The 246,514-nt window shown below is 40.6% G+C and overlaps 1 protein-coding gene across 4 annotated transcripts; it reads left to right on the forward strand.

Moving 5' to 3' along the window:
* Positions 1 to 57,929: 57,929 nt before the first annotated feature.
* On the forward strand, positions 57,930 to 243,541 carry MEIS2 (Meis homeobox 2). Of its 4 annotated transcripts, none has more exons than XM_040333766.1 (13): positions 57,930 to 58,142; positions 59,051 to 59,280; positions 60,503 to 60,644; positions 63,369 to 63,419; positions 64,788 to 64,838; positions 67,409 to 67,558; positions 87,187 to 87,301; positions 146,244 to 146,389; positions 192,485 to 192,561; positions 229,841 to 229,899; positions 231,784 to 231,894; positions 232,728 to 232,821; positions 242,230 to 243,541. In XM_040333766.1, exons 1-12 carry the CDS (start codon positions 58,131 to 58,133, stop codon positions 232,784 to 232,786), a joined length of 1,203 nt encoding a protein of 400 aa, XP_040189700.1. In that variant the 5' UTR covers positions 57,930 to 58,130; the 3' UTR covers positions 232,787 to 232,821; positions 242,230 to 243,541. The 4 variants fall into 4 exon arrangements, with proteins under 4 accessions (XP_040189700.1, XP_040189701.1, XP_040189698.1 ...); XM_040333767.1 differs by having other exon boundaries at positions 57,931 to 58,142; positions 231,805 to 231,894; XM_040333764.1 differs by lacking the exon at positions 57,930 to 58,142 and adding an exon at positions 58,394 to 58,653.
* The last annotated feature ends 2,973 nt before the right edge of the window (positions 243,542 to 246,514 follow it).

A 246,514-nucleotide genomic window follows, 5' to 3' on the forward strand; every position in this document is an offset into this window, starting at 1 on the left:
ACTTTGCACTCTGTATTAATGCAATCCTGGTATTTAATGCCCCTTTGAGACCCTTCTACTGTTTGTGAAATCTGAACAGGTTCGTGGTTGAGTTCCTGCACCTATTTTCTGAGAAAAAAAGCTCTCTCTCTCTCTCTCTCTCTCTATATATATATATATATATATATATATATATATATACCCTCATAGCAGTGGCTTGCTATGGTGGCAGACACAGAAGAGGAGGAGCCCAGAACACCAGCAAGGGACCCCAGAAGAGGAGATAAAGGGCAATTTTGTTTTTTGTTTGTTTACAAACGTTTTTTTATTATGGAAAAAGGTCAAAGTATATAAAAATTACAATGTAGGTACAAGTATGCATACAAAAATCTTCAATCGTGAACATTGTACAGAAAAAGAAATAGTCATGAAGATGTTAGTTAGTAGTCATTTATTCTAAACCAGAAAAGTGGCAGGTATTTAAGTCCGATTCCCATTGTACCATGGGATGTGACTTCTCAGGCATGTTTGTATCATTCATGCTTTTGTAAATTCTGGAGATTGAACCCCTATCTCGAGGGGAGGAGATACAAATTTGTTCAAATTGTGTGAAAGGGGGGTGGAGTGTAAGTTTTATTTTTGTATAGTTCTCTAGCCAAAACATCACACTCTTGGCGAATGAACGATTCTTTACTCACAGACCCATCAAGCAATCAACAAATTCTCTCTCACCTTGAACAATACTTTACTCATAATGTAACACCAGATCTGTCTCCTACAACTATATGGATGGCACATAAAGCGGTAATGAGAGGTCATCTGATAAATATCGACTCTATTAAAAACAAATCCAAACTTACAGATATTAGATCCCTCACGAAGGATCTGGACCGCTTATATCATAGAAACAGCCAAAACCCATCTAATGACCTCCTTAAACAAATCCAAGAGAAACGCACTACCTTAGACACTTTATTGACATCAGACACCGAGAAGGTTCTCAGGTGGTCAAGGGCCAGATTCTTACTCAACAGCAACTCCTATTCCACCATGTTCGCCAGAAAATTAAAGGGCAATTTTTTTTAATGTGCTTTTAGAAATGCTTTAGGTTGTCTTGAGGAGTCATAGAGCTGAGGTCTCTATAGCAAGGGGCGATGATGAAAGAGGACCAGGGGGCCCAAGGATAGGTAAGTTCCTCCATAAGACATACCTCAGAGACCTTTTGCAGCCATTTATTTCTGTATGGAAGTGAATATGGGTTGGCCCCACATGGAGGGAATAAGGGCATTAGCTGTGGGGAATGAGCGAACATTTATACCTGCCAATGGGCATCAAAGTGGTGTGGAAGAGTACAATCCAAGGGTTTTGGGGAAGGTCGATGTCAGTGATCTGATGGATTAGGTTCAAAACTTTAGACCAGAAAGGGCGTATAAGAGGACAGGACCACCATATGTGAGCGTGGATAGCATCAGTCCCACAGTTCCTCCAACATAGCAGGGAGTTAGAGGGGAACATTCGATGTAGCTTGGCAGGAGTGTAATGCCATCTGGTGAGCAACTTGTAGTTGGATTGCATACTTGAAGCAAGTGAGGAGACATGCGCTTATTGGAGAATTTTATCCTTTTTCTTGCTTGTGAGGGTGGAGCAATGGTCTGATTCCCACTTGGCCAAGTAAGCAGAATATTTAGGACTTCGTAGGTCGATGAGAACCCCATAGAACTGTGAGATGCAGAGTAATGGGGGGTCCTTATGGTTGAAAATTGATTCAATTCCGTTAAGATCTTGAAAACTCTGTAATGGCTGAAGGAGGGTTTTTAGGAAGCGTTGAATTTGGTTGTATCTCCATTTATCCATGAAAGACGGGCTTGGGGCCCAAGATTTCCAAAAGAAGCTTGAGGTTATTCGAACTGAGAATATGGTGCACATCCGTGGGAACCATTTGGAAGATGAAAAGAATCCGGGGCAGAATATTCATCTTAATAATGTTTACTTTGCCTAACCAGGAACATGATAGAGTGGACCATTTCCGGAGATCTGTTCTAATGCTGTTCAAGAGGGGAATATAATTGTGCTTGAAAATGAAGTGGAGACTGGTGAGGTATATACTAAGATACTTCATACTTTTGCGTTCCCAACGGAAGGGAAAAAGGGGCCTCAATTGGTCGGCTACAGGTTTGTCAGTATTTCTGATTTAGCTAAATACATTTTGAAGTTAGATATTGTTTGAAAATCAGAGAAGGCTGACATTAAGTTTGGGAGTGGGATGTGTGATTGTTGGATAAAGAATAAAATATCATCAGCATAAGCTGCAGCTGCATAAGCTGCATATTTATGGGATCTATTTCTAACTTGGATGCCATGTATATCACTGTTGTGTCTAATTGCTGCCAGGAAGGGTTCCAGGGAGATGGCAAAAAGGAGGAGATAAAGGGGGCAGCCTTTTCTGGTTCCATTGTGTAAGGTAAAAGGGTTGCTTAAAGATCCATCTATACAAATTTGTGCAGAGGGGATGGAATAAAGGGAAGAGATGCAGTGATACATTTTGGGGCCCAGGCCAAAGTGAGGGTTATCTTGAGATAGTCCCAGTCCACCCTATCGAATGCTTTTTTGGCATCTGTTGAGAGGAAAAGGGTGGGCTGGAAATATTTGCAGACGTAATGGATCAGAGATAGGGAACTTAGGGAGTTATCTCTGGCTTCCCTGTTAGGTATAAAGCCTGTTTGATCTGCTGTAATCCACCTGGGGAGTAGAGGGAGTAACCTATTTTCCTTACCGGGTTTGGGGAGGACAGTTATATGGGCCGAGACGGATTCCGGACGTAAGCCAGAGGCGCTGGAAAATTAAATTGGCATATGCTATAAGGCAGGGGAGAAAATTTTTACTGAAAGTTTTAAAATGCAATATTGTAAATCCATCGGGTCCAGGGGCTTTACCCGAGGGTGAGAAATTTAGTGGGTTTTGGAATTCCTCAATAGAGAAATCAGATTCCATGTCTTTAAGATCCGACGTGACAGTTTTGGGAGTTTATCAGCTTTTAGGTAGGCGAGGATATGTTTACGTTTCTTAGATTGGGACATAGAGGCTAGACCGCCCTCAACATTGTATAAGTCAGCGTAAAAATCTCTAAATGCTTTGGTGATTTGGAGGGTAGCATGTACCAATTCTTCTGAAGAGAGTTTAATTTTGGGTATGAAAGACAACGTATTTTTGTCCCTAAGGGATCTAGCCAACTGTCTGCCTGGTTTGTTCCCCCACTCATAGACCTTTTGATAGATGCAATGGCATTTCCTCTTAGTGTCTAGGTCAAGAAGAGTCTTGAGTTCTTCTCTTTTTAGTGTGAGAGCTGCAAGGTGTGCAGCCTGTAGCGATAGTTTGTGCTGCTTATCTAATTCATCGATTTGACTGAGAACCTGCTCAATCTGCTGACCATGCTCTCCTTTTTTTCCTCGCACCAAGTTCAACGAGTCTACCCCTCATGGTAGCTTTGTGAACTTCCCACAGGACCGAAGGGGAGATTTCTGAGGAAGCATTCTCCCTGAAATACTGATTCAGGGAAGTGGATAATATGGAGAATTAAGTTGGGTTGGAGAGGAGGGAGTTTCCAATTATTGGTGTGTTGTGGCAAAGTGGGTATAGTCAAGCGTATAGAAACAGGTGTAGATGCAGTGTCTATGCTAGCTAAGCATAGAAGCGGAAGGTGGAAGTGGTCTATAAAGATGTTATCTATTCTGGAGTAGGATTGGTGCGTGTTGGAGAAGTGGTAGTAATATTTTTTTTTAGGGTGGAGTAAGCGCCAAGCATCCATGAGTTGCAAATCCAGGAGCCTTTTTTTAACGTAAACTAGACCCTTGAATGGTATATTGGATGGACCTTGTGAGGTGTCAGCAATGGGATCTAATGGCATATGTATGTCCCCTGCTAAAACAAGTAAGCCTTTAGCAAAGTATGAGAGTTTCATGAGGAGTTGGGTGAAGAAAGAGGGTTGGTTGTGTTTAGGGCAGTAGACATTTGCTAGCGTGCACTGGGTATTACCTATAAAGCCTTTGAGAAAGAGGAAGCTACAATGATCGTCCACTAACATTTCAGTGAGGTGAAAAGACACACTCATACTGAACCCAATGGCAACTCCTTTGGCTTTGTTGGTATCTGACAAACTGTAATACCAATTTGGGAATCAAGGCGAGTACAATCTAACAGAGGTCGAATGAGTCAAGTGTGTTTCCTGTAGGAAAGCAATAGAGCAACATGAGTTTTTTAGTTCACGCAACACTTGATGTCATTTTGCGGGCACATTAAGACCCCTAGCTTTATATAAGAGAACCGTTAGAATAGCCATTACATCAGTGGTGTGTGGGTCTTCAGCTTATACAACCATGAAAGCCAGCAGTAAGGGAAGAGAGGAGGATACGGGGTGAGGGTAGCTAGGATAGACCAGAAGAGAGAGTAATGGGAAAAAAGCACGTCCAGAAAAGTCGTTTACAATCTGTAAAACTAATGGGAGTTGGAGAATAAGCACGCAGAAATCTGCGGTGGTCCCTGTGTGGAGGAGGAGAGAGAGCAGCCGTCAGAGCCTCTAGAAAGAGACCGACATTAAAGATGTGGGGACTGCTAGCACTCGCCAACCCCAAAAGGAGAGACATACGCCGTCAGCACGCGGCCTATAAAAAGGGATTAAACAGTAAAAAACATTAGCATTGTCAAAACAGAGACAAAGTAAAACATACAAAACGGGTTATAGTACAACAGTGCAATCTAGTATTGGGGAATAAAACAAGAGAACCCTGAGATTGCCACAGATATATGGTAGGAGACTGCACTCGGGGGTACCTGAAGAAAAGGGGCCAACACCATAAGATGGATGGGTGATTAATTAAGGTGGAGGCTAGGACCTTCATGAGAAAAAGTAGTAGCAGTAATACCAGGCATAATCAAAAGGCATTTCACCCATTTTTCTGAGAAGGAGTCGCAGTGCACTTCTGTTTGGATGGGGTTTTCCGTCATTGGAAAGCCAGGGGGGCTGTGAAGGTGGGTATGGGGTTTTGTCAACCCGGGAGCTCTATTTACAGCAGGTTCAGTTCTTTGAGGGAGGCAGAGAGCTCCTCAGGGAACCAAAGCGAGAAGGACCGGCCATTTTTAGTAGCGTTTAGACACGCAGGGAAACCCCACCTGTAAGTGATCCCATCTCCTCTCAGTTGGTCTAGGAGAGGTTTCGGAGCCCTGCGCCAGTCAAGAGTATCCTTGGAAATGTCAGGGAAGTCAATAATAGGAGTACTCCGCAACTTGGCCATGATAGCATTCTTATCTTCAAAGTAATGGAGGAGACAAATAACATCCCTAGGTTGGCCAGATGTGACATTGTGTGGTCTCAAAGCGCGGTGTACCCAGTCAAATCTCAGTGTGTCAGTGACGGGGTTACCCAAAACAGTGTTAAGGATGCCCCGGATCGAGGGTTCTAAGTCATTATCTCTGGTTGCCTCTGGCAACGCTCGGATGCGCAGATTGTTCCTGCGATTCTGCATTTCCGATGTTCCTGCAGTTCTCGAGGTCCTCGAGTTTGTATAGTGAGGCCCAATGTGCGTAAGCTAATTGAGTAACAGTCTCTTGCAGTTTTTTAATGGCCGTTTCATGGGAATCTTGTCGCTGCTCAGTCTCCTCAACCCTGCCTAGTATGTGCACCATGTCTCACTGTGCATATCTCCTTCTTAATGGATTTCTTCTTACTGTGAAACATGCCCGCTATTTCTTTTTTTTGTTCACTCACCGGTGAAGACAAATACAGAGCCAGTCGGGGATCCGGGGTCATCCATAAGTTTGGAGCCACAGGAGAAGGCAGGGGTGCTCTTGCGAGCGGAGGCAGCGTGTGAGGAGGGAGAGAAAATCGACATTAAGACTCTGGCCTGTCCGCTCCGCGTGTTAGGGCTGGCTCGTTCAGCAGCAAGATATCGCTTGATGGAGCCGACGGCAGATAGATGTGAAGCCGGAGTCTTCCCAGAACGTTTGCCTAAGGTTGTATGGGAACCCGGTGCTTTAGACGGCATTGCTAGGTGCGTTCAGGCAGGTGGCTGGATGGATCTCCTCTCAAACACATCCCTTCAGTTTAATTTCAATATACCAAAGCACTGAAATGTTACAGCTGCCACAGAATTTGTTAGAACCCTTTCAATTGATGTGAATGGAAATAAATATCCCCTGGCACCCTAATTTTGTCTTCTGGCCTCTAGGATGGACTGATTTTGTGATTTGGCCATGCTTACATATTAGAGACTCGTCATATACAATAAATCAAACAAAAAGTATCCAATATTTTTTAGCTTAACTAAAATAAATAGACAACAATCAGCTAGGGGTCACTACCAAAATTTCAAACGTGTTATCTTTTTTAGTGTTTGAAATTATGTTTGAAAATATTGTTTTCCACTTTTTTGATTTGCTGAGAGTAAATGAGGTAGGCTTATTATTCTTCAACAGGCATTTTAACTTCTATAACTGCCTACAGGAACAAGATCATTTGTAGTGTGTTTGGTCAGTAATCCTTACTGTGGCTGAATCATATCAGATTGGGAGCTTTTAGTATCAACTTTCAATTAAATAGCACCTAGGCCAATTAAAGTGTTGATTTGGATGGTGTCTGAGCATATTCACAACGCATTATAAATGGTGATTTCAAGTTACTTTGGAAATTGTATAATGAGCAAAAACCCTATCTCTTGTCACTACCTATGTGCTTCATGCAGCCCACAGGACCCCTCACAAGAAGTACATGCTCTGGCTGGTGTCTCTACTGCTGATGGTCCCTTGAGCATGCTCAATTCTTTGCTCTATTCGGAATGGAGAATGGGATTTAGGGTGGCTGAGCAGGGGAGATTAGTAAGCTTTCATTCTCCAGTCTCCTTTGCAGTGATTACCCCTATTTGCAAATTAGATTTCTGAAACCAGGATCCAGGTGCAGATGATATTGGGGGACCTTGTGTGCCAAAAAAATCTGCAAAAAAGAAAGAAGGCATAAAGATTCATCCACTTAGATGTGATACTAAGGGTTGCAATACTTTGACCCAATTTTTCTGCCCTTGTTTAACAGGGGCGTGTAATTACAATTTTGATGCAATACTAAGCAGCGGGCTCATTCCTGCGCTCCAACTAGAGTATCTGTGAGGGGTTGCAATACTTTGCAGCAGGCTCATTCCTGCGCTCCAACTAGAGTATCTGTGAGGGGTTGCAGTGTTGTGGCACCAGCACCAGTGCCTAAGACCCAATTTGTCTGCCCCTGTTTAACAGGGGCGTGTAATTACAATTTTTGATGCAATTCTTTGCAGCGGGCTCATTCCTGCGCTCCAACTAGAGTATCTGTGAGGGGCTGCAGTATTGTGGCACCAGCACCAGCACCACCACCAACAAAGGCCCAATTTTTCAGCCCCTGTTCAACAGGGGCATGTAATTACAATTCTTGATCGAATATTTCACAGCAGGGCCCATTCCTGTGCCCACCAAGAGTAACTGTGAGGGCTTACAGAGTTGTGGCACCAGCGCCAGCACCAAAGGCCCAATTTTTCTACCACTGTTCAACAATGGTATGTAATTACAATTCTTGATATAATAGTTCACACAGCAGGGCGTTCCAGCACCCACCAAGACTAACTGTGAGGGCTTACAGTGTTGTGGCAACACCAACACCTAGGGCCCAAATTTCTGCAGAGTATATATGGCAGGCCCCTACTTTCAAACATCCAACTTACAAACGACTCCTACTTGCAAACGGAAAGAGACAACAGGAAGTGAGAGGAAATCTACCTCTAGGAAGGGAAATTATCTTCTGTAAGAGGTGTCTCCTGTCCACTGATGCTTTATTACCAATCCTTGCTTCACTACAAAACCCACATTTTCAAAACATTATTTGTCATTGGGACAGAAAGTGAATTGCAATCTTCTGAACAGATGCACACAGACAGCAAAACAAATGTTTACAGGGGTGATAACCCTTCTCTATGTTTTCAGAAAAGCTTAAAAATAGGTTTTATGGCTGGAGCTACACTTTAAGTACCAGTTCAAAATTACAAACAGATTCTACTTAACAACAAACCTACAGTGCCTGTCATGTTTGCACCACCTGTATAATGCTGTTCAAAGTATATAGGGCCAAAGGGGCTTGTAATGACCTGGGGGGAGTGGGGGGAAACCCATGCTATTTTTCTCAATGATTTTTATCCATATTGCAGGGACCAGACATTACATTAAAGCCGCAAGCAGTTTTAAATGACCTTTTTCTTATAGTAATCTCATTTTGTGCAGAGGCAGTTCTAAACACGTGCCACCTCACAGGCATACTATAGACACCCAGCAGGTACGATATTTAAAGGAATTTTTCATTTTTTTTTCACTTTAAGCATCATTAATATCACTGCTCCAGAAAAAAAGGACCGTTTTTAAAACTTTTTTTCCATTGATACATGTTCCCTGGGGCAAGACCCGGGTTCTCAAACCCGTTTTCCGACAATAACTTGCATATTAGGCTTTAAAATTAGCACTTTTGAATTCGAACGTTCGAGTCCCATTGATGTCAATGGGGTTCTAAATGTTCGGTCCGTTCGGTCCGTTCGAAGGTTCTGGTGCGAACCGAACGGGGGGGGGGTGTTCGGCTCATCCCTAGTCAGCAGTGTTTTCATGGGATAAAGTATTTTAGGAATGTGTGAGATGTACAGCCACACTGGAAAGAGTTGAGTTTTCTAACTGGAAATCAAAGAATTGTTGTAGGAGCGGTAGTAAATAATTGTAAGCTTAACCCCTTTATGACAGTGTAATACATATATGCCGCGTCCAGAAAGTGGGCTTTAAACCTAGGAGCACACATATACAGTATCTCACAAAAGTGAGTACACCCCTCACATTTTTTGTAAATATTTTATTATATCTTTTCACATGACAACACTGAAGAAATTACACTTTGCTACAATGTAGAGTAGTGAGTGTACAGCTTGTATAACAGTGTAAATTTGCTGTCCCCTCAAAATAACTCAACACACAGCCATTAATGTCCAAACCGCTGGCAACAAAAGTGAGTACACACCTAAATGAAAAATGTCCAAATTGGGCCCAATTAGCCATTTCCCTCCTCAGTGTCATGTGACAAGGTGTTATCGCTCTCACTCTCTTATACTGTGCACTGGAAGTTCAACATGGCACCTCATGGCACAGAACTCTCAGAGGATCTGAAAAAAAGAATTGTTGCTCTACATAAATATGGCCTAAGCTATAGGAAGATTGCCAAGACCCTGAAACTGAGCTGCAGCATAGTGGCCAAGACCATACAGCGGTTTAACAGGACAGGTTCCACTCAGAACAGGCCTTGCCATGGTCGACAAAAGAAGTTGAGTGCACGTGCTCGGCGTCATATCCAGAGGTTGTCTTTGGGAAATAGACGTATGAGTGCTGCCAGCATTGCTTCAGAGTTTGAAGGGGTGGGGGGTCAGCCTGTCAGTGCTCAGACAGGCTGTTGTCCCAGAAGGAAGCCTCTTCTAAAAATGGTGCACAAGAAAGCCCGCAAACACTTTGCTGAAGACAAGCAGACTAAGGACATGGATTACTGGAACCATGTCCTGTGGTCTAATGAGACCAAGATAAACTTATTTGGTTCAGATGGTGTCAAGCGTGTGGCGGCAACCAGGTGAGGAATACAAAGACAAGTGTGTCTTTCCTACAGTCAAGCATGGTGGTGGGAGTGTCATGGTCTGGCGCTGCATGAGTGCTACTGGCACTAGAGAGCTACAGTTCATTGAGGGAACCATGAATGCCAACATGTACTGTGACATCCTGCAGATGAGCATGATCCCCTCCCTTCAGACACTGGGCCGCAGGGCAGTATTCCAACATGATAACGACCCCAAACACACCTCCAAGACGACCACTGCCTTTCTAAAGAAGCTTAGGGGAAAGGTGATTGACTGGCCAAGCATGTCTCCAGACCTAAACCTTATTGAGCATCTGTGGGGCATTCTCAAACGGAAGGTGGAGGAGCGCAAGATCTCTAACATCCACCAGCACTGTAATGTTGTCATGGAGGAATGGAAGAGGACTCCAGTGGCAACCTGTGAATTTGGACATTTTCACTTAGGGGTGTACTCACTTTTGTTGCCAGCGGTTAAGACATTAATGGCTGTGTGTTGAGTTATTTTGAGGGGACAGCAATATTACACTGTTATACAAGCTGTACACTCACTACTTTACATTGTAGCAAGGTATCATTTCTTCAGTGTTGTCACAAATATAATAAAATATTTACAAAAATGTGAAGGGAGTACTCACTTTTGTGAGCTCCTGTATGTGTTCTTCTGTTTGTGTTGGGAGCAAGCTCGATTGTGTGCTCACAGCACTGAGACTGGACTGTGAGTGCAAGCCATGGGTCTCTACTAATGAGCGGAACCCAGGGGAACCAGATCCTGATCACATAATCACTGTCATGCCTCTGGTTGTCTATCACGGTGATCATTCAATCTGAAACTGGTGCCTGTGTATTATCTCCTCTGTGAAGAGGAGAGATAGCAGACTTCTCTGAAATCCAGGAGGAAAAGATGCAAAGTGCACTTGAAATTGCACTGAAAGTGCACTTGGAAGTGCAGTCGCTGTAAATCTGAGGGGTAGATCTGAAATGAGTGGAATCTCTGTTTTTATTATAAATCCTCTTTATTAATTATCATTGCATCATCATTACAGATACATTCCATTTTCATACCTATACATAAAACATTTTAACAAACAATCCCCTTCCCCATTCAAAACCAATCTCAACATGGTCTCCTTAACCTTCTTAAACTTTTTTTTTTTTTTGCATAAGAAATACCTCGGATCCCGGATTCCTTTTCTACTCTATGGTGCTGTCATCTTATCTAGACTTTGGGTTTCCCAGTAGTATTTCTTTACTATAAGATCTTCTCCTTCGTATTTTTCTGGAGAGGGCGAGAGAGATGCCCAAAAAAAAAAAAGGATAGGGGGTAGAAAGAGGGGGAGAAGCCCCCATGTTGAGCTGTGTGCATAATCCCTTGCCTAAGGGGGAATCTACTTGGAGAGATTATACCTATTAACTCCCCGGGTATGTGGACCTGACCCCGAGGGTCTTGCCTCTTATATTGATATAAAAATTAAGTTGACCACTCTATGGAGTGACAAAGTGCTAGTGCAATAATCGGTTGGAGTGTATTAAATTAAATTGCATAATCCTTAACCTAAAAAGAAAATCCCTACCGAGAGATTGTGCATTTTAATCCCCGTGTATGTGCGTCTGATTTGAATTAAAGGTTACCCACTTTATAAAGTGACTAAGTGCAAAAGGGGTAGAAAGAGGGGGAGAAGCCCCCTCTATGTGCATAATCCCTTGCCTAAGGGGAAATCGATTTGGAGAGACTATACCTATTAACTCCCCGTGTATGTGGACCTGACCCCAAGGGTCTTGCCTCTTATATTTGTATTTAAGATTAGGTTGACCACTCTATGGAGTAACAAAGTGCTAGTGCAATAATCGGTAGGGGTGTAATTGCCTATTCCTTAACCTAAAAACAAGGTCCCTTCCACAAGATCGTGCATTTTAATCCCTGTGTATGTGGGTCTAATTTAAAATATAAGTTGCCTGCTTTATAAAGTGACTACGTGCCAAAAAATAAGAGAGGAAAAAAAAGGGGGGGAAGGGGTGGGAGGAAATTTCCGTATTCCCTCCCCCCCCACCCCCCTAGTGACCTAGGAAGTTAATAAAGGTTTCTGTTTTCCTGAACTCTCTCCATCCTCTCCAGATCTCTTCATATCTTGCCCTACAGTCATTTTGTATTGACAATAGTTCCTCCATATGTCCCATCTTCCCCACCTCCCTGATCCATTCCGCCACTGTTGGAGCATTTTCTTCCTTCCAATTCTTTGGTATCACTGCCTTTGCTCCATTCAGTGAGTAAGGGACCAGGGTCAGTCTATATTTTTTCCTTGGGGTCGTCGTACAGTCGAACAGACATACCCAAGGATCGCTTTTCACCTCTATCCCACTGATCTTTTTTATCAGACCTAAGACCTCTTTCCAGAATATCTGTATCCGAGGGCACTGCCACCAAAGGTGGGCGTGGGTTCCTTCCTGCCCACATCCTCGCCAACATAAGGGTGACGTCTGTCTATCCATTTTTGTGAAGTCTCGGTGGAACAAAGTACCATCTGGCCAAAAGCTTGTAGTTTATCTCTTTTGTTTTAGTATCTATAGAGGAAGAGTGAACGTAATCCAAAACCCGTCTCTTCCTATCCTCAGACAGATTTTGTTTTAGTTCTACTTCCCAGGCCTTTACAAACTTCAGCAATTCTGATCCTCTCACCGGGGGCAGTATGCTATATATGTTGGATATCCCTTGTCTACCAGGGCCCTTCCGTTCTATGAGCGTCTCCCATGGGTTCGGGTCATCCGATGCACGTAGGGGCTTTGGTAGAGATTGGACAAAATGCTGGACTTGTCTGTACCTCTAGTCGTCACCTTCCATGGCTCCATACCTTTCTTGTAGATCTATCAGGGGACTCAGAGTATCTCCTTTCATTACATCCTTTAATTTCACTTTCAATTGATTTTTATTTTTCCAAATATAGAATACAATTACAGTATGACCAAAGGCCGTGTCTACAACATCAAAACATTTAACAAATAAGGCAAAATGTGAGCAACAAGGCCTCAACCGACTTCATATTGCCCGATTGTAGGCTGATTAAAGGAAATATACGAGCTTGCTAACAGGGGAAGGGGAGGAAAAAAAATGAATATAGTGATCACTCGCTCAGGGGAGTCCTACCTGTCCCAGGCACCCCTAATGGGATCATTCTGTACCCCGGCCAGGCCCCCCCCCAATCCACCCCCTCCAATAAAAGCATACGTAAGAAAATTAGTGGGTTTGAATTTGACTTCAGTGCACTTCTAGATCGTACTTACTACATCCTTTAATTTCAGTGTGTTCATCATTGCCCATCTCAGGAACCGGCCTCCCTCTCTCCCAGGCGGAAAGTAGTCCGTTCCCGTGAGGGGCAAGTGAGGGCTATTGTGGGACCATTTTTTAGTTTTACATATTCTGTCCCATATCCTAAAAGTTTCTTTAGTTATTATTGGGGTATCCCTTAAAAGGCATCTGTATTGTTTTGGTATCCATGTTCTTATTCCCAAATCTTTCCCGCTCAGATTCTTCTCTATACCCACCCATTTTTTCCTCCTGAAACCAGTCGGTTATCCTTTTCAATACCGCAGCCTCATAGTACCTTTTAAAGTCTGGTAATTGTATTCCACCCTCACTTGTGGGTCTAGACAAGATCTCTGCAGAAATACGGGATTTCTTGTTTTTCAATATGTATCCTCTTATTATTTTCCCTAATGTTTTAAAATACGCTTCTGGAATTTTAATTGGGAGTACTTGAAATAAATACAGGACTTTAGGCAATATCATAATTTTGATGATGTTTATTCTCCCAAACCAGGATATTATATCTGTCCGGTAGCTTCTAAGTTCACCTTTGATTTTATTTAATAATGAGATATAGTTGTCAATATATAGATCCCTTTCTGAGTTTGACAGGAATATCCCTATATAAAAAAAAGTCAATCAAGTGAATGAGTGAATGGATGAAAAATTAATAAGTGACTTCTCCAATGTGATAATCCCACCACCGAAAGCAATGCAGGCTTACTAGAACCCGATGACTCAAGGTGACGTACGCCACCGAAAGTCAGGGAAAGCTTAAAATGACTGATGTCATAAAGGATCCTTGGCAGGGCGACACGTTAGCCGGTCATCAAATCCTCTGTGGGATGGGTGAAATGGAGAAAAACTGGGAGCTGCTCTGGAGGTTCCAACCCCTAGGTAGATGTTCTCACAATGTGTCAATGGTATAAAAGATAAGAGAAAGAAGTGGCCACATAGCGTAATCCCGTTTGTAGAAAAATATAAAATGTTTATTTGCAGCTATCAAACTTACATTTGGCTGAAGAGAAAAAACGTTTGTATACAAGTGGGGCAGCACTTCGTCTGGGGTATCTCCCGCCTAGAGACTTTCTGGATATATGAACTCCAAACTCATACCCCATTAGGAATGAATGTTGAATGAGACATAAACTCCTTTATCAATATGTCATAAGTATATACTTTATATTCTGGGTCTTTAGTAGTTTTTTGCATCACTTTACACTGTGTGTATGGAACACACAATGCTTTTGTTTTGTAATACATGTTGTGAGCATTTCTCAAGGTTATGCACTCTTATTTTTTGCTACACAATTCATTTATTATCGTTTTGTGTGTTTTATCTTTATTGGTATTTTGATTGTCATCATTGATAGTCACTTTTAGCGCTACACATTTACCACTTTTTTGATTTCTCTACTTTTCTCATATGAGCCGTGTTAGCAGCTACCATTTGACTAATACCGCCAGCGCAGGGTAATCACTCTTTTTTTATTATCAAATACCCACTTCGTTTCCTGTTCCAGTAGTTCACGTAGTCTTTCTAGTTAGTTGAGTCAGGGTTTGTTCTTCCAAATTGTTTTTATGTTTCTGCTCTAAAGCCTGAATTTCTTCTAACAAAGTATTTTTCTGAGCCTGCCTAACCCTATTCCTCTTAACCCTTTCCAATATCATTTTCCCTCTCATATATACTTTATGTGTTTCCCATAGAACCGATCTATCTATATTGTCCTTATCATTTTCTTTAAAGAATAGGCACATTTCCCTCTCCATCTCATCAGCTATCCTGGTGTCCCTCAAGAGGGATTCGTCCATTCTCCAAACTCTCTGTCCCGGGGTGTGTCCTCCTACTTCTAAGGACATCTCCACTGGGGCATGGTCCGAGAGTGTTATTGACTTAATTTCAATCTTTCTCAGGCCCTCCAGCAGCTGGTGATCCAGAAGAATATGGTCTATTCTAGAATAGGACCCATGTATGGAGGAATTAAGGGCCAGATTCACGTAGATGAGCGGCGGCCTAACGTATCGTAGATACATTACACCGCCGCAATTTTTCATCGCAAGTGCCTGATTCACCAAGCACTTGCGATGAAAACTACGCCGGCGGCCTCCGGCGCAAGGCGGGCCAATTCAAATGGGCGTGTGCCATTTAAATTAGGCGCGCTCCCGCGCCGGACCTACCGCGCATGCTCCGTTTCCGAACTCCCGCCGTGCTTTGCACAAAGTGACGTCATTTTTTCGAACGGCGACGCGCGTAGCGTAATTCCGTATTCCTGGACGGCTTACGCAATTGAAATTATTTTTTAAATTTCAACGCGGGAACGACGGCCATACTTTATACAGTAATACGATTGCTGTGTAAAGTTAAGGCACCAAAAAAAAAACGACTAACTTTGCGACGGGAAACTAGACTAGCGGCGACGTAGCGAATGCAAAAAAACCGTTGTGGATCGCCGTAACTCCTAATTTGCATACCCGACGCTGGTTTACGACGCAAACTCCCCCCAGCGGCGGCTGCGGTATTGCATCTTAAGATCCGACAGTGTAAAACAATTACACCTGTCGGATCTTATGGCTATCTATGCGTAACTGATTCTATGAATCAGTCGCATAGATAGAACAACAGATACGACGGCGTATCAGGAGATACGCCATCGTATCTGCTCTGTGAATCTGGCCCAAAATGAGAAGTCTTTATCTCTAAGATGAAATATTCTCCATGCCTCGCCCACGTGCATTTGATGTAATTTATGTTTAATTGCCGTAGATGTTTGCCCTCTGATCTTAATGATACCAGTTGAGTGTCTAGTACCGGGTCAAAGACAAAATTCAGGTCCCCTGCCAGAACCAGCCTGCTCTCTCTAAACCCCTCTAGTCTGTTCAGGATCTTCCTCAAGTACCTGACTGGACGAGAATTGGGACAATAAACGTTGACAAGGGTATACTTCAGGTTAAATAAGGAACCCTTAATAAATATATATCTTCCGTCTGGGTCTGTCTCCATAGCATCCAGAGTAAACCGAATGTTATTATCAAAACCTATCGCGGTTCCCTTTGATCTGTTGTTAGAGGAATAGCTGTGGTACCACAAAGGGAAGTCCTTTGAGTTCAATCTTGACCTTGTTGTCACCTTAAAGAAATACTATATTAGCTGACATACTTTTCATCTCCTACAGCACCTGGTATCGCTTATTAGGGCTATTGAGTCCCCGTACATTATAAGTTATTATATTTAGTCTAGACATATTTTTTTTTTTTTTTGGTTAACAAGCCTATGCCATATAGTTTCCTTAAATAATTAAAGGAGATAGTCCCCATTTTACTTCTTCCACCCAGTGACCTTCCCTTTCTACTAACTTCAGGGACCCCCTAAGACATTTTTTGTTACCCATTGGAGTAATCAGATTTTACCCACGGGCCGAGTACCTCTACCTCTACTTACAAAACCATTTATACAGAACACGTTGAGAACCCCCCTCCCCCCCACCCCACCCCAAACATATTGAATATCAATATTTGAACTCTCTCGGTCCGCGCTCAACCTGGTGACCTGCCGAGCTGGCCCTCCCATGGGGTGCCCCGCCTGTCCCCCCCTACCCGAGACCCTTTCCCAAATCTAGCAATGGTCTCGGGGGGACAGGCAGGGGCTTTCTCCATATCGCCCCCCCCCAGGAAATTGTTTCTTTGTTATTCCAGTCTCTCTCTCAAAAACAAAAAGGGAGAGTCCTAAAATTGTCCGGTTATTCTTCTTAATTTAAGATTCGTCGGCTACGCTCTTCCCAGGCCTGTTCCTTCCATCTTTTCCATGCTGGCGGTCTTTTTTCCCAGTTTTCTACTAACCATTTGTAAGTTCAGTTTATTACAGAATTCCCTTACATCTTCTGGAAATCGGACATAAGCAGATATTCCCTGATACTTTACTGACAAGCAGGCTGGAAATCCCTTACCTATATGGGATCTCCTTTGTTTGCAGAAGACTTGTCAGGGGTTTCAAAGCCCTTTTACAGGCCAGTGTCTCTGGCGACAAATCAGAAAAAAATTGTATTTTACTACCCTTGTATTCCATAGGGATGGAGATTCTAGTACTTTGGGAAACTTGTTACTTTAGGCCATAGTCCTGGAATCTTGCAACTATGTCCCTTGGGACATCCTTATGGGCAATATAGGACCTCTGAATCCTGTGGACTCTTTCAAACTGCATAGGCAAAGACAAGTCCCGTTTCAAAGCCACATTGAACAATTCACAAAGTACATCCCTCAATTCTGCATCTTTAACTTCCTCGGGGAGCCCTTTGATCCGGAGGTTTCTCCTCCTGCTACGATTTTCTTGGTCCTCGAGTTTATATTGAGCGTTTCTTATCTCTATCCAGTTCATATCAGCTCTCTCTCTTAGTTCTGATATTGCGTTTTTATGTTCTTCTAGTTGTTCTTCTATACCTTTGACTCTTTGTAAAACATTATGTATATCTTTGCTTGTTGCTCCCATCTCACCTTTGATAGTACGCTCCAAGCGGCAGATCATATCAATCATGTCGGCCATATCTTGCTTTGTGGGAGGGAGTTGTAGATCTTCAGGAGGTGTTGTCCTTTGTTGTCTTTCAGGAGTACTCATGATTTTTTCTTTACTTCTTATAAAAGTGAATTTTCTGTGCCGCATAGGCTAATTAACACATAAGTATTAATGTTAATGTAACTATAAACATATTATGACAACACCTGTGCCAAAAAAATGATAATCTAAAGTGATAACAGTATCATGAAAACAGTATAATGAAAAAAATCAGTGACTTGAAATTAAAAAATAAGTCCATAAAAAATTCAAATCCCATGTGAGTCCAAAATAAATTATAGAAATGTGCAGACAAAAGAGATCCCAGGAAGAAAATATCCGATAGCAAGATAGACAAGAGAGCCTCCACCTCCTATTATCTATCTGCTTACCGACTCCATAGATCTCTAATGGGATCACTTGCGCATATGGCTGTGTCAGCCCTGCAGTTTCCCAACGTTGGTTTATACTCCACCTTCAGATAGATAGGTCTCCAGCAAATATCTCAGCAGTGGATGACCAATAAAGAAAAGAAGGATGCCAACATAGAGTAGTAATGTAGAAACAGTAAATTTATTAAAAATACAAGTTGCACTCACAGTTAGGCAGAATAAAAGTAGCATAAAACGTTTTGTAGACGGCCGGCTCTCTCTTTCCGCCCGTCCTTCCGGATGGTAACGAAGAGTATAGTAGTGGCGTCAGCACGCCGTTCCTCCCTACGTCGTTTCGTCCAATAACTTCCTCCTGGGGCACTTTACTTCTTGCTTCTGGGGTTTTATCTTTTGGGGTTATGCTTTTATCTTCCCCCAGCATCGGTTTTCCGGGGGACACTCCAACCTTCGTTTCCCCTCCTTTTTTTTCCTGTCCTTCTCAGGGGAAGGCTTCTCCTTCACCGGGGTCGATGGGACCGAAGTTACCCCTGTTGCACTGGGGGGCCCCAATTGAGCCTCTCCTTCAACTATTAGGTAAGCTTTAAAAGTTTTTTTGCTGAGTACTTCCCCCTAGTTTTTTGGAGCTTTCTTTACCATATTTCCTGTATTATTAATGGCAGTTTGAAACAATTATTTCCTTTTAAAAAAAAAAAGGGGGAGAGATTTCTCTTCGGTTTTTTAGTTTACTTTTACCCTACAGCAATTTCTGAGACAATTTTATGTTAATATTGGTGACTGGATATGGGTTATCAGATGGTCTGATCATTAGTTACTGAGCATGAGCAGAAGAGGTACAGTCTATCCCATACAGTAGATTTATAATTTTCAGCAAATACGGCAATTCAGCAGGTGCTTTGTATTTGACGGGAGTAAGGATATTTATGGTACAAGAAGAGTAAAAATACTAAATTGTACTAAATTGTATTTCCAGTTGGTTTCTACTCTTCCTTTTGCACTCCTTCCATTCCGCGCTGATTTTTTCTCTTTTGTTTAGGCACAGGTTCTCACTCAGCGTGTCTCATTAAAAAAAGAGGAGAAAAAAAAACCCTTAACTTTATTTCTCCTTTATATCCCAAACAGAGGGCAAAACAAAAAGAAATAAAGTCATCAAAACAGACAGCAGTCACAGCGGGTATAGCAGTTTAGCAGCAGTATAACAGGAGTCCTAGATTTGATGGAAGTGGTTGTGTTATGGTATAGTACATGTATTATGTATTTTTTCCAACAACCCTTTTATTCTTCCTTTATACAGTCCTTACTTCATTTGATTAGGCACTGTTTCTTTAGGAGAAACTTCATTAATCCTTCATTTTCTGGAGGAAATTTTACTTTTTAGCACCTCTTTATACCAAACAAAGAAAAACAAATAGAGTCCAACCCACCTGCTGCTGCCGCTGCTGACTTAAGATTTCTCCAGAGCCATCTGATCGTTTTGCTCCTATGGTCCCTGGGTGTCCCGTGCGCTCCAAGCCTGTCCAGCCGTAAATTGGAAGCGGTGGTCTCCTATGCTTCAGCCCTTCCTAGGGCTCTCCTCCGACTGAGTAGAGGGGGCTAGACGGGAGAGGGGGGGTGGGGAGATGCAGCCACTTGGTTCTCCCCTCCCTTATCAGAGGAGCCAACGCTCCCTTCCACAGACCTCTGTCTACCTCTCCATATCCGGGCCGCTGGGCTCTTCTGCGGCCCCCCAACTCCCCTTAGCTGTGGAGACCTTGATGTCCGCTCGGTTCCTCCTCCTTCAGGCAGGCTGTCTGCTCGGCTCTCAGCTGCAAGCCCTTGTGTTCAGCCGCCGTACTGCTAGGGAGCCCAGCGTCACGCCCCCGATGCACAGACACAGGCACCTCACGGAGACCACACGGGAACCTTCGTGTCAGCGCCCCAAGACGGTAAGCTTAACCGCTCACCAGAAGTCACCCTCCTTCACCAGTTAGGCTTTAGGCATCCTTCTGAGACTCTCTGCCTCCTTCTTAGCATTGATTCCGGGGGAGGTTCATGGGGCACGGAGCTCAGACCTGCTAGCATGCCATGTCAGCTAGCTCTGCCCCATCATGATTTTACTGAGTGGAATCTCTGTTGATTTTATCATCCAATCATTTGCAAGCTAAAATGCTGTTTTTTTTTTTTCTTGCATGTCCCCCTCGGCTCTACAGCGACTGCACTTCCAATGCATATGTTCCTCCTTGTTGGAGAAGTCTGTACAAAAAAAGTCTGTTGAAGAAAAAATAAAAAAATAAATATAGATTAACTACTTCAGGTCCAGAAGGTTTACCCCCTTCATGACCAGGCCATTTATTGCCATCTGCCACTGTATTACTTTAACTGACAACTGCACTGTCTTGCAACGCTTTACCCCCTTTTCTTCCCACAAATAGAGCTTTCTTTTGGTGGTATTTGATCATCTCTGTGGTTTTTATTTTTTTGCACTATAAAAAAAAAAAAACTGACAATTTTGAAAAAAAATAAAAATGTTTTTCTTTTCTGCTATAAAACACATCCAATAACAAAATGTAAAAAATAAAATGTCTTCATCTATTTAGGCCAATATGTATTCTGCTACATATTTTTGGTAAAAAAAAATCCCAATAAGCGTATATTCATTGGTTTGCGCAAAAGTTATAGCGTCTACAAACTATAGGATATATTTATAGAATTTATATTTATTTTTATTTTTACTAGTATTGGTGGCGATCAGCAACTTCTAGTGGGACTGAGACATTGCGGCGTACAAATCGGACACTAATTTACATTTTTGACACTTTTTGGGGACCAGTGACACTAATACAGTAATTAGCTCTAAAAATATGCACTGTCACTGTACTAAGAAAGAAACAAGACCCCCTAAAGAATGGGACTTTTGAAGTGACCGAAAAACAAGTAAATAAAATGTCTTAATTGCGTACAATCATATTTAAAAATTATTGTAGATCATGTAAAATATGCAAATCCATATACAATGTTGATGGATGTAGATACATATGAAACAACGCTTTTTACTTGACCCAACGTTTCCGGCTTAGTGCCTTTCTTCAGGGTTTTTTTCAAGCATATAGAGACAAAAGTCTAAAGGGACACATATATCATATTAGTACATAAATAATGAGGTTGTGTTCATTGTAATAAGACATAGAGAAACAGTTAGCTATACGCATAGAAGGTGTCTTACATCAATTAAATCCACTTGATATCCCACATGATAAAAAAAAGGATAGCTAAACAGCTAGTAGTTGTTAAAAAGCTTTTCCAACCCGCACACCCAGGTATTACAAGCGAGGATCCCGCAAGTTCCTCCAGACGGGGGAAACCTTAATAAAGGTAATCTAAGTATTAGAATTACAAAAAATTAGGGAATATATTGCTCCCAGGAGAGAGAAAGTGTTTTTAAAAAAGCACAAAAAGGGAACATACCAGAGTAGGAATGACTAGAGAGGAAATTGTAACCCAGGAGAACGATTATCCAAATCTGTCTTACAAAAGACAGAGGGATATAATTATTCCTTCAGTCCAGGAAGTATGCCTGTGTAAGTGACAGATAAGAAGAAAACAATGAAAAAAACAAGTCTCCAGGAATGAAAGCTAGTCAGAGGAGAGAGGTGCCAATATCTATGGTTAGTACCTGTCTGTAAGTTGAACTGGTGTGCCGTTAATATCTCCTGGGAACAGACCTGTCGCAGCTGTGTGACTTGCCGCTGACGGCTCTGATATAGGGAACGAGGACGCCCACGCATGCGCAGTGGCTACCATGCATCGTGACGTCATTGCGACCATAGTGACGATGGTCGCATACTAAATGCGTCACGACACATGCGTGATGGCATCACGACGTCATGACGCGCATGTTGCAATGCCAAAGGTCACTGCACATGCATATTGGCACTGAGGAAACGAGATCCCCTGTTCACAAAGTGCAGGACACGACCCCGAGAGGATGGGATGGAGTTCTGCGCGAAGTGAGCACCGATGCAGGTTCACCGCAAAAGCAGTGAGATTTAAGGGGCGCACCCACCATATAAATGATGGAACACGCCCCCCTCTGCGCCGGGTGGGAAAACCCGAGGTCAGGGGAAGGAGAATAATAATATTATTAAAAACATTGTGTTTCATGTGGAAAAACAGTGGATCCATATTGAAGTCATAGAGAGGCAAAATGCAAAGCTCAAAACGAGCAACCAAGGAGAGTGGGGCAAAAGACAAATCATATAATGATATAAAGTGGACTTGATGATATACATACAGTTGTAAAATTTCAATTACATTGACAGAACAACAATAGTAGAGAGCATAAGGACACATATCACATATACAGAGCATCACATTGTATAATACATTGTGGATATATATCTAAAGATGTATATTTAGAAAGAGAATAGCGATATACCCAGAAAGCATTTCTATTCTTCCCACCCTCCTGAGAAGTAGCCTTCCAGGAACAGCTGATAGCTTATTATATCGTTAAGACCTGGGGCTGTGGTGGCATTTAGATTTTGTATCCAATGTGATTCACGTTTTAATAAGGTCCTATTCAATTCCCCACCTCGAAGGTTGAGGTGTACTCTATCAAGAATAAGGTATTTGATTTTTGGAATCCTATTCCCATGGACATCCCTTACGTGTTGTCCTAAGGGTAGTTCTGGGCATGATTTTTTCATAGTGGCGATGTGTCTTGACGCTCTCTTATAGAACTGTTGTTTTGTCCTGCCCACATAATATGAGCCACATTGGCACATTAACATGTAGACAACACTTATGGTTTTACAGTTTGCGTAATGAGCTGGTCTGAATGTAAAGTTATATTTTCCCCAATATACATGTATTGGCACAAATTGCATCCGCCACAGCGAAAAGTAGACATGTGCACACTGAAATTTTTTGTTTCGGAATTTAGTTTTCGTCTGAAAAATAAATTTATTTAGTTACTCCCGAAATTAGTTTTTATTTATTTTGTTTCATTAAAAATGTGTTGTCCAAAAATCCAAATTAATTAAGGTTGAATCTGTCATTGAAGGCAGTCGAATGTTCTAAGAAGATTCGATGGAGCAGCTAAACTGTACGTCGAATCGTACATTTCTGGTCGATTGTTCCACCTACAAGCTATAGAAGAATTCTAATGTTGTATGACTAGTAATAATTATATTTATAAATTATTATTACTAGTCAACCAACATTCAAATTCTTCTATAGCCTATGGGCCGAGCATTTGACAGGAAATGTTTGATTGCGGCGTCGTACAGTTTAGCTGCTTGTCGAATCTTCTTAGAACTTTCGACAGACACCATAAGCCTTCAATGACAGATTTGACGTTTCTATGTTTTCTATGTCGAATGGTCTACCCCAACACTGTCTCTATAATGTCAAATCTTTTTTCTCTATGTCGAATCTTTCCTCTCTATGTAGAATAATCTTGGACTAATAGGGTTAAGGTTAGGCACATTCGACTGCAGGTTCGATAGACACAGATTTCTATTGTCAGCATCATATCGAATCTCCTATCTATATCGAACTGTTGTAAAAAACGAAAATAAAGCATTTTTTATGTCAGATCTTTCAGATTTCAGATTCTGCACGTTCGTTTTTGTTTGTTAAACCGATAACGAAAATACCCCAAATTCGGACAAAAATGCATTCGGACGAAAACGAATGTCTAGCGAAAAGTACCTGGTCGTTTGCATGGATCAGAGCGAAATTCCCCAGTGAATTTACTTTGTATTAAAGTATCCTTCAAGGATTTTGTTCTACAGTAAGAGATGGAAGGTTTAGGGGGGACAAAGGGACTCAGGGATGGGTTAATGTTCAAAAGGTGCCAATATTTTGAAATTATTCTGTTACTTTGCTGATTTTGTTTAGTATAACGGGTATTTGTTTTTTCCTCATTCCTATTTGAACACTTAGATTTATTGAATAGCAGGTCTTGCCTTCATTTCAAAGTCACCCTTCTAAAGACCTGTTTAAGGCATGTGGAAGTGTAGCCTCTGAGACGTAACCTATCTCTCAGGCTGTTAGCCTCTTTTGGGAAGACTGAGTCTTGTGTGCAATTTCGACATAATCGCAAATATTGTCTGAAAGGAATATATCTAATCAAAGGTGTTGGATGGGCACTACCAGCATGTAAGATGGTATTACAAGCTGTATCCTTACGGTACAGTGAGCTGGTTAAGGTGCCATCTTCCTCCTTTGATATTGTAATGTTAAGAAAATTTACAGTAGAGGTGCTATATCTCATGGTGAAATTTAGATTGAATGAGTTTTGGTTCATAGCAGCAATACAAGACGCAAGTAACTCATGTGAGCCCCCCCAGACAATTAGAATGTCGTCTATATAATGATGCCAACTATTGGCATGTTCAGTCATAGATAGGAAGGCATCATCAGAGAGAAAGGCCTGTTCCCACTCCCCCAGGTACAGATTGACATAGGATGGGGCACAACAAGTCCCCATCGCTACACCTTGTAGCTGGAGATAGTGGGGACCATCGAACGAAAACACGTTGTGTGTTAGTATATAGTCAAGGGCCGAAAGCAGGAATAGATTGAATGAACGATTGTCCCCATGGGACTGGGAGATGATGTGGCTAATCACCTTGATGCCCTGCTGTTGGGGGATGGAGCTATATAAAGCTTCAACATCAACTGCCACCAGCAGGGCATCAGGTGGTACCACCATTTCCTCCAGTTGTTGTAGGAGGTGTATGGTATCTTTAATAAAAGATGGCAGATTACTCACGTAAGGTCGGATTTGTTCATCGATCATAAGATTATTCAAAGCTTGACATATTTGTCAAACTCTTTGAATGGACATTCATTTTATTTATTTTCCTAGTGGTCATAGTTAAAAAAAGCAACCAGGTTGATATTGGAACCTATTGGGGGAAACGTATCTGATTTCTTTTTTAGCAATGGTTGAATTTTTGGTTTCTTATTTGAAGTGTTTACTGTAAGTAAGCTCTCTAGATCAATTCTATCGATAAGATCCAACCCCTCCTGATCCTCAAATAATTCAATAAGAGTATCCAAGACTAATTCATCTTGTGTTTTCTCTTTTGGAGTCGGTTCATTTTTACTGTACATGCTTTTAAGTGGAAGCTTTCTGGCAAACAGTTGTAAGTCCTTTACAACTTCAAATTTGTCCATATCGGACTCTGGACAGAAACTTAAAGGGGTTGTAAAGGTACAATTTTTTTTTCCTAAATAGCTTCCTTTACCTTAGTGCAGTCCTCTTTCACTTACCTCATCCTTCGATTTTGCTTTTAAATGTCCTTATTTCTTCTGAGAAATCCTCACTTCCTGTTCTTCTGTCTGTAACTCCACACAGTAATGCAAGGCTTTCTCCCTGGTGTAGAGTGTCGTGCTCGCCCCCTCCCTTGGACTACAGCAGAGTCAGAACGCTCTCTACGTTGCAGATAGAGAAAGGAGCTGTGTGTTAGTGGGCGTCCTGACTCTCCTGTAGTCCAAGGGAGGGGGCGAGCACGACACTCCACACCAGGGAGAAAGCCTTGCATTACTGTGTGGAGTTACAGACAGAGGAACAGGAAGTGAGGATTTCTCCGAAGAAATAAGGACATTTAAAAGCAAAATCGAAGGATGAGGTAAGTGAAGGAGGACTGCACTAAGGTAAAGGAAGCTATTTAGGGAAAAAAAGTTGTACCTTTACAACCCCTTTAAGCCTCTCGATAATACAGACATCTGATCAGTAGACAGAATATAATCAGAAAGATTAATGACATTCAACAGATTATCAGAAGCCAACTGGGAATGTAGCTGAGGGGATGTTTACCTGATTGGGGTTAGTGTCCATTGAATCCTCAAAGTGCCCTACTAAGCCAGAAATGTTGGGTCAAGTAAAAAGAGTTGTTTCATATGTATCTACATCTATCAACATTGTATATGGATTTGTATATTTTACATGGTCTACAATCATTTTTAAATATGATTGTTTGTACTCAGTCATTTTATTCACTTGTTTTTTGGTCACTTCAAAGGTCCCATTCCTTAGGGGGTCTTGTTTCTTTCAATATACCCGGGATGTGGTGACTGTAAAACCATTTTTTCTGTGAATGTGGGATTCTTTTTCTCTTTTTTTGTCACTGTACTAATGACATTGGCAGAAAAGGGGTTAACATCATGGGCAATCAAAGGGTAAATATGTTCCTAGGGAGTGATTGCTAACTGCGGGGGGGGGGGTGCTTTTGTTGTGGGAAGGCAGAGATCTGTGTTCCTGCTTAGCAGAAACGCAGGCTCTCAACCTTCCCTACTAACAAAATGGCGATCTGCCTTGTTTACATAGGCAGATTGCCATTCTGCCTCTCTCTGGAACAATCGACAGGTCCCAGCAGACAATAAGTCTCTCAGACAGCAGGTCGCCGGCGGCGCGTGAGCATCAAGACCCGGAAGTGCAAAAAAAAAGCAGGAGAGCCGTCTTGCCGCCTTATTTGTACAGTATATGGTCAGCAAGCAGTTGACTAGTTCAATGCTTTACTTAGCTTAGTGAGTATAGGTGTCAGTGTTAGTGGCAGTGTAAAGGGCTGTACACACGATCAGAAAATTGCACGAAAAATACCGCTTTTGAAAAGATGGTACATCTAATCATTCGTACAGAGCTTTCAAGAGGTGATCATGACAGTTCATCCAATATAATCCAATCGGATAAGCATGAAAAATGTTCTTGTACAATACCAGATAGTATGATTTTTGTTTAATCAGTACAGTTGTCATCTGAAATGATAATACAAATACATTACATTACATCACTTCCAAAAAAAAATTCTGTTGCACGAAAATTTTCGTAACTTAAAGTGGTTGTAAACCCTTCCTCCTGACTTTTACCTATAGGTGAGCCTAGAATAAGGCTTACCTATAGGTAGTGAAAATATCTCCTAAACGTGCACTGATGACGTAACTGGCGCATGCACTGTGAGCCCTGGTTCACACTTTACGATTTGGAACGATTTGGATTTGGAACGATTTGAGATGCGATTTGACATGTGAAATCGCATCTCAAATCGGCGGCAATTGTCGGCAATGGCACTGTCCTAATCAGTGCGACGCCGCATCTGCGATTTCAAAAAGTAGTTCCTGTACTACTTTTTGCGATTTTGGGCCGCAATTTAATGTAAATCGCGGCAAAATCGCGCATTTTACCGCGATTTTGAATTCGCAGCAGTGTGAACCTAGGCTGAAGAAACGGACCTCCGTGACGTTTCTTCCCAAGAGTATGCCATTAATGACTGACGGGAGTGACGTCACGTGGCTCCGGCCAGTCACAGAGCCCGAGTCCGCTACCCCCGGAAGGAAAAGGGGCGAAGATGAACGTGGCGTTGACAGGGGACAGCGTGGGCTTTGTTTGCAGGTAAGTGTCACATAATGGGCTAGTATGCATCGCATACTACACCATTATTCTTTTCATGTGCAGGGTTTGCACAGAGCAAACCCCTTTGGGGTTTACTTTCTGTTTAAGTAAACTCTTCATTTTCGATATAAAATTAGCATTAAAAAAAAATTATGATCATTCTTCCGATTAACCCCCTTGTGTGTACCAGACACAAGTGTAATTGTCAGTTAGTGGCAGCGTAAGTGGCAGTTATTGGCAGTGGGGTGGATTTACTAAAACTTCATAACTCAGAATCTAGTGCAGCTGTGCATGGTAACCAATGAGCTTCTAACTTCAGCTTGTTTACCGTATTTATCTTCGTATATCGCGCCACGGCGTATAGCGCGCACCCCAACCTGGAAGGAAAATTTCCTGAAAAAAAGAAAATACTTACAGTTTGAATGCCCCTTGTCGGTGTCTTGCCCGGCATCCATCGGCGGCCTTGTCCAGTCAGACGTCCGTCTGCGGCCCTGGTGGTGTCCTCACCGCTTCTCCCGTGCTGTTTCCTTAGTCAATCCCCGCTATGTTTGAACGCCGCCGCCGACATATACTGAGCGCAGTACACTTGGGCACGCTCGGCCACACTCGGCTCCTTTCGCATAAAGGCACAGGGCGTGACCACGAGGGGAGCCAAGTCTGGCCGAGTGTACCCGAGTGTACTGCGCTCGGTATATGTCGGCATTCAAACACAGTGCGGGAAGCGGGGATCGGCGTATATCGCGCACCCACGATTTCCCCTTATTCTAAGGGGGAAAAAGTATGCGGTATACGCCGATAAATACGGTTATTAAAATTTGACAATAAAACCTGGAAGCAGATTGGTTTCAGATTTCAGATTTTGCAAACTCCAGTTTTAGTAAATCACCCGAGTGTGTTTATGGTAGGTCAAAAAAAAAGTACTTTATTTCTTGGCCTTGCTATGGCTACAAAGAATAAATCACACACACATACAGTATATGTGGTATCACCGTGATGTAGAATTTCTTTTGCAATTTTTTTTGGTGGTGGTAGATTGTAATGGCATACAGCTAAAGTTTTTAAAAACATTTTTTTTTACTATTTTGGATCAGTTTTCACTTGATAATAGAAGAAATCAAAAGTCATCTATTAACATTTCACACCAAATAAAAGCCCAATCTGTCCTGAAAAAAACAAACAAGGTATAATCCACCTGGATACATTAAGTAGTTGCGATGTTATGTACAGTTTACTAACAAGTATCAAAGTTGCAAAATTGGGCTTGGGTGTTAAGGCCATGAAGGGGTTAAGTTCCTTAAATTTGGCACATTTAGTGTAGAGATTATGCCAAGCTGATGCCAGACTGATGTCATTGACAGAATCCCAAAGCCTCTAGATGCCTCCAAACCAACAATAATAGTGCATACAGGGCCGCCATCAGGGGGGTACAGGCAGTACAACTGTAAGGGGCCCGGAGGTCCCCAGGGGCCCGGATGGCAACCCCCTTTAGGGGTCCGGAAGTCCCCAGGGGCCCGGAGGCCCACAGGACCCCAGATGGCAACCCCCCTTTTTTTAATTTATTTTTTATAAAAAAATATATATTTTTTTTAATATATTTGTATTTAATTTTTTATTAAATGGACAATTTTTTTGGGGGGGGGGTTCAGAGGTCCCCAGGGGCCCGGAGATCCCCAGGGCCCCGGATGACAACCCCCCTTTTTTTTATTTTTATTTCTTTTTTATATATATATATATATATATATATATATATATATATATATATATATTTTTTTTTTTATTATTATTTAAGGGCTCAGAGGTCCCCAGGGCCCCATGTGGCAAACCCCCCTTTTTTTTTTATAAATGTTTATTTTTTTATTTTTGTTCATATATATTTTTTTTTATTAAAGGGCCCAGAGGTCCCCAGGGCCCTGGATGGAAACTCCCCCCCCCCTTTTTTATATATAAATGTTTATTTTTTATTTTTATATATATTCATTTTTATTTATTTTTTATTAAAGGGCCCAGAGGTCTAGGATGGCACCCCCCCCTTTTTTTGTAATTTCTATTTATAAAAAAATAAATAATTTGTATATATATATATATATATATATATATATATATATATATATATATATATTAGTGGTGCACCGAAATGGAAATTTCAGAACCGAAACGAAACCGAAATAAAAAAAAATGTCAGGCCGAAACCGAAACCGAAAATTACATATTTTTTTTAAATAATTGTATGTTAAAACATACTCTCACTGTGCCCCCAATTGCCGACTGTGCCCCCAATTGCCGCCTCACTGTGCCCCCCATTACCGTCTCACTGTGCCCCGAATTGCCGCCTCGTGTTTCTTTTTTTTTTATTACTTTATCACTTTTTTTTTTTTGTAGCTTGTTTTACTTTTTTTATTTTTGTATAATTTTCTTTTTAATATTATTTTTCTTATTTACTTTTTAATTACTTATTTTAACAATTTAGCAATTGTGATAGCAATTGGAGGTGACAGGTTCTCTTTTTTAACCCTGTCACCTCCAAAAACATGTTGTATGAGTGTGGTGAGGAGACAATGAGCACAACCTGCTGCCCGTTCACTAAGTGCAGAGAGCATACATCTCCTGTAACAGCAGTAAGAGGAGCATCCAGCATGTCTGTCCTGGTGCCACCACCATCCTTCTAGCAGTACACAGGGATGGCATTAGGACTGGGCACAGTGCTGCTGTGTATAGGCTGTCTCTCTCAGCCTTGGTACGGATGTGTGTGCGGAGTGCAGAGAGCCCCGTGCAGGAGCTGGAGCAGCCCGCAGCCTGAGCCAACATTACTTAATACAGCGCGGCCCCGACTCGGGGGATGGTCTCCAGATAGGCAGATGGACGGCTCCTGGATGCCGGGCTGTGCTCTATTTCTCTCCCCCTCTACACGCTGGCCTGCAGTCCAGGAATTCCAGCAACAGAGACCCGCCGGTTAGAAAAGAAACTCTCCGCCGCCCGTAGGATGAAACTGTCTTCGCTCTGCTACACAGCCCCCCTCCTCCTAACCCCACGCTGCGATAGACAGAAAACATCTCAGCATTAGAACAGCATTCTGTTTAACACAGCGTGGTTAGGAGCAGGCGGGGCTGTGTGCGAGCAAAGCGAAGACAATTTCAGTGTGTTTTACCGCTCTGCAGCCACTAGTCATATCGGCAATTTTAAAGCTGTTTCGGCATGTGCCCAAAACAGCTGTTTTCGGCCGATATGTTTCGGCACCGATATATCGGTGCACCCCTAATATATATATATATATATATATATATACAGCCCTCAAAATTTACACTCGCCACTCGCATTTTGCGAGTAATTTTTGAGGGCTGGCAAGTGTCTGGCTGGCTGCTTGTTTTTTACAGTATTGTGTAAATGTGACTGGCAGGGAAGTGGTTAGCACTAGGTGGCGATCAAGGGGTTCAATGTGTGTCCTAGGGAGTGATTTTAACTGTAGGGGGATGGGACTCACAAGGGGAGGAGACTAATCAGTGTTCCTCTGTACTGGAAACTCACTTATTGGTCTCCTCTCATCTGACTGGACGTTTACACACACAGATCCATGTTCTTGGCTGGGGACATCGCGGCTGCCAGGCCAGCACCAGTACCCGAGTGACGCGGCCGGTGTGCTCACATGCGCCCCCTAGAGGCCGAGAAGTCGAGGACGTCATATGACGCCCAGCCAGAACAAGATACGCACCACCCAGCCATCATTTGACAGCCGGCGGGCGGCAAGCAGTTAAAGCTCATCCCTGTGCAAATATTGGGACTCATTCAGATAGGCACTGGCACCTGTCCTGCATGCATGAGCTTTTGTTTTGCAAAGCATCGGTTGCACAAACACACATTTCAAAATTTGGCAGACCTGCAGGAGCGGGTGCGCATACCTAAATGCACACTGTCTATGTTGAGGTCCATCCACTCAAATTTTGACATCCATCTGTCTGTGCAACCACTGTAGCTTTATCCACAGCTTTAAGCTGCCTGTATGCAGCCCATAGCAGGTGCAGGTGTGGGGAAAAAAACAGCTCATGCACACAAGAAGGTTGCCAGCTCCCATCTGAATGAGGCCTTAGGCATGAGTGCTCAACCTGTGGCCCTCCAGCTGTTGCAAAACTACAATTCCCATCATGCCTCTGACTGTCAGCAGCTTGCAAAGCCTCATGGGACTTGTAGTTCCACAACAGCTGGAGGGCCACAGGTTGAGCACCCATGCCTTAGAGGGCAGTGTGTGGGGAAGATAGGGGCAGCCCAAAGATTAGCTTGAAATTTTGGGATTTTTTTAGCCAGCAGATGGAGATCATCACACTGATTCAACCTTAACCCCCTTGGCGGTAAACCCGAGCGTGACTCGGGGTTGATTTTTTATGCTAGGATCGGTAACCCCGAGTCACGCTCGGGCTGGACGTGCAGAGTGTGCAGCGGCGCGGCTTACCTTTCGCTGGATCCACAGGCAAGTTACTCACCTTGTCCCTGAATCCAGCGATGCCACCGCGCTGTGTGAGCGAGCGGGACCTCGCTCAATTCACACAGTGTCCTCCTGTGCCGCCGATCTCCGTTCCCTGCGACGTTACGACGCACGGGGGCGGAGAACGGCGCCAAATTAAAAAAAGTAAACAAACACAATACATACAGTATACTGTAATCTTATAGATTACAGTACTGTATGTAAAAAATACACACCCCCCTTGTCCCTAGTGGTCTGCCCAGTACCCTACATGTACTTTTATATAATAAAAACTGTTCTTTCTCCCTGCAAACTGTAGATTGTCCAAAAGTGTCCCTTTATGTCAAAAATGGTTTTAGATCAGCTAGAAAACAGCGATAATAAATTACAATCACTTGCAGAAATGTGCGATAGCGATTTGTGGGGAAATTCGTTATAAAAAAAATAAAATAATGACAGCGACAATTCTGCAACTGAGCAAAATTCAGTGATTTTGAGTTGATTACATTATTGAATAATTTTTATTATAATTATATTATTATTTGTTATAATTATTTATAATTATTTATTATATTATAATTTATAATTTTGTTTTAAAAAAAAAATCATACCCGGGATGCCTACAAGACTCTTGCTTGGTCAGATTTAAGTGAGTTATTTCTAAAAATTACAGGCCTACAGTATAAAACGCCAAATTTCCTTGCAAAATAATTGTACCGCTTTTGGTACGTAATTCCAGACAGAATCATACCGCCAGGGAGGTTAATGGCACAGCTCAGTCAGAAGTTTCAGACAGACAAATGGGTCTCCAAGCAGGCAGTGTCTATATTGTTCTCTTCTATTGTGTAAAAAATATGTTTATTTTTAAATTAAAGATTTCACATATATAATAACAATTTAAAAATAAATCATAAACTAAAGAAACTTTCAACAAAACCCATGCCATTATAGTTTCCCTTTGGGAAAATTGCATAAATTACAAGTAAAGTCGTTAAAGTAATTAGGTGAACTGCTGTATCCAGGAAAAACTGGACATTTTACCTATAATCTGATTTTTATAAAACACAACACCAGATTTGTCTTCCTAAGTAGGATTTAGAAGCCTCTTGTCAAATATTTTTTTTTCTAATTCACTTAATGCAAAAAAGATGATGTCAAAAGAGTTTCTGCTGTGCAATTTTTTCTTTAAAGCGGTTGTATACCCACATTTTACACTTTTACCTACAGGTAAGTCTATAATAAGGTTTACCTGTAGGTAAAATTAATATTTCCTAAATCTGTACGGTTTAGGAGATATTTCCTATGCATGCAGCCGCTGACGTCAGCGGTGCATGCGCTCTAAATTCCCCCAGCTTCAGGTCCAGCAGCGTTGCCGGACCTTGTCGGGAAGAAAACTCCCGCGCGGGAATGATGTCATCGCGGCTCCGGCCACTCAGAGCGCCGAAGCCGCGAACCCGGAGACACGCCAAGGTCAATATGTCGGCTCCCTCGGCGTGGACGGGCTCTGATACGGGTGGCTTCGTTCAGAGGTAAGTATTTCATAATGAGCTAGTATGAGCTGCATACTAGCTCATTATGCCTTTGCCTTGCATTTTTTTTTGTATCTGTTTTGTTTTTTTGTTTTTTTGTGCAGGTTAACTACCGCTTTAATACTTAGGGGTGTGAGCAAGAAAGGGCAGTGCTAGGAGCATGGATCAAATTGTCTTGTATTATTGCAGGTTATTGATTAGGTCTTATCAAAAGATGGGGATAATGCTAACTGTGGCCCACTGCAGAAGATGTGTGCTGGTACAAAAAAGGTTAAACTCTGCACCTGGGCCTTGTCCCCTTATAAAGTTTTAACACAAAGTTTTTATGTTTGAATATTGTTAAGGGGAATTACTAAAACTGGAGCACTCAGAATCTGTGTATCTGTGTATCACGTTGTAACTTCAGCTTGTTCAGTTAGCCGAGGTTCACATTAAATTGGCAGCTATTGCTGACAATGGCACCATCCGAATGGTGCCACACCAATTTCCAAAAGTAGTTTCTGTACTATGTTTGATGCTGCAGGAACCTGCACAGATGTCTCTGAAATTTCCCCCCGAAGTCGGACTGACATGCGGGTATGAAATTGTGCGAATTCAGCTGAACTCGCAAGATTTCAATCCCTATTGGGCTAGGAGTGGCCTAGGGCAGGGCTGGGTGACGCACAGGTAGCATCACTGTCATCTCCCTCTTCCTTCTAGAAAGTGCTGGAAGGGGAGTAGGGGAGGAGAGGTGGTGTTGCCTGGGGTATCTTGCGGAGCCTTGACCAATCCCCAACATGGATTGGCATGGGGCAGGCCTGCTTAGTAAATACCTGGGGCCATCCCAGCTTGTGGAAGAGTTGTTAGAAGGAAGAGCTGGAGTGAGAGCATGTGGAGACTGTGGGGCCCATGGGGAGCACCCCAGTCTGGGGGGTGACCCTGGGCCAGGGCTCGGGTGCGTCAAGAAAAAGTGAAGAGATCCTGGAAGGAGAGGCACATGAGAGAGCAAGGAGAGGGCAGCAGGAGAGAACACTTCTAAGAGTCTCCAGGGAGGACCACTGGTCGCAGCCAAGAGGGCTGGTGAGTGAGCTCAGTCAGGAGGACTGGGGAGACACGCCTGAGAGACCTGGGAGATTGCAGCTTGAGATGGGTTCAGAACCAGAAGCGGGGACTGTGGGAAGGGCAGGTCATTGCAGCCAGGCTGGCTGGCAGGGCCTGAAGAGAGCAATCTGAGATTGGTAGCTGAAAAGAGGACAGTTAGCACCTGAACTACTTTCTACACCACAGGGGTCCAAGAGCTCCACCCTACGCACCATTTTGTCCAATGGAACATCATCAGGGGCGTGGTTAGAACTCATCCTATCCTCTTTATATAGGAGGGAGGGATGGGTAGAAACGCCCATTCCCCCTGCACTACAAGCCTCTCTCTCATCCACAGGAAGTGAAACCACGTCAAAACAGGATGTTTACATCACAGCTTGGACATACATGGCTCAATACACCTACGGCGGCCATGTTTAGGGAGACCAGATAGAAACCAGAAATAGTAAACCTATGCAGTTTCTGAGAGAGGAAAGGAGAAAGAACCGGACCAAATTGGAAACAAAATTCATGAAAATAGAAATTCTTAAAACTCCAAAAATGAAAATAAAAGTAAAACTATTAATAAAGTCACAATTTAATTTAAAAAAATGGACTATGGAATAATTGTGATGCCGCCATCCAGTGTTTGAAAACAGGTAATACAGAAAATCAAAATATTTAAGAACAATATAGAACAAACTAACTAAAAACTGCTAAAAGGGGGAGAATAGTATGGGGATCAACTGTAATTGATAAAGTCATTAATATCCCATTCTATGTTTAAGCCGAATAGTCTATAAGATTTTAAACAAAAAATCCACCAAGTCTACATCTTTGAGATCTCTCCCCTAGTATGGCTGTCTCTCCAATGAGGAACACATTTGTCTATAGCCATAAAAGATGTACCCTTTAATCTTTTATCATGGCACAGAGTATAGTGTTTTGATAACTATAATTTACAAAGCATTTACGAATATTTGCCAAGTGCTCCTTGAGTCTAGTTTCAAGCTTACTAATAGTGCCACCCACATAATGTAGGCCGCAAGGGCATGTAATCATATAAACCACATTTTTGGTCGAACAAGTGATAAATGATCCCACATCATATGATTGACCAGTGACATTAGAGCTAAAAGAAAGATACTTTCTTTCCCTGAGACAATTATTTTGGCAAACTTTGTATTTTCTACATAGTAGCCCTTAAAATCCCCAAAGAAACTTGGTCTTACTGGGGGTCTAATAATGTTTAGGGCTATCTGGAGTCTAAGAGGGGTAGTCCCTCTGTAGGTGACCCTAGGTAGTTCTGGGAGCAAGGGACCTAGTATTCTATCATTTTTTAAAACACTCCAATGTTTTCTAAAGATCTTTTTGATAGAGAAATGTTGATTCGAATAAGTGGTGTTAAACAAAAATCGAGAAGAAAAGTCTCTCCCTTCATCTTTTATTTTAGGCTTCAATAGATCATCCCTTTCTCTCAAGGCGACATCAGTTTTGATCCTGTCAAGATCATTAACTGCATATCCTTTCTGCAAGAAGCAAGGCTTTAAAAACTCTGCCTAAGGAGCAATTTCGCCTCAGTCTGAGAAATTGGCTCATAGGGACGGATCTGAGCCAAGACTCATGATGGCATCTATCCGTCCCTATGTAGCCATTTCTATCTGTGTTTTTGAAGTATGTGGGTGTGATAAGCCTGTCATCCTCCACTCTAATTTCCAGGTCTAAGAAGTGTATAACAGAAGTGCTGGCCTCATGTTCGAGGAGAACAATGCCTTGATCATTGGTGTTTAGCTCTCCAATGAAGAAGTCTAAAGAAGCACGGTCTCCTTTGCATAGGAGAAGGATGTCATCAATGTATCGCCCCCAGAAGATCAACTTAGTCCTCTGTTGACCATAAATGACATTCTCCTCCCATTTTGCCATAAAGAGATTTGCCTTACAAGGCTCAAATTTGGCGCCCATCGCCACTCCCCGACCTTGTAAATTGTAGAAGCCGTTGAACCAGAAAAGGTTATGGCTCATAAAGTTATGGCTCATAGCAAAGTCGAGGAGATGGAGAAGGAACCGTTGCTGCAACCTACGAATCCCAGAATCTCTTTCCAAAAAGCACTTCACAGCCTCTCTGCCATGACGATGGTGTATAAAGAGGCCACATCATCAGTGGCCATAATATACCCTTCTTTCCATGTGATTTGTCTCAAGATATTAATGACCTGTGTACTGTCTTTAGGATGAGAAGGAGTTTTAGAAACAAGAGGCTGCAAAAAATTGCCTATATACCTCCCAATCTGATAAGTAACGGAATCAATTCCGCTAATTATAGGGCGGCCAGGTGGGTTTAGGGGGTTCTTATGAACTTTTGGGACATAATAGATCACCGGAATGTGTGGATCAGATAAAACCTCTCCTTTTTGTTCAAAATACCTTTATTAAAACCCTCATCAATTATTACCCGCAGCTCTCTCTTGTATTTCTGATTTGGATTACTTCCAAGAGGAAAATATGTATCCTTGTCAGACAAAATTATATTCATCTCTTCTACATAAGCAGCACTGTCGAGAATGACAATACAGCCCCCCTTGTCAGCCAGGCGGAAGGTAATGTCACTCCTCTGTTTGAGGGAATCCAAACCTCTTTTAAAAACTGCAGCTATCCTTTTTTTCTTTATAGTAATTTTATCAAGATCTTTGAATACCAGGTGGTCCCTAAAAACTCCAACTGAAGGGGCTGAATGACTCGGAGGGTTAAACAGCGAGGCATTTGACAGGGTAGTATGTTGAAACTCTGATGGAACCACAGTCCTATTGGGAATGGGATAAGAGATAATATACCTCTGTACATTAAGTTTGCAAATATACTTATGGATATCCATATAGGTTTCAAATTTGTTTAGGGGGAGGGGAGGAACAAATTTAAGGCCATGATTTAACACCACCTTATCTTCATGAGAAAAAGTGGCTGTACTTAGACTGAATAGCCCAGTATTCGTTAAACCCGCCTTCTTTTTTAACCTTGTACTCCTGCCCCCTCTGGTCCCTTGTTTGGCTCTATATTTCTTTTTAGGCTGGCTCCCTCCATTGGAAAAAAATTATCATTATTTACTCTTTGATTAGTAGACTGGGTGGGTATATGGTTGTAGTCCCCCCAATAATTACCATCACCATTATCCCTCTCGTATGTGTAAGGGCCCCCTGGGGATTCCCACGGGGGCCCCAAGAGTTATTATTAGGGCCACGTTGGGGTCCTTGTTGAGGATGTTGTACAATGTATCTATCATTTCCTCCATAATGTTCGCCCTCTCTATATAGAGGTGCAAACCTATTATGAGTGTTGACAGGCTCATGGTGTACAGGACGACCACCTCCTCTTTTGCCCCTTTTGGGGCCTCCTCTGCCTCTAAAGTTATTTTTTAGATGGTTGCCCATACGCAGATCTAAGTGAATCTATATTCCTAACCTGGTATGTGGCCTCCTTAAATACCTGGGGTCAGCCTAACTGGGGCGGAGATGTCGTGAAGGAAGAGCTGGAGTGAGAGAGTGTGGAGGTTGTCGGGGCCCATGGGGAGCTTCCCAGTCTGGGGAGGTGACCCTGGGCCGGGCCCAGGTGCATCCAGGAGGAGTGAAGAGATCCTGGAAGGATAGGCACATGAGAGAGCAAGGAGAGGACAGCAGGAGAGAACACTTCTAAGGCCCCTTTCACACTGAGCCGCCCATAGCGTCGGCGGTAAAACTCCGCTATTTTTACCGCCGACGCTATGGATGGATTTGCGGCACATTGCCAGTGGTATAGCCACACTGTCTCATTGATTTCAATGGGCAGGAGCAGTAAACATACCGCTCTTTCACCATTTTAAAGATGCGGCTAGCAGGACTTTTTTTACCATCCTGCTGGCGCAAAGCTCCAGTGTGAAAGCCCTTGGACTTTCACACTGGAATGAATGGTGCAGCTGTTTGATTGCAGGCGCTATTTTTAAAGCTATTTTTAACGCTATAGCGCTTGCAAAACGCCCTCAGTGTGAAAGGAGTCTAAGAGTCTGCAGGGAGGACAGCTGGTCGCAGCCATTAGGGCTGATGAGTGAGCGCAGTCGGGAGGACTGGGGAGGCACACCTGAGAGAACTGGGAGATTGCAGTTTCAGATGGGTGCAGAACCAGAAGTAAGGACCGTGGGAAGGGTAGTGGAGAAAGGTCATTGCAGCCATTCTGGCTGGCAGGGCCTGAATAGAGCTATCTGGGATTGGTAGCTGAACAGAGGACAGTTAGCATCCAAACTATTTCTACACAACAGGGGAAGGGGGTCACTGCCCGCAAAAGGCAGTTTATTAAGGCCTGGCAGCAGGGCTGGTGCAAGGATTTTTCTGCCCCCCTTGGCTCCACCCCTGACTCCACCCCCTTTTCCCTGCCCATGTATACCCCACCTTTTTAATATAGTGCCCATCAAATGCAGCCCACCAGCGTCCATTAAATGCAGCCTCACCAGCACCCATCAATGCAGCATACCAGCGCCCATCAAATGCAGCCTCACCAGCGCCCGTCAAATGCAGCCTCACCAGCGCCTATCAATGCAGCCTACCAGTGCCCATCAATGCAGCCTACCAGTGCCCATCAATGCAGCCTACCAGCGCCCATCAATGAATGTTTGCTGGCTTCCATTGATTTGGGAGTCGGGACACAGACACAGTCCTCTGTTGCACCTCAGACGCTATGTGCAAACAGAGCGGCGGCTGCCTACTTAGCTCCTTGCTGCAGAGAGAAGAGAGTAGGAACACCAGTGGCCAGGCGCCCTAGGCAGCAGTGCGCCCTAGGCGACTTCCTAGTTTGCCTAGTGGTAGCACCAGCCCTGCCTGGCAGAATCAGTGTCAGGCCTAACCATGCGGAGGAGTACCAGTCTGCAGCAAGGGAAGTGCTGGTGGAGTAACAGTCTGCAGCAAGGGAAGTGCAGGAGGAGTAATTGTGTAAAGCAAGTGAAGTGCTGGGAGGAGTGAAGTATAAGAGGTCCTAAGCAAGAGTAAGTGCTGGAGAGAAGACTGGAGTGTATATACTGGAGAGTATATAGAAGTCCCAAAGCAAGTTTGCACTGAAGATTTGCATAATTTCCAATTTCCCATCCAAGTTTAATCCCCTCAATAAAAAAAACAAAGCTATGGACTCTTCTATGTCTCTGAGTGGCTGAGAGATGCATGTCTGGCTGGGCAGGGTGACAGGTGAACCACTACATTCAGCAACCCCTATGGGGGCATGGCTACAATAGTAGAGCACAGGGGTCAGAAATGCTTCCTATTACAAAGTAGGCTAGGTTGAAAAAAGTTTTATCCCTAGTCTACTGATTTACTTTTTCTACCAATTTTAAATTGACCCTTGAAAAGTATAGACTGTAATTTTTCACTACTTTTTTGACAAGTATATTCTGGGTGTATTTTACCTTGTCATAAGGAACTGGTTAACGAGATGTGCTGCCACCGTGGATTTTTTTCAGATCACAGCCAAGATCTCCTTTTATAATTCCCTTTTTAACACACTGTTCTGCTTTATAATTTATGATAAAAATGGTTTGAGCCTATGGGACATTTTATCCAACTAATGTGCCTACGTGAAGGTTCTGTAGGAGAAATATGCATCATTAGGTTCAATCAATACTTAACAGAAGGAGAGAGAGTGGAGTCTTGTTGAAGAAAACGATATTTGCACCACGATTGTGGTGTTTAGTATTTTTATAGTCATCCTTATGCTGCTAGCATTAGTAAATAAATACAATTTCCACCGCTTGCTCACATTTGGCGAGTGGAAATTAGTTGAGGGTGAGTGTGGAGCAGAGACAGACTGGGTCAACAGTTTCCTGGCTGATCACTTTTCTTTCAAAAGCAGTGCAGCCTTTTTTACAGGGCATCTGATGCCCTATAAAAAAGGCTGCACCGCTTCTGTCAGAAACTATCAGCCAGGAAACTGTCGGGAGGATTGATGGCCAGATCACATAGTGGGGAGCCCTGGCTACAGCAGGCTACACTGATAAGGCAGCACTGATGGGGCTGCACTGATGGGCACTGATGAGGTGGCACTGATAAGCTGCACTGATGGGCACTATTAGGCTGCACTGATGGGGCACTAATAGGCTGCACTGGTGGACACTGATGCAGCAGGAGATCCCCACTCTGTGTGATCCGGTTTGCTTTCTTCCTGATTCCTCCCTGTGATCCCTGCTGTATTGATGGGCACTGATGAGGCTGCACTTATGGGCACTGATAGGCTGCATTGGTGGGCACTGATAGCTTGCATTGAAGGGCACTGATTAGGTTGCACTGATGGGCACTAATAGGCTGCACTATTGGGCACTGACAGGCTGCATTGATGGACACTGATGGACACTGATGGGTACTGATATGCTGCATTGATGGGCACTGATGAGGCTGCACTGATGGGCGCTGATAGGCTGCATTTACGGACACTGATAAGGCTGCACTGATGGGCACTGATATTCTGCATTGATGGGCACTGATGAGGCGTCACAGATGGGCACTGATGAGGCGGCACTGATGGCCACTGATAAGGCAGCACTGATATGCTGTACTGATGGGCACTGATGGGGCTGCATTGATGGGCACTGATGAGGCAGCACTGATGGCCACTGATGAGGTGGCATTGATAAGCTGCACTGATGGGCACTATTAGTCTGCACTGATAGGCACTAATAGGCTGCACTGATGGCCACTGATAAGGCTGCACTAATGGCCACTGATGAGGCTGCATTTATGGCCACTGATGAAGTGGCACTGATAAGTTGCAATGATTGGGATTGCACTGATGTACTGCACTAATGGGCACAAATATGCTACGTTGATGGCCACTGATGAGGCTGCACTAATGGCCACTGATGAGGCGGCACTGATGGGCACTGATGAGGCTGCACTGATGGAGCTTCACTGATAGGGCAGCACTGATATTCTGCACTGATGGAGCTGCACTGTTGGGCACTGATGAGGCTGCACTAATGGGGCTGCACTGTTAAGGCTGCACTGATGGGCACTGAGGAGGCTGCACTGATAAGACAGCACTGATATGCTGCACTGATGGGGCTGCGCTGTTGGGCACCGATGAGGCTGCACTGATGGGCATTGATAGGCTGCACTGATGAGACTGCACTGAAAAAAAGTGTAATTATATGAGGTAATTTACGAGGGCATGTTTAGGGGCGGAATTATGGGCGGGGCAGGGTAGGGGTTGGGCGGGGCAACTGGTGGCGAGTAACTCTTAAGGCCTGGCTAGTAGCCTTAGGACTTGAAATGTTGGGCCCTGGGAAGGTATAGTATATTTACTTGTTTTAAACTTTTTTTATCCATTCAGTTACTTCCTGGTTTCTATGCCTAGGCGCACTATGCCGTACATCCCAGGAGTCTTCAGGAGGGCAGGATAGGCTTTACCAGCTAATTACACCCTCCTGCCTGCATGCCCGAGCTAAGGGCAACTGGATTCCAGGAAGTAAATGCTGCATGAATTATCTGCCCTTACTCAAGATGGTCACGGCCAGAAATGCTGGGGTGGATTTCTAAGTGATTCTTCAGCAAAATAAAGCATGGAGACATGGAAGGTGGGGAAGTTTGCTTTGAATACTAAAAATGTATTAAATAGTGTTTTTGTTGTGTGGTGTTCAGATACAATGTAGATCCGCTTTAAAGCAGAGTTCCACCTGGGTAAAAAAAAAAATTCAAGTCAGCAGCTACAAATACTGTAGCTGCTGACTTTTAATATAAGGACACTTAGACTCCATTCACACCTGAGCGACAGCCGCGTTCGGCGGTAGCGGCGTATTTTGCCGCGAGTGTGAAACTTTCAATTTTTTTTTTTTTTTTTTCAAAGTCTTCCCATTGCTGTCAATGGGCAAACGCCAATGTCGCCTGAAAAAAAGGGTCCGGGACTTTTTTCAGGCGACAGGCGTTCGGCGTCTATGAGATGTGAACCATCTCCATAGACAGCAATGGGAATTCTTCCCTCTAGCGGCAGAAGCGTCCGGCGTCGGGCGTTTTATCGCTCAGGTGTGAATGCAGTGTTACCATTCCTGGGAGCCTGCAATGTCGGCACCCGAAGCCGACCCACCTCTCGGCTCCGGGTGCAGGTACCGGCATCATTACTAAGGGAAACAGGAAGTAAGGCCTTGTGGCTTCACAGCCTGTTTCCTACTGTGCATGCGCGAGTCACGCTGCGCTTTCTGAATGGTCTTTGCTGTCTTCTGGGACCTGTGTGTCTCCCAGAAGGCAGCGGGGGGAGGAGGAGGGGCCGGACATTACGCAGTTTGACGCAAAATGTGCTGCAATATTTCTCCGGAAGTGGGAGCAGATATCTGGATTTAACAGGTATCCGCTCCCCCCTTTCCCCTGAAAGGTGCCAAATGTTTCACCGGAGGGGGGGAGGAATCCGATCAGTGGAAGTTCCGTTTATGGATGGAACTCCACTTTAACTACAAGATAGAGGATTAGTGACTTTTACACAGCACATTACAAATCTGCTTTTCCTGGCCTGGTGAAGTGACAATGAGGCCCCGTACACACGGCCGAGGAACTCGACGTGCCAAACACATTGAGTTCCTCGGCCAGTTCAGCCCTGAAGCCGCCGAGGAGCTCGGCGGGCCGAGAGCTCCCATAGAACAACGAGGAAATAGAGAACATGTTCTCTATTTCCTCGTCGAGCTCCTTGTCGGCTTCCTCGGCGAAATTGTACACACGGCCGGGTTTCTCGGCAGAATTCAGCCAGAAACTCGGTCGGAAGCTGAATTCTGCCGAGGAAACTGGTCGTGTGTACGGGGCTTTGAAGGTTACTTACATCTTCCTGTGTAGAATGTACCAGAATATCATATTTAAACCCTGCTAAATATATCTATCCATAACCTGCAGCATTGCAACTTGGATCTGTTTCAATAGCTTTGATTGTGCATATTATAATTAGCTGCTAGGGCTGCTGAGCTCCTTCTGAAAATGCCAGTTGCCTGGCTGTTTTGGGGCATTAGTACTTTGCAACACTGATGTGGAACAAGCATGCAGTTCAGGGAAGTCAGTGTGAAGGCTTGAGGCCAAGAAGTTATTATGTATTGAACATATGGGATCAGTCTGACAGCCTCTATACAATGGCAGTCTCCATGACCCCTGCTAAGTTTTTATTAACACTAATCTGAGTGGCTACCGTGGATTTTTGTATACTTTTGCTCTTTTACTTATTGGCCCAGTACACATTAAATGCATTCATAAATTCTATAAACATAAACAGCAAGAGAAAATTCTGTAAATTGCAAGCTGGTAGTAGTAGAACGGCAATAACTTGACAGCTAAAGCCCCCTTGATTGTTTTTAACCCTAGCCCTGGGGTTGAGGAAGAAGAAGTGAAGTCGCTGTTTACAATAATCAGGTTTCACTTTGAAATAAAGTAAGGAGTCTGGTTGCTATGGTCAACATTCTTGTTTTTGTAGTTTCCCAATTTTGTACAAGTATCATAAATCAGTCCCGTTTTCTTTTTAAACGAATTTCCAAGCCATCCTACCTTTCTGTACACCATTCCAGTTGGGACTGAATTTTTGTGGACCTCCTGATGTGAGTTAAACATTTTCATGAATGTGTCCAGGACAAGATAGATTGCGTTGGCTGTGCACATTTAACAGCACACAAGGTCAGCTATAGATCACAAGGGCTGTAGTAATCCAGCCAGGACTGCAGGAGCTAAGCTCATTCTTTCATTATTGCAGCATGCCTTAAAACAGCAGTGTTTGAAATTTTAGGGAATATGTCTGGTCTTGGCTATGAATTGATTACCATTGATTTAAAGGGAGGAATGCTTACTGCAGCAATAGAAAGGTTAAGGGGGTATGTGACTTTTTATCCTGGTGACATAAAGTCATTAGGTAAATGACAAACCTTACATAGGAAATCCTGTGGGGTCAGCCTCATTGGATGCAGCAAGGATGAGACAAATACCAATCCCTGGAGCCCCGGATCATGTAGATTCATTACACGACAACTTACGTCCCCTGAGCTGCTGCTGGATAAGCAACATACAATGCAATAAAATGTAACTCTGGAGGTGGTTCTTCCATTGGGTAGACACAGTCAAAACCTAAGGGAGTTTAAGCAGGGCCGGCCTTAGGTGTTCAGGCGCCCTGTGCGAGCTAATCCTGTAACAAATAATTTGTTTTAATAACAGTTAATTTAAGGGCATGTGTAAACAATTACAATAATAAATAACTGGATAGACTGGTAACAATGATGTATATTAACCACTTAATGACCGCCGCATGTACATATACGTCCACAGCATGGCACGTACAGGCAGATGGGCGTACATTTACGTCACTGCCTTTCCACGGGTTGGGGGTCCGATCGGGACCGACCCCCGCCCCCCGGTACATGCGGCGGTCGGAAAATGTCTGGGAGCGATCCAGGATGAGGGGGCGGCTATTCGTTTCTAGCCACCCCCTCGCGATCGCTCCCCGGAGCTGAAGAACGGGGAGAGTCGTATGTAAACACGGCTTCCCTGTGGCGGCTGCATCGATCGTGTCATCCCTTTTATTGGGAGACACAATCGATGACGTCAGACCTACAGCCACACCCCCTACAGTTGTAAACACACACTAGGTGAAACATAACTCTTTCAGCGCCCCCTGTGGTTAACTCCCAAACTGCAACTGTCATTTTCACAATAAACAATGCAATTTAAATGCATTTTTTGTTGTGAAAATGACAATGGTCCCAAAAATGTGTCAAAATTGTCCGAAGAGTCCGCCATAATGTCGCAGTCATGAAAAAAATCGCTGATCTCCGCCATTAGTAGTAAAAAAAAAAAAATCATAAAAATGCAATAAAACTATCCCCTATTTTGTAAACGCTATAAATTTTGCGCAAACCAACCGATAAACGCTTATTGCGATTTTTTTTACAAAAAATATGTAGAAGAATACGTATCGGCCTAAACTGAGGAAAAAAATGTTTTTTTATATATTTTTGGGGGATATTTATTATAGAAAAAAGTAAAAAATATTGAATTTTTTTAAAAACTGTCGCTCTATTTTTGTTTATAGCGCAAAAAAGAAAAACTGCAGATGTGATCAAATACCACCAAAAGAAAGCTCTATTTGTGGGAAAAAAAGGACGTAAATTTTGTTTGGGAGCCACGTCGAATGACCGCGCAATTGTCTGTTAAAGCGACACAGTGCCGAATCGCAAAACCTGGCCTGGGCCTTTAGCTGCATTTTGGTCCGGGGCTTAAGTGGTTAAATACATTAAACACAGAAAAAAAACAGCTAACAGTGCAATCTTTGTAACATTGTTTTTTAGAGATAATATATGTGCAAATGCAATAATAATATGTTTATTACATAATTGCATTGGTAGTGGCAATTACATATATGCATACATTACATTACATACATGCATACATTACATACATGCATACATTACATACATGTATGTAATTGCCATTACCAATGCAATTATGTAGTAAACATGTTATTTTTATATATTATTTTATTGTATTTTACTTCTTTTTTTTGTTTTATGTTAAGTCCCTTATATCCTCCTCCCCTTCTGTGTGTAGGCTGGCTATAAAAAGTAAATACTTTTTATTTTTTATTATCTGAAAATGTATGCAGGGCTAGGGGCTCAGTGTGACTTACCTTTCGGTGGACGGTGCGGCTTTGCATTTAAAAATGGTGCCGCCCGGTGCTTATACGTCACTGTGCATGCACCGTCTGCCCAAGAATAGCCGAGCGTTTTCGGGCTTTCCCGGGCAGCGGCGGCGCATGCGCAGTGTGCCTGTCGGGGCCGGCAGCAGCCATTTTTTTTCAGGTGCCGCAGCCGATGCGTTGCTCTTCACCCAGTCCCAGGGCAGCGCCTGCTGCTGTGACTCGTAGGAGTCGGACTCCTGTGATGATCATGTGAGTAACTGACTGCGACTCACATTCTGCGAGCTGTGAATTATGAACCTGCACCCCCCCCCCCTTAAAAGGTGCCAGATGTGGTGGTGAAGGGAGGTGGGGAGGCAGACAAGCAGAGTTTACTTTTTTGGGTGGAGCTCCGCTTTAACGATCTTCTTTTTCTTTCTATGTTTTAGTTACAGAGCAGCTTTTAGCACTTTAACCCATTGACACCAAAAAGTGTGCAAACCCAGAAAAGTCAGAAGGAAGTCAGAACACCTGATATGTGTGCTTATTCTGGGTCAGTGACTTAGAAATTACTAACACCATGAATTCAGCATTATAACCAGGCAAATATCAGAGGGATTGGCAATGGCAGCCTCGGTGTTCTCACAATATAGAGTTCACATTCAGGTACCACAATGGGTAAAAACACCACCTATAAAACAGAATAAAAGAGAAATGTGCTACCAACACAAATTAGACAGGTCACACTTGCCACTTTAGGGGGAACCTGTGCAGATATAAATATGAAAGCTGAAATTGAAGTCTTAATTCTTAAAACATACATCAAACAAAGAGTGAGAATACAGACTGGGATTTACTAAGGCTCCATGCACACTGGCTTAAAAAACCTTGCTTCCACAGGAGTTTTTTATTCTGCATGTAGAAGCAGCTCAATGTTATCCTATGTGTCCATACACATTATCACAATAACAGGCATATTTTGAGCTCAAAGTTTTTAGGCTGTTTTCACACTTCAGCGTTTTAAAGCGCAGCTGCGAACCTGCCTGCGATTTGAAAGTGGCGATATGTGAATAACAAATCATGGGATTTGCATTTGAGATGCACTGCAGTCGCTGCAACACACATCGCGGGAAGAATGTCATCCAAAAGTAGCTCCTGAACTTTTTGGTGGCGACATGCTTCCCATAATGCGTGTTGTCGCGATTGCAGCACAATTTATCGATTTATCTAATGAATGGCATCTCAAATGCGAGTCCGGCGATTTGTCATTCACACATCAGCACTATCAAATTGTGGGCAGATTTGCCACAAATCTGCCCGCGGTTCAAAACGCTGAAGTGTGAATGCAGCCCTAAGAGCCCATTCACACCTAGGCGTTTTGTCGCCTGTAGTGTGACGCCCGCTGCCGCCCCGACACTCCAGAGGGATGATTTAACATTGCCCTCTATGGAGATGGTTCACATCTCCACGCGGAACGCCTGCAAAAAAGTCCCGGACCTTTTTTTCAGGCGGTTTTCGGCGTTCGGCATAGGAGATGGGAACCATCTCCATAGGGGGACAATCTAGGGGCACATCTAGGCGGACAATCGCGGCGTTTTGTCGCCGCAAATTGCGGTACAAAACGCTGCTATTTGACGCCGCAATTCGCGGGACAAAACACAGCGATTTTGTCCGCCTAGATGTGAATGCAGCCTAAGGCTGCATTCACACCTGGGCATTTTGTCGCCTGAAGCGCGACGCTCAGAAACGCTAGAGGGGAAAAAATACATTATTCCCTATGGAGATGGTTCACATCTCCACTCCAAAACGCCTGACGCCAAACGCCTGAAGCTCAAACAAGTTCCGGACCCTTTATTGTCGCGCGAATCGGGCGATTTGAGCGTTTTTAAGCGTTTCCATTTCCCATAGAAAGTAATGGAAACGCTCGATTCAAGCGACTAGCGCGACAACGAGCGTTTGCTACGGGCGTTTTGTCGCTTTAATCAATAGAACATTTCACCCAGGCAGAAGATAAATAAAATCTACCAACATAGCAACAAGTGATGAAAAGATGATAATTTTTCCTATTGGCTAAAATAAAAAACATCGAAGTACAAAAACGTCGGACGACGCTGTATGCAAACGTGCAAATAAGCATGAATACGCACGACCGAACGACCTACGCTCAGGTGTGAATGCAGCCTTAGGTAGGAAAAAAAAAACATGTGGTTTGCGTTTATGATTGGAGCTTATTAGCAGAAAAAAACGAAAACTCTCCTAAACTTGTCTAAACGTTATAAAAAATAAATTTCTATATGAGCGTGTTTTACTCCCAGGAGAACAGGCGTTTTTGGAGCTCAGTGTCATGGAGCAAATGCACAATCTGGTGTAGCTGTGCATTGAAAGCAATCAGTTTCTAAATTCAGCTTGATTCAATTTGGAAGCTGATTGGTTTTTGTGGAAAGTTGCATTTAGATTTTGCATTCTTCAATCTACTCCACAGACGTTTGCTTGTCCCAGGTGAGTCAGGATCAGGATGAGTAGAGCCTCAGGAAACCAAGCCTGCACTGGCAGCTTCCATCCATCTACACTACAGTCGCAGGTTCAATGTAAAGGTGAAGCCATGGAGTCTCGCTTCTATAGGCAGAAGATCCATTTTTATTTTTCTCCATTTGTTACAAATCTGGATGCAAACAGGCTTATTTACTAAAGTAGAGAGAAAGGCAAACAGTGCAAAACTTTTTAGGGACTGATCAGAAGTCCTTTACACTGAACTGTACTGACATCTGTACTTTATACATCCTCAATACTATTTCCATTGTTTCATTGAACGAACCTCAATGTGGATTGGGGGGAGGGGGGTACCACTGTATAGAACAAGGAATCCGCAGACATACTTGAAGGAGTACATGTTCCAGCATATCCTTCCCATCATGGCTGTAGAATGTAGCCCTCCTACCTGTAGCATATCACCCTATGTAGGACATAGTATAGTAGAGTGCCTCATTACCCTGGAAGGGTAGCTGTCAGTTGTAGTCCCTCGCCAGCTGCCTCTGCTTTATTAGGGGAATCCATCTTCTTTCCATCGTCCTTAGAATAGCTTTACATGTTATTTGTAGTCAGGGCTGTGAAACAGTACAGAGAGGCAGGGGAATTGTACTTTTCGTTAATTATGTATACAGAGAATTAAGTGTTTGGCTTGTTAAGTGTAAAATGAATTACAAACGGTAAATGTATGGTACAAATAAATGTCTGTGGGCTGATTTACCTATATAAGGCATGATCAGATCTGGCTGTATAGAACATCCATAGTGCTGTATGAGCCGTGTGTTCCTGTTTATTGATAGATCACACCTTTACCTACAATGCAGAGCTCCGCCTTAACTCTTCCCGTGCCGGTGCGCTGCACAGCTGCTCCCTATCTGCTGTACTTAATAATGTGACTGATTAATGACAGTGTAATCTCGTGCCTGGAGTAATTAATTATATAATTATCGAGATAGGCAGAAATTGGGGCTGAGATATATCAGTTGTATTCACTAAAGATGCTTAACTATGGCAGTGATGAATTTATACTGGGGGGTGATTTACTAAAGAAACCATTTTCCTTCTAGATAAAGCGAGCCTGTATTCCTTTCATACACCCAGAGAAATGAAATAATAAAAAACCATGGAATGTTCCAAACAATTGCAGGTTCGCTTTACCTTGCAGGTTATGTCTGTAAATACAACACGTATGTCCGGCTCTGCCCAGTCACAGTGCAGGTGTAATGACTAGGCTGAGATCTGGCTTTTCTGCCTTATTTAGCACACTTGCTGTATCCTGAATGTGTACAAATAATCTCTCCTTCCATGTGTGTCACTGCGATAAATAAACACATTACAGGGGACCGGGGAGCCAGGTAGACACTATTTACTTAGCCGGGAGGAATGAATGCACGGCAGTCTGTACACACTGATAACAGGAACATGTGTAGACAAACACTGAGTATGGGGACACTCTATCTATGGGGATGTCATCGGTGCTGGGCTCTCCAATACTACAGTATATATAGGTGTGTGTGTGTATATATAAACAGTATATATAGGCAGAGACTGCTGGGGACACTTTATGGAAATGTCTGTGGAGATGTCATCCGTGCCGAGTTCTCCAATAAGACAGTATATATAGGTAGACGATGCTGGGGAGACACTTTATGGAGATGCCATCATGCTAGGCACTCTAATAAGAGACTATGTATATAGATATATATATATATATATATATATATATATATATATATATATATATATATATATATATATATATATATACTGTGCTGGGGGACACTTTATTGAGAAGTCGTCTGATCTGAGCTCTCTAATAAGACAGTATACATAGGTGTATGTATATATATATATATATATATATATATATATATATATATATATATATATATATATATATATATATATATATGGACAATGCTGGTGACACTATTATTATCGTCCTGGCCTCTCCAATAAGACATATATATATATATATATATATATATATATATATATATATATATATATATATATATATATATATATATATATACCGTAGACGGTGCTGGGGACACTCTATTTAGATGTGCTGGATTCTCTAATAAGGGACACACTGATGTGATTTCTCTAATAGGGCCAGATATTGATGATAATAATAATGATGATATTACTAATAATAATAACAACAACAATAATAATAATATTGATGATAATAATAACGATGATATTACTAATAATAATAACAACAACAATAATAATAATATTGATTAAATAATAATAATGATAATAATAACAATAATGACGATATTGATAATAATCCCCTGACTTGTAGAGGGTGACCTGGGTACAGAGGTGTCCTCTCTCCGGATACACTAGAAGACAACGGCTCTTTATTATGGAAATCGATCTTAATATATTGATACAACATGTGTACATATAATTTAAGTACAATAATACACAACAGGCTCGTGTACAGGGCTAACACACCAGGACAAGGATCTTCATTTACAAGGAAAATAAAAGCTGATGTTTATTTTAGGAGGGATGAATAGAATGTAAAGTTACAGTCACATGGCTGGAAATGAAGACCCTTCTCCTGTATGAGCCCCATTGAATACACAGAATGGAATATAGAATGTGTCCACGAAGTTTTCCTGGATTCCTGATAAAACACAATTGTAACAGATGAAATTAGTTTATTTTTTCCCCATTGATTTCAGCAGCAGACTATTGCTGGGTAATAATCGGTGTGTAATATAAAATACTCTGCTGATCAGATTTCTGCTCTAAGCAGTTCGGTGATAAAGGGAAGAGTGGAAACCATTGTACTGCTGGACAGACTTTAAGGACAGGTCGGTGCCCATCCTTTTCTCATCCATCCTTGCACCCAGGCATTCTCCCTATAATACTTTCTGTCCTGTAACAGAGAAGCTGTCCTGAGATCCGGTGTTTAGATCGACCAGGCAGAGTCCTATAATCTTAATTAAACGTGTCCATTGCACTTTTCTTCAGATCCAGAATATTGTAGCCGGGATTAGCTGCGTCCAATAATGAAATCCAGAACACGAATGCTCTTCATTAGTGATCTGTTCGGTGGGGAAATGCAGAGCGATAGAGAAGACAGCCACCAGGGGGCGAAAGAGCGCTACGGATAGGCTGGAAGCAGCGCTGTGTGGCTAGGCTGGAGAAGGAAGGACACCAGGGCACAGAAAATGGGTCTGAATGAAATGTGCAGACCCACACACCCCAAATCTGCCAAGGTCACAGAGAGGTCACACTGACTTTGGAGTGGGAGAGGGAAATAAAACACTCGGGGGGAAAAAAACAAACCAAACTGACACTGTTTGGAGAGGTTCAGAGTGAGGAGGGGGCAGGGAACTGGGTCTGATCCCCATACTGAGCTACGAATATACATCCACACTGACCAGCCCATCTAATGTATACATTCTACATGTCATCTGATGACCAGGCCAAATAAACATTTCTATGGAGCAGGGGGAAAGGGAAAGAAATCTTAGTTATGCTCCCTGATAATATTTAATTCTCCCATAAAAATACAGATACAAGTACACTGAGATAATAAAGGAGAATTGGGGGTCTTGCATGTCTAGTACAGAACACATGGATGGATCTATGCAGAAAAAACACATTTGTATTATTTCTAGAGCTGATCTTATTAGACTTTAAAAATAATTCAAATAAAAACTTCTACAAAGTGACAAACAATAATTATTGGAATTATCAGTCTCTACACACAAAAGGACAATTGTTCCCTAAGAGGATTCATACACAGACAGTTATATAATATATATATATATATATATATATATATATATATATATATATATATATATATATATATATATATATATATATATATATATACATATATATAAAAATATATATATATATATATATAGAAAAATAAAAATAAAAAAAAAATATATATATATATATATATATATATATATATATATATATATATATATATATTCCTTTATCACTGCCAATAATCCAGCATGACAATGGCCATTTGCAATAAGGAGTCTATTTGTTTTACCTGCCCATCGCCAAAGGGAAGCCCGGATCAGATCCGTTTTCTCCTCTTTTTCTCGGTTTAATGGAAAGTGTCCTGTTGAAGGCTGAGTGGCTCTTTCATTTGTCCCTGTGTTAGAGACCTAATGCCCAGCTGCTGTTGTCACAAGGTGGTTTTAAGTGGCCCGCTGCAATTGTCCCCGGCTCTTGTGAAGAAGATCTAAGCTCCGGGGCTGTTTGCATTGTTTTAGTGTTCTGCTAATGAATCCACACACAGCTGGAACCCTCACTCCGGGGCAATGAGAGCTGTCACCCCACCACTGACCCCCATCTAACCCCCAGAGCTGACACTTCACCGGCTGTTAAAGCCATTTGCAGCCAAACCAACTCAGCACCGCTCTTGCTTTTATTTTACTTAATAATACAAAATATATATATTTGTGCTTTATATTTTAACAATTTGCAGACCAGAGCCTTTTTTTAATGGAATTGGATTTATTAGATTTTACAGGACACGTCAGATTAATACAAATTATTTTCTTCTAAGAAAAACAAATTTCTGTCATTTGGTCGTCTAACATTTGTGTTGAAGTTGCAACATCTGATCTGCCAGTAAAAGTGATCATAAAATAGTTCAATTAAAATAAAATAAAACTCTTAATTAACATCTTTAGCGGCTATAGCACACAATCCACATAGGCAATAACAGCACATCCGATTTTTCTGTGAATTCAGGACTACACAAGCAGCCGACATTATTCTCGTTATTTACAAAAATACTTTTTTTATGGCAATGGAAACAGATTTTAATGTCCAGAACAAGTTGCGAAGCTCTTTAGTAGCGCTAATTTGCTATGTGCAATTAAAGTGAGTATGGGACAATGATACAAACCCACATTCCTGCTATTGCAATTGTTATAGATGTGCCGAAATGAGCAGAACAAACAATATATATATATATATATATATATATTAAGCGTGTCCATTGGCATATATTTAGTTAATCAAATTATTGAAAAGCAACACTGTTGCTTATTACGAGATACATGTAGTTGTCAGACATTTATTTGAATTAGTACTAAAATAAAGATCCAGTATGTACGGTAGCATCATAGACAGATATAGTAAATATTTTTTATATATATTAGTTTATTAGTTTATTAATATGTGTTTTTGTATAATTTTATATATATATATATATATATATATATATATATATATATATATATATATATATATATATATATATATATACATATATATAAAAAATGTTTTGTGTGCTGATGTAGGTGTGTGGGTAATTAGTGTGTGTATTTCTATATTTGATGGTGTGAAAGAAGTCAGCACTGTGCACTCAGTATTATTAAAACATCTGAATTGTGAAGATTAATCTATGGATGTGTTAGAAATGTGAACATGTTTATATGGACAGTCGGTGTCGGTATTAGTAATGCACTCACCTTGCATCAGAAACCCTCTCTTCAAGTTATTGTTTCCACTTTTTTTTTAAGCCTGCTGTGGAAAAACTGTCCATTCCCCCAGCCTTGTGTGGAGCCCAGCGAAGCTCAAACAAAGCTGCCTGACCCCCAGCGCCTGCAGTAGCCGTGGCGTCCCCTCCAGCCGGGGCTCCCTGTCCCAGGCGGTGCTCTCCCTGTCCCAGGCGGTGCTCTCCCTGTCCCAGGCGGTGCTCTCCCTCTCCTTCCCTGCCAGTGGCTGCCAGGATTTTTTGCTCAGACAGACATCTATGTTTAGGGTGGTTTCAGCCCAAGCAGCCTAACCCTTTCCCCGCTGGAAGCAGCAAGCCAGGTCACTTTAAATCATGTCTGCGCCTAATGAGAGCCTGGTGTCAGTGGTGTCGGAGGATTCCCACCCTGGATTGTGCAGGAGGAAAGTGACCCCCATCAGCTGGAAGAATGCTGCCATTTTCCTGCCACCCCCATGGCATCCAACATGTTAAACTCACTCATTAACTAAGATTCCTAATTCTTTTCTACTTTGGAAAATAGCAACTGCTGTGATGATTACTGAGATGGGGCATTAGAGGGGCCATCAGTGTACAATGTGAAGGCAGAGCCAGCCCCCCACCCCCTGTAAACTTCAGGCCCCGGCCATGATTGATGGGCTCCAGGACTTGTGGTAATTGACTGTTCTGAGGTCTAAAGCAGGTTTCACTTCCAGCAAAGGGATTGGGCAACAAGACAAAACCGAGAGAGGCACCCCCCCCCCTCCCCCTCCCTCTGAGAACCTCTGGGTGTTTCTGCTTCTCCTGGAAACGATGGCTGGCTGCTTGGGGGTGCAGCATTTTACTTCATTTAGTAAATAGCCCTGCTGTCATTAGCACTGCCATTAGCAAGTATTAATACCTGTGCACACATCACACCACAAAGGAGAGCCCAGGGATCACACTCACCTCTGGGCTGCAGGACAGGCTTCTTGTGGAATGTCAGTAAATAGGGGGAAGTTCAACACCCAATCATGTGCCAGAACAAAATCCTGTTTGTGTTTTATTTCCCCTGCACATGGCCGGCCATTCAAAGCCAATGCAGATTCCTCTTATTTACTAACATACACTTTGCACTGGGAACATGCACTTTATTACACTTTTCTGGGTACATATCCTCTATACCTAATACAGGCATACCCCCAAGTACACAATGGGGTTTATTTACTAAAGCTGGAAAGTGAAAAATCAGGTTGACTTGTGCATAGAAACCAATGAGCTTCCAGTTTTTTTTACCAAAGCTTAATGGAACAAGTTGGGGTTAGAAGCTCATTGGTTTTAAATGCAGAAGTGAGCCTGATTTTGGAACATGCACTTTATTACACTTTTCTGGGTACATATCCTCTATACCTAATACAGGCATACCCAAAAGTACACAATGGGGTTTATTTACTAAAGCTGGAAAGTGAAAAATCAGGTTGACTTGTGCATAGAAACCAATGAGCTTCCAGGTTTTTTTTACCAAAGCTTAATGGAACAAGTTGGGGTTAGAAGCTCATTGGTTTTAAATGCAGAAGTGAGCCTGATTTTGCACTTTCCAGCTTTAGTAAATAAAACCCCATTGTGTACTTTAAAGTGGGCTATGCCTGTATAATATATAATATAATATAATCAGCCTCGCTCCTGTCTTCTGATCTGACTCAGGATCTTGGCTAAACGTTCAATCATCGATAGATACACACAGGGGTGGATTTACTAAAGGCAAATAGGCTGTACACATTGCAAGGGGAAGTTGCATTGTGCATGGAAATGTTCAGCATTTGATTGGATGATGGTCAGCAGAGCCTCACCTCATTCACCTAAGCCCTGAAATAATTCCCTTACAAAGTGCAACTTCCCTTATAAAGCAAAAAATACTTTAGTAAAACAACCCCAGGGGTAGATTTACTAAAGGCAAACAGACTGGGGAAGATTTACTAAAACCGGTGCACACAGAATCTGGTGAGGCTGTGCATAGTAACCAATCAGCTTCTGGGTTTTATTGCCAACAATTGAACAAGCTGATTGGTTGCTATGTACAACTGCATCAGATTCTGCGTGAATCAGTTTTAGTAAATCTCCCCCACTTGTCACTTTGCCAGGAAATTTTCCCTAGAGCATACTGAATGTGATGCGATTTTACTTTGCTAGAATATATCCAATCACAGGCAAGGAAAATGGGGGGAAAAGCAACAACATGTTTGCTTCTATTTGATTGGGTGATGATAGTTAGCAGGGCTTCACTTCATTCACAAAGCTCTGGGGGTAAAATTCTATATTCCAATCAAACGGAAGCACAATGATGTATTTTCATTTGTCTTGCCTATGACTATTTTTATTTTTTAGCAAAGTGAAATTACACCTCATTCACTAAGCTCTGGGGGGGGGGGGGTAAATCCCTTGCAAAGTGCATCTTCCCTTATAAAGTTCTATATTCCGATCAAATTGAAGCACAGTGTTGTCTTTTCATTTTCCTTGCCAGTGGCTGAGTATTTTTTTTTTTTTTAGGGGAAATTCTACCTCGTTCACTAAGATCTGGGAATAATTCCCTTACAAGGTGCATCTTCCCTTATAAAGTTCTATATTCTAATCAAATTGAAGCACAGTGCTGTCTTGCCTGTGACTGGGTAGTCTTTTCTTTTTTAGCAAAGTGAAATGACATCTCCTTCACTGAGATCTGGGGATAATTCCCTTACATCGTGTATCTTTCCTTATATAGTTCTATATTCTAATAAAATGGAAGCACAGTGCTGTCTTTTCATTTTCCTTTGACTAGGTATTTTGTATTTATTTTTAGCAAAGTGAAATTGCACCTCCTTCACTAAGCTCTGGGGATAACTCCCTAACAAAGTGTAACTTCTCTTATAAAGTGAAAAGTCTGGTGTGTCACCCATTTCTCATGGTGTCACCTTCACTTCCTCCACCTTCCTGTGACCTCCAGGCTGTGACAGCCCCAGGCCAGCAGCAGGGCATTGTGGAGGAAGATCGCAGACGGTGTGATCGTTGTACAGAAGGGTGATGAGAGTTTCTTCCTGTGCTGGGATCGGACGAGGACTTTTATCGCACGTGTGTAGTGTCTCTGGCACTGATCGGGTTAATGGGTGAGCAGTGCCATGCAATGCAGGGAAATGAGCCTGTGACTAGGATAATGAGGGCTCAGGCTTGGCTGCTGGAAGGATGGCCTGTGGATGTCGCCTCCCCCCTTTCCCTGCCTCCCTGCACTCCTGATTGCACGGCGCCCATCACATCGCCTCCTAGTCTCTGCCTCCTCCATGTGTCTGTGCGGTAGGACTGGCTCTGGCTCCCTCTACTTCCGGGTTCCGTCATTTTCATTCTCCCGCCGATCAGCTCCACAAACTGAGCCTCTTGTATAAGCCAGCAGCAGCAGCCAACCTGCCAGCAGTCACTCATCTGCCAGAGACAGGCTGCAAAATCCCCTCCACCAACCACCCAGCTCCTCACTCCCTGCACACCCAAGCACTTTGGACTTTTTTATTGCCTTTACTTTGTTACTAAAAGAATATTTTTGTATTTATTTGAGTTTTTTTCTTCTTCTTTTTTTTTTTGTAGTCATTTGGATCCTGATTTTTTTTCACGTGTCATTGGGGGAAATAATAAATAAAAGAGACTGAGATCTGTAGGGAGCTGTCAAGAGGAGTTACAGAAAGATATAAGCATCAGAGAGAGAGAGAAAGAGGGAAGGGGCTGGAAGATTCGCATCTTCATCACGATCACCACCATCATCTTCCTCCTCCTCTCTCCTGCCACCATCCCTCATTCAGCACCTTGACATGCTCTGCCTCTGATTGACATCTGAAGTGGCGGAGCGCCATGAGAGCCCCCAGCCTGGGTACATGTGGCACTGCCCTGCTGGGCCGACACTGAACTCCTAAACTTGGGACATTTCGCCACTCATCGCCGCGGACCACAAACAAGACCTTTCTTCTAGCCGGTCTCATTATAGAAGGAGAGATCCTGTGCAGCATGCTTGTATGATTGTCGGTCTCACGGGTTGTCGGAGCCGGGGAGAGGAAGAAGGAGCTTTACTGGATCGCAGGAAGAAAAACGATCAACAATTTGTCCGTTTCCCCCCCTCACCCCCCCACCCCTGGCCCCCTTTTCCCTTCCCAGCAGCCCGGGACAAGGAGACAGCACTATAGGGCGCACACACAGGCGTTTATTGATGGCGCAAAGGGTAGGTTTAAATGCCCTGGCACTCAGCAAAGCAAGGCTTGCATGGGGGGGGGGGGGGTATGCTGAGCCCGGGTGGGGGTGCCACCAGTTACTATTCAGGATGTATATATGTGTGTGTTAATAAAGGATGGATATGAGTGATCAGTGCTTTGTGTGTCTCCTGCACGCCTCTCTCCTCTCTGTCTCTGACACATACACACACCTCTCTCCTCTCTCGCCTCTCTCTCTCTTCCTCTCTCTCTCTCTCTCTCTCTCTCTCTCTCTCCCTCTCTCTCTCCCTCTCTCTTCTCTCTCTCTCTCTCTCTCAGTAGTCAGTGTTTTCTCTTCCTGCTGCCCTGCTTCCTCATGTCAGTCCTATCCTCCAGCTTGATTTTTGCAGCTTTTCCTTGCAGTCGCCGTGCTTCCATCTGCCCATGTTCTAGTTCCTCAGCGAAGAGCTTGCACTTCTTTTTTGTTCTTTTGTATATTTTTGGATGAGCAGTAAAGAGCACGCACACGCTTCAATGTTCCTGGTAAACTCTTCAGCCTTCTCCATTCGGGACTTTTATTTATTTATATATTTATTACCCTGGACTTTTCCCAATCAACACCTTTTTTTTTGTGCTCACCTTTTTATCTATTCATCTTCTTGTGTTTTTTTTTTTGTTTTGTTTTTTGTTTTTGTTTTTATTATTATGTTTTTTCCCTTCCGTGTCAGGCCTCTCACAATGAATGCTTTTAGTTTGTCTATTTATCTCACATTCTTTTTTGTTTATTTTTTTATGATTATTATTTTTCTTCCTGGTCAGGCCTCACACCCTCGGAGCTTTTAGTTTGCCTCTTTCACAAATTTCTTCCTTTTTTTTGTTTCTGTATTTTGTATTTTTCTGTCTTTTCTTTCTAATTCTTTGTCTTTCTTTTCTCTGGCAGTACGATGAGTTACCGCACTATGCCATGGACGGAGTGGGGGTGCCAACCTCCATGTATGGTGACCCACATGCCCCTCGACCTATCCCACCGGTACACCATTTAAACCATGGACCCCCTTTACATGCCAGCCAGCATTATGGGACTCATGCCCCCCACCCCAATGTTATGCCCACCAGCATGGGGTCTGCTGTCAACGATGCCCTTAAACGAGACAAAGATGCCATTTATGGGTAGGTACTGCTGAAATCGGGCGGCATGTTGACAGAAGCATAGTCAGATCGGTGATCCCACATACACATGTCACATAAGTATAGTCAGATCAGATCGGTGCCCCCTGTACACACACTTATTAGATAAGTATAGTCATCACAGACCGGTGCCCTTTATATAAACAAATGTCAGATAAATATTGTCATCCCGGTACATGTTAGATAAGTATAGTCAGATCGGTGCCCCTATATATATAAATGTCAGATAAGTATAATCAGATTAGATCGGTGCCCTTATATACGCAAATGTCAGATCAGATCGGTGCCCCCATATACACACATGTCAGATAGGTATAATCAGATCGGTGTCCCCTATATCCACACATGTCAGATAGGTATTATCAGATCGGTGTCCCCTATATATACATATGTCAGATAGGTATAATAATTTCGGTGCCCCTACATACACACATGTCAGATAGGTATAATCTGATCGGTGCCCCCTATATATACATATGTCAGATAGGTATTATCTGATCGGTGCCCCCTATATACACACATGTCAGATAGGTATAATCTGATCGGTGCCCCCTATATACACACATGTCAGATAGGTATAATCAGATCGGTGCCCCCTATATATACATATGTCAGATAGGCATTATCTGATCGGTGCCCCCTATATACACACATGTCAGATAGGTATAATCTGATCGGTGCCCCCTATATACACACATGTCAGATAAACATCTCCCCCCATGAAATGATCAGGACTGATAAGGGACAGGGAAGGCAGCAATTCAGCTTCCCAGCCATGAGCCGGGCCTGATAATTCCCTGCAAAACATTGCAACTTCATTAGAGCCACTCAGGATTCCTAATACCGACCAATTAAGGATTAAAGGAGCAAATAAAGAGAGGATTAAAAATCAGCTTGTTGCTATGCACAGCAAAACTGCAAATCCTTTATTCAGCAGACACAAATTGTCATATGATCATTAAGATTTCACATGTGCCGTTCTGCTGGAGCGGGGATTATGTCCAGGACCCCCATTTATTTCTCCATTCTGATAATTCCCGGATTCTCACACTCTCTCCCTAAATTTATGATGACAGTAAAATAGTGAACGGCAATTTGCCTAAATGTATTGTGATTTTTTTCTTTTAATATAATGTAGTTTTATGATAGAATGTCTGTTGTGATGTTAGTTTATTGATGGTGGTTTGTTGTGGGGTCCACACAGACACCCCCTCTTCCCTCTTCTAGCTCTGGTCTTTGAGAAATGTGAACTGGCGACGTGTACCCCGCGGGAGCCGGGAGTAGCAGGAGGGGACGTGTGCTCGTCCGATTCCTTTAATGAAGACATCGCTGTATTCGCCAAACAGGTCAATCACCTAGCCAACTATTCACCCCGGCCCGCTGGATGCTTGTTTTATATCCCCTGTATTTATGGATGTTTGTATTTTATCCCTTCTATTACTGGGTGCTTGTATTATACCCCCTACATACTGCTTATATTATGTCTTCCTATTTCTGGGTGTTTGTGTATATATCCCCCTATTTCTGAGTGGTTGTATTTTATCCTCCCCATCACTGGGTGCTTGTATTTTATACCCCATATTTCTGAGTGCTTGTATTTTATACCCCCTATCACTGGGTGCTTGTATTATATACCCCCTATCACTGGGTGCTTGTATTTTATACCCCCTATCACTGGGTGCTTGTATTTTATACCCCCTATCACTGGGTGCTTGTATTATATACCCCCTATTTCTGGATGCTTGTATTATATCCCCCTATCACTGGGTGCTTGTATTATATCCCCCTATCACTGGGTGCTTGTATTATATCCCCCTATCACTGGGTGCTTGTATTATATCCCCCTATCACTGGGTGCTTGTATTATATCCCCCCTATCACTGGGTGCTTGTATTATATCCCCCTATCACTGGGTGCTTGTATTATATCCCCCTATCACTGGGTGCTTGTATTATATCCCCCTATCACTGGGTGCTTGTATTATATCCCCCTATCACTGGGTGCTTGTATTATATCCCCCCTATCACTGGGTGCTTGTATTATATACCCCCTATTTATGGGTGCTTGTATTATATATCCCCTATTTATGGGTGCTTGTATTATATACCCCCTATTTCTGGGTGCTTGTATTATATACCCCCTATTTCTGGGTGCTTGTATTATATACCCCCTATTTATGGGTGCTTGTATTATATACCCCCTATTTCTGGGTGCTTGTATTATATACCCCCTATTTCTGGGTGCTTGTATTATATCCCCCCTATCACTGGGTGGCTTGTATTATATACCCCCTATTTATGGGTGCTTGTATCATATCCCCCCTATCACTGGGTGCTTGTATTATATACCCCCTATTTATGGGTGCTTGTATCATATCCCCCCTATCACTGGGTGCTTGTATTATATACCCCCTATTTATGGGTGCTTGTATTATATCCCCCCTATCACGGGGTGCTTGTATTATATACCCCCTATTTCTGGGTGCTTGTATTATATCTCTCCTATCACTGGGTGCTTGTATTATATACCCCCTATTTCTGGGTGCTTGTATTATGTCTTCCTATTACTGAGTGTTTGTCTTATACCTCCTCTATCACTGGGTGCTTGTATTATATACCCCTATTACTGGATGCTTGTTGGGTGCTTGTATTATATCTCCCTATTACTGGGTGCTTGTATTATATCCCCCCTATTACTGGATGTTTGTTTTATATCTCCCTATTAGGGTGTTTGTATTATATCCCCCTATTACCTATTACTGGGTGCTTGTATTATATCCCCTTTATTGCTGTTTGTTCCTATTATATCCCTCCCTTCTTTTAATAGATGCTTGTATGATTTCTCCCCCATAACTTTGTGCTTACTGCGTGATTGTATGATATCCCCTTTATTGCTGGATGTTCCTATTATATCCCTTCGATTGGTGGATGCTTGTATTATATCCCCCCTATTACTAAGTGCCTGTAATAAATCCCTTCTTTTACTGGGTGCGTGTATTATATCCCCTTTATTACTGGTTTCTTGTATTAAATTTCTTATCTTAATGAATACTTGTATCATATCCCCTTTTTATTGCGTGCTTGTATTATAACCCTTCTATTAATGCGTGCCTGTATTATATCCCCATTATTACTTCTTGCATTATATTCCTTCTATTAGTGGATGCTTATTTCACTTTATAATGCACGATGGTCTTATATCCCCAGTATTACTAATTGTTTGTTTTATATTAATTTATTACGGGGTGCTTGGATTATACCCCTTTTATTATTGAGTGCTGTTACTACAGTATATTCTCTATTTTACGGGATACTTGTATTATATCCCCTTTATCGCATAGTTTAAATATATCCCCTTTTTCGGAGGATTCCCAAATGATATCCCTTCTATTATTGGATGCTTATTTATATATATTCTATAAGTGACTGCTTGTATTATACCCCTTCTATCACTGGGTGTTTGTATTATATCCCTTTATTACTGATTTCTTTATTATATCCCTTTATTGCTGCATGCTTGTATTATCCCTTCTATTGTATTGTCACTATGCTGGATACAAGTAATATATGCCAGGATTTACTCCATGACTTTGTATCCTTGTATAAGCCGCTCATATTTAACAGAAATCTAACTGTTACATCATTTCAAATGTAACAATAATTTGTGTCCAAATAGATAAAAAAATAAAAACAATACAAAAAAAAAAGTAGAATATATGGCGCCATAAGAAGCAAAGGAAGGATGGTGGTGTAAATAGTGTTTTGGAGTAAGATATATAAAGAGCGATATATAGTATATGTGTGGAGAAATATATAGCCAGGCATTTCTTCCTCAATAATCATATATATATATATATTTAATTGTAGAAAAATATATATAAAACATAAATCTATAAATAATGATTAATGATGTAGGTAGAGATTAGTAGGTGTATTTGCATTCACACACATAAACACGTTATCTTTCAGTATAGCTGTAAATGTGTCCAGTAATTTCCTATTTATCTAAATTCAGTTTGGCGATGTGTCCACAGAAGGCTGGGTAGTAACCTGTGATTATGTTGTCCTCAGGTCAGGGCAGAGAAGCCCCTTTTCTCCTCCAACCCAGAGCTGGATAACTTGGTGAGTATACTCTGTATTAGTGTGCAGTACTGGGTAGAAATGTGTAGCAGAGTGTAGTGACCTGCAGTACTGTATGGTAAAGTGTAGCAGTATGTGTGCAGTACTGTGTAGTAGTGTTGTGGTAATAAGTAGCGGTGTGTAGTACTGTGTACTTGTAGTGGCGTTGTAATACTGAGTAGTAGTGTGCAGTGCTGTGTAGTGGTGTTGTAGTAGTTAGCAGTGTGCAGTACTATGTAGTCTGTAGTACTATGCAATGGTGTTGTAGTACTGTGTAGCAGAGTGTAGTTGTTTAGTAGTGTGTAGTAATGTGTAAAGGATCTTATAGTACTGAGTAGCTGTGTGCAGTACTCTGTAGTGGTGTTGTAGTATTATGTAGCAGTGTGTAGTACTGTACAGTATAGTGGTGTTGTAGTACTGAGCAGTAGCGTGCAGTGCTGTGTAGTGGTGTTGTAGTACTGAATAGCAGTGTGTAGTACTGTGTAGTGGTGTTGTAGTACTGAATAGCAGTGTGTAGTACTGTGTAGTGGTGTAGTAGTAATGTGCAGCATGGTGTAGTGGTGCTGTAGTAGTTGGTATTGTGTAGTGGTGTTATAGTACTGAGTAGTAGTGTGCAGTACTGTGTAATGGTGTCGTAGTACTGACTAGTAGTTTGTGGTACTGTGTAGTTATGTTGTAGTAGTGTGTAGTGGTGGTGGTGGTGTTGTAGTAGTGTGTAGTTGTGTTTTAGTAGTTTGTAGTGGTGTTGTAATAGTATGTAACAGTGAGGGGATTTACTAAAACTTGTGCACACAGAATCTGGTGTATCTGTGCATAGTAGCCAATCAGCTTCTAGGTTTTATTGTCAAAGCTGAATTAAACAAGCTGAATTTAGAAACCGATTGGTTACTATGCAGAGCTGCAGCAGTCTTAGTAAATCTCCCCCAGTGTGTAGTGGTATTTTTCCAGCACGGATTGTGTTGTGGGAATGACAGAAAACAATGGTGCAAGCAGGCAGGCAGGGAGGGAGGGAGGGAGGAGGTCGGCTCCATAGAAGTGGACAGGCGGGATTGTGTGTGATTTGGAAATGTGAAAGTGTCACTTGTGTGTCGCTGTCACCTGTGGAGCAGCTTGTTCCTCATGGCAGTGAATTAGCAGGTAGGACATTCATCAGAAATCTCAGGGAGTGACTGAGCCATGACCGAGGAATAAACCAAAAGTCTGGATAATTAGTACCCCCCCCCCCCCTCCTGTCAGGGGCACCCAGGCCTGTCCGAGCTGGGGACCGACTTGGGGCCCCTATGATCTGCCTCACCTCCCATAGACCATACATCATAATCCATCCGCAGGGACACTTTCCTCCCCACAATAACGGCTCTGCTTTCATTGCAGATGATCCAAGCCATCCAAGTCTTGCGGTTTCATCTCTTGGAATTAGAAAAGGTAAATAGATTGTTTTCATTACGGAACACTTGCTTCTGACATTCCGTTTAACGTATGGGGCTTTACAAGACATGTGCCCTAATGTCATTATATTGTATTTACCGAGAGATCCATCCAAACAGCCAGCATGGCCCCTGATACACAACTGTCTGTCACCCACACACTTCACAACTCGCCCGATTCCGATCTGTACTATTCACCTCCACATAGATTGCCCCGACAGCGTAACACACACTATATATATTATATAATGGAGGTGAATTCTAATCAATATTATTTGCCCAAGCTGTGATCAGTGTGTGGGTGATCTCTGTGGTGTGTATATATATATACCATCTTCTGGGTAATATTTATATATTTATTTATAAATATATTTATTTTTTAAAGAGTGCTTGATTTCTTTTTCAGTGTTCGATATTCAGCTCATACACTTTATTAATCCACATAATAAGAATAATAATAATGCACGGTGTAGAGCGCAGATATGACACCACCGCTATCTCTGCCGTCGGGTTCAATTATGCGAATTTCTTGTGGACACTTAATTGAGCGAAACTAATTCGCAGCGCTAAAGCTAATTTGTAATGCAGTTATCTGTGAGCGGAATGTGGCACCCAGATGCCCCCGGAGGAGTGTTCCCTTGCCGGGCACTGGAGCCCACTTACCCCTGGGACATGGAAGTGAACCCGGACTAAGGAAATAGATGTGCCCCCTCCTGTGGATACAGAGCCATCGGATACAACAGAAACAGACTCTGTAATGCTGGCACCCCTGGGCACAGATGGCACTTGGTGACCCCGGGTATTGGAGAGGGTGGACTGGCAGTTCCAGCCTCTGCTGCCCACACTGGTGTGTTACCATTAATGGTGGCCTGCTCACTGGTCATACATTATCCTATATCCCCGGCCACTATTCCATTCAACATTCTGCCCCATCCCAAATCTTATCACCAATTTTGTCCATTATGCCAATTTCTGATTGCTTTCTTCTCTCTTTTCACTTCCCTTTGCCCATCATTTCCCCATTCTCTTATTGTGGCAAGTCCCAATTTTATGTAACTTTATTCTCTATTCTCTGTTGTGGCCTCATCTTTTCTTCTATCCTTGTCCCTTTTCTCACTCTCCCCACTTTTCTTTTCCTATTTTCCCTATTTTTATCTCTCCCCTGTATTCCCTTACCTTATCCTCTCCCCTTCACTTACCTCTCCTCTATCTGCCCTTACCTCACCTCCATCTCCCCTTACCCCTACTCTTGCCTTTCCTTACCTTTGCTTGTCCTTTTCCTTTAAATCACCTCGCTATTCCTTTACTTTCCCTCTGTCTTGCCTTGTCTCTCCTCTGTCTGTCTTCCTTTACCTTTCCTCTATATCTCTCCCCTGCCTTTCTTTACCTTTCCTCTCTATCTCTCCCCTGCCTTTCTTTACATTTCCTCTGTATCTCTCCCCTGTCTTCCTTTACTTTTCCTCTTTATCTCTCCCCTGTCCTGCTTTACCTTTCCTCTGTATCTCTCCCCTGCCTTCCTTTACCTTTCCTCTGTATCTCTCCCCTGTCCTGCTTTACCTTTCCTCTGTATCTCGCTCCTGTCTTCCTTTACCTTTCCTCTGTATCTCTCCCTGTCTTCCTTTACCTTTCCTCTGTATCTCTCCCCTGTCTTCCTTTACCTTTCCTCTGTATCTCTCCCCTGCCTTTCTTTACCTTTCCTCTGTATCTCTCCCCTGTCTTCCTTTACCTTTCCTCTGTATCTTTCCCGTCTTTCTTTACCTTTCCTCTGTATCTCTCCCCTGTCCTGCTTTACCTTTCCTCTGTATCTCTCCCCTGTCTTCCTTTACCTTTCCTCTGTATCTCTCTCCTGTCTTCCTTTACCTTTCCTCTGTATCTCTCCCCTGTCCTGCTTTACCTTTCCTCTGTATCTCTCTCCTGTCTTCCTTTACCTTTCCTCTGTATCTCTCTCCTGTCTTCCTTTACCTTTCCTCTGTATCTTTCCCGTCTTTCTTTACCTTACCTCTGTATCTCTCCCCTGTCCTGCTTTACCTTTCCTCTGTATCTCTCTCTCCTGTCTTCCTTTACCTTTCCTTTGTATCTCTCCCCTGTCCTGCTTTACCTTTCCTCTGTATCTCTCTCCTGTCTTCCTTTACCTTTCCTTTGTATCTCTCCCCTGTCTTCCTTTACCTTTGCTCTCTTTACTTTCCTCTCTTGCCTTGTCTCTCCTTTGTTTTCCCTTACCTTTCCCCTGTCTTTCATTGCCTGCTTTCTTTCTCCCCTCACCTCTCCTGTCTTCCTTTATGTCTCTTCTATGTTTCCTCTCCTCTTCTAGCCCTCTTCCCTTACCCCTGCTCTGCCTTTCCTTAGATTTCCTTGTCCCCTCAGCCCTTTCCTTCTCTCCTCTCCTCCTCTCTATACTTGTTGCTGCCCTGGGTCTCCAGAGAATAATATCTGCTGCTACAATTCCTTTATTGTTTCCTTGCCTGCAACTATTACAGTCCTTAATGATAGTTACTCTTGGAGGACATTCTGGCTTGTTACTCTTTCCACCAAAACATCATTGCTTCCCTCTTCCCCCCACCTCCCCAGGTCCATGAATTGTGTGATAATTTCTGCCATCGATACATCAGCTGTTTGAAAGGAAAAATGCCCATAGATTTAGTGATTGATGAGAGGGACGGCAGCTCAAAGTCTGACCACGAAGAACTGTCGGGATCCTCCACTAACCTCGCAGACCACGTGAGTCCCCTCTTCTTTATTACTTCTGGTGGTGGCCTGATGATGATGATGATGATTGTGTGTGCTTGGTGCTATGTACTCCCTGTGCTGATTATATTGTGGCCGGTGATGGTGGATGTAATTAGGGATGTGTGTCCTCTCCATGTGTTCTCTGGCTGTGTGTGTACACATCGCAGTGTGCTTTGCTGGACACAGTCGTGCCGTGTATAGTGGGGCCCTGTCTGGACTCTGCACCTTTATTTATCGATGTGTTAACCTATGTGCATCCCACAACTATTTGTCTGTAGTGCAGATTTCATTTTTGTGTTTCCCCTTTGGCGATTATTTTTTTTATTGGGTACAAGGTACACACCAGGCAGGCGCCCCGAGCCCCTTCTTTTAAAGGGTCGTAACATTTAATGAACCAATAATTGACTTTCTATTAGGGAGAGCTGGAGAGAATTATTAACATCGGTATTACAGGTTAAGCATTGATTTCTAACACTTTAATAATTCGGCACATTCAAAATCAGGCTTTTTATTGAAGGTTTGACAGTAGTCAGCTAGAGACTGGAGTGCTGTGTTCCCCAATCCTTGTTATGCTGGTGTTTCTATGACTGTTTATGGTGCTGTAGTTTATTATTGTTGTCTGTGTTATCACTGCTGTTGTGTTTTGCCATGTGACCTCCACTGTGTAATCCTCCTCCCTATAAATAGAAAGTAGACGCTTTTTACTTCCCAGTCTTCTGTCAGTATTAAGTGATTATTTCAAATCAGGCTTGTCTTTGTAATTAACTGTTGGGGTTTCAAGAAGATAAAAAGAGCCTGAAATATTCTTTACATTATTGTATGCTCATTATCATTTTATATATATATATATATATATATATATATATATATATATATATATATATATATATATATATATATATATATATATATATATAGTCTTTGTAAAAAATATTATCTTTATAATTACAAAGACTATATATATATATATATATATATATATATATATATATATATATATATATATATATATATATATATATATATATATATATATATAATTATTATTATTATTCATGCAATTTTTTTATTACTATTATTTTTTTTCTGTTTGTTCTCCATTTGTGAAATAAAATGTAAACTGTGAGTTCCAGGACATGTTCCTGCTGTGGTCTGTTTGAGGCCGCTGATCCAGCTCCAAGATTTTTTGTTGCCAAAGGTTTTGTGGATTTAGGAAGGGATGAACAATAGACAGGATCTGTATATATACTGCAGTACATGTATACATTCCTCCCCCCTCTGTAAAGTACAGCTTCCTCTCCCAGTACAGTCTAAAAGCTCATGTCCCGCTTAGTAGATTACACACCCGGCCTGTTTAGGGTCTGACAGATGGCAACAGCTAAAGCCAATTTACTCCTCTCCTTGGTAATAAGGAACCTTTTTATAGTCCTGGTGAACTGCATGACTTAGGTGACCGGGTCAGTTTTGAAATTTTGCATTTTTAACAGTATTCAAATTTTTATTTAAAATGTGTCCAAATCAATTATAGCAATTACATTTTGTATATTTCTTAAAAAATATAAAAATTAGCATAACATTTATGTCGCTAATTTTTAACACTGTAAATTGGTGTACATGGTTGCAATGTTTTTTTCAGATATAAGCAATAACATTTTAGCTAGTAACAAGTTACTGTTTTTTTTTTTTTTTTTTTTTTTTTTTAGAAAAACAGTTGCCTGAGTAAATGCACATTCTGTTTTGCCAGTTTCAGAAATGTAAATGATGCAAAACATTAAAATAAAAAAATAACCATTTATTTTTTATTTATTTTTGTAGCTGTTAGCATTCATCCCCCATTTAATTATGTAAAAGTAAATAGTTTACACAAATTGCATCACCTTATTTCCCCTATATATCTTTTTACTTTCATAATAAGTATAACTGCAGCGTTTTCTTTTTTTTGCATAGGTATTTGTTCTGTGAACAATTATGAAAATTATTATTAAAATATAATATATTTATTGTTTATTATGTATAGATTTGATAGATTATGACGCATAAAAAAAAAAAAAAAAAACAATTGCTAGACAAGACAGTTAAAGTATTCAATTTATTACAGAAGTACAGTTCTGTTTATGAATTTGTATACCAGCTTCACTGGAAATAGTAAACTGCACCTACCTGTTACGTTTCTTGTGAATTATTTTGGGCTTTTATTATGAGCTTTAGTTGTGTAGTTGTGTAGTTATGCCCCCATTATCTGTGTGATGTACAGCAAAAGGCATTGCTTACTTGCTTACTTCCTACAATTAGCTTTTTTTCCCCATTTATATTATTATTTTTGTTGGGGGGGGGGGGCAGTAATAAGTGGGAACTGTCATACATTGGATTCGAGTATCTCGTGGTTTCTAAATCTAACCACATTAAAATCCACATAAAACCCTCTCAGGCAGGAAAATATGAGGAATCTTTGGGCACAGTGAGACAATAAAGAATGGGAAAGATTGGGCTTTGATGCTGGTGTTCTGGTTCTGATATATATATATATATATATATATATATATATATATATATATATATATATATATATATATATATATACAGTCCTTAAATATACAAAGTGGGGCTTAGTGCATATGCCTTTAAAACCAAGGCAAGTTTGCTAAATATTAAATGTGTGTTATAACTTGAAGCTCAAGGCACATTGATTTTTTTTATCTACTGTATCATCTTTGCACAGTGACTTCTTATTTTGAAGATTTAGTGTGCAAATGTAATACCAATGGTGCATAAAATCTGTTACAACCCCCCCCCCCCCCCCCCCCCCAAAAAAAACAATTATAAGTAAAAAAATTAGGTACTGACTGAGTGACAATTATATTCTGTAAATAAATTTTTTCTTATTGAACCAGCCAAGGAATTGACAAATAATTCTTTCACTGCTCTGCTAATGCACATTCAAACCCCTATCGGCATACTCATGCACTGCAGTCTTCTCCAATGTCCCCATCCTTCCTCCCTCTTTATAGTCATGTAAACTCTGATATGCTCTTGGTAAATACTGATTGTTCTAAAAGCAAACAATATAATGATGTTATAAGTGATGCCAGCTTACTTAATCCCACTAACAAACAATTCATAACTATAGTTATCAAAGGATCTGCAGTTGCTGTCATTCATTGTCACAGTTTCACCTAAAACTGCACTCAGCAAGCAACTATACAGACTTCTCTTCACATTCACTCCCAAGCTCAACCCAAATATTCCCAAGGCCTTGCTCCAGAATTAACACTTTGTGCCACTCTTGGCCGCTTGTGCAATTGTCTCATCTTCATCAGACATACAACATATAGAAGCTGTATCAGTATAGGGTGTTACATCAATGTATTTTTAGAGTATTGGATAACTTACACCCGATCGCCAAGTATCAAATATTTAGCAAAGGGATTAACATGCAATATTGATAGTTCAAATAAATGAGGGTTTACTTACCTGCATGTGAAACATATCAATCTTGCTTGGAAAAACAGTAGCATTATATGTATTTATATTACATGCGTATTTTAGTCTGTGTATCACTTAAAACTCCTTTCTCATATGCTGCTTACATTTCAAGATGTCAGTGTTTAGATACAGAACCTGTATATTCCAGGGCTATACTGGTACACCTTTACAGTAGACCAGTCTCAGAACTGCCAGATACCCAGTATAGAAGTACAGTGCAGCCAGATAAACAAAAGCTGATTTCTGATTGGTTGTTCAGGGTAAGAAAGGTTTGTTGATATTTGAAATATTGTGTTACATTAGAGTATATATGGCAAGCCAGTGACAGAATGATTCACAGGTATCTGTGGTATGCTGGGACTTGTGGTTCAATACCGGTTTGCAAGCCACAGGTTGTTACTGATTTTTTGTTAAGCATGTAAACACATACTAAGTGTACATACTTTATAATTTCATTAATAAGATTAGAGGTAGCAACACAAGGCAGCTCAGCAATATTTATATCTGTCTTTTTATCCTTCTCCTATGTTTTGCTGCTTGCTATGTGTTTCATTAAACATGGTCGTGTTCACCGTGGTAGGAGAAGCTTTACACGACTTAGTAAGCAATGGAGTAATCTGATCAATGTTTGAAAATATTTTGAGTCGATTGCACCTGTGTTTTGGGTTTGTGTGGATGTAGTGAACTCTACATTTTCTAATTCTCCTGAAATAAAGATTTGTGATGTCTTTTATACAATATGACAGCATTATCATTATGGAATGCTCAATTGATTGCTTATTGTGAGAGCACAGCAACAACACCACAAGAGGTGTAACTTTGAGAGGCCTCTCCACTCATGATAACATTGGTTCCTTCCACTTGGGAGGTTACCTGAGGTCAGCAAGAGCTTGTTGTTTATATGGCTTATATGTGATGAACATTACTACTTTAAACACATTTAGTAGATAAGGGACTAGTATGATGCTGTAAAAAGATGAGGATTTCATTCATTGCATGTTACCCAAGTAACAAACAGTACTATGGATCATCCACTACTGTGGGATATCCATTAGAATGTTATGTGAAAAAGTAAAGCTTCACAACTAATTTATAATGCATTTTAGTAGATTTGAATCTATGTAAATGTTTCGATTACCTAAAATAGTTATCAGTCAACGTGAAAAAAAACATAATTTCATAACACGAATGGTAATAAATAACCAAAAAAAAAAAAATCCCTTTACTTAGTCTATGTTGAGTGTGCTGGTAAAAGTGTTACTTGGGTATATGCAAACTGTGGGAGCTATATAATCATGTATAATAATAATAATAATAATAATAATAATAATAATAATAATAATAATATTTCACTAAACTAAACAGTTTCACTTTCATTTATAATTATTTTGTAACTAGATGCCACTTTGCCAGTTTCCTATAGTATAGCCTGTTTGGGCTGTTGGTTTTCAGGAATCTTATCAGGGCCCAGGGATAGTAAGGGGCTAGGAGCATTTCATTTTTACAGAGCTATGTGTTCACTACTAATATTCAGTCAGGCTTAGAAGAGTTAAAATCCCAGAACGTGGCCAAATCTAATCACAAGGCTGTGTACAAATGACTTTTAATAAGTTGAGCCATTCATTCTTTAGTGTAATCGATAATGCCCATCAATTATTTTAATGTATCACAAAATGTTTATAGTTTTTTAGGGTGTACATTTTACACCAGCTATTTGAATCTGTGTGCCTTTAAAAAACCCAGTATGTTTTTTCGGTCTCCTACATATACATTTACACAAGCCCAATTCCATCTTTGAGATGACGATTTCTTTGCAAATATGAGCCATTAATAATCTTTTGTAAATCAACTCCCCGTTTACAACCATGAGGAATCAATATAAAAGAAGTGCATAGAAATGGTAGACTAACATTGCCAAATTGAATGTTCATTATTTTCACAACGGTCAAATATATAGTGCTGCTTGCTAATGTAAAACTTGTATTGTGAGAAATAAAATAGGATGGGGGTTTATGGTGTGAAACAGTGTTTTTGATAGATGGAGGATTGGCCTCAGTGTTCCGTTGCTGGGTTATTTTTGGTGGTCTCGGCCTTTATTCCACTGGACTGTATGTGTAGTTGTTGTGGACTGTGTGCCCTCCCTCCATAATACGGGCGCTGTGTGTGTCTACTGGCACTGACAGACACAAGTTGTTTCAGGTGCAAAGCCCACACCATGAAAAAACTCTGCTTTACCATCCAAACACATTCACAGCATTTTAAATACCAGTAGATCATATTTCTTGGCCATTCTCGGGGTGTTATTGTTTTTTCAAATTTTTCACTTTCTTTTTTTAAATGAATGGATATTCAATTTTTGACGTTATATCAGAACATGATTGTAGAAAACAAAATAGTTTAATTTGATAAAAATATATTTTGACATTTGGCGGGAAATTGATCCCCCATGTACATACATGCTTTATGCTTGTGAAGCCTCGTACACACGACCGAGGAACTCGACGGGCGAAACACATTGTTTTCTTCATCGAGTTCCTTGTTAGGCTGTCGAGGAAATAGAGAACTTGCTCTTTTTTTGGCTCGTCGAGTTTCTCGACAGTTTCCTCGACGAAAATGTACACACGACCGGTTTCCTCGGCAAAAAAATATCTCCCAGCAAGTTTCTTGCTGGTTTTTGCCGAGAAACTCGGTCGTGTGTACGAGGCTTTACATTACAATTCTCCTGTTTGTATGTGTGTAAAATACGCTTTATCAGGCTGTAGTGACTTTTCTTGAACAAAGTGCTGTAATCTTTATACTTGGCAATATATTGTGCTTACTTTTTAAGCAACACCCATCATACATAAATTTATAACACAAGGCCATTTATTAAACCCTATTAAGGTAACAGTTCATTACAGTAGATATAAAATATATTAACCTCTCAAAACAATGATGAATTGGTGGACACATGGCTCATGGGATGAATCCAGATAGAAGACATTTATTTTATTTCCGTATGTAAAACTTCAACACATTTTAAAATTGGAAAAATACAAAAATAAGGATTTGTTGGAGTGACGGGGAAATAAAGCTGGTCTTTGATTTGGTGTTGCTCAGATGTATTGTTCATTGTGTGTCTGTGTGGTAGCTGACTACACAGGTGTGAAAATTGTATATCTAATGTGTTTAGTTTGTTTAATGTGTGTCTTGTTTTTATTGCTTTTGTTTTGTCATTGTTTATATGTTCCTATATGTTCCTATATTTGCACAAAAGCACATATACACTTCCTCTATGAGGGTTCAGCATACTGCCAAATGGTCATAAGCAACTTGTATAGTTCAGCAATAGTTGTCTAGTGTACTTCCTAACAGTGCATAATTGTCATGCTCCCTGGATTATTTTACTGGAGACAGAAGTTTTGCAGTGCTTACCATGCATTGTGGTTCAAGGTTCGCTTACTCTAAAAGGAATATTTTTATGATGGCTTTGATAACTTTACTGGCTTTGTTTACTTCAGCAATTTAATCAATGTAATGCGAATGGTAAAATAAATGTTTCCCTTAGTTTAGTTGACCAATACAATAATCAATTCGAATTGGGTTCCACAAAAAAAGTAATTCACTGTATTGCTCACATCTACTATAGCTGGTAAAGGCTCATTCCATCCAAAATTGATATTTTACCTTTTAGTAAATATTAGTTTCAGCTTCTCAGTGATTCTGTTTGCAAAGTCACTGGGCTTGATTTCCCAGTCCCACCCACCCAAGGGTACCCCAGGCACCCAAGTATACCCCACGCACCCAAGGGTACCCCACGCTTCCTAAGAAAATGTTTTACTTTACATATGTAGAGAGTACCTTGGGTGGAGAAGGAGAAAAAGGCCCTCAACTCTGGAAACCCTGACAGGCAAACAAAGCCAGTGGGTGATATTAGCTGTGGTGGAATGACTCTTATGCCGCGTACACACGATCGGTCAAACCGATGAGAACGATCTGATGGACCGTTTTCATCAGACCAAACCGATCGTGTGTGGGCACCATCGGTTATTTATCCATAGGTTAAAAAAAAGCAATCTTGTTTTAATTTAACCAATGAATACCTAACCGATAGAAAAAAAAAACGATTGTTTGTAGGCACGTCCATCGGTTAAAAATCCATGCATGCTCAGAATCAAGTCGACGCATGCCTGGAAGCATTGAACTTAGTTTTTTTCTGCATGTCGTTGTGTTTTACGTCACCGCGTTCTGACACGATCGTTTTTTTAACCACTGGTGTGTAGGGACGACTGACCATCAGTCAGCTTTATCGGGTTAACCGATGAAAACGGTCCATCAGACCGTTTTCATCGGATGGACCGATCGTGTGTACAGGGCTTTATGCTGTTGATACTTGTACCAATTTTTTTTTATTATTTCAGTAGTTTAGTAATTGAGTTACAGTGCCAATAAATGTTACCAGTGCACTAACTTTGTATGGGAAATGTATCCCAAATTACCTTTTCAATAGCTGGTTAAATAGAATCATACCTGGTAATTAAATGCTACTAGGGTTGGATTTTTTTTTTGGAAGTCTTTATTAAAACGACATAGTCCTATACTTTGGACAACATTGTCTTTATAACTTGTCCTCTATTTTTATGGTAATTCTGGAGGAAAGCTTCAAGTTCAAAGGTCAGTTTCTGATGTAAATGTGGTTTAGCTCATTTCTGAATGTTCTGTTGTCCTAGAGGCCGACAGGTAATTGTCATGAGCGGAAAGTAGGATGTCTCCAGTTCTTTCAGGTTTTGTAGATCTGTTAGTTGAAGACTTTCAATCATTTCAGGAGTGTATTAGTCTATGATGCCAGGTTGGAGTGAGTTCCTGTATGAAGATGGTATATTTAGGTGGTTGCTAAAACACAAAATTGGACTTGTCAAGAATTCCCCGGCGTTTGCTCCAGGCCAGCTTATGTTAACTGTGCATTAGGCAGGTCTGTTATTTGGAAGCTGATCTAGAAGGCCTTTTATATTATCAATATACTGATCAATGAGGAGAATGGATACAAATTTTGCTGCACGGTAGTTTTTTTTCTTTTATTTCTTTGCTAAGTTATATAGACATTGGATAAGGTGAAAGCGCAGATTATAATAATTTAGAAACATTTGCCTTTCAGTTTTGTAATCTGTAAGGAATAAGGTTACTGCGGGCAACACTCAATATTTTTCAGTTTTCTAAATAGATCAACTTACCTGCAACCTATGACAGCAGCTACATATGGACTATTTTGGTAAATCCAATATCATTTTTTCTTCTTGAAAGCAGTGTCCATTTGTGTACTACCCTATTATTTCTATTCCGATCTCAGGGATGTGTTGGTGCGGGCTGTAGTTAGTCACCCCTCATTAAGTATCATATATAGTAAATAAGAGTCTCAGCTGTAATGAGTATAATTTCATATTTCTGTGTCACTGGGAGGTTAACAATGACATTTAGTAAATAAAAACAAATGTATTTTTAAATATGTGGAATTACGTTGAATGGCGAATAGTGGTGATATGCCAAAGGCGTAAACTTATCCTCAGGTTGGTAGATATTTGTTCACTTTCTAATCAGGATATGGGAATTTTCTATATAAAAGAAAAAAAATCTGAATTCTCAATCTATTCTGAATGGGACCTGCCAGAAATAACAGCAGCTGCAGAAAGTCTGCTCACATGTAAATCTGTTGAAATGATGCAATGTATATGGTAGGCATTACTGTGTGTTATCTAATGGGAGTCATACTGTGAGTATCAGGAATTACACTGCATGTGAGGTGGAAATTATACTAGGAGCATATGATGGCAATTACTTTCTGCATATGAGGAATAGGAACATTGTGTGATCTCTTTCATTATAACAGACTGCACAGAAATATCCCAGTGCTAAATCCTATATCGCTTGAATTTGGAGTCATTGCAGCTAACTGTTGACATTTGTGTCAGATATGTCAGTGGATTCTGTGTTTAATAGGGAATTGATGTTGGCTATATGATCAGTAGGAAGTCTTGGGCATCATGGCGGCTATGTGCTTAATGTTTTAGGCTTACAGCTCTGAAATTCTGATTTTGTTTTCTATCAGGGAGACTAACCTTAGAACATATACACTATGTTTTCTCTGTGTTTATGTGGGTCCACTCTGTGTGCTTCAGTTTTCTCCTACATCAAAAGAAAACAAACTGGTATGGTTATCGGCTTCCAACCATATCTGGTCCAAGGCTGTGTATGATAGGGACATTAGATTGGGAGCTTCTACAGGCACATGGATTGATGCAAATGATTCCATATTCTCTACATCATTTACTAAGAGTATAGAGAATGATCACTAAGTAAAGTAAATAAAGTGAAGCTGTACTCACTTTGAATAAACAATTATCTTCAGGAGAAATTAGAAAGAAATTTTCTATTGCACATGATTGGATAATTAAAGTGAATACGGCTATATTTTATTTACTAAGCTTAGTGAACATGCACTTAACAAACTGAACATTCGCTTTGCTGAGTGAGCAGTACTTCTTTCTTTTAATAAATCAACCCCAATCAGTAAGTCTAGGTTCCCACTGAATGCGGCTTTGAAATCTTGCAACTTCACTTGAAATTGCATGATTTCAAAGCTGAATGTCAGTGTGACTTGGCTGACATCGGTGCAACTTCAGATGTCTATGCAAGTCGCACCTGAAATGACCAGTAGTGCAGGAACTACTGTTTCAAATCGGTTAATTTGAACAGTTATATTGCCAACAATAGGGTGTGACTTGTCATACGATTTGACCTGTCAAATCGCATGACAAGTCGCACCGGTGTGAACAGGGGGCTAAAAGGTTGGTGCTATATGGAAATCATTTTGAAATCATCAGTAACCAGAAGTTACTCTACCACTCCCCTACCACTCCTACGCGGATGACACACAACTATATTTTCACATCTGCAACAATAAGGATCATTATCTCGGACTAGAAAAATGCCTTACTTTGATAGAAAACTCAACGGCTCAAAAACAGAACTTCTCCTGTTTCACGCCAACCGAAAGAGACTTCCCGCACCAATATGGACACCGCCGCCCATTCGGGACAAACCATCACCCCTAGCACCAAAGTCAAAAGTCTCTGAGTCATTTTTGACACCCACATGACAATGGATGCACAAATAGGGTCAGTAGTCAGCGAATCCCACCATCTGCTGCACCTGCTACGTAGACTCATTCCCTTTATCCCGAAAGAAGACATAGCAGTCGTAGTGGGTACAATTATCAACTCCAGACTTGACTATGCAAATGCCCTCTACCTCGGACTCCCAAAATACCAAATCACTCGTCTGCAAGTCGTTCAAAATACGGCCGCTCGACTCGTGACTGGGAAAAAAACATGGGAATCAATCTCACCTTCACTGAGATCCCTTCATTGGTTGCCAGTAAAAGACAGAATCACTTTTAAGGCACTCTGTCTGACACATAAGTGTGTTCAAGGAAATGCCCCCCAATATCTATGTGAAAAATTAAAATGTCACAACCCCAATCGCGTTCTGTGATCCACCAACCAAAATCTACTCCATATACCCAAAGCCAGATACAAGTCCAAAGGAGAACAAAGATTTGGAATCCAAGGACCTAGACTATGGAACGCTCTACCAACCAGCATCCGGTTGGAGGTGAATCACCTAGCCTTCAGAATAAAACTCAAAACCCATATTTTCTGAGGGCAAAAGTACAGTAGGGAAAGGATACTAAGCGCCCAGAGGCGATTCAGTTCGCATGTGTTGCGCTATATACGTTTCTCACTCACTCACTCATATAAATATGAGAAATAAATAGCCATTGAAAACTAATTGTAATAATGTTTTTCCCAAGTAGCAAACTAACTCTACTATCAATATATGTTATATGAAAGTAAAATAATTGGAGTGGTGTGGCTTTTGAGCCTAAGTGGGGTATTTTAATATTCTGTGAATTATTTAACATTGTTGTGTCACCTAGAATTAAAATCCCCAAAATATTTTAGAAGCTAACTCTACACCAATTCTGAATCTGTGAAAATGTTATAACCATTTGGCGCTCCGATACACATGGGATGTTTCAGTGCCTGGTAGCAGGAGGTTAGCATGCTATTAACAAATGCTTTGCAGTTTCTTAGAAATCAGCAGTGGCAGTTCAAGAAAGTATTTTTCCGCTGTCAGAGATCGAAGTGAGCACAGGTTCTCTGGGCAAAGTTCAAAAATGATTACTAGTCCTTAGTTTCGTGCTCATGAGGAAAAGTTCAATGAGGGAGTATGCTACTAAAAAGATTAAAAATTCACCTTTAGTGTAGACGAGGCCTATATTTCCAACTATCAACAAAGCAGCTCTGTGGCATCTATGGCTGGTTATTTCACAAGACCTTTGCATGTTAATATAAAAATGTGTTTTGATGTCATCAGATGATAGCCATGCAATGTTTTATTTTACTTGTATGTAAAACGCATATAAAATGAAATGTGAGGAAACATGATGTCTGAGTAGCGTACTAATATATCTTTGAAATAGTAGGCACTAAAAGAGCAGGCAAAACAGAAAATGAAAACCATGCATCTCCTAGATATCACTGACTTCAAAGGCCTCTTCATTCTTAAAATATAGTTTGTACAGAATTACAAGAAGTCACAGCTTGTGCTCAATGCCAGGCTCCTCTAGTACTCTTATCTAGTGAGCAATGGACCTTGCTGTGCTGTGAAGAATGTGCCCATTGGATTCTCTGCTAGGATGATAAAATGGGTACGAGGGTGGAAGTGACATGGCCTACAAGACTATTGTGACCTTGCAACGTATAGTTCCTGTTAGAATACATACAACATACAAGTACACTGTATAGGATGCAGACATAGATATATGTCTCTTGGGAAACAATAAATCTGCAGTATTCCCCAGTGTTCTTGTGCTTAAAATTAAAACGAGAATTAAAACCTTTTGGTAAAGTAAACATACTGATAGTACGTACGTGCATGCTTCATATCAACAGATATAGATATATCTATATATCAATATATATATAAATATATCTATGTATATATATAAATATATATATATATATATATATATATATATATATATATATATATATAGATATATAGATATACCTCTCTCTCTCTCTCTCTCTCTATATATATATATATATATATATATATATATATATATATCTTATATATATATATATATATATATATATATATATATATAGAGAGAGAGAGAGAGAGAGAGAGAGAGAGATATATCTATAGATAGATAGATATATTTTATCATTTTTTTTTCAAAAATATACAGAATAATCTTAAAAGGAGTCATTTATTAAACTTATTTAAACAAATAAAAATAAAAACGAAGCGCAGCTCTATTTGCCGCTTTATAGTTTTAGCAATATCCAGAGATGTTAGTAAATCGATGTTTTAACCTTCCCAGGGAGAGAGTTTTCTGATAAAGTCAGGTTTTGCAGGGCAGACTATTGTGTAAATGAGAAACACATTCTAGGCGCAGAGATCTCTTGTGGCAGTACAAGTACAAGCTCTTCCCATATTGTCTCCTGCTTTTATATTAATTACAACTTGCATTATCAGCTGCGGGGCTGCGGCCCGGCAAATAGAAAATGCCTTCCCAGGGGACCTTGCTTCTTGGATGTCTTTTTCATCCGCTTTGTATTGGGCTGCTCAATATTCCCAGCTTTTCACCTGGAAACACTGCTCTTTAATACAATTAGATGGGTGCAGGAAAGGCACATTTGTAGCCTGAATTATTAAGGTTTCTGTTGAATGTCTGCCTATGTACAAGCACGCTGCATAGTCACTTTTGTGGGTATTATATTTATGTTTAATTTATTGCTGTTATACTTGTGTTCACAGGAAAAGAAGAGGTAGAATCCATCTGCCTGTCTGCCTATTTCTGTTTACTTAAACTGTATCATCTGTGATTTATAAATGCATTTTCTTGGATTTTGAATGTCATAAAGTATATGCCATTATCCCTGTTTTCTTTCTGTAGGGGGGAAGAGTCACAGCTCTATGCTGTTGTCACTGCACAGAATAATTAACCTATATTTGCTCATTTGTTGTCTCTGTATGTATAGGGGATTATTCTGTGCTCACCCATCCCCCACGACTTTTGTACTGGGAGATAGCCCACTTGGTCCTCCCTGTGTTGAAGGGGTCTCATTGTGCGTTATCTTATTTTGTTATTGTTTTGATGACAAAGCATCTCCTAGGCTTTTTCCAGTACAGTTTTTAATGGCGAGTTGCCAGTTTTCTAGCCCAGTATCAAACCATGCTAGTCAATAACTCTGTATCCCCAATTGCTATTTCATAGCAAAAGCAAAGGGTTAATTTCAGCTGCAACTCTTATTAGAATGTTTTATAACAAAGTACGAAATCAGCAGGAACCCCAACAACCAATCAGATATTAATTGTCAATCTACCCCTTCTAAGCACAGACTGCTCATCGACATATGGTATAGAGTTTGGCCATTGCCCAATACCCTTCTATGGGGACAAGAATTGATTAAAATGGATTTTCCAGAAAATTGCTATGGTTTAATGGAGGTACGGCTTGCCTTATAAATACCTGCTCAGTGCATAAAAATGGACACAAAACATACTTAGCGGTTTGTGTTGTGGTGCTTCTACAAATCTATAGAGTGCCAACAATCACTTGATGTGTCTGGGTACGGTCTTACTGCACAGCACTGTTCTTTGTGCTCTGTGTCTGAAATTTCCCATATGATTTTTCAACTCTTGCTTTGCAATAAGCTTCCAATAAAATTTAGAAAGAGCATCATCACGTATCCAAGGACCAGGCCGGGTCATTTCAGCAGGGAAAACTTGTTATTACTGTACTTTTAGGCGCTTTGTTGCCTTTTACTTTATTGTCCAGTCTTGCTGTATGCTACCTTCCTCTGTCCAGTAGTTATTAATACACAAGTCCTTAACAAAGTCTTCAAAGCAGCTAATATTTATCTGCACACTGCCAGTGGTGTAATTATTTACCTTCATTTTCCAGAAGTAGATGTCATACTTATCATGGAGTTTTGTGGCCTATTTGCTGGCATTATTAGGGGAGTGTAGGACTGCAGTCACACTGGGTGGGAGCTGGGCCTCGGGTTGTTACAGTGTATTAATTAGACTGGGTTATTAGCGCATGCAGGTGACAAGTAAGGCAGCTGTTTCAAGTGTTTTAGGAATGTGTCTACCTTGCTTTCCAGCTACACAATTCATTATCTAGTATGGGTCCTTCTTGTATCCTCCAACATAAAAAAAAGAAAAATACAATTGAATGATTTACAGTTTGATTGCATTTTTTTTTCTCTTGAATGGTGTATAAATTATAGGATATAGTTAGTTCTTACGGCTGAAACATTAACAGTAATTAATACAAAGTAGAAGATATTTGGAGTTTTGATATATTGTTGGTAAGGAAAAACACAAAGGCAGTTTGTATTTGTGTGTCCTAAAGAAAATTACGTATGTCTGAAATGCTAATGAATTACATTTTTGCACTAAACACTGATTTATGAAATTCACCAAAACTTGTACAAGTTGAAGGATTTGATCAAGACAGTGTGACTATTGTGCCAAATGTTAAAAAAAATCCCACAAAAGTCTGTGCCAAAAATTTTTTTTTTTTTTTTTTAAAACAAGCTTGTCAATATTTGGCAACAAGATATTTATATTGCAACATATTAGTTTATGTGAAATGCAATTCACCACAATCAGATGTGCCGTGTGACACATTGCATTCCTCTACAACCACCAAATATTGTTTATCTGGCTGTATTTACCATGGGAGCATTACAGGCCTGCATAGGCCTTCATAGGGAAGCATCATTTTAATTTTAACCTTAGCATTTATCAAGCTCCCTATCTTCATTTAGGTTCATTGTTCTTTAATAAACACAACAGAGAATAGATGGGAGGGAACAAGCATGTAGCAAATCCCAGTCAGAATTGGCTTTCAATGTTATGCCCCCAGTGATTCCATGCTGTCATCTTTATTCAGTTTGCCTTGTATAATATATATATAAGTGTACTGTTAGTTCAGCTTAAGATGAATTACTTATCATTTCATCTTAATAGGTTTACATTACAGTGAAATGTGACAGGATATGCTTAAAAGGGTTGACAATCAATAACCCCCCCCCCCCCCATAAACAAATGTTGGTGCTCTAGGTGGCCCTGTTGTCACCACCTGGCTCAAAAAGATTTGTCTGAAAAGTCAAAGGAGACAGGTAGGAAGTCATCGGCCGAGCAGTGAATGCATCCTATCAGATGCTCTTGCAGTTCGAGTTTGCATGCAGCCATGGGTGCTGCAGCTTCCTGAATACAATAGCTGGCAGTGGAAATTGCTCCATCCATACTGTTTGGTTTGGGTGGAGGAATCTATTTGTTTTCTCTAATAGAGAAATCAATACATGGTTTAGACATTAATGGCTGTGTGTTGAGTTATTTTGAGGGGACAGCAAATTTACACTGTTATACAAGCTGTACACTCACTACTTTACATTGTAGCAAAGTGTCATTTATTTAGTGTTGTCACATGAAAAGATATAATAAAATATTTACAAAAATGTGAGGGGTGTACTCACTTTTGTGGGATACTGTATCTGTCTCAGGGTATGTTAGCTCACATTGCATAGTAGCTTCAATTTAGATTACATGCATATTTATATCATATAAAAAAACTCATGGCATTAACTAGTCTATTATAAGTTTTACTAATTTATATAACAGCATTGCCTTACACACCATGAAATCTTCATTCAAGTTTTCTGTGCTTAATTCTTAATAATTTCCTGTTTTTATAAGATTATATTTCCTTTACCAACATTTCTCTAAAAGGTGTGTTCTGTCTTGCGGTCCTAGTTCCAGTCTCTCCAGTAGATACTCATTTGGCTGTGCATATGAACAGCAGGGGATGTTGGCCCTCACACTGTGAAGTGAGGAAATTTACGTTTGAAACTTCCTCTAGGCTTGTCTTATCAGTCATTTCTGCAGTGCATAGTCATTTTAGATTGAAAGTTTCATAGTGTATGCTCAGTAGCGCTTTGCAACGAGGAATGTTAAATCTGAGAGATGAGCAGTTACTGTAAATCTGAAATTCCTTCTGTCAGCCCGAGTACAGCATCTGCCTTACTTTCTTCATCCCTATGACGTCATATGTTGAACAGCAGGAGTCACTGCCATCTGGCTAGCCCATTGCCAAATGGCCCTTGAGAGGCACTGCAAGGTCTATGTTGTAGCTAATGAGTTGTCTTAATATAGGCGCAAGACTTTTTAAAGCTGCCTGAACATGTACAAATCAGGCTGAGTAAAAACTTCTCCCTCTTGGTGGCGGACAGCCCAGTTTGGAACAGATTTGACCATTCACAGCTATGGATAAATCTGACAGATATTGGAGGTCCATACAGTTGCCACTTGCTGATATTGTGTAAAAGACAATAAATGTGATCATTTAGGAGCTGCTCATACACCAATGTCACCCATTTAAAAATTTAATCTTTCATCCCACCCAAAAAATATCTAGAGCAGATATTTATCAGGAGGGAAACCCGGTGGTTGTCCATATACTCAACAAGAGTGGACAGAGAAATTCTAAAAAAAGACTTCTGTAAAAAGAAAACAATACCTAAAACATAGGTGTGCGCAGCCTATTGCATTAGGGTGTGCACCCCAATGCCCAAACACACACTACCAATCGCTCACGGTGTTCATTTAGAAAGGGAAGGGGTCGATAAATTACATATTTATTGGCCCCTTCCCCACTCCTAAAACATCCCTGGAGCAACAGCCGATAGAAGAGGAGGGAAGCTGCCAACGCTGCAGGGGGAAACATGGGAGCCAGGGCAGTGGGGGAAATCTGTGATGCATAGGGTGATTAGGGTGTGCCTGGGCACACCTGGCACACCCTGTGTGCACACCTATGACCTGAAACAAGCCTTATGTAAAGAATTCCATAGATGTATTGCACATTTTAAGCTGCAGTCTTTATTTTTTTGCGACTTCATTACAAAGTCCTCTCTGCTGTCTACCATTTGTATTGTAGCTTACATATGTCCCACTTTCCTAATTCCTGCAGCCACTTCTGGTTTTCCCAGTTACTGCACAGGGACCTTCCAATCTGGATTATTAAAGCTGAATCCTAGGCAAGTTTTGCACAGGTCTGTCACAGCACAGCCAATAGTCGTTATTTCCTTTGCTGCAGTTAACTTTAGAGGAACCTCAGTCCCCTTGATAGTGGCTCAACCCCCCCCCCCCACCACCTGCTACGGGCACCACTTTTTGATTGTCTTGCACATGCGTAGATGTGCCAAATGGCTCTGTGTGACCTTCAGGACCTGGCAGAGCTCTGCCCCCTTTCACTGCATGCTTCTTGCGCACTTTCACACGGAAACCTGCATCTGCATAGATGTGCTCAAAGTCTCTGTTCTGGGTCCCAAAGCCCGGCAGAGCACTTCAGCACATCTGTGCACACGTGTGCAATGTCATTCTTGCCTAGAAGAGAAAGGAGGAAGTGCTGCCCTGCAGCACAAAAAAAATTAAAAAGCACTTATAAAAATAAAAATATCCAACTGTCATAGTTGAGGAGCCAGGTACACCCACATTGTCTTTCAGGAAAAAGGTCTGCTTTAACACTTATAGGCCTTGTCTTGTCCATAGCCTGTGATTGGACAGTGAAAGGAGAAGCAGCTGACTGATAAACTCATCTCTGATTGCCTCCTTGTGCTGCTTATCCCTCTCCAGATCTGAGTTCTTTTGTACAGGGTACTGTAAGAGGCTTTTGCCCTGCCCTTGCCATGTAGAGCATCATTAATTTGTGTCCTTTATGTCTGCCTATCCTTCTATCAGTTTAAACAAAAGTGGCATTACACTTTAAAGTATAACTAAAGGCAAACTTTTTTTTTTAGTTTTGGACAGAGTGCAGAGGGATTGGAATGCTTTTCAGTTGTTATTGCTGTCTATTTTTATTATTCACCATCTCTGTTTGTCCTGTTTACCATCATCATTGAAAGTGAACGTAAAAGAATATTAACATTTTTGGGTTGTCCCCAGAAAAGTAATAGAGGGGAAATCTTCCAATGGGGACACTAGTTGTGGTGACCTAGGGGACTCCAAGGGATTCCCTTAATTTTCAGGGACTGTTTAGCTATAAAGTTTTAACCCTTCCTTGCTCTACCCAAAATGAAAAAAAAAAAAAGGTTTTGCCCATATGTGTACTTTAAAATAGAAGTATGGATTTCTGTCCCCCGGTGCCTCTGCACTAAAAACCGAGCGATTGAACACCGTCGATCACTCGTTTTTTACAGATCCATGAGCAGAGAGCTGTAGACTGTCAGTCACAGTTCTCTGCTCATCTCCCTCCTTGCTCATTGGAGCGCTGAGGTGTTGAGGGGCGGTGCGGCCATCTCAGAGGCTGAGACAGGTGTCGGTCCAGGCACCTGTCAGATCCAGACTTCCATTGTCGGGATGACGTGGTGCCTGGACTGATTCCAGTGATGTCAGCAGAGAGCGGACTTTAGCCCGCTCTCTGCTGAAAACGGGTCACAGAAGTGCAAAACGAATTGCCCTCCTGTGATACATAGGAGAAGTCCAGCCAAATGGGCTCAGGCTGGACTTCTTCTTTAACAGGACAGAACAACATAAAGATTCTACTCTTTAGGAAAGCAGACTGCTCCATAAGTTTCTTTTGTTCAGAATAGCAGGGAGCAGTGTATGGTACAATGCAGGAAAGAGACTTGCATCTGCTTTATTCTACACTTTGGGGTTGATTTACTAAAAGCAAATAGACTTTGCACTTTGCACTTTGTGCAGTTGTACTCTGCAAGTGCAGTTACTCCAGAGCTTAATAAATGAGGTAAAGCTTCACTTTACAAAGAATACCCAATTACATGCAAAGGAAAACGTAAAAAAAAATACTCGCCTCTGGTTAGTACAACATACAATTACAGCTACTCTTCATAAATACAAATAAAAATAACACTGGATGGAATGAGAAGAATTTGTATTTCTATGTTGGTGTTTCCATGTGCTGAAGCAGGACTTTCTTGCTGAGGGGTCATCTTCATTACCTAACTTTCCTTTTCAATTTTTTTATGGCTGTCCTCTTTTCTGATCGGGGCTAACATCAGAATCCTGCCTCATGGCGAGATCACGATGATGCAGTATCCACACATTCTGCTGGAACGCCGGGACCCTCCAGTGGCGGCCATGCTTCACAAAGTGGGGACAACAGCAGTGAACAAGGTAGGACTCACTTTTAAATATGACGACTATTGTCCATAATACGTTCATTCGTATACCAGGAAAGTCATCTTACCTTCATTAGCAATTCAGCAACATACCAGAATTACACCTGACAGCTTGATTGTTGTTTCAAATACTTTTGTAGTGCTTGAGGAAAGTTTAGCCATAAAAATTTGTGTTAAAATGTGTCTATGAAATGTATATTTATAGAGAACAAGATACTGTAGTCTGACTTGGTTATAATGTTTTCTCTAACACCACAACATGTCAGAAGTTGTATCCCTACACAACCCCATATACCAAGAAGCAAAATTAGGTTCATATGTGTAACATCCGTGTGTTTGCTGTATTAGATATATTTAAGATGGCTGTGTCCTTTAGATGCATGGCTGTACAATCATGTAAATCCATTGATAAAGCTTTTGAGGTATGGGATTCAAACCCTTGTATAACACATGAATATTGTTCTAGTTGACATGCCTTGACTTTCAGAGTCAGGCCTCGTACACACGACCGAGTTTCTCGGCAAAAACCAGCAAGAAACTTGCTAGGTTTTTTTTTTTGCTGAGGAAACCGGTCGTGTGTACACCTTTCGACGAGGAAACTGTCGAGGATCTCGTCGAGCCAAAAAGAGAGCATGTCTTCTTTTTCCTCGACGGGAATGGGGAAATTTGGCTCGCCGAGATCCTCAAAAGCCTAACAAGGAACTCAACGAGCAAAACGATGTGTTTCGCCCGTCGAGTTTCTCGGTCGTGTGTACGAGGCTTCAGATGGCATTAGAAGCATGCTGCTAACAATCCCATTTGTTGGGTCTGTCTGGCAATGTTCTTGGTGCTGTAAATAATTTTACCTTCATTGTATTGCATTCCCTTTCATTTCCAGCATTAGAGTCTCTTTTGGTTGTTTAATAAAATAGACAGTCTGTAAGCTGCAATAACTAAAATACACACAAGTCTCTATATATAATTAATAGTGAATTTCAGGTTGTTTCTTCTAAGCTGACTAAGGGGCTGCATTCAGATGTCTGTGGCCTTTGTTTCGTAGAGTCTTGTGAAAAACAGCCATGTGCAGCAGCCTTTATCAATCAGCTAGATATAGAAGGCGATTCAATAAGGCATTTGTAACATATTTCTGGCAGTGTGGATGTAGTCCTTGTTCCAAGTTCATAAAACCCATTTTCATTGTTAGTACTGGTGTGAGCGACAAATTTATGTATTTCTTATTTGTCACACTTTTACTGTCTGCTGCAGATTTTGCGACAATTTTGGAAGTACCACTGTATTGGTAAACAGGAAAGTGGAGATAAAAAAGACCTCTTCCATGTTGGAATACATTGGGGTTGATTTACTAAATAGGCCGTGCACTTTGATTTTCGGCAAGTGAAATATCTCCTAAACAGTGCACGTTTATGAGATATTTCTACTACCTATAGGTAAGCCTTTTTCTAGGCTTACCTATAGGTAGAAGTCCAACAAGTGGTTTTACAACCACTTTAAAGCTTCACTTTGCAAAAAGTACCCAATCACGTTCAAAGAAAAAAAAAAATGCACATGATTGGATGATGGAAGTCAGCAGAGCTCAATTACTAAGCTCTGGAGCAACTGCTCTTGCAGAGTGCAACTGCACTTTGGAATGTGCAGTCTATTTGCCTTTAGTAAATCAACCCCATTGTGTTGCACATACAATTTTTAGGGGAGATTTACTAAAACCGGTGCACACAAAATCTGGTGCAGTTGTGCATAGTAACCAATCAGCTTCTAACTTCAGCTTGCTCGTTTAAGCTTTAATAATAAAACCTGGAAGCTGATTGGTTACTATGCACAACTGCACCAGATTCTGGGTGCACCAGCTTTAGTAAATCTCCCCCATCGTGTTGCATCTTTGAGACGATTCTGCAAAATAATTCTTTGCCATTTGTCGCACCACAGCGAGACAGATCTCTAATGAGTATCTACAACACTCTTTATGTGGAAGTTTTGCAGACTGTAGAAGGATGATTTCTGAAGGGTTGCTAGGCGTTACTTCATAACATGACTCTTTGTGTTATTTCATAAAGGCCTGTGTGTTCTATGGGGCTGCATGGATTGTGTGGAATGTGTTTGCTAGGTTGCTATATAGCTCTGTGTACATTGTGAACTTCTCAGTGATATAGTGAAGTGTATGGAAACTGTCCACTCAGTCCGACTACACCATTGGCTGTGTTGTGTGTGTGGAACTTCCCATCAGTGTGTTGTCTGCCATCTCTCAGGCCCTAAATGCTACACAAGCTTTTTGTACACAGGATAAAGTTGTGGGCCTCCTGCCTTTAGCATCATACATAGAGGATTTTACTAGCAAACTGTGAGAAGAAACAAGTTAGAAATGTATGTCAGTGATCCCTTCACTAGGAATATTGTCCATTGCATTCATTCTTTGCAGCCATTGTATGGTTTACCTTTTATTTTGCTGATACTTATTGGACTCTATCATACAATATACAGTTTTATATCATATTAGAAGCATATTTATATTGCAGAAAGCAGTTCAACTTCAATAACTATGTTTTAACGGTTGTATTAAACTTTTCTTAAACAACAAGGAGGTAAAAGTGTAATACACAATAGATCATTTTATTTCCAGCCTTTGCACTCCCCGCTTTACTGCACTCTTTCTATACAGTGCAAAGTAAGTCATTACCTACAGTAAAACCTTGGTTTGAGAGTAACTTGGTTTGAGAGCGTTTTGCAAGACAAGCAAAATGTTTTAATACATTTTGCCTTGATATACAAGCGATGTCTTGATAAAAGAGTAGCGTCATGTCACAACTGAGTATAAAAAAGAAGAGAGGAGCCTCTAAAGTCTCGTACACACGACCGAGGAACTCGACGGGTGAAACACATCGTTTTCCTCGTCAAGATCCTTGTTCGGCTGTCGAGGAACTTGACAAGGCAAGTTTCTCCATTCCCATCGAGGAAATAGAGAACATGCTCTCTTTTTGGCTCGACGGGATCCTCAACAGTTTCCTCGTCGAAAAGTGTACACACGACCGGTTTCCTCTGCAAAAAAAAAATCCCAGCAAGTTTCTTGCTGGTTTTTGCAGAGAAACTCGGTCGTGTGTACGAGGCCTAAGTGTAGCAATATGGTTACATTTAATGAAGGTACAACATTTGGTAATTTATTGCTACACTCAGAGGTGCCTCTCTTGTCTTTTGGATCCTGTAAAAAATGCTTTGATATACAAGTGCTTTGGATTACAAGCATGTTTCTGGAACTAATTATGCTTGCAAACCAAGGTTTTACTGTATTAGAATTCTTTGGTATTGAAATATCTCCAGTAGTCTGGACTATAAATAGTTATTACACATTATCGCATTTTGCACATTATTGCAGTTTTTACCACATAGAATTAGTAGAGTCACCTTTATTAATAGGCCATTTCCCATAACAACCAATCAGGTGTTTATTTTTATTTTTAATTTTAATCTTGGAAAATGACAAGCGGAAATAGCTTGGTTATTCTAAACAATACTTGCAATGTTTAATCAATCAAAGTTTAGGAAAGTTACAGGAGAGGTTGGGCAATTTTGTACTAATCTGTACCAAAAGCAAGCTTTCAAGCTATGAAATGCTGTCAGCCTGTAGCTCATGTAGTGCTGCTTAGACTAGCAGTGAAGTATAAGAATTCCGTATGATGGACATGCGGATGGTGGGAAGGGGAGGTGGTGGCGATGGAATTCTTTACCCTCAGGAACAGGTTTTGCTAAACTGCCCAGAGGGTTCACACACAGATCACACACCGGATTCCAGCACATTATTCACACGCCAGTGCTGCAAGCTCTTTATTTGTGTTATTATTCCGTTAAATATTTGTTGTAACCATGTACAAACTCCACTTACAGTCACTTGTCTGTGAGAGGCCCCAGATCGTCATCTATTATAAGCACAAGTCAGCTGTGCAGCTCTTGCCTTTAGGCAGTGATTACACTCTCGCCGTATTTATGTTATTCTACATAAAAATAAATGTTCAGGAAAATCAGTGGAATTGGTGACTATTCAAGTAATCTTTGTTCCTAGACACATAAATATTTAGAGAATGTGATAGCAGACAAGACATCTTGGAGTTTATTTTCTAAAACTAGAGAGTGCAAAATCTGGTGCAGCTCTGCTTTCAAAGCAGCTTCCATGTTTTTTTGTCAAAGCTTAATTGAACAAGCAGAAGATAGAAGCTGATTGGCTACCATATTTTTCACTCTTAAGTTTTAGTAAATAAACCCCCTCGATTTGAAGTTTACTAGTTGGAACTAGTTGCTTGTAGATAGGTTGAACTTTTGCCAGTTGTGATATTAACCAAAAATACTCTGATGCTTGGAGTTATCAGTGTGCACTAGAAGTTGAGCTCGCAATGCTGACCAAATGCAATTTTTTTGCATAGCAAAAGGAGAAGTCCAGTCTGAGCTCGTTTGGCTGGGCTTCTCCTATTCATTTTGCCTGGACTGACATCTGTCTCAGCCTCTCAGCGAGTCGCTGAGTGCCTAAGACGGCTGCTCCCTGCCCCTCCACAGCTCAGTACTTCAGTCAGGGGGCAGAGCAGAGAGCTGCTGACTGACAGGCAGTAGCTCTCTGCTCGGGGAGCTGAGAGAACCGAGCCATCAGTGATGTTCAATGGCTCAGTTCTCAGTGCAGAGGAATGCCGGGGGATGGATGCAGCATCAGCCTGATTCTGCATCTACCTAGGTAAGTATGATGGGTTAATAAAAAAACAAAAACATACTTTTCTTTTAATGAGCCAATAAGACATAAGGAAAATCCATAATAACAGCAAAGTTGACGTGTTTCAACCCTACTTCGACTAAGGCTAACAGTGGGGCTGAAACGCGTCAACAAGCTGTTATTATAGATTCTCTTTGTGTCTTATTGGATCGTTATTAAAGTTTCTATGGATTTTATTCAAGTTGTTTTAAGCTGTCAGATTTTACTTCTTCATTATTGCAGGAAGTTCCTGTTTTACAATGAATTACTGTACAGATCTGAAAAATTACAGATTTAAGTAAGAATTTACATACCTACCATATGTACCAAGAAAAAATTAGGTTATTCCCGAGTTCAGCTTTAAGCATTGCTTACAACAGCCATCAATGTTTCGATGTTTAGTTTATGTGTGAATTGTGCATAATGCAGATTCTCTAGAGCGGTTTTATTCCAACCAGGGTTCTGTGAAACCCTAGGGGACCCCCAGAGGTTGTTAGGAGTTCCTAGAGCAATGAGCAATTTCTGCCTCTCATATAAGTTCCTACTGGTACCATTGATCTTTTTAGCTATCTGTAAGGGGGGATTTGTCCTAATGACCACAAGTGTAAGGATCATTCTTCCCACTGATCATCACACTAATGTACTAAGCGTTTTCTTGAAAGTGGGAAGTTTGTTTAAGGCCACATACACACGATCAGTTCTCATCGGTTAACCGATGAAGCTGACTGATGGTCTGATGTGCCTACACACCATCAGTTAAAAAAAACTATTGAGTCCAACGCGGTGACGTAAAACACAACGACGTGCATAGAAAAATTAAGTTCAATGATTCCAAGCATGAGTCGACTTGATTCTGAGCATGCGCTGGTTTTTAACCGATGCTTTTGCATACTAACCGTTGGTTTTGACCTATCGGTTAGGCGTCCATCGGTTCAATTTTAAAGCAAGTTCTAACATTTTTGACCGAAGGATAACTGACCCACACACCATCGGTTTGGACCGATGAAACGGTCCTTCAGTCCGTTTCCATCGGTTTTGACTGACCGTGTGTACGCGGCCTAAGGGTTCTTCTGTGTTTAATAGTTTAAGAAAAGCTGCTCTAGTGATAGAGAGCCTATGGGGTTTATTTACTAAAACTGGAGAGTGCAAAATCTGGTGCAGCTCTGCAGAGAGACCAATCAGCTTCCATTTTTTTTTTTTTTTTTTATGTCAAAGCTTAATTAAACAAGCTGATGTTAGAAGCTGATTGGCTACCATGTACAGCTTCCCTCCCAGATTTTGCACTCTCCAGTTTAAGTAAATCAATCCCTCTGTCTACTTGTGGCACACATTGGAGTAATGAGGGCTTCTCCATCAAGCACAGTGAAGGGTTAACCCATGTCACAGCAGTAGGAGAAGCCCCCATTTGGGCATAGACTGAATTCCAAGACAGGCTGGGACAGCAACTGTAGAGTGCTGGAATCACAGGCACCCCTTCATTGCTGAACCCAGAACTATTACTTAAGTGCAAACAGCTGTCTCTTTGTATACGTTCCATCTCACACTGTGAGCAAAATCTGTGTTGCTCTGTTGAGAAAACCAGACTTCAGTTTTCATTGTTACATAATATTCTGCCTCATAGGAGATGTATTAAATAGTGCATTCATTTTTTTTTTGGAAGGCCAAAATAATATTATTTTATCATAGAAACCAAAATGATTGCTGTCGTTTCACATGGAGTAGAAAAGAAGAAATCAAACCAGTCTGGAGTCAGGCAAGCTGGAATATTCAGTTTCTGTAGCAATTGATTCTATTTGTAAGATCCATTTATTTATTTACATCTGGAAAGCTGATGATATGATCAGTGCCTGTTTCCCTGAAGGCGACATGCATCTTACTTTGACAGATGTTTGACACTGCAAGCACGTGGTAAGATCAGTGTTTGCGGTAACTCTTCCAAATGGACACGTGTGAATTAAACGATTGAAGCTTCATAGGTTTTACATTTAAAATAATGTTTTTAGAAAATGAACATGGATCTTCTTCATCAAAAAAAAAAAAAAAAAAATATATATATATATATATATATATATATATATATATATATATATATATATATATATTTGTATTGTATTATTATTTTCTTCATGAAAACAATGATACATGTTTTTCATTATTAGCCCTTTGCATTGTAGAGGGTGTGCACATGTCTAGAATTGGCTTCATGCAAATGTCAGGCCAAATAATAAGCTGGCACTCAGATTTGTTGCTTATAAACAGTTATACTACTGCTCAGTTTACAGATTGGCATCTGGAATATTGCGATGATTAAAAACTGATGTGGTATAGTTAGATCTTATCACCTGGGAATAAAACACACTATAAAATAAACACAGCAAAACTGTTTCCACCATATATATATATATGATGCTTCTGTCTGCGGGACAATAACATTTAAAATATTATAGCTGGATGTTGTCTAGTTATCTTGCCTGACTGCTAAGTTACTTTATTTATGTATGCATATTGTAGAGGACCTTTTGACTGGATATTAGGGCAGGCTGAGGCAGTAAAGATAGCCGACCCTCCCTCCTGGTGTAGGTGCAAATTCTGTGGCAATGTCCTGGCCACAGTTGTTTGCAGACGGGATTGGCAGCTTCCTTTAGGGTTTTAGTCTAAACCTAAGTTCTCACCGAACCCAAGTTCATCCCTTGTTGTCACCAAAAGAAGAAGTGAGTGTAAATGTTTGAATGGGGGCCCTGGTTCCAGTGACAACTGTCTAACAGGGGAATTAATCTCACTTTGTAAAGATTTCCTCTCACTTTATATTGAATCGCTGGGACAGAAAGTGAAGGGAAATCTCCCAAGTGGCACATAGCAAATATAAACTGACATGATTTTAACCATTCCACAGCTAAAAAAAATGTTGACTATGTCAATTAATGATACACTATCATTAATTACATACGGGTCTATTACAGAACTCTATACATACAGTTGATCAGTGGAATGATATATTCTTGCAAGTATACATAAACACCTTCTCTTTTCCATAGTCAGTGTTATTTCTTACTGTCCTATAACATTATAACCCTGCAGTAACCTTTTTCTTTTCTTATTTTTAACGATTTGTTTAAATGTGCCTTTAAACTATAAAATGCAAATGCTGCTAGCGGAATGAAACATTCTCTAATTCTATATGTTAAGTTACTTGGAAACCCCGGTGTTGTGAAAACACATCCTTTTCACTCTGCCTTTTTTCCCTCTTTGTGGAAGAAGAATTCTCTTGACGCCTGTTAGACCTTAATTTAAAGGTATAATTAAACTTGAATGTAGCCTCATAAACAAAAGATAAACAATAAAGCAGCCACATTCCCTGCTGCTTCATAGCTTTGTCAGCCAGCTGTTTTTGGCCTAGTGATTTTTGCTCTGTGCGCTGTGGAGTGCTCAGTTCCATGGACACAGGTCAGGGGAGCTGCGTTCCTGCACACAGCACTTTCACAAGCTGTTTTCATCACTTGAGATTATTAAATTCCTGTGAATGTAAAGGATGCGGCCTGGCAGGGAATCGTCATCAGCCTAACACGAGATTTCAACATGATATTTCTGGCTTAATTGGTCATTTTCTTTTGTTTTGTTTGTAAAAGTTGTGTGTTGGGCGGAGGGGAGAATACTAATGATATTAAAAATAAAGTGTTCCTTGACCCTGAAAATGACTAGTAGATAACAACATAATAGGCGGTTCAGTACAATCCTAGTCCTGTACAGGTTTTCGTTCTCCTCTAGGGCTTGCACAAGCCAGCCTATTATTTAACTACTTCAGTATTTCAGTTTTTAAAAAGCTGCCTCCTTTTTATTAGGAATTTCCAAAGATCCCTTACAGCTGAGCTGATTTCAAAATACTGTCAGAGGACCACAAGACTCCGGACATGTTTAATACCTTAACCGCTTCAGCCCCGGACCACTTTGGTGGTCAAAGACCAGACCCCTTTTTGCGATTCGGCACTGCGTTGCTTTAACTGATAGTTGCATGCTCATGCGACGTGGCTCCCAAACAAAATTTACGTCCTTTTTTTCCCACAAATAGAGCTTTCTTTTGGTGGTATTTGATCACCTCTGCGATTTAAAATTTTTGCGCTATAAACAAAAAAATCGTGACAATTTTGAAAAAAATGCAATATTTTTTACTTTTTGCTATAATAAATATCCCCCAAAAATATATAAAAAACATTTGTTTCCACAGTTTAGGCCAATACGTATTCTTCTACATATTTTTGGTAAAAAAATCACAATAAGCATTTACTGAATGGTTAGTGCAAAAGTTATAGCGTCTACAAAATAGGGAATTTTTATTAATATATATTTTTTTTACTAGTTATGGCATTGATCAGTGATTTTTATCGGGACTGCGACATTATGGCGGACACATCAGACACTTTTGACACCATTTTGGGACCATTGTCATTTTTACGGTGAACAGTGCTATAAAAATGCACTAATTACTGTAAAAATGTCACTGGCAGTGAAGGGGTTAACCACTAGGTGGCGCTGCAGGGGTTAAGTGTTCCCTAGGAGGTGATTCTTACTGTTAGGGGGCGTGGCTACACGTGAAACGTCACTGATGACCGTTCCCGAGATTATAACAGTTGACTGTCTTGTGCAGAAATTAAGAAATTGCCTGGCATAGTTGGTTTGTACAGAAAACCAGGGTAATTTTTGGGAGTAAAATATCTAAAGCCAAACTCCAAGAAGACAATGCAATCTTAAATTTGTTATGTCGTCATCAAAACAATGAGGCATATTTTAAAGATATTGCTAGAATAAAAGCTGTTTTTCTAGTGGTTTCCCATATTCTTCCTCACACCAGAGTTGTAAGTGAGGCCTCTTTTTTTATTGCATACTGCTTTGAAGGAAGATGCTGCCAGTCACTGGAAGCTTGCTAACAGGCGGTAGGAGCCGGAGGTCCATCTTTATCAGTGCACAGCTGCTGCATTATTGCCCAATCAGCAGGGTGAGGGTGTGAGTAGGCGACCAATCAACATTCATTCTCTATAATAAAGAAAAGTGAGCTCACCCACTTGTCTGTGCATTAAAACAGTTCATATATACAATAAAAATAGTAAAAAACAATCAGCGCAGAAATAAACACCCCCTTTTAAAAGATGTAAGCTGGACACTAAAGATTTTTCACAAAAGAGAAAGTATAAATAGTAGAAAAGTGCAGCGCAATGTAAATAAAAACAAAAAATATGTAATACTCTTTCTGGACTTTATGTTATTACATATTTTTTGTTTTTATTTACATTGCGCTGCACTTTTGTACTATTTATAGTTCATATATACAGGCAGTCCCCTGGTTACAAACAAGATAGGTCCTGTAAGTTTGTTCTTAAAGGAGTTGTAAGGGCAGAAGGTTTTTTATCATAAAAAACGTTCTGTATGTAGCAGCCACCCCAGCACCCCCTAATTACTTACATGAGCCCCATCTCTCTCCAGTGATGTCCACAAATGTCTAAGTCATCCGGGACACGCCTCCTGATTGGCTGATTGGCTTTCGTGGCTGTCAATCAAAGTCAGTCAGCCAATCAGATGAGAGTGGGGTGGGTCTGGGTCGGGAAACACGGAGCTATGACTCAGCTTGGGTGCCCTCAAAGAAAGCCTTTTGACTTCACAGCCGGTTCCCTACTGTACATGCACAAAGCACACTGTGCTTTATAATTGGCCCGGTGGCGGGGGAAGGAGGAGGGGCTGAAGTTCCGAGGGAGGGGACCCCTGTCAAAAACAGGTACCCGTTCCCACCCTCCCCCCTGAAAGGTGCCGAATGTGGTACCAGAGGGGGTGAGGAAGCAGATCAGTGAAAGTTCCACTTTTGGGTGGAAAACCTTGCTTTAAGTTGAATTTGTATGTAAGTTGGAACAGGTAAATTTTTTAAGTATAATTGCAGCCAAAAAGGTATTTGGATAGCATAGGAAAGGGTTATCACACCTGTAACATTTGTTTTGCTGTCTGTGCCCCTGTTCAGAAGATTTCAGCTCACGTTTTGTCCCTGTGACTGTTGGATTTTTTAAGATTTTGAGTAGTTCTGGAAACAAGGATTGGTGATAAAGCTTCAGTGGAGACATTTTTTTCCCATAATAATTCTTACAGGAATTAATTTCTCTTCCTAGGGGTAGATTTCCTCTCATGTCCCGTTGTCTCCCTCCATTTGTAAGACCGGGGACTGTTGGCAGCTATACTTTTTGGCTTACAGTTTTCCCCATCAATATTAGGAATGTAATGGTATTTATTAACATTTAAATTGTGGTGTATATTTCTTGCTAGCTAATAGGGATACACAAACATTTAATCCAACTGTTTTTAAACGCTAGAGAAAAGTAAACTGTTTGGGTTGCCCGCAATTAGCAATCAAGGCTTGGTAATCATTCAGGAACTTACACTAACATGAAATCTAATTGATTGGCTTCTCTTTCAGTTCATATTATACCTGCTATGTGGATTGTAATACCATGCGCTGTGCTGTACTATCATGTACAAAACTTGGACAAAACTTTTCTCTTTTGCAAGACTTTGGCCTCCTCTACAATATATGACCATGATGTGTGCTTAAAATACTATACTATAAAAGAAGCTCCCTTATACTCTGACCTACTGCAGTACTGACTTGTGTTTCTGTATACATATACCTTAAAGTGGAGGTTCCCCCATAAAAAAAATTTTTACCTTAGATTGATGCTCATTTTGTCTAGGGGAATCGGCTATTTTTTTTTTAAAACAAAGCCGTACTTATCGTTTTAGTGAGCGATCTTCTCCGCCTCTTCCGGGTATGGTCTTCGGGTCTGGGCGTTCCTTCTTGATTGACAGGCTTCCGACAGGCTTCCGACGGTCGCATCTATCGCGTCACGATTTTCCGAAAGTAGCCGAATGTCGGTGCACAGGCGCCGTATAGAGCCGCACCGACGTTCGGCTTCTTTCGGCATCTCGTGACTTGCTGTATGTGTCAGTCGGATGCCTGTCAATCAATTAGGAACGCCCAGCACCGACCATCATACCCGGAAGCGGCGGTGAGAACACATATAGGAAACGGTATGTACGGACGTATTTTTAAAAAAAAACAGCCCATTCTAATTGTCATTAATCTCATAAATGCAATGTTAAAAGTTTATTTTTAGGAGAACCTCCACTTTAAAGCCGGTTCACACTACTGCGACATGGTGGGCGACTTGTGTCGTGCCAAGTCGCGCGACATGACAAATTACATGGAAGTGAATGAGAGCCGTCTTAATGCACACTACTGAAGTCACTCTGACTTCAGAAAAGGTTCTTATACTACTTCAAGGTGACTTCTAGGCGACTTGTACCCATTGATTTCAATGGAAGTCGCCTCCAAGTCGGATCCCCTGTCTTAACTGAAGCAACTTTACAGGGACTAGTTTTCTCAGGCAAACCCCTCCCACAGAGCTGATTACTGTTTGATTGGCCATTGGCAAAGTCGCCTGTCCTGAAGGCGACTTGAAGTCGCATTGTAAGTCGCCCCAAGTCGTGCTGAAGTCGCGCTGAAGTCGTTTTGCAAAGTCGTGCCCAGAATCGTGTTGCCCCTGTGTAAACCGGCTCTGACGTACTGTATGTCATTTTTATATACATGTTTGAAAAAGTACCGTTGTGTATTTTTGTACTTTATATAAAAATCTATATTCAGGCCACATTTAGATGGCTTGTTGTCCATGTGAACAAGGCCCTCCTCCTTATACTTTCTGTTCTGTTATTTTTAAGGGAATTCACAGTAAATAAAAAACATATTGCAACTTGGAGTTAAACAGCTATACAATTTCTATTGTTATTTGTCCTATGATAACTCCTATATTCAACAAACTTAATGGGAAGGTTTCATTGACCTATCAAAAAGTGGTCCTCAATGTACAGGTTGCTTCCAGGCATCTTGCCTGAGGTCTACTTTTGTTTTTGTGAAATGTAACAAATTTTTAAAGCAATGAATTAAAGACTTTTTTTGAACAAGAAAGCAGACCTTTTTTTGATAACAGTCGCCTGCACCAAGTTTATTTTTGGATGCTTGCTGTCTTTTACTATATATTATGGCCAAAGATTGTATCCTTGTGCAGCAGTAAAGGATGTTGCTGTGTATCTGCACTTATAAAAAAGGAATAGTTGTTTCAGAATTCTCCTGCCTCCTTTCACATCAGGGATTACACAAAGACAAAGTGGCTTCCCAGATCCAACTATGTACAGAAAAGATATGATTATGGAATCCCTCACTGAATGCTCACTCTCTCTCTTTTTTTTTCCTCTGCTGAGAGGCTGCTTCAGGCACCCACTACCATACAGCTTGTTTTCATGTGGTACCGTGTACATAATCATTGATACTCCCCCGGTGCTGATCTTTCTAGAACAGCGGACGTTCTTATAGTTTCCCCGGGTGGGGTCTGTTACTAAAAGCTGAGAATAGATGCATTAAAGACAGAGGGAGACTTTCATGATCCCATTAGCATAAGAGAGGGTAAATTATTCATGACGAGTGAGAGTTCATGGTTTGGGGGTGGGAGTATGGTTAATGCACAATGTTTTCAGATCTATCACTCTCTGCTTGGGCTCCTAGATTTACGGGATTGCTCCTATGGCTGCTCCAAACTGGTCCCTATACCTTCCAACAGACATGTCTGGCCGGGATCCAGCAGGTGATAAAACCATCATCAGCTGATAAATCAGTTTATCTGCATGTCCATTAATATGATGCTCTGCTCTGCCTTCAACATACCTGTAGTAGTTCTAATTTAATACTAAAAGATACAGGCTTTCTAAGCCAGCAGTATGGAACTATAATATTGCATCTAGGACATTGGTTCTCAACCTTTTCCATGTTATGGAGCGGTTGGAAACTTTCTGAAAGTAGCATGGACCATCTTTATTGTAAACATCTGTATTTCTCCTACTGATGTTTTTCTTAAAAAACATTTACTGTTATAAAGGCATTTATATGAGTGCCGATTAGAAACTATATACAGACAGGTTGCTGTCGGCAATATTTCCAGTGTTCATCTATCAGGTCCTCTTTTTGGAAAAAGCTAATATGCGTAATTGGCCTTATGTATAATATTTAGTTGCAAAGTTATTCTGAAGTATATCTATCACATACTCTATAGTTATGTATCCTATAGAATCATCAGAGACTGCTAGCAGGTCACATGTTGTAAGAGGAATAGGAGCCAAAATGTAATGGACATTAGTCAAATGCAAGTTTAGGCAAACTGTTTTGACTGTCTTTTATTTGTAGCATGCTATAAATATATTATACACATATATATTATTATGTATAAATATATTATTGTTAAGTATTTCTATTTTTTGAAAAGGAAACATTAATATTATTTTAATGTAGCACAGCACATCTATGTCTCTGAAGTAGAAGCATTGATGAAGCATATCACAGATCGACTCATATAACTGTCTGAAATTCTATGGCTGTCTGGTTGTCCATATCTCTGCAGGCACCAAGAATTTCATACATTATAGCAGATATGGATAGTGGAGCAGCTATCAGTAGGGAACGGCCTATGTTTGTGAGGGATATGGGTGGCTGGATAGGAAGGATATGGGTGGCAGACGTTAGTCATTGCACATTCTTGAAGTCAGATGGCACTTGGTCAATGGAAAAGTGGGAAGTGAGAAGTAAATAGGAAGAGGGATTGGCCCAGACACCATGCTTATCACTTCCAGCATGTAAGGGATAATGGTTTACTGAGGAGAAGATTAGAAACACATCTACAGAAATAAACTAAAAAAATCTGCATCACTAAATGAAGTATGCAGAACTTGGTCTTCACCCACTTATTCTCGTTGGCTTATGTCATATAATGCAGCAAAACAAAGCAGGCCAATGCTTTATGGTGACAAAGCCACCAAAATGGCCAAGGATACCTATTGACTTTTTCAAATGTAAGGTATTTACATTCAGACAGAATTAAAAAACGGGCACTGGCAGGGCAAGCAGCATTAAGCGTATCAGGCAGAAGGGTTAGGCAGGTGACAGAAGAGTAAACCATAAGAACAAAAAGGCAGGGTTTTTTACCATAGTAGGAATTAAGAAACTTTTTGTGCTCCCTGCCTGTGATATACACTCTGCATTTCCATGTTCCCAGATAACTCTGAGGCGACAGAAGCCCTCCCCCTATATGTTATGGAGGGGAGTGGGAGGTACTTAAAGTCCAGATCACAACAGCAGCCTAAGGTGACAACGCAGCTTCTCCATAGATACAGTATTGTGTCATCCTAGGAGAAGAAGCGTTTTACTGGCAGGAAAAAAACACAAGCAGTCACCACATCAAATGAATGGTGAAATGCAATATATGAATTTTTTGTTCTTGGAATGAGGTATGCTTTAAACAGAATTCAAATTTAGCAGCTTAGAACAGGTAAGCAAAGAAAGCTCCGTGATGTAGGTGTGTATCTCACATACAAAAGTTTAGTTGCTGCAGACAATTGTTATCATATGGAAAATCATTGCACCTTTGAACTCAGGTTAGAGACTTTGCTTAACACTGTTTGCATTAATATGATTCACCAAAGGGCAAACCTGTGACCTTGTATGAGTCTATGTGATATCAAAGCAGGGTGTTTTTATAGTCCATAGTCTAGCAACCCCACGTCTAATTATTTTGGAGAATTAACAGCAAGACGAGCGCACATTAGCAGTGATCAGCACATGACCCTCTACAACCCCTTGATCCCATTACACAGCTGTACCCCTGTGTGAATCTGCTTTAGCATCAGGTCAGAGGGTCCCAGGGAAAGACATTACTGCCCCTGGGATAACATTTTATTACAGCCCATGTATTGGCTCTCTTGCTGGGCTGGTGAGCTATTGATTTGTGTGATGTCCTCAGCACTTATTGGCTGATCCCAGAGGGATGCTTCATGTTGTAATACCATACTGCTTTCTGTGTTACAGGGCAGGATATTCTTCCAGTCTCTGTGTCTATTCCAGGGGGATCCCTGCACTTCCATAAATTCATATCTGCTTCCATTCTTTACATGTACCTTCCTATTCATAAAGACTGATCACTTAAATCTGCTTTCCTTTGCATTGCTGAACTTGGCAAAACTGCGTGCAAAGCTGATGTGCTAATTTATACAATATAGGTGAAAAACATTTCAGTATGATGATTTAACCATAATCTTTGACAATCCAGAGGGGCTGTAATGATAATATAATTATACATCCAGTTAGGATGGGGTTAACCCACTTTGGGATTTCAGGAACAGCCCTATTGTGCTTGCTTGTCATCACCCCTCTTCTTGCAGGCACCATTCATGTGGCAACCAGTTCCCTTCCTGTTACCTGATATAGAGCCTGACGTGACTTTTTCACAGACTGGGTTCCATCATCTGTCCTCTTTTACTTGTATCTCAGGATGACATTCCAGACAATTTGTTAGCAAGTAATAATATGCTTCCCTAAATAACCTTCTGTGCAATGGAACCCCCAGCAATAATTATATAATATCTCTGACATATTAAAGCTGGCAGCATCATACAGCATAAAGTATGACAATGTGAAATGGTTATTTAACTGGTACGAGGCATCTAAGCAGGTGACTATGGGGTGGTTGGGTCATATCTCATTGAGTTCAATGCATTAGTATGAAAGGAAATCGTAGAATGGAAGTCGTTTTCTTTAAAGCGGTAGTTCACCCTCACTGACTTGATTTTACCATCGAGACAGGCATTGTAGCGCGAGCTACAGTATGCCTGTCCCGATTTTTTTAACCCCGGACTCACCTTGTAATCGTACATTGTAGATTTCGGCTCCCGCGGGGAATGGGCGTGCCTATGGAGAGGGAGGATGATTGACGGCCGGCCCTGGCACGTCACTCTCCCCGAAGACAGCCGGAGTAGGTCTCGGCTCTTCACGGCGCCTGCGCACAGGCTATGCGCAGGCGCCGTGATGAGCCAAGCCTATTTCGGCTATTTCCGGAGAAGCGTGACGCACCAGAGCCGGCCGTCAATCATCCTCCGTCTCCATAGGCACGCCCATTCCCCGGTATCTTCGATGTACGAGTACAAGGTGAGTACGGGGGTAAAAAAATCGGGACAGGCATACTGTAGCTCGCGCTACAATGCCTGATTTTATGGTAAAAGAAAAAAAAATATTTTTTTTTGCGTTGATAGGGTGAACCCCCGCTTTAAAGACCTGTATTAACAGGGTTGGATTAATAAACCAGAATTTCCTTTATGTGTGTCCCACCACTGACCAATGAAGCCAGAGAAGCTCTGCAGTCTTTCTTAGTGTCACACCAGGGTGATCTAAATCCATCAGTGGTGGGGGTGGAAGGTGGAAGGGGATTAGTTTGCACCTTAAAATGTTTCTTTGAAAGACAATCATTGTAAGGTTTGCTAAGCTACAATAACTAATATCATTAGTTGTTTTTTTCCCCCTCAAGAATTCTCCACTAAAGTACTGTATATCTTAAGCCAAAACTTTGTTTTTATTTTGGATAGATTAGGAAAGGGTTTTTTAACCATCTGATTCCTATTGGGGAGATTTCTCTTCACTTCTTGTCCCTTAAATACAAGAGGAAGCGAGATGAAATCTCTCCAACAGGAGGAAAGTTCCCTCCTATGCCCCATACACACGATCAGAATTTTCGATGGCCTAAAATCCGATGGATTTTTTCGTCGGAATTCCGTTCAAGCTGTCTTGCATACACACTGTCAGACCAAGTTCAGACCTCTTTACTTTCACTTTTAATGATAATGGTAAACAGGACAAATAGAGAGGGTGAATCTCTCCAGTTATACTTTAAAGTGATACTAAAGTCTATTTTTTTTTGTTAAAGATAAAAAACATGTTATACTTACCTGCTCTGTGCAGGGATTTTGCACAGGGCAGGCAGATCATCCTCTTCTCAGGTCCCTTACCAGCGTTCCTGGTCCCTCCCTCCTGTTGAGTGCCCCCACAGCAAGTGGCTTGCTATGGGTGCCCCAAGCCGAACCGCAGCTTAGTGTGTCCATTCAGACACGGAACCGTGGCCTGGCCCCACCCCCTCTCTCTCCCCATTGGCTCACCGACTTGATTGACAGCAGTGGGAGCCAATGGCGCTATACTGTTGTCTCAGTCAATTAATAGGGAGAGTCCCGGACAGCCTAGTCTCTCATGCAACATCGGTGGAACGATATGGGCAAAAGATAAGTATTAGGGGGGCTGCGGGGGCTGCTGCCCACAGAAGGCTTTTTATCCTAATGCATAGAATGCATTAAGATAAAAAAAAACTTCTGTCTTTACAACCACCTTAATTTCAGCATTTGTATGAATAGATATGTGTCCATTCCTAACACATACATAACAACGTATGACATTTGTCCATTAACATTTAATGGTAAAGTTGTGTGTGAAAGTTCAAGTCCATCTGTGCGTCCAGTGGCAGGTTAAAGATTCTATATAATATGCTACATACATTTGATAACATTATTCAAGTAACACCCTTCATTATCATCTACTTTTAGGTATTTGTGTGGAGACAGCATTGGGTTTCAGAAAATACATAACTCTCTTAACTGCCCCCACTTGCAGCATAATGTGTGCTTTTAGCAGCAAACTACTTGTAGTACTGTGATGGAATTATCATACCACTGGAAGCATAAAGCGCCTGATATAGGAAATAACAGAAGCATCTGTCTAGTTGCTATAGGAAAATCTGCTATTTTTACTTACTTACAGGTTTTATACCTTAAATTAACCTGTTGTTATGTTAGGTTACTGAAATGACAACAGGACTGAAAAGTAGGCCCCAAAAAGGTGACTGCAGGAACCTTCATAGAGCCCACAAAGTTATTATGGAAATCTCAGTCTTGGCTCTAAAGGTTTTAATTCTCCCAACTTGCCGTTGATCCTCAGAGTGATGTGCAGTCCTACTGACCTTCAGCAATGTGCAGTAGGGAAAATGCTTGACTTTCATTGTTACAGTTATTTTAACAATAGAATGCCCCAGGTTTCAAGCCACCTGCAGTATCCAGGAAGCTTACTGAACAAGAACATGTCTGAATTTCAATTCTATTTGCAGAAATTGTTAACACAACAGCAGCTTAATTCAAGGCCCATAGCCTAATATTTATAACAGGTCATCTTTTTAAAAAGAGGTTTTGGCTAAATGTTATACATGTATGTTTCTGTGCTTGGTGTCATTGCTATTTTTCTGCATCAAATTAAGGTATTTGTGTATCCTTTTTATAGCATTTAAGCTGGCCATATATTATACAGTTTTCCTCTTCAATTTCCTTCAAATTTATCTTCAACTATGTAGGACCTGCCTGACTGTATACAAATTGAAATTGTTTAGGTTTGAGCTCATATTATATAGTTTTGGTAAATCTAAAGGAACACTGTACAAGAACATGGTATAATGTATGGCCAGCCTAACTATTAAATACAAATATCTGAGCTTTATTTTCTTGCTTCATGCATGTTCCATGTATGTATTTGACTGAAAACTTTGAAGCCAGAGATAGCAAGGCAGCTAGCACTAGCAGAATATTAGCAATACGTTAGCAATAGCTACCCCATATCAGTACGTTTCCTTTAAAAATTATTTACTGTAAGTACGGACAATTTAATCAGTCTAGGCATTACAAGGGTATACATGATCTCTGGCTCCACTTGAATTGATTCTTCTAAATCAAGTAACCCATTGGAGATTTTGTTTCAATATGTCTTATATTCCTTAGTATATAATTGAAGTAATAACTAGTATGTGAGATGTACTTTAAGGCACATGATGTCCAGTCCAGGCAACTGGATGATTTAAGGAGGGCCATCTGAGCTTGTGAAATGTCAATATTAGCCTGTATGTGGGTTTTGCCAGTGCCAGTGTCCCCTGAAATATCTCTCTGTTCTATTGCACTTGGTCACAAGAGACTTCTTTGACTTCCTGTCTCCTTTTAAACGTTATACCAACTTGTCTGCCTTGTTTTCCAAAGTCCCTGCTGACTTAACCTTTCACCCTACTCCTGCCCACACCCTCCCCCTTTAGTAGACATTTTTATATAATAATCCCTGACCAGCCTTTCTTCTGGTCAGCACTGGGGGGCTATTGAATAAAGTAAGAACATGTACAAAATCTAGGAAGCAGTCCAGAAAATACAGCTGAAAAGCAATCAACGTTTCTGGAAAATAATCCAGACATTAAAGCTATTATCTGCAGTCTGGACAACTTTTAGTTATGAATACTTGTTATTGTTCTCCAAATGGTCTGTCTCTTTCTTTACTTTGTGAAATCCACACTCATATATGGGCATTGCCTAGAGACTCTCTCTGATGATAATATATACCTTTATGGATACAATGTTATGGTAACTAATAAACAGTTATGCTAGCCATATTCTTGGCAGTTTTGGAGCTTACAATCAACATTCTACAACGGCAATCTGCCACCTAAATAAAAATAAAAAAATCTCAGGCATAAGAGATCAGATAAGCAAACCTGGCATGATATCCTGCCCCTTATCTGGCACTACAGTGGTCTCATTCAGTATCTGTTTCAGTTTCCATTGAAACTGGGAAGCAAATGGAACCTTGAGATGGCAGAGTTTTATGGTTGGGAGTTCGGGATAGCTCCAAAGTTGTCAAGCAAATTGTCAAGTATGTCGCCAGAATAATAGGATGGTAATTCAAGGCCCAGTATTTATAAGCAACAATCCTGATCTGCTCATGAACACTGGGGGTCAATCAGATAATGCAGAGTTTTAAAGGACTGTAATAACTGCTTCTTGTTAATAGAAATGTTATTGCACACAGATATGTGTGCCAATCAATGCCTGCACATTAGAGACTAGCTAAAGAGTTTAAGATAGCATGTGCAGTGTATTCAACCATTGGCCAAGTTGGGAAAAAGATCACAGTGAGCCCTAGTGATATAGCACTACACTTAAGGACTGGCAGATATCTCACCACCTATTTATTTTGGTGAGGTGCCCATCCATCTATGGACAGCCATATGCTAAGTGTACAGACAGATTGCATGTGCATATATGGTAATTCCATTAAGCATACTTTCACACTATGGGACTGATTTTCCAAAGGAATTCAAAATCTTCACTCAATAAATTGGAGCTGTGTTTAAATACCCAATCATGTGTGGATGAATAAATAAACAGGAATTTGCTTTTCACTTAAATAGATAATTGAAGCAAATCTTTACTCAATGTACTGACTAAAGATTTTCACCTTCACTAAATCAGCCTGCATATGTTATACAGAGTTTTGAGCTGGCCCTAGCTAAGGATTTGTAGAAAAGCTAGCTAGTAACAAAGCAGCCATTTTTTGCCAACTGATTGTGCCATAATAATAGCATTAGTTGTTGCACACTTTCTGCATTGACCCTGGCCATAGATGCTAAACCTTAATCAAATATTAATTAATAAGGTCGTTTTACCACCTGTCCCGTGATGCCATGTATCTGCGCCTTTCAAAAATCCAATGAAATTTACAACACTACAGAGACATACTTTGCAGTCACTTTAGAAATGACATGGTCCTACTGCCTCAGTTTATGTTCAAAGCATCTCCCCAAACCACTAAATCACTACCTAACTGAGCTCTGTCTAATGCATGTAGATTGTGTTACAATCAATTACCAAGATCTTAAGTGTGCTTTGCCTCTATAGCATGTCTGACCATCTTAAGAACTTCCAAAGAAAAAATGCTGCTATTCCAATTGCCCATGTAAAAAAATATATAAAGTGTCCTTTTCAACAAGTCATGACATGGACATAGTCTACTTGTGTCATAGGAAGATATTGCCTAGCAGTATTTCTTATTGCATTAATCATACCATTACTGGTAGGGAGGAAGGAACATAGGTTGTACTGTGCCAAGACACTTTAAAGATCTCCAATTAACAGAAATTGTATATAATATATAGCTGTTTGTACTTAGAGTTCCTTTTTTCTCAGATTGTTGCCCTATCAGACCGATGGCGGCTATATCAGACCGATGGCGGCTATATCAGAAATATGCAAGCTCCTTTTCCTGGCCACCTTTAGGATAACTGTTCTTTTTGTACAGTTGTCCTTTAAGTGACCCTTTCTATAATCCCCCTAATTTCTTATACTTACCTACCCTCGTTGCTGGGATATCTTTGCTGCTGCAAAGTCTCCTAGCCAAACAGCTTCTTGGAGGCTGTCTTTCATTCCAATGGTAGAACAAAAATTAGATCAACAGGATCATAAAAAATTAACAATGCTTCAAAATACAAACAATCACTATGCAAAAATCTAGTAATATTCAATGGAATTGTTTGCCATTTCGATGATATGTGCTAGTGATATAGCAGATTTTAATCAATAAGGCCTGATTCACACCTATGCATTTTTAGTGCTTTTTGCATCTTTGCGCAACAGTCCATTTAAAGCGGAGGTCCAGCTTAAAAAAATAAAATTAAAAGTCAGCAGCTACAAACACTGACTTTTAGTAAGGACACTTACCTGTCCAGGGTGCCCCCGATGTCGGCATGTCGTCAGCGATACCGCGATGGTGGTGTCGGCAGCCGAAGCCGAGCAATCGCTCGGGTCTCGGCTGCCCCGCTGCCATCCTTGTGAGGGAATCAGGAAGTGAAGCATTGCGGCTACACTGCCCAATTCACTTTTGCGCATGCGCGAGCCGCATGGCTATATGTGAATGGGCGGATGTCTCCTGGGACACACACCAGAAGATACCGCTCGCCATTTCCCAGGAGGCAGCACGAGGAGGAGAAGAAAGAAGACAACCGCGGATAAGGAAGTGGCAGCCACTTCTGGTAAGTATAAATAAAATAAAAAATTAATTTTTTTTAAGCCTTTTTTGCAATTAATTTTTTTATGGGTGGACCTCCGCTTTAACATGGTTTCCTATGGAACAAAAATCTGCAATATGCAAAAAGCATCAGTGTGAATCTGACCTAAGACTCCCATGTCCAGCATGTTGGTTCACACCTTTAGGCCTGGTTCACACCTATGCATGTTTTAGTGCGTTTTCAGTTTTTGCAGAAACACACTACAGTCCATGGCATAATATATAGATACACCCGTATAATTCATAATAGTAAAATGATATGGTAACCAATATAATACAAACATGATAAACATGATAAATAGAGGCCATGGGATATAAAATTGATTCATAATTCTGAAAGGTGGGAATCGCATGATAGACGCATATTTGCTGTGACATCAATGAAAACTCGACGCGTTTCATGGATAAACTTTGACTCATCAGGATCAATAACAAACTGGATGTATCTGTAAATTAACCAGAATTGTATAGTAATATAATGGGAAGAGGGGGAACAGAAACTGTATTCCCAACAATCTAGGTCAAAAAGCATAGATATTATTATTGGCAGCTTGCGGCACTGTGGGAATATGCAAACTGCAACCTGCATAGGTGTGAACCAGGACTTAACATCTCTTTCTAATGATCAACCGCCAGATATATTTTTCAGTCCTTTTGGAAAATCAGTTTGCACAATATTTTTCAGTTGTAACAGCTGTTTTGTGAAAATTTTTGCACTTGAAATTAATTAATCTCTAATTGGTTTTGCTTAAACTGGTTTCTATCAATTTCTACACATTTAGGATAATTTATATACCCAAGTCCAATCTCTATTCCAGAAAAGCGATGATTAGATTTCTCCTTAAGACTGCAGGTAGATTTGTGATGTGCTAGTGACATTGCAAAACTTGTTTTTCATAGAGCACCCAACTGCTTATTGGCATGGCCATTAGATAATCATTCTCAGTGTCCAGATCACAGTGTACAGTATATGTGGGCACCATTAAGCACAAAAATAGTCAGTGATCATGTATCCAATTTAGAGAGGTCGGACTGCCTAGGGCTTAGCACTGTAACAACCAATGCACCTCTTTTTTCAGTGAGTCACAAATTTGAGTGTGATCCAATTTTCATTTGATTACTGAAAGAATTAAGTACAGCGAGGGGGCTGAGGATTTATAACCTACATGTTTATTTTAGACACTGATTCGTGGCTGCAATTGTGGCATATCTGTCAGGCTGGAATAAAACAGGACCTTGAAGTATACACTTAACATTGTGTTCCTGATCTCCAAGAGAGAGAACAAGTTTGTGATTGCAAGTAGGAGTTAATGCGTTCCATTTTTTTTTTTAAATAACAGGCAGCATTTATATTTGTTGATAATTTTGATGTCTTCAGAATAGCTTATCAAGTCAGATTTGATAAAAGGAATGAAAAATGAACACAGTTTGCATTTAAACTACTGTGTCAACCAAGTAAGCAAACCTATAACAAACTAGTGTTGAGAAGGAATATTCAGGTTTTGCTCATACTGGCAGTGTTCTCATTTTTTTCCTCTGTATCAGTTCCTCTGTGTGGAATTCATCAGCTTTGTTCTGTCTCACACGAAAATGGAAAACTAGTTAAAATAAAATCAAACTAAGCTCTTCCGTTATCTGTTCTCTAAGCGGAACCAGACACCAGCACTTTTCACAGTCCACTTCAGGCCAACAACACAGGACATAATCCTAACTTCTCCCAGGGGCCTCCCAGGTATTGTACATGAAAGGGACGAGAGAAAAGCTAGGTTGCTAAGAAATGTTGCATTCTCACATCACTTCTGAGAACTGAGGAGCAGAGGAACTGCATTCTACCAAATCTAATTCTGTACATCAGACTAGCGAAGCAATGATTTGGAGTGGGTGTTTGACTGCATAGATTAATTTGTTTTAAAATTAACAGAAAAATAAAATCACTAGCTAAGCCACTTATGAGGCAAATTCAGAAGCTATCAAGTTAACATTGAACTGTCATGTATGCATATGAACAGACAGAGTATATATATATAAACATGCATTATCACTTTATAAAGTGCAGAAAATTAGATCCCTAAGCATGGCACATATGATTGGGTGAAATTATGCCAGCAACTCTCAACCTAAAGTAATGAACAAATAGACCAGTGTATGGCGCCTCTGTATAATTAAATTATAAACATCAAATAGATGTGACTGCCCCTTTAAGTGGAATGAATCCACCCATATGGATTAAAAGAAAGTGATAAAGGTGTGGCACTCACATATTCAAGTGTGGGTCCGTCACTTCCAGGCTGGAATCCAAAGCGAGTCATGGAACGCACACCGGCTTCTGATAGGCCCAGTGAAGCCGTCCATCTCTGCACACGCTATAATCACTGGTGCCGGTATATAGGCCTTAACCTTTTTAATGAAATACTACACAATTACATTTGTCATCATGTCACCTGTCTGGTCATTTTACTCATGACCACAATAAATACCGGAGAGCTATTCTGGAGCCCAATACCAGGGGAATCATAGCCTTTGAGGGCAAGAGCACTTTTTGACCTACCTGTAAAAAGGGGTCAAACATCTCTGGTGACTGTACATCTATACCTTAAGCACAAGTGGTGAAGACACAGAAGATTTGCATTAAAGTAACTTTGGTGTTGGGATTATGTCACATTGGACTTTTTGATTCATTCACTTTATTATTTGATACTCTGTTATTTTATATGGCTTGTTTAGATTTATATGTGCGTGCCACACCTTTATCACGTACTTCTAATCTCAAACTAAAGTGTCCAAAAGTCATGTGCCTCCCTGAAAAACCATGATTACCGTTTCTGTATATGACAGCTCTATGGGTCATTTAACACCCCCCCATTGCACATTTACATTTCTCTGATTATGATTGGCTCTCAAAGGTCAGTTTAAAATAAATGTTGTAAATGTTGCCAGAGAGGCAGAGATTTACAAGTGATATTTATTATAAAAAAGTGTATATATTAATCTGTAAAAGAAAATATATTGCATTATCGCTGCACTTAATTTGTTATATATAATAGATATAAATATATATTAGTTTAGCATGATTGTTCCTCCTCAAAGGATGTTCCAACTATACTGGAAATATAACAGTAGAGAAAAAGGAGAGTTTTTAATTCTTAACAGCTTTCACCTTCTTTAGCCATTACCTGTACAATTACAGTCATAGTCCTTTGGGAATAATTCCATGGCCTATCTTATGATTTCCTCTTCCCAGGTAATAAATTGCCGACCCAAGTCAAGGTCAATTCTGTTCCTCAAGGGGGTCGATATTAATAAAGGAACATGCTTGAAATGATCCATGAAAATGTGATATACTTTACGTTATCCGTGGTATTGGCTCACATATGCAATAAAGTATTGGCTTTGAAATATGCAGTATTCGATTCTGGTAAGTATGGGGTTAAAACCTTCATGCAGAGCACAATTACTTCCACATCTTCATATTCACCAGGAAGAGAATAATATTTTGATGACCGGTCTCCAGCAATGACTCTAACCATAACCTGGGGTGACCTTTTTACTTCCTTTTTTCCTTTTATTTGTACTTTTCAGAATAAACTAAGGCCCACAAATCATAATGGTTTTGTGTGGTTCTGGGTACTGCAGGCCAGTCCCAGTTCATCATAAATAGTAGGGAAAGCTCAGGGACAAAGGTGAGGTCATAGGTCAAGTCTGCAGGGGATCCAGAAACATGGCAGACATGTATAGGAGACAGGAAGCTAGGAAAAGCCTCCTGAGAATTGGTTTCCATTCCGTCTGCTTCATCTACATGACATTTGTAAAAGTCCTGGCTTCCAGACACAGAAGAGGTAAGATGCAGCCATAACTAGAGGCCTTTTTCTTTGGAACAAAACTGCTGATCCTGCTTACAAAATCATCTCTCGCTGTCATTATAAATTCCCATTATTCTGAAGGAATCACCAATCCCTCAGTCTGTAACGTTACCAGTGCTGAAATCTTTCTTCAAAATAAATTCACAAGTTATCACCATAGACATTCTGCACTTCCATCATTTTTTTTCTTTCACAGAAAAGGATTTTTATGGATTGTTGCTGCAAATGTAGGGCAGTATTATGTCCCGTAAGGACATTTTAATGAAGAGGTCTTTAAGGATCGCTCCTTTTTTTTTTTTTGTAGTCATAGCACAAACTGCCTGTACACCCAAGCACTGATTTCTCTGTTAGTTAGGTCCCTGGGGCTGAAAGTTGCAGCTGTACATTACAGGGATGAAAAAAGAAAAAGAAAGGAATGCAGTTTGTAGGAATGGTTGTGTACCTTTAGTGCAAGTTCAGAGCAGCTCCAGCTGCATTACTGACTTTGTGTGTGACAGTACAAAAGCAAGCAAGCTGAAAAGCGAGTCAGCAAGCGTCAGGACAAAAGCAAGGATCGGCTAACACAGCAGCACCACCGCACATGGCCTGACTAATTTATGAGCGAAAAACTGCTCTTCCCTGGACAGACCTGTGTTGCAGTTCTAGGAAGTTTTCATTGACTCCTCCAGCATCACTGCAGCCACCAGAGATCATTTTCAGTTTGAACTATATCAGGGTCTACGCTTAATCAATACGCTATCGGAAAAAGAATTAATTACTAAAGCAGCATAAAACAGCTGCATTTTAAACGAAGGATCCATCACTTGTCTAATCTTCCAGTTCCAGAAACTGCTGCAAGGTTCATTTTGGCTCTCATAATGAGGAGCACTGAGAATTTCCCTTACCCTGCTCTTGGGATTATGCATTAAGTTTATTCTCTCCCAGCTGTTTTGTCATAAGTACAACTTATTTCATGAAGCTAAATGAGGAGTGGGGGAACAGGGAAACTAGCAGAGACTGACGTGAGATCTTCAGGATCTTACCAATGTGACATTCTGGGGTTGAGTTACTAAAGGCAAATAGACTGTACACTTTGCAGTTGATCTAGAGCTTAGTAAATGTGCAGAAGCTCTGCTGACTTCCATCATCCAATCACGTGCAAGCAAAAATTCTGTTTTTTATTTTTTATTTTCCTTGCATGTGATTGGGTATTCCTTGCAAAGTGAAGTTTACCTAATGTTCTGAGCTCTGGAGCAACTGCATTTGCCTTTAGTAAATCAACCCCTCTCTGTCCTTAGCAGGATCATATGGTCACTGGCTTGGACTGGCAGTCTGAAAACATTGCCATGTGCTAAAAGGGTTCCTGTTTCATATTGTCGTTGCAGGATGCTGTGAATGCCTGTAATGTGTTTATTTTACTTACCAGTATTTAGGTAAAATAGCAAAAGACACAGATATCTATATACATTTGTGGCCTACGATACTGTACAAGGTCATTGATGCTCCTGGATTATGAATCTTGTAATAGACAATGTTTGAATAGCTGAAATATTGTTGAAGAAAACCAGTAATTTGGCCCAATGAAGAACATTTATACAGAGGGAGTTTTATGTCTTTTATGAACTTGTTCTGAATATTACCCTGTTTCCCTGAAAATAAAACCTACCCCTAAAATAAGACCTAGCGTAATTTTCCAGGAGGACTGCAATATAAGCCCTACCCCGAAAATAAGCCCTAGTTTAAAATCCTATAACCCACTCTATTACAGTAGTACACAATGTACAATGTGTGTGTTTCTGTAACATAAATGCAGGGAAGAGAGCTCCGGCAGGTCACAAAAGCGCAGAGCGGTGCTATAATGAAGGTATTTGGCACAATTATATTACAGAAATACACACATTGTACATTATATACTACAGTAATAGAGTGGATTACAAGATTTTACAAGCATTTTAACTAAGTTCACACTGGGAATTCCTAACAGGCAGGTCGAGAGAGGGGAAGAGAAGACAGCACATTACATGGTAAGACCTACCCCAAAAATAAGCCCTACTGTGTCTTTTGTTGCCAAAATTAATATAAGACCCAGGCTTATTTTCGGGGAAACACAGTATGTATGAATATTGAACTGGAAAGAATTGCAACTTAAACACTCTAACTTCTGTATAGATTAAATGTAGATCAGGTAGGCTGGTAATGCTCTTCTGGCTCCTCACTGTCCTCACTGGCAGGGCAGAGATAAGCTCATTGTTAAAGGTTACAACCTATAGGGACTGGGGTTGATTTATTAAAGACAAATAGACTGTGCACTTTGTAAAGTAGAGTTGCGCTCTGCAAGAGCAGTTGCTCCAGAGCCTAGAAAATGAGCAGAAGCTCTGCTGACTTCCATCATTCAATCATGTGTAAGCAAAAATGCTGTTTTTTTTATTTTTCCTTGCATGTTATTGGGTATTTGTAAAGTGAAGCTTTACCTCATTTACTAAGCTTTGGAGCAACTGCAATTGCACATTGCAAAGTGCACAGTCTATTTGCCTTTCGTAAATCAACTGCAATGTGTATGCAATATTAAGTATGCAGAAGACGCCCATGTGCACTCATAGGAAAGTTGCTAGAATGGTGAATTATGTAGAAACAACCAAATGTTGCCTGGGCTAGTGTCATTGGCCAGATATGTTAGCATCTGCATTTATTTATATGTAGTGGACTAGGATGAGGACAGGAGGAGAGACAAGCTCACCTGTGGCACTATATACACAACTATGAACATTATCAGCTTTGACAGCCACAAAAGCGACATTGTATTTAGGGAGCATGCTTCGGCAGGGTGCTGCATTCTGCTCCAGGCTGTACAAGTAGAAAGGTTGTTCTCAAATCTTGTATACGGGACTTTCAACAACAAGCTTTCCCAGTACCTCCTGTGCAATAATAACCTTTTAACTCTCTTGATCAGATCTCACTGTTTTATCGCCTTACCCTGTAAATTACAAGCACTGCATGGCACATTAGGATCATATAATTCAGCCTTTCTCTTTATGTATCCTGATTATTTAGGATCACAAAGAAACAAAGGCATATCACATGGTTAACGATGGGCATTTTACCAACTGGTCCTCTTGGACACTAATATATCACTAATGAGTTCCACTTTTCTATTCCAGGAATATTGTGGAATACTTAGAAATAAATGAAAATCTGCATGCGTTGGCACCTTGCCCCTCAAGGTACGCCCTCTTTACCACTGTACACTTACAGTCTCCGATCAAATGCTCTCATTAACATCCAAGAAAAACCTGTGAGTGGTATTTGTAGGTTGCTGTGACTCCAGGTTGGCAGGCACTTGAAAAGGTTTTAGTTAATTCATGGTGATATCCATTTTTGCTCTCCGCGTGAAAGGGAGACCGTCTATTGAAAATTGATGCAGTTTGCTCTGCTAATTTTCATGCTCATTCCAATTAATTTAACACAACCCAGATTCCTTCCTCAGGCTCATCCTAATTAGTGAGGCAACACCTAGAACAAGTTCTGTTTAATAACATAGAAGAAGCTCTGTTTGCGAGAGATTTTGATGCTAATAAAGATATTCACTGATGTGGTTTGATATCAGATGTCAATTATAGTATGTAATTTAGAGGTCTCCCTTGTGCGCAGTGTGATGTAGAATGCGAGCAGCGGGACACTGTCCTATATTTGATTTCACTGACGGAACCAAATTCACCTTTGGGACCAATTAGTGTTATTTTTCTGGTGCGGATTCTGGGATTGTTCATTTATTCCACTGTAATGAACTGGGAGTATCTGATAAAGAGTCGCAAACTGTGAATCCTTCGGAGAGCCGCTGAACCTTATCACATAAAGAGGAGCATCCATGAGTATCACATAGAGGCATTTAACACTCTTCTCCACCTCTCTCGTTGTGTTTCTCCCTCCCATACACTTCCCCCAAGTCCATTTTTGTCATGAAGAAGAATAGGAGAATTGTAAGCTTAAAAAGTATCAATTAGCATGGGCATTGTACTGAAAATCACTCTGTGGTACTGATGCAAATCTGCTTTGTGTCTCCAGGCCTAGTCAGTGCATACTGTGTAATCTCTGCCTCTCTGACAATGTGAACTTCTATTAAATTTCATTTCATTAAGGAATCCGGGGATGGTGTAATGATCCATAGTAGTTATACACCCTAAGGAAAGTTGTGAGAAGCAGCCTGACCCATGGCGAGCGGTGTCTGGTTTCCCAAGGGCAGATGTGGATCATATGCAGCGCATACTCCAAGTTAAATTTTCTTTAGGATCTGACCTCAAATAACACCATCATTGGAACTGTTATCACAATTAGTTTGCCTCATACATTGTTCACCTAGGAAAGAATAACTTATATTTAGAAGTTCATGTATAGGTTAGTAAATAATACACAGTAACTCAAAGAATGAATTCATTCCTACGATGATGGAAATTGTTTTATTGTGTAAAATATTGCTTTATAAATTGCATAATGTGTGTGAATGATTGACGCCTATTCTACAGGTTGCAATCTGTAAAATGAACAGGAAAAGAGATGATGGTATCCCCTGTTCATGTGTCAGCAAATAACTAGTACCTAATGTTAAGGTCACATGGCATAGCTGTAAATGTGAATTAGTTGTAGTGATTGGCTGTTGCTGATATTAGTTATTGAATTTATATTGGCAAAGCAATAATCAAAATAACATATGTGCTTCCTGTCAATATATACTTTTTCTACGGGCATAACAATTATATTACAGTGCTTTGCACTAATGAACATCTAGATGGTTGTAGAAACATGCATTAAGTACAAGGCTTTGGAGCTTATGTGTATAAAGGCTGATGGTGAATCTCTCCATTTTTCAGCAAATCACAAAACACTGAGTACATGCAGCTATATGTGCCTCCCAAAACAAATGAATTTTAATTGATTTAGATTTCTGGAAGACATTTTTTTAGTTCATAAATGCATGTCCAAAGACTCAAGGCTCAGATCCCTAAGCTATAACACAAGGTTAAGAAACTTTATTTTTGGCCGTGTGACTATAACCTACAAATCTCCTAAGACTTATGAAAATAATTGTCTTTTTTTTTTCTGAGAATAAGGACCCTTAGCTTTGTAAGCTAGCTTTAGTTAGCTTTGTGAATTCAGCTTATAATGCTCAAATTTAAAGAGTAGTTAAAGGCACAGTTTTTTTTAGTTTTGGATAAAGTGGAGAGGGATTAGAACACCTGTTGGGTTTTTTATTGCTGTCTGTGTCCCATTAGGGAGATTCACCCTCTCTATTTGTCCTGTTTTTACCAAGAGAGAAAGTGAAAGTAATTATTTTGGGTTGTCACCTGAACAAGAATAGAGTGGAAATCTTCAAATAGAGTCTGTGGTGACAACCAGGGATTCCCTCACTTTAGAGAGATATTCTCTCACTTTCGGCTTTGTCTATGGGGCAGGAAATGAATGAAATTCTTCCCAAGGGGACACAGATGGCAAAAAAAAGACAGGGTTTTGCCTTTAGCTCTACATAAAAAAAATGTATACCTATATATATTATTTTGTAGGTATAAAAAGAAAAAGGCATATATTGAATTGGCCAAACACTGCAATATTAGTTTGCATATTGAACATAAGGAGAACTTTAGTGTGATTTTTGAGACCGTGTCACAGTTAAGATTGAGATGCATATATTTAATAAATACAGGCAATACATACTATGTTAGTATAGAATATCCTTGCTTTTAGAGTTAGTGCAAATAGTTTGTTCTTTGTTGTAAAAGACAGAAACTTCCCAGGAAATGTCTGTTTGCTGTAAAAGAGGTGTAAAATTATACTGTTTATATCATGGCAGCCAAACATGCCCTATATGGTGTATAATCAAAGCTATCCAAGACTGTTCTACAAAGTGAACAATGGAAGGGTTTCCTGAGTAGCATTTCCCAAGAAAAAAAACTTTATGTTTAGTGGAGACATTAAGACCTAGGTCAGTTTTGGTGTAGGCCTGGAGAGGATAGTTAGTAGCAGGAAGCTAGATAACTTTGTCTGAGACATCCTATACCAACAGTGGACACGTGGGTCAGAGTCGGTCTTATGTCATCTCGAGAAACTGACTTGAGGCAATTGTACAGAAGCATTATTAGTTTGCTTTTGAGATGCTGTTGTGTTACTTCTGTGGTGGTCCTGAGTTGCTTTAAGTTGCTTATGCATTGACTTTGACTTGTACAGGTAAAAAAAGAAAACAAAGTGCCCGTATGCACAAGACTTTATGGAACGACCCTTAGGCCTTGTTGCGAGCCCTACTAAAATCTGTGTGGCACTAGAAAGCAAGGCACTCTACTGACAACAATAAAAATAAATAGAAAAAACATTTCTTCAACTGGTTAGTCTTTCTGTCTGTTCTGTTTTTTTCTGGTAAGGATTCTCCCTCAATGTCTTGCACACGCATCACATATACAGGTAGTAAGGGAAAATCTCTCTGATGGGCCCTTTCCACATGGGCAGGCTTGGCTGAAGTTCACCTGCTCAGCAGGAAATCTGTCCACTGATCCCCGCTGAACAGGCATATGGCTGGCTCTTCTCTATGGGTGGTCAGATGTAAACAGACTGCCTGTCAGTGGTCAGATGTAAACAGACACATGTCCATTGACATGATCCATAGTCGAGACTGGAGGGTTCCTTAGAGAGACTTGGTGAGGTGAGAGAGAATCTGTAACAGGGAAAGAGACAGAGATAAAAGGCTGACAGGTGTTCTAGCACCCCCCTAGTTAACTAAAAATGTATTTGTAATACTGTCTGTGTTGCTATTGGAGAGTTTCTCTCACTTCTTGTATGGACAAACTAGAACAGTAAGCGAGGGGAAATCTCTCTTGCATAGCTATTGATAGCAGTAAAACCCAAATAGGAATTGTAATCCCCACTCCATCTAAAACTAGAAAAAATAATTTGGCTACAGATACGCTTTAAGTCTCCCATGTTGTAGTTGAAACTTGGAAAATTGTTGGCTAGAGTTAGGCTTTAACTGTGTATGATAGTCTCAGGTTGGCATTAGTCTATCTCATGCTCTAAAATAAAGGAGTTTATAAAAGTGCCAGTCCACAAGCCACAGGCAGTAGAAAATCAATTTTTGCTTTTACCATTTGTGCTTGAATTTCAATATAAAATATTTTCTGCTTTCGGTTGTTCGATGTTCAAGTGTCTTTACTGACATTTTACTGTCGTACACTTTCTCTGATTGACTGACATTACAATTCTCTGACTGCAAACCTTCTACTTGTTGTAAAACTGATAACATTGCTGCATATCTAGTTATGAAGTGTATTGTTGGAATCTAACTTCAGTACCCTCTGAGTTGTTGCCTCAGAACAAGTATGAACTGGCTTAAAATAAAACTTCTTGACAGAAATATGGAGCCTGCCATTGCTGACCCCTTCTGAAAATGCGACCCTCCCCTGGCTACTATGCTAACCTGCTCTCTGTTCAATGTAAAGTCAGCAATCAAACCTACATGTTTCTTTTAGGACAGGTTTTTCTCCTAGTGAGAGTAAAGTCATATTTCCTGATCTGCACACCCGTTCTTGCCGAGTGATTCAGAAAGTGCCGAAGCCAGTGGATTAGAATGGCAGCCAGCCAATTGGCATTTGTTTAAATAGAGATTATCAATAGCAGTGCGAATGTTCCTCTCATTTCAGGTTCCCAGCAGAAAATTCCTGCATAAAAACCAGAGGATGGGCTGTATAATAAATGCGCATATTTATTCGTTTTCACACACACATGCGTAAAAATACTTCTAGCTGTTGTTGGAATGTGTCATACGTCCATATGTGCATGTAAAATACTGTCTAGCTAGCAAGGAAGGGTTTTTTTTTGTTTCTTTTTTACTGATCTATATGCAGCGCATGTTTATGCGCCTGTGTGTACAGGCAAATTAAAAAGAATGGGCTGCCTTTACATCAGTAAAAAAATGCCTGTATGCCTAAAAATATTGTGTTTTTAGGCATCAATGTGCAAGAGGCCTCAGGCCACGTACACACGATCAGTCCATCCGATGAGAACGGTCCGAAGGACCGTTGTCATAGGTTAACCGAATAAGCTGACTGATGGTCTGATGTGCCTACACACCATAGGTTAAATAACCGACCGTGTCAGAACGCGGTGACGTAAAACACAACGACATGCTGAAAAAAATGAAGTTCAATGCTTTCAAGCATGCAACGACTTGATTTTGAGCATGCGCAGGTTTTTAACCGATGCTTTTGCATACTAACGATCGGTTTTTGACCTATCGGTTAGGCGTCCATCGGTTCAATTTTAAAGCAAGTTCTAATTTTTTTGACCGAAGGTTAACTGACCGATGGGGCCCACACACGATCGGTTTGGACCGATGAAAACGGTCCTTCAGTCCGTTTTCATCGGTTTTGACCGATCGTGTGTACGCTGCCTTAAGGTTTATTTAGAATAATGTTGGACTTATCAATTATTGTATGCCTTGGGTTAACCTACTGCACTTAATGTCCTTTAAAAAGCTTTTCTACAGATGTATATAAATGCAAAAATCTGTCAATGGAGTTACAAAAGAGTGATACAATATCAGGTTTGAGTAGTTTACAGGGGGCCTACAGTGTGAGACAACTTTTTGGTTGTTATGGGATCTGCAGTATGCAATTTGCTATTTGCCCCAACATATAGGGCCTGTGTGAAAGATTGTAAGTGATTTAAGAAATGAAACTGCACATTCCTGTACTAACCAGTGCCAGTGCACCCAGGAGAATCCATCATGTAGCTGCCAACAGCACTCCTTAGAACTTTAGAACATTGCTAGACTCCATATCTCAGGTGGGAAAGGGTTAAGCAAGCTTTCTGACCTCTGAAAAAAGCCTACTAAAAACCAGAAACCAGTCATTTGTCAAAAATCCCTTTAAATAGCAATGTAATGAGGTAACTGTAGCCAGCGATGCTGCGCTGATTGCACTGCCAGTTGTTCTAGCCGCATTCTTTGATAATGCTGATAACAAAATGCTCTATTCAGGAGGTTTTGAGTTCTTTTGCCGCAGGCTGTGTCCCAAACAGGCCCGTCGTCTTTAAGAAAGGATCAAGCATAAAAGCCATCAGCAAAAAGAAAAGTTATTTTAGAGAGTAGAAATCTGACTATTAGGCTGAAGTATTAGTGCCTCATTGTGAAGGAGCATGTTCGGACCTGAGAATGGTGGAAAGAGGGAGGCAAAGATGTATTATAATAGTGGTGGCCAGTCTTCCTGGAGATATCCATGGCTGCTTGCCATAAGCCCAGGGGATGTAAAGTGGAGGTGTTGCCCAAAACAACCAATCATATAACATAAGTAGCAGTTACAATTTTTAATGTATTTATATGGACCTACATATTCTGTAAGCAAAGACTACTGATTGCTCACACTAGTTTCCTGTCTGGAGAGTGACTTCAGTCTAATAACCGTAACACAGTCATACAGACATCTAAATACAATAGGACCAGTTTGCGTGGATGTAAGTTAACCTATCAGTATGTTTTTGAACTGAGAAAGAAAGTATCTGAACTAAAACCCATGTAAGTATATGCACTCGATGGAGATATTGTTTATGAGTACTAGGCATTAAGCCATTAGGTTAGAAACATACCTTTTCACAGTAGTTGCCATGGACAAGAGCTTGACTTTGCTTTTCACTCAGTTTTCACATACATGAGATCCATAACAAGTAGCACAAACTTTCCCAGAGGTCCTAATGATTGGGTATCTTGGTGTGCTTTGTGATTGGGTCTTTATTTTGCACAATGGAAGTCTTAGTCCGATGTGGTCCTAATAGAGTTCTCCTTTAAATATTATGTCAGATTTAAAGTTATGGATGCAGATGACTATTTCTTATAAAGAGAATGGCCCTCAACAAGAAAAAGGTAAATGAAAATCCACATAAACCAATCAAATATAAGCTTTGATTCAAATAATGTCATTGGGTTTCTAATTCTAATGGCATCACCCACAGTCCCTGCCCCCTTTTCTTCCGTATACTTTAATCCCATAATAACTCTTGAGAGTAAAAGAAAATGACAAACTCTGGCCTGCCTCATAGTATAAGGTAGCTACAGTTGATATAAAATAGTCACAGCAAACTGAATATGATTAATTTTAACATCTTGTTTACATGTATTCAATAGCCATATTTTAGTCATGACTGCATTTACTCTACAGCTGAGTGCAATAAGGGATGACAGTGAATGGTTTTCCAGATTTTAAATGCTTGCTTGGAGCTGCGGCCTCTTTAAGGAAGCCGTCTTGTGTGTGTATGTGAGGTTGAATGGTCATGAGCCGGCGTTAGCAGCAATGCCTCACAGGGGACCAGTGCAGAACATTATCAGAAGCTGGGGATTGTGCGTTGTGCAGAGCAAGCAGAGTTGAATCTGAGAGCTGGGACTTAGATGGACATTAGTCTCTGCTTAATAGAATCTGAGTGATAACTGTGCATAATGCTGCACTGAGAGGTCACTAAAAATGAAAAATTAGAGTCCCATAAAGGGTTTTATTGCCAAGAGCTGCAGAGATGTCTCAAAGATAAGTTGTCACTGACATTCTATGAAGCAGTCTGCAGGGAGGGGTCCCAAAGCAAATATCTATCTCAGAAAATAGAACTTTGGAAGGGCTTAGCAGGTCCACCCACTACAGGTTGCCTACAGAAATTTACAGGAGGGGGCAGACACAAGACTAGTCACCCTGGACAAAGAGAGTGAGCAACAGTGACCAGTCTTTATTACAGGAAACTCCTCCACCGAGGCAAAGTTTCACACTGGATTAATGGTAAAGGTTTCTACAGGTAACTGTTAGATGGTTGTAGGGAGAGGCGGTGGAAGACAGAAAGAGAGTGATACTAATAAGATAGTAATCAGAGAGAGGAAAAGGATTGCTGGAGAGGTTATATTGAGTGCATAGGTACAAGAAAACAATGTCAAGGATGTTGCCATTAGAGTGAGTAGAAGCATGTATCTATTGTTTTAAGTCAAAAGAGGATATTAAACTGAGAAGTTTGGAAGCAGCAGGAGTGTTAGGATTAATAGGGATGTTGAAATCACCAAGAATGATTGTTGAAAATTCAGAAGAGAGAAAGTAGGGTGACTCAAAGGAATCAGCCAAAATTCTAACCGTTGTGAGGCCCCATACATACGGGAGTATTTATCCGCGGATACGGTCCAGCGGACCGTTTCCGCGGATAAATCCTCTCGAGGATTTCAGCAGATTTTAATGCGATGGAGTGTACTCACCATCGTATTGAAATCCGCGCCGAAATCCTCTGGCGATGACGTGTCGCGCCGTCGCCGCGATTATGACGCGGCGACGTGCGCGACGCTGTCATATAAGGAATTCCACGCATGCGTTGAATCATTGCGACGCATGCGGGGGATCCCTTCGGACGGATGGATTCGGTGAGTCTGTACAGACCAGCGGATCCATCCGTTGGGATGGATTCCAGCAGATGGATTTGTTCTGCATGTCAGCGAATATCAGATCTGCTGGAATCCATCCCAGGGGAGATATATCCGCGAATAAAGATCCGCTGGCGTGTACACACCATAGGATCTATCCGCTCAAACCCATTTGATGGGATTTATCTGCGGATGGATTCTATGGTGTGTATGGGGCCTTAGAGTAGGTGGGCCAAAAATTGTTAGTCAGTCAGCCCCTACATACAATGTTCGGGTTTTCTGACAGGCAGCACTCACAGCTATCAGAATACAATAGCCAGGCAGGGGAAATTCGTCCATCCAGGCCATTTAATGGTTCACAATCTCTGCCCGGCATTACTTCTTTCTGTGTCTCATTTGGGAAGATTTCTTCTCACCTCCTGGCCTGGTAGCAAATGATTACCAGGGTGGTATTTTTTTATTTTTTATATCTGTTTTCTGTTTTGTAAAGTTTTAAACTTTATAAAACAGAAAACAGATATTTTCAAAATAAAAAAATACCCAAGTTTGATGTTGTAAATCAAGTTTTTAGCATGAAGGCCAGATGGCATGTTTTACAAATATTCTTGGCCTGAAAGTGGTTGCATGGTTTATTGGGGTTTTTTACTTTCCTCTGGATCAACTGTGGGTCTAGGATTATGTGTAATGAGGTTTTCTATTTGTGTGTAAGTGTATTCTTTTTTTAATCTCTGGGTTGTTCTGGATGGACTTGTTTTATTTCAGCCAGACTAACTTTGTAACTATGAAAGAAATCATGTAAAATATGAATGTAATAAATGTATGAAAAGTTTTACTAGCTTTTTTTGTAATCAGCATGATATGATTCTGAACAACAAAGAAAGTATTGCAGTAAAACAAAGCAAATACATTTCAAATACGCTTGAGCCCTTACATCATGGTACCCATCAGAGTCCCCATCAAAGTCTACCCTTATTGGGAGTCCCCTAAATCCAGATCCCCATCAGAGTTCCCCCTTACATCAGAATCTCCCCATCAGATCCCCCTCTAACATCCTCCCTTATGTCAGGGTCCCCATCAGAGTCCTCCCTTACATGACAGTTCCCATCAGAGCCCCCCTTAGATAAGAGCCCCCATTTAAGTACACAATTACCTCGCACACGTATAGCATGGCTGGGAGCCTGGAGAGCTTGGGAACGTAACTATAGCACCTGGTGAAGGCCGAGCAGGTCTGGACAGAGTGCCGTCCTCCTACAAATTCTGTGGCAAGCACAATCGGTTGTTAAGATGCAGGCAGTCCTAGCAAATGATGGCATAACAGCGCACCTGCGGAACCTGTGAGATCCGGGGTGGGGGGAGTATTATGGGTAGAAGCAGAAACCATAGTCTGACCTGAATACCTGTGTTAGAGGCCACTGACTAGCTGCTGGCCACATAAAACCTTGCAGCAGGCCGAATTTGACCCACGGGCCATAGTTTAGTGGCCTCTGCTTTAAAGCATTTGTCAGGTATTTATTACTGCTTGTGTTCTCATTTGAAGATTTTCTTTTCACCTGTTGGGTCCAGGGCAAAAAAGTGAGATGAGTTCTCCTAAGCAGCAATACAAATCTGACAAAGGTTCATCCGACAAATGTCAAAATCTGAAAAATTCTGTTGTTGGACAACCCTAAAAAGAAATGGTCACACATTGGACATAAAATCGAGCAGATGCATTATTGAGTGGATATAGATTGGGTGAGGAAGTCATTTGCTGCCCATACACATGCAGATTCTAGGCATATGGGCCTAAAATAGATCTGGCTTGGCCTATACTTGGACAGTGGATGGGCATCTCTTTGCTGTGTCCTGATATTGTGAACATGCAGCGATATAGATGGGTGAACAAAGCTGGCAACCTACAATCATTTTTTTTTATGGATTTTGATGGTGTGGACAGGTCTGCAATGTGTGTCTTTCAAATTAGCACTGCGCAAGATGGTGTCATGTTAAATTCACATATCTGGTCCTCTTGTGCATCAACTTTGCCAGCCAAAGAGAAAAAACATGCGCAGCTCCATCATTCCTCCCCATCTGTCTTCTAAACACACGATATTTATAATCCACATAGTAACCCTTTCCGATTAACATTTTATTACATTTTATTTTTGCAGATGTGTATTAGATATGCAAGTAGGCTACACCCACAATATAATGGCAATCTACCTGATTTTAATATTATTGTTGTTTATATTGCATGACTAGTGTTATTGTCAAAATGTATGTATTACTTGGAGATATGGCATTGGTTAATTACACCAGAGTGTAAATATCTTTAGTGTAACAAAAAAAAGAGCAGCCATGCTTAAAATTGTGGAAAAGTTAATTAGAGTATATTTCTCTGTATGGTGCAAGCTTAGTGTATTTCCACCTTTGCAGCCAAATTAGGATAACACTTCGTATTTGTAAAATGTTCATATTAACATAGCATAACTTTAAATATGTTTAAAAATTTCTGTTTACATTTTCACTTGCTTTTTTCTTACTTAAAATGCTACCTAGCTATCCCCTTATTTGAAACATGAAGGAGGGGGCTGGGAGGTTTTTACCATAATTAACCCTGTGTGTGATATGCTGGCAAACCTAGTTATCAGTTGTAAACTAGATTTAAGCACCCTATGTCCTAACAAATAGTGTTGAGCAGAATATGCCATATTCGATTTCGCGATATATCTCGAATATATATTCGAATATTCGAGATATATTCGCTAAATTCGAATATTCGTGATATTTTATCGAAATTAAATGATTGCGATTTTTCGCTATTGCGAATGCGAAAATAATTGCGATTTTTTTGATAACTGCGGTAGGAGCACTCTGATTGGCTCAGAATATTCGTGATATTTTATCGAAATATCGCAACATGCGAATGCGATATTTATTGCGCAATTTCGAGAAATGCTGGAGGAGCGCTCTGATTGGCTCAGAATATTCGTGATATTTTACAATACAAAATAATTGCGAATATTCGGCAAATGCAGAAGGAGCACTCTGATTGGCTCAGAATATTCTTGATATTTTACAATACAAAATAAAAAGTGTTTTGCATTGGTGGTGATTCTTTACTCTATCCATCTGTCACAGCCGTTTGTCAATCAAACACCTTGAAGATTGAACACGTTCATGCTGCATGCTTTGGACTTTTTTTCACTTCACATATCAAAGACATTTTTATGAAAGATTATTTTTCTATTATTGGGACTATATTTCTTTATATATTTGTTTCACTGTGTATTTCACAAGTTATTTGCGCTTGCTTATTTTATAATTTGCCCACATGTCTTGTCACTAGACATATTTTTTATTCTTGTAGAGCGACTCCATTTTCTGTCTTGTATTAATTTATGTTGTATAACATTTTTGAGTTGCTGCTGTATTCTCCCCTTTTTTAAGGTATGCGCAATTTTTTCCTTCTTACAAAAAATAATAATATCAAACATACAAATATTCATAACATACACATACACAAAGCCCCCCCCTTTTGCATCAGAGACAATCAGAGTTCTCCTACCACAGTTATCGAAAATTCGCAATCATTTTCGCATTCGCAATAGCGAAAAATCGCAATTTTTTTTTTTCAATTTGGCAACATAAAAGGATCGCCTCAGCTTAGCTACTCGGCCCAGGGTCTCTAATCATACCAGCAATGCTTTTAGACGTCGATAGGATGTGATCTGTTTTAAAAATCAAATTGAAAAAATGCGAATATTCGGAATTGCGAATATTCACCGCGAAATTCGAAATATAGCGCGATTTCTCGAATATGCTATATTCGAGTCGAATATTCGCAATGCGAATATTCGTGAGCAACACTACTAACAAAGAAGGCTTGTGTAGTATATTGCATAATACAGTTTATGCTGAAATTGTTAAAGTAAAAATAAAGGCAAAACCTTTTTTTTACTTTTGTATAAAGTGGAGAGAGATTAGAACACCGTTATTGCTGTCTATTAAACCATTAGGGAGATTCACCCTCTCTATTTCTCCAGTTTACCATTATCATTGAAAGTGAAAGTAATGGCTGGTATACACGATGATATTATCAAATAATCATCCTTTTTTTTTTGCATGCTAGTCTCATGTCGAAAATGAAGAGTTACGGAAATTCTCGTATGGCAGAATAAAAAGTCAGAAGTGATGTAATGTGCTGTAGCGCATTTGTATTGTATTTGCGAACGACAACTGTACTGATTAAACTAAAATTGTACCATCTGGTACCGTACGAGAATTTTTTTTGTGCTTGTCCGATCAGATAATATCGGATGAACTGTCGTGATCGGCTCTCGAAAGCTCTGTACTAATGATCAGACTATAGTACGATCGCTTCAGAATCTGTATTTTTCGTACAATGTTTGGGTTGACACCAGGACAGTAAAAGAGGGTAAATCTCCCAATACGGACACTAGTTCTGGTGACACCCTGGGATTCCCTTACTTTGGAGTGATTTCCTCTCACTTCCGGGATTGGCTCCCATACAGGAAGTGAAGGAAAGACTCCCTAATGGAATGGCAAAAAAACTAAAAATAAATAAAAAGGGATATAACCCTCCCTTACTGTAACGAAAATGAAAAAAAAAAGTTGTGCCTTCAGTTCTACTTTAGGAGTAGCTTGTAGTCCTGTGTATGCCCCAAAGAAAAACTAGAAAGGCAAGAAATATGGAACATAACAGTTATCCTGGTAATCTACAGTTAAGTTGGGTACACACTGTAAGAAAGTGAACGATCTTCCAGGTTTTCTTCAATGTTTCACAGCAAGTCAGTGGAACTGAAGATAGAAATAATGTAATATAATAAAGAATGAAAATTAAAAAAAAGAAGATGGAAATAATGTACAAAAATTCTTGTACACCAAAGGCTTTATTTTTGTTGTCTGTTTTTTCTGATCATGCGCAGTCTTTCGTATCTGATTTTTCTCATATGAAAACCATATGAAAACAGTACACAATATATAAAAAAATTGTTCACTCTGTTCACGTACAACAAAAATTTGTCCCTTCTGAATTTTTTTGTTTGGAAAATTTGAATCGGATGTAGAAAGTTTCGAACACACTTTAACGAAAGTCGAACGATCATGCCTCGTACAGAATTTTTTCTCCGACTTTCTCATAGTGTGTACCCAGCTTTACATAGCTAGTCTTGTTTAAAAAGGACAATTGTCCATCACATTTAAGCAAAGAGGCACAAATAAACAAGCTAAAAAACTTGCATCCTCAGAACCCTAAACTAGTAGTCGATACAGAGCAAGGTAGAAAACTCTTGTACGGTGGAGATACTGAATAACTGTTTATAAAAAGGGGACTGCAGTCTGACCTTTGGGTAGGGGATCCTAGGGACCCTTATCCAATGGAACATTATCTGCATCTGCTTAAATGTTGTAAATGATCTCTGTGTTAAAATGAGTTTTCTTCAGATACATGGGTTCCTGCATCCAAGAATAAAATCATTTTGTAGATTAATAAACGCTTACTAAATTAATTTTAGTACGTGTTAGATTGTACATCCCTTTAGGAAAATGGTTCACTGTTTTCCATAAAGCTTGGCAGAATATTTTGGCATCATATGATTTCATAAAATATAATCTCCAGAACACATCTATGATTGCAGATGTATTCTCAGTGCCCAAATTAATTGCATCCCGAAAATGTTGTGCTTTATCACCTTCATTGCCCAAAGTTGGCCAGGTTATTAATTCTTTTCCATTTTTCTCTAAAACTACATAAGATTAATTCTGCAGAAATCAGTCATCTTTGTCACAATTAAGCTAGGATTTTCGGAAAAAAAAGATAGATGGCTAGGACTTTTATATGACATTGTCACTCTGAAGTAGGGATCTTTTTCTTCTGCTAAGGGTCAAGTGCAGTAACATAGTTAATTAATTGAGTATTTCCACTAATCTTGTTAACCCATATGCACCAGTAATCTAATTTGTAGAAAAATAAACATTCATGTTTTTGTTTTTGATTCGCTAAGACCAAGATTGTCATGGGAAAACACGCATTCCGGAGAGTTTCATGACATCTTAATTTGTACAATATGGGCGTAGAGAGACAGCTTGGATGGATGTTGTTCATAAGTAACACCTATCTTCCTTATTTAGCAATTATAACCAATATTTTACTTCCTTTATCATAATCCATGTGGTTTGTGTGTTCTAGTGTCTGTTACTCCAGTATTAATTCTTTTTAATACCATATAAAATCAAAAATGGCTAAGAGCTTATTTACCTGTGTCAAAGACAGGTAAATATGGGGCATTGGGAATATCAAATTATTCATCATTTGTCTTTATAGTGAAATATTTCAGTACTATAATAAAACTTTAAAGCATTGATTAGAAAATAAATGAATGAAAGAAAACTCAAATCGCTTGTCACTTTTAAGAAATAACAAGTTTGTACTTAAAAAAATAATAATATATATATTAAAATAAAATCTGAATTCTCAATTGAATACTTTTTTTAATATGCATGATAACTCCAAGTATGCTTATAAAATAACCTGTGTAATATACTGACAGTGGGTAGTAAGTATTGCTACTCTATTCTTATGCTCTTAGATAGTTAATAGTAGATTTATTCCTATTCTATAAGCTATGTTCGTTTTTATTTTTCTCTTGTTTACATGCTTGCAGCAAAGTCCTCTATTCTTTTTAGAGTTTTTTTGTGTTGAGGGCAGGGGTACTTGTTTTATAGGCATTATAAATATACTGTATAATATTGGCAAAGGAAAGAACTTGTGACTTCCATTACAAAAGGCAGGACTAATATTAAGCCAGCTAGGGAAGGCAGAAATATTTTGGTAGGCTCCTGAAGAGGTACGATTTATCTGGGAATCATTTTGATTTTGGGGTGGTATGGGGGTGTGTTAGGTTTTGTTCAGTGTGAGGCCCTAATATTGTTAGGTCAGTGTGTGCCAATGATAGGTTCAGGTTGGTGTGGGGCCTTTCTACCTCTACTGCTGTTCCCTCTTACACAGTTTGAATGGAGACCTTTTCACTGCAAAACATGGGGACCCTTCACTAGATAGTCTGTGTAAATAGCTGTGAGTTAACAAAGGAGCAGCCTCCTGCAGCTTCCAGCTCCCGACCCATTTGGGGAATGAATGTGCTAAATGCTTCTTATGCCGCCTGAAAAGTCTGGGACAAAAAGCGGAATAAAACCCTTTTCTTCTCTCTTCTCTCCCCCAATCCTCTTTTTCGTTTTGTCCCCCTGGGGGGTTGGGTGTTTGAAACCGGTGTAAGCTTTGCAAAATCTGTTTTTTTTCTCTTTGGTCACCCCTTCCTCTCCAGTGTCACAAAACCCACACAGTTAGTAAATGTTGCATGTAAACGTCTGTGGGTCATGTGTTCACTGCTGTCCTGGTCAGCGGCAAATCACAGGCACATTTTACTTGAACATGTCCTGCCTGTTTAGCACAGCAGGGTCTGCATACTGAGTGAGTAAATACTAGCCTACTCTTCCTCTCTATTGTTTAATTTATCTTTACTTTCTGGTTATCAGGTCAAATGCTGATCAGTGTCAGGGCACTTTTTTTGGCCTAATCCACAAAGACTCAAGTAAAGCACCACAGGCATAGTAGTGCATCGTTAAAAATGTTTTTTAAAGCCTGCTGTACACAGGAAGACATTATAACAAATTGTTGCCATTATCCTGAGATCAACTCCATAACAAGCGTGAGAATGAGAATCTTTCTCCCAACATTGGATGTGGGCAGTTTTATTGTGGAAAGGTATATTAGATGAAGTGAGAGCTGTCCAATGGTCAGTTTCCTCCATGGATGGCTAGAGAAACAAATAAGTTAAAGTGGTTCTAAAGGCTGAAGTTTTTCTTTTACAATACTGCATTCTGTGCATTAAATGGGTTGTAAAGGCTCGTGTTTTTTTCCCTTAAAAATAACAAACATGTTATACTTACCTGCTCTGTGCAAGGGTTTTGCATATAGCAGCCCAGATCCTCCTCTTCTGGGGTTTCTCCCACCGTCGCTCCTGGCTCCTCCCCTCCATCAGTTGCCACCACGGAGAGCCGCTTTCCCTGGGGACACCCGTGTGGGCACGCTCCCGAGTCCCGCTGCTGCGTTCATTGACACAGACAGCAGGACTCGTCCCTGTCACTGGATTTGATAGACAATGGCTCCCGCTGCTATCAATCTATCAATTAGGCTCGTGCCCACGGCTGGAACAGATCGGGCGCAGATAAATAAAAGTGGGACTGGGGGGGGGGGGCTGCAGCAAAAAAGTTTTTTCACCTTAATGAATAGAAAAACCTTGAGACTTTACAACAATCACTTTAAGGTAAAATACCTTCTGAGTGCACCCAGCCCCTCCCCCCTTTTACTTAACTGAGCCTGATCTCGATCCAGTGCTTTTTTACGAGAACAGCTGCTCTCTGCGCTCTTTCCCTCCTCACAGGCTCAGAGACAGCAGAGGAATCATTGGCTTCTGCTGCTGTCAATCACAGCCAATGAGGGAGCAGTGACAGGGCCGAGCTGTGCTCTGTGTGTCAATGGGCACACAGAGTATGGCTTGGGAGCAGGCCGACACAAGTGCCCCCATAGCAAGCAGTTTGCTGTGGTGGGCACTCAGCAGGGGCGAGGAGTTGCTGTTCCTGGCTATCTCTGTGGATTACAGAACATGAAGAAGAGGAGGGGGTGTTCTGTAGTCAAATCCTTGGAAGACCACATAGCTGCTCAATAGACTCAGTACAGTAAATGAGTGCTGTCACCCTAGAACAGGAAGTGCATTTCTTTCAAGATCACCAGGTGAAAATAATAGAAAAATTACCATGACATCTAAAGTACAACAAACAGTTTTGTTTGCTATCTTTAGATACACTTTAATATCAGCCAAGAAATTTTCCAGCATGCTGGAAAGTTTTACCCATTGGAGAGATGTGAATCCATAATAATTTTATTTTTTAAACATAACAGAAGCTTGACAGCAAATAAAAATATAGAGTGTGGCAAACATACCCCAGAAGGGGTATGTTGCTATATTTTGTATAGAATATGTAACCTATTATTTTTTGACAGGACAAATTTCAGCCCTTGTAAAGGTAGAAATATTTGGCCATGGCCAGCCAAAACCGCCAGACACTCGTGACAAACACAGAACAAGAAAATGTGCACTAAAATGTATGGTTTATAGCCCTTTACTTAATGCAACACAGAAATATGAAAGATGAAAGTGCATTAGGGATTCTAAGGAAGAAAATTAATCATGGCTAAAATTAAGAATGGAAAATATCCAAGCTAGGAAAATGGGAATGTTATAGTTGCTGGGAATGTGCAGTTCAGTAAATACGAGCTTTAAATCCCCCTTACCCACCTTGAAGAATCACATCTAACAGACGTTTTTTTCCACTTACTAACCAATGTCTCACTGTGTGAGCGCTATTTATTCTCCAACGTTGTTGGAATGTTTGGTAATGTAAGGGATGGCACTAACAGTATGTATACCAATGTCCAATAATTCAAAGGTAGCCACTAATCATAAAATCTTATATATACTCTGTAGAACAAAGCATACTGTAAATACTATATGATTGCCCAATGTCTGATAAGCTACAAGTAGAAAATATTAAAAGGTTATTATAATTCTGTAGCATGGACAGTGCTGCAATGTGACAGAGCATGAATAAAATGATGTTACACTGGGCATGTCATAATTTCTACTCCAAATTAAGTGCTTTTTAATAAGGGCCTGCACAGGGAAATATGTCACTGGATCCTTATATCACAATACTTTGTTTACAGAGCTTGTCATAGAAGGTGCTACACCCCGATCTCCTTTCAGGAGTTGTGGCAGGATTAGTAAAGTCTGCCCCTCCCCTCCTGTGTGTCAGTGGATGCACGCAACAACATGTTCACCCAGCCCTGGCCTGCATGTATCACCCACATGTATATAGAGTGCATTGCATACAGTCCAACAGGGAGATATTTCACCCTTGAGATAGCCATTCTCTTTTTTCTTACTTCCGACTTTCCACCGGCAGTGAATTAAATTGCTGTTCTGGATAAAGGTGTTGTTTTTAGATATTATTGGTAATCTAATGCAGACTGTTTTAAATAGGGTAAAGGGGCTTGTAAAAATACAGGTGAACTATTTTTGCTATAAATTTGTGAATAGCTTGACCTCAAATGGTTTCTACATTTCCAGATTTATATTTGACCCACCTGGGAAACAAGGCAAATCATCACCAAGTACCTAGCACTTAAAGGTATCATCACAAGATGACCTCTGATAATGTCATATTTATCTATCATGGATAGTTCATATTGGACAAGCTCACCAGAGGAATACAGCAATAATACAGTGGGAAACAGGATACGCTCAGAATTTTCCATGCCATTAGATCAATATCTTTTTAGTTTCACCAAATTGTTTTGTACCGATACACAGTCAAATTGTTGTATGTTTTAAAATAAAGAATTCATATCATACCCATGTAGCGCCCTGCCTCTGTTACACTAAATTTATTTTTTGGGCTTTACCGTACTGTGGAGCAAGGACCTGTTTTTGGTCTGGTTAGGGTTTCCTAGGCTAAGTTATTGATTGGCCCTGCCCGTTTCTGGAGGGAGCTTCCAGAAAATAGAGCAGGGAGGGTCATGGTGATAAATATTTGGGAGGCCCTTTCAGAGTGTTCTTTCCTCTGCTAGAAGGGTTCCAGTTCTCCTTGGGCTGCTATCCCCGGGATGAAGCTAGTGTGAGAAAAGATTTGCAGTTTTGGTCCCGGTAGTTGCTGGGCTGAGGACCTAAAGAAGATTTACTAAAGCATTTTTGCTGGAGGGTACTGTCCTGGAGTTCTGGTTTGGAGAAGGATATTTTGTCTCTCTCACTGAAGAGTGTCATGTGAAAGCTGGGTGTCAGACCTGGGACTTTGTTAGTAAGACCTACTGTGCTAGAAGTTTGTTTTCCTGTTGATTTCTGAGTATCCTGGGCCACTTGACCCCCTGATGTTTTCTGAAATAAACTCTTGAAAAGACATCCCCAAGACTGAGCCTATGTTGTTGGTGTGCATGGAACTGTGTCTGGGGCAGGCAGCCACTGTGCTAGCATTAGAAACCTGGGTATATTCTCAGTGTCCCTCCAGGGGTGAGTGCTACACCCATATATGAGAACTATAACTCATAGGGCTTGTTTGCACCAGCCCTGTTGAGCAGGGTTGCCCAATGCTTAGCCAATGTGCCTTATATTCTATTTCATTAGGTACTCTCAAAAAAGCAGGACATGGCTAGGCAACTGGGTCTGAGCATCTCAAAAACTGTAGCTCTTGTGTGATGTTCCCGGTCCCAGCATTGGTCACAACCTACCAAAAGTGGTCCAAGGAAGAAAAAACACCAAATTAGTGACAGGGTCATGGGCAGCCAAGGCTCATTGATGCATGTAGTCTGATCCAATACAGAGCTACTGTAGCGGCTACAATGGGCATGTGAGCATCAGAACTGGACCACAGAGCAATGGAAAAAGGTGGACTGGTTTGATTAATTCAACAATGGTTTCCTCGAACACAACAACAAGCTTGAGGTGTTAAATTGGCCTCCATATTCTCCAAATCTCAATCCAATTGAGCATCTGTTGGATGTGCTGGAAGTCTAACCATGGAGGCCCCAGATATCACAGCATGCCCTCAGAAGTCCAGTGGAGTCCATGCCCTGTAATTGGTTTAGTGGGTTTAGTGGGTGGTCATAATGTTATGGCCGATATATATATATTCTGCACTTCGGTCTTGGAGTGCAATGAAAATGTAGAGTAGGATATCAAGGTCATGGCTAGTAGTAATCACACTTAACTGGACTTGTTCTGTAATGCTAAAGTAGTACAGAAAAAACAACATACTATATATATATATATATATATATATATATATATATATATATATATATATATATATATGTCATTTATAGAAAAAGCTATGAAAAATTGCTACTTGAAAGCAATACAGAATATTTTTTTTATGGGCTAAACCAGAAGGAAAAGCAAGACATTTGTATACAGCAGTCAGGCCTCGTACACACGACCGAGTTTCTCGGCAAAAAACAGCAAGAAACTTGCTGTTTTTTTTTTTTTGCTGAGGAAACCGGTCGTGTGTACATTTTTCGACGAGGAAACTGTCGAGGAACTCGACGAGCCAAAAAGAGAGCATGTTCTCTTTTTCCTCGACGGGAAAGCAGAAAATTGGCACGTCGAGTTCCTCGACAGCCTAACAAGGATCTCGACGAGAAAAACGATGTGTTTCGCCCGTCGAGATCCTCGGTCGTGTGTACGAGGCCTCAGACAGACTGTAGCTACCATTTAGGATTTTTTTTTTTTTTTAATCTTGCCCATTCACATCAATGTAACTCTGTGCTATGTGGGTGCAATTTCAGTGCGATTTGGCTCTATAGAATATGCCAACCACATCCAAAGTTGCGTTATTTAATCGGACTGAAAGTCGCATCAAAATCACATCGCAGTAGTGTGAACCGAGCCTTAGTGGGCAATATAAGAAAACAAAACACAATACCTGATTTGGTTGCTATGGGCAACAACTCCCGTAAATCTTTGCTCCTCCTCTAACAAAGAAGTCATAAAGATTCTTTCTATCACAGCACCATTCCCCTCAGTGGTTCATTGACGTGCACTCACACTCACATACAAGCTTTTAGTCTTCCAAGATGTGCCAGAGGCTGCAGCACTACACCTCAGATCCCAGAGCTCTCTCGGCTTGGTTCTGTAATAGCCTCTCTCCATCTGTGTCACACAAACAGCTGAGAAAGCAGCAGCCTGCTCTTCAGCCTCACACAATCACATCCACCCAGGTTACAGCAGCCTGAGGTTGCCAGGGAGCAGTCAAAAACCATTAATGTTTAGGAGATTTTGCCCTTAGGCTGTTCTTTGGCACAGTAGAGAAGTGTGCACATTAAGGGAGCTGGGATATATATAATGTATACATGGGGGTGTGCATATACACATTTACATAGGAGCTAAAAGTCAGAGGGCTCTATCAGGATGTACCCACAATTCCCAGCACTCCAGGTCTGTGCGTGACCATAAGACTTAATCCTAGTTCTGCTGCTGAGAAGGAATGTGCTTTGTTAACCTTTTCTTTAAAAACTGACATTGCAAGTACGCATTTGTTAAAATGAACATATTATCTCACAACACATACTCATTTCTTCATTTTTTATTTTTAGCTTTTAACAAATTTAGACGAAATACATCAAGAAGCTGAATGAGTTTGGATTCTGTACAATCTGTAAATGCATATTTTAACAGATTCTGTATGTAGTGTTACTTGCTTGTAGTTTTTAGCCCACAGTATCGCAGTGTTTAACAGCCCTTGTTTTCCATCATTCATTGAATGACATTGCACTGTAGTCAGCTTACTTCCACTGGAAACCTGTAGTTAAGCCGTATAGCAATAAATCAGTTCTGTATGGAGGCTAAGGATTTTAGATGATAATAGATGTTTTTCATGACTGTTGGAGTTGTGGTAAAATTGGTTAATGGAATAGTAAAATGCATTAAATATTGTATGGTTACTGGTATGGTGGTAGATGAATTTGGGGCCTTTTCGTGCCCATGGATCTTTGTCCAATGTGGTTAATGACTTGGAAACACAGACAATAGGTTTATGTCACCTAACTCAAATGTAATCACTGTTTTGTATAGTTCCACTATTATTCTCAATCTATGAAAGCCATATTCCATACTGTACTTTGCACTGATGGGTGATGATAGATAGATCCAAAGCAATGGTGTGCAGTCAGATGGCTATCACAACTTTCTAGGCTGTATCTGTTCTATAAACCAGTTTATGTTTATGTATGCACAATTACTACCAAAGGAATGCCATAGGTAAACAGATTTTTAAAGAACATGACAGGTAGTGTAACATCCACATGTCCTTGAACAAGTCACTTTGCCACTGGAACCCACCACACAGCATTTTACAACCAATAAGTGTAAACACATGAAGCTCTCAGGGGCGCACTGACCATTGAGTCACTCGGGCACTGCCCGAGGGCCCCATGCCACTAGGGGGCCCCATCAGGGTTGTCAGGCTCAGTAAAACCAGGGACAGTATGTAAAAATCTATGTTTTTTTTACATCAGTCCCTGATATGTCCAAAAACCGACATGCTTTTGATGTGAAAATCCCGAGATTTTAGCTGCCCACCTCTGCACTGCCTCCTGGCGTGGTGGCCATCTGTAAGCCCAGGGGCCCCATAATCTTCTATTGCCCGGTGGCCCCATGAGTTGTCAGTCCGCCCCTGGAAGCTCTTATTCCTTTTGCTCTGTAGATAAGGGAAAGAGTGGCCTCTACTAACACAGAAATGTTCTCCTGATATGATCCTCATTCAAAATGTCACAAGTCATGCCCCAACTGGATACAGTCATATGTGGCCAACCTAAGCCAACAGAGATATTTGATAACCACTTTGTATGTACACAGCTATTGAAATATATTTTTGGTTGGTTGGTGAGTTCCCTCAATAATAAGTGTTGTTATCACATAGACTCCTGTGTAATATATACTTGCAACAAAAAAAAAGCAGCAAAAGTCACATGGCACTGAATGTGATTATAACTCATTTCAAATTTCTATTCACATATTCTCATTTAGGGAGTCCACAGATCTTTGCAAACTTTATGTTTTCTTGGTCTCTAACTTCATCTGAGATTTATAGGTGGCTAAGTGATGCTTGTTCTGATTTTATATCAGTCTGGTTTCCCAGTAGATTTGCACATGTCGCACTCCTGGACTTGTTTGTTTGGGCCAGCAGAGAGCGTTAATTATCCCCTCTAGTTTATCTCTTTCATGTGGCTTTGGACTACTGTGTAAGATTAATAAACATCAGCTATCCATTGCGTGCTGGTAGCAGATCCATATATCCCTAGAGTATATACTAGCTGACACACAGTGCAACCAAAACCTTCCTGACACTTCGGATGACTTTTCTTAACCTAGGTTGTAATCACTGGTTAACTCAAAATTACAATGCATACGGAGGGACTTGCGTTAGAATGTAAAAATGGATACTATGTTTATTTATCAAAATCTATATATCTAATAATTAACAACAACTTAGAAATAACGTGAAATGGGGAATTTATATGAGCCAGTGAAAATAAATCCCCAAATTAGCAATTAATTATCATTTTCTTTGACACCAATCAAAACAAATCGCCTTCTGGCCACTGGAAAATATCTTGAGTCATATATTGAACCTGCCCATTTCTGCAACCCTTTCAAACACGGGTTTGAGTGAGTGAGAGACTTGTAAAGCGCAACACATGCGAACTGAATCGCCTCTGGGCGCTGTATCCATTTCATGGGTAAGGAACCCCTTGACCTCAGAAAAGATGGGTTTTAATCTTTCTCCTGAAGGCCAAGTGGTCCGACTCCAGTCGGATGGTGGTTGGTAGTGCATTCCACAGGCGAGGTCCCTGGACTGCAAATCTTCGAACTCCTTTGGACTTGTATCTGGCTTTGGGTATCTGGAGGAGGTTTTGATTGGTGGATCGCAGAATGCGATTGGGGTTATGGGCTTTTATTTTTTCGCATAGATATTGGGGGGCGTTTCCTTGAATACACTTATGTATTAGACAGAGTGCCTTAAAAGTGATTCTGTCTTTTACTGGCAACCAATGAAGGGATCTCAGCGAAGGTGAGATTGATTCCCATGTTTTTTTTCCAGTCGAGCGGCCGTATTTTGAACGACTTGCAGACGAGTGATTTGGTATTTGGGGAGACCGAGATAGAGGGCATTTGCGTAGTCGAGTCTGGAATTGATGATTGTTCCCACCACGACTGCAATGTCCTGTTTCGGGATAAAGGTTTGAAATTTGGTTTACAAACTGACTGACGTATCACTAGATGACAACCTTGTGGCCTACCTACTACATCTGTCTCCTAAGTCATCCAATTGTTACAAACATTCTCTCACCATTCATCTTCTCAATGCAACTAAGGCCTGCATCCCCCTATTTTGGCAGCAGATGATCTCACCTCCCATGGCGGTCCGATTAAAGGGGTTGTAAAGGTTTGTTTTTTATTTTCTAAATAGGTTCCTTTAAGCTAGTGCATTGTTGGTTCACTTACCTTTTCCTTAAATTTCCCTTCTAAATGTTTTTTTTCTGTGTCTGAATTTCGCATTTCCTGTTTCTCCTCAGTAAGCTTGCCCCCATCATCCAAATCGTTCTGGCTGGGGTTAGTCAGCCAGAACAGATTACTGAGGAGGAACAGGAAGTGAGAAATTCAGACAAAGAAAACAAAGAAAAAATAACATTTAGAAGGGAAATCAAAGGAAAATGTAACAATACACTAGCCTAAAGGAACCTATTTAGAAAATAAAAAACAAACCTTTGCAACCCCTTTAAGCAAAATCCATTAAATTTGCACAGTGGAAGACATTCTGGCCTTTTACAATCACAAAGAAGAACAAAACCTGGTTCTACTGGTTTGGCTGCACCTTTTTCCTGGACTACGCAGCTGATATCATTAGTGAATCTTGTTCCTAGATCCTGAATTCCTTTGGGTCAATAAGGGGGTCATATTAATAGGCTCTCTACTAGCTAGGTATTCATGATACCTAGGGTGCCAAGAGGTCAGTCTGCAGACCACCACACTCCAAACCTCAGCATATAACAGCCCCCCCCCCCCCAGTCCATTCCTCAACTTGTACCCCTCTCTCCTCTTCCCACCCTGCCCTTCTATCTATAAATAGATGGTCCAATTTTATCATAGGTGTAATGGGCTGACCCTGTTATATTGAGATTTTCATGTGCATCACCTTTCCAGATATCTGTAAACAAATGTTGGGGAGATCCCCCAACATACCTGTCTACTCACACTTCAAATGATGTGTCTGGATACCATTCCCAGTTCTTATTGAACTGTTGTTTTTCATATGCTTATGTATGTTTGTGCTACCTACGCCAACTATATTGACTTATCGTTGATTTTGTATCCTGTTTCTTTTATTCTGAAAACCTTAACCACTTCATTACTGGGCACTTAAACCCCCCTCCTGTCCTGACGCACTTTGAATGACAACTGCGCGAACATACCACATTGTCCCCAAATAAATTTTTTACCATTTTTATCACACAAATAGAGCTTTCTTTTGGTGGTATTTAATCACCGCTGGGGTTTTTATTTTTTTCTAAACAAGCAAAAAAACATGGAAAATTTTGAAAAAAAATATCATGTTTTGTTATAAAATTTTGCAAACAGGTAGTTTTTCTCTTTCATTGATATGTGCTGATGAGGTGGCACTGGTGGGCACTGATATGCTGCACTGGTGGGCATTGATAGGCACAGATACGTTGGCACTGATGGGCACAGATAAGTTGGCATTGATGGGGGCACTGATGGGTGGCACTGATGGGGGGCACTGACGGCACTGATGGGCACTGATAGGTGGTACTGATGGGTACTGGTAGTTGACACTGATGGGCACTGGTAGTGGACACTGATGAGCAGCACTGTTAGGTGACACTGATAGGTTGGACTGTGGACTCTAATGGGTGGCACTATGGGCACTGATAGGTGGCGCTGGTGGCTCTCCTTCATCGGTCCCTCTGACAGCTGCCGGTGACCGGCTATTTCTACCAGCTCTGTTTACATCACATGATCAGCTGTCATTGGCTGACAGCTGATCACGTGGTAAAGGGTCGGGATTGACCCCTTTCTCCGATCTGGGATCAGCCGAATCTCACTGACTCGCTGATCACAGAGCGCACCGCGCTTGCCCTGTAGGGGACGCACTGTAGCCGTCATTCGGCTATAGCGCGAATCTGAAGTGGTTAAATAAAGAATTAAAAAAAAAGACTTTTAGTGAAATGTTTCAATGCCAACTTCATTTACACATGAAATAAAAGCTACACATTCACAAACAAAAAACATTTTTGGCCAGTTCAAAACATTGAGAAATTCTCGTTCATAAAACAGAATAATTTCAACAATTGTCACCACATTTTTTTTTCCAAAATGTGTGCAAAACATACAGTAAACATACTAGGGGTATTGTCAGTTATGTTATTTAGAAATATATTTAGCCATTAGCTTAATATTGCTTCAAATATATAATAAAATTAAACTGTACCATCATTCTGGTAAAAATAAAGGCAAGAAACTTTAATCTGCCTTGCAGAGGACAGAATATGTTTTTGGTAAGTAATGAATATGTGGTGGTAAAAACAACTCTTCTTTTCCGAATTCTATAACGAACAAGATGGCTGCTTAGAACACGGAGACTCAGTGACAGAGTGTCCTCCTAATCTTCATTTATTTTGCATTTGATTATCCCACAAGTAACTCACATCTATGTCTAGCCCTAGCTGCCCTGTCCCCCCTCCACCCCCCGAAAGTTATTAGTTCAAATATTAATGCATGCGAGCGATATATCCGGCCCGCATTGATTGATGCCTTCCCAAAAAGGGGGAGACATGGCAGTATAAATTTTCGGAAGGTGGGGGCCAGTATTGCCCCGGCAGCAGGGTTTTTTTAGATACATAATTCACATGCCCTGCAGGCATTGCTTTCAAGGCATCGGAGCCGCAGGGCGAAAAAAATAAGCAAGGCTCTTAAAAGTGAATGATTTTTGCTAATGCACAATTAATGCCATGGAAAAGCACAAAAGAGCAAGACTGGGTGATGGAAACTTCTGATTAAGTTGGCACACAGGCGTTGACGAGCATATCTCTTTTTTCTTTTAATTTTAACTGTTTCAGTGCTGTTTTGTGGTACTGTACTTGTCTGTTACTTATTCACTAAATACTGTCATAGGTTTATTTGCCAAAGGTTAGCTTCATAATGGGACTGAAATGGTATGTTCGTGCAGGTAGTTGTCTTGTTCTGGTGCTCTCCTGGGATTTGTAGGACTAAACAAAAACAGCAAAGAGTGCATTGCCAGTGTTGGTGTATTCAATGCCAGCAAATGACATAGAACCAGACTGCTAGCAGGGTAGAGTGACATTTTGCCCCATTCGTTAAGGCATCTATTCTAGGTGTTCTGTTGCATAGTGAGTAAATTATCCCTTCCAGCCTTCGCTTCCTTGTGTGGGTTGTTAATGTGATGCTAAAGCTGGCCACACACCAGTAGAATTTTGTTAACAAAATGTTTTCAGAATGTTTATTCAATTTTCCAAAGATTAGTGGGGTCAAGTCAGTGTTCAATTTTCAGCCATTGTGATTAAAAAAAATTCAAAAGAGCAGGGTGGAAAATTTTAACGTAAAAATTCTGACTGTTAAAGGGGTGGTTCCCCTAAACATAAACTTTTAACATTGCATTTCCTACATTAATGACAATTAGAATCGGCTGGTTTTATTAAAAAAAAAACATCCGTAAGTACCGTTTGCTGTAGGCGTTCTCACCGCCACTTCCGGGTACGATGGTGGGGCTGGGCGTTCCTAATTGATGGACAGGCATCCGACCGACGCATACATCGCGTCACGAGGTGCTGAAAAAAGCCGAACGTCGGTGCGCATGCGCCGTATAGAGCCGCACCGACGTTCGGCTTTTTTCGGCATCTCGTGACACGATGTATGCGTCGGTCTGATGCCTGTCCATCAATTAGGAACGCCCAGCCCCACCATCGTACCCGGAAGTGGCGGTGAGAACGCCTACAGCAAACGGTACTTACGGACGTTTTTTTTTTAATAAAACCAGCCGATTCTAATTGTCATTAATGTGGGAAATGCAATGTTAAAAGTTTATTTTTAGGGGAACCACCCCTTTAATGTGGTTCTCGTTCAGGAAAAAAATTACATATTTTAGGGCCAGTTCACACCTGAATTGCACAGGAACACGGACCGCTATGCTACAGCGCTCTGAGCGCTGTGTGATATGATGTTCAGCCAATGCACCTGATAGCATGGAACTGCAGTGCCATGCGATCTGGTGCAGGCAAACGTACTGCGTTTGCAATCTGCTTTTTGGGTTTTGTTAGGATTATATTGACATCCACAGCAGATCGCACATACAGTGCATTTTGACTGTTTAACATGTCTTTCCAATATTTACAGTATGCCCACTGTTTGTTCATTTACAACACACATTTATTTCTATGACTAGTTAAGACATTTGTGAAAGCCTGGCTAGATGGTACTGGACATCCTTTGCTCAGACCATGGAAGGACGACATACTGTAGTTTAGTTACTGTTAATGTGGTACAAATAGATCAGCCAATATCATCAATGTTTAGACAGTGAGCTGGTATGGAATGGTGTGATAATAATCAGCAACCTAGATCCAGTATAGGCCTTGCGGCAGTTGAGAGGTTGCTGAGCTGCATTGCTCATAATAACTCTTTGCAGCGGCCTTTACTTTTAGTAGTTGTACATACGGACCATAATGGTTCTTCAGTAGTAAGGAAGAGGTGACAGATAATAGACAGTTTATCGTAGTACTATCACATGGTAAATATACTACTGATGATGGAGAGCCTACACCTTCACAGCATTTGGATTGGTACAGAGAATGTACAGGAACACTGGTCATTAATTAAGTGTTGTATTACTATAGAGAAGTAAGATGAACTTTATTCTAAGTTACAGAAGACTGATTGTTTTCTTCAGCTTAGAATTACTCATGAATGAGTGTTAAGGCTGTCACTGGTAAATTCTGTAGGCTAATTTTTTAATACCCAATCAGGTTCCAGTGGATTAAAAAATATATGTTTTTTTTTCATTAATCTGATTGGGTTATTTAAGCTGAACAATGACCAGTGGTGTGCATTTAGGCCCTGATAGTTACTGTTAAGCTGCCTAAAACCTAATTTGAGGGCTTACAATACGCAATTCGAATATCAGAAGGATTTCTTATCACATAAAAAGATTTTTCAACTTATTTTAGGATCTCTGTGTAACCAGGTTTTAATTTATTTAGAAGAGGAAACAAACTTCTCAATGTCTCCATGTTGCCATAGTTGGGAAGAGTGCTACAATGGGTTCCAACACTTTGTCAATGTAAAGGAGAATGGGCATGTGCCTGTAGTAAGACAGCTGTTTATGTATGGCCAGATTTAGGTGAAATCAACAACTTCAACCAAAACCAAATTTTGCAAAGTTTTTATAGATTTCTTGATGACACTTGTCTGATGTTGAGTCTTTGTGTCTCTCTTTCTACAGGTGATGTGTTAGATAACAGCGTGGCCTCTCCAGGCACGGGGGATGATGACGACCCAGACAAAGAGAAAAAAAGGCAAAAGAAAAGAGGCATATTCCCCAAAGTAGCAACAAATATAATGAGGGCGTGGCTCTTCCAGCATCTCACAGTAAGTTCCCATTTGCTATCATTGCCCTTAATGTTATGTAAATTTTTTCCGGAGACTGAAGAGTTAAAAGAAGCCTATAAAAAATCCATACTGCTGTCATGCTTTGGGAATGCATAGTTCAATGCTGTAATGCTGAATGAATTTTTTATGAAGAGTCCATTTCCAGGGTGCACCAGGAAAATTGTGAACCATGTGCATCTCCTGAACTGTGTCCAACATTGAAGTGCTAGAGATAACATGAGAAGGGATGGTGTTTTGTATACTCCAAAAATGTAGTAATGTCAGTAATGCTCACACACACAGCTACTACACCAATCCTAGCACTGGCTGTATGTGCTGGAGCTGTACTGTATCGGCTTTTACTGTGGGTCTTCATAGGTTTCTAATAGGAGGTATGCTGAGTTTGACCAGACTCCACACTTGCAGCACATATCCTTCTCAATAGCACAGATTTTCAAATACTTTGGAAACCTTTATTAGTAAATATATGTTATTTTCAGAGTGTAATTATACTGGTCACCAGTATTAAATTGGGATTTTATGAGCATTGTCGAAGTCTCTACTATCCAGTGTATATATAGTAGGTGGTACTACTTGTTTCTGTGTGCAAAGTGCTCCTAAGCTTAGGTGCCATTGGTTTACAATCTAGACAGACTAAGAAGATAACAGTATAGGTTTATGATTAGATTTCATTAGCTTGTCATTGTCGTTCAGAATTCCAGGGCTCCTATGTAGCTGAGTTGTCCAGTGTGGTAATGTGGTACTAGACTAGCCAGGATAAAAGTTTGATTTGGAGTGTAACATTTCCGCTTATTCTGTGGGTTATAGAGACACCATAATACAGATGGCTGTACTCTTGCATCAAAATGTTATAGTGCATCAGCTGCTGAATGCGTTGTTGTGTAGTGCAGTACGTTGATGTAACTTTAATATGGGGAACATGCTTACAGAGTGGAAACACATGGAAGACTTCATCAGTGTATTATGGCTTCTTCATTGCCCAATCCCAGATTGGGGCACGGATCAGGCTGTTGCTTAACTGCAGTGTAAACTGCAGAGAGGTCTAGGACCTGGTTGTGCTGTCTGGCATGGTTGCCTATATCACAAGGATAAACAGAATTATGAATCCTTTTGCAAGTAAAACAGGTTACATATATGCATTTAAATTGTGGATTAAAGTGACACAAAGCAATATTCTTATTCTGCAAAAATAATCAGTTTTTCATTGAATCGTTTCTTACTGCGTTTTTCTGCCTCCTTGTAACATCTTCTGTATGATCTCCTTGTTTGGAATGAACAGTAGATACTAGTTATGGTCATGTGTGCTGCTCTATGTACCCTACAAATCCCCATAGTCCAAAGTTTATAGCACCTAGTCCATGTAAGCAAGAAAGGATGACTATATTGGGCAGCATAGTGGCTAAGTGATTCTACCTAGCAGCACTAGGGTCATTGGTTCAAATCCCAACCATATAGCCCTACCTGCCTCTGGAGTTTGCATGCTCTCCCTGTGCCTGCGTGGGTTTCCTCCCACACTCCAAAGACATGCTGCTAGGTTAATTGGCTCCTGTCTAAATTGTACCTAGTAGGTGAGTTAGGGACCTTAGATAGTTAGCTCCGTGAGGGCAGGGACTGATGTGAATGTATACTATATGTAAAGGGCTGTAAAAATTGACTGTGCATCCATGTGAGAGCTAAAAAAAACTCATTGACTATTTATACACAGACATTAATTTTGATTTAAAAAGCCACAAATGTGGGAAATTAACCTTTAATAGCCATTTTTTTAACCTGTATGTGCCACCGTCTGTGTCTGTACCAAGGCAAAACATTCCAGGGTATGTAAACTTTTGATCAGGGCTATTTGGGTGATTCCTGTTATCATTATAATTTTAAAAGGATCCAGAATACTATGTGATAATAAATGGCTTCATGTGATTTCTATCCTTAAATAAAAGACAGTATTTTGGCATGATCAGTCAAATTTCCAATATTAATGCCAACATTTCACAATTTCTGCCGGGGTATGCAAACTTTTGAGCACAACTGTTTATATATATATATATATATATATATATATATATATATATATATATATACACAGTATATTATAACCTGCATTTGTAAATCCTACTAGCTAAATGAGTTATCAGTTCATTATGTATTATTAATCCAGTGCAACAACTTTCATAACTCGACATCAACAAAATTATCTATAGAGCAGCAGAGACTCTCAGTACAAACTGTCACAGGTATTAATACTTCTGAGAGCCAGTAGTTAGTATATATGAAACCAATGTGCCCTCCAGGGAAAATGAACAGAGCGTGCTAAGCTCACAGTTGACAAATATAGCTCTACGGATCTTCATTTTCGGGCCAGAAGAGGGAAAGGTGTATTGAGTAGCCTGCTTCTTCCTTTCATACCAGTGTATGACCAGGACTTACTTTTGCCTCTGAGATCCTACTTTTCCAAAGGTCACTGGCCTCTGCCCACTTAGCTGAGCGGAAATTCCACTGAACAGTGAACCGCTGGACTTCTTACTTTAGAAAAGGCAAAATAATGAGTCCTAGGCAAATACTGACTAATTGAAAGGGCTGTAAACCCATTACATATTGGTCAGAGATAATCAAGGGTATTTAATGACTTCTATCTATTCAGGAGCAGTGAAGCTTCAGCAGCCAGCCCTGAACCCTGCCATGTGCTTATTATCCTCATCATTAGTAGAATTACTTCACAGCTGTTCTTTGCTACATCACTTCAGCTGGGGGCCGTACCATCCGTATAATGCTTTAACCCCTGACATACTATCAGTGCTTCTTATAAGACCCTTACAGAAGACTGCTGAGGAAAGTCCACTTCTGTAGAGACTCTGGCTTGCCCCTCCCTTATGTGACACATTGGCGCTAAGTTACAGAAAAACAATGAAGACAAATGGATGCCTTGCCCTTTGTAGCCAATCAAGTTCCAGATGTTATTGTGATGGCAAAATGAGAGCAGACTTGTGATGGCGGTTTTTGTCAGATTTGGTGACCTGTCAGATTTTGTAATGGAAGTGAGACTCCATCGCTGCCATCTTGCTACACCCCTCACTCATCCACAGTAAGGATACAGTGAGAAGGCGGTAGTGGACATCTTGTTACACCCACCGGAGTCATGCATTTCACACTAATTTTTAATGGTAAACTCGGCTTATATAGTGAAATTCAGTATTTTCAAATCCCTCAGACTGTTTTGATGTTGATTTTTCAAAGCAGCAGTGTTCTGTAGATTAGAAAACCTTTGATATCAGTAGGCTTGCCGCTACTTTTAAAATTCAACACGTAAACAGTCAGACATATTTTTAAATAATGTATTTCACTTTATAAGCTGAGTTTACTGTTAAAAATGTTTTTGAAATGCATGACTCCTGTGGGTGTAACAAGATGTCTGCTTGCCAATTTCTCACCGTATCCTTACTGTGGAAGGTTGTGTGGTCAAGGCCAGAATCAATTTACATGAATGTTTATGGCCTCAACATCCCTTAAATGTAGATAGAAGATGAAGTTTGAGAGGAATAGGACTTTAACCTTCTAAGCAGTATTCCCGAGTGTGGCTCGGGGTGAATTTTCTATACCAAGAGCGGTAACCCCGAGTCACACTTGGGGCTGCATCGCAGTATCCTGTGAAAGTTACCTACCTTGTCCTCAGGATCCTGCAATGTCCTCCCTTTGTGTGCGGGGGCTGTATCTTCCGCCCGATGTACTATATGCTGGGCTCTGTTCCCTGCAAGCAGCACGATGCATGGGGAGGGAGCCCAGCGGGAACACATACAGTACACTGTAATCTTACAGATTATATTACTGTATCAAATCATTTCACCTCCCTTTTGTCCCTAATGCTTTGTTCAGTGCCCTGCATGCAGTTTTATATTATATATACTGTTCTTTCTGCCTGGGAAACTGCAGAATGTCCATAGCAACCAAAAAGTGTCCCTTTACGTCAAAAGTGGTTTTCGTCATCAGACACTGAAAGTGACGACATCGACAATTCTGCAACTGAGCACATTTCAGTGTTTTTGAGTTGATTACATTATTGGATACATTTTATTATTATTATTCTAATATTATTTTGGATAATTATTTATAGTTATTTATTATATTATAATTTTTGATTTTGTGTTTCAAACTTTATCATACCCTGGATGTCTACTAGATTCTAGCATCAAAAACTGACATAATCATACCACCAGGGAGGTTAGGTGCACTATAAGTATGCATACCACAAATAATATAAAAAAGTATATGTTTTTATTAAATTACATAGAAATAATTAAAAAAACAATTCATTACAATACATCCAATTGTGTAAAAAAGGAACACGTCTTTGTGATGTTAAATTGCTCTTTCCACGCTTATATTCTACATGTTTCGCTGTAAGGCTTCTTCAGGAAAAATGTTGAATCTCATCTACTAAACACGTAAACACATATATATATATATATATATCAGATAAATATTGTTACTTCATTCACAGAGAAAGTTTACATTGTATATAGAAAAAAGACAACTGAACATGTATATATGCATATGGATGCACCCACAAAAATGGCAAAAGTCCCTTAATATTGGTTCCTACCTCAAATTGATGAGGATTTAGGGCTAATTTACAGCCAAGTCATGAGGGAGGAGTATGGTCCAATGGCCCTGTGTGTCCTGTCCAACCAACTGAAAAACGATCGCCCAAATGAGCTGGATGTCCCACAGGGAGGGGTATGTATTGATAAAATATGCACAAGAGGTGTAGCCTATAATTCCATCAAAATATGACATATCCATATGAGTTCATGCTTCCATATCAAAAGTATTTAAACAGACCAATATTCAGATAAAAAATGTTTACTCAAAGAATTTCTTTAAAATTAAGAAACTGGACACTTAAATATGCATCAGACGGCATTAATTGTCTACTTGAACGACAGCCAGCTCTGTGATTCTATAAAGAAAATCAGAGCCAACAAATGACATGTTTCCCTAAAAGGTTCCATATAGTCAGCAAAGACTGTATAGACTACTACAGTGAAGGCCCAGTACTAAATATACTTGCCTCCGTTTAACAACGATCCATGGGTCCAAGGACTCCAGAGAGAGAGAGGGGGTATAAGTCCATACAAAATTATTTTGAGTTGGACCTTCAAAGGTAGAATGCAAAATGGATTAAGTCAGGATCGAACTGATAACTGTACATTGGTCCGAGGCCATTCGTATATAGAGACATACCTATTCTTTGTCAATGATGCTGTAAGGCTCCCGGGGACACCAACAACATGGCTTCCATCACATGGGTCCTTTTATACCCCTCCCCATTGTGTCAAACGGGACGAGCCATGATGACACAATGGGCGATGACGCAGTCATAGGGGGCCACGCCGGTAGGTGGAGCCGTAGAGGACGGCACCATCTGCACCAATAGCTGTGAAGCTCACAGATCGGGACACTGCCCGAGCCCAAGGACATCAGATTGAATGCAATCCATCAGTGGCGGGCGTGCATGGGTGTCCCCAAATGAATAGGGGCCTAATAGCGACCCCAGATTGTGAGGCCAATCCCCATGGTCCTTACAGTATATGAGTGAGGGGTGTAGCAAGATAGCAGGGACAAAACATTACTTCCGTTACAAATTCTGACGGGTCGCCTAATCTGATGAAACAGCAGAACCATTCCTTATTTCCAGGCTGTACAAGAGGTATTTTGTTTGTAAACATACACACAATCAGATTTTCCGCAGACAAAGCGTCAGACTTTTGTCCGAAGGGCGTGTCCCTGGACTTTGTCTTGCATACAAACGGCACACAATTTTCGGCCAGCAAACACAAACGTAGTGACATACTAGACGTACTACGTGTTTTTTCAGCTCTTTAGCGCCACCCTTTGGGCACCTTCTGCTAATGTTGTGTTTGGTGAGCATTGCTTCCGAACATACATGTTTGTACTTTGGACTTTTTTCCGACAGACTTGTGTACACAAGATCAAAAAATCCGACAGCAGACTGTTGTCCACTAAATTTTGACAAAGAATAGGTATGTCTCTATATACAATTGTCCGATGGAGCATACAAACAGTTGATCATGTGACCAAGGCTTTAGACCCCTTTCACACTGAAGGCACTTTTTAGGTGTTTTAACTCTAAAAATAGCACCTGTAAAGTGACTAAAAAGCGCCGCTCAAGCCTGTGCTTTCACACTGGGGCGGTGCACTTGCAGGATGGAAAAAAAAAGTTCTGCAAGCAGCATCTTTGGGGCGGTGCGGGAGCGGTGTAAGCCGTTGCAAGCCACAGTGAAATCGAAGGTTCAAATCGCACTAATTTGCGGCTTTGAAATACAGCTGAAGTAGCGCGATTTCAAAGCCACATTGGCGTGAAGCAGGGTTTACATGTTCTGGCACCTCCTGTTAAATTCTCAATAAGAGAAAACAACTAAATGATTTCAACAGGGACAGAGATCCCATAATGACCACAGTAGGCTTGCAGACCCAGAAACTGAAGCACAGAGATCTCACTATCAGAGCCCCTGAGAGATGGCAGGTGCTTATACACCTTAGCATCTATCAAATACGGAAATGTTCTTTTTGGATGAAATGACCCTTTTTAAAGAAAGCGTGTTGTGTGTATCAAGCTACTGCTTAGTTTCATAGCTAGGTTACCTTAAATATCATATCTATCATGTTATAAAATCTTTACAACTATGTCTGTAAATGCTAATAACTGATCTTTGATATATCCTAATTTGTGTTTTAGAGGCACTGGTCCTTTAATGTTAGGAATGTGTTGAAATAGGCATTTTTTTCCTCCAGCATTGATGTGTTGTGCTAAGCCATTAGTCTTTTGTAGCTGGGCTCCAAATGTGTATAAACTGCAGAGACCGGGATCTGCTGCCATAGACAGGTGCAGCTGGCCAGGCCTAGCAGCATTGTATTTGTGAGACAACAGTGAGTGAGGAGACACTCCAGTCTTGACAAGTGGATGATGCTCATTTTGTACTGGGTGAAAAGGCCTCCCTAGGAAGTGTGACGCAAATTAGACTATACATTACTAGATAATATGGAAGGCATGGTTTTTTCCTTTAGGTTATGCTTACAAACAATTTGGGACCTTTATCAAATACCCTGACCGTTCTGTTCCCATGAAGCAGGATTAAGCTATAGAACAGGAAAGGAAAGGTATTTTCGGTACACAATGTGCTGACCTACACTCCAAGTACTCGTTGTGCCCATGGAAAGGGAGGGGGGCAGGCTTTCTTCTCTAATTCCAATGAGCCTTCCATTCACTCAATTAGCCTCTCAAGCATCCCCACTTTTTCCCCGTCAAGTGCTCTTCTATTTTCCCCACAGAACACATATTTAATCATGGACAGAAGCAGGAAGTCTTCAGTCACAAAGACACCACTTACTTAGGATTTAAGCTAAATGTTCCCTCATCAGGCAAAGCATTGTACATTTCTTTCTCAAGTGAGCCTACAAGAGCTGTTTATATCAGCTTCAGCCCCTTTTGGTGGGATCCTAACATCTTCTGCTTGTCCTTCTTAACTTCTCATTACAGGGAAAGTAATGCACATCTGTAAAGGAATTGGTTATCTGGAGTTATACCTTAAAAAAAAGTGATGTCAGATGTGTATAGATATTTGGTAAGGGGGTTCATAAGCTGCCATATAAAAGCAAGCAGTACCACCAAATTGAGGACTGCTGTCAACAGGTCATTTAGTTGTGATATTAGGAGTTTATAGTAGCCATTTTCTAAGATACTCGAAAATCTCTGAATCAAAAGCTATGCATTACATTGACTATCTTTAAAAGAAAACTAACTTTTGTACGCACGAATCTAACACAGAAATGAAACATTAAAACTCTGTATAGAAGATAATACACTACATGCTTAAAGGGGTTGTAAAGGTACAGTAGAGTCAGGACGCTCTCTACGCTGCAGATAGAGAAAGGAGATGTGTGTTAGTGGGCATCCTGACTCTCCTGTAGTCCAAGGGAGGGGTCGAGCACGACACTCCACATCAGGGAGAAAGCCTCGCATTACTGTGTGGAGTTACAGACAGAGGAACAGGAAGTGAGGATTTCTCAGAAGAAATAAGGACATTTGAAAGCAAAATCGAAAGATGAGGTAAGTGAAGGAGGACTGCACTAAGGTAAAGGAAGCTATTTATGAAAAATTAATTGTACCTTTACAACCCCTTTAAGATCCAGGTCCTATTAGGCAATCCATCAGATGAAGAAAAACATTTATGTTTTACTTGAGCTGCAGAGAGTCCTGTATTTTCTATTTTTAGTCTCAAAATCAAGACATATTCACCATAAGAAAAGGAGTTGGAAAAACAAATGGTGGTTGCTAATTGGACATTGGGAATTCTGGAGCTGCCCTTCTCACCTACAGGCTAATGACATCATTAGGCTAAGTACAGCCTTGTAGTTTTATGTAATGTACTGCAGGTTTTATTTTTCCCTGTGATGTGGCCTTCCTTGTGTTTGGTGCATCAGTAGAAACATACAGATTTTTATTTGGCATCTACAACTGGCAGTAATTGTCGGCATTGATATTGTTTGCACTTGTTTTTATGACTGTATGAATATTTGAGGCTGCAGCAATGAAAGGGCTGAGATCCATTCACAAGTTGACATATTCTTATCTAGTGCAACTGTCTGCACAGTCAGCCTGGCAAGTATAGTTGGCTTGTGCCATTCACACCTGATATTATACAGCACTTTTCACTGTAATTATGTAGATAGTTTAAAGGGAAACTCCAGTCTAATAAAAAGGCAGAATATTATATTATAAACACTAAATGCTACCTACAAATGTGTTTACCTATTTTCCATGCAATGGGGAACACAATGAGGAACAGCTTAGTGACTTTTAACTCCAGCCTTACTCCATTTAACTCTTCCAGAGTATGGAAGAGTTAACATTTCTGTCAGTTCTCCCACAGTAAAGGAATGGATCACCATTTGGAGATACCATAAGACTTGGAAAATGTATTCACCAGCATAGAGGTTATACAGGGAAATTTCACAAACTCTGGTCCCCCTGGTTAGATGTTCTGGGTCTTGCTCCGGTGGATCCTATCTTGGAGCACATATTGTAAAAGCTGTGAGGTTGTTATATCCTGTATTAAGAGGTTCCTTAGGGGTGGCTTTGAAGCTGCAATTGCTTACTATAAATATGTGATTTTTCATATTTATATGTGTAATGACTATTGTTATATTAGGGGTGGTGACCATTGTGGAAAATACAAAGATGTTGATGCCTGCAGTCTTTCTACAACTGTTTTACTCTGAACTCTATGTCCAGAGTAAAACACTGTCTTATGTTTTTTAGATAAAAAAATTCTGTCAGTTAACAATAATTCCTGCTGCACTAACTAAAACACCAACAAAAAACTATTTGGGTGTGAGGCTTATGAAATAGGAGAAACTATATTTCGAGGTAACTGACACTTTAAAAAAAAGGACCTAAAGTACATACAAACACCAGAAGTGTCAGATCAATGGTTAGAAGAGTCCATAAGTGCTTTAATTGTTCATAAAATGATCATAAAACAGCATTATTCTAGTAAAATGGCTACAACAAACCTTGTTGCAATCAATTTACTGGTATCATTCTGCCAAACTGATTTAGTTTTATACAGTAAGAATTATTTGGCATCTGCTTCCCAAAGTCTTTTCAAACACTTGCAAATATCATCGAGCCTTGCTGAAGGGAGAGAGTGTTTTCCCCTGAAACACGTTGGCTGTTGTTTGATAATTATTTAGAACAATTAAAGCTTTTTGGGCTTTTCTAACAATTGTTTTGGCACTTGTTCTTTTTATATATGTCTTAAGTCCCTTTCTAGGTACCTACTGTGGGGGCCTTGTTTCTTGTGAGCAGCCTAACAAGAGAAAGTTTGCTCATCAAATGATTCATTCTTTCATGCTCCAGAACAAATTAGCTTTGAAGCCCCAGTGCCACTTCAATATATTTTTTTGGAACTTGAGAAAGGGAATCTTCCATGCCCCTGAAGGAACTTCAGTAAAGCTTGGATTGCATATCTGAAGCTCTGTCTATCCTCCATTTTTTTTTTTTTACTCAGTTTGTGAGCCCGCTAGGGAGATTTTCTTTTACACCCTGTCCCGGTGTTGCCTGTGCAAAAAATGTCTGGTGATGTTGATACCAGGACAGGAAAGCATAGACAGTAATAACAATGTGTTTTGTTTGCATCCCAATTAAAACGCCTTCCTATCACTTCCTTTCCTAACATTAAGTGCAGAGAAATCTCACCAACAGAGACACAAATGGTAACAAATGGTATGAAAACTTGATGGAAGTTTCAATCCCTGTCCAAAAATGAAATAAAAGTCTCACAAATGATGGTACTGTCCCTTCCCTGCCCATTGCCTTATTAGGGTTGACAATGCATTTCATTCTGGATCAGAAGGGGAAAAGTTTCCATTGTTTGGAGCTGAATTTTAACAAGCAGAGAATTAGTCCGGGGCAGCACATAGAGTAGAGAACATAAAGTTCAAATCAGTGCACCTATATCTAGCAGCAGGGACACAATCAAAAGTATTTGTTACATGTAAAGAGGCATAATGTTTTCTGAAGCTCATGGCCATTTTAGATACGTATGGTTCTTATTGAAGATTAGATTTGTGTGACAAGATCTCTGGCTTCGTTCTATTATTTTATGTATTTATTGCCGTGTTTGTTTGTTTGTTTGTTTGGTACCATTGATTTTGCTTTTGTGCAGGCCAGCAACACAACCACAATTGCTGCTTCCCCCTGGGAGCTCACACTCTAATGTTCAGTACAAGAACAGCCATTATATGTCTGTGTAGAAGAGATTGGAAAGCCCCATCAGAGTGAGATTCAGCAATGAAAGGATGATTGTGAGGTGAATACAGCGGGTTTGAAGTGTAAAGCTCTACAGAAATCTCTGATAGTGGAACCTGTGAGATCTGACAGGTTTCCTCTAGCGATCTCTGGGACTTCCTACTTCAAAGACCAGCATGCGGCACAGCACTCCTCCTTTTCCCCTGTTCACATGTTTGAGGCACTTGCAGTTAATTATAGCATCCATCCCTCTGCTCTCCCCTCTCTCCATTCCTCCATCATTCTCTGCTCCCTTCCTTCACGTCTCTTGCCTCTGCTGGGAAACAGGCTCACCATTCCACCATTCCCCACTCTGTGCCATCTGTCATGTTTTTTTTTCTCATTCTATATTTAAAGGAACAGTCCTTATTTACAAAGTACCAGACACACTTTCTTTACTCCTTCTCTGCGTAAATTGAATGCTGCTTGTAACCTTTCATATTAAAGTGTATGACTGTATGCTCCAGTGCGTCGGATGATAAGTCATTTGATAATAGGAATGGGTCGGTGACATCTGATTATGTTCATGTTCTAATCTGACCACTTCACTGAAAACTCACATAGAGAATATAGGTGTATTGATCACAGCGATGCATAGATTGAGAGGAGCAATGTACGGTAACTTATAGATAATTGACAAACATATTTGGTGATGACCATTAAAGATGTATCTATACTAATTATATCCCCCTTTTTAAATATTTTAATTGGTTGCAATGGGCATTCTGTACATTGCTGTTTGCCTAATTTGGGGTTGGAGGTTTATAAAGAGTAGGGACTAACTAGCTTTACATTTCTCTATCTTATGCTCACTGGAGCCAGGATCAGATTGAATGCTATAGGCAACGCATCTACCTTCCTTTCTCTAGTTTTATAAATGAGACCCATAAAGCTTCTAAGACTGTAGGCCTAAGAAAACAAGTCTGGTGCTTTAACTGAACAGCAGCCAAACATTAGTTGTGAATATATTTAACATAGCAGCCAGTGCAGGCTGTGGCACAATATGCTGTGTAAAAACCAGCTGGACAGCCTAAAATATAGCCGGCCCCTGTGAACACGGACACCTTTATCACTGTAATTTATTAAAAAAACATCCCTGGCTCGTGTTCCTGATGGGCTCAGTAACCCCATACAAACATTAAACCTCCTAATTTCTGAGTTAGTTACAATGAAGCACACACATTCTGAAGCGTTGCAGATTTGATAGTAATGGGCCTCTGCAGTCATATTTACAGATTTGTTAGAAGTGAGAAGCTGAGCATCTTTCACAGTTACCACTCTACATTCTCACAGTGATTGGCAGGCTTGCTCAGCTGTTCCACAGCTATCCCTGGCACATTTAAAGGTTTATTATCAGCTTAGAATATAATATCATATCCCAATTCATTCCTTCCATTAGATATTTTATTTACATGTTTTTGCTTTTTTTTTTTTTTTTTTGCACGAGACTCTAAAATCTGCCAGTACTAATTTCAGCTGCTGTGCTAAACGATGTCTGTGCAATTGGCTGTCTGATCAGACTAGTGAAATCCAGGTTTTCATTCATTTTTTAAGTGACTAGGATGCTAGGATAAAGCAACACTGCCATCCCATTCAGCACTGGCAGAGCCAGCACAAGACATACATGGAAGTTATTCTCTTGGCCAAAAAACAGCTCTCTAATGCTGTCTTAAAATCGTCATAGAAAGTATTAGGAGGAGTAGAGGGTGCAACTTTTCACTGGCTCAGGAGGGCATGTGGCCCACACATTCCTTCTGTTACTACTTTGTTTACTAGCACTGTGCCCACATTTCATTCTGCATAGAATACTACAGCAGAGATGGTTCTTTATCCTTTCATTTGCCTCTGTTAAAGTCTTTATGATGTAAAAATGGTCCCTTTTCATAATTTGCACCAATGTTTGGGGTCTTTGAGTGCTCATCCACTGGTCCTGGGTGCAGAATCTATTGCAGTATGTCTGCCTTCAGACAACTTCTTTCCTTGACCTGATGCTTTCTGGAAAGGTCCCTTGTCAATTAAATGAATAAGTCTACGACTTAAGATGTGACCAGATGCTGTAGTCTGTGTTTGATCTGACATGGTGCGCCAACACAAGATAAATGCTTTGCCATGATCCTGTGTGTAATAAACTGTTGTTCTCAATAAAACATTTCTGACTCTTGGCAGGTGTGATAAGCACTTATCAAGGGCATCATTCGGTTTAGGATGGCATCCGGTACTTCGTTATGCTTCTGATAGGGAGATAGTTAGGGTGGAAAATTCAGTGTTTGCCAGTTCTCCAAATGATTGCCAAGAATCAATATGCTCACTAACAAATTTATATGACTGGAAATTAGTTTACTTGCTGCAAAATTAAAGTTTATAACATTCTGCCATGCACTGGAGCGTGGGTGAAGTTTGAATCTTAGCACATCATTAGCTAAATCAGTATATCACTGTTCATTCTTATCTTAGTAAGATTTCTGCTGCAGCCAACAATCATCCTACAACATTTGAGGTCATGAAATTGTCACAATGAACACATTTGCACCATATTGACGGGTATCTATACTCTTTGTCCCTCATAAAATGACAGGTTAAAAATCCTCTAAAGAATGGACCAAAAATTCCCATGTCGGTAAGTGACCTTTTTGTCAAGGGCACAGGGTAGTATGGAGGAAACACAAAACAAAATGAAGCCCTTTGCTTGTGTTTTGGCTGGTGGCAGACGCTGCTGTAATTAATCATCCCTGTCCAAGCTCCTCTGTAACCTGAACCTTCCTCCCCTGTGTGTCTGCATGGCAGCAGTCTTCAAAGGACATCTAGCAGGCCTGTTCAGTTAGTGACAGGTAGGCCTGCCAGAAAATGCTAAGTTGTCCTAAATTAACCATGTCTTCGCCAAAAGGGTTATTATTATAGATTGTATTTAAAACATATTTTTCACATATTTACCCAACAAACATTCCTTAACCTCTTGTATATTTCAGCATTAAAGGGCAACCTATTTTAAGAATGAATATCCCAATATACACTAGCATCGCACAGCACTGGAAGTGTTAACTTTAAAATCCTAGTTTCCCTAGAATGGCCTCTACAGTACACTCCTGAAAGAAGAAAAATAAGTTATGTCCTTAAACAACAGCATTTTAGCGCTAGAAAATGTCCCAGTTTGATTGTTAGAGCAGATTTTTATGAAGTTCCCTTTCCCACAGACCCCAATAAACTCATGAGCTGGCTGATTAGAAAGCAGTCAAAGTGAATAACAGATTTGTGCTCATAGAAATCAGATAATGGGCAGAAAATTATCATTCTTAAGATTATTTGTAAAAAACATGCACACCTCAGCTGGGTATGTGTGGTTTAGTATTGAGCAGACAACTCCGGTGCCAACCTTTTTCTCAGAAAAACAGTAACAAAGAGTAAAGCCTCTTACACATGACCGGTTTTCTCGGCAAAAGCCAGCAAGAAAACTGCTTCTTGCCGAGAATCCCGTTTGTGTGTACGAGGCATTCAGGTTTCTCGTCTGGAAATCTGGCCAGAATATCGACGAGAAAAAAAGAGAACCTGCTCTCTTTTTTCTCGTCGAGATTCTTGTCGGCCTGTTTCCCGACGAGAAACCCAAGAGTGTGTATACTTACCTGTCGCCATGGAAACCCGCGCATGCTCGAAATGACTTGGACGCATGTGCGGTAGCTTCCACGGCATAGGTAGGGTGAAGCAAGATGGCGGCGACAGCACCAAATGTGACGAGCGCATGCTCATCGTACGTGATGACGTCACCACGTTCTTTCCTTTCAAGAGAACCGTGGTTCTTTTGAAACGAAAGTCTGTACACTCCGCGAGCAAGAGTTTCTTGCCAAGAACCTCGTCAGGGAAAACGACAGGTTTTTCCTGACGAGATTCTCAGTCATGTGTACAAGGCTTCAGTCATGAGGTGTTTGCAGAGGTCACAGAACATGCAAACTTTTCCCAATCTGTTGGTGATTGAGTGATTACCATCCTATGACTTTGGATAGTTTTGTAGCAGAGCTAGATGAGCTGAGAAATGTAAAGAACTCAGTGCATGCCTGTGTTGAGTATGCACAGTTGTAGAAGACTATGGGTGTATAAGAGTGTTTAGGTTAAAGCAAACCTATATTCCATTGGTAACGATATTCATGGGATGGATAAATAATGACTAACAGGTCTGCTTTAAATACTGCTCATATGACCAACATCCAAGGCATGTGACTTTGGTTAAATGGCTTGATGAGAGTTAAAACTTTAAGTAAAAACCTTATAACTTTTGAAGTCTAGCTTTTTTAGGAATAGTAGATGGTATGCATGTCTGAAAGGATGCAGGGATACTCTTTTGTATCTTTCACACATGGAGCAGCAGATGCTTTTCCTGATATCCAATCACAATGGGGTGCATGGCTTTCTTCTCAGGTGCTTTGTTTCTAGCCCCCTGTGATCTCCTTTTATTAATAAGGGAAGACCTTTTCAGTTTGGTTATTCTGGAAAAATTGTTTTTCTTTCATTACCCAAACCATGTATAATCCTTTATTAGTTGCTTGACTATACTTAATCTTAACCTAGCCATACAGAGCTTGAAATTCAAGCTGTGGGTGGCCCGGTCAGCACCACCCAGCTCAACAAAACTTCATTGAAAAATCGAAGGAGCTGAGTGGGAAATTGTTGGCCAAACTGTCACCTTTTGGATATTCAAGCAGCCATTAGTGCTGTGGCTGCTTCAATATAATTGCCAGAAGTGCAGATTCTTCCATCCACGCATGTTGGATAGAGGAATATATGGTAATGATTTTGTCTTGTACAGCCTCCATCTGTAGCAAGCTATCCAACGGCATTCTTTCTTTTTGTGGCAAAACTACTTATCCAGACAGTAAAGCTAACCCTACATGCAAAGATTTCCTATAGATTCCTCAATCAATGAAAAATTTACTTTTATGGAGCCAGGTGGTGCCTATTTTTAGCCAAAACTCAGGTTATGTATGGCCAGTTTAAGCAATGGAAAATATTGCACAGTGTTTAGTGCCTCTGCCAGGCAGCACTAGGACTATCTGTTTAAATCCCGAACATGGCACTACCTGCCTAGAGCAGTGCCTGCGCAGGTTTCCTCTGGGCACTCTGGTTTCCTCCTACTGTCCTAAGACATGCTGATAAAGTGGCCCTAGTATGTGTATGTATGAATGCGAGTTAGGGACCTTAGATTGTAAGCTCCTTGAGGGTAGGGACTGATGTGAATGTAAACTATACTGTATATGTTAAGCACTGCGTAATTTGTCGGTGCTTTATAAGTACCTGTAATAAATAAATAGCAGTCCAAAATAGAATCAAAAACCAACAAGACTTCTAATTCTTCCCTACTCTAACAATAAAAAAAAAAAAGTAATGGCTGCCGTTACACTTTAGGTCTAGGAGTAATAAACTAAGTATTTTTATTTAGCTTAAATTAAAGTGACACCAAACTATATTCTTATCCTACAAAAATAATCCATTAAATGTGCACTACATAATAGCTTGTAATCTGTCTTTCATGAAATTGTTTCTTCTGTTTTTCTGCCTCCATGTAATGTCCTCTGTGAACTCTGGAACCTCCCCTTTTATTCGGAATGAACAGTGCATGTTATTTGCAGTCGTGTACAGTGCTTTATGTATGCTACAAATCCCATAGTCCTTAGTCCATGTCAGGAGTGAATGAGAGAGGGTAGCTACGTTCCTACATAAAGTGGGACCATGGGGAATGGACGTAGCCAACCTCTAACAGGAAGTCAGATCACAGCAGCAAATAGTTAAGGAATTTGGTGATTTGGAGGGGATGGTGAGCAATAGAAGGTACCTTTCAAAAGGTAAGAATACATATTGGAATAGAATTGTTTCTTTTGAAACCATAGTTTAGTGTCACTTTAAGTTGCTAGAAATGTTTAAGCACCCCTGTAAAGCTATAAATCAACATCTCAGAGTATCATACACTATTAATGGTGACAGACAGACTGGAAGTTGAGAAGTGAAAGCAGAACATGAGTCAGGTTTTCATCTACAAGTTCTAGTGTCTTAAGATAAATTCTACATTGGTCTGCAATTGTCCTAGTTTAGGTATTTTACATGCATCATACTACCGTAGTTAAGGCTGACCTGACAACACCAGAGAAGGGGCTAACAAACTGTACCTTTTTTTGCTGTAATTTTCAAGAATAGATGTGGTGCTACAATTAACACCCCCATTACTTTGCTGTCTGACTGGATTTTCAGACCCTACATTACCTCTGAAATGTTCTCTACACTGCTTACTTTACAAGTTTCATATCTTTCCTTTCAAAATGAGTGATGACAAATGCAAACGTTGCTCCTCACAGCATGCTGAATCAATGTAAAGAAGTAATAAATCTAAAGTGAAGCCTGCAATTTTCGGTGGCCCTGGCCTGCTGATCAGTATCAGAGTCTGGCCATCTGATCATGAAAGTATCAGAAAATGGCCTATATGCATTGAACTGGCATAGCAACCAGTGTGATTCTATAGTTCTAATAAAAAATATTTTTTTTGAAAACTGAAGGAGCAGCTGTATGGCCACCATGGGGGACACCTCCATTTATCCTCACTTTCTATAGCATGTCCTGCAGTTGATAAAAGTAAGCAGGCACACATCCTATTTTATAGGATCTACCGAGGCATCTACATATGGATGGATATAGAGTTTGAGAGGACTTTGAAGGTTGCTTTGAGAATATCTGACAAATAAAAATAAAAATCCCAGCTATTTGTACAGGCTGTTGACTCTGTACGGGATGCGTATGTGTGCACATTGCTTTTATTCGTTCTGTCAGAATCACAGCTGTTTATATTGATGGGAAGTCTTTACTGTTAAACCACAGTTTCTTAAACAAACGCCTCTCACAGCACTTAAACGCCACTGTTTGTTCACTGTGGTTTGGAAGCTGTTGGTTCACACTTGTGGATTCAGATAAAGACAGAATAAGCTGCACTTCACCTCATAAAGCAAGTATTTCAGCACCACACCTGAAGGATTAGCTTTTTTTTTTTTTTTTTTGGGTAACGCAGATTTGCACTCAATGAGAGGCAAAACATGTTCAGTGGCTGATGACTGGGTGTACAGCAAGTCATTACACATAGAGATGATCGAGAGACCTGTATCTCCTCACAATGTAATGACTGACTGACAGAAATCCATACAGTGTTAGAATGGTTAACAGAAAAATGATGGAACTCACCCAACCATGTAACCCTGTGTTTATGTTAAGGTGTGTTTAAGCGCTTCATAGGTGCTGGTATAAACACCTCTGAGAAGAATGCTGTGAAGCTGCTCTGGTTTTCTTTCCTTTATCTTTCCAACTTTAGTGTTGACATGGGGATTCAAGTACTGCAATGATCACATCTAAAATAATACACAGACTATTTCTAGATTCCCCATACTCCTTTCATACTAACAATATATCTCCTAATTATGTTTAGTATTTATTGACAATTAGAAAGGTAGGGATTATGGGTTTGAGTTGATTGGCTCTTATTTGGGGTTTGGACAGATGGGTTTAAAGGAAACCTGTGCTGATAAAACTATGGAGGCTACCATTACTGGCCTCTTTCTGAAAGGGGAGCTAGTTGCCTGACTGTCTGTGGGTTCAGTATTTTGTGATAAATGAAAGTCCAGGTAAAGTCAGAACTCCTGATCTGCATGCCTGTGCGGGTAAGTGAGAGTGAAAGTACTGAACCCAATCCATTACCAAGACAACCAGGCAACTTCCATTTTCAGACAGAGAAGTCAGCAATGGCGGCCTCCATATTTCTCTCATTATAAGCTTTCTTTAAAGCAAATCTCAACAAGCCACAAGTCAAATTATGAATATTCTATGCCAAAATTGCTGCTGTTTACTGTACAAATCTTAAGCTGCTCATATACAGGTCAGTTTTTTTCAATCAGCCAGATGGACTGAATGAAAAAAACTGACCCAATTGCCCCATTCACAGATTTAGTGTGGATGCAGGAATCCTGCCTGCTGTGTCATTGTATTCTGACAGCAGGGAGACTCCCTGGCCTCCCCGTTTTCAGAATACATTGATCAGCAGGGCAGCCTATTGGCTGCGGCACTGATCAAACTGAAATTTTCAAGCAATCCCATTCATCAGAAGTCAATCAACAAAACAATTTCTCATAAACAAGAACAGCCATACATGGATCAAAATTTGGCCAGTCCATGCTGAACTGGCCAAATTTTGATCCATGTTTGGACAGCTTTAGTTTCATTCACACTGATACCTCACACAGAACACTTCTTCCAGTGCTGTGACTTATGCCGCGTACACACGATCGGTCAATCCGATGAGAACGGTCTGATGGACCGTTTTCATCAGACCAAACCGATCGTGTGTGGGCCCCATCAGTTAAGGCATGCAGTTGTATTCCTGCTCCCTTATATTCCCTTGTCCATTCACAAGAAGCCTTGTGTATTTATCACAGAATGCAAGGCTTCCTTTGAATGGACAATGGGAGATTCTGTCGTTTACCCACCCTTCTTCTTCCCTTCCCCTCGTTTATTGACAGAAGACCTTGCATTTTGTCATAAAAATACAATAAAAGGATAAGGGGGGAAGGGGGAAAGAGGGGTGGGCATAACACTGCATCCCTTCACTGTATGAGAGCCAAAACTCTCAGTTGCAGCACTGGAAGGAGAGTGCTGTAGGTAGTATCAAGGGGAAACTACGATTTGTATAGTAAACAGCAGCAATCTGGGCATAGGGTAGCCATCATTACAGGTAACCTATCTGACTGGTGGCTATTCTAAAAAATATATATAATAAATTCCTACACTTCTGCATTTTTTGTGAATAACATGCTGGACACATTTAATGTCCCTCAGACTAGAGAACTACTGTACTTTGGTTTACAATAAAAGATCGAGTGCAGTGAATTGGATGATGTACTGTTTGGATACAAGCTTCATAAAAATATATTTGTTTGAGGTTTTTTTTATAGACATGTAGATAAATACACAGTCTCTTTTGTAGATTTCTTTCAACAAAATTAATTGAACTACTTGAACTGACTCTCCAGACTGCACCACGCTGAAATATATACTTTATATATATATATATATATATATATATACACGTTCACATGGCCAACTCGGCCGCATACTTCATACAAAGTCCCAAATCTCCCTAGCTACTATATATATATATATATATATATATATATATATATATATATATATACAGAGAGAGAGAGAGAGAGAGAGAGAGAGAGAGAGAGAGAAATACAGAATACAGTACTGTTTATATACAGTATATTGATCAAATACAAGTATGTTTACTCGTTTACTGCCAAATAATTTGTAATTCTGGTCACCCAGTTCAGTGATTCATGCACCTCTGACACTTCCTAGGCAGGAAAATTACTTATATTTCCTGATATCATTTGGACACAGGTGGTGATGCAGATATATTTTTGAACAGGCTGGAGGAAAAGAGGACAAAGATGCTGCAAATCTCAGGAAGGAATAAAGTGTGAACCCTGCCTAGGCGTGGGTATCATAAGACTGGCTGAACAGATTTATAAATGCTTTGACGTGCAAAACAGTTTCCATATATGCACTCAACTGTGTATTTAAATACTTGCCTGCAGTTCAGCTATAAGCTTTAAAGTAAATAATCTGGGAGAAAATGTTGTGCCTGAGAGATAATCAGGTAATATAGGTGAGGGAAATTCAGCACCATGACAAACCCCCCTCCCTTGTTGAATATCTCACATATGTTTACAGAAAACCCAAAATATGACAACCATTTCAGAAATGCAGTTACTCAGATTACTTGTGTAGGAAGAATGGAGCTCCCAGCATCACAGTTCCATAATGCTGCGCTCTTCAACAAGGACGATCTATATAGCTGGAGCATGACATGGCACACACTTATTCTCATCTTTACACACACATAGTGGACTGCATATCATATGATCTTACAGTAGGGGTTCAACATACCAAAACTGTGATATGAATTAAAAAAGGGCCATAGTACTTCACTGTCTCCTACTTTCATATGTTACAGTGGGGTTGATTTACTAACACTGGAGGGTGCAACATCTGGTGCAGCTGTGTATGGCAGTCAATCAGCTTCTAAGGCCCCTTTCACACGGGGCGGATCAGTATGCTCCGTATGCTCAGCGGGGATCGATCCGTTAATCCCCGCTGAGCCGGCGGGTGACAGGGCGGTCCCCGCACACTGTGCAGGGACCGCCCTGTCTTTTCTCCGCTCCCCCTATGTGGGGATCAGATGAACACGGACCATATGTCCGTGTTCATCCGATCCGCAGACGGAAGGAAAAATAGGGTTTTCTTCCGTCTGCAGAATCGGATCATTGCGGAGGCGGACGAGATCGGGGGTCACCCGATCTTATAGGGACCAATGTATGTCCCTTTTTCATCCGCAAACGGATGGATGAAGAAGCGGACATACGGTCCGCAGGTGTGAAAGAGGCCTTACTTCAACTTTCTCAATTAAGCTTTGACAAAAGAACCTGGAAGCTGATCAGCTGCACCAGATTTTGCACTCTCCAGTTTTAGTAAATCAACCCTACTGTTCCTATGTGAAACATTTTAAGGGGCTTTTATGAAAATAAGATTGGACTAAAGGAAATAGATTAGAGTGGACATCTAAAGGAATCAGTCATTTTTTATAATTACATTTTTTGGTACCAACACAGTTGTGTGCCAAACATCAAGACACAATGGGGTTGATTTACTGAAACTGGAGAGTGCAAAATCTGGTACAGCTCTCAGCTGATTGGCTGCCTTGCACAGCTACACCAGATGTTGAACTCCCCAGTTTCAGTAAATCTCCCTCATTGTGTCTTGATGTTTGGCACACAACTGTGTTGGACAACTTGTGCCATTTACTGTACATTGTGGATCATCAGTAAATCTGCTTCACATGTTATCAGCATTATCCAGAAACAAAGTTGATGGTTTGTGGGTCTCACCAGCATGTTAAACATGCAAAGTGTCTTGTGTCTAAAATGCTATTTTGAATTATTACAGGGCTGAAGATAGAATGGATGTGGAACTTTATAGCTTTGTTCTTGCTTGTCTGTTGGACTATATTATAACCAATCAGCTTCTAGCTTCATCTTGTTCAATTCCGCTTTGAAAATAACACCTGGAAGCTGATTGGTTACTATGCATAGTTGCACCAGATTCTGTGTGCACCAGTTTTAGCAAATCTCCCCCTCTATTTTTTTTCTTGCAAGATTCATCAAGGTCATACATATCTGCACATGACAGAGCTTTAATGGGGACACACAACTACATTTGATGATTTTCACAACTGATTTCAAAGGATTCTTTTGTCAGTTACAAAAGAGGCCAATAAGTATTTTACATTTGGAGGTAAAGTAATATCTCCCCAGTCCCCGGCCATATGTGGCAATCAATGCAATAGGATGTTTGCAGCCAGTTTCCTCCTAGATCATCATACACCTAGTAAAATCATACTTACATTAAAAAGCCTTGTGTATACAGACTGATAAGCCATGTTTGGATTCTAAATAGGAATATGTTAAGGGTGAAGCCACTGAGACAATTGCCACTGAGAAAGCAAGGTAGGGAAGGGCCCTTATCTGCTTCTTATTTCTTTGACTTCTTTCTGTAGTTTGTAATATCCTATATTGGTCACAGGGCTCACATTTTCTCACATTTCAAATGTAAATCTGGACTATTTGGTTTACAAAAAAGCCAGTCACACCTAAAAACAAGACTAAATAAAATAAAAACACTTGGAGCCCAAACTATAAGCTTCCAAAAAATGGCATGTGCTATGTGCCATCCTTTTACCCACTGCCCTTTGCAATACCAGCGATGCAAAGTTGTTAAAGGAAATCTCAAATTATTAAGAAGTTCCTGCTGAGCATATGTGATCAAATCATCTTTTGCCCTTGCCAGTAAAGAAGCCTGCTCTTATAAAGTGTTCTTCCTGGAGGCAACCATATTGAACATACAACAGAACACTAAGGACTATGAACACAATTGAACTTCAAATATGTGTTACAGACATGCTGTATTATCTATGCAAGTATTCCTCTCACAAGAGTAACGTGTATCTTAAACACTGTAAAGCTAAATTGAATAACAATTTCTTATAGACCTCTGTATTAAATTTTCAAGAAATGTTAGGTTTTGGCGTTTATCAGACTGCCAAGTACAGGCCAGGCCAAGATGCTTTTTAATGATGTTGTTACCTCCTTCTCTGGGCCATTGCAGATGAAGCCTTTCAACTGTATTGCACTAAAGTGACTGTCAATGCTCTTTTTATTGGATATGCTTCATATGATATGATGCGATTATGGGCACCCATTGAGGTTGTTAGGAAAAATTTAACATGCTGCTGATGTGCAATGAAGGAATGTTAATTGTGTAGATGCCAAAAGAAGAGATCATTGACTTGAGCTATCTTCAGGAGTCAGCCCTGGCTAGATATATGTGTGAGGCATTATTCACGCCAGGGATTAGGTGAACTTTTAAAAATGATTACATCAGATCAAATCAGTGCTAGCAGATTTATGGTGCTTCTCATGAACAATTTTCCTCTCAGAGCAAAAAGTTCACTTTGTGAAATGGCAAAGGGTGAGTGAGTCCGAAAACTAATGTTGCCCCAATTAATCAGGCTATGGAGAGTATCTCCTGGGGGTTCACGTATCATCCAGGGACCTTTCCATTGCTAATGTTAAAGCAGCATAACTTTCTTTTTTTGCAGTAGGTGTAAAACTTGTGCTGCAGCTACAGCAATCATAATGAGTAAAGGTAGTTGTATGTCGCTTACTAGGCGTTATGTAACATTGCCACTCTAATATACAGTATTTCTATATATGACCTATATTATAAAAACACATCATTTAATTATAAAGGAAATCAAAAGACACAAGATGTAACTGTCTGTTTGTGTTTGCTATAGCTACAGTTAAAGTTGTGTCTTTTTTTCTAAGTGGTTTCCTTTATAATTAAATTATATCTCAGCCATACTGCCCAATGTGTACTAGAAAATTGGAACGAGCCTTGACCCTTTGTCATGCCCACGCTCCTCCCAAGTCTGATCACATGAACTGGTATAGTTAGGAGTTATGCCGCGTACACACCATCACTTTATGTGATGAAAAAAAACAAAGTTTTTAAAAACGTCACTTTAAATGACCATGTGTGGGGGAAAACGTTGTTGTATGTCTTCTGAAAAACGACAAAAAAAAATTGAAGCATGCTTCAATTTTATGTGTCGTTTTTTACTTCACAGAAATTGACCGTGTGTAGCAAAAAACGTTGTTTAAAACAACGTTTTTTCACCCGCGCATGCCCAGAAGCTACTTATGAAGCAAGCTTCAATGGAAAAACGTGGTGAACGTAACCTCGCTTTGCTAGAGCATTGTGAAAAAACGATGGTGTGTAGGCAACTTCGTCTTTGAAAATTTAAGTTTCAAAAATGTCGTTTTTTACTTCACAGAAAATTTCGTTTTTTTTCATCACATAAAGTGATGGTGTGTATGCGGCATTATGTCTGCTACCAAGTCCTTATCTTGGCTCAATCATGCTATCCAGACATACTGTGATATTCTTGTTGCAGCAAATACCACCATGTGCTTTTATTACCTCATCTATTGTATTGGGGATGTTACAGAACCAGCTGGCAGATAACAGTTTGTCTATTACAAGTACATCTCCAATGGGCATACATGGACATTTATTTCTGCTTCCATGACACCATCATCAACTATGTACTGCCATCTGTGTATTTATAGAGAGCACCGAGTACCCTACCTGGGGACCATTATATAGTGACTTCCATTACATTCAGTGTTGGTTTGGGGCTGTGACTTGGGTCCTCTTTAGAACTTGGAACCCAGTGATGGTTGCATTAAGTATTAAACGCTAAGGCAGCACTTTGAGCATATTTTCCAGCTATCGTACACTATAAAGAATCTGGTGATCCCATTCTAAAGTGTACCTGTCTTTGAATATCATTTAAAATCAAGGTGAAGGGTTTGAATTTGTAGGAGTATTTCCAGAATAATACAAAGTTGAGTTGTTCAGTCATAGTGGTATATTTCCGATGGTTATGAATGTGGAATAATGATGTTGTTCAGCTTGCCAGCTCAATCACAGCAGTAGCTGTAATCATTTTATTGTAATATCCTGCAATGATCTTATATTAACAGGATTTCTAAATTAATGCCTATGTCTCTTTTCCTCTTCAAGTCTGAAAAGTATTAGTTGGAGAACATTTGTTTATTATATCAACTTTTCATAATGGTAAACGGATACCTGTATAGTCATAGGATATTTCTTTCCTATTTACTCACTATTCATTCAATAAATTACATATTTTTATACGTGAAGTCAGCAGATTCTTAGTGTAGTACTTTGGAAATACCAACTGATACACAGTTTAGGGTAACAGCTGTAGCCCCGGTAGTTATAAGTTCATATGTGGCGAAGAAGGAAGGTGTGTTAACTATTTTATTATTAGATTTAATAATATTAGCTTTTTAATTTTTCCTGATAGTTCCACTTTAAACCATGTGATCTTTTAGAACAGACATTGGCAACCTGTGTGTCTCCTGTAGAACTGCAAGTTGCAGCATGCTTTGCTGATATGAAGCTGGTAGTGCATGCTGGGGCCTGCAGGTTATCATTAGCTGGAACGTTGCAGTTTGCCCAGTCTTGCTATAAAGGAATGTGTTGGATGATTCAGGTAAAACATGAGTTGGGAATAGATTTAGAGATAAAAAATGGTACACTCTCCTTTTTTTTCTACTTCTTGGTGTATGTGCAGCTTTCTGATCAGCCTAGAGATGACGACTAATGGTTGCTTGAGGTGGTGACAGAATAGGTCATGAAAGGAACCTTGTAATATCATATTACCTTGGCTAATGGCCAGAGGGTCAACAGAAGAATCCAACAGACGGGGACAAAAGACAACAGGCAGGTTTATCTCTTCCAGCGTGTCACTCGGCATTGTATAGGCAGGAATTCTTCAAAGCTCAGTGCTTAAGAAAAAAGGTCCCCTTATCCTGCCTTTGTGATCCCCAACTCCCCCTGCATTACTATGTGAAGCTCAAAGCACTTTTTGACTTAATCTGCGAATTTTCAAATTTTAGATACCGAAATGATCTAAATTTGTGAGAATCTGTGATCACCTGGAATAAAAGTAAAATAAACACAGGCACCTGTGACCAAAAAATAGAAAGAACATTGTGAGAGAAAATATCAATGGAATAACTGTTTTATGTTGTTCAAACCATGCAACAAGACCTGGAATTTGCTTTCTATGCTATAGGCTATATATACATAAATATACAGTACTGTGCAGAACTTTTAGGCGTGTGTGAAAAAATGCTATAAATGAGGAATGCTTTCAGAAATAGAAGTGCTAATAGTTTATTTTTATCAATTACCAAAATGGAAAGTAAATGAACAGAAGAGAAATCCAAATCCAATTAATATTTGGTGTGACTGCCCTTTGCCCTCAAAACACAGTTTTTGAAGGAAATCGGTGGGTAGATTGTTTCAAACATCTTGGAGAACTACTGTAAATGTAGACTGTCTTAGATTATCCTGTCTCTTCATGTAATCCCAGACATGTGAGCTCTGTGGGGCCAAATTGTTCTTTACAAGGAAGATAGTTCTAATTGACATTGGCTGTATGTATGTGGTTGTTGTCCTGCTGCAGAAAAGATTTGGGGCCAATCACACGTCTCCCTGATGATATGACATGATGGATAAGGATCTGCTTGTATTTATCAGCATTGAGGACACCATTGATCCTGACCAAATCCCCAACTCCATTTGCAGAAATGCAGCCTCAAACTTGTAAGGAACCTCCACCATTCTTCACTGTTGCCTGCAGACACTCATTATTGTCATGCTCTCCAGCCCTTTGCAAACAAACTGCCTTCTGCTACAGCCAAATATTAAAAATTTGGACTCATCTGCCCAGAGAACCTGCTGCCATTTTCTGCACCGCAGTTCCTATGTTTCCGTGCATAGTTGAGTTGCTTAGCCTTGTTTCCGTGTCAGAGGTATGGCTTTTTGGCTGCAATTCTTTCATGAACGTCACTTCTGGCCAGACTTCTCTGGACAGTCTGGCCAGAGTGTGCTGATGACACTGCTGGACATCTTCTGATATCAAATGAAAGTAAGCATGATGCTGCATTTCCTTTGCCAACCACTGTTTCTACTGTCCTCGACTTTTCCCATTTCTTTGTGATTCTTCAAAAGAGCTTAAACAGCACATATAGAAACCCCAGTCTGCTTTAAAATACTTGCCTGGGGGAAACTTTGTTGATGCAGTATAACTGGCTTGCATATTGTTGGCGTGCTCCGTCTTGCCATGGTGTATGACCTGTGACATAAAACTAAATCTTCCACAACCCCACCTAAGTAGCAGAATTTGTCTGTTCCTTGCCCAGTTTTGGCCTCCTGGACAGCTGATAAAAAAATCATTCTTATTTTACAGCATGCCTGCCTAAAACGTCCACACAGTACTGTGTGTATGTATATATATATATATATATATATATATATATATATATATATATATATATATATATATATATATCCCATATACAGTATCTCACAAAAGTGAGTACCATTTTTGTAAATATTTTATTATATCTTTTCATGTGACAACACTGAAGAAATGACACTTTGCTAAATGTAAAGTAGTGAGTGTAAAGCTTGTATAACAGTGTAAATGTGCTGTCCCCTCAAAATAACTCAGCACAAAGCCATGAAAAAAGTTTTTGGAAAATGTGGAAAGAAAATTAAAACGCAAAGTTGTCCATTCATACAATATTTCTAACACATAGCATGTACATAGCAAAAATGACAGAGTATAGTGGAGGGATGGCAGGATGGCAGAGTATGGTGGAGGGGTGGCAGAATGGCAGAGTATGGTAGAATGGCAGGATGGCAGAGGGATGACAGGATGGCAGATTATGGTGGAGGGATGGCAGAGGGATAGCAGGATGCAGAGTATGGTGGAGGGATGGCAGAGGCTGCAGTTGTCAGTGTCACTGAGCAGCACTGTGGACACTATACATCCAGCCCACAGTGCTGCTGCACCCGATCTCTCCCCTCTCTTCTCACACTGTAGGGGAGGGAAAAGAGGAACCGAATATCATGCCGGATTGTTTACATGTGATCTCTCCGTGACAGAGCGATCACGTGGTAAGCGGCCGCTGTCAGCGGCCATTTACCATGATCCGAGAGGACCCGGCGGTCACGGATGCTCCCGTGTGCGCGCCCCAGGGGGCGTCAATGTACGTCCTCCCAGAGTCATCAAACCGCCCTGTAGCCGTCATTCGGCTACGGGCCAGTTGTTAAGTGGTTAAAAGCAATCAATACCCACCAGCATTGCCCTGACAACATTTTTTTTACCTATTTTTGGGTAACTTTTGGTACATGATAGCTTTTTCATGATTCTGTTGAGCAAAGATCTGTATGTATTATACATGTCAGCATTTATATTAAAAGATGATTTTGGTATCTGCAAGGTGGTCATTGTTTAGGATTAGCAGACTTGACCACCACAGCATGTAGGTCTTATCTTTGAGCAGACCTGTATTTTCCTTCCTCCTCCACTTTGTGAACATATGTTACAATGATCACACTGCTTAGTAGGTTTAGCCTCTCACCATAAGCAGATTAACCATTTATGTCTTCAAAAACATTTTCAGTTTAAACAAATGAGGTCCTCTTTGCAGTTATCAAGTATGTGTATATCTTTCTACAACTTTCTATTGTGATAGAAAACTGGTTTCTTTGGACAACACACAACAACTTTAAAGGGGAACTTATCTTTATGAAATGTCTTATTTTTCAGTCTAGTTTGCAGCAAGTTAAGAATGCTTCTATATCATGTTAGCTACATTAACTATCTTCAGGCCTACTGCTTTGGATATTCATCCTGCAGGACATGTGCTTCTCCTTGAGCCAGTAAAGTGAACTAATCCATTGACTCCAGAAAGGATATGAGGAGAGTCTTAATGCCGCGTACAGACGGTCGTTTTTTTGTGATGAAAAAAAAACGACGTTTTTAATCATGAAATAAAACGACGTTTTTGAAACATAATTTTCAAAGACGAAGTTGCCTACACACCATTGTTTTTTCACAATACTCTAGCAAAGCGAGGTTACGTTTCACCACTTTTTTCCATTGAAACTAGCTTCTGGGCATGCGCGGGTTTAAAAACGTCGTTTTAAACGTAGTTTTTTGGTACACGCGGTCAATTTCTGTGAAACAAAAAATGACGTTTTGAAAAACGACACAAAAAATTCGAGCATGTTCGAATTTTTTTTTGTCGTTTTTCAGAAGACATAAAACGACGTTTTCCCCTACACACGATCATTTTAAATGACGTTTTCAAAAACTTCGTTTTTTTTCATCACAAAAAACGACCATCTGTACGCGGCATTAGGCTGATCAAAATTTTAAAGTGAACCTGTTACAATAGAAAGATGTAAGATGTGACTGCTGACTTGTTTTTAAAGGGAAAGGATCCAAAGCTCCCATCCTGCCTCACCCTGACTTCATTACCTAGTTAGTCTCAAACCATGAAAAATCATATAAACAGACCAAAAAAGTTTGATGTCAGCAATAATATTTCCCATATTTGTATTCTCAGAGATTCTCATATTTATATTCTCAAAGGTTATTGCTTGTAGAAGGCAGGAAGTGGCTTTGTTAGAAGCATAAGGGAAGTTGTAATTGATGCACAACAGATGTGTAGTTAAGTCTTAAAGTAGGCACCAAATGCCCAACTAGGTCCTAGATACCTGAGAAATTTGTAAATTTTGGAAAAAAATATAACTCAAATCAAAATGGATAGACTCCCTTAAAGTATACACTAAGGCCCGGATTCACAAAACACTTACGCCGACGTATCTCAGGATACGCCGCGTAAGTGTAAGTATGCGCTGTCGTATCTGTGCGCCGTGCCCACAAAACAAATAGGCTTCATCCGACCAACGTAACTTTCCTACGCCGGCGTATCGTTGGCGCATATTTACGCTGGCCGCAAGTGGTTCTCCCATTGATTTCCTATTCACCTATGCAAATGAGGGAGATACGCCGATTCACGAACGTACTTGCGCCTGGCGCATAATATACGTGCTTTGCATAAGTCCTATGTCCGGCGTAAAGTTATTCCCCATATAGGAGGCGCAAGTCATGCAAAGGTATGGACCAGGGAACACAGCCGTATTATTTTACGTTGTTTATGTAGTACGTAAATAGGGCTAGGCGTAGGTTACGTTCAGGTCGTAGGTAGTGATTCGACGTATCTTAGGCAGTTGTTTCGACGTGATTCTGAGCATGCGCACTGGGATGCGTCCACGGGACGGCGCATGCGCCGTACGTTATTCGTAACTTTATGACGCTCAGTCCTTAATTTATATGGGGTCACGCCTCATTAGCATGGCTCACGCCCACTTCCACCTACGCTGGCTTACGCTGAGGAAACCCAGCGTATCTTTAACAGCGACTGGGGGCGAGTGCTTTGTGAATACTGTGCTTGCCTCTGTGCGCTGCGTCGGCGTAGCGTATATTTGATACGCTACGCCGGCATAAATATGCGCCAATGTATGTGAATCCGGGCCAAAGTCTATATTTTTATAAGGTCCACATTTTTCTGTGTGTTGTATAGACAAGGTTTAAAGTAGAACAAAAAGCATTGTTTTCTTTATTAATAGAGTAAAGGAGGGTTACAACCCCTGTCTGGGTTTTTTTTTTGCCATCTGTGTCTCATTGAGGAGATTTCCCTTCACATCCTGTCCCATAGCCAAAACAGGGTGTGAAAGGAAATCCCTCCAAATTGAGAGAATAACTAGTTGTCACCTGGGTCATCAGAACTAGTGCCCCCTTTGGAAGATTTTACTTCTATTACGGTACTAATGACAACCCAAAATGTAGGGGTTTTCTTCACTTTTAATCCTGGTGATAATGGTAAACAGGACAAATAGAGAGGGTGAATCTTCCTAACAGTAAAACCATATGTTCTAATTCCTCTCTACTCTATCCAACGCTTAAAAAGTTTTGCCTTTAGTTATACTTTAATCTATCATTTATATTTTTGTGGGGTGTACATTGCTGACTACTGTTTATGAAAAATATGGAACTACCAATTTATAGATTATTATGGCACAAGGCTAAATAATCATACAAACTGATAAGTTCTGTTTTTTTTTAAAACAGCCTTGAACTTATGTGTACTTTAGAAACCTTCTGCAGTTTTTAGTTGGTTTGGCTTAAAAACTCTTTATATCTGTACCATCGTTAATATTACTCAATGCGAAAATCTGACCTTCAACTGACTATTAGCAAGTGTCCAAAGAGAAATAAGAGGTCATAGGTTATAGAAACTTCTCCATGTCTAGGCCTGAACTAGAATTTTGGAGATTAACTAATCCTGGAAATCAGCCATCTTCTCGCAGTAATCAAAAATACAAAAGTTAAGGTGTGTTCTCTCTTAATAACACCCCAAGCAGTGGTTATATTTTTAACCTTTCGATTTGGTGCATGCCGGAACAAGGAACTAGAATTGTAAAGAATAAGTAGTTTCCTGCAAAACAAGGATTGATCAGTGGTGCTATATGGTCCTATCTAGTCCTATCTAGTCAAGGTGCATTATATTTTTAACCCCCGGTGACTCTACAATATTATACAAAAAAAGAGGTAATTGGTGATTAACAAAATAACATGTGCATGATTGTTGTGACACTATAGTTTAGATGCCAACTAATTTATCACTCCTGTACAACTAACCTTAAGCCTTGACCTAACCCCTAAAAAGCAGCTATTCATCTGAACCTGAACCCTGAATCTAACCCTTAAACACTTCCTATAACTAGGAAGGCAAGGTTCACAAGCCCAGTTGTACAAATGGAAAGAGTACTATATGTCTCCTTTGAAAATAAAAAAAATAAAGTTGTGCGTCAGTACGGTGGTAATTTATCTTTGTGGCAATCTTTACCAACCACTACAAAGGGATTTAGAACAAAGTTAAAGCAGTATTAAAGTCGTTCAAAAGGCAATGCATAAAGATAAAAAAACTTCTGTGTGCAGAAGCACTCCTCAACCCCCCTCAAGCCTCGTACACACGACCGTTTTCTCTGCAAAAACCAGCAAGAAAACTGCTTCTTGCCGAGATTACCATTCGTGTGTACGAGGCTTTCAGGTTTCTTGTCAGGAAATCTGGCCAGAATCTTGTTGAGAAAAAAAGAGAACCTGCGCTCTTTTTTTCTAGTTGGGATTCTTGTCAGCCTGTTTCCCGACGAGAAACCCGAGAGTGTGTATACTTACCTGTCGCCGTGGAAACCCGCGCATGCTCGAAAAGACTTTGACGCATGCGCGGTAGCTTCCACGGCATAGGTAGGGTGAAGAAAGTTGGTGGCGATGGCATCGAATGTGACGAGCGCATTCTCGTCATACGCGATGACGTCAACACGCTCTTTCCTTTCAAGAGAACCGCCATTAGATGTAGTGGCTTTCTTTTTTTTTATAATTCTTGTCACAATTCCTGTATTAGATTACCTCTACTTTGAAAGAAGGAGCAAAGGAGCACCTTTGGAAAGCAGCACTGTCAGTCTGTGGAGGGGGGAGTGTTAGATGTCCTAGTAGATTTAGATACACAAACAAATTAAAACCAAACGCCAGCTTGCACTAGTTTTAACAGGTACTCGCTCCCACTTCTGCTATGACCGCCTAGGTCATGGGTCTTCAAACTACGGCCCTCCAGTTGTTCAGGAACTACAATTCCCATCATGCCTAGTCATGTTTGTGAATGTCAGTGTGTTACAATGCCTCATGGGATGTGTAGTTCTACAATAGCTGGAAGGCCGTAGTTTGAGGATCCCTGGCCTAGGTGATCGGAGCGGTAGTTCTTTTCATCCTTTCCCTGCCCACAACATTCTGGGACACGTCACAGAGAGCTGCGAGTCCATTCACAAAGCGCAGTGCAACTTGGGAAGCTGTAAAGCCAAGGGTCACAGCTGGCTTTTTTTAGTAAACATGCTGGCACCTGGGACCCAAAGACCAGCGAAAAATTGGTGAGGACGAAGGTAGATCCTTGGACAGATGAGTGTTCTTTTTTTTTAAGTCAGCAGCTAGAGTATTTATAGCTGGTGACTTCTGTATGAATTATAATATGAAAATAATAAGGACTGTATGAAAAGACTGTCCTGCCTTAGGTACATATGAATGACTTTTCATACAGATCCCATCCCTTTTGTTAAACAAACATATAGGGTTTGTTATTGTGGGAAAAAACAGAAATTCCATGGGCCTGCACAGCCTATTAGTCAGGAAAGATTACTGCATATTACTTGAGCCACAGATAGTCGTTCTGCTCTTCTCAGTCCCCTCTATTGGTTTTCTTGCTGGATTTACCCCCCAGAAAAACAAGAAAAAAGGAAACAAGGGAAACATTTTTTTTTTATTGTAATTGGTGAAGCTTTATGATACTCTACCCAACCTTGCTACTCCAGGTTGGGGCCCCTGAGTGCCCTATGGTAAACAGACCCCTAGAAGTAAGTCTCCTCAGTTATGGTAGTATAATATCCCTGTTATTATGTCTCCAGTGTTTTACTTTTTACCATTGGCCTATTTCTATTTGTTCAATTAGGACAGTGTGTAGCTTGACCCAGGGAGGGTTAATAGACAGATCCACCCAGAGGAAACTCCAATAAATAATACACTGGCCTTGTGCAGAATGAGATTTAGACACAGCACTGGATGTCAAAGAAAACAGAGGGCAAAATAGGTTTATCAACAAAAGGAGAGAATCCAAGTCAGCAGCAGCCTGGGGACACCTGGAGCCTGTGCATTGCACAACCTCAGCACTTCTCACTCTGCTGCCTCTCCGCTCAGGCACACCATTAACCCTTTCCATGAAAAGTCCTACACACCCTAACTGCTGTGTAAGCTTTCCTCAAGCCGTATCCACCTAACATCTTCTATAATGAGTCTTGTGTGCCTAGACAAAGAGTATGATAATATAAGCGTGGTGCAAAGAGTTTGCTTGAGTTGCCAGGTTAACCTGAGAGTTGCCAGGGTTTCCACAGTGCTGACAGACATCCCCATTCCTTTCAGCACCTCTGGGTGCTGGCTTCTTTCAGTATTCATCAGCTGAAGGGAAGCTGCAGCTTATCTAGGGGATGGCAGAGCCTCAGGCTCAGATTATTGCTGATCTCTGGCAGGACCTTGTTCTTCTCTGAACCCCAGATAAGGTGACAGAGCTCTGCTCACTGAAATAAAGAGACAGATCAGTATGAAACTGATTCATACAAAGAAAAAAATAAAACTTTGTGAAATAAAAAAAAATCTATTTTCATGTTGCAAGCAATGAAAAATCTGCTTTGCGATTGTAAGCCCAATTTTCTTTTATTCTGTCCTTATACACAGGTCCTTGGGTATTTCAGTTTGTAGAGCATATGGGCTTTTGCAAAGAAGACTCGGTTGAATAGTTCACAAGATAGCACGTGCTAATCAGAGAGCAGGATATTATTCTTCTGTGCAGCTCTGATTGTGCAGAACATGCTGACTGCTTTCAGTAAGCTAGTGGTAGTGCACTGGTCTGCCTGGTCCCTGCAGTTCTAGTGAGTCCTCCTTAGGGACTCCCCTGCTTCCTGCTCACATTTCTATCATCCATATCTCTCAGCCTAATGAACTCCCAAACTTGGTTAGCTGCAAAGACCAGTTCAAAGATCAAGTGACATTTAATGCAACCTGGTGCCATTTAATTCACAAATACAAACAAGCATAATGTTTGCATTCAGACCAGACCTCTCAGATATTCATTGTGCAGAGGGACACTCCTCTTACCAACAGAACATGTTCTTCCACTTAAGACACTTCTGACCTACAAACCCTGACAGCAGAGAAAGAGAAGACTGCAACACTTTGACCCAACGATTCTTCTAAAGCCAAAGTATATGGATACATGTGCATTACATAAAACAAAATGACTAGATATATCCTATTTAGTAGATTTTACCATGTATAGTGTAGTTGTATATTCATTTCCGCATTGCATTTCGGTAATTTTTAGTCTTCTCCTTTTAATGTGAATGATTTTTAAGTTTGTAAACTTACTCTGTGAAGATTCCCACACATTTATTTCCTTGACGTCTGTTTCATGTACTCACTATGCCCTGTGAGTAGGCACTGCTGTGTCACACATTTCACAGAGCCTGCCTTTTGAGAGGAGGAGTTTCAGGTGACAGAGTCAGTACAGGAAACACTGCTTGCAGGCAGCAAGGTACCATGGGATATGTAGACTTTAGAATTCAAAAGTCGGTCAAAACCGATTGTGTGTGGGCCCCATAGGTTATTTAACCATTGGTTAAAAAAAAGCCAACTTGCTTTAAATTTAACCTATGGATTCCTAACCGATAGGTCAAAACCGATGGTTAGTAGGCACAACCATCGGTTAAAAATCCACGCATGCTCAGAATCAAGTCGATGCATGTTTGGAAGCATTGAACTTCATTTTTTTCAGCACGTCATTGTGTTTTACGTCACCGCGTTCTGACACAATCGTTTTTTTAACCGATGGTGTGTAGGCGAGATGGACCATCAGTCAGCTTCTTTGGTTAACCGATGAAAACGGTCCATCAGACCGTTCTCATCGGATGGACTGATCGTGTGTACGAGGCCTAAGAGGCTATTTTCTATATAGAAGTAAACACACCCTTTCATTGTAAAAGCCCAGATTATTATATATTGTATATATTAGAACACAGAATTGCTCAACAATAAGGATAATATGAATATGGGCCATCAGCAAATAAAACTGAGATTTCCACAGACAAATATTTCAAGAAACAACACCTGGGACTGTCTGTGGATATCAAGTATGACACAGGCATGCAAGATTCTGCCTTTAGAAGTGTTAGTACATGCCAGGCTGATAAATCATGCATGATCTTAGCTGTGAGTCCATTACAGACTTGGTATACAGTATAATCAATTAAGGACAACGATAAGCGTATCACTGTACTTCACAATCTCTTCACAGGCTGCTGGAAATCATCTAAATGGGGCATTAAATGAAATAATATTGGCACTAGAAAAGGCACAGGTAACAAAGCAGTTTCTCCAATAATCTGACATTGAGAGTTTGAGATGCTTAAAGTGAGGCCTGCTGGACACATAATGCTCTAGAGGGAAGGCAGGTTTCTAGTAATGAGCTTTTAAAAGAGCATGTTCCCGCAAAGGTACTGAGGCATTACAGCACTGCTGTGTGATAACGCAACTCCTGGGATACGATAATGGCTTAACCTCCATGCTCTTGTTGCATCTTTCAGTTATGGCGGTTACCATTTCCGGGCTAGTAAAGAATTATACAAACCAAGTATGAAGAAAAAGAGCAAAAATAACTCCGTTATTAATGAAGACTTGCGCGCAGCATTTATTTTTTATATTCTATTTATTTTCCATTGGAACAATTCCAACCTTGCATTCTTCTTTTGGGAACACATTTGTATATCTACAAAACATGAAATGAGCATAGCACATGGCACTGAAGGCTACAAAACTGAAAATATGGCCAACTTGAAGGACTGTTGAAAAAAACATAAAAACTCAACAAAAGCCTTAGTTTATGAGAATATAAATATTTAGATAAAAATGTATGGAAGGAGTGATGTTCCCTCAGACAGTTAACTTCCTGCTTAGTAATTACAGTCAGAATCAGAAATAGATGTTAACAAAAACAATGAGGGGAACTTATCAAAACTGGAGCAGTTGTACGTGCCAGCCAATACGTTTCTATTTTTCATTTTTAAATCTTAACTGAACAAGTTGAAGGTAGAAGCTGATTGGTTGACATGCACAGCTGCTTCAGATTCTGGCTGCTCCGGTTTTGATAAATTCCCCTTTGTGTGTATAGAATCATTCTTTATTGTGAGCTGGAGCAATGTTTTCCAACTAACAATATAAGTCTTAGAATTTTATGTATAAAAGGGGAAGAAATTGAAGTTGTTTTCCCAGCAATCATTTAGATCAAAACAGAATCCGAAATCAGTGAAATGATTGGTTAGTATGGGTAGAACTTTCGCTCTTCTAATACTACAGATTTCTATTTCAAGAAGTTTTCTAACATACAGAGGGAATTTTTTCAACATATGGTATGCCAGGTGCATCAACAGAAAAGTGAATTATACAGAACAATATAGTTGTAAGACCCAACCTACAAAAAACATCTTGCTACCTTCTTGGGAGGTACTCAACAGAACATGACCCACATTCATAGGATATGAAGTCTTGTAGCTGAGGGTGGTTAGATGTACAGTAAGTCACATGGCCCACTAAATAATTGAGACTGAATGGAAGTAGATAAGGATAAGATGGTGTGGTTCAAGCATGTGCTCAACCCATAAGGGGATCCAAAGTCACTCAGCTATCACAGAAGGAAGGCAGATAAGAGAGAAAGTATGGAGAAGAAAGAGAGGGGAGGTCTTGAGAGGGTTCTAGGGGGGGAGGGAAGGGGGTAACTAGGAGTAGTTCCAGATATCTGGCTGTCCTATTAGTTTGGCATACCACATGAGTCGATATGTCAAAGAGTCAGCAGTGAGTGATCAAAAATCTTTAGGTAGGTAATATTTCATCCATGAGGTCCAAATCCATTTTAAATGTGTGCATTATATCATTAAGGATTGACAAAATGTTTATTTAGTATAAACCAAGATATATTTTGTTTCTACAGTTTTCATATATAGAACCAATGGTCAGGAAAGTAGAATGTGTCTTATGATTAGGTTGGCTGCAAAAGTCTCTTGACCAGGGGTGGACTGACAACTAATGGGGCCCCCGGGCAATAGGAGATTATGGGGCCCCCGGGCAATCGGAGATTATGGGCCCCCCAGGCAATAGATTATGGGGCCACACAGTATACACACAAACAGTATACATACACAGTATACACACACAGACACACACTATAAACAGACAGTATACACACAGTATACATACACACAGAATACACACACTGAAAAGGTACTGGATAGGCGGGGCAGCTATAATCTTGTGATTTTAAAAAAAACACAGATTTTTACATACTGTCCCTAGTTTTACAAATGCTGGCAACCCTGATGGGGCTCCCTAGTGGCATGGGTGCCCGAGTGCCGAATGGTCAGTCTGCCCCTGCTCTTGACATGAAGCCAAGGTGTCTGCAAAAATACACCCATGTAGAAAGATTGATGTAACTAAGTCAATGACATTGGGCCTGCACTGAGATTTATACATACAACTATTTATTTAAATTTCTGAAAAACAAACCAGAATACAGCAGATGGTTTCCTGATAAATATTTAAAACCTGTTTAATCCATATACCTCTGTGCGTTGAGACACTTCCCTCAGAGTGCATTATATTGTTAATTAATTTAATTACGCCCACGCCGATCGTGTGTTGCCATATTTCGTATCATAGTCTCTTTTACATTGTGTGGCCTCCCATACCATGATTAACCCTGTCATCGCCACATTGCCAACAACATTAAAAAACTCATAAGTACATTTTCTGTTTTACCCTTGGTTTACCATATTGTATCATGTTGTGACATGTTAAAAATTAAGTGTTTATGATACAAATGATGAGGCAAACTAGTTAATATTGTCTGCTTAACCAGCTGAAAAGTTTGTTCAACTGCAGTAGTAATTCACTTGTGGTGGGAGAAAAATGTAGGCTTCCACTGCTGACATTTCCTTCTGAAAATGCTAGTTCTCTGGCTGTCATGTTGAGCCAGGGTCTTCAGTGCATTCTGAATTACAAACACGGAAGGAATATGCAGGTTCTGTTTCAGAATCTTGGGCACTTTCACACTGAGGTGTTTTACAGGTGCTTTTGCACTAAAAATAGTGCCTGAAAAGCACCTGTAAACTGCCTCTTCTGCAGCCTCAGTGTGAAAGCGTGAGTGCTTTCACACTGGGATGGTGCGCTTGCAGGACAAGAAACAAAGTCCTGCAAGCAGCATTTTTTGCGGCGGTGCGGGAACGCAGTATTTAGCGCTCCTAAACCACCCCTGCCATTGAAATCAATGGCCAGCGCTGCTGAAGCGCCTGCAAAGCACTTCGGCAGCGGCGCTTTGCGGACGCCTTCAATCCTTTTTCGGCCACTAGCTGAAACAACGGTAAAGCGCCGCTAAAACTAGCGCCTCAGTGTGAAAGTGCACTTACTGCTGGTAGCTTGTTCCAGGTCAGTGATTTAGAGAAACAAGGCAGACAGGCAATTAATATTTTTGGCAGGAGGACCCCTGCTGCAGCCAATACATTTCTCTCAGTACTCTTTAAAATGAAAAATAAATTACCAGTAGGATATTTGAGTCTGGTACATAGAAAAAAATGTTTCTATTTAAAATATAATTTGTGTGCTAGTTATTAGCATATCGTAGGTTTGCCAAGAGAGTGTACTGGGAAGTCATCAAAACTGATTTGGCAATCAGCATTTTTAATCCCCGACCTACAGGTTAAAGCCCCTGGGCTAAGCACACTATGTATGTAATGATAGATATCTGTTCTCAGGATCAAGCTGCTGGTTTCAAACTTGCTTTTATTAGTGTTTTATTGGTGTTTATATTGAAAAAGTATAAACATTTTCTAAAAGAGAAACCAATTGGGTCTATCTGTCATTTGTCTAGTTTAGGAAGAGGATCTGATTAGTTATCCAGGTAGAATCCACTTTCTAGTATATATGTTCTGTTTATTAGAATCAGTTTCATCAAATGGTGATGGCTTTATGTCCATCATAGTGTCAGCGTCGCGGGTTTATTGATAACCTAAGGAAAAGCTGCTCACATGGCCAAATTTATGTTTTCTTCTACTCTTTTTAGGGCTTGTTCACACCATGTCCGCTGAGCTGCATTGGGTCTGTATAAATGAATGGAAACTCAATGCATGGGCACACAAAAAAAAACCGAGTTGTTTTCTATGCGCTCTGTTCACACTACAAGGCTACAGTGTTGAGGTGTGCTACATAAAAATGTGCCATGTTTGTGCATGGCGCAACCTACCAGTGCTGTGTGGAGCAAATTACCTCTGCTATGTGGCGCAAGTTATCAGTGCTGTGTGGCGCAACTTACCAGTGCTGTGTGGCACAACTTACCAGTGCTATGTGGCGCAAGTTACCAGTGCTGTGTGGTGCAACTTACCAGTGCTGTGTGGCACAACTTACCAGTGCTGTGTGGTGCAACTTACCAGTGCTGTGTGGTGCAACTTACCAGTGCTGTGTGGCGCAAATTACCACTGCTGTGTGTCACTACTTACAACTGCTTTGTGGCAGAACTTACCAGTGCTGTGTGCTGCAAATTACCACTGCTGTGTGGCGCAACTTACCACTGTTGCATGTTTCAACAGGGTAATTTTGTGACACTTCCAAAAAGTTGAAAAACAAATAGTAAACTGTTCAGTAATACATCACAAAGCATCGTACCACCCCTACACTACATACACCAGCTTGCAAGCAATTTAGTGTGCATGTCAGTTTGAATGAACCCTAAATATCTATGCAGCAGTAAAGGTTAAGTGGGATTTTTATTTTGCTGTATGGCATATTCTGGCATAGAAGGAATAAAAAGCAGCAGTAAAGCCCCCATAAAATATCAGATTCAGTACAAGTTGCTTAGATTATCCTGTGGGCTAGGTGTAAAACATGCAGAAAATGTTACAGGTTTCCTTCAGAATGTAGCATAAAAAATAAGTTTACAGTAATGTGCAAATCATCATCTAGGAGGTAAATAAAATACTATTTTTATTTTTTATACAAAACATTTTAAACATCGGTGTCTGTGGTCCACGTCTTGAATGAACTAGAATGTGAGTGTGAACAGGCAGGCCAGTGTGTCCCCTGGTATCCTCTCCAGCCTCTGTCTATATAGTTACAGTGTGTCCACAGTGTGATAAACCTAAAAAATCTGATCACAGGGGAAAAATAGATATATGGACTAAATCACATGGACTTTAACATAGTGGCAATATTTCTTGGACTTCCTTGGTCTCCTTGACATTTCATAGTAGCAATATGGCATGCAAGGCAATTGTAAAAAGAGGATTTCTGATCACTTTCTAGGGCCTATAGCACTTTGCTTATTATCCTTTCCCTTTCTAAAGTCTACATAATATGAGAGAAATATGGTGGGAGCCATCGCAGAATGACTTATGAAAATACTGTTTGCTTGGCTGTCATGCTAATTCAATTACTTCTGTACTTTACGAATGACTGACTCTGGAAGAACTATTCTGATCCAGACTTCATTTCCTGCATGTTCAGAAGGATCATTATCAGTGACTCTACACCTAAAATGTGTGTTGTCACTGAATGATTGTCCTCTGAAGTGCTCAAGAACAAGAGACACATAAAATAATGATTTGGAGGAGAATACCTTTCAAAATGGCCTCATTTTTGGGGGATTAAATCTTATTTACGTGATTGGAAGTATAGAGGTTTGGAAAATTAGAGGTGGCATATACTCTATAGGTGGAATACGGGAAGTGTTATGACGCTTACTAATAAATAAATAATAAAGTGCTGTGTGCAATCAATTGTGCAATTCCAAAAAATGTGCAGTATAACTTTATTGACAAAAAGCGCTGACAACAAAGCGTATCAGCTAGCACAATCAAACATTATTCATGTTTGATTGTGATTAAGTGGAATAAATCTCCTAGACAGTGAATCAATTCTAATAAATAGTGATAAAAATATATAAATAAATAGTGAATGCCATGCAGAAGTACAAATAAATGCAAAGTGCAAACTGTGAGCCTCTGTGCAATAATAATTAAAGTCCAATATCATGCAAAACGTTCCACCATCCACAATAATTCCTGAGTGTGCAAGTGCTCCAATCCAAGTGACCCTGTTTCCCCCAGCCTCTCACCTTGACTGGCTTGCAATCAAGCCTCTTTAAATTCCACAATGGCAGCGGCTCCTGAATGTCAGTGTAACCTTTACCATAACCTCTACTGTGGATGGATGTCTCTCAGTAGCAAAATAAGAAAAGAGGGGGCTCCATAATGTATTAACATTTTCAAAAATATTTAATAAAAAGGGGTAGATGCACTTAAGACGAAAACAACAAGCGTGTATAACACTTGACAATAACACTGGCACTTCCGCTCTCGGCTGCGAGCGGAGATGATGTCACCACTGGCTCTCCTCCCTGTTCCCCCCTTATGCGTTACGTGGCTGCACACGCCACTTAATTTATAGGGTATACTGTATAGGTGGAATGTCAGCAGAGGAAGTCTAAAGCTGGGTATACACTAGAAGAATTAAACTCTTATGAAATTTCTCAGAACATTTTAATGTTGTTTGAAAGAATGTATTTGCTTTTAACATTTGATTTTGGAATGAATGAATGTTACTGAAAGAAATCCACATACATGTTAGAAATTTGTACATTTGAGAAAAATCTTCTATTCTGCTTCTTCAAATTTTCTTGTCAAAATTGCGGTCAAAAATGAACATCGATTTGACCCGAGTAATGATTAGAAAAATGAACAGATGTTCTTATGACAAAAAATCTTGAAAGAAATTCTATTTCATTTTTGCGTTTTTAAGCTGGGTACACACACTAAATTGAGCGAACGATCGCCCGGTTTTCCTCGATGTTTCACAGCAAGTCTGAACCGAGAATAGAAATAATGTTCAAACATTTTTTGTTTTGTTTTGTATTTTATTGTTTATGATCATGCGCAGTCTTTCATATCTGATATTTCTCATCCGAAAATCGTACAAAAACAGTACACATTAAACGAAAATTGTTCTGTTCTCGAACAAGAAACATTTTGGAGTTTGTCCCTTCAGAAAATTTTGTTTAAAAGGTCGAAATCAGCTGTCGAAAATTGTGTACACGCTATCAGAAAATTGTTTGATCGGTTTTCTTATAGTGTACATGAGCCATTAGCCTCCCCCCGATCCTTCTTCTAATTGTGACAGCGGACCAGGGATCTTCCCCCCACACCCGCTGTTGTAAAAATGGGCAGATAGCCACACTGACAGTCTGCAGGAGCCTGAGATTACACCTGCCTTCCTGCTTATTAAGGGTGCAATGCTTTACAGGCGCCTAAAAAAATAAATGTACAATTTTTACCTACAAAAACATGTGCATTTATTAATTTTTTTTTGAAAGGTGAACTTATCCTTTAAGAATTGGAAATTAAGTTTGGAGAGCTAATGGGCTAAATCAGTCAGGGCTTTAACCATCAGGCTAACATATCCTGGTTGGATCAAAGCTGCAATCATACCAGAATGAAAATCACATCAGACCTATCTTTTTTTTCTAGTGGCTCAAATGAGGGTATTCATGGGCTTTGTAAAATTGCTTTATATTTTTATAAAATGACAGTATTAAAGGTGTGTATTAAATCATAAGAATGCACAGATGTGTTATTTTTATTATTCATTGGTGTCTAAAGTGAAGCTGCAGTCACATCTAGTAGAATAAATCTTGTATCTATCCAGCAAGCATGGTCTGTTCTGTTTACTAACCTGTAACGTATTTTATTTTGTGTGTGTGTGTACGGTGCAGAGTAAACCCTGGTGCTCGCCATAATCAGAATGTCATGGAGCACCAGTAGGGGCAGCGCCTGTAATCAATTTGCCATCGATTCCTCCTCCGTGTCACTGTTCATTCTGTGTAGGGCACAAAGTACAGGCCAAATACGTCTCTAAAGCTGCTACTAAGGAGCGAGCTGCATCAAAGGGATTAAAAAGAGAATCAAGCAGAGGGCCACATTGTGGAGCGCAGAACTAGTTAACAGCTTTGCACAGTGTCAGTGGGTGAAATTAACATACTGCCCCCCTTTCCTAAATGATGTTTTCAGCCAATTAAGGATCCTTTTTTTCCATGCAGTTGGAGGCTCTCTGTTCCCAGCCACCCTGGGATGGTGATGAGCAGAGCTTCTCGTCAGAGCTCATTCATTATCTCCATTACTGCCAGGAGAATAGGTGGCAGTGCCATTGTTGGGAGAAGGATGTGGGTTAGAGGTAGCATTTATCACACAGGCTGTTCACAGCCCCTGACAGTCAGTCACTGATGGGGAGCAGAGAGTGTGAGCATACTCTATATACCCCATGCAAATTACCCAGAGCTTCCCAGTATACCCTACTCTTGCTCTTGCTCTTGCCTGAGCCCAAGACTATTAGTGGTTTTGATAACCATGAGGAGGTCATTAGCAGCATGGGCAGGCGGAGAGGAGGAGCAGAGAGGGGGCAGACAAGGGAAAAGCCTGGGTGTAATTACTTGGATTCAATAGACAGGCTGCTGAGGAAGCCAAAAAATTGTCAGCACCCAGCAATCAGAAAAATGTATTTTCATTTTATCCTTAACCCATATTAACTCGGCATTATCATCTTTCTGTGTTAACATTTGCAGAATATTACAAGCCGGTAGTATACACACAAACAGAATTAACCCTGTCTGGTGCCAGTGTGAGGTGCCCAAAGAGCCTGGCATAGAGTGAAAACTGCCAGTTATAGCAGGCAGGGACTCTTCTGTATCATTAGCCACAATTATATACTATTACACTCAGCTCTGCATCACAAATTGCATCCTAGCGTCTTTTTCTTTTCTCAAAGCCCCAATATCTATGCATTTGGCACAAAAACAATAAGCTGTTGGTTTAGTTCCTATCCGGCTATGTTGTAGAAAGGGGGGGCTGTATTACCCATTGCATTACTGCTCTCCAAGCCCATCTTTGCTAATTCCTTCATAGAAGCGGAAAAAGTTTGCTCGGTGCTGAATGGATGATATTTATTGTTCGACTTGGGCTAATGTAATGGCAATGGAGCATTCCAGCCTGTGTAAACAGTGCAGTTCAAACACAAGGGATGGGACTCCAGTGCCCTTTCACAGAACCATGTCATAGGAGCAGTAAGGAGACTGACTGCTCCACTTTCTGAACGCTGATTTATGGCTTGTCTTTGTACTGCCTGTGTTTCTTTCCACACAGGGCAATGAGCATACAGCAATGTGCAGAACAAGCAAAAGTACGATCATTTTTCATGCAACAAAACTTTGGAGCCCTCTATACAATCAGTTTACAACATGAACTTTGGAGAAATGTTTTCTTGGGCTGGGGGGGGGGGGGGGGAGATTTCAGGAAATGAGGAAACAGTTCTTAATACGCTGATAAATGGAGGAACAAAATACCAATGTGGATATGCAAATATTTGTTAATGCGTTTTTTTCTGACTCATTATGAGTAAAAGGTGTAGAATAAAATATTGCTATGCATTGCAGTCATCAACTAAACTCCAACAAACCATGTTCTAATGCAGTGATCCTGCCAGCAACATACTTCCTGTCCTAGGATGACAAGGCTCACTCACTGTACTGTATCTATAGAGAAGCAGCATTGTCACCCGAGGACAGGACTAAAATTTTTGCTATGTGCTACTTTAGCTGGCAATTGCACAGATTTTTTTTTTTGCTGGTATTTGATCACTCCTGAGTTTTTTTATTTTTTATTATATAAACAAAAAAAAAATGTTAGAAAATAAAAAATATCAGATAAAAAAAATCTTCATAAATTTAGGCCAAAAATGTATTCTGCTACATATCTTTGGAAAACAAAAAAAGTCCCAATAAGTGTAAATTAATTGGTTTGTGCAAAGTCTACAAATGATGGTATATATACTGGATTGTTTTTTTTTTATAATAACACTGACATCACCAGTGACATTAATAAATTGATCAGTGATAAGAAAACACACTGTTACTGTACTAATGACACTGGCTGGAAAGGGGTTAATATTGTAGGTAATCAAGGGGTTAACTGTGTGCCTAACAATGTGTGATATGTGTAATGTGTGCTGCTTTTTACTAAATATCTCTTTGTTTTTTATCCCTGCTTTGCAGGGATAAGAAACAGCGAGCTCATTCCCTCTGCACAGAGCCCTGTGTTGATTGGACACAGCCGATAAGCAGGTCCCAGCTAAGAATCATTGCTGCCCCCAACTACTAGTGTGAACAAGCCCTTAAAAGATCAACAGGTATTTTTTGGACCCATCGAATTTGACAAAATGCTTTCAATGGTATAGTTAACAGACCAAAAGGGACCAAACATGTTCATTGTTAAGGTCCGCATCCACTTTATTAACTGATACACATGCTCACACTCACATTATAATTAACTGCGTGTCAATACGCTCCTAAAGATTTGTGTTTCTTTCATTGCAGCATCCATACCCATCAGAAGAACAGAAGAAACAGTTAGCACAAGATACGGGACTGACTATATTGCAAGTAAATAACTGGTAAGTTGAGAAAAATTGTTTTTACTGTATGATGTTATAAGCTGTGCTTTATAATGCACCTAATATAGCAGAATGCTGAGAAAATATGTATAAGTTCATGCTTTCTTGTTTCCAACCAGTAACTATTGTACGCTGTATGAAAACCAAGCAACAGGAGCCAATTGATATATAATAAAGAAAATATGTCACATATAAAGCAGGATACCTGTGTTGAGCAGACTGAAACCATGTAATCGCATTAAGTGTTATTTACGAAAAGGCAAATCTACTTTGCACTACAAGTGCACTTGGAAGTGCAGTCGCTGTAGATCTGAGGGGACATGTAAGGAAAACAAAAAACTACATTTTAGCTTGCACATGATTGGATGATAAAATAAGCAGAGATTCCCCTCATTTCAGATCTTCCCCTCAGATTTACAGCAAGTACACTTGTAGTGCAAAGTGGATTTGCTTTTCGTAAATAACCCCCATTGTACGTATTGAATTCTTGCTGGCATTGCAGACTAATCAACATTGAATGATCAGCGATTAGTGCCTCTTTAATTCTCCAACACTGTAATGTGAATTTAAGCAGGAACTAGCATATATACAGTATGCACATAATCCTATACATGTATATTGTATATTCATATCAGTCCCAGCTCTCAAGGAGCTTACAATCTACTGTAAGATCCCTAACTCACATTCATAAATATAATAGGGCCCCTTTAGAAAGGAGCCAATTAACCTACCAGATTGTCTTTGGAGTGTGGGAGGAAACCAGAGTACCCTGAAGAAACCCACACAGGCACAGGGAGAACATGAAAACTCTATGCAGTCAGTGCCATGGTTGGGAATTGAACCAATGACCCTAGTACTGCCAGACAGAAGTGCTAACCGCTTAGCCACTGTGCTGCCCGGTTTTGATAATTAACATCAACATTGCTGCACCATTGTCAGTTTTATTTAGATATAACAATATTCAAAAACCTGGCAGAACTGGTAGTAGAATGTGACTAATGCCTCGTACACACAGCAGGACTTTCCGAGAAAAAAAAGTCAGACAGGCTTTTCTTCTCGGAAAGTCCGGCCGTGTGTAGCCTCCATCGGAATTTTTTTGTCGGAAGTCTGACGGACCTTAGATAGAGAATCTGTTCTCTTTCTATCCGTCGGACTTCCGACGGACTCACGGTGGACTTTTGCACGGTCAAAAGTCTGACCGTGTGTATAAGGCATAAGTGTGAACTGCTGCAGAGTAAAGTCATGTGCCTCCATCCCTATTTTAAGATAAAAGAAAGAGGGGAGTTGGGACTTTAAATAAAATACGTGGTTGCAATCTGGTAAAGTGATCAATATATATTATCACATTTATTAATTAATATATGTACACATGTTTGATCATGACATAATACAGTTATAAAAGGTAATGCTGATTTGTAACACAGTGTCAATTCATATATGTACACATGTTCCACCATAGCACAATACAATATAATAGTGTTAATTTGTGACCTAAAAACCTTGTTAATCCAACATCAACATATTAACTCAAAGATGGCTCAAAATTGCAAAAACTACTAGAAAGGCTCGGATAATAAGCACATAAATATTCAAAAGAGCTTTACGTGTTTCGTGGACTCCCTTCACTCATCGGGAGCAGATGCAAGGGGCATATAAACATATCTACAAATAACTACCGTATTTTCCGGCGTATAAGATGACTCGGCGTATAAGACGACCCCCTAATTTTCCAGGAAAAATGTTGATTTTGGGATATACTCACTGTATAAGACTACCCCCTTCTTACTAGTCTTCTGGAAGCTGAGGGGTAGCCAGAACCACTGACAGAAACAGGCTTTTTCAAATCTCACTGTGCCATTACATTGCATGCCCCCACATTGCCATCACTTGCCCCTCACCTGCCTCTCATTGTGTCATCACCTGCCTCTCATTGTGTCATCACTTGCCTCTCATTGTGTCATCACTTGCCCCTCTCTGTGCCATCACTTGCCCCTCTCTGCTGTGCCATCACTTGCCCCTCTCTGCTGTGCCATCACTTGCCCCTCTCTGCTGTGCCATCACTTGCCCCCACTGTGTCTGACCGCAAACACTCACTTTTTTTCCAGCGGTGACAGTCTCCCATGCTGCGAGCGCGAGTGTGAATGATTTCAAAGCCGCGCCTTCTCTTCAGAGTGTTCTGTGATAGGCGGAACACAAATTTTCCCAGCAGCGCCTCTGTTCTGTTTTCCGCCTATCACGGACGTCTTCTCATCTCGTCCGAGGATGAGAAGGCATCTGTGATAGGAGGAACACAGAACAGAGGTGCTGCTGGGAAGATTTGTGTTCCTCCTATCACAGAACACTCTGAAGAGAAGGCGCGGCTTTGAAATCATTCACGCTCGCGCTCGCAGCATGGGAGACTGTCACCGCTAGAAAAAAAAGTGAGTGTTTGCGGTCAGACACAGTGGGGGCAAGTGATGGCACAGCAGAGAGGGGCAAGTGATGTACTGAGACCGTACCCGGCGTATAAGACGACCCCCGACTTTGGATGCATGTTTTTGCATCCAGAAAGTCGTCTTATACGCCGGAAAATACGGTATATAAATGTCAATATGATGAAATGTTTGGCCAAAAAGAGGGGATGGAAGACACTATTATTACAAATATTACAAATAAACTAGGAGTTCAAAAAGTGGAACTAAGAGCTGAAGGTACATCGGGGGCATCATCTCCGGAAGCTGTGGCAGTATGGTCTGCGGCAATAAGCCAACACAAGCAACAATGAACAAACATCTATGGGCGTGTAGTCCCCGCTTAGAGATCAGAAGTCATACAATACAAGTCCCCAAAAGACTTCTATAAAGAATAATTAAAGGTGTAATTATATGTAGTTGCATATCTGATTCTATAGCAAAAGCTGTAATACATAGAAGTGATACCAGTGGCACTAGAACCAGGTAAGGTAAAGAAATTGAATAGTATTGTGAAAAGAGAAATTGTTAATATGTTGATGTTGGATCAAAGAGGTTTTTAGGTTACAAATCAACACTATTATATACAATTGTATTGTGCTATGATGGAACATGTGTACATATATAAATGTACAATGTGTTACAAATCAGCATTACCTTTTATAACAGTATTATGTCATCATGATCAAACATGTGTACATATATAAATTAATTAATGTGATATTATATATAATTTTTTTTTACCATCGTTATTTGTCGTAATTTCTTGGTCAACACTGTAAAAAAAAAGTTCTGTCTGAGCTGATGATTCAGCACCAACATCTCTTAGATTGAACTTTGCATTCTGGCTGCTTGACCCCAAATTAGCTAACCAATAAAACTGTTTAATATGATCTGTAAACATTATGAAATATGTGGAATAAAATAACAGAGACTGTCACTGCTGACCTTCTGAAAGTGCTAGCTGCCTTGGAGTCATGCTCATCCTCTGACTGCAATACCGGGAAGAAGTCAGGATTCCTGATGTGCTTTTTGTTGTGGGTCTGTCATTCTGAAAGTATTAAAACTATTAGATCAGCATGACAGGTAGATTTTTTTTAGAAGAAAGGGTCAGCAACTGCCAAATCCATGATTCACTAAGCATTGGTATAAGGTCTAGTGTTCAGAGGGTGTTTTATTACGGCATTGGAAAACAGCAGCACTCGTGTTGTATGTGATAAGTAAGGCTAGTGATTTATGCATGCTCTGCAGTTATCCTTTACCTCCTTTGTAGACACATCAGTGGGACTGCAATGGGGTTCAGTCTCAATGCTTGTAGTGACCCCACCTGTTTATACATACATTTGTGAAGGGACTGGTGAGGTCTGTTCTGCAGTAATCCCCTGCCTCGGTCCAACATAGATAAGTGAGACTGGACAGCTGGTAAATCTTTGTACTATTTATCTGCCTCTCTTATGCTCAGATCACCAAATCCAGTATGCTATTTTTTTTTTTGTTTTTAGTTTTTTTTGTCATCCTATACTTTGTTACATTATTTAGTGAAGCCGGGTGGTTAAGCCAGCCATGCACGGCTCCAGTTTTGGCTTGTTCCTGTTGAAATGCTGTGGGTGGCCGTAAAAGAACAACATTTACACCTGAACAGTCTCTGCATCCTATTAGATACCTGTGGCTGCCTGAATACAGTAGTAGCTGGCAGTGGGGATTCCTCTATCCATGCTGTTTAGCATGGATGGGGAATTGATTACTTTTCACTCGTTCAGTCTGCGGGCTGAATGGGAAAATCTAGCTACGTATGGCTAACGTTTAGCTGAATTTCAGGTATAGATTTTTTATACAAAGTTACATTGGTTCAGTTTGGACCAATGTATGTATACATATTCCATATCTGGCTGCAATGCCAGATTACCAAATAGGTAGAGTAGGCACCGGCCTATGGGCCCCATGCCGTTTAAGAAGGAAAATGGATCAAAATAATATTTATTGGCTTTTGAAGGAAAATTGCAGTGAAGCTTTCTAAAATTGTTTACAAAAGATAGAACAAATGTATTAAGGAATAGAAACTTTACATTAAAAACTCTATAGATAAAATACTGTAATGCATTCTCTGCATTAAGGTAAAAAACAGCTCCCCCCACCAACCCCCCCTTGTACTTACCTGAGCCCGATCTGGATCCAGTGATATGTACGAAAGCAGCACCCCTCTTGCCTCTTTCCCTCATCATAGGCTCAAAGATAGCAGGGGAGGCCTTGGCTCCCGCTGCTGTCTTTCACAGCCAGTGAGGAGGGAAAGGGGGTGGGACCAAGTCATGCTGTGTGTGTCAATAGACACACGAATGCCTCCATAGCAAGCGGCTTGCTGTGGTAGGCACTTGGTGGGGATGAGGTGCCAGGAGCGCCGGTGGGGGCTCGAGGAGAGAAGGATTTGGGCTGCTCTGTGCAAAATCACTGTACAGAGCAGGTAAGTATAACATGTTTGTTATTTAAAAAAAATAACAAACAGTTTACAACCACTCCAATGTTTCAGCTGCCAAGAGGCCTCCATAGAGTTTAGTCCGGCACTGCCTGCATATTACCTGTGAAAGCAGAGAATCGCTTAGCTGCTGCTAATTCAGTGATCCCCGCTATGTTCGAGGTCACGAGCTATTCAGAGAATTCCTTGGGTTTTCCTTAATGAATACAAAGCATTTTCTTCTGGTTGGTTGAGCTAGAGAGGCGGACAGTGACATCTCGACATGAGACTTGGGAGGTTTCGAGGATCACTGTAACAGTGGTGGGTGTTGCAGTGATTCTCTGCTTCCACAGGGATCAGCCAGGTAAACAATATGCATACTTACATTGGTCCATGCTGGATTAATGTAACTATGAAAAAAGTAACATACCTGGAATTCAGCTTTAAGGTTAGCAGTGTGCTAGTAGTATAAGGCTCCTTTTTACACTGGGGTGGGGGCGGTGTCAGTGGTAAAGGGCTTTTTTTAGCGGTGCTTTACCGTCAATTTTGCGGCGCTTTTACCCCCCGCTAGCAGCCGAAAAAGGGTTAAAAACACTGCAGAAGCGCTTTGCCGTTGGTATAGCTGCAGTGTCCATTAATTTCAATGGGCAGGAGCGGTATACACACCGCTCCTTCACCGCTCCAAAGATGCTGCTAGCAGGACTTTTTTTACCGTCCTGCTAGCACGCCACTGCAGTGTGAAAGCCCTCGCAGCTTTCACACTGGAGAGACAGCAGCGGCTGTTTCAGGTTGCTTTGCAAGCGCTATTTTTTTGCGTTATAGCGCCTGCAAAGGGGCCCAGTGTGAAAGGGGTCTTAGTCAACTGGACTTGTTTTGTAGCTTGGATAAGATACAAAATGTTCCCAAGATAACAGGACATCTGTGCAGGTGAATGGGTCTAACTACTATTAGCTATATCATGACTTGGATAAATGAGAACCTTCACAGACATATGACTAGTCAGGTGTGCAGCCTCTGCAGGGAGCCCCTGCCTGCCTTTCACGCAGATTGGTGAGACGGGTGAGATTTACCGTTTGTGTAGTGATCCTCCACCTCCTTGCACAGGGATGACTGAGGCTGCTGAAGTGTGCAGTTTTAGGCATTGATTCCTTGCCTGCTTTGTACACAAATGAGCAGGGATGGTGAGGTGTGCAGTAGAGGACAGCAGATGCAATTCTTCCAGTGCTCCAATAATGCTTTCAGAGGCTGTGTTTTTTAATGAGGGAGGAAAAGCATAATGCTGCAGTCTCTGACATTTGATTAAAAGCTGCTTGCTGTTGCTTTTTAACAAGCTGATTTATGCTTTCTACAGCAGGGGCTCTTGGCTTCCATATTTCATGCACCTCCATGTTCATCATCATCTGGAAGCGCTTCATACTCCCACTTAGCCTTGACCAGCAATTTATGTATTAAAAACATGCTACAAATACACCATGCAACAGAGATGGAAAGGGCAGGGGATAAAATGCAGCCACTTAGCAGATGACAACCTTTTCCTGTGCTGATCTCCAAAATGGAGGAATGAGAAGCTTCTTCTTCTAGATTCTTGGAAATATGGTCATACCACATGTATTATTTTCCACTATTAACAGAGATTCCATGCTACCATGGGGGCTAGTGTTGTCCAAATTGTATTCGCTCTCTGTTGTATTACTGCCTTTTTGGGATATTGAGGTAGGTCTCCTCGCTCTAGGTCAAGACACAAATACCAACACTTTGGAATCTAAAAAAAAAAAAAAAACATGAAATGTATAAAGAAAACATAATGCATTTATTTAAAGATATTGAAACAGGGCAGCCGTTACTTCTTTAAAGTAAACCTGTCACAAAAATAGGCAGTTCATCTGGCAAAAAACATGTATGTTGCCTCATACACACGTACGGGTTTCCCGGCTGACTTTTTACCGCCGGAAAAGCCGAGAAGCGGCTCGGCATCTTTTTCCCCCTACACACGGCCGATTTTCCTGGCAGGAAAACTGGTCGTGTGTATGAGGCATCTGAGTATGTACCCTTAGTGAAAATGATCAATGTATTCAGAGATGCAGGCTCCTGATATTTTATGCCAAGCTTGACATTTCTTTGCTTTCATCAGATGTAAATGTTTGAAATCAGTTTACTATACACTTTGCTCCCTCATGCACAGTCCAAATCCAAGCCTGCTTTTATTTAATATCATTATGAAAAAAGCAACGATTGCACAGATACCCATAACGACTAGATTTTAGATTTCGGTAGTCTATGTAGTAAGATTACTGCTTCCATAAGTCCTTAGTGTTAGCCCAGTGTTTAGCTGATTTAAATACATTCCAAATGCATCAAACTAAAAGGTCTTCAACATCTTACCGTTTGTTTTGTTTCTAAAACAGTTACAGTCTAAGGGGCATTACCTGTTGCCGGTCAGCATACTGTAGAGTGGGAGCCTAAGACCCCATACACACTATTCGATTTTCTGCAAATTTTTGTCTTCAGATTTACCAAAACCATATAATATGAGGTCAAACCTTAAGTTTCAATTTGTATGTAATCAGGCAAGCCTTTGCACTACATGGTTTTGGTGAATCTGAAGACAAAAATCTGCAGAAAATCTAATAGTGTATATTAGGGTTGTCCCGATACCACTTTTTTAGGACCGAGTACAAGTACCGATACTTTTTTTCAAGTAGTCGCCGATACCGAATACCGATACTTTTTTTAAATGTGTCCCCAAATGCAGCCATGTCCCCCCCATATGCAGCCATGTCCCCCACATATGCAGCCATGTCCCTCTAGCCATGTCCCTCACATATGCAGCCATGTCCCTCTAGCCATGTCCCTCACATATGCAGCAATGTCCCTCTAGCCATGTCCCTCACATATGCAGCCATGTCCCTCACATATGCAGCAATGTCCCTCTAGCCATGTCCCTCACATATGCAGCCATGTCCCTCACATATGCAGCAATGTCCCTCACATATGCAGCCATGTCCCTCACATATGCAGCAATGTCCCTCTAGCCATGTCCCTCGATGCGGCGGCACGATGCGGCAGGAGCGGAGGGGGGGGGAAAGGGGGGGAAGTATTCTATTTAGGTATCGGGGGTATTTGCGCGAGTACGAGTACTCCTGCAAATACTCGGTATCGGTCCCGATACCGATACTGGTATCGGTATCTGGACAACCCTAGTGTATATGGTGTCTTACTCTTCATGGGAAACAGTAGTCTCATTGCAGAGCTGCAACACACTTCCTACTTAGTCAAACCTACAGCTCCGCAATCAGGAAAGCTAATGCTCTTTGCTGATTGGAGAGATCTGGCTCTGACATCAGCAAAGCTCATGCTCCCTGCTGATTGGAGAGCTCTGGCTCTTACCTAGCAGGGTGACATGTCAGACCTCTATAGAGAGACCACTGCTTCTGCACAGAGAACAAGGATCCCACTTTGCAGCATGCTGTTGGGACACAGGCTTTTCAGGCTGTAGCTAATTTTTAAAGAAAACAAACCATAATCTTTTGCACACCTTTTTTTTTGATGCAACTAAAGTGTATTTATATGGAACTTAAAATATTTCCCATTTGTGTAAGTAAGTAAGATAGTTTATGGTGGTCTTGCTGCAGCCAGTTAGCAAAGTATAAAGGACAAGTGGTTCTCCTATAGGTCATTATCCAAATTCTCTATGGCTCTATATCCTGTTGTAGTTGCAGCCTTGAGATCTGTGGATCTGTAGTGTCACCACTATGGGGGCCTCCAGTGGAGAGAGCAGGCTCTGAAGATGCTGAGCAGGTTTCTGTGATTTGTGTTCTGTGATTTCTTAGTCCATCTTGACAACACGCGACCTGCTTTGATATTTCCTAGCCAGTATCAGCCCGATACCTTTCTGTGTGGATTAGCCCTGACTGTAGGGCTGAAGGAGAGACACACGGGGAGGGGGAGCAGAGAAGCTGCAGGATTTCCAGACAACGATCAGAGCCGCAGAGAAATGATATTGGATTTACTTATCAAAATACAGGCCCGGTTTTTATCACAGGCTTAATTTTGTTCCCGACATTCTGGGGTGATGTTCAGATTAATTGAAACGACAGTTCTCTTTCAGAATTCAGAGAGAGTATTTGCACGGATTTCAGTACTAATACAAACTTAATTACATGGGACTCTATTTTATCATTCTAATTCCATGTAGCTGGCTCTGTATTTACAAATGAGAAGCCTTTGCCTTTTATTCACAGCTTCCCTTAATATATTTATCAAAGCAGGTTCATTTACAAAGTGCTCTATCTGTGGTGTGCAGGCAGTCAGACACCAACAAAGCCGTTAGCTTTATCAGCCTGAGCTCCTGATGAGCCACCCGCGGGTCAATTGATTTTCGTGGTTCTCTGATTCATTTTTTTCCCCCATTTTTTATGGATCACAATGAGAGACACGCTCCGAGAATTAGCTGGTTTGTCTGACTTATCAGTTGGCCAATTTTTTATTTTATTTTTCCTCCCTCCGCTTTTTTTTTTTTATCAAGCTACTTAGGTTGGCCACAGGAACTGCTGTTATCAGAGTTTAATGCACCCTATAGTGTGGATAGCATTTCAATTAAAGCAGTAACCACAGCTTAGATGCAGCCATTTCCATGCTGAGTGCAGTACAGAAAGTGATGCGCCTAGCTAGGGAGGCAGAAAATTGAGTTGCCTTGGTTCTGTCAACGTGATTAATGCAGAAATAAACTGCTAACCTAGAGAAGAGACTGATACACTGCAGAAAGCAAAACCGAGATTTCCAGCTTGTAGATCTATCTTTCTTTGGACATGGGAATGTTCTATTAGGACTTTATGTTTTATGGCTTTTTGCTCTTTTTCGCTTGAAAAATTCAAGATAGATAGAAATTCTTACTGATAGAGCTGGGACTGTGTAAGGGTAATATGTATTTTTACTACCTCATGCAGGTTTCAGAACTGTTCATCCATGTTTCCTGTTTATAAAGCAGGCAAATTAAAGTGCACCTGTCATGCAGGTTTCGTCTTTATGTCACGCACATAGATTTTTTAATTTATTTGTTATCTTTTAGGAAAATTAAAGCCGACCCCTCTTTCTGAAAATGCTAATTGTCTGGTTTAATATGTTGAGTCATGGTGGTTGCTTTACTAAGTATTCACTTTGCAATATAAGTTTCATCTTGCAAGGCAAATTGCCCCAGAGTTTAGTGAATGAGATTAAGCTCTGCTGACTTCCATCATAAAATCATGGGCAAGTTTTTTTATTTTCCTTGCACCCGATTGGGTAGCCTTTTCAAAGTAAAACTTTTTCCACATTCACCAAGCTCTGGGACCCATTACCTTGCAAAGAGCATCTTCCCTTTTAAAGTTAACCTATTTGCCTTTGGTAAATCAACCCTATAGACTCAGCACAGTACACAGGGAAAGATCTCTGACTTTCCTGGCATGTAGTGCGTTTTTGCCGCGATTTGCGTTTTGCATTTTTTAATCTCCCAACAACAAATTGGGCAAAAGCATACAAAATGCTCATACAAACGCATACAAAAGTGTAAAAAACACATGTGCAAAATGCAAAACGCACCACAAAAAACACTGCAGAAATGCATCCAAAGCAGACCGCATGGGTGCGAACCAGGCCTACTCATTTGTCTCTGATCCAGAAGGATTTAGCTGATGATGGCACAGAGTTGCTTTTGCACATGCACTCTAAACACTCCATTCATTCATATACATTTATTCATTCATATATAGAAATCAAACTCTTAGTTTTATAAGAACTAAGAAGTGCACAGTGCAAGCACATGTACAGCTCTGAAGATTTCGAGATGAGTAACTTAGTAGAATTGTTGGCAATATCCTGTTGGATCAGGAACAGGTGAGTGTAAAACTCGCACTGGGGACAATGGGGGCACATTAAGCTGCCAAATAACTGTAATTGGACCAGAGGTCCAGGTACAATTGATGTAAAAGTCTGATGGTCAATATGGGGAACAGCTGCAATTTGTTTCCCCATTCTTTGTGATCTCATTGGCTCCCCTATTATAATCTTAATGCCTGATCATAATAATCTTGGTTTCTGATATTGAGCAGTGATGTCAGTAAAAAAGAAAGCGTTGTTGTACAGCACTGACTGCAGTGAAGCCATATTTACCAAGCAGTGAATGAATGAATGGATGAAAAATTTATATAGCGCGGCACATGCGAACTGAATCGCCTCTGGGCGCTGGTTGTTTGTGTCTCATGCCATCAGAAAAGCAGAGTCTTGATCTGCCTTCTGAACGACAGGTGGTTTTGCTCCAACCGAATGCTGGTTGGTAAAGCATTCCAAAGCCTGGGGCCCTGGAAAGCAAACCTTCTTTCTCCTTTAGATTTGTATTTGGTTTTAGGAACCATGACCAATTTTTGGTCGGTGGAACGCAGAATGCGGTTGCAATTGTGCGGTTTGATCTTGTCGCATAGATATCTAGGAGCCTTCCCATGGATGCACTTATGTGTCAGGCAGAGTGCTTTGAATGCAATTCTGTCTTTCACTGGCAACCAGTGAAGGGATCTCAGTGAAGGTGAGATTGATTCCCAAGATTTTTTCCCAGTCACAAGTCTTGCGGCCGTATTCTGTACGACTTGAAGACGAGCGATTTGGTACTTGGGGAGCCCGAGGTAAAGGGCATTTGCATAGTCCAGTCTGGAATTCACGATTGTTCCCACCACGACTGCTACGTCTTCTTTGGGGATAAATGGAATGAGTCTGCGTAGTAGGCGCATCAAATGGTGGGCCCCGCTGACTACTGACCCTATTTGTGCGTCCATAGTCATGAAGGTGTCAAACGTGACTCCCAGACTTTTGACTTTGGAGCTAGGGGCGATGATTTGTCCCAGAATGGGCGATGGTGTCCAGTTTGTTGCTGGTAGTCTCTTTCGACTGGCATCGAAGATGAACAGTTCCGTTTTAGCGCTATTGAGTTTGAGATAACTCTTAGTCATCCAGTTTTCTATTGAAGAGAGACATTTCTCTAATCTGAGATGATGATCCTTTTTGTGGCAGATGCGAAAATACAATCCCTTATGGCAGTGGTCATAAACCCTGTCCTCAGGGCCCACTAACAGGCCAGGTTTTATGTATTACCATGGGAAGATTTGGACTAAAATACTGATATCACCTGTGATGTATTTCAGTTATCTTGCAAACCTGGCCTGTTAGTGGGCCCCGAGGACAGGGTTGATGACCACTGCCTTATGGTACTATTGGAACAACCCTGAAGTGCTTTATATATTTATTTATTTATTTGTTTTTCATAGCTATCTTCTGTAAAGGTTAAAACCATGCAACATATTGTTATACAAATAGATTTGATGTTGCCCAGACAACGGGGGTAGTATGAGTCTTGATGCTTATTAAAATAATGAGAATACACTAAATAAAAAGGCAGCTCATATGTGCATGTGTACACACACTGTGATTATAGGCATTAGCAACATGAGTTTGTCAATTTCACTCCGTCACCTTTAAAGGTAAACAAGCGACTTGAAACTCTCCCCAAGTTGTGGCGATAAGCTATCAGGCTCATTAGTCGGGAGCAAACTGAGGTTTGATTCTGGTTAAAGGTGACAGTCCCAGGAACTAAAACTGTGCAGCAGATTGGCAGGTAATCATCATGCAGAGATAATGAGCGATTAGAGGCCGGAAAAGAGTGTGAAAGGGTTACAGGTGAGTGCAAACTCAGATAAAGTCCTCACCCTCTTTGTCATTGCCAGTGCATGTTGGTTTTAGAAAGAAGCACATGAACATGTTGTTTGCTTTATGCTTGTAGCATTTATTTGGTTCTAAATTGGGAATGAAATGCATATTTCAGCGAATATGTGAAACCTCATTAAATACATAGCATTTGCTGTAAAAGATGTAGGAATTACAGCTGTAAAAACTAGGCCTCTGCTCTGGCATTGACAGGCCTACTGGGACAAGGTGGCCCTGAATATATTACAGACTTTTTTATTAATAAAGGCCCATTGGTGTAGAGAGCCTTAATATATGGCAGCCCATAGCAGCCAAGCAGCTTTCAACTGTATAGTCAGCATAATTAAAACTGCCCATAGGATTGGCAGTGTGCAGTGGCTGGTGCAACATGTAATATGAATGCATTTATCTTCATAGTGTTATTATAATGATGTGAAAGTAATTTTATAAGGCTGTGTATATATGACCTGATTATTAGAAAGATTTGATGGTTTTAGAACTTGACTAAGTACAGGCCTCAGTCAACATATGAGGCTGGAAGATATCCTTTTGGAGATCATGTTGGGTGGCTGGTCCATTTATACAAGGACAGAGACTACATCTGTGAATGTAGGTGGTCAAGGTCAACGCACGACCAGTTAAGGTTTCACAGGTGCATTCCGGACTCTTGTTTTGGCGCTAATTGGTGGTGATATTGTAGTACTCATTGTATTTTGTATAGGCAAATCCCATTCCAAATTCTTTCCTAGGCATTCTTAATGAACAACGCAGCTATAGTCAGTTTGCATCTAAGTAGACAGCAAAACCCTAATGTTGTCTGAGGGACTGTTTCTGTGAAAACGTTTTTTGGTGTTCCTATGCCTCGAATGTAAATAGTAAAATAAAACATTATGGCCCAGATTCTCAAAAAAGCAACTATCTTTAAGCGGGCGTAGCGTATCTCAGATACACTACGCCGCCGTAACTTAGAGCGGCAGGTCCCGTATTCAGAAACAACTTGCGCTCTAAGTTACGGCGGCGTAGTGTATCTGACACGGCGTAAGCCCGCCCAATTTAAACTAGGCTGGTAGGGGGCGTGTTGTATGTAAATGTTTTGTGACCCCACGTAAATAACGCTCTTATCGAACGGCGCATGTGCGCGCATGCTCAGTATCACGTCGAATTTTCAAAGTAAATTACGCCCGTAACCTATGCCCAGCCCCATTCACGGACGACTTACTCAAACTACGTAAAATACGATGCTGTTCGGACGTTTTCGACGTCCATACCTAACATGACTTACCCCTGCTTTATGAGGGCTAACTTTACGCCGGTCCGACGCCTTACGTAAACGACGTATCGTGATACGCCAGGCGCACGTACATTCATGAATCGGCGTATCTAGCTAATTTGCATATTCTACGCAGAAATATATGGAATCGCCCATAGCGGCCAGCAAAAATATGCACCCTAAGATACAACGGCGTAAGAGACTTACGCCGCTCGTATCTAGGCAACTGTGAGGCGTATCTGATTCTATGAATCAGGCGCAGAGATGCGACGCCTCACACTCAGAGTTACGACGGCGTATCTGGAGATTCGCCGTCGTAACTCCTTTGTGAATCCGGGCCTATGATTTGATTCGGCTTTTTCTCTTTGACAAGATCTGAATAAATAACATAACATTCTTTGCTCATATGATCCAATAGGAGCTTTCCTGAGTCTCATGAGTCATTTGTGGTGGGTAAGGATGGGCACGCCCAAAAAGCAATTCTGGCTGTTCGGTTAGGTAGGAGATCAGCTCATCTGTTAGCATCCCTAGCTCCAGAAACTGAAACCAAAGTGTTAATAGATTATTATTTTTCTATTTAATAGACTATGTTTAGAGATATTTGAGTTTTCAAAGTCTTTGTGTAGACTTGGTTCTTTAAGATTTACTATGCCATCTGTCTGATCACTAGGCAAGGTAGACGTTTCATTATTTTGAGGATACCACCGAAGCCTCACATATATTTACAACTTACCTGTTAGCCAGTAAAGCCCTGTACACACGATCAGAATTTCCGTGTGTATGCCCCATCGGAGTAATTCCATCGGAAATTCCGATGAATTCTATCAGAGTTTAGATAGAGAACATGTTCTATTTTACTCTGATGGAATTCCATCGAAATTCCGATGTGATTTTGGTCGGACAAAGGTCCGATTATGTGTACAGGTCTCTCTCCAAGTCTAAATAGCTACTCCCTACTATTTTTTGCTTTCTGCTGCGGCTCTGTGAAAAGCAGAGGCACTGATTGGCTGCTTCTACCTGAACAAGGTGGATCCTGAGGCTAGAACCGTTTGTGCCAAAGCACACTGCACATAGGCACCTTGTACTCTACAGCAGTGGTTCTCAACCCTGTCCTCAAGTACCCCCAACAGGCCACTCTGCACTTCTCTGCTGTCCAAGCTAACAAGCCATTGACTCTGATTTAAAGCAGTGCAAGATAAAGGTAAACCAGCAAACATGGCCCGTTGAGGGTACTTGAGGACAGGGTTGAGAACCACTGCTCTACAGGTTAGTGAAAATATAACTGGTTCTCTTTAACCTCTGCTTACGGTTCTTTGCAGTGTTATAATTAGGCTTCCTGCATATCTACCTTATTATATGTCTATTCATCTTATATATAATTGCTACCATATTAAATATTTATGTTGGTGTATTGCATTGTTAACTGAAATCTCTATTAATCTATTTTAGAAACCTCTATTTGTACTTGCATTTATAACCTTCAGTTTCTCGTGTTCTCTATGCAGGGCTTTTCTTGTAGTCAGAGACAGTTCACTATAGTCGAGAACAATCCTTTCCGAATAGTGAATTTTAGTGTAAATGTAAAGACTAGTATAGGAAGTGCTTTGTTAAAAATGAATCCGATTCTGTTCTTACTATAGTGCTTCTGTATTCGCCACCCTAATGTCCTGTACACGCGATAGGGCTTTTGTCCGGCCAAATCACATCTGAATTCCTTCAGAGAAAAATAGAACATGTTTATTTACAAACTGCAATGGAGATGCTGCTTATTCCTAAAATTGTGTATAGTGTCTTTCTGGTTTCTTTGCTTTCGTAGAGCTTATAGAAATATTGAAATATTTTCAAATCTCTGATTGGGATGCAATAACATTGGGTGCTACATTATGTTACATAACTATGCGTTCTGTGTGTTATGCCCTTCTGATCCCTGTACTCTTATGATTAATTGTACACACAGGTGTGGGCAGTCTATTGCATTAGGGTGTGCACCTCAAACACATATGACTTTCTTTGCAGCCTCAGCTGCACTGAACAGGCGGCTTCCTTTTTATTCACAAACTTAACACAGTTTACCATGCTTCAGTTATGAATGAAAACAGTGAGTGAGTGTGTTCATTTAGAAAAGGAAGAGGATAGAAAATGACTTATTGACTAGCCCTTTCCCCAGCTCTCCATCCTGAAACGGTAGGGGGAATTTGCACCACACATAGTGATTAGGGTGTGCATACCTATGATTGTACATTACATGTTCCTGGCCAAATAATTTCTAGTCTAGACAGTTGTTGCTTGCTAAGTAGTACCTGACTATTTTATTGATATTCTGTTTCGCATAAGCTCAGACAAAGGGGTAATTTTACTAAAACTGTTGCACTCAAAATCTGGTACATAGTAGCCAATCAGCCTCTAACATCAGTTTGTTTAATTAAGCGTTGGCCATAAAACCTGGGAGCTGATTGGTTGCTGTGCAGAGTTGCACTAAATTTTGCACTATCCAGTTTTAGTAAATAAACCCTGAAGTGTTAGCTCTATGCTCTGTGTGCACAAAGGCATATATAATAGAATAATGTTTTTTCTTTTTAATACTGTGCTGAGATGTATGTTTGTCTGTCAGTCTGTCCCTTTTGGAACAGTAATCAAAGCATACTTTGTGCCTTGGAATATGTGCGCTATATATATTTAGAGCAAACTGGTTTATGTTCTATGTGATAAGCCCCTCCCACTGTTAGCATTGTAAGTAGGGCTATAAAGGCCATAAAGTGGAGAATATAAATCCATTGCAAGAAAATATGCACAGTTAAAATACATTTGAAATGAATTTATTTAGATTTTTTCATAAGCCCAAATATGACTTGCTCATGTTAAAACCAACTCCAGGAAACCTGAAAACTTTCCTTTGCAGTGGGGCTGTGCCTGCACTGCAAGGGTTGACTGTTTAGTCCAGAGGACATTATAGGCAATTTTATTTACCTGATCCTCCGCTCCCTTGGCAGATGGCACTGCTCTTGGCATCCTCAAGACTGAGGGTCCCTGTATCAGTCTTGATGTCATCAATGGACCTTAGTCCACTGGAGTGCAAGGGAGAAGAAGCTGTGGGAAGAGGTCTAGCAGTGTGGAGAACCCTGCTGCAGTGGGGGATTGGGTAAGTAAAACTGCTTTTCCAAGTCCCCTAGACATATATGAGCCACAATTTCCAGGTTTCCTGGAGTTCAGTGTTAAATATCAGATTAACTGCCATCTAAATGAGTGCTGGAGATCCATAGCTGCTCACACATTCAAACGTACTGTTGTGCTACTAACTATTGGGCTCCTTTCACACTTTCGGATCCTGTGAGGATCCGTACATGTCTCATTCGCTTGCTCAGCGGGGATCGCTCCGTTGATCCCCTGCTGAGCCGGCAGATGATAGGGCGGTCTCCGCACACTGTGCAGGGACCACCCTGTCAGATCTCTGCTCTCCCCTATGGGGGGATCGGATGAACACGGACCGTCTGTCCGTGTTCACCCGATCCGCTCTGAAGATGGATGGAAAAATAGGATTTTCCTCTGTCTGCAGAATCGGAGCATTGCAGACACCGATAAGATCGGGTGTCAGCGGATGTTCATCTGCTGACACTCGCTATCTCATAGGGATTAATGTATGTCCCTTTTTCATCCATAAACGGATGAATGAAAAAGTGGACATACGGTCCGCATGTGTGAAAGGGGCCTTAGGGCACAAGGATTTGATACATATTTTTTTAAACCCAGCACCACCCCCATCCCCTCTCTGCTTCTGAAGCCCCCCACCTAACATAGACACAGCTTGTAAGGGACTTGTCTTGGTTCTAGTGGAAATCTGGGAGAATATGACATCTGCTGATGGTGCTAGGGTTGGTAAAACTGCAAGGGATGTAAGGGTTTGCAGAACACTGCCATGGATGATCACATGTACCATATTTTTTATAACAGTTGCATTAAGAGTTTTACATGTACAATCAGATCTTAGATCATCGTTTCTCAACCAAGGTGCAGCGGCACCCTAGAGTGCTTTATGGGCTTGTCGGGACCGCAGTACATCATTTTCTACAGTCATTCTTCCATGGTGAAAGTATGGAACTGATGACTCTAAAATGAGGGGGAGGGGGATGATGAATCTAAAGTGAAGTAAGGGGGGACTGAGGAATCTCATACAAATGGGAGAATCTGATGGCTTATGATGTGACAGAGAGACCCCATTTTAGAGTGGGGTACCGTGAGATTTTGCATAATTATAAAGGGTGCCGTGACTAAAGAAAGATTGAGAGACATGGTAGATTGTACAGGTGGTCATATTAAATTGTTCTGTTTTCTTTGTGATTTACTCTTTGCCCAATGCAGCTACATTTTGCTGTTTGAATTTGGCGGTACTTTCTTGTTTTCTCGTGTTGATTTGAAAACTCACATATCAAAGTGTAACGACACATCTCCAGCACACACATACTTCTAATTGGCAATCATCCTAATATGACACACCTTTGCCTCTGTTGTAATCATGATTTAGCTACTTGCAGTTGAAGATGGGTCCTCAGGGTAGGATCACTCTGCTTTGGAGAGCTGCTGGGGGTTGTGATAAATGTGTATGGGTCCATTGCTGAATACTGTGGAGTGTGCAGGCAGTGCATCCTCTATGGGGGTAATACCTAGTCCGTAACAATATCATATGCGGACTCAGAGAAACACCTCAGAAAATACATCTTTTTTTATCAGGCGATGAAAGGAAGAATGTATACAGGGAGGGGAGGTTAGAGCCAGATGATTCCCTGTTTTACGAATAAGCAGCTTAATGCATTTTGGCACCCAGGGCCTGCCTCAGAATGCCTCGGGCTCTCTGTGAGCAGAATAGCAATTTTATTACTTTGTCATTAAACCAATTTCACAGCAGTATTGTTTGTTAATGAGCAGCGGCAAACGAGCGGAGATGTCACACACTGCAATAGCAGCGAGATTTGTGTCCCAGGCTTGGAGCAGAAAAAATGGAAAAGGCCATAGTAATAAAAATAGGAGAGAGAGAGGGAGAGAAGGGAAAATGCAGTTTGAGGTGGAAGGCAAAGTGTATAGGAAGCGGCGGATCTCGTGTTTATGAGGTAACTGTTCCTGTAAGGAATAAAGGTCTGTAAGGCAAGCAGTTAAAACGAGGCTCATAAAATTAAAACCAAATTAAAGTACAGCGCAGGATTACTCAGCCTAGTTATGAGTGAAAAAAATGGAACCCTTTCATTGCCATTGCCTTTAATCTAGCGTGCAGTAGGTAAGGGTTAATGCTATCTTTGACCTTTAAGTCATTCAAATGTTATGGTTCTTTTATATTTCATTGCTGAGCTGTGCTCTTTACAAATTGGTGAACTTTCTGAGGCAGGTCACTCTAGAAGCAAGACATTCTTTTCATTATTTATGACACTCACAGGTACCTGTATAGCCACACCTTAACAATCAATTAAACCCTAACTCCAGCCACATGTATAGAGTAGGGGAGAGTTCAGAATTCCATCTGTGAGCCCATTGGTAAAAATTGCCCTCACTTCCTGTACCTTTGGCATCCATACAAGAAATGGGGGGAGCATTTTACTGTTAAAAAAAAAGAAATGGGGGGAGCAAATGTTACCTGTACAGGAAGGAACCAGGGCCGCCATCAGGGGGGTACAGGCATTACACCTATAAGGAGCCCGGTGGTCCCCAGGGGCCTGGTTCCCCCCCCCCCCCATTTTATTTTTTTTTGTCTGACTTTAGCAACTTTCATTACAACAAATAACCCCCCCTGCTTATCATCTTGCGGCAGGAGAGAGGAGGGCCCCCCGCCGGTTATCTGCCTCAGGGGGGCCCTGCCTAAAGCTGTGTAAGGGGCCCCAAAATTTGTCTGACACAGACAGCAATAAAAACTTGGCAGAGGCTCTCACATTAACCCAAAAGCCAACATTTATTATATTACAGCTTACCAATTCTTAGATGTGATGGCTGCATTAGTTTTCTTTTTTAGACTTTCTTCTATTTTAATCTGATAATCCCGTCAGTAAGCTCTCTTGCAGTTACAAGGATGAGACATACAATTTACCACTAGCAGGGGTGCTTACAATGGTCAGATTTATTTATTTATGTAAAACCTTTATCCTAAAAGGGAAAAAAAAAACAGTTTGCTGTGACTGATTATAAAGTATTAGCCGAAATTTGGCTTTGGTTTGTGTACTTAAAGGAGTTGTAAATGAAAAAAAATGTTTCACCTTAATGCAATCTATGCATTAAGGTGAAGAAACATCCGATGTTTCCGGCCCCCCCTGAACCCCCGTTTTACTTACCTGACCCGTCGAAAGTCCCGCTCGATCCCGAGATCCTCTTCGCCTCTCAGCCTGGCCGCTGATTGGCTAGAGCGGATAGCCAATCCAGCGACGCGGCGCGCCGAGGGGCGGGGCCGGGTGATACAGTGAGCGGCTATGGCCACTTGCTGTATCACAGGAGCGCACCCGCAATTACTCACCACCATGCGAGCTCTCGCATAACTGTGGTCAGTAATTGCGGGGAGGACCAGAGACAGCCGCCGAGGGACCCCAGAAGACGTGGATCGGGCCACACTGTGCAAAACGAACTGCACAGTGGAGGTAAGTATAACATGTTTGTTATTTTGAAGGAAAACATTTTTTTCCTTTACAAGCGATTTAAATCTGCTAGTCCATCTAACACCCCAGACTAACAATGTAGCTGTCCAGAGCCACCCCTGTGCTCCTTCATCCAGAGTGGGGGCACTTGAATACAGGAGGTGTGTTACTGGCCAGATCACCAAATTATAATAGAGGGGAAAAGCCTAAAAAAATAAAATGAAAGCCACCACCACATCTAATGATTGGTAAGATGTAACGTCATACAATTTTGGTTTTGGGTTTAATACCACTAAGTGTTGGCTGAAGTAGCGCTAGTGTCATAATCTGGGGGTATAATCTGTACATTAGGACCACAAAGAAGGTCACACAATCATTTTAAAGTCCGTTGATTATTAGATGTGGGCTAGGTTAGCCTGTTTTCTTTTCTTTGGGGTGCCCTCAGAATAACAGCTAAAAACAGAGGTCCTTAAGAAAAAAACATTGACAACTGGAGCTCCAGCATCATTTAATGGCTCCACACAAAACTGAAGGTTTATACCGCTGAGACCAGGTTTGGTTTTATCTTCCAATTTAGGGCCAGCTATTTTGTGGCACATTCCATGTACTGGTCAGTTTACTGAAGCCTATGGAAGCTGCCTGCACTGTTTATTGGCCTCTGATAAGGCTGATCTCTTTGCAGCTAACACATTTTCTTTAATTCGAGGTTAAGACCCTGAGTAGAAACTATGGCTCTTGGGGCCTGGCACCATTGTGTAGCTGGTACTGAGCCAGACTAATCAATACACTTGAACACTTCCACCATCCTTTAATAGCCTTTATGTATCTGCCCCTTCCAGCTGATGATGTGAGAGCTCAGGAAGTGCTGACCACTGCACTGCCCCTTAACCCTTTGTGACACATACCACTTACAGGTCATGCCAATATCCTCCTTTTATACCGAGGTTTATGTAATGGGTTCAGCTACAAAAACCTTCTGCCTACAGATTAGGAAAAAACAAACAACTACTCTGTAGAGCCCTTCAGAACATCTTTTGTTTGCTGTGTTAGATTTGGATATTTAATTTCTTGCCTTACTACATAATATTATAAAATATTTGTCATTGTTGTGGTTGTGAAGTTGAGGTGTAAGGCAGATGAAGTGGCCAATATAGCAGACTGTATACAGTAATGCCGCGTACACACGATCGGTTCGTCTGATGAAAACGGTCTGATGGACCGTTTTCATCAGACGAACCGATCGTGTGTGGGCCCCATCAGTTTTTTATCCATCGGTGAAAAAACTAGGAACTTGTTTTAAAATTATCTGATGGTTAAAAAAACAATAGAAAAAAACGATCGTCTGTAAGCACATCGGTTAAAAATCGACGCATGCTCAGAATCAAATCGACGCATGCTCGGAAGCATTGAACTTCATTTTTCTCAGCACGTCGTCGTGTTTTACGTCACCGCGTTCTGACACGATCATTTTTTTAACTGATGGTGTGTAGGCAAGACTGATGAAAGTCAGCTTCATCGGTTATCTGATGAAAAAATCCATCAGACCGTTTTCATCAGATGAACCGATCGTGTGTACAGGGCATTAGTGTAAAGGGGAAATAAAGTCTATTAAGGCTCAGAGTGCCATTGCTTTGAATAGGCTACTCTGCCACGTGAACCACAGAAAAAATGTTCATGTTCCTTTTTAAAAGAGTCTTTTTGACCATGCAGTTTCCCTGTAATTCCCACAACCCATGATGGTGCCCTAGGCAGAGATGCGTTGGGGTGTCATTCAGAATGAATGACAGCACAGTACGTCTCACAAGAGCAGCACAATTTGGTTGCGGGTAAGGGAATTGATGCTATTCCCACACCTGCAACCAGAACGCACAGTGCAGGCTACTTTGAACCTAGCCTAAAGGATACCTCATATTCAGGGTGTAACATGTAACATATTGTGAAAGGACCACCCCTATTCTATTGAGTAGAGTATTGCAACAAGCGCTGGAAGCTTCTTGGATGCAGTAATACAGCTTTACTTTCATGGAGAAATATATTACATGTCTTACAGTATGGAAAAACATGAACAGGAAGCAGGAATATACAAGTAGATGCACTAAGATAGACAATACATCCTTTTATATCATAGAAAACATGAATTATACATTATAATACTACAGCGCCACCTGCTGCATAGATAGGTATAATGCATACAGTATTGTCAGTTTATTAACAACTTTGCATTACATGCTGTTGTTCTTTTCCAACATTTTTCACAGCTAGTGAGGGATCTTCTCCCCCGGCTAGCTGTCATATTAAAAAAAAATGCAACCTTGCAGGGATTCACCTGGCCGTGTTCATTCACAATGTTCTGTGAATAGAAAACTACAAGTCCCGAAATCCGTAGCAGCTGTCGGCTTACAGTTCTCAATGAACTATCACGGCGCTGTGAGCGCTATGGTACTGTAGTTTGTCTCTTCCTGTCAGAGTATATCAGCTTGCCTGTATAAGGTACGAGCAAGCAGATACACTGACAGGTCTTCAGGAGACCTGCATGACATCAGCGATCTACTGATTGCTGGTACAATGCTTTACAGGCTCCTGAAACTAAAATAATAAATGCACATTATTTTACCTGCAAAAATGTGCATTTATAATTTTTTGTGAACTTATCCTTTATATATTCATATTGTACACACTATACTCTAAACAGTATAGATAAGAGTGTGTATATTATTATGTTCCTCCATTCTTAGGTCCACATCTTACCTGGTAGCCAGACCTTGTTGTGTACCTCTCTGCTGTGGTAGTCTGCTGCTGGGTGAAAAGGCTGACTGTTAACAGACCAAGAAAAGGTACAAGTGCTGCCAGTTTGTTTTGTATAGTTTAGTTAGTTGGCCGAACAAGCAGATGTTTTGCTTGTTTTATGCTATAAACCTGCTGTACAAATCCCTCCTGGATTGCAACCATGTTTGTTTGCTGCCTTATTGAATAATAGTTCAGGACAAACCTGCTACATCAGATTATGTTCTGTGTTTTATGGAACATTTCCAAATCAATGACCAACAATTTTGTCACGTCACAACATATGAAATAGGTGGTGGATTGGAGACTGCGGGGAGGGGGAGGGGAGGTGTAGGAGAGGATATAGGGACTAGGTAGTAGGGCCTGGCAGCTTTAATACCTTACATACTTCAATTTGTGGGATGTCAACCTCTCCAAATGTTCCTTTTTAGGGGAATGAACAGGGATATTGCAAAAATAGAAAAGGGTTTTAGAATATACATCTTCTTGTATGTTTGTCATTCCCCTTCCTTTTGTGTCGTGTGAGTTTTAATATTTTATTCTCTTCTGTATGTAGCTTTTTTGACATGTATTTGTTAACTATTTAAAAGTAATTACAAATAGTTAAATTTAAACCACTCCATTGTAGCTTTCACTCTGGGTTAGAGGTTTTAGCCACTGCCCCAGTCTAAATTTTGTGTTGTTCCCAGAACAGGAATAAAGGGTACATCTTCCAATGGGGAACAGTTCTGGTGACAACCAGGGATTCCCTCACTTAGAAAGCATTTTCTCTAATCATGTTTCAAGTTTCCATAGAACAGGAAGTGAGGGCAAACTTCCACTATGGGACCAACGCTGTAGCCTGGCCTAGGCCAAAGAGGGCCAGACCTAGGGCAGCACTTTGCAGGGGGGCAGCACAAAAGAGTCCTCGCCGGCTTGCACTACACTGTTAGGCAAATTAGTCTAGCGCCCCCATAAAGCGGACGCTCTGCTTCCACCATTCCGCAACTGTGTGTGTGTTTGGGGGGGGGGGGGGGTGCTTCTAATTTTGACTGTCCTATCATCCTGGACCACAAACCTTCCTCACTGTGCTAGGTTTCTTTTGCACCATTGGCATGGCTATATTTTCTTACTCCTCTCAATAAAGTTATCAGAAATTTGTGCTTAAAGTAGAACTATAATCAACCCTTTTTTTTTCATTTTGGAGTAAGGGAGGGTTATAGCCCCTGACCGTTTATTTTTTACCATCCTTGTCCAATTGCAGAGATTTCCCCTCACTTCCTGCCCCATAGCCAAACAGGAAGTGTGAGAAAAACTATGCAAAGGGAATCCATTGCCCACCCCCAGGGCCCTCAGAACTAGTGTCCCGCCCCCCCTGAAAATGTAAGGGCGGGTCTTAAAAAACAGGGTGTGGCCTTGACAGGAAGGGGTGGGTCATATAGAAATTAAGAGGTGCAGAAGTTTTAGTCAGGCCTAGGGCAGTACAAAACCTAAATACACTACTGTATGGGACACAGATGGCAAAAAAAAAAAAATTGTCTGGGGTTATAACAATCCAATCCAATATGCAATCCAAAGGGTAAAAAAAAGTTTTGCCTTTAGTTCTATTTTAAGTTAGGCAGTTGAGGGTATCACAAACTCCAAACTTCACATAGTATGCAATCAGACTTCTGCTTGGAAAACTATGTTGGATTTTTCCACTTTACTGTTATAAACTATTTTGTGTGAGAGGTGTGTCAAATAAAATCCAAATCCAGTTTTGGCTCAATATTGTAATACTACAAAATGTGTAAAATGCACTTGGCTTTTAAAACAAAAGTGTATGGGTACCACCACATCATAGAGTTCCATTTTATATACCAGAAGGTCAGCAGCACTTAACACAGCTAAAGCAAATATTCCAGCCACCAAGGATACAGAGACTAGCCCAACTTTCCATTCACAAGAATTCACTGTAAATGCTTCACTTTTCTTCACACATCACATGCATCCTAAGTAAGTCGAAATTGCCCAGTCTGTCTATGATGACTGTCCTCTGTGCACAGTACATCTCCATCGGTTATTTTCAGCTCTTACAGATATCAAGTGTGAAAGGAAGATGTCAGTAGTGGACACCAGCATACAGTGAAGAAGCTCTTTAGAAATGGGTCTTATTGACTCCAAGCAGGGGAGCCATCCTCTCTATAATTACAGCAATGCACATTGCTCCCAGGGAAAATGACTATTTGCTGTATAAGATTGGCACAGCAATTGTGAGTGTAATGGAGGTTACTAGTAAAAGGGGCTCCTTTTCTAAAGCTGCCTCTATTGTGTATACTGGAGAAGTGAGACGACCAGATCTGCTATTAGGGTCACTATGGGTGTTGGGTTCAGACCTTCACAATTTGTGTTTGTGTGTCTCAGCTTTGTAAGTTTGTATCTTTTAATTGTTCATATACCCAGTGATATTCTTCATATAGTGTATCTTGTTGAAAAAATATGTGAGGAAAATTTGGGAAAAATTGGTAGTATTGAGTATTTTCCATACCCGAGTAAGATTGCTGTGAGACTTGACAGAAATTAAAAAGGGTAAAATGTTAGCTTTTAAACAATAAAAATAGAGATCCATGGGTACCTCTGAACAACCAGTTACAAATCATCTTTCATTAGCCTGATTGCTCTAAATTGCTGATAACCCAACTCTGGTTGTTAAGTATCATTATGGATCATTGCTTTTTATTAACTACAAAGCAAAGGTATATATTCTAAAACATTGCATGGTACACTGCGGAAATAGCGCAAAGAAACACCAAAAAAAACAAAGGATTACTGCAAAGTTTGTAACATAAGTGGGTAACACATATAACCTATCAAGTCACATTTTATATCAAGGAAATTTAAAGGTTGCCTGTAAAGTATATGGACGTAATTGGGTTATATTAGTACAGGTGGTACTCAGACCCTGCAGGTCATGTTGGTGGCACATGGATGATGATGCTATGGCAAAACTGGCCATACCAATGATTTAACAATTAATTGCTTCTTTATTGTAGTTATTTTTATATTAGTATTAATGGTTTAAATAATGTTATGTTCCTACAGGGTGCTTTCCAAAGTAGTAGATGCAAAGGGTGTCAGTACATGCAATATGGAGAAAATACAATAATAACAAGACTCTGCTGATACAAGTTTACAAGCTAGGGCTTTACCAGGGGCTTGATAAAAGGCCATACATGGCCGGCCATACACGGTTTGAATCTAACCAATAATGGTCAGGCTGAATGTACCAAGTGTATAAGTAATTATGTGAAGGGTTGCTGTTATCACAGACATGGTTTGTGCATTGTTGTCATTGTCTGAAAAAAAATGCTCTGAAATGTTTTAAGTCTTTTGACCTATGATGCCAACTGAGCGCAGGTTAGTCTTGAATTTGTTGTTGCTGTTTAACATGTTGGTTTATTTTGTATAGTTCGATTTTTTATGGCATTCCTTATCTCAGAACCATAATGTGTTTAAACGCTCAGAGATTTCTATAGGCAAAGGGAAAAGGATAAGGAAGAGCCTAAGGCTGCATTCACACCTAGGCATAGGTGATTTGCGGCGTTTTTTACCGCGATTTGCCGCGACAAAACGCAGCGTTTTTTCGCTGGAGGGGTGATTACACATTGTGTAATATGGCCGAACGCCGAAGACGCCTGAAAAAAAGGGTCAGGGACTTGTTTTGAGCTTCAGGCGTTCGGCGTGGAGATGTGAACCATCTCCATAGCCGACAATGTTAAATCACCCCTCCAGCGTATTGCAGGCTGCAATAGTGGCGGGCGTCGGGCGTGAAAACGCCTAGGTGTGAATGGAGCCTTAAGCTCATTAAAGGAGAGCTTGGAACTTACCTCGATGCATAGAAGGTGATTGAAAATGGATAATGTCTCTTGTAGCGACTAGGTAGATTCTATTTGTCAATTGTACAAGCTAGAAAATGAAAACTAACAAACTTTTTTTGTTTGTGAGAATTAATTGGTCACCACACAGCTGCTTTTTTTGTTTTTCATTTCCAGTTTTCTAAATCTGCCCCAATGAGAGAAGTGATAAGTGAATTGTTGAAAAACAGCTGAATCGTCAGGTTGGCGAATTGCAAAGTTTTTTCTGCATAAGTGCAGATATGTCCATTCTGTAGAGAATCATATAATGTAGGAATCATTGCCAGGATTCCTAGGTTAGGCGATTCTTCACAGATCAGACAGAGCTATGGGTAAATGTACAGACTCCCAACGATTGACCATACTTAACACACCCACCTTCTGGGTGGTCCCACCAAGACAATGCCCACATTCCAGGTACTCTCGCTTGAGTCATGCCCACTTTCTAGAGGTCCCAACCCTAATTATGCAGGGAATGCCCACTTGTAGCCACAATCCTTATTCTTTGAATGCTTAGTAACTGAAATAAGAGTCATGTTGTGATCTCAGGACAAAACATTATAGGGCCCGAGCACCTATATGTGGGACTGCCCTGGCAAATCCAGAACAGTTGGCATCTGGGGGGAAGGAATACATACTGTTGATCCCTGTATATTATGTACTCTTGTCCCCTGTACTCTGAAGGCTGAGTGTACATTGCATACTCCTGACCCCTGCACTCTATGTGCAATATTATACATTACATACTCCATATACAAGGACTGTGGCATATTCATAATTAGGATGAAGTTTTATTTAACCATGTCTCTTTAAGCCCCTCCCACTTCGCAATGTGACCACACCACATCAAAGGTGTGCCAGGTCTTTCACAATCCTAGCAACCCTCTGTCACACACTCCTTTAGACCTGCGTGACTATAGCTTTTTCCTGCACACTTTTTACCTGCGATTTAAATCTGCCAATATTACAGGCATTCTGCAATGTGCATCTGATGCACATGGGTGCCTTTAGAGAATGGAGAAACAGCTTTCCTGTAAAGACTGTTCAGTTTAACGTATGTACCTGAAAGAGAAGGTAGGTGGAGGCTGTGACTTCCCAGCTGGAGATGGTACTCCTGTGTGATGGCAGCCTGTCCAGGTAGAGCTAGCAGTGAACTGGCTCTCGCACTCCCATGTGCACTGACATCCTGAACACACAGGTGTATTGATGCCCCAGGCATACTGGCCACAGTCCATTCCATTTACTGGAGCTGAATTAAACAGCAAGTAGTATGTTGAACAGAGAGAGAGAAAGCACAAGGGGGAAAACAGAAGCATCAAAGGATATGCCTGCAAGCTTTGTTAAGGCCAAGAAAAACCCTGTTTCAGTTGTCAGAGCTTGTTGATGTTGTAAAGAACGGTGCATTTTTCCCTACCTCTCTCTTCCCTTCTCTCTGCAATATGTGGTTCTGCCTTAGGACAGAAAGTAAAACAGAACGGATGAACAGAGTTCCACTCCATAAATCAGCCATTCCTCTATCCCAGATCAAAGCGCTGACATGCTCCCTTCCAGCCTACTTGTCCACTTCAGCTACTTGATGGACAGGTAACATCTGGCCCTGAGATTTCTCCCAGAGACCTAGAAAATATCTTCCTCAGAGCTAATCAGAGCTAGAAAGGCTAAGGACATGCACACTCACCTTCATCTCTTCAAAGCGTGAACTCTGTAATTGCTCCGTTTCCGTGGGCATTTTTTTATTTTGTTTTTTGTGTCCGATAAAAAAGAAACACACTCTCCTTTGGCTCGCACTAAGTTCCCTGTTGCATGTGCTCCTTCATCGTCGTCGTTTTTCTTTTCTTTTTTTTAAAGAATACAATTTACAAACATTTTTATTTTACAACAGTTTCATGTATATATGTCAGGTTTCATGTAAATTCATAAATTGATGACTTCGTATAGCTTAGAAATAAAAATGGCGATAAAATCAGTGTTTTGTAAAAGAGAAGGTACAGTCACATAGAACAATACCAGGAAAGTACCATTAAAAGTAAAACAATAGATCAAGTATTTTAGAATTGAGTTATAATAGTATTTTTAAATATATGATTACTAAACAGGATATTTATATCTCATTATTTTGAAAATACCTCATTATAGAATTCATGACTGTCAGTAAAATAAAGCACATAAAAAATAAGGCTACATTCATACATTCACACTTTGCACCAAAAGCAGACAAAACAATGTACCTGCCTTTCAGAAGACCACCACATATGTAATGAAAATGCATGTGTTGCCTTGTCTTGCTCCATAGGAAGGCATGAGGCAGATATGAGTATGGATGGGTATGCTCAACAAAATGCAAGTCAAAAATGCATGTGCAAAAACATGGGCAGAAGTGTAATTGGGCCCTTATAGTATATGACAGTGATGGCGAACCTTGGCACCCAGATGTTTTGCAACCACATATCCCATGAGGCAAATGCACTCTGCAGAGTAGGCGAGCATCATGGGAAATGTAGTTCTAAAACATCTGGGGTGCCAAGGTTCGCCTTCCTCAGATGGGGTAATCCGAAAGGAACTACAAAAAAAACAGAAATAGAAGGTGTGAACACCTGGTGCATTACCAGAGATAATTTAATAATAAGAAACTTTTGTATAAAAGTGAGTACTCACAAAATGCAACTTACAAAAGGCTATAAACACATTGCATGGACATGCACAGAACATGGGGTACCGCTAACTCGTTTCGGGGGCGCACACCCTACCTCAGGCCTAGACCAACAAAGATGCAAATAAGAGAAGTTGATTGTAAGGGTTAACAAACAATGTATACTCTATTTGTGCTCCTGACCATGGATGCCTTTTTGTGATTTTGATTATTTTAGTATTATGACAAAGCCATGATCCACTCATATTAATGTTGTCCTGAATAACAACTGCTGCTAAAACAGGTAGGCAATTGTGGTTTCTGTAATCTTCACAGAACATGTGCCGTCCCATAGAAAACAATAGGCCACATTTCACAGAATTTCCTCATGCACACCATGTCCATAAGTCACACTACACAGCACTGAAGAGACCAGCATGTACTTACCCTAAAGTAAAACTTGTGTAAGGAAAACAAGCATTTCTGTAAATTAAAGAATATATTACTTGTCACTACAGAACTCATGACTTGTAGAACAGATTTATGTTCATGGGACTCCTCTGTGATCAATAGCTTTATATTTTACAATGGGTGGTTTATGATATTCTTAGAATTACAGCTATACTATTAAGCATTTTATTTTTATGTTTGTATGAAGAATATGTGAGATCATACCAGTTGTGCCAGGACCGTTTCACTGTACATATATCTGTGCCAATAATATAACATTTATTAGAGTTCTTAGCCTGTCCAGCAAAGCTGCAAATGAAAAAGGCCAGTTGTATGCAAATCATGTTGATATGCAAAGCATGGAGGGTGGTGAGGCTTGGACCTGCTGCCGCCTTGTCAGCAGGCATACTTCTTATGCAAAACCCACAGCAAGCTTAGGCTCCAGTCCATCCACCTTTTCTGATGCCACCTGGGCATTAGCACCTTGTAGCAGTTACATAAGTTGAAGATGCTTTCATGCAGGTGTATTTATTACTGACTCGGTTTGCCAGCTGTCTTTTCATGTTCTTTATACCTTTATCAATAACAAAAATCTTTAATCTTTCGTTATTATGATTATCAAGTATCTGGGTGTTTGGCTGCTCTTTACCCTTTGTTCAGGATATATTAAATTAGTATTACAGTGCATTTTCACTCTTGCAGTGATATTTAAGAAAACCCTACTATATGTTTGTTATATGCTTCTATTCATACAACATGCTTAAAAATATTTGCCTGGGGAGAAGGTGTCATGGCTGACTGTAACCATTTCTCAACTAGTTCAGCATGATCTGACCCAATAGCTTGGCTGGGGGCTGGCTGAGTCCAATTCTCATTACCATACAATGGCAAAGCCCAGCTACTAAAGCTTTAAGCTTTTTTTTAGGACAGACATAGCCGGATTCACAAAGACTTACGCCGACGTATCTTTATATACGCCGCCATGGATGCGCCGTCGTATCTATGTGCCTTATTCTTGTAATAAGATACGCCTGAATTCTGGCTCCATCCGACCAACGTAAGTCTCCTACGCCGTCGTATCTTGGGCGCATATTTACACTGGCCGCTAGGGGCGCTTCCATTGATTTACGCGTTGAATATGTAAATGACCTAGATACGCCGATTCGCGAATGTACTTGCGCACGTCGCAGTAAGCTACGCCGTTTACGTAAGGCGTACGTCTGGCGTAGGTTACGTTCACGTCATATGAATTGAGCCGGCGTATCTTAGGGAGTAAATTTGACGTGATTCTGAGCATGCGCGCGAATGCGCCGTTTGTTCGGCGCTTCATTTACATGGGGTCACGATTCATTTTAATACAACACGCCCACTACCTGCCTACTTTGAATTAGGCGGGCTTACGCCAGCCCATTTACGCTACGCTGCCGTAACTTAGGGAGCAAGTGCTTTGTGAATACTGGTCTTGCCTCTCTATGTTACGTCAGTGTAGCGCATATGAGCTGCGATACGCCCGCTCAAATATACGCCACTCTACCTAAATCCGGCTAAAAGTGTTTAGATCCAGTCCAATCTAGGAGATATATGTCTACCAGCAGGGTAATTGTGGTAAACACAGATTAGTAAAAGTGGTTATAGTTCGATGGAAATTCAGCCGGTTCATCAGGGGCCGGGTGAATTTCGATCGTGTGTGGCAGTCCATGTTCAAAAGAAGTTGATCATTAGATTGGAGGGCGGGCTGGGATTCCTCAATCCACCTCTTTTGTGTGGCTGGTCGGAATTCGATTTTTTGTTTTTCTTGTTGAAAAGTCCAGAAAAGAGCATCTAAGTTATGCTATGTGAAGGTGGACATGTAACAAAGAGAAAGTAGGTGTTATTCCAAACAAAAGTCGAAATACCCTTTACATTTCTCTAGAAAAAAAGCTCCCAATTAAGATGTCAAAAATGTAGTTTATTTTCAACATTTCCTTTTAAAATTTATGAATATGCAGCTCTCAGTATTGTGATGCAGCACTTCCCCCTTACTTCAAGTCAGGGTGTGTGCACCCAATCTTTCTTCCCATGCCCAACATTGATTTGGGTTTAATAACATGATCCTGATATCAAACAGCTAGTGATAAAACAAACTACCAAAAACGTTTTGATTGATGAGATTAAAGTTTATTTTAATAAAAAATGTAGAAAAAAAATATTTTGTACACATTACCAGTGTTTTATTGCATTAAACATGCTACAAGTATAGAAAAATAACTACAAATAACATAGACCTCTCCTCATCTCCTTCCCTTCTTGTAAACAACCTTTGGAACTCAACCTTTACCACTTACTTAAACAACTTAATTCATGGTGCAACGCATGGAGATCAATACCAAAATTTCTGTCACTTTAGGAACATTCCTTTGCATTATCCTTTCTTTTATTTGGGTGGAAGAGTCCCTTGCCTGGCGAAATTGACATCCCAATTGCCGTTTTTCCAAGGTGGACTTGCTCTTTCTAATTTCCAGCTTTACAATTGGGTGACGGTGTTGGTGACAGTCAGGTGTTGGTTCTCCCAGCCCAAAGATAATCCTGCAGTAACTCTTGAGTTGGCTGTGTTGGGTTCCTATGCCACCCTCAGTAATTTGGCTTTTAGGGGCCCTTCGCTCTCATACTAATATCACATATTTGATGAGCACTACGATCTGAGAAAAATATATAACAAAATACTTTCAATGGTATATTTAGCATAGCAAAAGGGTTCATATAAGAGGAGTTCATTTTAGGAGTTGTCTACACTTTAGGGCAAGTATATAACACAGAATTAAACTAACACTTACAAAGCCATTCCCAACCTGGCCCCCAGCTACATCACTGACCTAGTGTCAAATTACCAACCTAATCGTTCTCTTTGCTCCTCCCAAGATCTCCTGCTCTCTAACGCCCTTGTCACCTCATCCTATGCTCGCCTTAAGGACTTCTCTAGAGCCTCTCCCATCCTCTGGAATGCTCTACCCCAATCTATCCGACTTTCTCCTACTTTGTCCACTTTCAGACGATCCCTGAAAACCCATGTCTTCAGAGCAGCCTATCTGGCCCCCATCTAACAACTGTACATTTATTTTCTTCATCAGCACATCCCCCACAGTTATTACATCTTGTATCTCTTGACCTTCACTCTTAGAGTGTAAGCTCTAAGGAGCAGGGCCCTTTGATTCCTTCTGTATTAAAGTGTATTGTATTTGTACTGTCTACCCTCAAGTTGTAAAGCGCTGCATAAACTGTTGGCGCTAAATAAATCCTGTATAATAATAATAATAATAACACTTATGGGATGCGGCTGAGATATGTGTGCATTCTTGCAAAGTTGCTTATAAGGTCATCATGACATGCTCCAAGATTTACTTTATATTCCCAAGGGGCTGCTTGCTACAGGAAAAATACTACATTCAAAAGCCAAATGTCAATTACATATAATTTGTGTAAGAGTCCTTAAAAACAACAAACAAGTCCTACTATTCATTCCTTGGAGTACAGTAGGTTTTATATCCATAAAGATGAACCAAAATTGCACTCCATGGTAACTGGAGAGCTTTGTCATGTTCTCTGCGTTGGCCCCTTCGTAGTGCACATATGGTGGAGGGCAATCAGTGGAGAGCTCCCAGTTTACTAAACATTTCTGTGTAGTATCCAAAGAAATGACCCTTGTTTGAACCTTCAACCCTCCATTTAATGACTTGTTTGAAGACAGGCCTGAGTGCCGAGCTGGAGGTGTGTTGGGGGTGGGGATCCCTAATGGTTTGCAGGCCTCAGAGGATCTTTGTTGGTGGATAGATGGAAGTTTGCTACATATCTACATGTTAGAAATATGCTGAAATATTAATTTCAGTTTATGGTTTCTGTACTGTCAGTACAGATGTTTTAGAATTTCTTATGGCTTGGATAAGGATGTAAAATGAGGGATCATGGAGCCGGGGTAAAAATAATAAATTTTCCTTTACTTAAATGCAATAACCAATATCAACCAAATTTATCTTTGACTGATCTCACTAAAGGACACCTATATCTATTTGGACAGGATAGGTTATTGCTCATCATCCTTTCTCTTTTAAACAAGCCAACTTGTCTTACATTTCTGTCTCCTCAGAAAGGGATAGTTTGTCCAAGCAGTGATAAACAGCTTGCTGTTCATTGGAAGTACAAATAATCCTCATTTGCAGAGAGAGACCCCGATCTTCTAAGTGTGTGCACCCTTGAAGAGCGGCCATGTTTTTAATCCATAGGAGGTGTAGAGCGGGGTCTAAGGGGGTCTGCTTTATACTAGTACCTTTTATTTGCTTAACTCGAAACGCAGAGGATTAATGGCAACAATTACCAGTTAAGGTAACATGAAAAATTGCAGGCACTCATTCTGGGATTACCATCTAAATTAAATCCAGCCTTAACGGCCCTGTGACTTATGGCTCTGCATGTCCTTGTCAAATAGGGGACCGTTACTACCTACTTTTAGGGAGGAGGTGGAGGGAAAGTCCCCCATGCGCTTAATACCAAACACATGTCAATATAAAGGATACACACCCAGTTCTCCTCACACCCGTCTTGGTAAACAGAAATGGTGCATGCCAGCCCCCTGGGTCCAGATTTAAGCACTGCCCTGGGCGCCTTTAACCCTTCACTGTCTAACAGCTGATAAATCTGTCATTGTCTTCCCCCACACATTCCTAATAGACCCCTTTGTTCAGCAGTAGAGCGTTAGACCCCCTAATTCAGCATCAGCCACTGACTAAATAACCAGCAGCTTCAGTGTTACATTACTTCAACTCATATGATGTATATGGAAAAAGTCCATTCATATGACTGCCTTGTCCTATAGGCAATTAATAAGAAGCAGCACTTTAAAAGAGTTTAGTAACCTAGATCAGTGATGCTAAACTTTTGATACAGCTGGACAACTAACAGTGCACATTGCCCAATGTCTGGTATGTCACAGCTACATTAACAGTAAGCAGATTAATTAATAGCCTGTGTAAGGTTCTGTTTACATGTATGCAGTACATTACATTGGATTGAAGGCATCCCCTAGACACTGTTAAAAAAAAAAAACCTTACCACAGTATTTTTTTTTCCAATACATGTCCCTTAGACCAACCCTGCAGTGTATGTAGCCCTGCTAACACCATTGTGTTTGATTTTTAATTCATTTTCCTGTGTAGTAAAGCACATGGGAAAACTCAGCAGTGAGAAAAGGCTATAAGAGTACAACACAAATTATCTCATCTGTGAGTCTCTGAAGAGAACTGAAAATCAGGAACTATCAGGGAACCCTGGGGACTGCCATTAAGTAGCCTTGGTTCAGATCTAGAACATCTGATAGAAATAGTTTCAGGGCTACTAACACCGACCAGAAATGTAAAAATACAGTAGGTAGTACAGAACTTTGTGCAACTTTGTACTTCTAGATTATTCTTTATCATATATACTCTGAGGAACATACCTGAGTGAGGTATCCACTATGTGATGTCTGTCGTCATGCCAAGTGATTAGTCACCACTTATTATTATTATTAATGACAGATCTCTTGTATGAAAACAAAATAAAAAGGGAATGTAAAGACGATGTCCATATTTTCCATCTTCTGGTTGCACATGTCAAATAACTTCTCAAAAGCTTTTCCTTTTTTATTGCTTCATACATTTCTTGAACATATAGCTACACTGATTGGTAGGAGCTAAACACTGGTTACAGAAGCAATCTTACTTTCAATACAGTATTTGTAAAACATACATTGAACTCCATAGGTTATAAGAGGTCCTTTAGATTTGTTACTAAGGCAGTGCAAGTAAAAGCAGTGCCCCTCACCACGTAACACCAGACTCAAGCTTGGTTTAAAAAATGAATCTGCTAGAGTTCTCTTAGTTTCTTCCTAATGTTATAATATTTAGTGTCTGCAAATGCATCAAAGTTTTAAAACATTGCGTTGCTCAGGGCTACCAGTCAACACCAGAAGTCAACCCAAGTTGGCACTAACCTCTGTATGACCCCTGGCTTAAAAAGTTTGGGTCAGCAGGAGGTGGTGGGTATTGGGCAGAAGGGGAGGAGGGCTTACAGCCTCTGTAAGGCTGGCAATAAAACATGAGACAGTTTAATGGATGTCTCTGCTGACCCTGCTGAAGCCATGTGAAAACAAAAAGCCTGGACCTCATTTAGGGTGGACTGGGTGGGGAGTGGGCTTATGCTGCAAGATCAGAAAGGGATGGGCTTCTGGGCCTGCTGCAAAATCAGAAACATCTTTTCTGGGATCTCATACTTTGTTAGGAAACAAAACTTCACAGATTGTTAGTGTGTTGCAGCAGTGAAAGAGTAAAGGCAGATGAATGCTGACTACTTTAAAGTTTGCAAAAGTACTGATATTTTATTTTTTATTTTTTTTATAAAGAAGGGCTCTTTTATAAGCAGTGGAGGAAAGAAAGGTCTTTGTTCAAATCAGATTTGAGTTCTAGGATGAAACAAGCATTAATTTTTTTGGTTGTTATGGGCAACCACCATTACCCTTTCCTTAATATTTTGTATCAGCGTTATTTGCTAAGAAGTGGTCACATGCAAATCACAGATACTTGTCGTCCTGTTAACAACATTTTAAATTGCTCTAAGATTGTTTTCTTTGTGTCTGTGACATCCTAAATTTCCCTATAACGCTACATTTTAATAATAACACATATGTATAAGGGGGCTATAAGTATCCCTAAAAAATCAATCACACTAGAATATGGCTCAGTTTTCTTCCTCTTAACGGTAAACACAAGTAAGTAACACATTGATGTACATTTCACAAATCACGGGATTATTTTTTGTGTTGCACAGAAACATTACAAAAGTGTGTCCAGTGAATGATCAGTGGGTCAGAAAACTTCACCTTTCTTCAGTTATAACTTCCACTGTTTTAACAGAGAAAACAGAAGCAACTTGTCTTTTAAAGTGAAAACTTTGGTAAAATATCTTTTGACACTATTTGTGAGACGTATGCAGTACTTTGTGTCTAATACCAGGAATTTCCCCTTGTGTGTTACAGGTTTATTAATGCCAGAAGACGGATAGTCCAGCCTATGATTGACCAGTCTAATCGAGCAGGTAAGCAGCCTAGTTCTTATCTCCCTAGCTTTGACATTGAACCAGTTAAACTTTAGGAACTTCTAAGCAGCCAAAAGGTTTGAGAAACAGAAGGGGTTCAATGTGCATTAAATAAAATGCCACAGCAAGACATTCTGGGAGACAGTAAGGACAAGAAGAGGGGGCAATCTCACCCCCTTTAAGTCCCAGCATCCCACCATAGGGAGCAGCTAATTGGTGCTAATTGGAGATTTCCAGCATGCTCTCAGTACAATTGCATCCCCTCCTCCTCACAAACCGCTAATTGGCGCAAAGTACCAGGCCACTGGGAGACACTTTAACCCTTATGTGGCTGGAGCAGGTGCTTTCAACATGAAAGGGTTAAATGGCTCATTTCTTCTGCCTGGTGCCATCTAACAGTTCTTGGCAGTATAAGGAAGTCTTTCCCATATGCAGCCTATTGTGTGTATTCATTCAGTGCCTATTCACACACAACTTGCTGGGATTGCATTATAACACAGGCTTTTTCTTAGGTGTGAGGAGTGAGAATGTATGTGGGGCAATTGTGAGGGTGAGGAGTGGGAGGCAGACTTCTTTTGGAAGAGTTTCTCCCATTATAAATTGCAGCAAACTAATGACTGGAACTGCAGTGGAGGTTATAATGAACATAGAGCCACACACATCATTTTAAATTGCTGCTGGTAGATAGTTGGATTTTACCATTTAACTACCAAGGTCCCTGGTGCCATAAACCTAAAACAAATGAAAGGGTCAGCCAATGCAATACTGATGCCATTGGTTTCTCAAAGATTCTGGTAGGTTGAATTTCCCCATTGGCTTCTCCTTTGTTGTGCAGATTCCAATGGTGAGACACCAAGGGAGCTTTGCCTCCTCCAGCCATGCAAGCTCACTCCCTTTGTTGCAGCAAGAAGTCTCAGGCCTCGTACACACGACAGAGTTTCTCGGCAGAATTCACCGAGAAACTCGGTCAAAACCCGGATTCTGCCGAGAAACTCTGTCGTCTGTACAGTTTTGGCTCGATGGAGCCGCCGAGGAACTCGACGAGAAAATAGAGAACATGTTCTCTATTTTCTCGTTGTCCGCGTTGTTCTATGGGAGAAGGCGGCCCGCCGAGCTCCTCGGCGGCTTCATCCCAAAACTCGACGAGGAACTCGACGTGCCAAGCACGTCGAGTTCCTCTGTCGTGTGTACGGGGCCTCAGTCCTTTAGCTGCAACCTCTGTGATGTCACATTACTTGATAATCCAATAGGGTTTTATGAGAAACCTTTTTATGGGATGGGGCAAGTGTGTTTTGCTGGAAGCTCAGGAGAAAATTATGAGTGCAGAGGAAACCCCAATATATGAGGGTGGTGGGTGATTCCACCCATTTTTATCAATCCTAGCTGAAAAATCAAGGCTTTGACGGAGTACCTCATTAAGTTGTAGTAACACACAAACCAGAGAAATTGAGCCTTAATTTGGACATAAGTATTTAAGGATGTAGAGAAGTATCATAGTATAGGATTTTAGAAAGTAAAGCATGACAGGGTAGCACTAAACAGTGGGTATCTCTTTTATATGGCAGGAAGATATGATAGCTTATGCCATAATGTTATCTGCACTGAACAGTCTTACTGATCATCACTATCAGTCACTTCCATTATGCAATAAAAGTATCATCCATTCATTTGTGGAGGGACAGTTTTACGCTTCTCTGTATACAGTCCACATACAGATATGCATAGCCCCAGAATAGTATATACTGGCTTCAACCATTTTCTGATTGTCATTTTTCTGTTGATTTGTAGTTTGTGTTTCAGTCCTGAAACTGGAACCTTTGCTGATATTTTGGTATGTCTTCTCTTCTTTTTTTCTTCTCTGTGTCCACGTTTGACCACAATCAGGTTTTCTTCTTGATCCTTCAGTGAGCCAAGGAGCAGCATATAGTCCGGAAGGACAGCCAATGGGAAGTTTTGTGCTGGATGGTCAGCAACACATGGGGATCCGACCTGCAGGTAAGATATTGGTCTTGCATATTTATGTTTATGTGGTTTTAAACCTGTGATTAATGGTATGTATATACAGTACCTAGCAGCTATGGACATTTTCGTAAAATGTATTTTGGTTCAAAAATCACATGATGCAAAATATTACTGCATGGATCTAGGTCCCTCAGCTCCTCTCCTTCATTATGAAGTGTACACAGCTGAGTGCCAGTCTCAGCTTAGCAGCTTCATATGAAATCATTTTACTGATTCATGACCTGAAACAGATGTGTATAGAAAGCAACAGATATCCACACTGCACTCCGCTAGTTTGACAGGCGATTGGTATTTGATGCAATATTTACCAATCCATAAATGTAAACCCATAATTACAATTAGGATGGAGGCTAAATATAAGGTAAATTATGCTCACCTCTAAAACCCCACCGTGTGTTCCAAGCAATCTCCTCCCCGGTCAACTGGCTGCCTGTAATATCTATATAACACCCACAAGGATTTCACAGGGCAATCCTCAGACTGACAGGTGCATACTGTGGGAATATAAAAGGGGGGAGGCCACAAAAAGTTCTTCCTATCAGTAGGTCATTACATCAGTATGCCATTAAATAAATGAATCCCCAGGAAACACTAGCACGTCATATTTCCCACATCTCTATACAATATCTCAGGTGGAATGATTAGTGTGCTTCATTGGCTATGGGGCCACAACTAGCATGTAAAAAAGCGGTTACCAATGGAAAAACACTCACAGTAATGTTTGAGATCAAAAAGTGATGAAAAATAGACATTACATTAATATGTCAGTTCCTTTGTTGTACTTACATGTGTTTTTGTTTTTATAGGTCCTATGGGTGGAATGGGCATGAACATGGGCATGGATGGGCAGTGGCACTATATGTAAACTTCATTCTGCAGAGCAATCACAAGCAGGGGGAAGTAAGTATCATACACATAATTGCACACTTGCTACATGTGGGATTTACAAAACATATACCAATCATATGAAGAAAACCATTTAATGATATCCCGATTCCACATATCTGTAGTTCTCTGCAATGTTCCTCACCTCCATTATATGTATAAATCAGTCTCTTTGTGTAATGGAGCACTACTCCTCCTGGGCCTGTCGGAGGTCCATCCTTGACCCAGAGTTAATGCACTTGAACCCAGAATGGTTTAAATTCATATGTAGCAGAATAATGAATGATCAGAATGTTTAATCAGCCTTTGGTGTATTTCCATATAAGCTCACATTCTGTATTACTGTGCACCTGTAGGGGCTAGGCTGTCTTTGTCACAATGTCCTCTCTAAACCTACATCCTGAAGGTGACACCTCTTCCAGGGCATTAAATTCCTTCTGCAAAATTAAACTTGTTTCAGATTAAAACCGGGAGATGTTGGGGCCAGTGAAATTGTCCTTTGAGTGACATGAATCTGTCAGTCTTGGATGGATGCCCAAATTATGCCGTATGCGTAGATTAAGAGTCTCTCCATTACAGAGTGACTGTGTATGACAGAAGTGGCACCAATGATTCTTCGCTGGGGACATCCTGCCTGGTTATTTGTTGTCATTATTTATTTTTCATGCATCTCTCCTGTATCAAGTATGATACATAGAATAGTAAGACAGTCAATAGATTTAAAGAGAGACATTTAGGAGTAACTGAATATGAAGCAATGGATTTTTCACTGAGGGCTGAATGACTGCACTTGGATTAAGAAATCCATTAGACTTTAAAGCTTCAAGTGTTTTTGACGTATTAAAAAAAAAAAAAGATGTGTAACGCTGCCAGTTTCATCCCCTTGGCTGAAGGCAGCAGAGCAGACAGAATTGCATATAACATTGAAACTTCTTTGTTTAATGAGGCCGAATATAGGAAGACGTACCTTGATTAAATCATTCTGTATATGTAAATAGAGGCCAACATTTCATAGGCGATCTCAGGGGGCTGCTGTGACATCCAGCGATGAAACCAATTTCCTTCTTTCTTCCTTCTTTTTACAAATGCAGTCTGGAAACAGAGAGCAATGTACCCTATAACGGCCATAGAGAAAACATTTTCTCAGCTTGGATAATTCTTAATATAGGCCATATAATTTCTAGCCTATTTAATTACATAACATATTTTATGCTTCATGACCAATTACATTAATAGCTTAATACAGAGGAATATTATCCTCTCTTGATTTGATTATGCAGCCACACAATATGGTATATTTGGTACTTAATTATCATCATCCATTGAGTAGGCTGCCGGGCTAGAACAAACACAAGGCCAGCGAAGCAGCCTTGGATATTGTGTTTAGATGGCACCAGCACTTGTAGTAATAAAATTACTAAGTATACATGCAAAAAAACTATTCCTTCCCCATATATTGGAGCAGAGTCGAGGTGACTACACCCAGCACCCTTAGGTGACTACTCTATTAGTATGATAAGCCTAGAAATCTGTACTGTTATTGCTGCCCTCAAATCAACATTTTGGCCATTTTCACACAGACATACTGAGTTGTAAACACAAGATCTTTCTGGCAGCGGGATCCTGTGTTTTAGTTGTACAAATGCTGTACGAATGTTACATAGTTAGTCAGGTTAGAAAAAGACCATCTAGTTCAACCAATAAACAAAAAAAAAAGAGGAGATCATTCAATCCCATATACACAATCCTTCACCCACAGTTGATCCAGAAGAAGGCAAATCCAGTTTAATACATCAGGGGAAAAAATTCCTTCCTGATCCTCCAAGAGGCAATCGGATTTTCCCTGGATCAACTTTACTTATAAATGTCAGTACCCAATTATATTACATTAAGGAAAGAATCCAGGCTTTTTTTAAAGCAATCTACTGAGCTGGTCAGAACCACCTCTAAAGGGACTCTATATGGACCACTTATTTATTTATACATGTTGACGATATCCCCCCTTAATCTCCTCTTCTCAATAATTTTTTTTAAAATAACAAACATGTTATACTTACCTCCACTGTGCAGCTCGTTTTGCACAAAGTGGCCCCGATCCTGGTCTTCTGGGGTCCGCGGCAGCTGTCTCGGCTCCACCCTGCAAGAACTATCCACCTTCATGTGAGCTCTCTCACATGGTGGTTAGTTCTTGCAGGCACGCTCCCGTGCTATAGCCGCTCACTGTATCACTAGGCCCCACCCCCTGGTGCCAATGGCTGCGCTGCTTTCAATCAACCAATGAATGAGCCGAGAAGCCCGGCCAAAAAGCCAGAGCATTCACGGTGCGGGACTTTCGAGGGGTCAGGTGAATAAACGGGGGCTCGGGGGAGACGCTAAACCTTGAATGTTTTTTCACCTTAATGCATAGAATGCATTAAGGTGAAAAAACATGTACCTTTACAACCCCTTTAAGTATGAAATCATTGATGCAGGTGTCACGGCCTACACATTGTTGGTATTTACATGCCAGCTGGTGGTGGCCAGAAAGGCTGCATTGGCCTCTAGGATGCATGTAAACGTTAGCACAAATGTTTACATGTGTACAGCATTAAATGCGGCCTAAAATACGGCCTATTTTTTTGCATTGCTGAGCACATCGGTACATTGCACTGCCTACCACAGCTGTGTGAATGGGGTTTACATGCATACTGTATACATAATGTTACGAACAGATACTCACAAAAATAGCCACTGTGGTGGAGATTTAACAAAACATGTGAACATAGAATATGGTACAGCTGTGCCTAGTAACCAATCAGCTTCTAACTTAATAATAAGACCTAAAATAAAACCTTAATAAAACCTAGAAACTTATTGGTTACTACACACAGCTGCACCAGATCTTTGTGCACATGCTTTAGTAAATCTCCCCCTGTGTGTATCTGTGCGCAGCATTTTTTATTCTCGTGTGAATGAGGCCTTTAGCTCATATTGATGGAAATGCATTCCCTGACAATTCTTCATGGAGCGTGGAGATTTTTTTCATGTGACTGTGGCCAGCAGGAAAACACCAGAGGATAACCAGAAAGTATTTTTCTTTAGAGATACATACATTACACTTAGGAACGAGTGCAAGCAGGCAACGTGGCAATGTGACTTTAATAAATCACACCCAACTATATTTGTAGAACTAAACAAGGGTAAAAAATATGTACATTATTAGGTATGTTCAGGGAATTGTTGCTTCTAATAAATACAATTACACTGATATCATTTAAAAAGGAACTATTTCAAATGAGATAGCTCAGCTTGGTGTTTTTTATATTCGGCATTATCTACATATACATTCAGAGAAGGTCAACTAGATTATGATGTCTGTGTATGAACCCTAATGTCATGGCAAGGATACAAGTAACTTTCTAATGCCACTTTTGGGGAAATACAGACAGTATTTGCATTAAGTATTTAATAACAAAGGTACTGGAAAAAAATAATCAGGGCAAGAGCAAATAAACCTAAAATCTATCAATAAATAACTTGGTACAAAGGTTAGTAATACCAGCCATAGACAATGGAGAATCGACAGACATATTTGCACAACTCAACCATCTCAAACATCCCTTGGCAGACCCTTCCTGGGGCAATAATTGACCAGCTGTGTTGGAGTCTCCAGACCCAGTATTATGGTCTTCCTCCTAGGACTGGCTGGTTTCAGGGATATCCAATCAGTGCTCCCCCTACCAACCTGAATCCATTGGCGGACTGACAACTCATTGGGCCCCCGGGCAATAGGAGATTATGAGGCCCCTGGGCAATAGGAGATTATGGGGCCCCCAGGCAATAGGAGATTATGGGGCCCCCAGGCAATAGGAGATTATGGGGCCCCCGGGCAATAGGAGATTATGGGGCCCCCGAGCAATAGGAGATTATGGGGCCCCCGGGCAATAGGAGATTATGGGGCGACCAGGCGATAGATTATGGGGCCACACAGTATACACGTATACAGTATACATACACAGTATACACACACAGACACACAATATACACACACAGTATACGCACCAGCTATAATCTTGGGATTTTTTTTAAAAACACAGATTTTTACATACTGTCCCTGGTTTTATTGAGGCTGGCAACCCTGATGGGGCCCCCTAGTGGCATGGGGCCCTTGGCAGTGCCCGAGTGCCCGAATGGTCAGTCCGCACCTGCCTGAATCCATGCATTTGTGGAAAGACCTTATAATGAAAAACATCTTTGGGTAGTCACATTGTTTCGGCATGTCCAACCGCTATCTGCTGTCTGTGGGTAGCTCTACCAGTCATAAAGAATGGATATATGTTCTGAATGCTGTAAACCAGGGGTCCCCAAACTTTCTAAAGAAAGGGCCAGTTTACTGTCCTTCAGACTTTAGGAGGGCCGGTCTAGGGCAAACAATGCCCGATCTTTGGTATTAGGGGGAGAAAAAGTTGGTATCATTGGGAGAAATAGTGCCCATTGTTGGTGTCAGTGGCAGGAATAATGCTTCAAGAGCTGGATAAAGGCAAGCAAAGGGCCGCATCCGGCCCCACTATAGAATAGTAAAATGTCATTTGTCTTAGAAGATACTGCTGTTTGTGCAATCTCTGTGCTCTTCCTGCTGCCACCTAGTCATATAGTGTTTATTCCATCGAAGGCACCAACACCACAAATGTTGCAAACTGAGATTGTTTTGTATTGTGCCAGGAAGAGATGTGGGTGGATGTTTTGTAAAATATAAAAAAACATAGAAATAGCAGAATCTATACCCAAATAAATATCCAAATGATCTATAATGTTCCAAGCAGAAACAAGGCACAGTATGTAGAAATCAGTGGGATATGTGGAATATGGGCTTTAATTTGCCATGATCATATAAAAAACAAAAAACGATCGAGCTTCGAGGGCCATAGCTCGACAACCTGGGGTCACAGAATTTGGGGCTCCTGTAACCTATAGTTCCTGAGATATGGGGGTTCTTGCACAGCCTGTCAGAAGCTACATACACAATGACCAGTTTAAATGCAAGGTGGCACACTCTGTTTGCAGCAGATTGAGAGGATGAGCTCACAGGGCCTCTCCTCACTTCTTGTCAGAAGCACTGAGCTTAATGGACAGCTTGGAGCCTTGGACCAATGATAAAGCACCATTGGAACAAGCTGTACAATAAAATTGCTGCAGTGGAGGCTCTCCTCTCACTGCAGTGTCATAGAGGGGGGATGTGTCTAAAAGACAAATGCTCCCTTCCAGCTCAACCCTCTTAACTAGAAGGAAAAAACATGTGTTTATGTGTATAAGATTTACCCATAATCCCATGTTTTACTCGCACAGTTAGGAGGAAGAATGAGAATCTGCTGATGAAAAGGTACTGTTTTAACCACCTGCCATCCGGCCACCGAGTATTTACGGCCACAAGGTGGCTCTAATCTACCGGGAGGCCGTCAATATACGGCCTCTGGCCGTCACAGAGGTGCCGATGTCCGCCGGGCACCAGCAGTCGGCAGTCACAGAGCCAGGGATGTGGATCTCTGTGTGTAAACACAAAGATCCACGTCCTGTTAGGGAGAGGAGACCAATGATGTGTCTCTTGTACATAGGGACAACCATCGGTCACCTCCCCCAGTCAGTTCCCTCCCCCCACAGTAAGAATCACCTAGCAGGGAACATATTTAACCCCTTGATCGCCCCCTAGTGTTAACCACTTCCCTGCCAGTCACAGTTATACAGTAATCGGTGCATTTTTATAGCACTGTTCGCTGTATAAATGTGAATGGTCCCAAAAATGTGTCAAAAGTGTTCCATGTGTCCGCCGTAATATCGCAGTCGTGACAAAAATCGCAGATCGACGCCATTACTAGTAAAAAAAAATGATAATAAAAAAGTAATAATCCTATCCCCTATTGTGTAGGCGTTATAACGTTTGCGCAAACCAATCACTATACGCCTATTGCGATTTTTTTTTTTACCAAAAATATGTAGAAGAATACGTATCGGACTAAACTGAAAAATATATATATATATTTTTTTTTTAAATGGGATATTTATAATAGCAAAAAGTTAAAATTATTGTATTTTTTTCCAAAAGAAGGCTCTATTTGTGGGGAAAAAAGGACAATAATTTTGTTTGGGAGCAACTTCGCACGACCGCGCAATTGTCATTCAAAGCGTGACAGTGCCGAAAGCTGAAATTACGCCTGGGTAGGAAGGGGTTATATGTGCCCAGTAAGCAAGTGGTTAATCAAGCTAAATCACATGCTATATGTTATAACATAATAATTTATTATTTATCTATTTACTGTGAAATTACTGGTTGGAAGTTATAACTTCAAACTTCAGTAATTTGTCCGTTAAGCCACCTGCTTGAGTACAATTTTTTAAAATATAGTAAATTACCTTAAAAAAATATATAATAATTATTTGTATAGACCTCACTTATGGTAATTAACCACTTGCCACCCAGGCCAATTCTGACACTTCTCTCCTACATGTAAAAATCATTTTTTTGCTAGAAAATTGCTCAGAACCCCCAAAGAAATTGCTCAGAACCCCCAAAGAAATTGCTCAGAACCCCCAAACATTATATATATATATATATATATATATATATATATATATATATATATATATATATATATATATATATATATATATATATTTAGCAGACACCCTAGGGAATAAAATGATAGTCGTTTCAACTTTTTATGTTACATGGTATTTGCGCAGACATTTTTCAAATTTTTGTTGGGGAAAAAACTTCAATGAATATAAAAAAAAACACTTAAGTTAGCCTGATTTTTTGTATAATATGAAAGATAATGTTACGCCAAGTAAATAGATACCTAACATGTCACACTTTAAAATTGCGCACACTTGTGTAATGGCGCCAAACTTTGCTACTTAAAAACTCCATAGGTGAAGCTTTACATTTTTTACAGGTTACATGTTTAGAGTTACAAAGGAGGTCTAGTGCTAGAATTATTGCTCTCACTCTAACATTTGCGCATATATAACCTGTGTGTATTTGGTTCTGATACTAGCCAGTGCCTCACCAGCCACTGACCTCACCGCACATCCCTGATTTAATACAAAGCTACATAACTTATCTGCTAAACAAATATATTGTTTTCTCACCCTTCTAACACTGATAATTAAGTTGGAAAACCTACATTAATCTATTATTAAAAATATAGGGGTTTATTTACTAAAGCTAGAGAGTGCAAAATCAGGCTCACTTCTGCATAGAAACCAATCAGCTTCTAACCTCAGCTTGTTCAGTTAAGCTTTGGCAATGAGACCTGGAAGCTATGCAGTAGAGAGCCTGATTTTGCACGCTGTAGCTTTAGTAAATAAACCCCATACTGTCACATAGGACTGTATCTAGGCACACATATATTCCTTGTATAATAAAATCAATTTTACCTGCATTACAGAGTCTATGTGTTTGGGACAATTGAAATAAGAAAAATATCTGTCAGTTCAGTCAGTCTTGACATTCTGTACATGGGATAGTAGTATAACGTGACCGTTTTTTGTGTCATGGAAAAAAACAATGTTTTTCTCGACGTGATTCATCTCAAGCCTGCCTTGCATACAGGCGATCGTGATAAAAAATGCTCTAGCAAAGCGCGGTGACATACAACACATACAAAGGCACTATAAAGGGGAAGTTCCATTCGAATGGCGCCACCCTTTGGGCCGATTATGCAAATTTTCCTTCTCATAACTTGCTTCTGAGCATGCGCGATTTTTTTCAGGCTCTAAATTTTTAATCCCCATTTTTTGCGTCGAGAAAAATGCTCTGGAGCCTACACACGATCGTTTTTACCGACAAATTTTAAAAATTGCATTTTTCTCATCATGAAAAACGGTCGTGTGTACACTGCATCAGTCTTTTTTTTGCACTATTTGTTATCACATTTGTGGTCAGAAATGGAGAGAGTGAAATTCCTGGCCAAATTTACACAAAGATGTCTCAGACATGGCAGGCCCTAGACATAGGAATTATCTCAGCATGTATGTATGTTATAGGCATTACTGCAGTACCCAGTCACTGCTCAACTACACATGAGATTTTCTACACCTAGGAAGATGAGACTGACCTGTTATTCACCAGTATGCTCTACTGACTTCCATTATCCAATCATGTGCAAGCAAAAAAAATGATATTTTCTTTGCATGTGATTGGGTAGTCTTTTCAAAGTCCAGCTTTACCTCATTTACTAATTTCTGGGGAAAATTCCCTTGCAGAGTGCACAGTTTATTTGACTTTAGTAAATCAACGTTTTAGATTACAATAATTTAGAAATATTCATATGTAGCTCAATGCTAACATACTGCATTGCCATACTTAAAGTAAGAGATGACCCAATTTTAGAGAAAAACACAGTTCAGTGATCAGTTGTGACTGTAGCTTCTTTCATAAGAGGAATTTCACTTTAATAATGATTCATGGAAATGGCTTTATGTATCTTTCTATTCAGAGAATAGATGTGTGTTAGGGTTAATATAAGACATAGGGGTATGAGATCTATAATGGGCAAATGCTCAGAAGCTGTGCTTTTCCACCTAATGGATTTTTCCATTGTATAATAATTATGCACTAAGCATAAAATGTATTGATTTACATAAAAAAAATCACTGCACAATCAATCCTATCATCTGGACACTCCTCAGCAGTGCTCCCTAAAGCCTCGTACACACGAAACTTGCTGGGAGATATTTTTTTGCTGAGGAAACCGGTCGTGTGTACATTTTCTTCGAGGAAACTGTCGAGAAACTCGACGAGCCAAAAAGAGAGCAAGTTCTCTATTTCCTCGACGGGAGTCTCAAATTGGCTCGTCGAGTTCCTGGTCGAGCCGGTTTCTGACGAGAAACTCGAGCGTGTGTATGCTAAGGAACCCACACATGCTCAGAATAAAGTATGAGACGGGAGTAAAAGTAGCATTTGTAATGGAGAGAACACATTTTTCAAGCTGTAACAGACTGAAAAGTGCAAATCGTCTCTTAACAAACTTTTACTTAACACGCAAACACATGAGATTAGCAAAAGCAGCCCCAAGAGTTTAGCCAGTGGAATCGAACTTCCCCTGCCGTTGTATGTGTTGTATGTCACCGCGTTTGAGAACGAGGAGATTTTGTCTTGACTGTGTGTACGCAAAGCAAGCTTGTCGAGTTCCTCGACAAGCCTAACAAGGAACTCGTCGAGGAAAACGATGTGTTTCGCCCGTCGAGTTCCTCGGTCGTGTGTACGAGGCTTAAGGGGAAAAAAAAGACTGTCTGACTTTTTAGAACAATCCAGTACTTTTTGTGTGTGTGATTTTGGATGGCATGAGTTAACCATACCTGTATATGTGAGAACTAACCTGAGAGCTGCTTTGTACCTACATGTCTGTGTGTCATGGGCCCTGATCAAGTCTCTGTTTCTTTCAGGTCTGCAGAACATGCCAGGGGACTGTCTTTCTCAGGGTGGTCCTATGAGTATCAGTTTGGTACAACCAGCTCACACTTCTCCACAGTTGACATTATGCCCTCCCTCAAGACATGGACCTGTGACGGTCCCATCAGCATGAGCCATGTCCATACATCACATGGAGGATTCACCTTACCAGGGACAGCCACGTCTGCACCATCACCCCATTCTTCTGAAGCCCAGCTCATGGAGTTTCATCCTGCCCAAGAACCCATCATTTTTATGGAACCTCAAGGGAAAACAAAAAAGATAATCTTTTAAGACTTTTGAACTTTGATCGGTTTTAAAATTCCAGACAGCTGTGACTTTTTTTTTTTAACTTTTGTCATTTTTTTCATCAATAAAAAAGGACCAACGCAACAAGTACACAAATGTGAAGTCATGGGTTCACTTTAATGCCCATTAAAAAAAACAAGTCCCCTCTGGAAAGCAGAAAAAGACTCAGAGATATAACTACTGTAGGATAAAACATAGGAACTAAGTTAACTTGTACATTTCTGTTGATTTAAATAGTTTTAGAAGAGACAAGAAAAGATATCCTTGTTTTTTCCACACTATGTGTGTTGTTTCCAAATGAATGACTTGGCTCAGCCAGAACCCCCCTTCCCCTACCGTGGAAAGCTACAGAATATTTTTACCTGTGACCAGCGCGGAACTAGACCAAGGCCTGGATGACATCTATTGTCTGTCAGTCTGTCCCTCAGCACTACAGGACAATTTTGATTGGGGCAGCTGCACAGACATGAGAAGGACAAGCCGGGGCACCTATGTTGTGCCTCCAGAATTTGGACATCCCCTTATATGGACAAGGGGGGCTTCCTGCAATCTGGTCTTTGCACCAAATGACAGACTGAACTTAATTGTAAACTCAAAGATTGAAGAGTGAGTGAGTGATTGCGAGCGATCGAGCGAGCGCGAGTGTGTGCGTGTCAGAGAATGCGTGAGCGTGTGAGGATGAACACGTAAGGAAGACAATACTGTAACAAAATTTGTTCAGAGTTTGTTCTATTAATGTTTCATGTTAGATATTCTATGTGTTACCTCAAATGAAAAAAAAAGAATGTTCTCCTAGTAAAACCTGCTGTGGGATTGGTATTGTATGTCCATGGATAATTTCTTTCTCAGCACGTGTTCCTCATTAGAGAAAAATGCTGTTACCTTTAAGCTTTGTCAAATTTACATTAAATACTTGTATGAGGACTGTGAGTTTATGTTAAAAGAAAAAAAAAAGTGTTACAAAATGCGGTAATAAATATTTCATTTTGGATTTTTTGTGGGGTTCTGTGTGTGTTTAGTTTTGTGTTACGGAATGATGTCACACAAGTATGATCAGGGCTGCACAAAATACCCACTGTATGTATCAGCTGAATGAGCCTGCACCCACCTACATGGAAAATAAGCAGCCCAATAAAATGAAGGCGTGCCTTAATGTGTGCTTTTATATGTCTAGTGAGCTGAACTACATCCTAATGCAAAACAAAAATGATATTTATGGCAGCTTACTAGTACATAGATGTGGGGGCTGCATAAGTTTTCATTTGTCAGACTAGGAACATTTTCAGCAAGTACAGAAAATATCTGTTGATCTTACCAGAAATGCACTGTCCTTGCCATTAAAGTGGAGTTTCACCCTAAAAATTAACTTTCTATTAACAGCTTGCCTTTAATGTAAAAAAAATTAAATAAAATTGTACTCACTTCTATCTGGCTGTTACTAGGCATATTTCGTAATCTGCCTAGTTCCTTGTCCTAGGTGGTTCAACTTCCTGTCCTAAGACCCCATTGCCTCCTGGGAAACAATGACACTAATTTCCCAGGAGTCTCTGGGCATTACTGTGCCTAAAAATCGCCCAGCATGCACCTCTCCCTGAAAACCAGGAAGAAAAATGAACTGGGCTTCACATGCCCACACATATGATGGATACGGCCACAGCATTAGCTGGAGGATATAAGGCAAGTCTTTGCAATGATTTCTGGAACGATTGGGGAGCTATCAATATGTTTTAGGGACTATTTAATGTGATTAATTTTAGCTTGAAAAAAAAAATGTAAAATAAATTATGGCCGGAACCCCGCTTTAACTGTGGGCTGTAAAGGAAGCACAAACATTCATCTTTCTTATATAAACTACCAGTCCCATCAATCCATCGTGGAATAGAGATGAACAAAGGCACACATGATTAAATTCCAGGCTGTGTGACAACCATGGCTGCCCCTCATAGATACCATGAAGAAATGAGGGTAACCTGAAAGGGGTAAGAAGTGTTAAAATGAAGGGGAAAGCCTGAAACAGAAGAGAAAGGCGGCGATAACACCTATGGACTGGTAAGCTGCAAAATATTGGGGTTCATTTACTAAAACTGGAGAGTGCAAAATCTGGTGCAACTCTGCACAGAAACCAATCAGCTTCAGTTTTTTTTTTTTTTTTTGTCAAAGCTTAAGAAGTTAGCAGCCGATTGGCTGCCATGAATAGCTGCACCAGATTTTGAACTCTCCCGTTTTTAGTAAATTAATATCTTTTAAATTTTTGTTTTCTGGTTTAGATACCCAAAAACATTCAGGTATGTAGTTTATAGAAAATCAGCATCCTTACAAAAAAATCTACAGTTCCAAGAGCAATTTACTAAACCCCTAAGATGTAATAACATTCTCTGCTTGATGGCTTTGGTTATGACATGATTACTGTGAAGTTAATTATTATTATTTATGATTATATAGAGCCCACAGTTTGCATATACCCCAGTAACACTTTTACCAGCACACTCATAAACTAATACATTTAAATTAACACACATGTAGTGGTTAATGCTTCCACCTAGCACTAGGGTCGCTGGTTCGAATCCCAACCTGCCTGGAGTCTTTGGGTTTCCTTCAGGTACTCCGGTTTCCTCCTGCACTCCAAACACATGCTGGTAGGTAATTGGATGGATCCTGCCTATATTGGCCTTTGTATGAATGTCAGTAGGGACCTTAGATTGTTAGCTATTATTATTACCTTTCATTTTATTATTTAAGTTTAGGAACAGTACGCTAAGAACGTTCTATTTTTACATTTCCAATACATTCAATTAATAAATAAATAAATAAATAAATACAACGTTTTCAAAACCCTAAGCAAACAAAACTTCTTGCCGGTCTGTTCTGCCTCTTTTTTCCTGGAAGGAAACAAATAAATCTCCTGATTTCCGAATGACAAATGTCTCTGATGTCACGTTTATCATCTGACTTGGTGACGTCTATAAAGATCAGAAAAATATATACATACAAACAACTTGTGAATACAGAAAAATATGCAATAAAAATAAACAGTATAGTCGTATATATTTATTATAAGTCTGAAACAAAAGAAGAAGTTTAGATGTGTGTCTCAGGGTGACTCTTGCGTGCCGCTGCGGCTGTCATCTATCACAGAGGTCACTGCTAATGTGCAGCTAACGAATAATTCGTCCACAATTAACCTAACCAGCTGAGAAACTGAAATTAGAAGGATGCGGAGAAAATGAAACGAATAATGAGAAGAGCCGGCTCCTCTCCAAGGCCACATGTTGTGGGCCACACACTGTCCGATCGCCCTGTGTCCGGCACTGCAAGGGTTAGTGAAGGGTGTCAGGCCGGCACAGCAGCTGTTCTGGGGGGGTGGAGGGAGGGGGGGGAGTAGGGGACATCCATCATTCCCTGGGAACCAGATCACCAAATACCATCCTGGGGACTCAGAGATCATCTAGTCGGAGATCTGCCTGACACTGCTGTGTATTGGTTATATGTATGGGATCATCGGACACAACCAGCACTGTCACTCATCAACTGCACAGTCCAATCTTCTATAATACACTGCCCACCCAACAACCGTATATAATATATATATATATATATATATATATATATATATATATATATATATATATGATTTAGCAACAAACATTTTAATTGCAACTGGAGGAAGAAAGAAAAAAAAATGAAAAAATATATATATATTAAAAATAAATATATATATATAATTTTTATTTTTTTACAGCTACACTAAAATATGACAAATGCAGAACAGTTCAATGGACTTAATTTATACAAAGAGGGACAGATTTGAGGGACAGATTTGAGAGTGCGTGTGTGTGTATATCTTTTAATATACATATATACACTAATAGATGACAAATACTAAACTATTTCGTAGATTAGTTATAGAATTTGGTACACTAGTTTATATATATATATACACACACACACACACACACACTAGTTTACACA

Source organism: Rana temporaria, chromosome 13 (genome assembly GCF_905171775.1).
Source record: "Rana temporaria chromosome 13, aRanTem1.1, whole genome shotgun sequence".
Lineage (NCBI taxonomy): Eukaryota > Metazoa > Chordata > Amphibia > Anura > Ranidae > Rana > Rana temporaria.

Excerpts from the sequence above, each read along its gene's own strand:
- MEIS2 (XM_040333764.1), top strand. The coding sequence starts at position 58,615 with ATGAGCAGTAAAGAGCACGCACACGCTTCAATGTTCCTG. Across the intron at positions 60,645-63,368 it reads TCGCTGTATTCGCCAAACAG|GTCAGGGCAGAGAAGCCCCT; the intron begins GTCAATCACCTA and ends TGTTGTCCTCAG. Across the intron at positions 87,302-146,243 it reads GGACAACAGCAGTGAACAAG|GTGATGTGTTAGATAACAGC; the intron begins GTAGGACTCACT and ends CTCTTTCTACAG.